The sequence below is a fragment of the Penicillium digitatum genome, chromosome 2 (genome assembly GCF_016767815.1).
Source record: "Penicillium digitatum chromosome 2, complete sequence".
Classification (NCBI taxonomy): domain Eukaryota; kingdom Fungi; phylum Ascomycota; class Eurotiomycetes; order Eurotiales; family Aspergillaceae; genus Penicillium; species Penicillium digitatum.
In genome coordinates this window covers 3,977,487-4,246,792 of record NC_089385.1, presented here as the reverse complement: position 1 = coordinate 4,246,792, position 269,306 = coordinate 3,977,487, and the positions used below count along the sequence as shown (strand labels likewise).

Genomic DNA, 269,306 nt, shown 5'->3' with positions numbered 1-269,306 from the left:
GAAACCCAAATCGTTGAAGGCAGACGCGGCGGTAAAGATTCCCCACCACGGCCGCCCTACTCCATCCGCCCGGACAATATCCCCCCATTTGTCCTCTGTCATGATCCAACCGACCATGCTAATCATGCCGATGAGATGAAACCCGACGTAGTAGGTGATGAGAACGACGGCTAACGTCTTGAGTGCACGGTATTCAATACCGCCCAACTCATCACGCTGCTCCTCAGTCAAATCGACGAAGTTGGAGTTCCGAGCCACTGTAGCATTCCAACTGAGATACGGCTGAGTGTTGAGGTCACGCTCTTGAGTCAGAGATCGGAACACCCCCCTGAAGGTGTTCCTCGTGTTCGTAGCGGCAAGAGTGGTAGTTTCATTCCCATCTTTAGTCTCCCGGAAAGTGGGACGAGTTTCCAGACGAGGGAACGTATTCCCGCGTGCACGGTTTCGTGAAATATCTGGTTCGTTAATGGTGATGTGTGGTCCTTCAAGTGGGCCAAGCTGATCGAGCTCCTCGGGGTGTGCACCGGGGCTTTGTTGGTCGTCCTGGTCGTAATGGTCACTGGAGTGCTGAGCCTGCTCACCCTCCTGTTCCACATCTTCCACGTCTTCCACGTCTTCTTCCAAAGCCTCAGGTGCACCACCACGATCATACTCCCGGGGACTCGGAATGCGCAGAGCTCCTTTGTCCTTCCGCTGCTTCTCCAAGAAGGCGATGTGGTGTTCAGGGTTCAAATGGGTTGGCACCTTCAAGCTACCGAGGCCAAAACGAGGTTCGATGCTCGTGTCTGTTCCCTCGGTGCTGGAGTCGACACTGCTCTCTCGGGCTTCCGGTGTGTGGATGCCGGAATTAATGTTCTTGTTACCCGGATCTGTCAACCGACCGTCTCGGGCATCCCCTGAATCATCCCGTAATACCACAATGGGTCGACCGCTGACTCCATGCTCCGCACGGTTGATATTGATATTATCGCTGTCCCCATCATCGGTCACCGTTTCCATGCGGGATCGGGTCCGTCGCATCGCACGAGCGTCTCGGACCACATGTTGGAAGCGCTTCTCGAACCAATATAATCGAATGAATACCAGGGCGCTGTGGATGAAGATCGGCGTGCACAGAGACGTCATCAGATATAGAACAATTTGCTGATATAGCCAGAGGCGATTGATGTCGACGGAGTTCAACCCACTCTGGGTGGCGGCGCCGGCGGATTGGAAAAGGGCATCGATGTAGCTGATGTTGCCACCGGGATAAAGAATGATGGAGCCAATGATAGCCCAGGCCATGATATAGGCATAGTGGAGGAAAATGAAATTAAGGTGCAGTTCGTTTAAAAACGGGACCTTTTCTTTATAGGTTGTCACCCGGCGAAGCAATGCCGAGAACATGTTGAACGGAGTGCGGCCAGATAACCGTCGTTGCCGAGCGGAGACCACGGGCACAGGCCGCGGAGGGGAGGATGTCGAGATAGGTTGCTCTCGAAAAGAAGGGAATTTTTCCAACCTATTGTCTTATTAGCTTTTTCCATCTCGACTTTCTTTTCGCGCGGCATACATGTGGTCCCGTCGATCGCTACCGAGCGGAGTGCTTGGACTCGTGCAGGAAGAGACCACGGGGGCGCCACTCTTAGCCGCGTGGCATTGAGCCACAATTGTGCGTAGAGATGATCGAGAGCATAACGGAGGGAAGAAAAGAAGAGAGGAATGGGGACAAAGGTAGAAAATCTGAGACTCGAACAAAGAAAAAACCTGGTAATAGCTGCGATTGGAAAATCACGCATGCGGGAATATTACATTACGGTATTGTATTGTCAACTGCCACATTAAACGTGGTCTGCCGATCCTTTGTGTTCTGTTTCATCGGGGTTTGTGGCGAAGCAAAAGTGTAATTCTTTTAGGGCTTTGGTATTGTAAATTACACTGGGGTGAGTTTTGTTGAGGTGAAAAATAGAAAACGAAACAAGATGTCAAAACATAGATGCACTAGAAGAAAACGACGAAACCGAGAGATTTTATAAAAGTAAATAAAACAAAGAGCTGCAGTGGATTCGTCCCTTGGAACTCCATTTCCGATAAGGTTTTACTTGGAAAAAAAAGGATTCACTACTCGGCCTTGCCGCATGTACGATCAAGGTAACATCCCTGAATTGCATTTGCATCTTCGTAGGGCACATTGGCATGTGTATATCACTTTATGTTGGCAACTTCTACATCCCAAACCCTGCAACTAGCCCATCTCAAGATTATGCAGTTGCCTAATGCCTACTTAGGGATGTTCCACTCCGTACTCCGTAGATTGGCCCACTTTTCATTCCAGCCATGTCGTGGCCCGTTCCTAGCAGAATTACCCCTGTGGTGTTAGGGCTGCCGAAATATCACCATCTACTGCTTATTATTGGCCCGTTGCGACCTGCATTCTCCATCTTCGATAGGACAGACGCCCAATCCTTGGCAGTGGAAGGATATTGCATTTTCTTCAACTATCTTTTCGACATGTCTCACGCCTTCTTACATTCTTGCTGAAAGCTGTCGACGGGAGTTTGAACATATCCGAGAGATGCGAGGGGCACATCTGCACCCTTAGAAGAGGAGAAACTAGGCGGCACGGGCGGCCCGACATTCTTGACTTTAAAGGGATGATCTTTTCTAGATGCTAATAGTATGCCCGGAGTATCTATGCCATTCCTTACTCCCAAGTGAAAGATGTTACGATTCGCTGCCAATGTAGCAGCATAAGATTCTTTTTCACAATGATTGGAACTTCTCAATTTCCTAGAGCCACCTTTTTTTGGCCGGCTATTTTGGAATGGTGCGAAGATCTGGTGAATAGATAGTGTGCAAGATCTAGTCGAACTTCAGATTCACCTTCGGATGGTTTACCTTGGAGCTATCGTTGTTTGGCCCGTTTGGTCCATCTCAGCATTACTCGATGCAACCTCAGTTGGTTCTGTAAGTTGTCCATAATTACAGGTGTCTGGTTCCAAGATATCTGGCAATTACAGTGTCTAACAGTCACTACCAAGGTCGCATGTGCTACGACTATCTAGGTCTATGTACAAATTTTCTCTATTCACCGATCTTGCCTCGTTCCACACACTTTGTTATTTCTAGATAGCCTGATGTTTTTTTTTTACGAGAAATCTTCAACCTATCGATAGTGCTGATTTCCAAGCCTTCTGGGAACTGATCCCTTCGATACATGTATACTCTTTGATTGGTAGCAATGTCGTAGGAGCGGCTGCACAGTGCAGGCGGGGCAAGGGAGCCTGGCCTCCAATAGTTTCCAACGCTCGGCAGAGATAAGCTCTGAAAACAAGCTTTGAGGTAAAAATGGGCTTTGACATGGGCTACCCAATATTATTCCCATGTAGCTAGCCATCTGGCCGAGGTGCTCCATCTTTGTTAAACGGAGGACCGATGTCAGTGTCTAGGACCATTACCCAATGCCCTAATGTCTCGAATTGTAACTGAAAATGCAGCTTTAAGTCTAAGCCAAGCCCACTCAGCCACAGACTGCACCATCCAATAACCTTCCTTGCGGCCTTCAGGCGCACAACCCTAATCTAACCATATCTAGTTAGGCTTACAGTAAAGTCTAAAGCCTAATTCACCTGGATGAAGCTGTTTTTGAGCCCCTTTCCCAAGTAGTCCTCCATTCATACCGGTTGACGCTTCAGGCTTAAACTTACCGATAGTGACCTTGAGACAAACTATCCCAACACTAACCGGATTGTCAACGCAAGAAAATGTCCCAACAAATTCAGAAGAATGTTCTTCCGACCGTAATGTACATGGTTTTTTTTTCGTAGTCCTCTTCGGTCTCCATAACGTATTTACAACTGTCAAAGTTCGTAATGAATAAAGCTTACGCTCCAGAGATTGAAAAACTTTGATCGAGACAGCAAGCCTGCCTTTTGATTCATGATGCAGCACCATGTAACGCCCTACCCTGAGGGTCTCTTCCAAGATTATATCACGACAAAGAGTCATTGAACATCATGCCGTTGATCTGATATCGCTACAACACTTACATGAATGTACAAAAATAAGGGGCACCCAGTTGATGGGGGTTGCTGTAACCAATTTAAAGGTGGCTAACCTGGCCCAGCATTAGCAAGACCCCCATCAATTGGAACCCCACAAGGCACCTAGGTAATGTAGGGAAGCCAGCTGCGCACCCCAAAACACAACCAAACCGAAGTTTTCCTCATTTACATCTCATCAATGAACGTTTCTGTCGATTAGCTGTTGATTAGCCTTTGTAGTAGTTTATCGTACATCATGCTTTTAATTTTCTTGCCTTTTTTTTTTTTGACAATCGACTTGGATTTTAAAATCGAAGGTTAGATTTTTTTTTTAAAAAAAAACGTGGACTTAGAACCGAGGTCTGAAAAAGCCACGGTTACAGGGCTTTGTATGGTGACTGGTAAAAAAACGCTTGTTCAAACCATTGAAGGAACCGTCTTCCTCCCCTTACTGCAACAACATGCATTTCTGTCACCATCACCTTGTCTACTCCGTACTTGAGATGGAGAGAGAAAATGCGGTGAGATGTGGGCCACTTTGATTGGCGTCCTTTGTGTCTCCAGGCAAACAAAACTACGGTTGGAATTAGGATTTGCCACTTAGTCCGGCCGCTGCCGAAGAAATCAACCCCCACGATTAGGAGCTGTCCTCCCCCCAACCATCGTTTGATTGGTGCTGCTATTGCTACCACATTAATGACACAAAACAAACCCTTGTATCTCCCTGCAGATAGATTCAAAGGTTAAAACCGAGAGAAGGCCGACTGACATTATGGAGCCTCGCCGCACAAAGTTGGTAAGCGTAATCCAGCTCTAGCTCAATGTCTCCACTGAGAGTGAAGTGAGTTCACGCAATTTTGCTGACAGACCATCAGGCCTGTACCACTTGCAGGCGGAAGAAGACTAAATGCGATGGAAGAAAGCCAAAGTGCTCGCCCTGCGACACGTTCAACCTGCCCTGTACCTTCCCGGGCACCGTTAGACACCCTCGCCCTCCCAATGAGTACTATCTTCACTGTGTAATTGAATTGTCATTCTCGGATTTTTAACGGAAATTATGGATAGGCATGTCTATCGAGAGCTGGAGGAACGCATAGGATTAATGGAGAGAAACCTACAAGTGCGTGGTGTCTCAGATAAGTTGAACCAAGAGTTCCTAGCCGACCCTATGGATGATCCCAGTTTCAACTCAAGGGCACCTAGTTCTTGCAATCGCCCGGATGACGAAGGATCATGGGATTCGATCTCTCGTGTTCCTCCTACTATGCCAACTACCGAAGAGAGCCCCAGTGATGACCAAACGTCGTATGTTCTTACTGCACAAAATGGACGAATGCAATTCTTCGGTGAGTCTACATGCAGCTAGTTGTTCCCCTTGCTCTAAATGAAATTCTGCATTTTTTAACTTGGAATTGTCAAAGACGATCTTTTTACCTTCATGTCATGCGGGATGGAAACTGACCATAAAAATGACCATCCATCTTAGGTACTTCCTCTGGACTTTCTCTCGTCTCCCCCCTGGGTGCTTGGTGGGTGGAAAATCAGACAGGGTCTGAACGATGTCGAAACGCTGGAATGAATGGCGTGCAGCAATGGCAATTACACAACTGGATCCCTAATATACTTCAAGATGGGTTTGAAAAACGTACCTCGCAGCCTCTTCCCCCAAAGGAGATTGCGAGGCAATTGATGAGTGAATATTTCAATAGCTATAACAAAGCATTGCCTCTCTTCACGGAGTCGCGGCTCGACAAGCTACTCCAAAGACAATATTCATGGAATCCTGAATCAAGTTCCTCTTGGTGGGCAGCTTTCAATGTCATTCTGGGCCTGTCTTACAAGGCGAGAGCACAGAAGGCAATTGATGGAAGCGAAGATTGGAAAAAGTCATTCGGGCACATCAGAAATGCTTTGAATGTTGTGGTGGAGCTCCTTATGAGGGCTGCAGATATTCTCGCTGTCCAGGGACTACTCGGGTTGGCCATGTTCTTTCATGAAACCCCAGACCCTCAACCACTTTTTACATTTGCGGCAGCAGCAATGCGGCTTGCCCAGTCCATCGGGCTGCACAGATCTCATACATATGGCCTAGATCACGCCGAAATCGAGGAAAGAAACAGAACATTTTGGATTGCTTTTATCGTTGATGCCGATATTTGTCACAAGACCGGTCGGCCAGCAGCCCAAGATACCAATGACTTCAACACCGTGCTGCCAACGGAGCTTCCGCATGATGGGCTGGGTCTCGTTCAACTCGACGGTATTGAAGTAAATTACCTGCGAGCTTACGCCCGATTCTCTCTATTACAGCGAGATATTTATTGTCGGCTGTACACTACAACTGCGACTCAAAAATCGGGGCAAGATTTGATCAAGGAGGTGAAGGACTGCGAAGCTGCACTTCTTGATTGGAAGAAATGCATCCCCATTGAGCTTCAACCACAACCCAAATTTTCTGCCGGGCAAAATTTCTTCTATCAGTGCATCTTAAGGTTGCACTTTGCGTACCACTGCTGTTACGCCCAACTGCATCAAATCTGCCTGCATGCCAAGCGACTAATTGAGGTGGAGATGATTGGAAATGCCAGTCCGAACTCGATTCCAGAAATGGAGCACTGTATTTCCGGATCACTTACAGCTGCGAGGTCTGCGGTAGACCTGTTGGAACATGTTGAAAAGTTTGGTTTATCGTTTACATGGTATGCCCAATTCTGTGTTTTATTCTGGAGGCAATTGAAGCAAATGCTAACCAGCGTGCAAGGAGTGTTGTATACTTCCCTGCTGCTGTGGTCGCAACGCTCTTCGCCCATATCCTCACACACCCACACCAAGATACCACTGCGGATATTTATTTGATTCACCAGGTCGTCCAGTTTCTGAAAAATATCACGGCTCAAGAACAGGGCACATATGTTGATTACCTTGTTTCTCTATGCTCGGATTTTGAAGGTGCAGCCAGACAGGTTTCACGTAAGGCACCCACTGGCCATAACCGTCCGCCTTTGGAACAAGAGAAGGCCGGTGTTTCTCTCCTCAACAACGACTTGTCGAGAGATTTAACGAGCCCTCATCAAGCATTCGCCGGAGTATCAGGATCCAGCGACCCTCAAATGGCCTTCGAAACCTCCGAAAACTATTGCATGTCAAACCCCCAAAGTGATGTAACGGAAAGCTTGCAATTTTCTATTCCCCCCATGTGGAATTGGCAAGAAATGATGATATTGATGTCTCCAGGGACTGGTTCAGAGGTGATGCAAAGCCGCGGACAGACTGGGGATTCTCAATAATTTTGAGAAATAACAAAACGCCATTGTGGTCACAGAGATATCATTTTTCCCTTATCATTCTATTTCTTGTACAAAAAAAGTTCGATCATGGGTTTGTTCTTTCAAATGAACCGTAACACAATACTTCTGCGATAAAACCAACACCGAAGAACGGAGAGAAATTGAGGCTCAGAGAACAGAAGCAGCGGTCCGGACCTAAGACATGTCGATAACAACGCGGCCCTTGAGACCACCGCCATGCATCTTGTGGAAGACACCAGTAAGATCTTCCATGTTCGCGACAGTGACATGCGGGTCAATGATCCCGCGAGCTGCAAAGTCCAGGGTTTTGATAGCTTCTTCCCGGGTTCCAACTGCAGAGCCTTTGATCTTCAGCTGTTTAAAGATAATCACGGCGGGATTTGCCGAAGCAATAGCCTGCATTTGGCCTTCAGGGACTCCAACACAAACAAGAGCACCATTCGGGCGGAGCATCAACAGCTCAGTTTCATATGCCTTGTTATCGGCGGGGCAGACGATAGCAGCGTGAGCTCCAAGGCCACCCGACAACTCCAATACATGATTCACAAGCGACTCGTTATCGGAAAATTCGTCCATGTCCACAAAATGCTCCGCACCCGACTTCATAACCAAGTCTTTCTTGGACACACGGTCAATAGCAATGATTCGGAACCCCAATCCTCGACTGCCGAGCTGGACGGCAACATGGCCCAATCCTCCCCCAGCACCAGAAACTATGACGAAATCCCCTGGCTTTGCCTCACTGCGTTTCAAGGCCGAGTAGATGGTGAGACCCGCACAAAGCATTGGCGCAGCATTCGCAGACTCGAGGCCATCTGGAATAGGGGTCACATAGTTGGCAGGTCCTAGAACGAATTCTTGGAAAGTGCCTGGAGTACGGAACCCAGAAATTGTAGACTTGGGACACGTGGTTTCCATGCCCGAGTAACACATCACTTTGGATCGATATTAGTGATGCATGTCAAGTACAGTGGATTTTCATGGTGACTTACCGCAGCTCCCGCAAGTCGAAGCAAGCCATTTGACTCCAACACGGTCCCCTACATTGAGACCGGATTTTTCACATCCTGGTCCCAACTTTGCGACCTTACCAACGCCCTCGTGTCCACCAACTTGTCCTGTCTCGGTATCAGGGAGATAGCTCCACTGAAAATGAACCGGTCAGTTATCTTTTTTTTTTCCAGGCTGACAATGATTCCACATACTGAGTTGGTCATGATACCATAGTCGGAATGGCAGACACCTGAATGCGTGCTTTTAAAAGTGTCAGAGGCTATCCATAAACACTCGGGTCTTAAAAAGTAGAAAAGGAGACAATTACAGCCTGATGAGGACTTCTCCAACTCCCGGCTCTGGAGTATCAACCATTACAACTTTCGTCGAAACCGTTCCGGGCTGGTCATAAATGATAGCTCGGTGTTGCTTGGGAATGATGATGGTATCCGACATTGTCTCAATCATAGCTTGCCGTATTGCAAGTAGAGATCAGCTAGTAACTAACTCAGAATAACATCGTGATCGGCATGCAATGAACAATTTTATACTTCAAGGAGCTTTGCTTGATCCGACCTAGCGTGCTGCACCTAATCTTAATCATCCGGCATCATGTGACTGCGCACTTTGTCAACCCGAAGGCTCTGTCCCACGGCATCGGGTTTCTAGCCGGCCCGCGGCCCGTGGAAGCGGGCACAAGGTACTCCGGGGACGGAGTACCTTACAGTCAGTGGAGACATGTTTCTACGTCCGCTAGAGCCCCACTCAGCTCACCGCCACTTTGAGATCTATACCGCCTACGTAAAGCGGGAGACATGCGTCATGCAATTTGTATTCATGGGGGGTTTTGGTCGGCAGTATATTATGTAATAACTGGGTTGTGGGGTCAGGTGTAGAAACTTGTGTCCAGTCTCTGTACGGAGTTAAGCAAAGTCGGGCTCTAACAAATTGATTGAAACACGGTGAAATCTTTGTCTAATTTGGGTGGTCGATACATGGTGTAGTACTTCTAGTTTACACACAAATTGAAACTTCGAAAGTTCCTAATATCACTACCCTAGGGCCACTTTCTAGGAGGTTACGATTGTTCGGCAAGGCATTTAAATTGGTAAAAAAAGGTGGTTGAAGATTACGTGGCAAACCCTCAGTTTGAATAAAATTAAGAAATTTAAGTTACAACTACGGAGCACAGCGTATTAATTGAAGTACCAGAATTGATTTGTTGAAACGAGGATTCGTTAAAACCGGCACCCGGTAGTTATTCTGGGGGCCAGGACATGACACCATGATGAGGACTCGAATATAGACGGACTTAGGGCAAGCTCCGTGACTATAAATTACGGGACCAATCCTTCTGGCAGAAGAAATTTTCATTTTATACCAATCATTAAATATCTTTACAATATGTCCACAAGGTATACATACCACCGTCATTATTCTTAATCGTACTTGATCCCCGTACTTACCTTTGTATTCTAGCACCCCACAGGATCAGTTTGCTGCCCTAGTTGCAAAAAACAGCAAGTTGAATGAAACCGACATCGAGGCTGTTTATAACAAGCTTTCAGCTCTTCCCGTCGATTTCCTCCGTGGAGAATGGAAGGGTGGAAGCTTCGACACCGGCCACCCAGGCCACACCCAGCTTTTGGCTATGAACTGGGTTGGAAAGACGTTCCACGATACCGAGCGCGTCGACCCTATTGTTGTGTTAAAGGATGGAAAGCGTGTATGCGATGAGAACTGGGGCCATGCTATCGTAAGTAAATCCACTTGATTTCAAGAATGATGCAAATTTTGACATCGTGCAGGTCCGTGAGGTTCGTTTCCGTGGTATTGTGTCAACCGCTATGATCTATGACAAGCACCCTATCATTGATCACTTCCGCTATGTTAATGAGAACCTCGTTGCTGGCGCCATGGACACTAGCTCCTTCGGTGACGTTGGTACCTACTACTTCTACCTATACAAATAGGTCTGAATGAGTCGTAAATCTTGGCACCGGCATCTGGAATCGACTCATGTCAACCCAGGCTTATGGACTGGCCTGAATTACCACCGAGAAAGCCACAATGTCAACATATGCCAAATTGTCCCTCTTTCTATGAGATTCCACTTCATTTCCATGTTGCAAGAGACACCGTCTAGTTTATCAATCTGTCATGCTCCATTCTTTTCCTCCCTGACTCAAAGTAGCCAATTCCCCCTTTGGGCTGCCTATATCAAATCAACACTTCTCATTGTTTTCCAAGTGCACCCGCCCCACACTCGCCTATTATTTAAAAGAGGTACCCCGTAGATCAAACGCGTTGCCATTCCGGCTTTTGGTTCATCCATGAATATAATGGACCCTTTTTCTGTATTATTCGATGGGCGTTGCGATGAGATTGACGGCCAGGTTCAGACTCTGCTGGGCACATACACCTCAAATCGACTAGCTTTAACATGTTACAGTTTTCAACACGACAATGTTAGTTCCTCGGCATATCTCTGCACATCATATTTCCGGAAGTATAGCGTGCTTTTCCCACTTTGGACCATCCATCGACCGGATGATGCTCCACACTATTCGTGCTGGAATGGGGAAGCGCCCAGGGTCTTTTATGCCGCACAATTTTGGCACCACAGCGCAAGTTGAACTTTTTATCGAACAAGAGATGGGGCCAGTCCGGAGAAGATTTGGATTAGAGAAGATTGCACATGTCATTTTAAGCTTTCGACCCCTTTTTACCATACGGCCCTCACAGATGTGCTTAGAAGTGGGCATAAATCTGCTACACAAAAATGAAATCAAAGATTCTTACATTTTCGAGTACTGGATTCGAGATCGAGATCCAAGCAAGGAAACTGGGGTCTTGATACACAACTCGGGGGTTCCCGTGTTACGGAGGGCTGCTCTCCGGGCACTTTGTATGTCGCCACACTCAGCGACGGATCCAGCTTGACTTTAAGGCATCAAACTCGGACTATGAGCTTACTAAATATATATGTATAGATAGTGAAAGTGGACTTGGTGTTCTTCGGGGAGAGTTTATAGGGCAGACACTAATAAGGTGTGATGGAAGGGGGAAACTCGATCTTTTTTTTTAAAAAAAAAATTAAGAGGTATGAACTTGAGCTTGCACGTAATCTTGAGTTTTCTCAGATTGATTCTCTATAGACCACTTAACTCCGGATACAATTTCGGTCACCTGTGGTTCCCAAAGCCCACTGTGTTGCTAACGTTGACAATTTAATTGGAGTGGGGTCGGGGTTGCGTTGTTGAAGTCATCGACCCCAATTTCTCCAACTTCAAATTGGGGTTATAGGTGGATATCTCTCAATCGCAATTAATTCCCCGTCGTTCTTTCTTTCTTCTTTATATTCAACTTCTCGCACATGTGCAATTGACATATCATGGCCCCTACATATCGTCTTTCCGTAATTCAGTGGCATATTAAAGTGGGTGTGCATCGAATTTGCCCATGCTCAACCTTTGAACCACGGAAGATGTGCAATCCCGTTGGAATCAGATTTGCTTATATTATCCTAGGAGCTTGACATTGAGTACAATCATACGAAAGCATGCGAATACATCACGGAGGCCGCTATCCAAGGCGCTGAGTTGGCCGTTCTCCCAGAGTAAGAACCATGTTATTAGACGTTCTGTCCAACGACACTCATCGCTCCCCCAAAACAAAGGAACACTTCCTGATTCAAGATAATCAGATACCATCTCAGCGGCATGGTCCCCACAGACCCCCTTTGGGCAGTCCAAGCCGGCCAATCTGCCCAGTACCTAGCAAAGTATCAAAGCCTGGCCAAAGATCTGCAAATCTGCATCGTACCGGGTACAATCATCGAAACACACACAGGGTCCGACCAATCAACCCTGTTCTACAATACAGCCTATTTTATCTCAAACGATGGTACTGTGCTCGGCTCCTACCGCAAGAAGAACATATGGCATCCGGAACGACCCCACCTCACCTCCTCAGGCCTAGAGCCCCATGTGGCCATCGATACCCCGATTGGCCGCGTGGGGATACTGATCTGCTGGGATCTGGCTTTCCCCGAGGCATTCCGGGAACTGATCGTCGACGGGGCACAGATTGTGATTGCGCCTACATACTGTGAGATGGATTCCTCCTAACTTGTACGGGTATGTGGTGTCTGATCTTAGTGAAATTTCTTCCAGGGACCCCTCACGACGCCTCCCTCGAGGCCCGCGCGTATAACCCAGATTCTGAAGCCCTGTTCCTCGAGTCGACCATAACATCACGTTGCTTTGAGAATACCTGTGGTGTTGTCTTCGCCAACGCTGCTGGGCCATCGGAGGATTTCTTAGGCTTGTCGCAGATTACCCTTCCACTGGTGGGGCCGATCGCTAAGATGGGGACTGAAGATGGATTCATCGTTGCCGATGTGGACGTGGGGGCCATTGAGGCTGCTGAGAGGAATTACAAGGTGCGAGAGGACTTGAAGAAGGTGGATTGGCATTATGTTTATCGGCATACCAGGCGGAATTAGACAGTAGTCAACTGAACTAATTGTCTCTTTCTTTTTGTGATACTGCCCTAGTTCCCTGTATGGAGGCTTCGTTTCGGAATTTCACCTTGTACTTTGGGCCTGGTATCATCGCTCTATCGAATAGAACATTAAAGGGAATAGCAAATAAACTCATAACTAATAAAGTGGTGCGCCAAGATATTTACGAAGAAAGGTGATTCGACAATGTCAACACCCAGGATGTTGTTGGTGAAACCTCGGGAGGCTAGCCGCATGACTGGCGGATACGCTACTCCGAACACAGTCTAGCGTCAGGAGCTTATCTGCAGCCCCGGGGCACTTCTATAGATCTCAAGAGTACACTTATTTTGAACAAGACTGACGTGTATTTCGAAGTGCAGGTGGGCTCAATTCTGAAAAAAAAAGGACCGCTTGGTTTTTGTTGAATACTGGTTTGCAAGATACGGTTATTCATTCTTGCGCCTACAAGACGACGGCTTCAGATGTAACAGACCTTGAGCGTCACATGCGGGGATAGCTGTGGAGGGGGTATCATCTCATGTGATATTGAACAACTGGGTGAGTCCTATTGTTTCCCATCGTGCCTTCCCAAACGGTAGATCTGCCACCTATATAAACAACCCCCCCCCCCCCCCCCCCCCCCCATCTCCTGCTCTTTGTTTTCTTCCTTCTTTTGACTTTCCATCCTTGCCTTTCTTCAACCCCCCCCTCATCCATCTGGGGCTCCGCCACTCCAAGTTCATTCCACTATCACCTTGGGTCTTTCATCAATACCTCATCCATTACATCGCACCTTCCATCATATCTTGCATCATATCTTGCATCATATCTTGCATCATATCTTGCATCAAGGTTCATTGGATATGAAGTCTGCCACCAGATCTGACTGCCAGCGACACGATGTCACGTCTGTCAACTTAACACTCATCATGTCTACTGTGGTAAGTCTGCCTACTACCTGTCCCCACCCTTCAGTCACTAATTTGGAATTGTCTCACAGATCCAACACCATCATGTCTTTTCGTTTTGCATCTCTGTCGCACATGGTGAGTATCCTCCTTCGTTGCCATTGCACCCCACAACCCACCTCCCTCCAACATATGCTGTCACCCCTTTGACCTTTAATCACTTGTTCCATCATCCACCACCACATCATCTCCATAACCACAGCTGTCCATGGTACAGAGCTGATTGAATTAGAAATGTGAGAAGTTCACTCCTGTCTTCCAGATTTTGGAGAGCCTTTCTGCTCAGAGCTTGTTCAACGCTCAAGAATATTGGATGAGACTGCTTATCCCGCGTTCTGTGAATGTTTACTTTGTCCCTCTTTTCTCCTCGTTTTCTATCTCATCCCCTCTACCCTGACCACCACGGCTCACAAATTCCTTTTGTTGATATTTCTCAGTACTAACTGCGGCAGATGTTGAATCAAAACACCACCCTGCTGCTTGACAAGGCCTCCTTGCCTCAACACTCTTTCATTTACATGATGCTGCCTCCAGCTATTAGCTAAAAAAAGCAACCCCAGATTGCAGTTATATTTGCAGCTATGCAGGTAAGAACTCCAGCATCAGAACCCTCCCCACCTCTCTGTTCCTTTTGCTCTGCGATGACGAGTGGAAAATCTTACCAACCCGGTCCATTGGCTGATACAGGTTCACCTCGGTGTCTTCTATTACAGAAATCCCATTTCTCATCGTTTTCAGCCTGCCTACCGCGCATCCTCTTGCGTGTGCCTGCCACAACCTTAATTTTCCGTGCATGAGCGCCATATTCTATATCCAATGCACATCTTTCTTCACTCCTGAATTGCCACATCGACATCATGAGGTTCTTCTTCCGATGGATGTGACCTATGATAACCGTATGTCTTTCTACCCCACTTCATCATATGTTGCTAAAAGAAGTCTTCCCGTCACAGTCATCCATACCACCTTTCACGGCTTTGCATCATTTGCTGTCATATCCACCATAGCTAATTACGGCTGGCTCCATGTCTCCGCTGGTAAGTTCTTCATGGCTGCCACCGCACTATCTCCAGCTCGAGGCCATCCATTGATCTCGCTACCCGTGACAAAATGTCTCTGCGCAACAAACCCCTCTTGCCTTCCAAGAGAACTCATCTAAGAAGATCCATACACTCAGTTCAAAAAAGAAAAAGAAAAAAAAAGAAAAAAAAAGAAAAAAAAAAAAAAGAAAAACGATCAACCACATCAACCACCCCACATCCACATCCACAACAACAACACATCGATACCCAGACGAACTCCCAAAAAAAGACAAAGAGGATTAAAATTAAAACAACAACAACAAAAGAAGAGCAAACAGACATACGCCTTGACCACACCACTCGTCACCACTGCAGGCTGGCAACATTGTTCTATAAACAGGTTGCAACAGGACAGCCACATTCCACAAAAGCCAGAAAACAAAAGCTATCAAGAAGAATTTAAGAAATCACTTGCAAGGTATGATAGCAACAAGCCCAAGAATCATCCACACCTTTGAAGATACCATTGGCAGAAGGTCATGTAACCATCGAATGCAAGCGCGTCACCTTGGAAGAGAAACTCATCCAGCATGGACTAACTTGGCAATTGTTAAATCCCATAACCCAACATCTGGACTAGGAGGATGGATATAGAGGATATGGAAAAAATGAACTAGAGAAGACATGTATGGGCTTTGTTTTGACATCCTTAGGACTCGGATAATTTGTCTGCATCATCCAACACTTGCACCTTGCGCCGGCTCAGCTGAACCTTCGAATCTCAGCTCGAAGTTTGCTTCCATGGAGTTTAACATCTATTTGGCCGTCGTGATGTGCTTGGGAGGTTGGTTCGATTTGTTTTGTTTATACTGGAAGTTCTTTCCGGGTTTATTGTATATTTGAGAGCACTTCTGCACCCCAAATCTGTAGAAGTACAAAATGAAGAACATCATCTTCATCCTCACTTTTTCACCTCGCATATCATGTAGACAAGTAGTATTGTCTAGAAATCGGCTCACTGGGATTCCTTTTTCGGATGTTCAAATCTTCAACATCGTCATGGAGAGGCCGCATTGGCACTAGCTGACATCTCAAATGGTAACGTTGCCATCTCGTGCCTACATTTTTTGTAGCCAGCGTTTGATCTGCAACGCAAATGAACGGGAGAAAAAAATTGAAAAGTCAAATGTGAATTCTAAGCTAAGTCATAAAGCAGAGACAGAATCATTAATTGATACAATCATCCGGGCGTCCAAGGCAAGAAGTCCGCGAACACAGACAACAGACCCAGCCATAAGAAAGGAAAACGGTATAGAGCTCTCAAATTGGGAAAAACATGAGAAAACACGCAGCAGGACGAAGTGAAGAGCCCCCCCCTCTCTCATCGCAATCAAGGAGGACGATCGCCAAGGACGCACATCCGAAATTTGAACCCCAAACCCCAGATCAACATCTAAATAAGGACCAACAGAACAAGTCGCTAACCAAGGGATGGTACGAATAGCAAAGCAAGTAGGAAGTATAGTCAAGATGTTCGGAGCGTGTTGCAAAAATCACAAAGAGATGTGAGGAGCCCAACTTCACCAACGCAGCGGTCAACGGCATACTTTATTCCTCTGGATGAATCGTCTGGTGATCAAGCCCACAATGTCATCACTGGACTTGGCTGACGATCTCGCTGGCGCGACCCAGACTCTCGACCATCTGTTGGCATTCCTTTCGTCGGCGGGTGGTGTAATCACTCTCCTTGAGAAGTTCGTCGAATTCGTTGGTGCGGTACATGTTCTCCAGAAGTTCGCGTTGCATCTCATCCTTGGTAAATCTAGGGGGATCACTTGTTAGCATGTTTGAGTATTGGGGTCAGGGGGTTGAATAGATGGGACATACTGGACAAGGGTGTACATAACCGCCTTGGGGACCATGTCGATCATTGTGCGCTTGACAATGTTGAAGTAGGAGGTAATCAGAAGTTCTGCTTGAGTGTTAGTGAAATACTACGAGGAGTTTGCAGAGGCTGGTTCACTTACTGATAACCTCGACCTCGGTGGCTTCACGCTCAGACAAGCTAGCGGAAGCCTTGAGAGTTGTGGGGGGAGCCTCCATGAGGGCCATCTTCTTCTTGTTCTTGGAAGCCCAGAAGCTGCCGAAGAACCCACTGTTGTTGGTAGCCTCTCCGGTGGTGTCGAGCGAGGGACTCTGGGCACGGGCTGGGAGGAGAGGCTTGCCGGTCTTGGGGTCGACCTGTGTAGGCTTGGCGGCTGCCTGACGCTCGTTGACGATGGTCATGGCGCGGTGTCCGTTCAGGAAATCGGGGTGGCCAGTGTTGACGTAGGTGGATTCCATGTTGATCAAGTCCTTAACCAGCTTGTTGGTGGGCTCAAGGCACTTCTTGAAGAAGGAAATGACGACCGTGTGGAACTTCTCCTTCAGCATGGGATAGCGGCGGAACAGCTGCTTAGTCAAGAGCTGGCTCAGGATGCGCACCAACTCGTCGTAAACGAGTGAGATACATTTCAAGCTGGGCTCTTCCAGTCGCCTAATCTGTTGCTTGACGATCAATTCAAAGGCGGTGGTGCCGACAAAAAGGGCGGGTGAGGAACCAGACGAGTTGTAAAGGATGGTCCGAATGTCAATGTCCTTCACGAGGTCAAAGGGATCGACAGCCTTGACACCATTCGAGTAGAGTTCGTGGAAGACAAAGGAGATACGTGCACCACCTGACAGCTCAACGCTGGACAACTCCTGGTTATTTCCCTCCAAGACTGTACGGTACTCGTTGCTGAATTCAGTAATGATGTTCAGGATAATATTGGCGCTGTTGCCAAGCATAGAGTCACCTAGTTGCGCTAGCTCAGCAGTGTATTTCTGGAGGGAGGTGGAAATGCGGGCCTTGATATCGGGTAGGGTTTGCTTGATGTGCATCATGAGGATCTGGAAAGAGGAGGTCTGTTAGTTCCAAGGTCTCTGAGACAATTTGGGGCTAGCCGATACCAAGTTCAGTTTCCGTGCCAGATATGGCGTACCGCAGTAGGAAGCCTTATTGCGGTATGCCTTGTGGTTTTCGAAGAAGTTCTTTTCGTTCTCTAGGGCTTGAGCAATGAGTTTCTTGTTCTCAATGTCACGCTGACCACGGTTGACCACTGGCACATAACCCAGGCGCAAGGGGATAATTCGTCCAGCGAGAATATCCACCACATCGGTTCCATCGTCCATAAGATCAACTTTACTCAATACACCGATAGTGCGCTGACCCTCTGGGTCCACCTCACGTGCTAGCTTCAAACCATCGGAGTTGGCAAGATCCTGGTTGGCCGAAGTGACTGCTAGGATGATTGCGTTGGGCTTGCTGATATACTTGAGAACCATGTCACGGATCTGCTTCTCGATATCCTTCGGTTGGTCTCCGACGGGTACCTTGGTCAAACCAGGCAGATCGACGAGGGTCAAGGTCAAGACATTGGGGGAGTAGATGCGAAGGTTGATCGGGGAGGGCGAGATTCCGGCATTCTTTCCAACCTTGGTTTCCGTTTCACGCACGATCTCATCCCGAATCTTGTTGAAGTCGAAGAACTTCTCCCCGGGGAGGTGCAGGAATTCACCATACTCGTTAACGTTGGACTCGCTGTCCGTTGTCTCCAACTTGGCCTCACCATTCGTGGTGGGAGATTTATTAATCAGTTGTAGGATAAGAGGTCTCCGAGTCACGATTCCAGAGCCACGAGGTAAGCTACAAGGCAAAAACTTGGTTAGCAATTATTGTTGACGAGGTGTCGCATGCCCCGCCACCGAAGGTGTGTGTGGATAGGGCCGCGCAAGCCCCCCAAAATAACCAACATACAAATCCCGGCCGACGATATTCTCTAGCACTGAACTCTTTCCACTAGACTGTGATCCGACAACGGCGATTTGAGGCAGATCGATCGGGTTTTGTACCTAGAAGCGAGCGACAGTATCAGCACACATGGTGTCCTTGGAATCACAATTGAGCAGTAACGTCTGAGTAGATATACATACACCGACTGTGGAAAAGACATCTTGAAGCTTGTTGACCAGCGAAATCAAGCCGGGGTCATTGACGTTTATGCTGCACGGAGATTAGCCAGACCGCATCGGAAAGGGACAGGGGGTTTGCGCACGAGTAGCCGGACGTGGGGCTTGCCATGGCTGGCGATTTGGGATATGAAGAATGCTTTCTAAGCAAGAAATTGAAAAAAAATTGAAAACAAGAAAAACGAGGCAACGGAGAAGTTGAATAAAGTAGAACCGGGGAGGTGCACGATGCAAATGGAGGGATTGTTTGGTGGACTCGAAGGCGGTGATGTAGTGGCGTCCGGAGCGGCAGGCTCTCTGCTTAGGCTGCAATCAAAGCACCGATGGTTCACAACTGTACAGTGTTCCAGGTCGAATTTTCTAAAGAAATACAATCGTTCTACTTGTCCAATTACGCTATTAGCTCCTCATCCCCCGGTCAGGTGCACCAGTCTTGTGCTGCCTGACGCGTACAGGCCACACGTTGTGTTGTACACCTGGAAATTATACAACACAAAGGCCACCAAAATGAAAAAAAGCAAGTTGAGTTGGACACAATAACTACAGGGGAATGTGCTCGAACAGTCGTCTAAAGGAAAATACATGCTAAGTCAAGATGCCACTTTCACTCGTCCGAGACGGAGGCGAATCGCTCAGTCATGGACTGGAGGATCTTCTCGTACTTGGCCGAGATCTCCGCCTCGTCCTCCGGAACCTCGAACTTCATGCCGCGCAGAGCACTCTGGATATCAGCAGTAGCCTCACGGACCTTGTTCCAGTTCTGACCCTGAGCAATAGCCTTTTGAGCCTCATTGTGGTAGCCTACGAAGGCCTTCATCATGTACTCGGTCTTCCACAGGGGGCAGAATTGATCGTAGTCACTGTATCCGTTCTGCTGGAGGAAGTCTTCCTTGAGCAAGCTGGCCACGTCCAGTGTGATCTTATCCGAATCACCCAGCGCGGCCTTACCAACCAGTTGGACGACCTGGTCCAGTTCCTCGGACTTGGCCAAAAGCTCACGAATCTGGTCGCGCAGACGAGGGAATTCTGGGTGATCCTTTTCGTAGTACTTGTCCAAAATTGAGGTGTACTTGCTGTAGGAGATGGAGGTATTGACCGAAGGGAAGTGCTTGCGCTGTGCGAGCTTCTTGTCAAGACCCCAGAACACCTGGACAATACCCAGGGTACTGCTGGTGACGGGATCAGAGAAATCACCACCGGGCGGGCTGACAGCACCAACGATGCTGACACTGCCCACACGCTCGGGGCTGCCAAGAGCACTGCTCTTTCCAGCACGCTCGTAGAAAGAGGCCAGCTTAGCTCCCAGGTACGCAGGGAAACCTTGGTCAGCAGGCATCTCACCCAGACGACCTGAGATCTCACGCAGAGCCTCAGCCCAACGGGAACTGGAGTCTGCCATCATAGCCACATCCTTGCCCTGATCACGGAAGTATTCGGCAATAGTGATACCGGTGTAAATTGAGGCCTCACGGGCGGCTACGGGCATGTTGGAGGTGTTGGCGATCAGGCAGGTACGCTTCATGATAGGCTCCTTGCGGCCATCGACGTCAATAGAGAGCTGCGAACGAAGTGACGGTTAGTTAAAAAAAAAACTATCGCGCCAAGTTTGGGGAGGGTAAGTACTTCAGGGAAATCCATCAACACCTCAGCCATCTCGTTACCACGCTCACCGCAACCAACATAGACGATGATATCACTGTTCGAGAACTTGGACACACTCTGAGAAATGACAGTCTTTCCACACCCGAAGGCGCCAGGAATGCAGACAGTACCACCCTGGACGCTAGGGAAGAGAGCATCCAACACTCTCTGGCCGACGATGAAGGGCGCGTCGGCGGACAGCCTGTCGCTAACCGGGCGGGGAACACGGACGGGCCAAGTCTGCATCATACCAAACTCAGACTTCTTCCCATCGAATTCCACCTCGAGCAGCTTCTCATCGACAGTGTAGCTGCCAGCAGGAGCAATCCGAGTAATGGTACCACGTGCACGAGGAGGCAGCAGGATCTTGTGGTCGTTGACCAGACTATTCTCGAACACGGTACCCCAAACGTCACCACCAGTGATATGGTCGCCGACCTTGAAGCTAGTAGGCTTGTAATCCCACTTGCGCTCACGGTCCAAGGCATTGACCGAAATACCACGGGGAATGTAGATACCCTTCGATTGGTCCGCGATGGCTTTGAGGGGTCGCTGAATACCGTCGTAGATTGTCTCCATCAGACCGGGGCCAAGTTCGACTGACAGGGGCTTTCCTGTCCTCGTAACAGGGTCGCCGACAGTCAATCCGTCTGTTGTTTAAAGGTCATAATGGTCAGCATAGCTCTTTGGGTGCATGATGAAATCATGCGGGGTTGAGGGGTTGCGAAGCTCTACCTGTTTCCTCGTAGACCTGAATGGTGGCCTTGTCTTGGTCGATACGAATAACCTCACCGACAAGTAGGTCATGACCGACACGACACTATACGGTCAACATCTGGGGTTCTCCACGATCTCGGAGCTGGGGCTGCCTACCAACTCGTACATGGCACAACCGATCATGTTCTCGGCCACGACGACAGGGCCGGAGACCGAAAAGACGGAGCCATGTTTCTCAGATTCGTCAGAAGTCATAATGGAAAAAGCCTGTGTGGAATGGGGGGGCACAGAGTGGGTGAAGGTAGTTGAGGAAGGCGAGTCTGGAAGCGGTGGCAGCTCGGCGGGCGGTGATGGCTGTGTCAACGTATGCTTCGCGGTTATCAGATCCAACAACGATGGCCGCGCTTTTAATCGAGGACGTCCCAGACCTAGCATTCGCTTTGGACTACAGGTCACAGGTGTTGGAAATTGTTGACTCTCAGGCCCCGGCCGTGGACTCCCCCTGATCTATTCGTCCAATCCTCGGTCTCTTCCCCGCGGACCGAATTGTGGCCATGCAAGCAGACCTTTCAGCTTGGCTTGTACCTACCACTGGAAGCCTTTTTTTTTATCACACGGTCTAACGGTAGTGGAAGGCCTTCGAATTGGTTTTGGTCCCCCTCCGGCTTTTGAGAACTACTCGAATCACTGAACCTACTTGAATTACTGAACATCCAGTTCTCCTTGCAAGTTTGATAAGCCCCAAGGGCCTACTGTATCTACTCGACAATGACCTTTGGACCCATGGATAATCTATCCAATAATGCTTGAATTCTAGAAACCCAATTGAGAAACAAAACTGACGGTCTGGAATACCCCCATGATTTCTGGCCCCGAGGGCCGACGATGATGATGTCTATCTCGGTCGCAAAAATGATCAATAGCTGTCTTCAAGTTCCTCGATGGCCCCATAGACCATTTGAATAAGATTTCGAAACTCGACCGCAAGATGTTCAGCATGCTGACTGACCAATGACCATGGCGAAGCAGATGGGAAAAAGGCCCGCAGTTTGATCTTGCAACCGCCCTCTGTATCCATGAACTCGTTCATGATATAGAAGAATATGTTCCCACTGTCCAGTTTCGCGACTAAGTACTCTACCATTTCATACTCGTCCTCTCGCTGCCCCGCCATCCATTTCGGGATCTCTCCGTCCATGAGACTGACAAATCGAACCTTGGCCATGTGCTCCCCAATGACCTCTACCCCACAGTCTGGCCCACTTCTGGCGGGGACTCCTGATGAATGCATAACCACATAGTTTTCAGGGTGCGTCGGGAATATAAACATTCGTGCCATCTCGTCGATGGGTTGGGAGAGCTGCCAGCGGCTGCAGATTGTCCTCAGCTCTGTCGCCAAAACCCCGGCAACTTTCATGTACATTCTGCATTCTCTGTATTCCCCTTGAGAGGCGTGAATCAGCGATTCAAAATAGTGGTTTCCTTCCTCGATTTGATCTCTCAGAAGCTCCAGCATTGGTGCTTGAAACAACAAGCTCCGCAGGTTGTCAAGAGCGCGATAGCAAGCTTGGAGTTCAAAGTTATCAATGTCAGCCCCGGAATGAGATACCCCATTTAGCTTGAACTTGATGGTTGGTTTTGGCTCCATGGGTAGTGGTGTTCTCTGGTGAAGGGATTAGAAGATTGCGTAGAAAGTGTTGTCTACAGGCGAAAGCCGCGGTTTTAATAGCCTAGCCGAAACAGTAACTCCGTCCCTCATCATCCCATTGTTCAATCTATCCTCTTGTGAAGTCCCGATGAAAATTGGAAGGATCAAAGGGTGCTGAGTGTAGAATGAGAAGGACAAAGGGGGATCACAGGCAGCAGGCAACACCATTGGCACAATCTCAACAAAGGCTGGCAAACTGGGATTCAAGCTGCGAAAGACAGTATCACCTATATCTAAGGGCAGATGTGACAGGTTGAAGAGATACTCCCATTATGCCATACTCAGGGATGACGAGTTTGTTAAGTACCCAGGCCGTTCAAGTGGCTGATGTGTTGTCTATCCAACTACCTCCCTGCAACTCCATCTAACCTCCCATGTAAGACAGAACAACTGATCGATCGCTTTACGGAAAACGTCCACTCTCCGAAATTCCTTTGTTTGGTTTTATCCTCTTGTCCCTCCCTTTTTCATGCTATTACCATCTTATTAATTCTAGAGATGGAAGACCCAAGACGTCAAACCGTGGCCAGTTCCACCCTGAAGATAACACGGTTTAATGATCAGACCATAGCCAAAGCCACTATATTTATTTGCGGCCTAGCAAGGTAATTTTCTGGCATGTTTCTTGTCGTAGTCAAAGCTGTTGGAAACCAATTTCACCCACTGTTCAACCTGTCAACCTTGTTGATACATTTGGATCCGAGGTAACCGCGTCTGTCCTAGCGACGAACACCGCGTTGCGCCGTCAATTTGGTGCTTTGTGACCACTCACAGGACCACCCACGAGTCTAAGTGTCCTTGGTTGGGGAAATAGCGCCATAGTTTCCATCAGCTTGACGTTCGCTCCTGTTCTGCTCCCGTTTTGCAGATACGGTGAGATCCTCAGAACCAGATTTCACATCACTATACTCATAGGAATTATCTGTAACTAGGACTCAAAGATTACTAGTCTAGAGGGAATGGTACAAAGAAGATAAGTTTCCAAATTAGTAGTTACTTAGCTGTATCACCTGCCCCAACTAGCCGAGGGAAATGTGTTCCCGCTAATACACCGATAGACTAGGACAGAATAGCAGAGTTCATGTCCTGGAGTAAGTGCTCCACTTGGTTCTTGGTAGTACTTGCCAGTTAGGGATGGCATTGACTCACCTACTCCGTACGTGGCAGACAGAACTGTCTTCTGAACACAGTTTCACCGCTGGGTCTGGTTCAGGCGGCTATACTGACTTACGCTAGGACATGTCCATGGCCGTGACAAAGATCCAAGCATTGAGAGAGGAGTCAAGCATTGAGAAATTAGCCGAGCCACTCCTTGCGATCTCGGGTGCCGGCAAGGATCGGCTCAACTTGTGTCCAAAGTGGAGTGAACCCTCAAAGCCCTTTCGAGTACGGAGCACTCCGTACTCCGTACTCCGCAGTGGCATTCCAGGCGGTCTCACGCTAGACCATCAATATCCGCCCGATTGGGTTAGATCGATCAAAGAGATCGCTGATTGGCGCTGGAATCGGTTAAGTTCACCGTTTCGAGAATCATTATCATATCACTGTCTCGTATTCATGGATAAAACCCTCAGGTTCAGCCCCCGGAGAGGTGCTAGTCATGTACAGTAAGCCGCCACGCCGACTCTGTGTCGTGCTTATGTATTGGTTCTCGCCCGTTAGGCATTTTGAATCTTCGGGTGTTTTCTGCGCAAAAGCTTCATAGCAAGATCAGACCATGGCTGTCTTAAGATCTTTCGTCCTAGCACAATCTTTGCTCTGGTCCCTAGCCTCCGCTGATGCGTCAAACCTGAACCCCAAAGGTGAGGGCTGTGTCGACCCAAGTGGCTATCTCAAGTGTTACGAAAACAATGTGAATACACTTACGACATGTATGAATGATGCGAAGGATCATTGCCAGGGGAATGAGTACGACACATGTGTGTTGGCCTGTGGAGATGCTCAGTTGGCTGCGAACATTGGCTGTTGGTTGACTAGTTGCTGGAATGAGGTTCGAAGTTCCCTCTCTCCCTGACAAATCTTCTCTAATATGGATTGACTGTAGGTGTATTCATGCGCATACCAAGAAACAGCCCTGCAATACCTCAATGGTGCAGATCAGAACCAAGGCACCCAAATTCCTTACTATCCGGCACCGGATAATGCGCCTGGTGGATGTGGTAAGAAAGAAGCACGCCAGCTGCAGCTGAAGAGACTGTCCAGGCAGATACTAACAAGGGGGTTGAATTTAGTGTGCAATTTAGGTTATATTTGGGGGAACTTCACCGAGACCTATGCCCTACATGCGCCTTGCCAGAATTTTGCCTCGGATGGTTCTCCATCCGAGACGGCTAGCTGCCAGTGCTGCTGGGATTCATCCTTTTTGTCCGAGTGAGTGAGAAAGATTGGACCCTCCGTCTAGACAGGCCGACTGATTTAGTGATTTCTTGGTAGGATTATCGAATGGTGCCCCCATAATGACCTCTCAGCTGTTGATATTGACACAATGGTGGACACCTTCCAGCTTGGGTATAATGAGTCCACTGACCAGTGCTCTATTCTTTCTAATCCTAGCCAATGTGTTACCGCTTTCAGCTTGGACACTGGCGCATCTACGTGGTACAATCCCGGCCAACTTCCCTCGGGCTTTCCTGGAACAGAACCTCTCTCAGATACCACTGATGCCGGAAGCCTTACTATTGCTCCGGATCCGTACACGTTCTCGATCTTCCCAAGCTATATCAGCGTCATCACGCCGGTTCCATATAACAGGAAGAAGGTCGAGGCAACAACCGCGGGAACCACTGAGGGAACCACCGAGGGAACCGCTACAGGAACCGCCAAGGAAACCTCTACGGGGAAGAGCGATGCTTCGCCTAGCAAGGGAGCTGCGAACAGACCTGTGTCACCTGTCAACACCGAATTTAGTGTCTGGGGTATAGCCATGTACACAATTGTCTGCGCTCTCTTTGGTGCAATGTTGATCGCATAGAAAGCTTCATTTTCTGTCCACTTCATCTGCTTGTCGTTGAGAGCTGGTCTTTGACTAGTCTGGTTCCTGGTCGATTTCGAAAATTTATTTGCCGGTTGACTCTTTTTTTTGGTCGTGAGTGATAGTAATGTCTATTTGAGTCAAGCGATGAGAAAGTCTCTATCTGCCCAGAATAAGTATTGCGGCTCTTTGACAACGTCGCAGTCGAAGTGATTCTCCTTTGCACACCTCTACTGTTTCTCATACCATGGTGATCTCGCTCAACGGGATTCATCTCAATTATCATTCGCACCTAGAAATATCTTGTCCAGTTCAGGCAAGTCAAATTCCGACTATCTGATGGAGCATTGATTGCTGATAACCATTGAGATCGAGAGCTACAGCTCATGTTCGATCAACAAAGTCAAGGTAACATAATCTAAATCCCAAAATGTATGCTGAGGAGCGCTACGTACTGATGATCTGGCAAGATTCAACTGATCTGCCAGCCAGTTACGTGTAGTTCCCAGATAGTCAGGAAGGAAGGAAAGGAGATTGTTCCTAGTTCACAGGCGTCTAATCCGTCCAAAGCAGATAAGTTGGAGGAGCTACAACACATAGGTATGTTCAATGTAGTAATTGGATATTGCTGTCACCAGACTAGAATCTGACATTCTGAAGTACACGGGTGCTTTAGAGAACCAACCCCAGTTAACCCTGATGTGACCGTTACCCATTTTGCACGCATGGCATTGTGACAGACAAGAGACAGCAGATGCACATGGTATCTTTCACAGGGTAAATGGAAATGTAAAGATTGGCGACATACGATTCTTCAGACAAAAAGAAAGACGAAGTGTACTGGTGGGAGTCCTTGCCGGAAATAGATGTCCTCGTGACTGCCTGGAGAAGGCTATGCAGATCCGACCTTTTACTTCTTCCACCCGGTTTTTGCGCATCAACATAGCCTCCATCTCTTTCAACAAGAAGAGGATTGACGATGATAATAGCCACCCAAGAACAAATTATTTGGGTGTGAACAGATCGTGACTACCTGAATCGGAGGACCACATGGACACTCTTGATATTGGTTCTTTCGCCTTTTCCATACCAACCAACATCGAAACAAAGCCCTAAGGTCGCCAGTGTATCAAAACTCTTCACGGTTCTTGCCGGACTTGTAGAACTGAAGCCCCGAGACTGGGACCTTCCACTCACTGACATCTTCCCATTTTTAGCCGACCATGTTCGTAAGCAACACGACAAATTCCAACTTGTGTTTGATGTCCAATGGGACCAAGTCACCCTCAGATCCCTTGCGGGCCAGATGAGCGGCATATCACACGGTGCTACAGAAGAATTTCTACAAACCTTTCTTCTATACAAGTACCTAGAGAGATCTGACGATCCCGCGTTGACGGATCCAAGCTTCTACGGCCTTCCACCTTTGAATGAGAGTGACTTGGCGCTATGGCCATCATGCTTGGTTGAACAGACCCAGGGCTGTAATGCAGTCTCCTGGGATGTGGCGAATGCACCAAGGCCTCCAGTTTACCTTCCCTGGACAAGTCCCGAGTACGCAAATGGCGGTTATATTTTCCTTGGCCTTGCGATTTCAAATCTCACAGGAAAGACCATGACTGACTGGTATAATGATTCCATCTTCGAACCTCTGGGGTTGACGTTCACTTACTCGTCGCCACCTGATAACTCCACGCGCCCCCATTCCGTTACATCGGAGGCTCTTGATGAGCAGTTCGTTCCCAATGGAGGCGTTACCACCCCATCTGGTGGGTTATTCTCTACAACCAACGATCTGTCTAAGCTTGGTGTCGTCCTCCTGAATTCCACTCTCCTCCCATCTGAAACAACGCGGGAATGGATGAAACCCGTCACTCACACCTCAAGTCTACGCTACTCCGTTGGCTCACCATGGGAGATTCATCGATTCGTCCACGCAGAATCAGGTGTGGTCACCGACTTATACACCAAACTTGGAGACTCGGGATTTTATGGTGGCATCGTGGTCCTAATACCAGACTTCAACGCCGGCTTTACTCTCCTCTCGGCCAGCACGCAAGCCAGCCGTAACAGTGAGGCGCTGCTAGCAATCGACCTTATTGTCAATGCCATTCTTCCAGCCTTGATGGAGCAAGCTGCAGCAGAGGCGATGCAAAAGTTCGCCGGCACGTACAAAGCCGAAGACCTGAATTCGTCTTTGACACTCACCGTCGTCCCACCTACCTATCCCGCGCCTGGCTTAAACATCACTTCATGGATTAGCAATGGCACTGATATCACGGATTTAGTCTCTGCACTACTTGGTGGGGTCGGGTCACGACTTGTGCCGTCTATCACCAATGAGAAGGCCAGTGGGGAAGTCGCTTTCCGAGCATACACTGCAACGCAGGGCCTGGGTCCTGGAGTGGGATCTTCGTCAAGTCTTTTCTCTTCTTTCGATGATCTCAACGACTGGACTATGCTAGACCAGTTGACTTGGGGCGGTATTGCTATCTCGCTCTTCGTTTTCGATGTCGAGGAAAGCGGCACTGTCAAGTCAGTAACACCAGGTGCCTATAGAGTCCAAATGGTCAAGAATTGACCATGCCAACATTTTGTGGCAATTCTGAATGAGATTGAACAGAGGAGAGAACAAAGATAACATCTTTGCATTTACTCCATAGCTTCTATATAAACATTATCAACCTAGCTCCGGGATCTTTCAATAACCATCCCGTTTCCCTTGTACCTTCGAACTGCCCTTAGCCTTCTCTAATTCGTTGAGCATACCGTCACCGAAGACAGTGACATCAGTAGTGATGGAAACCATATCGAAGCCCTGCTGTGTGCGGCGAAGAGCATCTTCGCCATCAGAACCTAGAAGATATCGAGTTAGGCACCAGTGCAGGGAGGACCAACAAAGACAGTACATACAGAAGATAGCAGCCTTCTTTCCCGCAGATCTAGCAGCGTTCAGAACACGTTGGATAGCAGCCTCATGTTCCTCGCCACCGCGGGTGACACGCATCTGCTTCGCAAGATCAAAGGGCCCTAGAAAGGAAAGCTTTAGCCAGTTCCACAAGCAATAAAAGAAACACAAAATAAAACAAAATAAAAAACAAAATCGACCAATCTCACCAATGAACAAAACATCCAGTCCCTCGACCTTGGCAATCTCCTCTACATTTTCAACTCCAGGCCGCGACTCAATCTGCACAACGACGAGGACTTCGCCGTGCGTCTTTTCATCGTAATCGGCAGGCTTGACACCAGGGAATGCATGGGGTGCAAACAGGGGCCCGTATCCACGGACTCCGATTGGCGGGTACTTGCAGTAGCTGACGACCTTGGCTGCATCCTCCTGTGGTAAGTAGAAGAGCCGAAGTTAGGAACTAGATCGATTTCCAGGTAGCGATTGGGGTTATGCATACAGCGGAGTGACACATAGGAGTCATGACACCGTGGGCACCAGCATCAAGAGCACGCTTGATCATCCACTCTTCGGGCCAGGGCACACGGATAATCGGACTAGCGCCCTCGTGGCCGACGGCATTTGTGAGCTAAGAGTATTTAGTTCATAGGTGACCCTTCAAATCAATTCACTCCGAAAAGGACAGACCTCAAAATAATGGCTGTCGTTTATCAATCCATGTTCAGCGTCAACTAGGACCCAGCTGAATCCACCTTCTGTGAACTCGGGGCTGCGGCGGAGGATGGTCTTTGCGACTGGGGCACTGGGAAGGCTGAAGTAGGAGGTCGGTTAGTTCTGCTTGATTCCGGAGTTTCCTAATGACATGGACCGCTTCGAGGTTGAATTAAAGAGCAGCGGGGAGCTGATGCTGTGAAATGCGGAGGATAGACATACGTCAACCAGAAGCCGTATGCCACTGGGGTGGTTTGCAGGGCAGAGCGGAGTGTGATAGAAGCCATTGTTTAAGACGTAGATGATATGTAGCAGATTGAGATTCTTCTCTTTTCAACGATATTCTCCATGTTACGAGGGGACCACTCGGTCTTCATCCGACCGATTACCCGAAGGCCCCCACAATATTTTGAACAGCCACTGTATTTTGGAGGGGGAATATAAGTGTTTGAGGAGTATTTCACTATGGTATATCACATGTAGATTGTCAAGCATTGCGGAGTCCACCTTCCCCTTGAAGTAAAATATTGAAGCCATTGGAAAAACTCCCCAATTAGGGCTATTATTTCCCTGACACCCCACGGGGAATTCCCCGTTCTCGGTGGTGGACTCCCCCGAAGACCCGGATTTTTCTGAGTGACCATTATATACATTAGAGCAGTCAGAAAGATGAGGTTGAACCGGTTTGGTGTCGCGAGGATTAGAGAACCCGTAGTTTTTAACTTGGTCACCATGACGCCACGGAAATGAGACTTAGAACACTTTTTTTTTTTTTTTTTTTGGACAACGTAGATGGCTAAAAGCATCAGAGATTGGAAACAAAAATGCCCAACGACGGCTTAGTGACACCCTTCCTGGGCGCACTGCAAGCCTGTGTATCCGTCCTGTTGACTATGTGCTACGGCTTTGCTGCTCGTCGACTCAATCTAATCCACGAGACTACAATAAATGACCTGTTGGGATTAGGCGTGAAACTTCTCTTACCGGCACTACTCGTCGTGCATCTGGGTGAGCAGCTTCATCTTGGGACAGCGATGAACTATGTTCCAGTCATAAGTAAATCATGGCGACCCTTGATGAACCCGGCATTACTGACTCATCGCATCTCTCTACCATTTGAAGTCTGGTCAGTTCTCTACACATCGGTATCGATCGGCCTTGGGCACTTCTTATCGCGTCTGCTGGGCCTACCTCAATGGGTAACACCAGCTTGCTCCTTTAACAACACGACATCTCTACCATTGCTACTTCTCCACTCGCTCAAGAGTGTAGGAAGCCTGAAGCTAATCCTACGCAATGGTGAAACCACTGCATCTGCAATCGACCGTGCTCAGAGTTACTTCCTTGTCTGCGGTGTGATCAGCAAGACCATCGCATACATCGTCGGACCGAAGATGTTACAAGATCGCGGAGATAATCTCAGGAGCGCCGAGGAGCGACAGCGTACCGCAAGCATCCTGGCAGAGGACGAGCAACTCACTGAGGAAACCTCCCTCCTGCCGCCGCGCGCCCAACAAGCCCGAACATCAGCCGGGAACCTGATACGGCGATCGACACACTGGCTGGGCTCCTTATTCCCGCACCGTGTGAAGCAGGAACTCCTCGCACCCTTCGAGTCCCCATTTACCGATGTGACGATAATATGCACAATTCTCGGCACGGTGCTGGGACTGATCCCGTCGTTGCACCGAGCATTCTTCTTTGACGAGGAAGAGGGTGGGATCTTCAATGCGTGGCTGACTGCAAGTGTCAGTAACATCGGTGGGCTGTTTACAACCTTGCAAATCTTTATGGTTGGCTGTAAGCTTGGAATCACATTTGAGCGGATGGTTGCAGAAGGGCATTCTGGCCAAATTCCTGTCAAGGCTATTACGACAATCTTTATGGTTCGCCTGGTGGTCTGGCCGGCGCTGAGTGTTTCCCTGATCTATGGACTGGCTCAACAGACTCATTTTCTGGATGATGATCCGATGCTCTGGTTTAGCATGATGCTGATGCCTGCTGGTCCACCTGCGCTGTTGATTTCCGGGTTGGCAGAATTAGCGCAGGCGTCTGAGATGGAAAAGATGGTGATTGCGAAGACTTTGACGGTGTGCAGTGATCGTTTTTACTGGGAAAAGGACATTTTACTGATAACATCTATCTCTAGATCCTGTATGCGTTATCGCCATTTGTATGTTTCAGTATCACGGGAGCGCTGAAAGCCTCCGAGGCAGTGTTGAAAGGGAAACGATGAGGTCTACGTGGCAGGGACAAAGCTGGGCATCAACAAATTTCCAATTAAAAAAAATACAATGTTCTCTCCCTAAAATGTCCCTTTCGTTGAGGCTCGAAAACTTCATTTGATTCATCAAATCGCCCCCAGATTCATCATCCACTTGGGAAGAACAGAGTCGGGGAAATAGTTTACTTCTGACACCAGCCAATGAAATTAGCGCATCTGAAACATGACGAGGAAATATCACATACTCCGCATCCCTTGCAGTTACACTTGTCACCACAAGAACAGCTCTGGGCACCCCCCGTACAGGTGCAAGTGGATCCGCAATCACAGCCCATGATGAAGTATGGCGTGTGTGGGGCAAGCTTGAAAATAGGTGTCGAAATTGACCTGTGAGATAACTGCAAGTGAGATTGAAGAGGACCTTGGGGACTAGATGCGGGTTTTTTATATTTCCGTATGACGAGTGACATCATCATGTCGTCAACCATCAAGTCACGTGGTATGGTAAAAACACAACTCCATTCTATGCACATTGTGTACGAAGGGTTGGAAGTGGTGATCGATGAAGAGTATGCGTCATAGAGATAACGCAGAGTTTACCGAGTACGTGATCTTTGACAAGCTGCATTCTGACCGACGCGTGACCGACCAAAAGGTCTATCGGTTCGGCAGGATCTCGGAGATTGAGGATCGGGCGATTTGCTACTTCCAAGTCATATGAAGCCAACTGCGAAGGACGATGTTGCTTGACGAAGGATTTGCGCATCTATGTGTAATGCTTGAATCTGCTCGAACGCAATGGTTCGGCGAGGAGCATGGTGATGATGCTGAGATAGTGACCTGTATCGTATCATTTTCCCACCCTGTAATGGCCAGGTCACGGACAGTGCCTGATGCGCCCTCGCATCCTCACCATTTTGTCATTGCTGACGTTTGTAATAGCTCGCAGAATCTTTTTAAGAAAAAAGGACGACTAGGGCTTTTTCTGCCATCAGAAGATTCCTTCTTATGTTTACAAGATGTACGGTTTGTTTCTATGCTCGATCCGACTCACCTGGGACATCTGCGGTTGTTCTGTGGCTGATCGACCCCCCTCGGACTTGCTCGACCATATAGAGACGTGGGCTAACTACTCCGGACAACTCCACTAACTGCGCGGAATGGTGGGTCCGTCGAGCTAATTAAATGCTACAGACTGACTTCCAAAGGGATTTTAAACTAAACACAGTGGGCTCGGGGACGAAGGCTGAAGTGCCTCAAGACACGACCTCCTCTTTCTCTTTTGAGTCACACTTCCCATCCCCCACTTCCTCATCTCATCATCTCATCATTTCATCATCTCACCTCCCTCGATTTTCTTTCAGTGAACAGAAGTGATTCTTTTCCCTCCTCAGACGGATGATTTTATCCTTCTCATACTGACAATGGCGATAGGCCCGCCCGCGTGCCCAGGTGTGGTACCATTCTGCATGATGAGCTCTCCTCCGATACGCGCTTTGCCCACGGCATCGAAGAGTGCCGCCAGGCGCTGTCACGGTACATGAGCTGGCCATGACTACCGCAATGAATCGTTGGACTGATCTCCCGAACTGGCATGTCGACGTCTTCACTGGTGTGGTCGTGGCGCGCTGGCGGCGAGACAGCGCCACCTGCATCGGGATGAAACCCCTGCTGAGTGACCGGGCTTGGGCCTGGTGCGGGCGGGAACTGCGCGACAAGGCCAACGAATGGTGTCAGAAAAGATCTATCCAGGTGGTAAATACTGGGTCTTGTGTATGCCAGTCTGATCCTGTGACCGCGCTTCGAACGGGGGAGCTGGCTGGTGAGTTCCAACGTGCGGTGTTACCGGTCCTCCGGACCCTCATGCAATCTGGGTTGTTAGATTGGCGGTCAAAGTGTAGTTCGAAGTACTGTCGACCCGAGCGTGTTTCCGCTGGTCAATGAGCGGAGCTTGGTTTTGACCTATGGGGTTCGAGTGGACGTAGAGAATGTGCTGGGCGCGTATTAAGCAGTCACACCCCTTGCGCCGGCTCAGATCGATAAGATTATCAGATTCGGCAGATGTCCAGAGGCAGATCGAGAAGTCACGGCAGCTGTTCCTGGTGCATGCGCAATCTAAAATAGCGCCTCAATCTCTCGATGGAGCGCGAATTATCAGGCTCTGCCGTATGAAGTGGAGCGTGTTCGGGATACAGGGTCGACGAAGGTGCGCCTCACCTTCCATCTCAACAATCTGTACCCGATGCACCAGGGCCTCTACCGTTTAATCGTGATGCTGGGCTGGGCTATCCTGTTGTGGAACGGCTATCTGGTGCAGGGGCAGTGCGGCTGGAGTGGTACCCTAACTCAAAGGCTAGCTGGGGCCGGTGTCGCTACGGATCATTAGGTATGGGGTAGAATGGGAGAATGAGCTTCCCGAAGGGCTGCTCGCCTTCCAGGTCCCAGCGAAGGTGGGTGATGTGCCGCAGAGCCCACGCTCTTGAACAATACGGGACACAACACTGACTTGTCACCGTACCTGTCCTAGCTTGATTTCACAGTTCTAATCTATCTTCATTCAAATACGGAGGAGACACGAAGTAGAAATTGTTTAAAGAGTACACACTTCGATATCTCTCCAAATTCAATTTTCGGCTAGAACTCCCAGGGTTTTTTTTTAACATATCAAGTTAGATCTAAATCTAATTACAAGTAGGAAATCGACCTAAGTAGCTTAGACTAGATGACCTTGAGCATTCCCCCTTTCAATATGTAGTCAAGGTGTTGACGCTGTTGATCGCGGGGTTCCTTTTCCAGGCTACCTGGGCTACTTAATAACCCAATCCTTTCTTTGATATTTTTTCCCCCCTCCACCTTAGATGTCCATTTGAATTTTGGCATTTGACAATTGAAATTTGATATTGAACATTGCATCTTCACAAATCGATCGTTCCTTGCCTTCCGAGGTGATCTCTTTTATCTCTCGTTCTCTCCCCGATAAGCCACGACCAGTTCCCAACTCAAAGCGGAGAACATTACAACCGCGTGATCTAAGACGATCTAAAGATCTACAACTCTTTGATCATTTGTTACAACTGTGACTATTAGCCCAAGCTAGTGACCATCAATTTGACAACTGTGACAATTGCATCGCCTGTTTTCAAAGGAACTCCCGGCGATTACTATCCGCCACCGCTTGAGATCTGCTCACCTGGTTCTTCCAAAGAACCAGGAGATTGGGCAGATCTAGAAAGATAGTCGAACTGGCTCATAATAATACAGCACCGCATCGGCCCTTGATCACCTCCGACCACCCTGATCCCCCTTTACCCATCAATACAGCTCCCGCCTCGGTAGGCAATCCCGGGTCCCAAACGTCAGAGTTCCTGTCCACCGCATCTCAACCACCCAGTTCATCTACCTCTCGGCCCAACCGTCGCCGCCGCCTGTCGAGTAGTCCGGATAACCTTGGTCCCTCCTCGGCGAGGACGGGATACCTTCCACGAATAGCACGTGAGACTGCATCTCAGAATTACCCCAGCCATCTTCTTGGCCGACCGGAGGGCCGACCTCCTTCCCCCAAGCGCAGGCGCCTGGTAATCATGCGTCCCGACGGAACTTCAACAGAAAATGGCTTTGTAGACGCCTCGAACGACTCCCTTGCATCGCCGTCGAGGAAAACTAGTCTGAATGGGCAAGCGGCGACCAACGGGAGCTCTCACACCAATGGCTCTAAAAGGCCATCCCAGTCTTCTACCTACTATGGCCACAACCGGGAGGAGGTGACGCGGATTTTGATCCAGAGTCTGCATGAGCTGGGTTATAATGAGTCGGCATCCCTGTTAAGCTCGGAGAGCGGCTATGAACTCGAAACGTCTGGGGTTGCAACGTTCCGGAGCGCGGTGTTGGGGGGAAGATGGCCAGAAGCCGAGAGAATCTTGATTCACTCGTTTCAAAGTTCCGGCTCACAACAGATCGACAGGAAATCTCCACAAGGCGATACCTTGGTATTAGCGGAGGAGGCCGATAGGAACGAGATGCTATTCTATCTCCGACAACAGAAATTCCTCGAGTTGCTCGAAGCGCGTGATCTAACTGCAGCTCTTACCGTCCTTCGCCAAGAACTGACCCCGTTGAATTTCGATGTGGAGCGTCTACATGCGCTATCAAGGTATTGCCGATGAAAAAAAAAACACTTCTAGAACACTATTTGCTTACCGGCTGTTATTGTTAGTCTTCTTATGTGCCCAGCCGATGTCTTACATGCCCAGCCGGGATGGGATGGCTCCGCTAGCTCGTCTCGTGAACGACTCCTTGGCGAGTTGTCAAGTGAGCCCGATCGAATGTCCCATGTCTGTGGTGTAACCGGCTTGCTAATTCAGCCGCAGAATCCATCTCTCCTTCCGTGATGATCCCGCAACATCGCCTGGCCATCTTACTAGATCACGTCAAGCGGACTCAAATCAACAACTGCTTTTACCATAATACCGCCGAACCTCCGTCACTCTACTCTGACCATATGTGCGATCGAAATGACTTCCCATTGGACGTCATTGTTGACTTGACTCACCACTCTGATGAAGTATGGTATTGCGAGTTTTCTCACGATGGTTCCAAGCTGGTTACTGCTGGCAAGGACCAAAATGTGCTCATCTACAATACAACAGATTTCAGTGTTCTCCACAGACTTTCGGAACATGAGGACGGAGTAGCGTTCGCCAGTTGGAGCCCAGATGATTCGAAACTAATTACTTGCTCGCAAGATAAGAAGGCGCGCGTATGGAGCGTTGAGGTAATAATTTCGACAATCTCATGTAAACCCTTCATCATACGCTAACTCTGGCTGTGCATGGATTAGAGCGGCCGTTGTCTACTCACCATCAACCACCACCGCCAACCAGTGACTGCGGCTGCCTGGACAGCAGATGGGGAGTCTTTTGTGACAGCTTCTCTCGATGCTGAATCACAGCTCCGTCACTGGAGCATGCGCGGCCAGCCTCTATACACGTGGAAAGGTGGATTCCGTGTACAAGACTGTGCCATTAGCCCCGACGGACGACGTCTTGTTGCTGCCGACACAGTATCAAAGGTTCATGTGTACAACATGCTTACATACGAAGAAGACTATTGTCTCCCATTGCCGAGCAATGTAACCTCAGTTTCCATCAGCAAAGACTCGCGGCACGTGCTTATAAGCCTGGCTGAGGGTGAAATTCAGCTAGTTGACATGGAAACTGCTGCGGTTGTTCGTCAGTTCAAGGGACAGAAGCAAGGCGAGTTCGTGATTCGGAGCACGTTCGGAGGAGCAGCTGAGAACTTTGTCGTCAGCGGAAGTGAAGGTGAATATCCCCCCATACCAGTTCTGATATCGTTACTAACTATCCCCAGACTCGAAAGTCTACATCTGGCACAAAGAGAACGGCAACATCGTAGAGACTCTGGAGGGACATATTTCTGGATGCGTGAACTCAATATCATGGAACCCAGCAGACCCAGGAATGTTCGCATCGGCAGGCGACGATAGTGCAGTAAGGATGTAAGACTCCGTCTCATCTCCGTCTCATCTCCGTCTCACATGGAATATTACCGCTAACCTAGACTTCTAGCTGGTCCCGAGAAAGCAACCGATCCCGTCAAGTAGGACCCGTTCAACGCAGCGGGATATCCTCGAATGGATTCACGCGGACTAGCGCATTGAGGACAACGTTTACTTTCTGATATCAGTGTACTACGCATCGACGATGATTACCCCAACACTAGTTTAGTTCGCGCTCACTGCCTGTCTCTATTTAGTTTTCCCGTATCCAATTGGGGGAACATCCCCGAAGCTTTGGATTGAAAGACGATAAACTTGCTGTCTTGCAATGTTTGCTTGTTCGTCTTGAATTCTCGTCTGTGTTCTTCTCTCCCCTCACCAACGGCCTATCATATCCTCATCATGCTGTCTTGCGCATATGCATCTTTTGAGCCCCCCTTTCACTCCTTATGCTGTTTATTCTCCGCAACTAGCGTCTATTTCTTTCAATACAGGAAGCTGGCGTTGGTCCATATCTTTTTTTCTGGTTCTGAGGAGTATATATGTCCTTTCCGTTTTTTTTTTTGGTGCAGTTCCAAGTTTGGTTCTGCTTTGGGGGGGGGGGGGGGGGGGGGGGGGGGGGGGGGGCTTTCTTTTCATCTCTCACGTTTTGTTGCAAGTCTCTTTGATTAAACCAGATCTACTCTTCAGATTCCTCGTTCCTCTGTAGAGCTTTGATCTAGTAGGAGCTACTAGCGCAGCCATAGAACAACCGACCCGTTGAGGCGTTATTGAAAAGATGTCCCTCTCTCCAACTTCAGTGTAGGCATCTCTCTCTCAATTTCCACCTTTTTTTTCTCACTGTCGATTTGATTTACGTTTCCAGAATAGAGGAGACGTGAGACCAAGAAGTTGGGCCACACTGGACGAAAGTAAAACTGATTCCATCATTCATGATTCCTAGTGTCAAAAAGTAAAGTAAAAGAAGAAACTCCAAGCATAAAGAAAAAGTCCCTGCTACTTGGGCCGGAGGCCCGAAATTTTGGAAATAAGCAAAATCGTAAACACCTCCTGGGGCGTGCAAATCGGTTGGCATTCTTGAAAACTACCTCGGATTATCAGCGACGAATGTTAGGTGAATGGAGGTAGTTGGACTTACTGAAATCTGTTTTTATCCCTTTCCTCCACGCTAGAGCTGGCCTTGCAGTTCCCTCAACCCCATCGTGCCGGATTCCGAGTCATACTCAATCAACAATGCGGGCGCATTTAACTTGCAGAAGACCCCAGAAGGAATGAAGCCAAGTCGCTTTTGGCGCGAGAAAAGATGTCACACTCACAATACCGGGTAGTAGAGATTATGAAAGCAAATCCGCAACTGGAATAACCTCGTTAGTGTGTCTGTAGAAAAAAACCAAATCCAAGTAGCTTACCGTTCATGGGCATCTCATCAATTTGGGTCGAATAGTACAACTCGATGTCGCGAAGGATGCGGACATCATCGCTGGTGACAAAGTTGATGGCCACACCCTTGCGGCCGAACCGTCCAGATCGACCAATACGGTGAATGTAGTTTTCACGGTTGGTAGGCAAGTCGTAGTTGATGACCAGGGAGACTTGCTGGACATCGATACCACGGGCCCAGACATCGGTAGAAATGAGGACACGAGAATTTCCCTGACGGAAGTCTTGCATAATACTATCACGCTCCTTCTGAGGCATCTCGCCGTGCATACTAGAGACGGTGAAGTTGGCCTCACGCATCTTGTCGGTAAGCCAGTCGACCTTTCGGCGGGTGTTGCAGAAGATAACGGCCTGGGTGATGGTCAAGGTGTCATACAGATCGCAAAGTGTGTCGAATTTCCATTCCTCCTTCTCAACGGCAATGAAGTATTGCTTGATACCTTCCAATGTCAACTCGTCACGCTTGACCAGAACACGGACGGGGTCAGTCATGAACTTTGTGGTCATGTCCAGGACGTCGTATGGGAGAGTGGCAGAGACCACGACGACCTGCGTCGCGGGGGGCAGGTAACGGTAAACATCGTAAATCTGCTCGCGGAAACCGCGGTTAAGGAGCTCATCGGCCTCATCGAGAACGAGCATCTTGATGTGACGTGTGCGCAGGTTTCGGCGACGGATCATATCCGCCACACGACCAGGAGTTCCCGAGACAACGTGTTGGCCGTAGTCAAGTTTGCGGATATCTTCGCCAACGTTGGTTCCTCCAATACAAGCGTGGCACTGGACGTTCATATAATCGCCAAGGGCCATAACGACGGATTGAATTTGGGTTGCGAGTTCGCGAGTCGGGGACAGAACGAGAGCTGTTGCAACCCGGATGGTGATTAGACCTTGATCTGGTCAGATTGAACCGGGAACTTCATACCTTGGGTCTCGCGCACAACAGTATCAATGATCTGCAAGGTACTGATCGCGAATGTAGCAGTTTTACCAGTACCGGACTGAGCCTGGGCAATAGTGTCGCGACCTTTGCAGATTTGAACAATCGCACGGGATTGCACAGCTGAAGGAGACTCGTATCCGTAGGCGTAAATTCCGCGAAGCAGGCTCTCCTTTAAGTGCATATCCTCGAAAGTCGGCGCGACCGTCACCTCCTTGGAGGTGCTGAACTCCATGCGCTCTAGTTGGTGTTAGCAAGCTTCATGTTGACCCAAGGTCGAAACCACATACCCTCGGCGCGTCTGTCGATTCCGTCCGCCATGATATAAGTCTTGGTATTTCAACCGCAGAAACTAAATGATATCTGGATTCAAGAGTGAAACCTTCAGGATGTCAGTGAGGTCAACCGGCCCAACTTTTCGCGGTGGAAAGGTTCAGGTCACATGACCTTCCCGCAAGTTGGAGCTTCCGATTGCAAACGTCCTTCGCGATCGCCACAAGACTTTATCAACACTCTTTGCGCGCCGATCAAAAGAAGCTCTTGCGTAGCAGACATATTGAAAATATGTTGCTCGAAGATCAAAGGTTCATCCACGAGGATTTAGAGCGGCTGGAACAGGCTATCGCTGATCGCGTGGCGGAAGAGCCTCGAAATGTGAGCATACCACTGAACAATGTCAGTCACGTTTTTTAATATGCTAAATTTTTAGGCCCGAGGCCGTCTGGCTCGCGACCATGAAGTCGCTCAATTCTTAGACAGAATCGAGAGTCAGTCCAAGCGACTCTTGGAGATCTACCAAGATGCCGATGGATTGCGGGAGAAGGAAGTGCAGTCTATCTCAACGGGCGACCAATTTGATGAGTTCTATAAGCAGTTGGGGCAAATCAAAGAGCACCACAAGCGTTACCCGAACGAACCAATCGAGAATCTCGAACAAGCATACAACCGCCGTCAGACTGCCGAAGGAGAGGCTCCCCGCACCGCAATCGATAATATGTTCACTGGCGAAGAAGGGTTTGGACAGTACCTGGATCTCACAAGTCTTCATGAAGATTATCTCAATCTCCCTGGAGTTAAGCGCCTATCTTACGTTCAATATCTCGACATCTTCGACTCCTTCACACCGCCAGCCATGCCAATTAAACGGAAGGACAAAATCTCGGATCGTTACTTCAGCTACGTTGGCGAGCTTGCTAGCTATCTCGAAAGTTTCATCAAGAGAGTTCAGCCACTGCAACCCTTGAACGAGCTTTTTGCCAGCTTTGACCAGGAATTCGAGAAGCAATGGGCTGCGAAGGAGGTTCCGGGCTGGACAGAAGAAAAGCTCGAGAATGGTACGTCTGGCCCAGCCACCCAAGGGACCGGCGAGGGTATTTGGTGCGCAGATTGCGAAAAGGAATTCAAGAATGAGAACGTACATCGGAGCCATTTGACCGGCAAGAAACATATTCGAGCGGCAGAAGCCCGCAAAGCAGCAGGCACACCCGACGAGAAGTCATCTGCATCCCAAGGCAAGTCTTCGGCTCACAGCCTGAAGGAGCGTGCAGTTGCACGACGTGAACACCAAATTCGATCCCTGACGAATGTCCTGCGCGAGGAGCGACAAGCCACAAGAATCAACGTTGAGCGCCGACAGGGTATGACCGAACGGGAACGTCAAATGGAGTGGGAAGCCGTGCAGGCTGGTCTCGATCACACAGGCCCCGAGCCTCGCGTCGGCGAAGAATCGGAGGAAGAGGACGAGGAGATCATTTACAACCCATTGAAGTTGCCACTGGCATGGGATGGAAAACCTATTCCATTCTGGCTCTACAAGCTCCATGGACTTGGCGTCGAGTACCAGTGCGAGATTTGCGGAAACTACACATACATGGGTCGACGAGCATTTGACAAACATTTCTCTGAAAACCTCCACATCCACGGACTGAAGTGCCTTGGCATTACCTCCAACACCAATCTCTTCCGTGAGATCACTAGTATTAATGAGGCCATGGCGCTTTGGGAGCAACTTGAGAGGGATCGGAAGAAGGAAAGAGATTCACGCGATAACGTCGTTCAAATGGAGGATGCAGAGGGCAACGTTATGCCCGAAAGGATCTACTTGGATCTACAAAAGCAGGGTATTCTTTAAAGGGAGATGGCTTCGGCTTCATGATTCTCCATTTTCCCCCCCATCTGGCGTACTTGATTTTATGCAAATGGCTCGGTGTTCGGCGAATTCATAGTCTTTAAACTCACTTTCAGTTTTGATCTAGCCCATGGGCTCAATCCTGTTATTTCTGCCACAAAAATTACAGTTACGAATAAAAACTCATTGTCCGATTTACCATGGGCTCTCGTAGTCCGGCTGTCTCCAGCCGCATGTATCATAGAAATTCTGACCGCCTGGGTCACCACTGGTTTTTCGTTAGCTACTTCATATAATTCCTCTGAATTTAGGCTTTCGAAGGTATCGGTTTTTTCTCAGAATGACGAGGATTAACGTGTCTTTCCATTGTAGTCCCAATTTACACTAAATAGTTCGCTATACACATGGGGCTAAAGTGGTCACGTGTTACCGTGTCATCTCTTTTCGCGTTCAGACGGGAAAGTCTCGACCTTGAGAGTCTCGAGTTTTGACCAATTTGACTATACCTGAGATTATTCCACGATTCTATGTCGAGTTACTGAGTTACTCGTGTAGATATGGGCTTCAAATTCACTTTCTTGTGTGATTTGCTGTCCAACGTGGAGGACAGCAAAACGGCTAAGGCATCCACGGCGGCCAGGAACCAAAACCCGGACATTAGAACAGTCGCCCAGTGGTTCTCTCAACATGAACGGACTATTTATCATGCCGATACAGATCTTGTGGCGTTGCTATCGTGCATGTTCCCCGAAAAACGAACAGATCGAGTATACTGGTTGCAAGCCATGCAACTGTCAAGAGTCATCGGGCGCTGCTTAGGATTGGGATCGTCTCGACTTTCCGAATTAAATCGATGGCAAAGTCCCGGTGGCCTTGATCTCGGAGGTTGTGTCGAAATCGTCATGCGGCAAGCCGAGAATTACATTCCGGCGGGACAGGAGCTGTCGGTAGAAGAAATCGATCGCGCCATGGCTATGATTGCATCACGCTGCCGCTTCTCTGGTCCACTGGTCCGTCGGAATCGTACAGCTGTGGACCTTGAAGAAATTCTATCAAAACTGTACCGTCGATCAAGCAGCCGCGACGCCAAATGGCTCACTCGCATGATTCTCAAAAGCTATTCTCCGATCGTTTTTCCAGAACAGTATATCCTGAAGAAATTTCACTTTCTTCTGCCACAACTGCTTCAGCTTCAGAATTCTTTCGAAGGGGCGTTAGAGATGCTTACTTCCGATCCAATAAGCCACTTTCCCGCAAACCCGGATCCTCAATCAGCCAGAAGACTTACCACTATTGCTCTACGGCACATGTGCCCTCGTCCTGGTATTAAGGTGGGACGACCTGATTATTACAAAGCCCGGAGTATCAAACATTGTCACCAAATGGCCAACGGTCGTCGAATGAGTATCGAACGTAAATACGATGGTGAATATTGTCAGATCCACGTGGATCTCTCTAACAGACTCACCCCCATTCAGATCTTCTCCAAAAGTGGCAAGGACTCAACCGCAGATAAAGACAAGGTCATTCCTGTAATAGAAGAATCGCTCCGTACCGGATTGCCTGACTGCAAATTTGCTCACCGCTGTATCGTTGAAGGAGAACTGCTTGTATGGAATGACCAGGATCGTAAACTGATGGACTTTAACAAAATTCGGAGGTTCCTTCCGCGATCTGGCATCATGATTGGCGTTGATAATGATTCTCCGTAAATGACTATCCCTTTGACATTGCGGATCTTCAAGCTGATTGATATAGGCCGCAACCGTACGAGCACCTGATGATCATGTTCTTTGACATTCTTCTTCTTGATGACGACGTATGCCTTGCCAAGCCTCATCGGGAAAGACGACTCCTTTTACAGAAGGTGGTGAAGACCATCCCGGGCCGAGCGGAGCTCGCCTATCAGGAAGTTTTGGACTTCAACCGAGTTGATAGCTATCATCGGCTCGAAAAGAGTTTCGAAAAAGCAATTGCTAAACGTTGGGAGGGATATGTCTTGAAGGCTTCTGACGAGCCTTATTTTCCATTGTACTGCACTGGTGTGGATCATATGTTTGGCCGATGGATTAAACTCAAGAAAGATTATATACCCGGCCTTGGAGACACTTTAGACCTTGCGTTGGTCGGAGCTAGCTATAACGCGCGGGACGCTCCTGATCTGGGTCAAATAAAAGGACTGAAATGGACTCACTTTCTTGTTGGTTGTCTTCTCAACCCAGAGCATGTTAAAGGCGGCAACGCATTGCCGCGTTTCCGAGTCGTCGATGTGATTAGCCGACATTGCATGAGCATTCGCACCATGCAAACCCTCAATCAAACCGGCGAGTTCTATGCATGTGAACCTGAGACGTTCGAAGGCTTTCACATCGAGTATGGGCACGAAGCCCTTCCCACTGCAACCACCCTGTTTAAGCGCCCATTTGTCGTCGAGATGTTGGGCAGTGGATTTGAAAAACCATCTGGTGCAAGATACTTCACACTTCGATTTCCTCGAATTTTGAAGATACACTTGGACCGAACGCTGGAAGAGTGTACCTCTTTCCATGAACTGTTGACTGCAGCAGAACATGCCCGTGCTGTGCCAGCAGATGAACTAGAAGAACGCGAGAGATGGTCAAAACGCCTGAAGGTTGGGAGTGGACTTGATCAATCTGTTGTGCGATCTCCAAGCCCAGAAGCGACTTGTTCAGACACCGATGAGGAGACGAATTCCGCGTCATCCCAGGTTCCGCAAGCCACCACTACTTCTGGAGAAAGCTTTATGGACATATGTTTATCAATGGATAGGATGCGTGAAGATTCGATAAAGAAAGACAGTCATGACCAGTCATACAATGACCGTCCATTATCCCCTCTAGTCTACATCGATGAGATATTAATACACACTGAGGATAAAAATCCTGTTCTCGGGACGAGTATGCTCGTGGAAAGCAAAAGCCCATCGTCTCATCAGCACTCCAGCCAGAAGGATGGACAGATTGCATCGCAGGAATCTTCAGTGCTAATATATCCCATGCGGACAACCAGCTTGATTTCTGCACACGAAGAGCACTCTCGAGAATTACACGACGCACAGGAACAGCTTTCGGACAAGCAATTGGTGCCCAAATCACCCAGGCAGAAATGCAAGGTGTCACCTAGATCTCCTTTGACAACTATCCCCATTTGGACACCTAAAACCTCACTGGGAAGCTTTACACTTCCCGAAACTGACAAAACGCCTAGCAATGATTGCGAATCCCGTGATTTGAACGAATTTATTCGGTGTCTCTGCTCGGATAAATCTGCTTCTTCCCTACAACAATCAAACCCCTATGCTACGTCACAAGGGACAGTGTTTGGAATTGTCCTGTTTGATCCCAAAGCAAGTCAACTAGGTGAAGAAATGCACCGCCTCGCTACCACCCTTTCCAGCTTCGTCCATTCTGGAACAAGTCCACTCCCCTCCATGGGAAGCATCTTCTTTTTAGGCTCGAGCATGGTGGAATGTGATCTTAATCCCGATGATATTCGCTTTTGCTTGCGTGAGACGTGGAAAGACATTGGACGTGATCATTTCTATGGCTGTCTTTCATGGAATCTTATCAAGCGATCTGATGAAACATCAATCGGAAGAGAGCATCTCCGCTCTGAATCGAATCGCAATCTTCATGACACGACTAAGGAGACGGCACAGCCCCCGAACTCTGGACCAAGGACCCCATGGATTGAGATGACCTTTGACGAAACAGCCATTGCTGTGCTGGGCGAGTATATCTCAATCGAACCTCTAGCTCATGTTATGCATAATTGATACCGTTTTGATTTTACACGAATGGCAATTGTGCTGGACGTGAACACCATTTATATAGAAACAGCCACCCAAAATGCTGGCCTAGCTTCTGCGAGGTGACCAGTGCTCCAATCGTAGCTGTTATTCATACAGATCGGTAAAATCTATGCCTTTTTCGCTGTCATGATGATACATACAAATCCCATTAAACCGGTGTAATCATGTCGCACCCTCCCTTCTAGCCCGAACGTCCCTCATCAACGCCTTGGCCTCCTCTACCTCAATTCCATCCTGGCACAACTCGCTCGCTAGCTGGTCCGCACGGTCAAGATCACCGTTCCGTGACGCATACTGTGCCAACCATAATCGTGCCTTGGATGTAGTTGCTGTGACACCGGTACCGTTCCACGTCTCGCTGACGATGGAGTCATCGTTTTGCATAGCAAGTGATTCAGCCTTAGCGCGAGTCTTGCGACTATGACGATTTCGTTGAGACAGATCGGTGTCTTCGTCTCCGGAATGTTCAATCTCGGCATCGCTTTCAAGGCCATTGTCCGAGGCAGAAGACTCGCCATCGTCCGGGCTTTCATTGACAGGAGCGCCAGACTCCTGTTGGAGAGTAAGTTCCATGTATGCAGCGGCCTCCTCTTCGTCTCCAAGACGCTCATACAGTGTCGCGATTTGGTGCAGTGTTTCTGGGTCAAGGATCTTGCGACTCCCAGAGCCAGGGCTTGCGCCAGTACCCGACTGCCCGCTGTCATCTGACTGTAATGATCCAGCCACCAATGCACGCTTCAGAGCTTGAATACTCTGTTCCACTCGGCCCATCTTTGCGTAGCACGATCCGACTGCTTGCCACATCTTTGGATCATACGGACGGAGTGCTGCGGCACGTTGGTAGTAAAACAGGGCGTAGAAAGACATATCTAAGACTTCGTAGGCCTGTCCGAGACCGTACCAGGCACGGTAGTCCTTGCGATTCACATCGACTGCCCGGCGGTATGACTCGATGGCGGTGTGTGTATTCTTCATCTCGATGTATTCATGGCCCATGAGGGTCCATGCAGACAAGAAGTTCCGGTCGAGCGTGAGTGCACGTCGAAAGTACATTACTGCCTTCTCATGCTCGGATTTCAATGAATAGTAGTTACCGACAACACAGCAGGTTTCTGGGCGGAACTTGTCTGTGGCGGTTGCGACCTGAGCGACAAACGCAAGTTGAGGGCGCTGGTCCATCACGTAAAGGATGTTCGAATAATGATCTAGGCTGTCTAAGCGGTGGGGGGATGTGGCCAGAATGCCTTCAAAAATTTGGGCCGCTTCCTCGAAGTCTGTATGATGTTAGATCACGCATATAAACCACGCCTTGCGCCGGAAGCGGGGTAGTTTTACCTTTGGAGTGATATAACAACAATGCGTGCTGTGTTTTGAGGAATGCGCTTTCTGGGAACATTGACTGTAGCTCGGAGAGTGACCTGTATGTGTCTTCTGTGGCCTGGTACAGCTCCTGGCTGCAGTAGACGTAGAATATTAAGCTCATGACGTTTTGCGGCAGAAGTTCGAGGATTTGTTTTAACTGGTAAGATTAGCACCGATGAGAGGAAATCTTGATGAAAAAAAACTTACGTCTTCTGTGCTGCCTAAGAGGTCATTCAGTTCCTGCCAGGCACCCCAATGGTACGGGTTTTGATGCACACAGCGGATCAGCCATTTCTTCGCCAGCTCCTCATTCCGTCCTTTTAACAAGACCACAGCATAGAGATACTCCAACCACCCCTGTCCTCGACCATCTAGTCCCTGTGCAGTTCGTTCGGATAGCCATCCATCTAAACCTCTAGCGAGACCGGACAACTCTCGGTTGACCGCCATCCCACCATCTGCTGGACCTAGCACCATCTCGGTTTCCTCTTCCTTGCGCTTCTCTCCGGCTAAAAATTTCGCGTATAGGGCAAGGAATAGCGATTTCTGACTTAGTTTTGGATATGGATTTTGCTGTATTTGAGCCTTTTGGTTCTTTGGGCTTTGAAACGGTGAGGTTTTGTCCTTGCCGTTGCATGAAGTTCGTGATGGCCTCGGTTTGGAGTTGGGCGAGGTTATTGACATAGGAACGGGTGGTGTTGTCGGAGGGAGGAATACGGCCGCACATCGGTCATATTCACGGGTGTCGAAGTAGGATTTGGCAAGCAGGTATTTGTAGGACTCTTGGATTTCAAGGGTTGCTTCTACTGGATCGCGCTGTCCGAGGTAGGGATTTATTGCCGAAGGAGGAGTATCTAAAATCTCCATCGGAGACTCGAGGTCAGTGTTTTCATGATCTAAAGGCCGGAGGGAATCGAGCATTTCAGCGGCCCTGTTTTCATCAACATCATTAGCATGCCAGGCCTGTTTGAATCAGGTTTATTAGTTGTACCATTTTGAAGATTGATAAAGGCATCGCTCAGAGCATTTAGTTGCAGCATTTTCCAGTTGGTACATGAGCTCCCGTATTCCATCATCTGTAGGTTCTACCATCGTGTGTGCCTTGGTCACAAGTAGGCGGGGAATTTCCGAAACAGAAAGTGCAAATACAGCTTTGTGGTGTTGATGGAGCTTTTAGTATATCGAGACGATTTGCGACAATTCGATCTCATGCTTGTTTTAGTTGACGGAAGCTCACCACCGCAGCGGTCCGGTCGTGTAAATAAATGATCTTTGCCCTCGCCGCGTTGTTGATACGGATGGAACAGCAACCCACGTAACTGGGAAGACCTTCAAGAAAGGCCAGGAAAATTCCTAGCAGGCTCTTGTGCTCGCAGATTGTGAAACAAAGTGAAGATCGTTCAATGGCATTCAAAAATCCACGACGTCCTCGCGTTGGGCCTGGCAACTCGAGACCAAACACAGCAAACAGAACAAACACAGCAAACTGTCCCTCCGCGGGGAAGTGGCCCATTTCTAAACAGTTGGGAATGTTTTCGTTCTTGTTAGATCGTTGACAATTTTACCTCACACTTCGTCATTATGGCTTCTACTACCAAGCGCGCCGACTTCGAGGCTATTTTCCCTGGATTAGTCCAGGACATCCTTGCCCATGCAAAGCGCTACAATCTCCCTGACAATGCACTTGAGTGGTTCGAGAAGGTGAGCAACACTTCTTGATTGGTTGTTGAACGATCATGACTGACACTATCAATTGTGCCACATAGTCTCTCAACGTCAATGTTCCCGGCGGTAAGCTTAACCGTGGTCTCTCGGTCCCTGACACCGGCCTTGCTCTCCTGAAGCAGCCCCTGACCGAGGAGCAATTCGAGCACCTCAGCATCCTGGGCTGGATGACTGAGTTGCTCCAAGCTTTCTTCCTGGTCAGTGATGATATGATGGACTCCTCTATCACCCGTCGTGGCAAACCCTGCTGGTACCGTCATGAAGGTGTCGGCCAGATCGCCATCAACGACTCCTTCATGCTGGAGGCGGCTATCTACCTCATCCTCAAGCAGCGTTTCCGCTCGCACCCCGCCTACATTGACATCGTCGAGCTCTTCCACGAGACCTCCTGGCAGACTGAGCTGGGTCAGCTTTGTGACCTCATCACCGCCCCCGAGGACAACGTCAACCTCGACAATTTCTCCATGGAGAAGTACATGTTCATCGTCACCTACAAGACAGCTTACTACAGCTTCTACCTGCCTGTCGCTCTGGCCCTTATGTACCTTCAGCTGGCTACCGAGGAAAACCTCAAGCAGGCCCACGACATCCTCATTCCTCTGGGCCAATACTTCCAGATCCAGGATGACTACCTCGACAACTTCGGTGACCCATCTGTCATTGGCAAGATCGGTACCGATATTCAGGACAACAAGTGCTCTTGGCTCGTTAACCAGGCCATCCAGCGCTGCACTCCCGAGCAGCGCCAGCTCCTGGATGCTTCTTATGGCCGCAAGGACGCTGCCGAGGAGGCCAAGGTCAAAGCCCTCTTCAACGAGCTTCAGCTGGAGAAGGTATACAAGGAGTACGAGGAGAAGGTTGTTACCGAGCTCCGTGAGAAGATTGCTGCCGTTGATGAGTCTAAGGGTCTGAAGAAGGAAGTCTTTGAGGCTTTCCTTGGCAAGATCTACAAGCGCACCAAATAGAGGATCATACTCTGTTTTATGTTTATAAGGATACCCGTCGTTCGACTGGATCATGACGATTTAAGATTTCATAACGCCTATGCACAGAGCAGAATTTGACCGGCGATAAGTGGTCTTTCTTTCCTCGGATATACTTGGTTTCTTACATTTTCGGGTTTAGTTTCTCGGCATTGAGAATTTCTTAGAATGACACAAATGTTAATTACAGCAAGCTCTCTTCTAGGCCAAAACAAAGGCTAACAATGCCAGGATCCCATGTGTTTGTCTACAAATAAGCAGCTTTCAATGCCGTTTTACAAACCGGTCCCGAAATCAAACCCGCGCAAGGCAATGCCAAGATCCACCTACCAAAGATGAAGCCAAGCTGCTTCCAACTGACGGCGCCAAGCTCATGGTTCATGAGAACGATGCCCATAGTAGTTCCAGTCAAGCACTGCGTCGTCGGGCACACCATGTCTTGAAGTCAGTACGACGGTGATAGCTGCTCCAAGCTCAATACTGAAGCCACGATTTTGCGAAATCTGCGTGATCTTGTTTCCAATAGCACGAATGATGTGGTAACCATAAAACCAGAATCCAAGACCGAGTAACAAACCAGCAACAATCAAAAACCAGACCGGGGGAAGTGCCTTAGTCCCGACAAAGCCAGCGTGGAACGTGCACAGCATCCCAGGGCTCAACGGCAGTAGTAACATTATTTGAACCGTGTGTAATCGACATCATCATAGCCGATACGACCCGGTAGTATGTCCAGAGATGCTCGACGCGCTCGTCAAATTGGTGGGCAATTGCATGGATTACTCGCAGCTTAGGGAAGTCGTATGGAACCGCATCGCGTGTCACGTCCTGAGGGGAACATACCCCATTTTGACCTACCGTAGGCCTTCTGAAGATTGGTTCAGGGTAGCTCTCTGACAGGGGTCGATGAAGTGCTCAATTGGTTCAAGATGCTTCTTCCGTGGCTTAGGCTCCGGTGTGATCTTCTCTTCGTCACCCCCCACGTGTACAGGACTGGGCTTAGGTGTTGTCTCTCGTGAGGGCATGGAAGATTCTGCACTGGAAGAGACGGTTTGCTTGTCTGCGTCGTTTTTACTGGCTCGCACTTGGCCGCCAGATCCCTGTACAGCCTTATTTACATTTTCATCTCTAGCTGACCCAAATTCCCTTTCAAAATGGCTCTGTGCGCTAGTACCTACTTTGGGGCGAGGCGCTGTTAATTAGCTGGCTTTGATGGCGGGCTCGCTTCTGAGGAGGACTGGACGGGCCCAACGAGCTTGGGGATTTGGAACTCGGCAATCAGGAGGAATCACATCTCTTGAAAGAAGACAACAAGGCTACGAAGGAAACGCCGATTCGCGCTAGGGCTCAAAGTGTTGACTGATTCGTCAACGGAATGATTTGACATTCAAAAACGGCCAACACCTGTAGCGCAATGCAAATAAAAGCAGACAAAATGGAGAAGTCGCTAGAAAACAAACAATCAAATACGCCACATGTTCACCATACTGCTATATGGGAGTCGGACCCTCAATACGGCTCATCAAGGTCTGCGCAAATCCCTCAAATCGAGGATAAGACCAGGTATCCCGGTATCGTTCAACGAGCGGTCGATCATCAGGCTCAGCAGGAGTACCTTGTGGTTGACTCTCTGGACTCTCCTCGTCCTCATCACTATCCCCAGCCTCCATCTTTCCTTCCACCAATTCTCCAAATTTCACATCAATAGGCACGCTGCCCATAAATGGAAGGCTTAATTCCTGGGCCATTACCTGTCCTCCTCCACTAGAGAACAGATTACTAACCTCCCCACAACAAGGGCAAGCATACCCGGACATATTCTCGATGACTCCAAGCACGGGAATCTTGGTCTTAACACAGAAGTTCGCCTCTTTGCGCACGTCAGAGGTTGCCACAGCCTGCGGCGTTGTAACAAGGACTGCACCAGCAAGTCGAGGTAAGTCTGTTTGCGCAGCAGCCGCCGCATCTGTGGTGGAGAGGGTGAGCAGCTGCTCAGCTAGCGCAATGTGCTCGTCACTCGTTCCGGGAGGCGTGTCGATTAGCAGGTAATCAGTCGGGCCCCAGAAAACATCTGAGAGGAATTGGCGGATCATAGCCGTTTTCTTTGGTCCGCGCCAGATTACAGCGTCGCCCCGATCGCGGAGAAGGAAGCCCAGGGACATGCAACGAAGGGAGCCGCGGTGTAGTTGTGTTGAGGGCGCTGAAGTGTCGGCTTCGGCGGCGAATTCGGCCCCATGAACTGATACCGGCATCCATCCGCCTGGCGCTTGTGTGATCTTTGCATCTTCAAGTCCGACGAGGCGTGGCATTGAAGGCCCGGTCAGGTCGATGTCAAGGATTCCGACAGATTTGCCTTGGAGCGAGAGCGCAAGCGCGAGCTGGAGTGTGACGGAAGATTTCCCCACGCCTCCTTTTCCGGAAAGGACCTAATACTCAAAAACATCTTGTAAGTCTTGTGCAGCAATTTGCGCTTGAACATTGTAACTCATGGCTTCGAGCAGTGCCCTCGTTATCGATAAGCTATGAGGGGCATGGCTTTCGGGGTTTTTTTTCGCGCCGAGGACTCGCAAAGGAAACGAATGCGCACGTACCAGCACAACATTCTTCACTCCAATGAGAGGCATTTTGGTATGGTGTATGCTTGAATTGGAGAAAAGAAAGGTTGTAGCAACTGAGAGCGCAATGATGGATTTCAAAAGTGGGGATGCCGATATTCGGGCGCTTATCAATCGCCTTCTGACTAACCTTCAGTCTACTTGGAATATGCTGGCATGACAATCTTGGAATATGAAGGATCTGATTAGTCACTTATTTTGAATTTGGCAAATGCCATTGCCCTACATAGCAATATAAAGGTCTTCCTTCGGTATCAGATATGTCATGTAACATTCACTCATGCAAACCTACTGCGTTGCTGAAATCCGCATTTGGAACCACTCCGAAGAGGAAACCCTCAAGACGGGTAACAATTTAAGAAGTGCATTTTAATGCCACTTCTGGACAACAACACCTCCACGTTTGAAATCGGGAATGTCGCCGAGAACGACACTCCAGTCATTGAGCTCCGTGCTAGGGAAAGTTGTCATCAAGACCCATGCACGGTTTGCACCATCCGGCGTAGCAGCAGCAACGAACGCATATACATCGCCAATGGTGGCAGTGGTGTTAAACCGGGAGGTTAAACGTGCACCGTCTCCTAGGCGGATTTGGAGAGTAACTGTGGGTTGCGACTCGTCCACCTTGGGCTTTGCTGGCTCCTGGGCAGATGACATAGCTGTAGAGGACGAAGGTGTGGGGGCCTGACTCCGTACGCCGGGTGTCGGGCTACCGAGGCGCTGTCCAGAGCCCGCGAAAGGCTTGTACTTGGGCTTGGGCTTGGTGTACTTCTCTTCATGTTGCTTGAGTTCCACATCGACCTCCTGCCCAGGTTGAACATTCATGATGGAAAGAGGAGCGCGGCCTTGGCGGATACCGTCTAGGATCTCTGCATTGCGCGGGTCGTCTGACCGAAACAGTTCACCGTCATCAACAGAAAATCCATCAGCCCAGAAATGAAGAGTCCGTTGAACACGCAAGGAACGCTGTTGACTGGGCGCCGAGGGACTTTCAATCACCTGACTTGGTGTATCGTCACCGCCGAGTGTGCGGGCAGTGCCGGTGAAATATGATTCCCTTGGCTGAGGGGCGTCGGGTGGAGGAGGCTGTGCCCTGTTTACGTTCAAATGTTAGATATCTTCAATATCATCTGAAATCGCTGAAAAACATACCTGCGGGCCTTTTCAAGGATCTTCTTTTTCAAATCATCCGGGTTCTGCACAGCTAGTCCGGACTTTTCACCACCTGCAAAGAAATCATGATCATCCGTGTCATCACCATCGGATGAATCGCCACCGCCGCCACCTCCCCCAGAAGCAAAGTCTCCCAGCGTTGCAAACTTCTTCTTGGGCGCAGCTCGTCGGGCGGATGATGAGGATGAAACTGCGGTGGATGATGAAGCCGGTACGGTACCTCCCCCGAGAGTCCTACCCCCAGAAGCTCGAGAACTACCCTCTGTGCCTATTTGCTGCTCACCACCAGTGGTGGTGTCCTGTAAGGCTTCATCCTGCTCTGCAAAGAACTCTGTTACGGCAGCTTCGATGTCCCACCCATTGGCAGCAAGATATTCCTGGGCCTAAACAATCACAGACTGAAATTTAGCGACAGTAATAATTTTAATTTTAGCAAGTAATTTACCTCTGAAGCCTGGGTTCCAGTCATAGTACAGAATTGAGATACAGCCTCATCATGCTCAGCGGGATTTCCCTCCATGGTTGAGCTTGGTTGGCGGGCTTCGGTGTTGAAAATTGGAGGGGAGACTGGGAGAGAAAGCAAAGGAAGGCCTGGTAGCAAAATCAAGCGTTAATCTTTGCTACGGGGAAGCAAAATAATGTTAGCGTCAACGAAGCTGAGTTGGATGACAGACGTAAACACTGGCAGCTACCCGGGCGGTACCTAGGTACGTCACTCTCCATTGGTCAGCCGGGGCTGGGAATATTCCGTCCCGCCTCAGGCCCCCACTTCATTTGTCCTTGGACCACAAGAAATTCTACATCTATTGTGTCCATTTGAAAACTTGTTGCAAGGACATCAACTGTCGAGTTCGACTTAACCGTGTATTTTCTAGCCACTCGACAGTATAAAAAATTGCCTATTGACGTACTACAATTAGTCCGTTAGTCTGGGGAGACGATGGCCCGGATGACATCTTCGCTATTTCTAAAATGTTGAACCATTGTTTTGTCAGATTATTGCCAAAAGTTGTCCACAATCTGTGTACATCAAGCTCTCCGTGTTCACCATGGAGTCCACCATTACAGTGACTACCACCAAAAAAAACGCCACGTTGCTACAGACACGCCCACCAGAATCATGCCTGCGAGGAAGGCAAAAATCGAAATCAAGGTTACCGACGGAACTGATGTCATAAGTGTCAGCACCGCAGAGAAGGAAACACCGAAAGACATCGGACGGCTTAGCAAAGGCAAACAAACACCGAACCGTAAAAGGACAGGCTAGCGAAGTAGCGGCCGAGGTCAAGTATGTGCCGTCTGCGAATGATTTGACCAGCGATATTCCAAGAGAGGAAAAGTTTGCAATTGACGTGCTGCTTCCGGATCTGACTACATCATACGTCGATTGATTCAAATCCCCAGCGGAACCAGCACAGGCGAAAAGGAGGCCATGGCCGCGACAATCCAATCCCCTGATATATCCTGAAAGACTGCCTCCCAGCTGGAGCATGACTGAATCATCCGGGATATTGACCGAGAGTAAGTTGACAATGCTAGTGCATCTATTTGTGTCCATCTACCACTCATTTGGCCACCTACTAACACATCTGGCGTAGTAACATCGATGCACAAATTGATAGATGCCATGTGAGAATCAAAGAGAATATTATGCCTCACATATTTGCACATCGGCTAAAGGGACAGCAAATTTCAGAGGCCAAACAAAAGTAAGATAAACTAGTGCTCTTAATAGAGGAGTTGCTGATTGAATGTCCCGCGGTGAACTGGCTGAATCGGAACCTGGGAACCATAGTTTGAATATCCTAACACGCTTGGAAAATTTGAGAGACCTGAAAATTAAGCTACAAGGCTCGGACAACTTCAATCAGCTCCCTAATATCCTGGCATTGCTGCAGGCCTACCGCTGAGAAATGCTTGATTGGAACGCAGGTTTGATCACCCATTGGTTTGAAGACGTGCAATTGTGTGAGCCGAGGCCGTTCAGTTGGGATGAATTCGAAGTCTTCAATGCGCACCATTCTGGCAAAACCGGATTTTGGATGCAAGGAGTGAGTTGCCCTTAAAATCTGTTAAACAGACATTCACAAAGATGCAAAAGTTCCACATATAGCTGGTTGTGTCCGGACCTACACACTCACTAGCTGCCGTTGAGTTACGTGGAGCCTACCCGCCCAATGGAGACTTTATTCGCAGTGTATGTTCTTCAAAGACCCCCGTTTGATCCATTCTAATTTGTTCATAGTACGAAGTTGCCATTCGTTTCCTGGTTCAGGGTGGTACGCAGAGCTCGACTTCCTTCACGGTACCGGGGCAAGCGTGATGTCGGTATTTGAGGGTGATGCTCAAAATATAATGGGAATTTCAACCGTGGAACCCACAGTCGTGGGGCTAAATTCATCAACCTTGGCCGATGGTCGCAGAATGATTAGCCCAGTGGTTGAACTTGAAGTTACTAAACTGGAGAATGAGAGAAGGTGGATGAAGAGATGGGCTAGGGTCTAAGCTCAGGTATCTCGAGGTTGGTGTGGTAGAACTGATCACAGATTGGACCGCTCATAGCTACGGCAACTGCTATACACAGTGTCAGCTGCGCACGACGATGACATATTGTGGATTGCTAAAACACAACCTGACCTCGTTGAACACATACCCGACACAGGCAATTCTCAAAGGCGTCCGTCTCTGCTTCTCGGAGCAGTACCCCTGGATCCAGGCGGGCAGATCTCTCTGATGCCTCGTGGACGCCCTGGGGCTTGTTCAGACCCCATCCGTCTTACGTGGAAAATTGCCCCGGGCAGCAGAATCGAGCAAAAAGATCATCGTTATCTCAGAACTTTGCGATATAATTGATCACACTGCCTTTAATCAAGGCATTTCTGTTTTTTTAGCCTCATTCGACAGACAAGGAAATTCGGAGGCCTGTGGATGCTCAGACCTTCCACAATCTCCTACATTGACAACAAGTGAACTGTGATAGGATTGAATTCTGCATGGCTAGTTGCGTGACTAGAATGAGAGGAAGAATGATTACCGACTCTTAAAGGGCAAGCAATGAGTCAGTTGAACTATGTAAATAGGTGTTAGGCCTAACCGCATGATCTGTTAGGCAGGTGGTTCAAACAAAAACCTCATATACGTTAAAGCAAACCATATTTATAAGAGATTGCATCCTTCCTTTTACCATCTTCTGTTGAGTATTGAAATGTCCAATGCAGACCAGACGTATGTTGCAAAGGCTTGATTGCGCATTTGGACGCCCCCACATCACGTGCCGCTGTAGTTGCCCCGGCGCTTAATCCCAGATTCCTTTAACAAATCGCGTGCAATTTCGAATCGAGCTTTCATTGCCTAACATGCTGCTCTTCTCTAAATAATGAACTCATGGAGCCTTACCTGTCGCTACTGTGTTGAAATCACCGTCTGACTGTCAACTTGCTTCCGATCCTCCACCTCCATTCTACCAATGACCAAATGAAGCACCGCTGTCTAGGCTGACTCACGACAACTTCAAGACCGACCAAGGATATATCATATCAAATAAACTTTTCCAAGCCAGAATGACGTCGCCTTACCCACCGTCAACTTCATTCTCGCCCTCCGTTGCCTCCGACATGGCTGCAGCGCCCAACAGGGCAGTCTCCGATTTGCCGCAGGCTCAGGTTGACGCGATCATCCGCACAAAGCGCAAGGCTCGTGAGCCCAAGGCCTGCTATCCATGTCATGCGCGCAAAGTAAAATGCGATCGCAATCTGCCGTGTGACGGGTGCGTAAAGCGCGATCACGCAGATCTTTGCTCTTACGAACGGCCTTCCAAAAAACGATCGCAAGCCTTTCAGGATAGCGCTGTCCCTAGTGCATCAACGGTACCCTTGCCTGAATATTCAACAACATATCTCTTTGCAGAAACCCCAGCAGAAGTGAAACGTGAGCCGACCTTGAGCCGACCGAGCGTCCCGGCTACAGGTGGTGGTCGTGTTTCAATCGCCCGCGAGGAATGGGATAATGTGCGGAATAGGTTGCAAGAAATGGAGTCTACGATTTCCTCCCTTCGAGTTGGGCTGGAGAGGGCGGAAGACGGCCTCCCAACGTCCACCGAGACCGGAAGCGTGCAGAGTGTCGATGCGAGTTCCCGTTCCAAGTGTGCCTCGCCGGAACGCGAGGGCATCCACGCTGCGAATACTCTGGGCAAAGGCACTGTTCACTTGGGATCGCGCTCCGTTCTGGCTTACATTCTCAACAATCAGTCTGGGTCTGATCAACTCCAAGCTCTTTTGGAAGGAGGAATCCTTCCCAAGCTCGGTTTGGATAATGAATCTGCGACCTATCCATTTGTTGATCTATGGTCGTCCGATATGTCAACATTTGATATCACTGCTGTCTGTAGCGCCCTTCCCACTGATCAGCATTGCAGGGAGTGAGTAGTCTTCTCTTGTGTCCAGCTCATGATCAAGGGGTGTTTGCGTTAACTTTGCTTCCTTGCCATAGGTTATTCTACTACTATAAAGATATCTCAGGTGCTATATATCCTGTCCTAGAGGATATCTTTGAGTTTGAGAACACTCTCGAGCTTCTTCTGGCGACAAGAACCTCGATCGGTGGCGAGTACCTGGCCGATGCAGACCATGCACAAAAGCCTTTCGGGGTGACTATTGCGTATCTGGGACTACTGTTCGCTATCCTTGCCTCTGGATGTCAGTCATCCGATTATGGGAGCAAGGAAAGGGAGTTGACCTCGCAAGTTTATGGCATGTGATTCACACCAAGGATTCCAGTGGAGTCGTTTAGCTAACACTCCAAGTAGTGTGCTGCTCATACCAGTGCCTCCGCATGACAAATTTTCTCTCCCAGCCTACCATTGAAGCAATTCAAACTCTCCTGGTGATAGGAAACGTTTTGTCATACAACATGAACCCTGGAATCTCTTATGTCTTGCTTGGCATGACTCTTCGCATGGGCTTGGCGCTCGGTCTCCATGTAGAGTCAAGTCGATTTTCGTCAGCTGAACGATACCGCCGACGACACGTTTGGTGAGAAAGTTTCCCTTCATTTGACCTGAAGTTTTGTGGCCCTGACATAAATAGGTGGTCCATGGCGTGGCAAGACAGCCATTTTTCGCTCTCCTACGACCGACCTTCCACCACCGCAGTGAGCCAGCCAGACATCGCTTATAGGGATGGCTCCAAACCTGGTGATGTATCTTATTTTGAAACTCTCTCTCGAGTCATTTCTCTTGCACTGGAGGTTGTACGCATTCGTATGCTGAGCCCACACGCGCAGATAAGTTTGGAAAGCATACAAACCTATAAGGACCGTATCCAGAAGATCATGGTAGAGGCAAAGCCATACCTGCGAGACGAAATTGACTGTTCCACACCTACGCAACATCTGGAACGAGTCGTGTTGAAATTGCATTCTTCTTACTTCGCCTCTGAGCTCTGCCGGCCAGCGCTCAAACCCATGGCTGATTTGAGTGACGCGAGCGCAGCCAGCATGCGCGGCAATTGCATAATAAATCTGATGACGACTGTTGAAGCTTATATTGAAATGCACAACATCAGCTCGCATGCCGCTCGTTCCTGGATCCTATTGCAGCGGGCGATCAGTTCCGCTTTCCTACTTGCTGTCATCGACGAGGCGAAAGCGGACCCGAATGTGTGGAATCTTCTCCATTCCCTTGAAAGCATCATCGCCCAAAGAGCAAGCACGGAGCGTGCCTATGAGTCCAACGAGGCCACTACTGTGGCCAGTATCACCTCCCCGCCTCAACCCCTTGGCAATTACGACCCAATCACGGGCACTCCAAACGTCCCAGGCCCCATCGCTTCGGCGGTGGATCCAAGTACTCCGGTCGGGATACCCCCTGACACACAAACGCAATGGGCCAAGTCGCTAGCGAAAACACATCGTGCTTTACAAAAGCTCCTGGCGGCAGTTGGGAATCCATCTACGCGTCCCTCCATGGGACGCAATGGTACGCCCATCTACTCTAGTACCAATTCTAATCTTAACCCGGCTCCAGCTTCCATGGGGGGGACACTTGTTCCTGGGCCGGCAAACATGACCCCCAGCGTTGGTTCTCTCCCACCCCCTACACCCGAAAGCTCTGCCAGCGGTGAATGGACAATGCCCAACATCCTGGATCGGGCAGCAGAGTACATCCATCCACCCCTGTGGGGCTAGTGATTGGAGGCGACCTGTCCCTCGCGAAGCGTTAAGTTTTCCATTATTCCTCTTCAGCGCGGCGCCGGTCTCTCTTTTCTGTCCATCCCGTCTTTCTGGTTATTTTTGCAAATTTAAATATTCAAATTTGTTGGATGAGAGCCTGTGACTACGAGTTGAATGATTCCTACCGTGCGATTTGTGCTGTTGACCGTCTGGTATTTGTATAATGTCTTCAACAGAATCTTACATAACGATATATCGAATCAGTCCACAAAACGAGCCATGCTTACTCCCCACGCTAATATCCTGGCGCTTCTCGACGGGGACGTCTTGGGCAAAGAAGTCTCGACTAGTCTTTCTTTGGCCGAAAGTGAGTCAGAAATGCTCCATCGATATTCCCGATTTGGCTTGTCCAACGAGGCAATTTAATTTCTGTTCAACTCCACATTTGCCTTTAGCGCAATCGTTCCCCACTGTCTGAATGGCGGGGAGTTGTTCGCGCGAGCCCACATCCCCGGAGACCCGACGGGGCCCGGTCCGAGGGGAATCACATCATGACTATGGTTCACCCTCTAAGTCAACAACATCGGGGCTGCGGATTGTATAATTTAACTACCAAGTAGACCATATCTCGCTCTCACTCGCTCGCATGGCTTCATGATTGTTCTAGCTAGACTATGGCAGTTGCAAGACACTAGGATTTGTAAAAGACAAATATAGCAGGCCCGGGTTTGCCTGAGTGCTACTCTCCGCAGTAGCTAACGTAAGAAAAAAAAAAGGCAAGGATGATCAAGTATATCTCAAGTTGTTGCCACTCACAGGGGTTTGCTGGCATGCCGGCATCTCATTGTGTACCAAGACCGGTTGAAGATCTGACCAAAAGACCAGGATCTATTAAAGATCACTTCAAACAAAGAACCCTTGTCATCAAAAAGAGTATTTGGAGCCTGGAAGGTGTAAAAGTACTGTCAATGGCCTCAGGCACTTAAAAGCTTTTACGGATATCGATCTCCACAACTCCTCCTACGTGGTTCATGGCTCTGTCTTTATGGGGTCTTATAACCTCCTTTCATTTAAACCTAATCTGATGCCCCTGGGCAACTTATGAGATCACTCACTGTGAGACATTTACATCCCCGGGCTTCCTACACCAACATCCGAGACCGCTTAATTTCCAAGCGCACTACGAATGACCGATTTTATTGGTCACCTTGCAAAACTTCAACCGTCGAATCGGTGAATGTGGAGACAAAGGTAGGACAGATTCGAGCAGTGAGTTTTGCTGGAGTCAGCAGAGTCAGAAACGCTCCGAGGTAAAACGCACCTCAGCCTTCCTAATCTCTTTCAATCAAACCCCAGAGAATCAGCTCCAGCAATCTCACTACTGCTTTTATTGATCCATACCAAACTTCCACCAAAAGACAACTACCTCCGTACGTCTTGTAAGACCAGGTCGCAATTTCGCTTCGCAATCATGTCTTCTGAGTCCCCCAACAAGTACTACAAAGTCGGGGTCCTCCTGTTTCCTGGAGCAGACATCCTCGACTTTGCAGGCCCAATGGAAGTCTTATCCCATGTCTCGCACAACAGAAACCCAGAAAACCCCGACAGAATGTTCGAAATCAGAACTATCGCTTGCAGCCCCGCAATTCGTGCTGCGAGTTCGCTTACAGTTCACGCAGACCTGCTTTTGCCTGATGCAATCGATCAGATTGCAGACTTTGATATCCTGGTCATCCCGGGTGGCCCCCCGTCAGTCGTGCAGCCATTAATCGAAAATCATGCACCGGAACTTGATTTGATTCGAAAATTTGCAGCGCTACCTAGGGATACCTCACCAGGCACCAGGGTTTTGCTGTCAGTCTGTACCGGCGCCTTTCTACTTGGGGCTGCGGGTGTACTCAGTGGAATGACCGTGACAACCCATCACCATGCTCTTAACAAACTTCGAGAGATCTGTGCTCATTGCAATGCTCCAAGTGAGCCCGCTACGACCGTATTGCACAAGCGATTTCTTGATGGGGGTCTATTGAAGGGCGGAGGGATTCGACTCCTCACGGCTGGAGGGATAAGCTCGGGCTTAGATGCCACATTCTACCTTGTTAGTCAATTGGCAACACCTGATATGGCGGTCTTTGTTACTCGGGTTATGGAGTACGATTGGCGTGAGCTCAAAGAGTGAGCTACAGGCTCGGCAGTGAACACTATAATGACGATCTACTGGATAATCGTCCAAGTACTAGTGTGGACTCGAATTTGGACGCAACATCGAAGGTAACAGCACGTGTGCTTAGATCCGTCCAATTAGACAATTCATACTTCCCCGGTTATCCTATTCTCTAATCTCGCCTTGTAAACCCAGCGTGGATGTCGCAGGGCGGTAGAAGTTTGACCACAGTGGAATTTCTGATTTCTGCAAAGAAAAAAGCATGCCTGGATAGTCCAGTCAAAGGAAAAAATGCCAGCTCGCTGTTGGTTGTCTTGCCTAATCTCGCGATGAATCAACGGCCCAAATCCAACGTCGAAGTCCTTCGTTGTCACTACCTTGTAGATCAGAACAACGTTCCCGCTCTCCCAATGGCCAAAGCCACAATGGGTAACATGTGTCTTGAGTCTGCATAGGATTACCCGGATAAGTTTGTCGTCACTTCCCAGAATTGGCAGTGGGTTGCTGGGAATCGCGAGACCATCCTTGGAATTCTCATTGACCCTTATAGGCACAATCATTTCGATTGTCCAGTGGATCTAAAACTTTGATGCATCCCTAGTCATCCGACACAGTGGATAATTGAGGCTTTTCTCATTTCCTCTGGGAACATCCCTCGAGCCGCCTCAATCTTCGGTTCTACACGATCTTTGCTGACACTACTGGAAGGATGACTGAAGCGTTCTAAGGTGAGTCTTCTCAACCTTAGCCATCAATCTAGTCAGAATTCAACTGCAAGCCTTTTGTTGAGTCGGTCAAGGCTGTTTATCGAGTTTCCGCCACCATGATCACATTCATGGGGTCAAGTATAGTAGATTAACCTGACCCCATGTAGTACAGGGTGAATGCCATTCGAGCCTGGGATGCCCTAGGTTGAACCTAAGACTTGACCTCTTAGTCCACATCAGGAGTTACAGTCATCGGAACGGAGGGTTGAACTTTTCCATGTTTCCTGTCCCGTGGTCAGTGTTCGGGTTGATACTGGTTATATAGCACACCATCTGGGTTTGGATCAAAACAACACCTCTCTATTTCCGCAGGACTCGAGTGAGACCAAGACAGTTACTTATCTATCAGGCCCTTCTCTCATCCTATTTCTGGGTAGACCAGTGCCTGGCTCCGAGTTGCTCCCTTGGCAACATACATTCCAGATCGAGTCACGATGGTCGCCTTGGCACCGGATGCGGAAATTGTTCCCACTGCATACCACCCCAATCTTGCCGAGAAGGGAATTTCCCTCCTTGAAAATGGAACGTCGAATCAGAAAGTTGCTCTGAGAACTGTGGAGACTATGCCTCCTAGATATGACAGCGCCGATCCGGCAGTTATGGCCTCAAACGGCAATGACACCAACCAACACGAACAAAATGTGCTCAACAGCCCCATCGCCTTTGATACCTCGAATGCTCTATTTGAAAACGAAGTGATGACTATGGAGGTATTGAAGATCATCGAAAGTTATGGCGTTGACTTTGAGAAGTCGGGTATCTCCTGGAAGGGCTTTGAGTCGTTTGTTCCAATTGTTCTGGAGCAAATCAGCAGACAAGAGCCAATCCGCATGATCTTGCCCGCCTTTCCTTTCAAGTCCCCCAATGCGCGGAGTAAAGTGCTGGGTATGATGCCTGACTTTGGTGAGGAATTGGCGTTGGCTCATTTGAATGGACTTTGCCAAAACATCGGGGAAGTATATGGCCCTGGTGCCGACATCTACATCAGTTCGGATGGCCTTGTATACAATGGTAAGGAAATGACCATGGATTGATGGTCATCACGAGTCAACGCTGACCTCAACCAGATATTCTGGGCGTTCCCGATGAAACGGTTTGGGACTATGGAGAGACCCTGCGAAAAATGGCCATCGAGAAAGAACTCCACCATGTCAAATTCATTCGGCTGTTCGAGCTTCTCGAGCATCCATGGTTCCCATCCTCAAATCCAGAGTCTGCAAAGGCATTCTATCTGGCTCATGCCCGTTGTCTCCGCCGAGAACTCATGTATTCTTTTGCAGATCCGAGCTTCGACGCGACGCAGGCTATCAAAACTGACAATGACACATGCCTGACATACCGTGGCTACATCAAGTTCTTGACCAAGGATCTAGCCCATCTGGAAGAGAAGGAGAAATCGATGTCGAAACGCGCTCGGCAGGCACAAATTGCCGACACGGCACGGCAGATGATCATTCGGGGCAAAATGTTCGCGGCGGCCATCAAAGCCAACCGCAAAGACTATGTCCGACTGTCCATCCACGAATCTGCGGGCGAGAAAAAACTTTCTGTTTCGCTTATTCCACAGCGTCGAGGTATACTGGGACATACCCCTTGGCACTCTTCTGTGGCCGTCGGACTGGACGGGTCATATCGCACGGTCCACGCTGAAGACGTACGCGACACGCACGATCTCATCTATAAGAACGGACAACCATATTTCTTCCGTGAAAGATCTGGTCTCTTTGACTGGACCGAGGACGGCCTATCTGTCAAGTTCGAGCATCTCTATCCCTGCGGACTTCTTATCCGCCCTGCCGACATCGACAATGTCAATCCGCCGCCGTCCATCCGGTCCATCCCCATGCAAAAGGTCCGCCAACTGTCGAATGGCATGTCGCCAATTGTCATTCGCGGATTTTCCGAAACGCTCGAGGAGGATCTCTACGTCAAGAAGGGAGAAGAGCTTGGAATCATTCTGCCGTGGAGTTTCGGTATCATCCAAAAGGTGCGAGACAACGGCCGCTCTGACAAGATGGGCAACAACGTGACATCCAACGAGGCCATGCCGATGCATTTCGACGGGATCTTCAAGTTCGCGGAGATCACCGACCCTGAAACAGGCGAGACGAAGAAAGTCCAAGATCCCCCGGGCTATCAGTTCTTCACTTGTCCTGCCACTGCGCCCAAGGGCAATGGGTACACCTTATTTGCGAGCTCCCGACTTTTTTTCCGGTTCCTGCCTCTCCCTTGGTCTACTGAGCGTCTTGAAAAGGTTACCTGGGCTATGGATAATGACGGATTTTGGGATGCGAAACTCAAGAACCTCCCCTTGATCGTGAAGCATCCTGTCTCTGGATTACCATGTCTACGTTGGCACCAGCCTTGGGACGCGACCAAGACCAAATTCTCGACGTGTGATGTTACAATCGAGAATGATGACCCGGATCTGGTAAAAGTTGTGGATCGCCTCACCTATGACTACAGAGTTTGCCTTCGCTTTGGTTGGGAGAAGGGTGATCTGCTGGTTAGTGACAACGCTGCCATGCTGCACACTCGAACTGGATATCTCAGTGACTGTGACCGAGAGCTATGGCGAATTCACTGCGACTGAGATGATGACGATGGTTTTTGATTTCTTTTATTTCTTTTTTTCTTTTGAACTCGTATCCTGTGTTCTCAGTTATTCTTTTTTTCTCTTGGTTGGGTCTCTCGCGGTTTTCTCTCGCACATTTGGCCTACGTTTGGTGCGACTGCGAGGTTACTGGGTCTTCCGAAGCAATTACACACGTCTTTCAGGCAATATCCAATAGACATCGAGTCTGGTATTTCGAATGATCATCCGTACTTGGTCAGTTATTCTTCAATGAAACCATGATTCTTCCTCTTTTCCCCTTTGGATCAATCTATACGGTCTGCCCAGTACATGGATGCGTGAAGCATGAAAATAGGATTTTTGGACACTTCCATAGTCTAAACTAACACGTTGGTTAGAAAAGATCACGAATTTACATGTAAGGTGATCATGAATATGCCTGAAAATGTCCTCGTTTACGTGGTCAGGCCAACCGTTGATCGTTTCCCTGCTATGGTCTGAAGTTCACTCTACCAATCTTCAGTGACGGCAAAGAGCACTCTCTAGATAGTAGAAATCAAGATAATGGCACAAATAAAGCACACTCGCTCTTGGTGTACATCCCATATTTGGCTCTTGCTCGACCACTTCTATCTTTGTACACAACCACAACAGACTCATATCATCCTTACCGGAAACGCCGCCCTTGGTGGGACTGTATTTGCCGTCTTGTGTAAAGGGCAAACTTGCGCATATAAATCCCCGTCTATCCATGGTCTTGCGGCGGAGTGTGCAGGAGATTCCAAATGGACGTTGTAAGAATAACACAGACACGCCAGATTCTGCGAGCTAGGCTGATGTGCTGCAAGACCATGGTCTGAACCGTTATGACCAGCACTATAGAGAGAAGTTGGTGAAGGACAGGAAGCCATCGAAGCCGATTTCGGAGACTCCAGAGGAACCAGAACGATCACTTTGTACTGGGGAGACATGGTGTTGATGACCTGAATAATTTGCGGCAAGGCCTCTTCTGTTCTTTTGGGTCAGTTGCTTAGTTCACCTGTTTCATGCAGATGGAGTACTGACCAGTCGCAACGTAGTACAGCGGCTGATTAGGCGTTGATGTAGACAGGGAGTCCGGTCCCAAGGTAGCTGGGATGCCCATCATATTCCGGGGTACATCGCCACCAAGGTGTGAGCTGGCTAGTGACATGCTGTGAATTGGCTGGGCTGCAGTGCTTGTGATAGGAGATATTGGAAGTGCTTCGCTGGCTCCAGTGAATTGGGATAGATCGCCGGGATACACGTGCTGTGGGAGTGTATGGAAGTCATTTGGCCATGATTGCGAAAACGAAGGATGTGACGGCATGAATGAAGTACATTGGTATGGTAATAAAGGGGAAACTTCTCGTGAGGTCAATTCAAGCTCATTCTCCGAAGAAGATGAGTGAGATCCTGGGAAGAGGAAAGGGTTGTACACCTGATCCCATCCGTTGAGAGCAGCTGCAGCTCTGAGTTCGTTGGCAATCACCCGCTCTTGAAGCTTCGCGATGCGTTCTCGGATTTTGCGACCTGTACTTTGTCAGTTTCCACGCACATGTCTCTTTTGAGGGGTCATATCTCACGGTGATTCCTCTGAGATAGGCGGTTTTGTAGTCTCCTTCTTTCCAACGGATCTTGTGTTTGGCTGAGGATGTCCTCATCTTTGGGACTTTTTGACTGTTCTTTAATCTTCATCTTACAGGGTGTTGTTGTGCAATAGGTTTGATAGATATGTGTTCGAAGATGAGAGATCTCGAGTCTCCAAATGTTCAGTGCAAAAGCTCACCCAAAAGACCCATCACGGTCAGGCCTCTCTTGGATTTTATACAGGCCGTGCGCCCACGAGGCAGAATCACGCCTGATTTCACAGTGTGACGCAGCCTGTACAACGGATCTTCGGTGATGAATGATTCGGTCGGAAAGCCACTGGTTCAACCCTTTTTTCAGCCGCGTGATGTTGTTGTCTGGTCAGATCAACCCACCTACCTTTCTCAGCTTTCCGACTTTTTTGAGACAAAGTTCTTGAGCAGAGTTGGGCATTCCAGGAGAAGGTTTCAGGATAGTCGCACGAGGTGGTGTATTCAGAGACCACCCCCGGCCTAGGGTGTATGCATCGATATGGCGTCCGAGATTCTCTGATGCTATCATTCCAACAGCCTGCGATTTGGCAAACCCCATGAGACCCTCAGCTAGGATCTACCTCGTGGGCTCGAAGTCTTGCGTATCGGAGCCCAACAACCATGTTTTAGACCCCTCGAAGTGGCAACCCCGTGCTACCTTGCCTTGGTAACCTACCCTACCCCCGGTACTTGGAATGAGCATCCCCGCCTACTTATACTTCACATCACATGTGTTCAAATATCTTCTTGTCGACACGGACATCTCCGAACTCAGCCTTTATCCTACCGGATTACACGGACCCACGTGGCAAGGGCAATTGCCATGATCTTGTGTTCAAGCTGAGAAGAAATCGGACGGATGATCTCCTAGTGGGTTATATCGATCTCTAGGCCATCCTCATCAACGATTCTCAGGGGAGGCCAAGACAATGGTCACAGACTCCTAGTTAGAAGGCCATGACAGCCAGTACAACCTTCAATCAGAGGTCTTAAAATAAGACCTGTCGTGCCATGGCCCCTCCCGCTACATAAACAACAAGCTCACGCTGAATGTACTCCGGGTTGGAAACCTCTAGTGCTCTTATTTCTTTTATCTCGGTTGAAAGAGGTCACATAACCTTCTCACGTTTACTTTCCTTTCTCAATTGTTCTCAAATTCCCTTCGGTGGTCCAATGAGATGGTATAGAGTAGTAGGGATGCCCCAAAGGAGTCATTTTTTACAATGGCGTCATGGATGGGCGGATTTCCCACATGCAGCCCAACAGCTCAGAGTGCCCAGCAATGCTTTCAAGAACCTAGAGTACTGGTATGTGGTGCCACTGTGGTTGCTCTTCCACCCCCGGGGATACAAATGCATGTGAGATCCAGCCATAGGAACTAACGGAACATCCGGTTTGGTTTGTCGTTGGATCAGATTCTGGAAAGTCTTTTGTGTAACTGCAGGATGCTTGATCCAGGTGATGTGTACTCTTTGTCTGCAATAACGGTCTTGAAATAAAAATGAGTCTGTGCAGCCCAAAATGGGGATGTAGGTTGAACATGTTCGGCATCTTTCATTGGTAGAATAGCAGAATCTCTGGACAATTGGCCAAGATCCGCACATTTCGACGACCACTTAATATGCGTGTTTGAGGGATCCAGATCTAAGCAAAGACCAGCAAAACGAAAGTCCATCAGCCTTGACTCTGCTGGTAGACATCTCAGCCAGTAAGCCGCCAAGGATTCCGTAGGCAGCCAGGTCACCCCAAAGAGAGTACTCTCTCCAACTCTGCCATTCTCCCCTCTCCCAGTCTCATCAAGTCTTGTTCGATCCTCAGAGTAGCTTGACAAGATGGAGTTATTACTCGAAGCAGTGGGCACTCTTCTCCCTTATCATCTTCTCTCCTATGGCGCTCTCCTCGGAACAGAGCTCTATCAGGTACGTCTCCAGTCTCCTCCAAAGACACAAGTAGTCTCGTGACTAACCACAGACAGAGCTTTGTCAACACCAAAATATGCTACCAAGTATTGCCAATGAAGGAGTTCATTCTCCTACAAAAGCGCCTTTTCCCCATCTACTTTGGAACCCAGGTCGGACTCACAGCGTTGACCGCAGCAACACACCCACCATTCAGTGTTCTGTCACTAGTTCAAGATCCATGGAGTGTCGCTCCTCTTACTGTCGTTGGGTTGACTGGATGTCTGAATTGGTTCGTCTACGGGCCTCGGACGACCACTGCAACGTTGGTCCGGAGGGCCCTACAAGGTGGGATTACCTGAAGGTGCTTTAAGTCTATAACTAACACAGATTCTACCCACAGAAAGCGAGAACACCGAGGCTGATTCCGATGGGTCCAATTTGCGTCAGGCTAACCGCAACTTTGCGCGAAATCACGCAATGGCCATCCATTTGAATGCTATTGCCATCATAGCTACTGTGTTTTATGGATTTTCCCTGTCTGCGATGCTTCAGGCAGGAATTTAAACAACGTGACCAATTACAGAACTTTGGTGGATGTGTGAATGGAGTCACAGGACTGCGAGTGATATGTTCACATATTCCTTTCCAGCTCTTAAGATCATTTTGCAGTTTAATTCTCGAAAGCATAATGATTTACCTATCTGAAGAGCAAGTCTTTCCCCTCAAACACTATCCGACTAAATTAAAACTGAGGGTCTTCTTCCAGGTGGTAGATGACCTGACTCCAATTGATGCACTAGACAAGTAAGCTGTCTCATCTATGCTAATCTTCTACAACAAGTTAACTGGTTTTTTAGTCTACTTTGAAGCACAGAAAGCCTAGCTCCAAGACAAAGAGAAGATTGTTGAATGTCATGAGCAGCTATGGCGACTGGAGTCGTTGTAAAAGATTGCCATCTCCCGAAGGCGAACCTGCAGAGATCAAGCCTGACTCTGGGGGAGATTCACGAGCATTTCGATTTGGAATGAAGACCTAATATGTACTGGGGAATCTCCGAGTTAAAGGGACCACTGGGTGTGTGCCCAAATCCCCCAGTGTGACTTCCAAACTCCACATTCGATCACTCTTCATTCTGAGGGGATGTCACCACTATGTATGGGACTTTGACTCGTTTTAATTTTTGCTTTAAGGTATACTAGGCTCTTCTGAACATAAGTGGTACAGAAATCTAAGGATGAAGACCTGTCGCATCTTTTGGGCTTTCGTCATGTCGCTATATATTTCTTTCACCACACAGCCACATCCTACACCACATCTCCTACCCAACATGCCAAACCCTGCTTCCAAACCCTGCTTCCAAACCCTCCTAACAGAAGACCAGAGTAGAAAGTGAACTAAAGAAACTCACGGTGGACAGCGTGACACCAGTGTTGGCGTGTTGACTTCTGCTGACACCATGTGCATCAGGGCACAGAGCGCCGAGTAGACACCCAACTCGCTATATAGTACCAGGACGAGAGAGTATCAGACCCCATTTCCAGTATTCCTTTCTTCTCGTTTCTAAGAAATTCACCGTCGCTATCCCCAACATGGCATTCTCTTCACTACTTTTCTTGACACTCATAACCTTCCTGTTCCCCCCTCTCCTGTTCCTATCCTGGTACCTCCACGTCCCACGAAACCTCCCAAACCTCCCCAGAATCCCAATCTACGTCTCAATCCTCGGCCTTTGGTCCTCAATGGGCCAAGACGAGATCTACGAACGATGGTTCAGAGCTCCACTAGAGAAACATGGCGCCGTGTTAGTGTGGGTCGCTGGACGGTGGAGTGTTCTCGTTTCACGACCGGATTGGTTAACCGATATGTTCCGCAACGAACAAATCTATGCAAAAGCCGGGAGCCAGGTGAAGATTCCGCATGCCGTTATAGCGGCGCTGGTTGGGGATAACATCATCAATGCCCATGGCGAGAATTGGAAGCTCTACACTGGCATCATGAAGGCCGGGTTGCAGAAGAAGGTTTTTGAGACAACTTCGTTACTCAAACAGTCCAGGAAGTTGGTCCATATTCTGATGGATTTGCAGAAGGAGACTGGGGCGGAGAAAGGTATTCTGGTGATGGCAGATGTGCAGAAATGGGCTGTGGATGTGATGGGCGAGAACTTCCTGGATTTGGATCTGAAGGTATCGAGTATCAAGCTCGTCATCGCCTCTCTACACCGAAGGATCATTCTTCAATACTTACCCTGAGAACTAAGCAAACCTCGGGCAGAGCCTAGGTCAACCCAACGGCGCCGTCCGAATCGAAGCCCTCCAATCCGTGATCAAAACAACCCTCTTCAACCCACTGTACTTCAGCTTCCCCGATCTCGACCACTTTCCCTGGCTGCTGCCGTCCCGCAAACGCGCCTACTCCATAATGCACGAGTTCGACAACCGCCTCTATGCCATGATTATGACCATGCTTCACAAGCGCACATCAAGCAAATCCACCCAATCCGAAGAGATGGTCTCCCACATGCTCGGCGAAGCATACACAGCAGGCCGCATCACCGAGAAGCAGTTCCGCGATAATCTCAAAATAACATTCCTGACTGCACACGAGAACGCGCAGCAACTCGTCACGTCGATGTTCTGGCAGCTGGGTACTCGAGTCGATATCCAGGATCGGTTACGAGAGGAGATTCTGGCGACAGCCAAGATCCACCTGAATCCATCCCAGGAAGTTGTCAACGATCTCCCATATCTCACAGCGGTGGTTTTGGAGTTACTTCGTCTCTTCCCGCCTGTGTGTCAGCTCGTGAACCGGGTTGCCTTGCAGCCGGCGCTGCTGGGGGGAGAACTTCCCATCCCGAAGGGTACGTTTGTGGGCTGGAATGCGTGGGCGGTGCATAGTAATCCTGATGTATGGGGTGAGGATGCGCGCGAGTTCCGGGCGGAGAGGTGGGGGGATACGGTTTCGGAGATGCAGGGACGGTTTCGGAGAGAGACGGTTCGGGGAACGTATGTTCCATTTAATGCGCATAAGCGGAGGTGTCTTGGGCAGGGGTTTGCGTTGTTGCAGGTGAAGATTCTGTTGTTTGTTTTGCTGGGGAGGGTGAGTTGGGTTGTTGATCCTGAATATCGGTTGAAGATGACGCCGGTATGTGGCTTCCAGTGCTTTTTTTTACTTGACGTATGCTGATTCGAGCAGGGTGGGATTCTGGCGCCGCTGGGATGTCGGGTTATTCTAACCGAGTTGCAATCTTCGGCATAAAGAGACTGAGTCGTGATAGTTGGGCAATTGTTCTGAGATGATTGAGGTCCGATAAAAGCGCTAGAATGACTAGCAGTCGACTAGAATGAGGCAAAAGGCACTCTACAACCCAAGAATCATGAAATGAACATCTTGTCACGATCGAATGACTGCTAAACTGTCCAATCGACCACGGCAATCGCTCTCGTGGGATCCTAGGTAGCAAGGGAGAAAAAGGATTCATCCAGGCTTGTAGGTTGTGTGTCTGCTGGATCCTGGCTGCGTATCCTTACAGGAGAGCCTGGCATTGTGCCGTGCTAGCAGCATCGAATCCGTACATCCTCAGGCTCTCCAGAAGTACAAAGCCCTCGTTCGCGATCTTTCGTTTCGGACCACTGTTCAACGGTCCCCCATCAAGGGCAGTGATACACCACCACTATGGATAATCGACCTCCAATACCCGCATTGGCGGGCTGCGGCTCGCCAGTGGGGGCAGCGGCGTGATTGTCGTTTTGTCGTTTTTGTACTTTGAACTTCCCTGGGGATGGGTTTGATTGGTTCGATTTTAGATTGATTGGACAGGAACACCCCTTCGTGGATAAAAGAGAGACCAAGAGGGTCGGAAGAAGAGCCAAGGGAGTGAAGTGAGGGGAATCGCCCAGACTCAACGTCAACATGGACTCCGGGGTCTTTTTCGCTGGGGACATTCTCGGGGAAGTTCGTTGATCATCAGCCATGTGGTTCGACGGAACATAAGGATGAAAAACTCCGTAACTAGTTAATCCTAATGACATTGTCACTCCCACTACCCTATCTTAGCCTAGTAACTAGTGGGCGAGCTACTAGGAAAGTGGACGGGGCTCTGTTTGAACTACCATGATCAGTCCCTCCAGACTAGATGCAAGAAGAAGGTCTCTAACAATGTCTGCTTGATCGTCTAGCATAAGTTGCATTAAAAAACCAATTGCCCAGCCTCCAGCCGTTTTCCCCTGACAACAGAAACGCCCGCTGCAATGCATGGAAAAGAACGCAAAATGTCACCTAGACAGGGAGGGTTCAAAAGCTTCGTCATTGTCCAGAGTGACTCCGACCATGTCGTATCCCCCGACTGCGACTGGATGGAGCAGGCGTTTCGCGGGCATCCATGTCTGGGGTGGTAGGTACTGCTGGCCGACGTTGTCGTGTATTTCGAACACGGCCGAGAGCTCGGCGCAAAAGCCCGTCAGCTTCGTTGTCGAGATCCATTTCAACCTTCTCGTCTTCAGCCGGGGGCGTGACGATCTGAGCCGCCTCCTCCGTCCACCCTTCCACAAAGGGCCCCTGACGTGCACGCCGTCGAGACATCTCTTCCGGAGCGACTCGCTCTTTGCCCTTGTGTTCACGAGACCGAGTTGACCCCCGGCGTTTGGAAGGGGCTGCACTGGCTTCTCGCATACTATCCTCCAAAGCCATACGGTCCTGTTGTCGCCCCTCCAGGGCCCAGAGCTCGAGTGCCCGGGAAAGTAATGTACCGGCCACGCCCGCACCCCCGGCTGCATCGCCGCCACCACTCGCTCCAAGTACACGTACGGCCTCATGCAAGGCAGTCACCGCGTCCGTGGTTCGTCCCAATTCTAGTAACACAAGGCCACGAGACGTGTGTAGAGAACCCATCAGCCCCCGATCTTCGTAGCCCCCAACCCCGGATGCGGTCGCGATCGCCGCGGAGCCACCCGTACCACCGCCCAAAAATGGCGAGTAGCCCATACTGCTCCCTCCTGCGCCCACGCGGAGGCATTCATCGAATTCACGAAGGGAATCAGAGAGACGGCCCATGCGACGGAAGGCATGACCCAGGTTCGCACGTGTAGCCACCCAGGCGCTGGGTTCGCAGTGGAGAGAAGTAGCTAGGGCCAGTGCTTGCCCAAACAATTCGATGGCACCGCTAAGATGATTCTGGTGATAAAGGACAACTCCCAGCTCGTTGAGAACCAGTGGATCCCCACCGACGGCTGAGACGACCCCCGAGGGATTCGGTGTGAGGGAAGGCACAGAGCCGGGAGCAGCTCCAGTGGACATCGCGTGAGCCGCACATAGATACTCGTGTGCCAGAGCCATGTTATTGAGGGCGAGATGTTGCATCCCTAAGAAGAGTTGGGGGAGATGGCTGCCCTGGAAAAGTCGAGCAGCAGTGCTGTAGGCTGCGATAGCTTGATCGTGTTCACCCTCTGCCGCAAAGGTGTGCGCGAATCCAATCCAAGCCGGGGCCGAATGAGGATCTAGCAGTGAAGCCTTCGAGAAGAAGCGCCGCGCCTCGGCCACCTTGGATACCGACAAATAGTAGACACCAATTGCCAGATATGTATATGGCTCCTCGGGGGAGTGATCCGCGAGCATGTGAGAGAGTAGGAATAGGGCATTTGTGGCACCGGTCTCGTAAAGGCAAGCCAAGTGGAGCGGATAAATGGCTGGAGCATGACCAAGGTTATTCTGTGCTGGAATGCTGGGATTTGTGGTGGACAGGTCGGTTGATTGGGATGTGGAGAGGATAGAGGACGTCAACCCCAGAGCTTCTGCAAACCGACATTGCGTATACAAAGCTTCGGCGCGGGATAGGAGAATGTCGGGGTTGTCGGCAAGATTGTAATGTGTCGATAGGGTTTCGGTGGCGTCGGAAAGGATGGTAGGGGAGGAGTATTTCGATAGACGGGTCGTGTACAGCATCTTCGTGAAGTGGGCGGCTTCTTGTGCCATTATGGGATCGGGAGATGAGACGGAATCAAAGTCAAGGGATTCAAGGAATTCCAATTCCTCGGTGGGAGACATTAGGGAGTTCTTCATGAGCTGGTCGAATGCTTCGAAACACTGCACATCAATCCGCACGGCATCTTTATAACAGTCCCGGGCACGGTCAAACGCATTCTGCTTAGCAAAGCAAAGGCCCCGTAAATAACACATAGCAGCTTCAAATCGCACATTATTGGCATCCTCGCGTTCTCGCTCCTCGGCTCGATCACTCCGCGGCATCGCGCTCTTCCCATTGCGCAGTGTAACATGGCTTTGGTGTTGGATCTTGCGCCGGGTGTGGTTATTGCGGATGAGGTCCGTAGGGTTGTGTTCACCAAGAATGGAGAGGGCTTGTTCGAATTGATTCTGTTTGATGTAGCAGTGCGCAGCAAGGTAGCGGCAGGCGGTGCTTCGAGAAACGAGATCCTTGCGGGAGAGAAGGGCCAGGGCGCGTGTGAAGTTGTTATTTGAGAAATGTACCTGAGCCAGCCAAAACGCGTCAGAGTCACTGTCTTTGCCAGTATGTCAGTATCCCTTGTATCACTGTCTGTTCACGGTGTGTGTAGTCCTCACTGGTCAGCGCCAGGACTTTGTCCCCTATGTAGATTGCGGAATCATGCTGGCCACGATTCAACGCGTCCTGTCGCCACGAGCGCAGGAACCTTTCCATATCGACAGATGGGGCTCGGCAAGTAATGGAGTCAAAACGGACATCGAGATTCCTTTGAGAACCCGGATAAATCTGGCAAAGCAATGCGCGTCGCAGGCCACTTTCGCACGAGCGGGTCCTTGCCCTATTGTGAACCAAACAGTGGCCCGTGCGTGCTTGTCACAACATACCCAGTACGTAACTATGTAGTACAACATATTGATCTAAAGGACATCTATCGAGTGAACAACACGCTTCTTTCAATGTGAAATGTCTCCAAATGATAGCTAGTACTACGAATCAATCGTAAAAAAGACACTGACAACAGTGTTAATCCTATATTGTGCTGAGTGCAGGATAGATGAACCCACGTGACTTTCCACTTTTGCCCCATGCCAAAACAATCAACTGGTTAACCATGCTAAGCACCTACCCCTAGTCACATATATGCTTCTTACACTCCTGTACCAATCCATGCTATTAAAAATGGCTCGTAGGGCTGAACGATTCAATCGTACATCTGGTATCTATGAGGTCTTCTACTTAAGCTTGCGAGTTGTGTTTCTTAGGTAGTTTTTGTGGGATGAATGTAGACTTATTCCTATGAAATTCAATTTTAACTAGAAAGGTCCGCCAGGTTCAGTCAAATGATCGTGAACACACGTAGAGTAGAGTGCCTTCCCTCGGGGGCCCATGACCTTGTCTTGCACCGCTTCGTAGAACGTTCCCTTATCGCTACCCCACCACGTGGCTTTCGGTCTTTATCGAATATCCGTATCATCTTATCGACATCCGTTATCGTTGCCGGCGATACGCTAATCGCCACGTGATAATCGCAATGAAGCGTACAAAGGACCGCGGTTCCCAGGTTTGTTTTCCTTTCCATCTTCCCCTCCACAACCCCCAGTTTCATCCACCACCCAGGAGCACGATGGCTGAGCGTAAGGTCCTCTCAAAGTATTACCCACCGGACTTTGATCCGTCTGCGATCGAGGGCAAATCCAAGCGTTCTCGCAAGGATGGAAAACCCGAGCCGAAACTGACTGCCAGCCGTCTGATGACCCCATTCTCGATGAAATGCACTCATTGTGGCGAGTTCATTCCCAAGGGTCGTAAGTTCAACGCGCGCAAGGAGACCGTTGAAGAGAAGTACCTGTCAATCCCGATCTTCCGGTTCTACATCCGTTGCAGCCGTTGCAGCGGCGAGATCACTTTCCGCACCGATCCCAAGAGTTAGTACAAACCCATGCTGCTAACATCTCGACATAAAAAAAAATCTAACACACAGTACTAGACAACGACTACCAGTGCGAACGCGGCGCCAAGCGCAACTTCGAAGTCTGGCGTGACGCCAAAGACGAAAAGTACAACGACGAGACCGAGGAGCAGACTCTTGACCGACTTGAGAAGGAGCATGGCGCAAAGGAAGAGCAGCTCGAGCGTGACAAGATGGCCGAACTCGAAGACAAGATGCTCGACTCCAAGCGCGAGATGCAGGTCGCTGACGCCCTCGACGAAATCCGAACCCGCAATGCGCGCATCGAGCGCACCGAGGCCCTCGGCGACAAAGCTGATATCGCTACTGCCCAGGAAAAGGTCGATGAGGAGGCCCTCCGCATTGCTAAGGAAGAGGATGAGGAGATGGAGGTTCTTCTCCAGGAGTTCAGGGCCAAGCAGCGTGCCGTACGCCAGGCAGCGATGGACGCTGAAATTGAAGAATTCAACGCAAGGATTGGGGCTCCGCCGAAAAATCCTTACCCATGGGGCAAGAGAATCAACAAGCGCCGCCGTGGCCCCGAGGGTAACGCTTTGACGCCCAAGCCAAGCAAGGAATAAGTTCCAACGTCTTAACGCCTTTTTTTTTTCTGTCATGGGCATGGAGTTCAAGCGAGCGTTTACGGCATCATGATTTGATAACTGGAAATTAACCACTGGGCAGGCGTTATCAGGCTACAAATGAAATTCACAGATAGCAATGAAATCGAAGTATCAATAACTATCGGAGCTAATATTTCGAAGTATCAATGAAGTTGTAGACGGTATTAAAACAAGAAAGAAATCGGTATCACAATCATAGTAACGTGAAGAAACGCTGCGCACCTCGCCGAAGCACCCACGCTCAGAAAAACAGACCCAGAGATGAAACCACCGCTTCAGAAAGCATCATAGCCATGCAGAAAGTCCCCATCGCCAATTGGTATGACAGAAACGCGCAGATCGACAAAAAACGATACTCACAGGTACGGCATCCACAACGCATCGCACGACGCCAAATGCTGAGGGTTGACTGCCTTGGAGATCAGATCGATGGTGGTCTGATTGGCAGGCAAGTTGCCCTCCGGTGGGCTGGCAAGACTGACAGCACGGTTGACGATGATCTCGCTGTTGTTATAGACCAGGTCGCGGAGTTGTCCAGGGGGCAGGACACCGCGGTGGTGGGCCGTAGCCCAGAACATCATTTCGTCGCGCACGAAAACGCTGAGCTGTTGCTCAAGCTCGTGTCGCGGCTCCGTCAGGCAGCGTGCGATTGCCATCATTGCACAAGCGAAAACACCCTCCGTTGCAATAGGACCCAGAAGTGTCTGGATATTCGGCGTGAACCGGAAGGGGACTTGCTCGGGGTTATAGAAGAACGCCTTCGCCGGGTTGATTGTGGGGATCAATTCGGCACCCCAAATATCGCCCGTCGAACGAGATATCATGATCTTGTTTGGGTACCGGTTGCCAATGTGCATGACGTAGGTCATGAAAGCAATCGCTGCGTACTGGTAGGCAAATTGACGACGGAAGAGCCAAAAGTCCGAGAAGTTGGGGTATGTCTGCTGGCAGTATTCCAACACGATGGTGCTCGGGACCCATTTGTCTTGAATCGCGGTCAAGATTTCTGTGCGAAGAACCTGTTGCTGATCGGGAGTGCGCTGGGAATTGTTAGCTCTAGTTAAGAGAGATGTGTACGACACACTTACGTTCTGCTTGGTTTCTGCTAATGATCGCATCTTGTCCATCGTGAAGAGCACCGGGTCATCTTTGTTGATTCCCTTACGGCGGCAATAGTCCTCATAAATGCCCTGCATGGAGATGTACGATGAATCATCGCGCACCAAACGAATGTGTGGTGCTAGTGGAACCATTAACGGCAAGTGGAAGTACAAATTGCGGCGGCGACTCTCCTTGCGTTTTGCAAGGAGGCCATTGAAGATCCGGAATAGTTGAAGAATGCGTTCTTCGCGCCTGCAGTGGCGGGCAGCGGGATGCTGAACAGCAAATGCATGCATACTGCCGTCGTGTCCGCGGATCTTCAAGCGACGGTGGCAGACACCAATGCCTCGGATGAGGTCCACATCGGGAAGGAAGCGGTCGATGCGGACAAAGTCTTGGTTCTTGTCCTTGTGTAGTAGGTATTGGCCAGGAACCTCGACCTCATCAAACTTTAAGAAGCGGAACTCACTCAGGTGAGGTGAAGAGTTCTCGAGGAATGTGTGCTGTGATCTGCGATCGAGCTTTTCCTCAAATTTGTCACGCCAACGCCGCAACTTGTGGATGTACTCGTTCATGGTTGGCTTCTTGGTCACAAAGTCCGCCTCGAACGACTTGCGAATGTGAGCCGGGAGAATTGTCTCTGCGAATCGGGTGATGTTCGCTTCTGTTGCGGCAGGCAGCTTGAAGTCTTGGGCATAAGATCCAGGCATGCGACCCACATAGGCCAGCCCATCATTCAAAAGAGCAACGATGAGTCGATAGGCATCCTCGTCGGGGGGACACTTGAAGTTCTTGTGGATCTGGTCAACCATTGTCTCCATGGACAGAGCAAGTAGAGGGAATGCCGTCTTGAGTCCAGACATAATTTCGTCCGAGTACTCCCAAGGCTTCTTCAGTGGTTCTTTCTCGCCCTCCACAGGTGCGACCTGGTTCTGTTGGGGTGTTCCACTTTGACCTGGCACTTGTAGATGAGTTTGCTGCGCTTGGCCCGAGGTTTGGACAGTTTGCAGTGATGCCTGCATGGGGTTTTGTGGCTGCGCGGGAGACTGGTTTTGTGTTTGGGCCGAACTTTGTGTAGCAGGTGAGTTTGCAGGCGGGACTGACGGGGAAGCATTGGTCGATGCGGCTGAAGCTTGGGCTTTCTGAGCAGGAGAGCTATCGGCACCTGCGGGATTTAGCTTCGTACTTGGCGAAGAACCTTGCTGCTGCAGTCTGGCTCGATTCAGCTTCTCCTGTTTCTGGTCATGCTGCTTCTTGATACTCAGCATGTCCTCTCTGTTTGTGCGAAGCAAGAAGAACAGAGCCTGTGGGTACAACTTGGCGATTTTGACCAGAACAGCCTTGCAGAGACGCGCCTCCCGGTGGGACAAGCTGGTAAGAAGTTGAGGGATGAAAGTAATCCAGTACCACACAGGAGTGTCTCCCTTGAAGTTTTCAAACGCACTTGCGATCTTCCCTTCGTCGTTGTCCAGGCTGAGAAGCCAGAGGATTCTGCTGAGCAGTTTCCGGGATTTCGCACTCTTGTAGAGACCAGCCGCTTCTAGGTAGCAACTAACAGCATTGCTAGCCAGCTCGTAGTCAGTCGGGTCAGCCTTGAAGCGCTGGTCACTGTATTGTCCCCATTCAGACCAGGCTTTAGCAAGGCGGAGATCATAGTAAAGGGCAACTCCAAACGCCTCATTGGCCTCATTGACATGATCAAGCTTAGCAAGGAACATACCCTTAAGCGTGTAGAATTCGGCCTTCTGCTGCGGCCCGAAGTAATTGAGGTTAGTGTTGTTTATCACATCCAAGCCGCTGTTCAGCTCCTTCGGATTCTGATAGTGGCACTTCGCTTGCTCCCGAAGCTTGAGGAAGGCCTCTTGGATTTCGATGTTCGGAAGGGTATAGATACGGCTGAGTTGGTTGATGCAGACCTCTGGCATCTGGTGCTTTCGAGCTACATGGGCAAATCGATTGATGATCCATGCTGTCTCATGGTAACCCCGGTAGGCGTAAGAGTTGCTGGCTACGTTATTCGTCTGTGGAGGCAAAAGACTGAGATAGGTGCCGTTGATGAGCTGGAAGATGTGCTGGCGCCAGGTTACGAGATCCTGCCATGTGTTGATATCATCCCAGAGATTGGGCAAACGGTCTCTCCAGGTCCCGAGAAGTAGCTTGAGCTCGGCGGACTTGGTATCCAAGTTCCTTTCATTTGTCTGAGCTAAGCTGCTACAGATGTGGCTGGCATCGTGTAGCTCCACCAAGAGTTGGAAATGCTGCAGAATGGGAATGTGGGCGTTGGTGATGCGCTTCGGCAGTTGAAGCCACTTGCGAATCGAGAGCTGGATAGACTCATCGCAAACGCTGTTAAAGTCCTGGATGTTGTCCTTCTTCGTGTGGTATTGGAGAAGAGCCATGAAGGCCTGGAAAAAGGTGCGCCTGGGAGTTGGAGCATCGGACACTGACTTGATCAATGACTCAAGCTGCTCACGATTTCCTTCACTCTGCCAATTCTCAATGTTTCTCCAAGCGGCCTCCAGTAGAAGATCGTTAAGGTTCTCGTGCTTGGCGAAGTCGCTCAAAATCTCCCATTGCTGGAGCTTCTGGGCGCAAATCAGCCAATGATCCTCCCAAATGAAGTATTCTCCCTGCGAGAATGGCATGGCACCGGAGCGGGCCTTGATTTGGGCGTTCTCGTACAGTTGTTGAGACTTATCCCACATTCCTTGTTGCTCGTACGAAAGGGCGGCATTAGTTTCAACAAACTTGCAACGGCGGCGCCAGGTTCCGTAGAAGAAGTCATCCTCTTGGAGGCCTGCGTAAACCTCAACGAGGGCATCAAGGTTGCTTTCGCGGACAGTAGGAGTGTCAATGATGGGATTAATGGCTGATTGTTCAAGGTATGTCGCAGCGGTGTACCATGCATCGTAAGTTCGGCTGAGGTATTTCATAACGTGAGGAGGAATTTTGAACCGGGGACTAGCACGCACAGTACCCTCCAGGATGGCTTGCACGACGTTGGGCCGCTTGTCCAACTGTCTGTGGTGGTACTCACGAGTGAGCAGCGTGACCATGTCTTTCTCTAGGTCACTGCAGTCTTTATTGGAGATTGTGGACCAGAAGAGAGGGAATATGGTAGTCCACAGCTGGTAGGCAACATTCGAATCGGTGTGTTGAAGCTGACATAAAGGCTCGATCAGATCGCGAACTCTGACATCGCCGACATCTGACAAGAATCGCCTCCGCTCTGCAACGAAAGTCTCCAGCTGGTTGTCAACCATGACATCGGCTTTCCTGGCATCTCTATCGCCGCTGCCGAAAAGGAATGACACGGGAAACAGGGTGAAGTCCTCAGGGTGCAATCGGGCAGTGGTTGTCATGTCCACACATCCAAGCACTAAATGCGATGCTTGGGCCAACCAGAAGGAGTCAGCAAGGGTATCCCAGTTTTGGCATGTGAGAACATAACTGAGACGCGAGCTTGCAAGGCGAGTCAAACTCCGATCGAAGATTTGCATGAAGCGGTTTCGCATTTCAACATCTTGGGCTCTTGCACCAATCAGGAAAGCGTGTTCCAGACGGACTGTCAATTCAGTTCGAGTGATTTTCGAGTCTTCGTAAATTCGAATAACAAGATCAAGGAATTTCTTCAACATTGTCTGATCAGGTCGGGATTCAAAAAGAAGCATCTTGTGCAAAACAGCGGTCTTCTCCTTCAGGGTAGGCCATGACTCGGTGGAATGGAAGATCCATGATTCAGCCATGCCCAAAATCTTGCTGCAAAGCTCGATATTTTGTGAGCGCTCCACAATCTGTGCGAGAACACTCAAGAATGGACGACGCTGATCACCAAGGTGAGACATTCTAACGGAGATAAGCTCAATAGTTTTGAGGATGAGATCAACGCCAATCTCAAATTCTTGCTGATCGGTAGCTGGGGCTCCTTCGGCGGGCTTAGTGCCATTCGTCAGCTGACTGCCATTTTGGGTTGAAGCAGCAACATGTTCTTTGGCGAGCTTTGTAGAGAAAGCCTTCATTACCGCCGGGATGTGGGCATCGATCTCAGCGGGCTTGATCTTGGAGAGCGTCCACAGAATGTTCAGGCTTGAAACGTAGTTACTAGCCGAAAGCGTTTCAGTGGCAATGGCAGACAAATATGAACCGAACTCCGAAGGCGTCCCTTCAGTGTCCATCGCATCCTCCTCGTCAGGCTGTTCATCCGGAATCGCGTCAAGAACACGACGAACGGGAGGCGGCAGCTTGTGCAAAACATCCATGTCATCTTCTAGTCCATGTAGACAATCCTGAACCTCTGGGTTATCCGACTTCAAGGGCTTTTCGAGAAGCTTCTGGATCGTGGGCAGACGAGCAGCGATCCACTCGTTGGGTTTGGCCGCGATAAGCACCCTGATGACTTGTAGCGTGTTGACCATATAAGTAATTTTGTCCTCGACCTTCTCACCCTTGTCGCCCACTAGGATTGGCTCGGTCACCTTTTGGTAGAGATCAATATCCAGATCCCCCCAATATTCGCGAGAGAGGAGGCTACGAAGTAGGTTAATAGCCTTGTTGATCATGTCCCCAGTAGGCACATGGTTCTGCTGTTTTGTGGTCGGCTTGTCGCGGATCTGGGCCGCTGGAACGAGGAAGCGCTCAGGGATCGTGGTGATGAAGGTAATGAGGTACTTGATCAATGACGCACGCAAATCATTGGGCACAGTATAGTCCGATCTTTCGCGGCTAATAGGAGGACCAAGGGCGGGGGATGGCGATGGCTCTTGGGCTTCGTCCAGCTTCCGTTTCCTGGCAACTGGAGATTCAGATGTCCCATTGGCCAAGTTGCTGGCCTCGGCATTCTGGGCCCGTTTTTCTTCCCAGTGCCAAATCAAGCTAATCAAGTTCAATGCCAGCTTCTTGCTGTCGTTGGAGGTGTTTGGTGGGCCCGTGATCTTGACTAGGGATGGAACAATGAGTGGCACAAAGTGCTCCCTGGACTCATAGAAGAGATCAGGCTGCCGAACCAAAAATTGGAAGATGCTCATAACCTGCTGAAGGTTGGCAGTTTCCTCGGCTAGAATACGACGGGGCCATTTAGCCCACAAGGGGTACCGCGCCTCTGCTCCTGAGCTGTTGGCTGTTCGTGTGGGGAGAACAGGGGCCAAGACATCAAGAGCTTGGGTAACAAGGGCTCTTCCTTCATTCTGGTGAGCCCTAAGCAAGGCAACATAGACCTGGATTACAATCTTGAATGGAGTCTCGTAGTGTGCAATGAAGTAGCTGATCAAAACATAGGCACCGTATTTGTTGATGATATCCTCGAGTCGGATGTAGTTCCAGGCAAACTTGATGATATCTTTCCTGGAATCTTGCACTGTCTGTGAGTGATACTTGATCAGCAAAGCAGACAACTGTAGCAACTCCATGCGAGAGTGGTCGACGCCAGCTTGGTTAGACTCCTCACTCAGATCAGCTAGCTGTGGCTTCCATAGACGACTCTGAATAGACTCGGTCATGCTCTTATCCATCAACTTTGGTGTATTTGGAGGGCTATTCCAAGTAATCTGGACGTCCATGGCAAAGATCGGGTTAACAAGGTGGCGGAAGGCATAAGTTTTAGTTTTCTGTGGGCAGCTCTTCTGACCATAGAGGTCTAGACAGCGCATGATAACAGAGCGCCGGTAGTCAATAGACTCATTTGAGATGATGCTCTTGTAGATGAACTTGGGAAGTGCAAGCGTGCGTTTCAACTCATCGGCAGAGAGTCCGTCAATCACTTCGAACAGGAAGTCCAAATCGTGGGTGGCCTCCGCCAAGTACAGGGTGAAAATGTCCATCAATTGTTCTTCGGCCTGCTCAACTCGAAGTCGCTCATCAGCCGGCAGTCTGTCACCACGAAGCTTCCTCTCCAGGTCTCTGCCGGAAGTCAGGAGCTTGTTTCTCATCTCTGCGTGCGAAACCAACCAGCACTTGGTTGTACTATAGGAACAGAGGGAGTGTGCGACATAGACTCCGTTAATAGCAGCAGTGTTCTTGCCGTCACCAGCGTCCTGCCCGAAGGCAGCAGCGGAGAAGCCATCCGAGTCCGCGACGATGGCGTTGCGCAGGGCTTCACTCTCAGGATCCGCCAGTATTTGTCCGAAGAATCGCCCAAACCGCTCATCTTTGAAGCGCGCAAAGAAGAAAGCAAGACTTTCTTTGGGGTAGCGATTGAGATACTTTACAAGCGGTTTTCTGAATGGACTGTGTGACGTTCTTCGAAGCTTCAGTTCGAGATCCAAGACTTTGTTGACAAGGTGCTCCATAAACGAAGTGGCAGCAGGTGGAAGAAGATGGAAAATGTTGAAGATAGCAGCGACTATCTTCATGGCCGGATTTTGCTCAACGAGGCTGAAAGACACTTTCTGCAGCACCGCATCATCCGCGATGACTTTCATGTGATCAAGGAGACGAGCGCCAATCTCGACTTTGAAGTAGTTGGTCAGGAGTGTCAAAAGACGAGCAAGACCATCCAAGCCAGCAACACTAAGGCGCTTTGGATCTTGAAGGTTCATGAGGATAGGGCGCAGTCCATTCTGCAACAAATCCTTCGGAAGCTTGTTGGTCTGAGTGAGAACATCACGGAGACCCGCATTCGCGGCTTCGATTACCTCTTGTGACTTAGAGTAGAGTGACTTGAAGAAGACAGAAATTATGCGAGCCCTGCTCGTATTCTGTGGCGTGTTGGCGAACTCAGAAAAGCTCATCGCCATGGATAGGAGGCGAAGACAAGCAACACGGAGGTTTACAATCAAATCTGCAGTCTTGAACTCATTTGGCTTAGACGCTAGAGATTCATCGTCAGCGTCAGCGAGAGCAAGAGATTCCAGCATCAGACGGTTCAGCGGTTCATTGAAAGTGACGATTTCGTTGTGAAGGCCGAGGCAGTATGTGATGGCATCGATGAAGCCAATCTGTGTGGGGAAAGGCAAGGCACGCAAAGGCTTGTTGAAGATCGACTGCAAGAGACGATCTCTAACGGGAAGAATAAGCTCATGCACCTCACAGCCAAGAACTTCCTTCAATGTGCTGAAGCAACGGCGAGCAGTCTCCCGAACATGTTTATTCATGTGCGCAAGCTCAAAGACGAAGAAGCCGCATAACGCAAGCAAGCGGCTCTTCTCATTCTTTAAATCCTCTTTGGGGATAAGCTTGCCGCATCGCCGCAACATCAAGGTCATCGTCTTTTGTGACTGAAGCCTCGTAGCAGCAGGGAGATCCGCAGGTGTGTCCTTGATTACATACATCAAAGCCCGACAAAATTCGACGTGTCGCTCATAGAGCCAGGTATCTCCCAAGTCCAGCTTGGTTGAGAGAATGCTGATTCCTAGGCTGCCACCAGCTTTGGTGAACCACTCTTCGCTGTAGCAGCTGTGACAGAAGACACGGCCCAGGTGCACGAAGAATGGGAGCTTAGCTGCTTTCTCTGGTGATCCAAAGATGACGCCAGCGGCATCCTTCACAACCACCATTGCCTGCTCGGCTGCTTCTCGGACGTGGACCTCATCGGATGATAAACAGTCGACCAAAGCCTCGGCGAGAATCCTGGAGTCCAGATACACAGGGCCTTCTCCATTTGCAACGTCAAAGGCTTTGCGACCGTGTCGGACTTGTGCCAGGGCGCGGCCGACCTCCACAAGAGCAAAGTGCTTGCAAACATCCGCTACAAACGCTGTGGCGGTTTGCTCGAGCTCAGGGATAGTTGTGGCAAAGATACAAGCTTTAATCAGCTTTTTCAAAGTTGCTTCCTGCACGATCTTCTTTGGAATAGAGGTGGATCTTTCAGACTTATCAAGAATGTCTGCCATAGCACCCGGCTTATTTTCGAAGAGATCATTGGCATGGAGTCTGATTAAGATTGCCAAATCCTCGGGGATGTTGTCGTGGCCAATTTGGAGCTTGAGGTGGGAGCTGAGCATGCGGTAGGCTTGCTGTTTGTAGTAGATGTCCGAAGCTTTCCCGGAGTCCGTCTTTGGGACCTCCATAAGTTTACCCGCGGCCAGATCGATACCGATGTCTGTAGGGAAAGGCCGCTTCTCGTTCGGGCCGATCAGCCTGATATCGAAGCTTGGATTATCATCAGAAAACTGCTGGAACGACAGTTCCGGGGGGTGGTTAAGGAACTTCCGATTCCGTCCGCCAAGTTTTCCCAGGATGCGCATAGTTGTGTGTGCATGGAAATGGTTGTAAGGAGACGGACGCAAGTGATCCCAAAGTGCAGTCATCAGCTCATCCATTATTGGACCCATGATTGGATCGAGATAGTCCGCTGTGAGGTTGTCCACGCATAGTTCGAGAGTGCGCAAACCCTGACCTACGAGATCAGAATCGGCACGCAAGGCGACCACGATTGGGCGCATCAAATAGCTGAGGTGAGGGAGGAGATGGCTGAGCCGGGCAGGAACGGTGAGAGTGAGTTCGACGTAGAGATCCCGTTCTTGCGGCTTGCGAGCTGCAAGTAATAGGTTATTGAATGTTTCGAGGAGCATTTCTAGAAGCGGGAGGATCTCTTTATACAGGAGCTCGAATCGCCCCCCACCGATGCTTCGGAAGAGAGACCTCAGAAGAAGGAAGTAGTTCATAGGCTCCTCAGCTGTGACTGAAAGCTCAATGCACTTGGTTACGATCTTTGTCACATGCGGATGGAGTACCTGCTCATTTTGCACTGAGAACAAGGTCACGGCCATGAAGGAAAGCTTAAACATCCTCAGAAGTATCTTTGCCTTCGTCATGTCCGAAGTCCCAACCTCATCAATGCGTTCCATTAGGTACTGCAAGACCATACCGGAGAACGCAGGAGAAGTGGCCTCGCTAGCCAAGAAGAACTGGGGCAGGTGAAGGAGAGCCCCATGTTCAAACATGAGCTCATGTAGGTACGGGATTTCAGAATGGAAGACTTCGTGGAAGGTTGCGGTATCAATGCAGTGGAAAACAGTGCCGAAACTTTCCAGAAGCTCCTTCTCTTCGCGCAACATTGGGGCAGTGTACTGGCTTGCGAGGAAGTCGAATGGAGATGCGTAGTTCATCTCAGGCGGAGACTGATCCACTCCGTAGTAGCGGAACACACGAGCTCCCTCGTGGAAGAGCTTCTTAATCACACTAACTTCCTCTGCATTGTAACCGTACGAAACTTCCGACCAGTTGATGGGAACGCTGTTCGGATCAATTTGAACATCATCTGGGTTGCAATTCTTGAGTTGCCGGAAGATATTCTTTAGCCCATTAATCAAGTTTCGGAAGAGGAAAATGTTGTCGGAAACAGGGTCACCTCCACGATCACGCGGACTAGATGTCTTGATGGGAGAAGCCGAGAAAATGTCAATTTCATCCCAGTCTGGCGGCTGATCCTTCTCAGCAAGGTAGTTCTCGGCGCACGGCTCGGTGTCCTGTCGGAAAATTTTGTAGGCTCTGGAAACCTTAACAGCGTTCTTAAACTGGTGGTTCATCGATGCGAACTTGTCACCAATGGCATCTAGAATCATGATTAAGAAATACCGTGCCTCACGCTTGTCTTCTAGTTTGGATATATTTTCAGCCATGTTCAGGAGAAGCTTTGCACTCATTGTCTGGAAGCTGGTGCCAGGGAAATCGTCGTGAAGATTTTTAGTGTAGACTTCGACTGTTCGTCGTATCTGGTCACGACTCAGATGATCGCGAACATGGTGTATTAAATCAGCCAACATGCTGTAGGCCAATGGTCTCATGGTCTCATAGACAGTGAGGCCATCTCCGATGAGAGTCCGCTCATCTAGAAGTTCATCAATCTTCTCAAGGAAGATCTTGCGATAGTTGAAGTTAATAATGTGACGAATGGCTACAAGCAACTCCTTCCTTGCACCTGACTTCTCTCGTGGACAATCTTGAAGGAGACGCACGACGACAGAAGGAAGGGTAGGGAGGAAGTCCTGCAGCTGGTGGGCATAAAGACGTAACAAGTATGCCAAGAAGCTCATCGTTTTCACCTGGGCCGTGATGAACTCTCCAAATGCAGCGCGATTTTTGATTTCCTTACACACACCCGTGAAGATTGTGCCTTGGGCTGCTGCTTCTGCATGTGCCTTTTCCTGTGGCTTCGCCTGAAGCAGTAAAATCGTTTTGATGAGCGGCACGAAGAGCTTGACATTAGCCGGCACCGATGCGCGGTGTGTCTGGAAGATTGAAACGACGATAATCGGGCATTCTGCGAGGACTTTGAACGATTGCATACCCTTGAGGAGAACATTGCTCGACTGCTGATCAGGTCCTAGGTCTGACACTGAGGTGGCAGGGGAGCTCGGTCGTGGAGATTGGAAGTTCTGTGCTGTTGCGTTGGGCGTTGATGGCATTCCCGAGGGTGTGGCCTGGTTGGGAGTGTCGAAAGTATCCCGAACCACTTGCTCCATGGTCTGAAACATTTCCTGAATCAGCTCCAAGAAAGCCTGCACTCGGTGTGCGGTGGCCTTGGCTTGGTTCCTCTCCAAATCCATTATGGTCTTCATGCATAGCACCGCATTATCTTCGTTCTCGATCCGCGCAAGTTCCATCAACAAATCGACCATATCGACGGCGTAAGGCTCCACGTCGGGAGAGCCCATCGGCAATCGGTGTAATGTCTCCAGAATGCAGTTTCGTAATTTCTAATGGATGACCAAAGCGGTTAGCCCTTTACGCGCAACATTCACCAACGGCAAGCTTGTTCCAACCAATCTTACCTGGTCGTAAGACATGCTGAAAAAGACAGGGTCTCCCTTCAGAATAGTTTTGAATACCGGCCATAGCTTCGCTAGGAATATAGGATAGCTTGCACCCGAGCATAAAGGCTCAATGCTGTCTCGTAACTCGGTAGCGACATTGGCTCGGACTTTGACGTCTATCGACGTAATTAGCACCGAACGGCAGAACGGATTCACTTGGTGCAGATTCCAGCAACATACCCAATTTCTCATCGCCGAGCTTGCTGGCGTAGATATCTATGTTTCGCTCCATCGCTGTGGTCCCTTCTCGAGGGTTGCGACTCAATGGAAAGAAACAGCAATTACGGCCGGGCCAAGAGGCCGGCTGTTGAGAGCGGAGTGTGCGCAGCCTTTCCGCGGGGATTGGGCTCTCATATGTTGTGTTGTGGTGTCACAAAAGCTCTATGAACTCGGTCGATATGCGGAAAGATCGGAGACTGGAGAACTTAAAACGAAGGAAATCATCAAGTCATTGGCTTTTCCAGGTAAACAAACTGCTTAGTCCATTTGAAGAAATCAATTCCGGACAGCAAATGAGTGAATCGAATTACCCCGCGGGGGGAGGAGAGGCTGAGGGAGATGGGGAGAAAGTTGGATATTGTATGCGGCGCGATATTCTTGAGAGCAGAGCAGAGGACGCGGGCTATCGCAGAGACCCCGAAAGAAACACTAGTCCGCATTTGGTGCTAGTTTCGGAGATGATTATTCCGTTCCGAGGATCTCCCATTCGAGGTGCAGCCTTGCAGAACTATACGGCTTCAACTTTTCAATATGAGTGTCTTTCTGTTCATCTTTGTTCGTGATCTGCTCACGGATCTTTTTGTCTTGTTTTCTCCCTTCTGCATAGCCGCTCTCTTCGAAATGGAATGTAATGTAGGTATCGCTCTATCAGTCCTAGGTACTTTGGGGCTGGTAAGCACAAGCTCCAAAAGCAACATTGCGCTTATTAGCTGTAGAGTCTGTCTTTGTATCTCCCAAGGGCCCAGAGTTAACCTCCTTTGCTAGTATATTAGAAATTTAGTATGATGGGTCGTTATGAACTCATGGAGCGATGTTTATTAAGGATATTATCCACCTCTATACATGTGCATACATCCTATCACGCACCTCGGGCTTATTTAACACACTGATACATAGTTAGCAGCTTGGTCATCTCTGCAAGAGCCGTATTCATGGAGAACATAGGGTCTATCTTTAAATTTCGAGAATCGAGAGGTGTGGCCCACACAACGCCCCGAAAATAAAAGGCTGGTGCGAGCGGTTGTTATCATGGAAAGACAATCTGTAGAATCGAGCAATTTTTATCGCCCTGGCTCTAAGGATTCTTTGAACATCAGAATATCAGATACTTACGATTATCTGATCAGAGAATTATGCAAAATGATGCCATCAAAAAACCCGCGTTAACACCCCTGAAGAACGGCAATAAGATTGTCCTCTGCCTAGTAACACTAGAGTTTCTAGTCATTCTACATGGTAGGTTTTTCTCAGTACACCTCACACACATTGTAAAACACAGGATTCTAATCTGAGCTTTTTTTCTGGGCAACGACTCTGGTATCTTGATGGTGAAAGCCCCAATGTGGCTCGTAACCATCGAATCCTCCTTCCACGTGGTGTCAGCCCCCGCAATCGGGCAGCCGTGACTATCGTCCCCCCAGACGAAATTCCTACAAGGTTTCAAAGACTTTCTATTCAGCATGGAATACCGCATTTCGATTGTATTGGCGGTAGACCTCTGCTTCAGGTGGGTTATAGATCACAACCGGACTGTTCAAACCAACCCAATGTCGGATATGGCGCGAAACTGGTTCACTTATGCTCCGCGGTTGCGCACGCCAAAGGCGATGCTGAAGAGAGATACCTCTGTGAGAAAGCTTTCTGGAACAGTACAGAGCTCCAGCTGAATGTGGTGCGGGGTATCTATTGCCCCCAAGCTCCACATCAGTAAGACGCACCGGATGATTCAATGTGCGACATTTGCGATTCTCACCACCAAGTTGGAAGTTGCTATCAACAATTTTAAAGTGTCGTCCTGTTGGGAATCAATAATTACAAATACATCTATGGAAATTTACATTCACAAAGGCAAATATTGACCGGGCCGTTGAGGATCTATCTCGTAGAGTGGCGGTCACTATTTGCCCCTTCGTTGTACCTGATTATGAGGCCCGCCGACCAAAGTCGATTTTTGTCTGAGGATAAATCGATAGATCTTCAAGCCTCTTGCATAGTCTCTCCGGACACGGCTGAATACGTGAGGGCTCCGCCGACTCACTCCCAACGGAGTCTCTCATTTCCAATGACGCACAAGAAATACCGGGATGCCTAGCGCAGCTGAGCTAGAGAACGGAGAATTACCTTTCACTTATCATGGAACGCATTGGCCCTTTTCTAGGGGCTGATATAAGCGACGGTCGACTGGGTTTGATGGGATGTAATTCAGTCTTCTTGGCTGCAGATATACCCATCGGGACCGATGCTTCTAACACGACAGTACATGCAACGATAAAACTAAATGGGATGTGTGCCTGGGTCAAAAGCCCTAATTCGATCGAACATATAGGTGGAAAAGGGGACACATTATAGATATCAGCAAAAACCAGAACAAGTGCAAGCCGGAGAAAAACATGGTGATTTTGAGAAGCCGTTGTATCTCCACGATAAACACTTGACATCCCTTTGCCTGTATCAGCTCTCCAGGCTCTATCTTGTCGATCGGTGATGGAGGAGCATGCCAACAAATTTCCATCAGGGAAAATATCAAGTGTCGATGATCGTCATAGCATCCATCCCTGCCCGATTGCCCTGCCAAAACGGTCTATAAATCTTATGACTCTGATCTGAGCTTAAGGTGCCAAATTTTGTTTTACCAGTGCAGAGTATTGGCAGCGACAATAGAAATTCAGTGGTGCGTATGGAAACATAAGGCTTGAAACATGCACATAGAATGCACGAGAGGATAGAAAAATTCGAGCTGAGAAACAAAATAATCTCCATGGGCAATTCAGCTCTCGTGATTACAATCGCGTGTTTGCGACTTAGGTGGCACTTAATGCTTGCGGAATAATCCCCTGATCATCGCTCTGTTCAAGCTTGCTGGTTTTCTACTGCTTGTCTTTGTGGCCTTTCTGAATTGCTAAGATAAGAAGATCACCCATGCCTATGTACATCGTGCAAATTCGAACCATCTGGTCTCCAGCTGGGTTTGCACTTAACGGCGCTTGCTGTGTTTTCATTTGCTATATTAGTCGAGTCTAAATTAAATCCGCGTTCACTAAAGTGAACCTTTTACCCTCCGGTCTGGTTTTAGGAAATTGAGGGCACTTTAGATACCAGTTAAGGAGTGATGAACACGCAGAATGCCATCGCTCCCGCTGTTATCTTAACTTCTAGATATATCACTTGTTATAGCTAGAATATAGCTCGAGCTCGGTGTCGTCTCTTGTGCTAATTTCACGGTTCAATTAAAAGAACTTGGTCTGAAATATTTCTACATATGCCAACGGAAGCTACTAACGGAGCTCAAAGACCTTGGGATATCCGTTGCCTATATTGACCTCAGCATAAGTATTCATCGGCAGCCAGAGCTTGGGTCCTAACTTTGAACCATCAACCAATTCGTCCCACGTAACTATTTCGGGCAGTCGTAAAACTGGTCATCACAGCCAGGCCCCCATTGGCAGCCTTGGCTTTTTCTTTGCTTTTCTTAGAGCCACGCTATGAGCGCTATTCGTTGCACGGTGTCATGGGTCGCGGTGGGCTGAAGTACTAGTGAGGTAGCTTAGTGTGTTTCCCTCACCATAAACGAACCATTAACGGCCTTGAGGACGTATGAATATACCTCAGCCTACCTTGAACCTAGACCTAACAGTTCCTTAAAGAGATTATTGGCATTTACACAAGCGAGCTGAGTCATGTAGCAACAGATGGAACCGTGCACGGTACGTAGACATCCCTTGCATAATGTGATCTGTCGATTCGGTGCCGAACGTAGCACTCTGTGCGTAACACGAGGTCACGGAAATTATTTGCCCTCAGCAAATACGATGCGGAACTTCTTTTGATACTGCAGGTGACTTTTCTTGTGGGCTTGCCGGGACGTGGAACGATGGCATTGGCGTGGAATATAGGTTCTAATGCCTTACATTTAGAATGCCTTTTTAGATGACAATCAACACCTCCGACACACTTCTTTTCTGGAAAACCCCTCATACCACCCTACCAAAATGACGGTCTCTTCGACTGTGCAAGCTCTCGGAGTCACTGTGCCAGCGGTCGCGCAAGAGGCAGATATGCCCCATCGTACGCTCAGCAAGTCAATGACCTTTGCCAATCTAGACCAACGCCAATATTGGCATGCTGTTAGTCCAATGCTGGGGAGAATGCTCTCTGACGGTAACTACAGCATTCATAAGTAATATGAAGATCTGTGTCTCTTCGCGCATGTCATCATCCCAAAGCTGGGACCATTTCCGGGTGGAAGAGATATTTATAAATGTCTGCTTCGAGGCACCGGCTCTGTGGAGCTCAGTCAGAATGTTCAGAAATCAGGTCTGACTGCACGAGTTGCGTTTGAGCCCACAAGCTACATTGCCAGCACTGGAGTCGACCCGCTCAACCGGCACACGGTACATGCTAGCCTGGCTAATTTGTGCTTTTCTGCTATTCAGAAAATGGATAAGCAAGGAGTTTTCGACGCTTCAAGCAAGGTCATTGAGACCTGTATGCAAACCCAGAGCCAGACAGACCTATGTTTTTTGTCTTGTGATCTGATCGATCTAGCGAAAACTCGGATCAAGCTTTATCTTCTGGAGCTCGACATGAGGTTGGAAAAAGTCCAGGAGCACTTGACAATGTTTTCCATGCAACCAAACGCTTGGGCCCGAAATGGATCCAAAGCGCTACGGGTGATCTGTACGGCTATTGCGGATCGAACATGATGCAGGTTGATCCACCTTGAAGGTTCTATATGCAAAAATCCCTAGTGATCATCAGATGAATACTCGGATTTCATGTTGGTCTAAGAAGCTGCATTTCCATCAGCCTCAAGGGGATGGAGAGAAGATCCGTGCAGATCCACGAAAAGCACATTGGCTCAGACTAGCTTTAGATCGACATCGATCGCCACTGATAGTGGCAGGGATCTTGGAATTGGAGGGACACTGGGCATTAAAAGCATAGGAACTGTCGATTGCCTACCTCGGGATTCGATAATTTCGAACTGTCCTTTGCATTCACATGGCACGATGCTTTATAGAATTGACGGGGTAGGAACTAGACCTGGGTTCCGTCGGATATAGGCTGCGTCGATGTCTCAAAGCTCATGGATCACCTAGCTTGTCTTGGGCAGTCGGTAGTAGCTTATTGGACATGGAGAAAGACAAGCCTGACATAAGACCAGTCTTGTATTCTACCTATTCAACTTGTATCGTGAAATTTGAATCCCATTGCCTCGAAGCGCACATGATCAGGGAAAAAGGTTGACAACTTTCCTACTGGGAATGCAGACACCTGGGCAAAATGAGTTCATGGAATCAATCTATGCATTGCAGGTAGTCCGAGTAGCTAAATCTAATCCAAGATTATTAGAATCAAAAGAAGAACGAACAGCGCTTCGTCCAATGTGTGGATCAGCTCGGTCAGTGTAATTTGACCTTGTTCGACGGCCTGATACAAGGTAATAATAGCACAGGCAGAGGCATCGTCATGGTTTATTGCATGTATATATGATTTCCGATTGAAATTGGACCATTTGTGTGTGGAAGATGTGCAGCTTGCTCCTTAAAGCCGGGTGAAAATATTTGCTGAAGGAGAAGAGTGACAATCCCCCCTTAAAGGCATATTGAAACACATCAGTGTGAAGATCGGTGATGAGCAAGAGTTCCTCTGTCACTTCCGGGGACAAATTTCCATATTAAAGGTCGCTTATAACCCAAAAGGGCAAAAGCTTGAGATCCTCGGCCGGCTTGATTCGCAGCGCTTTCCCGCCCTCATGTTCCTTGTATAACTCGGAAAAATGGTAAGAGATGTGAGACTGTACAAAGGGAACATATGTCGTAGGCTTCTGGGTGAATGGTGGTGAAACTACAGCATGGACCTTTCTCCAATGTCCTTAACTAATCAGCCCGACACCATCGCCAACTCGATCGCCCATTACCCATCCACCATTCTGGTTGGAGGCCTTGTAGTGGTTGCCAGAGTTTTTGAAGACCGTCTTAATCTCATCCGCCCGGGTCACAATGATGTACGTTCTTTTAGCCTGAACAGTTCATCTCAGGAGAGGGAACTTGCATTTCTGGCGTGAGGCCAACCCATATGCGGTACACTGGGCCATATCTCTCAGATCACTGACGAGAGATCTTCTCTCCCTCCAGAAACTTGAGACTCTCCCCGCCATCTGAAAATCGGTAGGGGCAAGTTGGGATGGACGTTGCACCATCTGTGGAATAGATTGAGTACCACCAGATCAAAAGCCTCTCCATTGACACGAGAATGAACGTTAGCAGTGTGCTTTTGATGTATGACAGAGTACTGCGGACATTGAGAACGTAGGAAATCACTCTATTCGACCAAGAATTTGGGGTAAAGGCGCGCCAGAAGGTGACTAGAAGTGATACAACTGCCAGTTGCAGTGCAAGAAGAATGTAACTTGACATCACGTGGAACTGATGCTAGAAAGAAACCGAAGTAAACAAACGGACGATTCAACTTTGGAGACGAATTTGAACAATTCGCAAAGAACGGCATGACCGAAACTGCCCACATAGGTCCGTCAAGTGAGTTTGGCTCGTACATCCCATCCTCAGAACAAGTATCATTGAAATACAAGATGGCCAAATGCTCCAAGTTGTTACCAAGCACAACTACTCATGCAAGGAGATTTCAGCTATGGAAAGTGGCCAGTCGATGAACTTGGGGACTCCCCTTGCGCGTGTGAAATTTCATCCTGGACAAACCTCCAGTGGATTGGATTCTGGCATTTCTCTGATGACCATACACCACGCTCTTTTTGATGGATGGTCATATCTGCAGCTGCTTGAGGATCTCCAGCAAATCTACAGCGGAGACAGACTGCCACCACGCCCTGCCTTCAATCTTGTCATTGATTACATCTCTAAGTTGAGCATTGAGGAGGATCGCTTTTTTTGGAGTCAAGAGTTCATTAATGTCCAAGCAAAAAGGTTCCCTGTCTTTCCCCGGCGGCCGCTCGTTGAGCCAAACTGGCAGATCAGAAGCCAGCAAGTTGCCCTAGCCAAGTCAGATATGAACTGGGCCCTTGCCAATAAAATCAAATTGGCATGGGCTCTTGTGATCTCTTCTCAGACTTCCTCGAATGATGTGATTTACGGCTTGACAGTCTCCGGCCGAAATGTTCCAGTTCCAGAGATAAATCGTATTGCTGGGCCAACTTTTGCAACATTCCCTTTCCGCACGCAGCTTGATGACGACATATCGGTGGAAGATATGCTGATTCAAGTTGCTTGGCGCGGGAGGCTGCGTCTGTGTGCCTTCTGGAGCTCAACGCATGAACAGCTTGGCTAAAACAATGACAACCATGCAAGTCAACGTCGCTATGCTGACTCCTTCAGTGGCACGAACCCTATCGCCAGTCGTAGTCCCTTGCCTCCAAACCCTGATCCTCGGAGGGGAGCCACCTTCAGTCTCTGATCTGGCGATGTGGGCCTCGCGAGTCCAGCTACATCAATCCTACGGACCGGCTGAGTGCGCTATGTACACGACCACTACAACGCCCTTGACTCCTAACTCCGATGTGAGCAATGCCGGATCTTCTCCAAATGCATCTAACTGGATTGTTGATCCCGAAAACCATGATGAGCTTCAGCTTATCGGCTCGGTAGGAGAACTACTCATCGGTGGGCCAATTATTGGAAGAGGGTATGTCAATCGAGCCCAGGAGTCAGCTGTAGCCTTCATTCGTGATCCAATCTGGAGCGAGAACTTTCCTTTCTTGTGAGGAGACCGACTTTACAAGACTGGAGATCTCGCTGTCTTGAACGCCGTAGGGTCTTTGACTTTGGTCGGCCGAAAGGATACACAGGTCAAGCTCATTGGGCAGCGGATTGAGTTGCACGAGATTGAGCATTGTGCCGAGAGATACCAACATGATACTGCAGTTATTGCAGAATTGATCAAATCAGCCGGCATCCGGAGACCAAGACTTTTCATGTTCGTCCATGATCCTGCGACGGTAGAAATGACGGCGGGCATCAACTCCGCTTGTCATGGCCATCGGGAGTTGTTTTTCTCGCCGCATAGACCAAATCAAGAATCCCTTGAGGGTTTAAAACGCCATCTGAATCGTCAACTTCCACCCTATATGATACCTTCATTTTTTATTTCGCTATCCCGTCTGCCACTAAGCCCCAGTGGAAAGGCTGACCGCAAGGCACTACGCCAGATTGCATCAGAAATGGATAGAGAGACATTGCAGATATATCTAGTTAATCTAATGGCAGAGAAAAGGGAACCAACTACAGAACAAGAGCGATTTGTCCGCGCAAATTTTGCCACAGCCCTATCATTAGATGAGGAGGCCATTGGAACAGACGATCACTTCTTCGCTCTGGGAGGCGATTCCATCACTGCCATGCGAGTTCTCACTTTGTGTCGGAGAAGAAATTTGGCAATCTCGGTGCAGGACTTCCTCTCAAAGAATACTCTATCCTTGTTTTGCACACATATGATGGTGGTCCAAGGTCAGACCGTTGATTCCAAACGTCAGAAACTCCTGAGTTCACAAGACCCGACTCGACGGGGAGATCATCTTTGACTAATTCACACAATGTTTGTTTTGGAACCATCACTTCTGGGCGTGATACCCCTCACCTTGAAGTATGGAATGTTGTTGATTCATTTTTCAACGTTATTCCGTGTCGAATTCTGATTGATCCCACGTGCACGGTGCTGGACACGCTACGACAGAAGCAGAAGGATGTCCAGCGTCGAGATGACCATCAGCAAGTACTGTTCCATGCTCGACATATTTCGCAAATCTGGAATCAAGGACTTAGACAATGACCAGCAGCTGTTTAATACAGTTCTGACAGTGCAGAACCCGTTCTCAACACAACCATCTCCTGCGAATGACAGGAGAGATAAGATCGACATCAAACTCATTGATATGGAGGATGCAACTGAGGTAAGTATCTGGGGAACTAAAAACTGATCAGACTGACCAAAGATAATTCTTTAATAATGACCTTTGCGTGGCTATTTTTCCCGCCCCCTCCCACGTCGAGGTCGAACTACGCTACTGGTCGACAACTACATCTGAGGAATATGCTTCGGATGTTCTGGATCGCCTTTTTAATCAGCTGGAACAGATTGTGCACCATGCGACCAAGCCATTGGGTGCCATCACCAGCATTGGGTGACAATCCTGTTTCCCACAAGCCGTTGACGATGGCTCCTTTGGTGAAAATGCGAAGGTCAGGGTCAACGGAGTCCCGGTCTTTTGGCATCTAGTTTTCAACACTGTTCGTTTGATAATTTTACGATTTGCACCTTCGGACAATCCCGGGTCCTTGTTTAAATTGTCCTTTGCATGTACAACGATGTTTACAATCATCAAATACTACTTCGTCGTCTAAGCTGCTCTACAAGTACCCCAAGCATTAGACTCCAAGGCAAAATCATATCTTAGAACTGGTCTAAAATAGTAGAAGAGAAACAACAAGAAAACAACACATGGACAGCCACCGACATAGTGGTCAATGGATGAAACGCCATTCGCACCCGTTTTCCATACCCGAACACGGTTCTAAGACTGGTTCCAACTCAAATTTTTGAGGGAAGCCCGTCGCGAAAGGGAAAGTTTCGAGAAAAAAAGAAAGAGAAAATCCATGTACACAAAAGAAAAGGGAAGAAAATGGGAAGACAAATCAAAGGCAGGGGGGCACAGGTTGAGGGCATCAGTCCGGGCGAGTACCGCCGAAAATCAAAAGACAAAAATATCGTTGCCCCATCGTCGCTATGCCATCGCAAGAGAAAATAAAAAAAAACGAGAAATCACAGGTCCATCAGCGGTCCACCTCCTCCGATACGTTATTTGGTAGAATTGCTTCGATGCAAGATTTGTACATTAGTTGCACTGGTACCACTGCCGACCGATCGTCGTCGCGAGCGAATCTCGCCACCATTTCCGCTCTGTCGCCGCCGGCCAGTGTTGCGAATCGAACCTCGGCGTCGTGTCTGAAGCAAACGGACGTTTTCACGTTAGAATCACGCTGGCTGTACATGGGCGGACGTGGTCTCTTAGCAAAAGACAAGTACGAGAACGATAGGGCCAAACAAGAAAAAGAGGTAGTTCGCATAGGAATGCACGTATCTGGGCAGCAAAGCAGCACAGATCAGAGATGCACTGGACTTACCGAATTAGGGGTGCCTTCCCGGCTAGGCCGTTCCTTGGAAAGATCGGGATCCTCTTGCAACTTCAACGAATTCAACCGCTTTTGGTTTTCTTGGGTCATGGCCTCTACCTCATCGATCGGCTCCGGCACGTCAAAAACGGGAGGTGGTGGTGGAGGAATGCCATTCTTCCGGTCTTTGGCCTGTTGTTCAATCACGTCCCACCGGTCTGTACGAGACTTTTCGCGTTGGTCTGCGTTGTTCTGTTGCTCCGTGTAATCGTGAGAACATTCATCGAAGAGTTGCGGGTTGATCTCCATGAACATCTTCATGGCATTGTAAACCATGCTGTGGATTGTTCTGGATGAAGAGTCAGCTCATGTCAAAGAAACAAATTCAAATCAAACTCACCGGTTCCAGTGTCCCTTTGAGTTCTCATAAAGCGGCGCAAACATTAGCGGGAGAATTGTCTCCACATTGTCGCTCACAAGATTACAGAAGTACTCGTTGTTCCAGAAGTACAAAGCACGTTCGGCGACCTGGAAATGGGGGCTGGCAACAGACTTGGCCAACTGATTGAACAGAGGCTCCTGGACTTTGGCGAATTCGCCCGGGTCCATTACCTCGAAAATGTCTTCCACTTCATTCAGGAACATAACTTCCTTGATGCTGTTGGTTTTGGGCCAGAAGCGCAGTAAGCCAAGGACAACCTATACAGTGCGGTTAGTACTCAAGGTAGATGGAGGAAAGATCAGGGAGAGGTTACATCTTCAGTCAATGAGGAGTCTTTCTCCAAAAATTGCACAATGCAGTAAGCCAGTTGCGGATGGTACATGCTGAGACTCTTCACCTTGTGCATGGGCAGGAGCACTCTGGTCAAGAAAAGCTTGTGTTCCTCCTTCAGCGGCAAAGCAAACCCATTGATAATGGAGCCCAGAATCTCGAGCAATTCAGCGATTCCATTATGGCGTTCTGTCTCGTACATGAACTGGAAGAATACGTTGTTGATGGATCGGCGAATGTATGAGCGTAAATTCAAGAACTTTCCATAGATGCGATGCAAAGTCGTTTTGAGGAAGTCACGCTCCCGGGGATCTTCCGAGTCAAAGAGGTCCAACAACTAGATGTAGTGTTAGCTTGCACTGAAGATGGAAATCAAGCATCAGGAGACTTACCGATAGCACAAACTGATGGTCGATATAACCCTTCGCGATGTTCGTATTGAAATCCTGGCTTTCAATGAATCTCAAGAAGAATTCATACACGACCTGAATATGAGGCCAAGCGACTTCCAAGACGGGTTCGTCCTCTTCCGGGTCAAATGCTTCGCCCTGGAGCGTCATAGGCGGAGGAATAGGACGGAACAGGTTCTTGGCGAACATCTCCACCACGCGGGGGTACATGGGCTCTGTGATGACGGACCGGTTGTTGGCAACATAATCTAAGAGTTCGTGCAGCGCCAGCCTCTTGATCTCCTTGGGCTTCATATCGGCCGTCGGGTCATTGAAATCGAAGATGATATTACATTGGTCGATCTTTTGCATGAACAAATCCTGGCGGCGATTGGGAGGCACTTCGTGGAATCCAGGCAACTTCTCCAATTCTCTCTGACGCTGATCGGAGATATCGAATCGCGATGAATGTTGGCGTTTGGGAGTTCGGATACCCTCCGACATATCCTTTGGGGTTGTCTGTAGCCGGTCGAAGACATTAGACTTCCTCGGCGGTGCAAGATCTCCGGGCATCGTTTCGGCAGCGCCAGGAGGGGGCACATGCTATGAAATCAAATCGTTAGCAAATACAATCAGTCACCAAAGTGTACAACAACAACTGGGCTTACCGGTGCACTTGGGCTAATGATGACACTGGGAGCCGCCTGCTGGCCCTGCCTATTCGGAGTTGATGGTCCATTGCTTAAAGGCTGTCCCCCGGCGCCCGGTTTGGGTATATAGTGTTGAACCGAGGTGCCAGGGTGAGGTGCGCCCGCGGAAGGGGTTCCGGCGGGTGAAGCATTGTCCGGCGATTTGTTTCGCGGGTCACTGAGAGAGGTTGTGGAGGAGGTGGGTGTCCCTTGGTTGGGGGAAGTAGACTGCTGTGTGTTGGATATGCCGAGGGACTGATTCTGTGAGGAGTTGGAGTCTTTCTTTTTCGAGGACTTGTTGTCTTTCGCCCGCGACAACTGGTCGTGCTAAAGGCCAGGCATAAAAAGTTAGATGATTTGCGAAATTATAAAGATAGCACCACCTTCAAAGCGAAGAAGGGGATGGATGGGCAGAAGTGATAGTGCGGTGAGGTGCACTTGGACAGGATACGCGGGTAACTTACCACTCTCTGTCTGAAACCCTTCATTTTGATGACTTTGTAGATGGCCACATGTACTCGGCTAGGTTTCTTGGTACCAGTGCAGCCAGGCGCCACACTCTAGCCGGAGTGAATCGAGAGGGCCGACGGAGATAGCCGCTCAGCAAAGCCACGAGGGGGGGGGGGATGTGTTTGGATCGACCTAATAGGAGAATCTTATAAGCGGTCCGAGTCACACATCAGGCAAGACGGTTATTGCGAAGAGAAACAGTTCTGAGAAGCGGGTATCAAGTGCTATCAATGCATAGAGGAGAAGCTGAGTTTCAATGGCAATAGTATCAGGTGCCTCAAACAATGTGCAGTCACAGCACGCGCACGGAGCAAGACGATGATGCTAGGAAGAAAGGGCCACCCACTACAGGCAATGGGAGACGGGTGTCCGATTAAACGTACCTCAGTAAAATTTGGGTTAAGCAATTGACAGATCGAGTGGGAAACTGCTTGAGAGCAGGGGTTATTGGGCAAGCTTGGTCGGCGCTGGAGGATCTCCGTGTCGCTAAGTGGCAGGCTGGGAGTGGGGGGTTTGGAAGCACCAGAGGGATAGGCACTCAGGTCGCAGCCCACTGCGAAAGCACGTAAATCACGATTTGACTAGCAAGAGACAAATTTGCCGATGTATAAGAGACCAGATAAAGATGATGGCGTCGAGTTGTGGAGAGGAGGGAGGGAAGTGGATGATTGTTGTTGAGGTGTAGGGAAAGGCGGGCTGGTTCTCCTGGCTGAAATGGTGATGAGAGGGGGACCACGACCAAGTTCTATATGGACTGTACGTTTCTTAAGTGACTTAGATCTCTTTATACTTCAGTTTGAGCGAATGCGTTAACTCGATAACATAATGATCTCCTCTCGTCTTGTCCCAACACAACTTTCGTATGCTTTTTCCCGCTTGTTTCAAATTCTGCTTATGTCATGTCGCACGTGCCTCCCAGGGGACTCGAATTTCAGGCACAGACATAACAACGTCACTGCACTTGGGACACTTTGGGATCGAAGGTGTTGGGCTCAGTCTGAATAGGTGGTGATGCAGTCCACTACATTTATCTTCGAGTCAAGCAAAGCAGGTTTTGGAAGTGGAGATCTTTTTAAAGAGGTCCTTGTTCTTTAGCCCACATCAGATTACAACATGCCAGGCTAAACTGTGCGAGGCATCAAAGTTGAACTCAACAGGAAATCTCTACTTGAAAACGTTTCAATACTTGGGCTGGCCAATTTTGTGACATCTGATATGCGAGCTATGACTGCTGAGACCATATCGATATTTCAGTGGAAAGTCGTTTGAAGACGTTGAAAAATATATATTTCATTTAAATGACTTGAATCTCTACTGTGATTAATTCAATTACAGTGGACTTTACCTCGAGATTTCCTTTTGCTTTTTGGGGGTTTTTTCTATAGCTTCTATTAAGGTATATTTGACGTCTTTACATCAAAATCAAAGGGGAAATGTCTTCTCAAGACAAGAGCACACATTCCAATTTGTACCATCATTAGAAAATTCACAAAGACCTCACGAGGGTGTGAACAGCTACACAGTAAGTATAAGATACAACCTTTGCACAGGGGCTATAATTCTTTTCATCACACTACCACGACCGAAACAGATAAACAGGGCTCTAAAGAAGACAATCTGCTCTAAATCAAGCCTAGTCAGTCATCCTCTCTCGCAATCCTCGCCACGTTTTTCAATACCTCAAGTTTCTTTACCAACTGACCATTGCGTATGCACTAGCTCTAACTTCCCTTCTTCGTGCTCACAATCTTTGAAACATACCTCAAAGCAGTCCTAACTTCCACCACGGCGGATGTCATCATACCCTGGATCGCTTGTCAAAATCTAGGCACGCTACCTTCAGATGAATGGAATTCCACATGCGAGTTGTGTTGCGGAACTAGGTACCTGACCAGCTATTGGCATTTGCAGTGTCTTCGCTACAAAGTCGGCCATTGGAATCATGGCGAGCCCTTTGGCGTGATGTTCACAATCGACGTTATTTCGCCGCACAGGTGCATTGATTGCAAAAATATCGAGGACCTTTGTGATTGGGCAAGTTTTGACGATTTTTGAATTCCTTCTTTCCTACGCTCACAACGATTGGGACCTTTCGCAGATCCTGCAGGGTTTGAAGGGACACGCTTTCGAGCTGATGGTCTTGATCCAATTCGCGGAAAAATTGTTGGAATGTCAAGGAGAATGTATACGAGGAACTCCGTGACGCAGTCTGTAACCTCCGTACTCCCTTTGATCACCTGGTCGAGACATACCGCAAGGCTCACATTCTCACAGGCATTGTCTCCGAGGTGGTATTTTTTTTCCAATACGCCCTACATCTGTGAGTACTTGCTAATTTTTGAACAGAATGCCAAGGGTGGCTATTTTATGTAGTGCAGAGCTAGAGAATATACAGCCCGTGCCAGTTCCCAGTCGACCAGGCAGATGTATCATAAGTATGCTGTCCGAGCTACAGAGCATGTCTGCCTTCGTACAGGTAAGGAGGCATCTATCAGTTAAGCCGCCGCGATTTGTGCCTTCTATCAAGCTGTCAAGGCCAACTTTGAAGAGATTGCCCGTGGGCCGGACTCCGTGCTCACTTCTGCCGACATCAAATATGCCAAAGACAAATTTCCTCTGGAGATTCCAGTGCTTTGAATCGATTGGGTTGCTTTGCCTCACCCTTTGCGGTGGGCTTTAGTGATCATTTCACATGGCTATGCTCACGGTTCGCTCTTGATTTTTGTTTTGATTTTTCAGGTTTCCTGGCGAGGCGGCTGTTGAGCAGGACCTCTTTGATGTTTCCCGCCTGGTTCTGCGGTTGTTTCAGAGCCGTTGCATAGCATCTTAAATGAATTGTTTTCTAGCAGGTAAGTCTGTTCATGGTATCATTTAGAACCCTCGACTCCATAAAGCACGAAGTTTCTTCATCTTTGCCGTTTCGTAACTTGGACAATAGAAGAGGTGGCAATACCCAGAAGCCAAAACGCAAGTTTTATGAGTAAATTGTAGGACCTCATGATCGCGTTAGGGTGGTATCATTTAAAGGAGACAATGATGAAGACAGGGGTCAGGAGAGCAATGTAGAAGCCTCAGAGAAGAGACAAAAGACATGAAGGCAAATTGCGGACCTGTAGTAGGATATTGGGGTATGGAAATTGCATACATAGGGGGAGATGGAGCTGATATTTAAGATATATACCGGTCTTAAGAAATCTACCAGTCCATAAAGTTTTTTTGGTAATTTTGACTTGGACTGTAATTCAACTCATATATTTTCCGATGCAGATCATAGCATGCTGGGACAAATGACAAACACATGTGGCAAAAGGACAGAGATCGATGGAGAAAGCAGCGATTAGTGTCACAATTCATGTGTTCTTCATTTCATTTCAAAGCCCTCCAAGGAGCGTCGCAGGACATCATGCGAGGATTTGTGTCTACACTAGCTGTAAGCTTCTTGAGCCGCCTATGATTACAGATGTACATAGTACCTCGTCGAGTTTCATCCAAATTCTCACAATCTTATTGTGATAACATTAGGACCAGTGGCAGTGCAGCTACTAAAATTCTCTTCAAGCCCAGGGGAGTGTTTGCTGCAGCACTGTTTTTCTCGCTTTTGTCACTAGCACCGATAGCTGAATTTTCTACAGCGTAGGTGTAATAAAGATTAGCAGCTTTCTGCGTACCTGAGCTTTCAACAGCAGTGGTAGCAGGCAGCCCGACGGCCGAGATCGTTGACCATCAATTTGCCAAAGGATAGAATCCTGTTGTTTAGAGATTGGCGCTATAGTAGGCGATCGAGACCCCCATCACGTAACTTTATGGGGGAACCAGTGGTAGCCTCCATGGAAGTTAGTCTTTGGTCGAATCAAGAACAGAGCGCAATGGCAGGATACACTGTGGCAAAAATGCACCCTCAATGTCCCCATGCTTCCTGAAACAAACTCTTCATCTTATCCATCCTTCAGTTGCTGGACAATGTCCGATTTTTATAGACCAAGATCTGGCCGGTCAAGTTCTGGGCAACATACCGTCGGATGGCCCTTGCTCAGCAGAGTAAGCTAATTCACGGCTATGGGCTTATCATCTATATAGACTGTCCAAGGCTGGGTGAGTATGGCCAAGTCTTGTACTAATACCTAGATGTTGTGTCTCACGTATGGCGAATGGGAATCTTCAACAGTAGAATCGAAAGCTCGAAGGGGAAGAGGAACAGGTGAAAGAATCCAACATGGCAAAAGTCGAAGGAAGGGGCTGAGTGTACATGGCAGCGCGAGAGGGAGGAGGTCTCCATGGCCCAGGGCTCCAGGGGGGCAGCGTGTCTGCTTCAGTGGACATATAACTTCTGATCGAACCATATCAGGTCTCTCAAATGCCAGTTCAATACCCCCTCTTGAAGTGTTTCTTCAAAACGTGCTTGGTCTTGTGGGTAGTGTAATCCCGAAGACAAATCAGGCCGCTACTCCTGATGGATTGCATAAGACCATTTGACCGCTAGGCCAAAAGATCATAAGGACAAACAGAACGTCTATTTGTCATTGCAGCGGTATATATAAAAGGCCCTAATATCCGTTAGGGACAACTCTAGTTACTTGCAGGCACCGCAGCGGCCTTTGTCGCGATGAGTCAGCGAAACTTGCCGGCGCACTAACCGCTTGTGGAATGTAGACTTGATTCTTTTCCTTAAACCTGAGAGATATCGCTAGGAGCCTTGAATTGTGCCGGAGTTGAAGGAATACACAGAAACAAATCCAGATAAGTGAATAGCGCTGAGAGTACCGGAGGAAAGTGGTAGCGTTGCCTTTGGTCGCATTTGCGCGATCCCACCCAAGAGCAAGCCAAAAGCAACCGCAACCAATATCAATTGAGACTCACAGCTGGCGCGAATAATATTTACAACTACATGACCCACGAGTCTGATCCAAAATCAATCATTATGGATGATAAACGGGGGCCCAGAACTGCTCCCTTCTACATGGTGCCATCCCGTCGCCTTGTCAGTGTTGAGCACCCGGCCGTGGTCCGCAATGTCGACAAAGCGATTGACACGTTACAAGGCAATGCCGGAATTAAAACAGTGAGAATGGTAGCCCCTCTGAAATATTGTTAAATTGATGCTAATGCAATCCAGATCCTGAACCCAGCCCAAGAAGGCACACTAGCTAATCTGGTATTGCGGCCAGAAGATGCCATGGCTCGATCGGTCCAGTCAACGAGTATGCAATCGAACAATGTCCTGCTCAAAGTAACTGTGCCCAAGAGGACAGGAAGAAGGCGCAAGAGAGGCTCCAATGAGCCTTTCGCAAACGTACCAGAGTCGAATACATCCGGGCCGCCCCCACGACGGACCGCGAAGGATCTCTTGCGCAGTCTGAGTGACAACCCTTCCAAGTATCAGATTGAGCCAGTTGGAAGGGTTGAACGCACACATGTGTTCCGAGGTAAGCCCACCACTTTGGTACCTATTTGCTATCTTTAACATCTGAAATCAGGAATTCCTGATTTCGTTTACTCAACCACGGCGAGTACCTTTACGAATCGATTCCGAGACCAGATTCTTCCCTTTGACTGTGAGTCCGCTTGACGTGAATGCCCCCGAAACGTCGCTAACAACCCACAGTCGACAAGATGAAGCAATTCGACATCGACATGACCAAAGGCGCTTCCGGGAATGCAGATCTCATCCCACCGCCATCATTCAGCCACGGGGATGTCCCATTCCACTACATGTAAGAGCCATCACGTCCAAACACTAGGCCAACACCAGGAGACCACTAACCTCTGTCTCCCAGCTACCGACAAAACCCAACGGTGAAACAGGCAATCGGCCGCTCCGGCAAACTAGAAACCGTGAACACACAAACCGCCAACAAAGTTCTAACCCACCTAGTCCCCTACGATATACCCAAAGTTCCATCCGAGCCACGTCCAGACATGCTCCCAATAAGCGCACTGGACGCAGGCATGCTCCGCACAATCGCGACACTAAATGCTCTGTACGAAAAACAGCCCGCCTGGACACGTCGAGGACTCCGCAACAACCTCACAACGGACGAAGAACGTCTGAACCTGCGGCACGCAATTCCATACGTGGGCTACATCTTCCGATCTGGACCATGGCGTGACGCAATCATCAAACTGGGCGTCGACCCACGCACCTCACCAGAGTACCGACACTATCAAACCTTCATGTTCCGCCTCCTGGCACGGGAAGCGGAACTCGCACGCGACGGCGGCGGCGGCCGACGCCACAACGTTCCCCGACCAAGCGACCAGCGCGTAGGCGAAGACGAAAACGCCAGCGGGCCGTCAACGGGCCACATCTTTACCGGAAAGCAACCCTTTGCACAAGACGGACGGATCTGGATGGTCGGTGAGATTCAGGACGCGCAGCTGCGGGCAGAGTTATATCCTCCCGAGGCAGGACCTGGATTCCTGCGCAGCGAGTGCGACATTGTTACTGATGGGTGGTTTGGGAATGGCACGCTTGCGAAGGCGAAGACGGTTATGCGCCATAAGATCCAGGCGTTGATGGAAGGGCGGGAACCTATTGATGCGGATTATACGAAGATCTTGCGGCTTCCTGCGCACGCGCGGTCTGAGGCTGATTTCCCGCTTTTCACGCTTGATCCTGACGTTGCCACCCAAAAGGAGATTAGTCTTGCTACAGAGGTTCGGGCGGTTATTCGTGGCTCGCCGGTCTGGAGGAATTTGTCTGCTAACGCTGGGTTGGTGAGGAAGGAGGCTGGGGAGGGGAGGGGCAAGGTGAAGGGAAAGCAAGCTTTGAAGGGGAAGGGGGTTGAGCCAGAACCGGAGCCTGAGCCTGAGCCCGAGAAGGGGGATGAGGAGAGTGAGGGTGAGGAGGAGGAAATTCAGCGGAGAGAGATGTTAGCTGCTCAGGTTGCGGATGCTGCTGCGGCGAGGGATGCGGATGAAGCTGATGAAGCTGATGACGACGACGAGGATGACGGGGATGGGGATGATAGTGATGATATGGACGAAGACGAGGACGAGTAACGGGGACTACTAGATTACTTGTGGATCGGCCACGTCTGAGAAAATGGCACTTGGAGCCCAAAATGGTCATCAAAAGGATCATTTTGATCGTTGCTAAAGCCATCGGTAGACTTGGAATATATCGTGAAGCGTCAGACATAAAAAGATACAATAACTCATCAATTAGGCGCAATAATGGATTTCAACCCAAGTGGTCTCAACAGTGAAGCAAAGAAAGATACAGAATTCGTAGCGAACGTTATACCAAAACGCCTAATAGGCTGAACAACCAGTGTCCACAAATAAACAAACGCCGAGGACCGAACAGAAACCGCCAAAACAAAATAAGCAATTCGGTAGGGGTATTTGGGCCGAACCCAGGCCAACGAACAGCGCCACTAAACCGGGTGCAGATGCAGATGAAAGGGATGACGGGAAGGCAGATCAAAGAGCAGATTTAGTGTTGTCAACTGAGTCCTTGTGATTTTGGTGCTGGGTTTCAGCAGCCCCAAGGGCAACAACATCCGAAATTGAGTCGATGGGAGTAGCTACATGGGCTTCCTGGCTTTGTGACAAGGGCGAAGAAGGCTTCTTAAACTCGGGCGCGTGCTCTTCTTTATCATATACGACGGTATACGAGAACGCATTGCAGTCCTCGGCATAGTATTCAGCAGCGTTGAGCTCACCCAACGGAGCACGGGGCTCATCAATCTTCGGCAACTTGCGAGCGGCAGGAATAGTTGCAGCGGACTGGCGAGTCCGGGGGACTTCAACGCCCAGCTCATGAGGGGGAATGTTCTCCTTTCCACGGGTGCGTGGGTCAGACTTTCCCTCATCATCACTGATGTCTAGGACAGTAGTAGAGTGTTGCATCAGGTTGGTCATTTCCTCCTGCTCGGTGTCTTCGTGAATCTCAAAGCACCATGACGCTGGGGCCTTGGGCGCAGGCGCAGGCTTGGGAGTTGTAGAATGGGCGAGGACAGAGGCAAGAGAGAAGGGACGAGCAACGCCGCGCTTACTGTGGTGCTCTGAACGGGGCTTGGCGATAAGCGAACGACGAGTGGCTGACTTGCTCGACTTGGGTGATGGGGAGCGACCAGCGGGCTTGAGGATGGGCGCTGATTTGGGAGTTGTAATCGAGGAGATCTTCGAGGGGGTCAAGAGACGAGGGGAGATGTTGATGCGGGTGGAAAGAGCCATGCGGGATGTTTTGATGGGCTTGGACACACTTTGATCTTCGTCATCCTCAACGGTTCGCTTACGTTTTGAGGAGAAGCGAGCGGGGTTGATATTCTCAGAATCGGCATCAACAAAGATGGAGCTCTTCATGGAGGTAGACTTCATGGACAAGGCACCTGGTTGGGATTGTAAGCTAAGTCATGTTGGGAAGATCAAAACATCGGTCATCCCGTACCATTTAGCTGGTTCTGACGATTAAGTTTTGAGCGCATCAATGGCATCGTGTCCAAACAGCCTAAAGGCCGACGAGTAGGAGTCATCGTGAGAGTGGCCATGGTGAAGGAAGAAGGGAAGTGGGAATGTTTTGATTTGGTCAGCGCTAAGTGGGGGGGAGGAGCTGGAGGATTGGCGGTCTACAATAGGCACCCGACAGGCCGATCGCACGATTCAACGAGAAAGAGGGGGAATTGTGCACAGGTGAATCAAAAAGATAGCAAATGATGGAATGATAGGAGTTGGTCGGATGAAATTCGGATAATTAAAGAAATGGATAGGATATGGCCGACGACACCGTAGAGAGAAGGGATAATTCGGGGGTAAAGAGGTATGTAGTGATGAGGTAGTCCGTAGATATAAATAAGTTTGGACGTGATGTTTTAAAAAGGTTAGGATTAGAGGATTCAGAGGCAAGGAGCAGAGGATATAAGGAGTTGCAAATGGAGGATGGAGGGCGAAGGAAAACTATTTCAAGGACTGCATTGCTCCATAAAGCGCGTCGCGTTCACGGCCGATTCGAAAAGTGGCGTATGTGTCCCAGCACAATCCAATTGACTTTCATTCTTCGATGTCTCGTGTGGAAACGATGGTATTATGCAGATCACTACGCGCTTTTCCGTACACTGTATACAGTGTATACAGTATGGAGTATGGAGTACTCCGTGGTATATTACTCTAGTGCCATTGTCGAGGTTATAGACAATTAATTCTTCCGAATTTTGTCTAGAATAGCCCACAGTATATCATTACCAGCACCCGAAAGGTCAGAAAGCTCAGAAAGGTCAAAAGGACTATTCCCCTCTCTGAGCACTGCCTATCGCGTATCCCTTGGACGCGTCGGTCATTAGCCTAAGTACCCGGTACTTGGCATCCACTTAACTAGCGCATACATCACGGAGGTACCAAATACATGCTCCACGTCTTGCACGTTCCTTCACGCGCGACTTCGCGTTCACGTTTCTTCCTTGTGCAATGTGCGCTCATTCGCGGCGAACAACCTCTGCAATTGCACCAAAACCCCGTTGCATGAAATCTTTAATAAAACTCTGCCGATGCATCTCTCTCCATTGGCTTTGCCCCATCCGGACTTTGGTTACCGGATGACACCATGGACATAGAGGCCGATCAGGGGCTGCTGGGGTTTGAGGTGAATATGGAGCAGGGTACAGAGTACGAAATTTCAATTCAGGGGAAGGGATGGAGGTGTCTGAAGGGTGTCGCACACTCAAGGCTGGGGAATGTACTCCGAGCTAGCTATCCAGGTGGTGCAAGCAGGAATTTGCCCCTGAAGACTGTTTCAAGGCGTAGAATGATGGTGGGTTATTAATTTTAGGGATATTGGGATATTACGGAGTCCTCCGTAAATCGCCAGGGATTCCTAGGTTTGATGGCACCTGTGCCCCCTTTTCCTCGTGGGGTCGGAAAAATTTCCTCCGCAGATGGATCTTTGTTGCAATCCTCGCGAGTCCCGAGAGCCTATCCTTTGTGCCATCGACATGAAATCGCATCGGCGTTTTACGACGGGCGGGAAATTCCGACCGGGGTAGATCATATATTCCGTAGCCTCGCAGGAAGCAGTATTGTGCATGGCCGCAGACGCACCGTGCCAAATACCTCAGATCTCATCATCAAAAGGAATGATGTCCATGGCACCCTGACGTTCCACAGCCTGAGCCGAGGCACACGCAGCCAAATGCATCTCCTCGTCCATGATAGTTTTATGCCAGTATGCCTTCTCATTGTCCGCAACATCCTGCTCAGCCTTGCCTTGCGCGCGACGCTGCTCGCGCCACCGTGCCACTCTGACAGTGTAGGCACCTACAAATGTATCACCTGCGGCAGTAGTATCCAAGACTCGGGAGACAGGGGCGGCCGCAATGTCATAGGTGAAGTGCAGTACTCTGTCACTGGGTCCAGACGAGCCGCCATCCGCAGCGCTGTACCAAACACTCTTCGCCCTGAACACAATAAGGATCTAAGTCACACCCGATTTGTGGAAGTATTGAGCGACCTCCTTCTCCTTGCCATTCAAACCTTCTGCATCCGGCACTGTGCGAAGCAGTTGCTCAGCAGGTGTTCAGCAGGTGTTCAGCAGGCGGAGTCATCGGCTCAGCCTCCGTCTCGTTCAAGATCAAATAGTCGACAGCAGCGTATACATCCTCGGGTAAACCATCAGGGGACGCAGGTGCCGGGCTTAGCATGACATCTGGACCACACTAAATGCCACGTTTCCCAGCAACGCAAGCCTTGGATTTGTAAGACGCGATCTCACGTAGGATGCCGATAACCGTGTTGACCGGGATCTCGCCTTGCATGACAATGATGTCCGGTCCGGGCGTCGCTAGCGCCATGCCCAGCACCTCCGGAGTAGGCTGCATGCCAGCTAATTTGCACCGGGAGAGTAGAGGGTGCGGCTCTCACCGCCAGCCGACGAGTCTACGATAATCGCAGCCACACCCGTGTATGCGTTCTCGATGACTTTGACTCTGGACGGGTCGACTTGATCAGGGCGGAGAAGTGCCCGTCCAAAACTCCCACTGCGCCTATCATCTCAAAAACAACGTCGCTTTTCGAGATCTTAGTGCCTGTTTGCTTGGCTCGGGACATGCGTCCGCATACCACGGCTTGGTTGGCGCCCTTGCCGCCGGCGCTGGTGAAGTATGATGAGGAGGTGATTGTCTCGCCTGGGTCTGGAAATCGTGGTGTGGCTAAGACCCTGTCCGCATTAAGGCATCCAATTACTTGGATGATAGGTGCCATGGCTGGTTGTGTGATCCAGTTTGCTTCGTAGCTCGGGGGTTGGTTGTGGCTTTGGGTCGGGCTGGGAAGATCTGCATGCCTTGGAGTGGTTTAGGTGGGAGGCGAGATAGGTCCCAAAGATCTCAGATTTTTCAATTCAACCAAGTAATGACCGTTCATAACTTTTGGTCAGGCGATTGAGAGAGACAGGGGTTGAAAGTGGAAAGAGAATTGGAATGACGTTTTGGCCGGGCAGATCGGATATGGGACTTGCGGGGCCGACAGCCACGGTTCCGTAGATCCGATCTACAACGTTTAGCCACTGCTAATTTGACAACACATACCTCGAGGAAATTTAAACAGGCTTCCCACTTTCTAAGACACTTGTTATTACATCAGTCTCAACTTTGAATCCTTCTATCAGTTACACCCATTCAAGTGAGATTGAAAATGAATAAAGACAGCTGTAAAACAACATGCAATGCAGGAGGCGGAAAAAGTATAACGAAATCCCTTTTAGGTTCTGTCACTCCTAGGGTCAAACCAGTTAGCTCACAACCCAATTCGACCTCCCTATCACTGCTCGGTCAAACTCAACAACAACACTTACTCCTTTTAACATGAATCAAACCAATGGGATATTAGGGCGTAGGCGGGCTAAGTTAGTAGAGCTCTGACAGCTAAGCTCTGATGCAACCGCAGAACCATCAACTCCCTCAGCCTCCCGTCAATTAATCATTCCTCAATCTGGATTTCATAGTTTAATGCCTCGAGTTTATTGATCTACCGGGTCTGTCTCCTCCTGTAATCCATGCGTAATTGATTTCCATGCGTAATTGATTGATAGCGTTCTACAAAAATCTAGCTCCAGCCAAATTTGACATTGTCTTTGACCCATGCACTTCAATGTATCTTTTACATCCAGGTAAAAATCAACTAAGGGTGAATTCAAAAATATGAAATATGAAAGTAGCACATGCGAACAATCTTGATCCTCGCACGTTTATAGAACTCGAAATTCTATAAAAACCACGATGGATCCAAGGGAGAGATCGGGAAAAAAGACCCTATCAATGACAACACCTACAGGGCTGGATCCTCAAGCTCTCCAGCAATATAAGTAAAGAATTGTAGGTCATATGTGAAATTGAATACGGAGCAAACACTTAATAGCATAGCATAGTCTGAGGATTTAAACTTCCCTGGCTTGCGTGCTCTTTGAATCAAACCAGGTAATGAGAATTCCTGTTCATCTTCTTATCAGAATCTGGAGGGCAAATACAGAGGTCAATCTCGCTCCGGTTCCCTTCAGTCGTGTTGCGAAGTTTGAGGCGGGGAGTTTTAATCACTTGCTCTAGCTGCCCCAGACTGCGCTTTAGTGATGGTTTTGAGCATTCGAAGCATGAACAGTGGCGTTTTGGAGCTTTCGGACGCCGGGAGGTTGGCATCAGGGGTTTACATTGGTTCTCAGGTGATTTGATAGGATCTTATTGTTGCTTTACGTTAAGTTATGTCAGTTAATTTCATATTTCCATCAAATTCTTATTTCACGGAACTCTTATCTACTAAAATCATCTTATGCTTTGAATATTGCTTAAATTTTGTGATTGGAGGGAGTGGTGTTAGTGAGTGACATTGTCGAGATGTAGCTCCACCCCATCATATTCTATACTTGTTTAGACTTTGGATCGTAGATCCACCCGTGGACAGGTGGTAGGTCGATGGACCACGTGCGGACACACTAGCACGGATAGGGGCTAGCTCACGACTTCATCCCAACTATGTGACACCAACAATTCTTAAAACAAATGATGATATTGATCAGAAAACCCTACTTCACCATAATAGTAGTGTACTGCAGTCTATCATTAGATGCATTATGCGGGAACAGTTGCCGTCATTATTACCAGATTAGTAGGCTACTAATGCGGCCATGTGACGTCCTTTAAGTTGCTCATTTTGTATCGATCTTTAAATTTCCTTTTTTATACAAAACGTTTGCTTATCTTGGGTTTACAAACAGATAATAGAAAAGACAGAAAAAACACCGAATTTGAGAAATGAGCTTCACCATAAATGACCTGTGACAATTGTTGTTTCAGTCTCAGGAACTTCTATCATGTCTTGCCGATGTATTTGTATCTGTCAAATTACATCCCCTCGGTGTAAATAGAAAATCTGTTGGATTTTCCTAAGAAACTTGTCGTTTTTCCAGTCTTCCATTCTGAGAAACTGAATGCGGACCGAGCGTATTTGGCCTATTTGCAACGTCGTTTCCACAATGAATACCTCATGCATCAACTTACCCCAAGTAAAACTCGTACTCATCAGTTCAAGGTGGCTGAGATAATTTGTTTTACAAATTTCAAAATCAAGGATCCCAGGAAATACAGCTGTGGACTCAATGGCAAAGAGGACACAACCCTTGGTGGAAACAAAGAAGTCCTGGCTAGAAAACGAGTCCTATAAAACTTCTCGGCTTTGAGTAATTCCGGGTTTCAGCTCGAAAGCGCTCGAAGAAATGGTGGTGCTGCTTTATCATCGAGGCTCAGAGAGGGCAGTGCGGTAGATTGTGAACAAGCCCAGCTCTTTGGCTTGGATGGCAGAATGGGGGTTTGACAGCGTTCAATGAGAAATGAGAATGATGACGACTGAAGAACATTTTAGCGAGAAGATTACTCATTAGAGATAATCCTAGAGGCTTTCAGTAACAGTCAAATACTTGGAAAAAGATCCAAATGCAGTGTAGGAGCGGAGCCATAAGGTTCCGATCAGGTCAAGGGGAAAAATCACTTAGTGGGGGAGGGTCGACGAATCAGAGGAACAGAGCTCAAATGGACCTTGGAAGAAGCGATGTTCATAAAGGGGCAGAATGGTTCGATCCACAGAATGATACAAATAGATTATGTGAAGAAGCTAGAAACAGTCAAGGCAAAAAGGAACCATTCAGGGTAGCACCATGTGACAAAGAACTCAGATCTCAGATATTTGTAGTACGAAAAAATAAAGAAATGAACCCCCTAGGCTTAGTGCACTTGTGGGCTCTAACCTGTAGATTATACACGAGCCCAACTGACCTCCCTATCATGACCTGGTCATCCATAATTAGCAGGAGCCTTTTGATAACTGAGCTATAAGGGGCTTCATTAGAAAATCCTACTCAATGGTTAAACTTGATCGACACATGACTAAGTTCAAACACATTGGTTAGATGTATATCAATTGATTCTTCAATTTCAATCTAACGTACTTTGCCTAACAAACCATAGTCAGAAAAAAACAAATTGAGATAATTGTAAAATCAACCAAGAAATAAGAAGAACAGGAGGCGCAGAACGGAATTCTCTTGAGATTTTAGTACTCCTGGGGTTAAGCCAGTTAGCCCGTAACCAAACAGCTTCCTATCACGACTCGATCACCCGCAAGAACAGGACTGATGTCATTCAAATAGAGGTTAAATGAAAGCATCCATGCAATATTTGATGTTTGCATCAAACAAAAAATTTATATCCTTCCTTTTTAAGAAGGTGCCACCCACTCTTTATGCTGTCTGCATTTTATCTGCTAGCTGTCGCTCCGTTTCTACACAAGCCAAAATGTTGAATTCTATCTCTCCTGAGGAGGACATTCCTTCAATCCTGGATACATGGTGGCTTGGCCTTACAATTCACCACCATTACTTCCTAGTTCACTCGAATTTTGCCTCACTGCTCACTGCCAACACGGATTCATCAAGCCTATTACCTAGCGAGACATTCAAGAAGTTCCAAAAAAAAAGCTCTGCCATGGATCGCTGTTGAGCTTCGTTTGAGACCCACTATACCCTATGTCAGATCCATGGAACAGGGCTACTGGCCCCACATCAGCGTGTGCCTTAGTTCGACGACACTTGCACAAGTCTGCCTTCTGCAAAAAATAACTCGCACACAAGGTACAAACCTTCCGATTCGCTGAATACCCTTGTGTACGAGTGTACAGCCCTTTGGATTCAGATTTGCTGCGCCTGAGCCAACGATAATTTAAGCGGAGCCGAAATCCGAGGCAGCTAACGAGATGGCTAGCAAGAAGCATTGGGATCTTGCCATCACACAGAAAAGATCTTGCGCATCGATCGAATCAGGTATGGTACAACCCGTGGAGTCTGTTTAATTCCTGAGCTCTGCTGGTAATTGACCTTCTCGCATTCTGGTTGATTTGGAGGGTAGAAATACATGATACTGGCTTCAAAATCATAGATGATTTAACCTGGCGATGGAGAGAGAGACTTAACGCCGATCGCTAAATTTACACTTCCGCCAAGGGTTAGCTGAACATTTCATCCGTAGACACATGGATATTTCCATGTCAAGTGCCTTGGACTTCAAACGAATATCGTTGCAAGACTGCTGCGCGAGCGCCTAGAAATTCTTGATATCCCAGCTTCCTCCAGGCAGCTGATCCCACACTAGATAACTAACATATTGCTCTGGCACAATACCAATACCACTTTTTATCCTTTTGGGATGCGAAGAGCGTGGGCGCTGCGGTAGGGGGTTTTAATCACCTATCTTTGGAACAAGTCGGGGTTGCCGGTGCTCGGCAAGGCCACCACAGTTCCTGGTACGCCATCAAAATCTACGCTTCTTGGCATGCCATCGAAAGACACAGGCCATCCCATAATTCAGTACCTAGGTTGGCAAATGGTTGCTCTAAAGTGATGGAGGAAAGAGGGGAAGGGGAAGAAGTGATGTAAAAAAGGCGGGCCTCTAAGCCGACCCATGGTCTGCCCCAATTCAGTTTGCCATCTGTGGCAGAAGCTCATAGTAATATCAAGTAACCCCAGTTTGTTTATTTGGAATGAGCTAGAGAATTTTTGACCTGTTCTTGAATCTCCGTAGTCGACTGCTACTCAGATTTGGAAAAAAACGGTAACGATGTCTTTTGAGCCCAAAGTCTCTAGCGTCGCCCGCAAGCGCGTATACCATCTTTAATGGTAAGGTTGATTTGATGTATGTGGAGAAATTCCTCTCGTGGCTTGGCTTCCTAGTACATCACTAGAATGATTCCTTTGGGGGCTTACTCACATATTTGCTGGCCTGTGAAATGCCTGTTGGGTCCTAGCCCGGTAATTTGGCTTCCAAGAAAACTAAAACGCCGAGGGAGAGATCAACTTATTCCGGACTTCCCGTCATCATCCTATGTCCTTGCCCTTCCGGTTCACAGGGCTGTACCACGATGTCCGCTCGGCGTGTATATCTCCGGGCAGGACGGGTGAAGGAGTATAAGATGAGATTGCTATGCCACGGACAGGCAGCAGGACCTTGTTGAGGGTCCAGCTCATGTACTTTTCTCGGCTGAATATAGCAGAGAGGGTTATAAAGAAGGGTGAAAGGTCTGACTGTTTGCAGGCGATGAAATTTGAAGAGAACGATATCGAAAGTTAGAGATAGACTTTTCAGAGGGTTTAAGTTATGATGAAGAAAGGCCGGAAAATAAGACTCGAGCGCCAAGTAGGGGACCACCCAAGGGAGCTGGAAATTTGAGAAGCTAAAGATGCGCTCTTGTGATGAAGTGAGTAGAGGATGAGCATGAGCAGGTAGTAGTAGGAGGCGATAGAGAAATTTGGGCAAGAGGGAAGAAACGTAGGAAGCAACGAGGGATTTGATTGCAGTATAACCTTAAATAACTTGACTGGAAGTTAAACACTTCCGCGACTGTCTACAAAAAGGATTAATTAAGCCCTTAGAAAATCCCAAACGACACTTGAAAAGACAATAGATTACGTCGCTAACATGCGTTGGAAGGATCGAGGCCATATATAGTAAGGAGTTGATCCGCAGAAACCAAATCATCCACAATAAATCATGATACCAGCAATCAACAGTGGAACCTTGTTGGAGATTTGCCATGCATATCCAATTGTACCAGACAAGAGCAACAATGACAAGGCTAGTCACCAAGGCTTAGAGCCGTGAAAGGCATCTAGTTGAAGACCAAGTTTCCATTGTCATTCCCAATGCGCTCGGCCAGGTTGACATCGGCGTTGTGTTCTTCATTATCGACATCGCGCAAGACAGCCCGCAGAACAGGGACGCTTTCTTCTCCTTCGATATCGAATCTGATATCGCACGCACTGGCGGAGAAGTCACTGCTGCCCCAGAGGAATCGCCCTAAAGAAGTGAGTTAGCATGACTGGTTTTACTAGGTTCCTGCAGGCGTGTACTGCCAGGCCCAAAACTAGAGACGTACCATTGTCGTTCCCGATGCAATGATTCAGATCGATGATAGACTCCTTCTCACCACCGTCCTCGGTCCGAAGGATAGCCCTGAGGATGTGGCCCTCCTCAAGCTCGATGTGGGTAGAAGTTTCGTGGAAGCTCATAGTGTCAATTTTCGAGAGAAGAATTTAAAAGAGGGTGTTGAGACTATGTATCATAAGCTTCTTGGATGGCGGAAGCAGATGGAGGGGGAAGGGACTCTCCTTATATATCCCGCCCGGCGAGGCCAGTACGCCCCGAGTCGTGGTCTGGACTAATACAAGGAATCTGCAGCAGCTCCCCGGTTCTTGCTCACTCCTGTCCCGGACTGATTTGTCGCACTGCATTTCGATTGCGCCATGGCAGCTGGCTGAGGTGGGGCTTTCATTGGGGATGGGCGATATTGGCAAAGCGGGGAGGCTGAACGGAGTACGGAGTACAATATACTCAGTAGAAACGGGAACGTCTTCAAGGACAAAGAAACCTAGCGAGTTAGTCTGTAGACCACAGTGGAGAGGATAGAACAGAAGCATCCACTGCGCCCGTACACGTCAGTAGGTGGATCAGACCCAAATCAACGTCCGAGGCTGTCAGCTTGGCGGGATATTCAGTGCGAAGGCCTACAGAATACCCCAACTTGATATCTGGTTATCGTGGCGCATACACCTCCCACCGTCCTCAGCCACAGGATTCGCTGCAACAACTCTTGATGTTGCATTGTGCATGCGCGCCAAGGATGCACGATTCCGTGACGGCTTTAGGAAACAGCCATAAGATGTGGGCCACACATGGCCAATGGCTATGGAACTGACCAAAGAGAAACGCTGGTGCCTAATGAGAACTGCAATTGACCGGGGCCCATAAAGTGCCAAGTGAAATTGGAGATGTAGCCATAAGTTGTCAGGTCTTGGCAGAATCGATAGTGAGGAGGGGTTATTCCCAACCAGTGGCGTTGAGAGGACCTGTGGCTGAATAAGGCTAGCCCTGTGACTTAGAAGAGGTTTTGGAGGGGATCAAGTGGATCTTTGTGAAGGACAGACAACACATCAATGTCGAAATTATTTTTAAAATTTTCTCTATTGGTTAGGGAATCTTAGAATGTGAATTTGGGAAGACTGGAACTACTCCGTGCAGAGAGTCATAATTTACAGGTTCGATTCTAAGTGTTTTACAATTTCAATTATCAAGATCTCTTATAACATAGTTGAAAGGCTGTGTTTTGTTCATTGGCAATATACAAGGTGGAGACAATAAGGTGGAGACAAGCAAAGGCGGGATGCAACATTGCAAAGCTCAGGAGGTTGGCACAGAACACCAGAAAGAGAGAGAGAGAGAAAGAGAAGCACTAAAGAGGACTTCAAAAGTGTGTCCTCAGAGAATTCCTCAGACAACTGAGAGCTATCTCTGTGAGAAGGTTCCAAGAATTGGCTCAAAGAGCACGGAGAAGGAGATGAGAACAGAGCCCCTTAGTTCAGCTGTGATAGACAGTGGAGAACGAAAGTACGGTCTGTGTCCACAGAGGTGAGGTTAAGATAGACGATCGGTTCCCAAGGGACTGGGAACTCCCCGGGAGTTCCTTTCAGACCACCCACTAGACATGCTTCATGTGCCAAAGGACTAGGACCAAGGCCCTAACCCCATTTCCGACATAGCTGAACCGCGATAAAGACCTAATCGGTTCAGGGGATCCCCTTTTTGTCTTTGGACAACAGGAGACATACAATATAGATTGTCCGATGAATCTAGAACCGAGGAAGTTCCAAAAAAAAAAGAGTGGGTGCCCAGGAAACCACAGAGTACGATGTGGGCCCGGAGGATTGAGGAAGACAGAAGAAAGTGAAAGAAAGAGAAATGGGATATCCACCTTCCCAGTGGCTCAAGGCGATAGGGGAACTGGGGTTAGTTACGACTTTTGGTCCATTAAGGAAAGCTGCGACACGCGGGGAAGTTTTCACTTCTTATAGTAAAGGTCATGGAAAAGGCATGAAACGAAACAGTATGCAATTGACCTTGAGAATACTACCCTCAAACCCCAATATCAACCACGCCCAACACCACTTGCAAACTCCCATGCCTTGCAAGATCAACAGATGCATAGAAACAACAACCCATCCCAGAGCACACATACAAGGTGTATCAACAGAATCACATTAGAATCATAAGAAATCACAGATTAAACTCCATTACGGTAGATTTGAGATCCACCAGAGCGGATCTGGATGGTGTCACGTCGCTGCAAAACCACCAGTGCACGGTTAAGGGCTTGCTCGGTGTAGTTCTTGCCATCGACAAAGTCACGGCGCAAGGTGGCTAAGCTTGTGCTCCAACCGATGGGAAGACGACGCTTCAGTTCGTCTTCAATTTTGCTGCTCTGCTCCATGAGCTCCTTGCTACCTTGGCCTTCACCCTGGGTGATAGCATCCATGGTGGATGCCAGGAACAGACGGATGGCCTCGTCCACGTGAGCTTCTGTGGCGATGGGGGAGAGAGAAAGTTTGGCAAGCGATTCAGAGATACGGACAATAGCCTCGAGTTGACGGACGGTGATGGGGATCGATGATCGGGTGTTGGACTCCATCTCGGCACGGTGGACTTGCTTTCGGATGGAGACGAAGTGGGAGGAGAGTTTTTCCGCGGCTTCAGGTGAGAGACGCGGCGCGCAACGACTAGACAGAATGTTAGTATGAATGAAAAAGTTCAGAAAAGCAACGAGTGTCAACGTACCTGCGGCAGTAGCTGATGTAGCGCTTCATTTGATCAACGGGAATCTCGGCTTCCACCTGCTCCTCCACACCCCGGCCACCCATGTGAACACCCATGACATGACGGGCAATCTTCTCATCACGGCCACGCTCGTGTTCATCCCGGACGATGAAGATCATATCAAAACGGGACAGGATGGTGGTTTGGAAATCGATGTTCTCACCAGGGGTCTTCAGATCATCGTATCGTCCGAAGATAGGGTTGGCTGCGGCCAGTACGGACGTTCTCGAGTTGAGAATTGTGGTGATGCCGGCCTTGGCGATGGAAATTGTCTGCTGTTCCATGGCCTCGTGAATGGCCACTCGGTCCTCGTCACGCATCTTATCAAACTCATCGATACACACAACGCCACCATCAGCGAGGACCATGGCACCACCTTCGAGATAGAACTCGCGGGTGGTATGGTCTCGCTGAACGGAGGCTGTCAAACCAGCGGCAGACGAACCCTTTCCAGAAGTGTAAATGGCAATGGGTGCAGCCTTTTCGACGAACTTCAAAAGTTGAGACTTGGCAGTACCGGGATCACCCAGCATAAGCACGTTAATATCACCACGGAGTTTCATTCCATCAGGAAGAATTTTTTTTGAGCCACCCATAAGCAGACATACAATGGCTTTCTTCATATCCGCGTTGCCATAGATAGACGGGGCAATGCTTCGAGCAAGTGCATCGTACAAGTCAGGCCTCCTGCTGAGCTCCAAGAATTCTTGTTCCTCCTCCTCAGAGAAGACTGAGGCACCCTTTGCTGTCTGGTCCAAGTCAGAGGTTATTCCCACCGCGCGGAGATAGGGGTTGCGAATGGCTACTGCAGCCTCCTTTTTGACACCCTTCGCTTGGTAGATGGAGAAAATTCCCATGACTGTGCAACGAGAGCCAGGGACAACTCGGTTTGCAAGGTATCGATCGGCAGAAATAAGCACGTGTCGTGGCATCTCACCGACTGGCACCTGATCAGGGGCTTCCTGAAGCTTGAGAACTTGCTGGTCCACAAATTGACATCTCTCGTGGTGAACAACGTAAGGATCCAGGGGGCATTGCTCGTTGGGTTGATCATTATCGTTCCTCGGTCGACCACAGCGGCGTGGCAGCGATAGACCAGAGAAGCCACCGTCGACCTGGATGTTCTCGCTGTGATCACAACCCTTGCAACGAACGTGAATGATTGTTGATTTGGAAGATATTGTTGAAGCTCCAATAACTATTCCGGGGATACGAACAAGGTGGGAAACATTGGTGGCATTGAGATCACGAATCGATATGTGTGATGCTGAAGAGTGTAGAAGCAGTTGGTGGGAGGGCAGTGTGATATCTCGCTGCCCGGGGTAAACAATCCGTGCAGTACATTGCTTCAAAGCCAGCTCAAACTACTTTCGAGTTAGCGAGGGCCAAGATCAGCGTGACTAAAGAACTTACAAGAGGAATGATATCACCGGGCTCGGTGGTGAGTTTGTGGGCTAATTCCTCGTTGTAAGAAATGAGATGAGCAATGTCAATATCGCAGTAGTATTGTTTCACAAGTGCATTTTGCCGTAATTGGTCACTATTCCATCATAAATTAGCCTCCATTGGAACTAAACGACTGTGGGATGCTTACCGGTAGACAAATGCATTATCCAGCTGAAATTCTAGCACGAAATCCCGAAGGCGGTTTTGAATGGTAGTGCGATCTTCTTCCGCGCCATTTGTGCTGGGCGCAAGTACGCTCAAAGTATAGGGGGTGCGTCTATCCATGGTGTGAAGGACCGCAAATGTGGCAGGTTGGGAGGTTGATAATTTGGCGGAAGGGAGGCCTCAAGAACTTTTGGTTAGTGTGGCACCAGCGCGACGCGTCGGAGAGCTTTGCGCGTTAAGTGGTTTATTAGTCATTTGTGCCTGAGGCAGTCATATTTATGGCCTAAGGCCGAGACTTTCTGAGTCAGCACGGGGAAGCGCCCGTCGTTGGCGCATTGGCCGATTGGGGAGCCAGACCAGCTTGAAGGAAACATAGCCACATCACAGGCATTCTGCACGTAGGACCCAAGGCGATCTCGGATCAAAATCGCGAATCGCGGAAGCCGACTGGATCTGAATTGGAGTCCATGCCTGAGCCTGCCAGAGCTCTACAATCAGGAGTCTATCCACTGTCATGATCAGATAACACGGAACACCACAACGATCGACCCTCCCCCGGTGGCTGTCCGATCCGGCTCGTGGCTACCATGTCGACAACCAGTCCACGAAAGTCAATCGACAGCTTAGCGTCTGGGGTTTCGTCGCCTTCAGTCTCTTTTTCAACAAGTCAGCTGGAATCCCCACGTCTGGCCCCTCAGCGGTTCCCCCTGAGAAAGGGATCAGTCGCGAGCTCGATTGTGAGCATTGGAGGTGTTTTGGAGTCTTCTTACTACCATGGCTCTATCTCCGAGTCTGTCGCAGAGTCTGGGCAGAATGGTTTGTAACCTCGTTATTTCTGATCGATCGATGATTGACCTGTTAACGCCCATGTAGCCATCTCTACTCTCCTCCAGCCCCCAATCATCCGCACCGGTATGACGACCGGAAGTGCCACATCGTCCGCCAGCTTCAAGCCCCCGTCCTCTCGTGATATCCCGCCAGTCACTCTGACAAATATCAAGCATGTGGATGCAAAGGCCTTCCAGCCCTATCTCTCACAAGTGGGCAGTTTGTACGATGTGTTTCAACAATCAAAAGAAGACACGGGGGAGGATGCCCTACCAGCGCAGGCTGCAAAGTCTCCGAAGCCAGATTTCGATCCCGATTCGTTAATGCCATGGTCCTCCGAGCGGAGGCCTTCGGTCATGTCGATCGCTTCAAGACCGTCCTCGCCATATGATACTCGCGGCCGACGCCCCTCCAGTGCCCGTGGTCGTGCCCCAGCCGTTACTCCTCTGTCCACCATCCCTCCGGTTTATTTCGAAGAGGGCTTCCATCTGGAAAATCCGCGCACGTTTGATGTGATATCAGAAAAATCAGATGTGGTTCGGCCGCCTCGCCCGCCAACCATAAACGGATTAGTTGCGGAGCCGGTGCAAACTGGAAGAAAGGCACTAGCGACGAATGCCATTCTGCAAGAAAAGCTATCATGGTACATGGATACTGTGGAAATCCATCTTATTTCGTCCATCTCAACAGCATCGAAATCCTTCTTCACTGCTCTAGGATCTCTCCGAGAATTACACGCGGAAGCCGCAGATTCGGTCAACCGGATACAAATCCTAAGAAAGGACCTGCAGAAAATTGATAAGGAAATGGCTCTGGGGGGCCTCAAAATTGTTAATTTGAGGCGGCGAAGAGAAAACGTACGAATGTTGGCAGCTGCCGTGGCTCAGCTTCGAGAAGTGGTCGAATCTGTCTCTCGGTGCGAAGGATTGGTGGAGCGTGGCGATATTGAGGAAGCTGCCGACGGACTCGAGGAAGTCGAAAAACTTATGGCCGGTGAAAGGTTCCCCGACCGTGCTGGGTCGGAGAACGAGGAGGGCGGCCCCAGACGCCTTATCGACCTGCGAGGCATCAAGGCCCTCGAGGGGGCACCCGATGACTTGGCACAGCTCCGCCAACGCATTGGCATGGGCTATGAGACCCGGTTCTTGAATGATCTTTTGGGAGATTTACGACAACATGTTCAAACCGTACCGTCCAATGTGACCCTACTGCGCTGGGGAAACTCCTTCAAACGACAGCGCGGTAGTCAGCGGTCTGGAGTATCGGTATCGCCTGCCTACTTGAATTTTGATAACGAGTTGCGATCCCAATTGAACGCCCAACTCAACGGACTCGCGCGTGCTCACTATACGATGCCAGCAGCGACTTCTTTCAAAACCGCTGTTTTACGAGAAATGAAGGGTCTTATTCGCAAACACCTGCCCAGTTCTAGTGATGACGATAATGAATCCATGGTGTCGCTATCAACACATGTCGGTCCTCAGCTAAGCCAACAAGAGAAATCATCAATTCTTGCTCGCAATTTGCGTGCTCTTGACGCAGACGATGCATATTCGATGTTGGTGAATATATATACCGGCATTAGTGAATCACTCAGACGACTCAGTGTCCAAGTCAAAGTTCTTCTGGATATTGCTAGCGGCTTGGGGAATTCACCCACTTCCGGTTTCAAATCCCCACCTCGAAGTCCCAACCTGCAGAGCATGGATCAAGCTATAAAATCTTCACAGATTGGACCAACAGCCTCTGACATGGCCCAGGATGAGATTTTACAGGTTTTGGATATGTCGAGTCTGCTCGGTCAGGCTGTTGACATCGCACAATCCCAGATAACAAAGGTGTTGAAGGTACGATCTGAACAAACTGCCCAGCTGTCTAAAGAGGAATTTCTCAGGTACTTCACGCTCAATCGTCTGTTTGCCGACGAGTGTGAGGCCATCTCGGGACGTAGTGGGACTGCTCTGAAGACCATTGTCGGAAATCAAATCCGCGATTTTATTGCTCGTTTCGGTGATAGTCAACGTCATAAAATTGTCAATGTCATGGATGCCGATCGGTGGGATGCACGCGATTTCGGAGATGCCGAGAACACTATTCTTACTAGGATTCTCGATGCCAGCACCAAGGACATCGACGCCTGGATCGAAGTTCCTAAGATATGGATACCATTTCCTAGAAGTGAGCAAGAGAAACCTGCAGATAACGCCGCTGAAAATGGCACAGACAAGTCCAAGGTTCGCAGTGCAGTCATCGACGAACAGAAATACATTCTGCCTGACTCGGCTGTTGCTATTATGCGCAGCATTGAGGAGTTCGATTTCCTCATGTCGAACATCCCCACCATGATCCAGGATATTGCGCCGCACCTACTAGATATCCTGAAACTGTTCAACTCGCGGTCATCGCAGTTGATCCTTGGGGCCGGCGCCACACGTAGTGCAGGCCTGAAAAATATCACAACTAAGCATCTCGCGCTGTCATCACAAGCGTTGAGCTTTGTTATTGCTTTAGTCCCGTATGTACGGGAATTTGTCCGTCGCCACGGACCGACCAACCCCTTGATGGCGGAGTTCGACAAAGTCAAGCGACTATGCCAGGAGCACCAGAGTGGCATTCACGAGAAGCTGGTGGATATCATGGGCTCGCGCTCTTCGGTTCACGTGAACGCAATGAAGAAAATCGACTGGAATTTCAAGGGAGCCACTCCGGCTGTGAATCCTTATATGGAAACCCTGGCCAAGGAGACGGGCACTCTGCATCGCGTCCTGAGCAAACATCTCCCAGACATGACAGTTAGCATGATCATGATGCCCGTATTCAACAGCTATCGTGATCAATGGACGAAGGCCTTCCAGGAGGCCGATGTGCAGACAGAGGCTGGAACGAAGAGGTTGGTTTGAGCACTTGAATTTCGCTCATGGCTGATACTAACCGTGTACACAGAATGCAAGCCGACGTCGAGCATTTCCGAGCTAAACTGAGCAAAATCGAAGGCGCCAGTGAGGTTGGCGACAAGCTCCTCGAAGTGGTGCGAGCCAAGATCAATACCATTACCAATGAATCAGTGAAGTCCCAGACGAGTGAGAGGCAAAAAGATCAGGACGATGGCTCTGATTCCACCAAGTCCTGAACTGCATTCCCACCGGTGGTTTAATCTTATACGTATAATTTTCTTTCTAGAAGTTCCTCTTGTGCCTACGCGCTCCATCCCGAGCTGCACATTTCTTGTCATTGCCGCTACCACATCTATGTCTGCCAGTTGCATTTAATTAGCCAGCCCGGCGTTTGTGGATAATTATAAGAACAGGTGTGATTTCATTCCATACGTCTTTGATAACCATCTCCAATACCGCCTTGAAAATGTATTGAAGCTGAGGTTACCTCGCAGTTGAACCTCACTGCGCTCTTCGTTCCGATCCCAAGTACGAAACTTCATGACTTGAAAACATCGTGTATCAATCGTAGAGTATGCACATCGTCACGCCCACCAGAGACCATCACTATCATACAGAGTCATCATGGACCAATCTATTGTTTGCCAGCAGTGTTGTTTTCGTCAAGTGAGATCGGCTTAGCAGCACCGCCGTGGGGATGATCTGATCCAGCGGTAGGTAAGCCAGGGTGAACGTCACGGCCGGAACCAGTCTGCTCTGGCATGGGGGCAGCCTTGTGGGAGCGGCTCAGGTCTGCAGGCTATAGGCTTTGTTAATAAATTCCCGTTTAGAAGATTTTCGTTTTAACTGGAAGACTAGTGCGACATACCTCATTGCCAACTCCATGGGCCTTGTTGGGACCGTTCTCGATAGGGTTGTCGCTTTGGGGAACACCGTTGTCGAATTCTGCACCGCGGACCATTTTGATTGAATTTAGGAGAGAGACGTTGAGAGGGTGGGAAAAAAAGAAACCTGGTTTTTGTGTAGAGTTGGAGGTTTTATTCGCTGGGTTCGAAAGTGATTGATGTTCTACTTATAGTTGGTTTCTGATTGACATCGTGAGCCCGTGACAACATTCTGAAATCATAGTGGGGAGTATGACTTCATCCCCACCGTAGCATCCAGGTCTTTTTTCGAATGCCTTGACACTGGGTCTGAGCAGATCGTGGAATGGTAGATATGGAGAGATCAATAACATAATGATTTTGTTTTGTTGTACTGGGATTGGGGAATTCTTTCAAGTGATACGCTTATAGCGTGGGATCTATAGAACAGAGCGGAACCGATCTTCAACAACTGTGGTTCTAAACTCACCAATTTCTACTGTCAACACTACGGACTTCTATTAAATATGGTGGAATTCACCATTCTGCAAAATCGTTTTTTTCATGCACTGGTCTGTTATGCTATGGTGTTAAATTAGCCGGCCAAGTGAGGATAAAGCTTGTTCTGGTAATGGCGAGAAGAGATGATGAACTCACCATGTTAGGCCGCTGTCTGACAGGAACATCCAAGGGTGACAAGTGAATGGGTGCACTTTGTGTGAAAAGGCCATTTATTAAAGATTTTTGATACTCCGTCTGCCCGAAAGTTTCAACCCTAACTCCAGGATGAGTCTAACGGAAGAGTGGCACATAGTCATGAGAGATAAATGAAAACCAACCCGGGGGAAACATAACAAATGAAACCTGGTGTCCTTGACCAACTCTCACTGAATGTCAACACTATCTTGTCCGTCAACGGTATCTCCGGCTTTGGGCAGTGGATCCCGCAACAAGACACATTTCTAAGCCAGATGGACCAATACTCTCATCGACACGATCCGTTCCAGCCAATATGGGCAAGTCATCTTCAGATACAACATAGAAGCCCCTAGGGCCTACAGGGCCAGCCCAAGGCGAGTCAGTTGCGGTGGCTGAGAAGGAGGCGGAGACACGATTCAGCGCCCGAGGCCGAGGACCAACCACCACTAGGGGAGAGACGATCCCATATCGACGGGTCGAACAGTGCCGGCACTGTGGACCAGCCCAGAGAGAATTTGGCAAACCATCAATGCCAGTCGGAAGACCGGTTCGTACTCGGGGGCAAGGGTATGGGAGTGGAGGGTTTCCAAATTGTAGGCTGTTGTCACCACGGCGATGGTAGGGATGGCTGTGGAGGGAACGTTGTCGTCCTGCTAAACAACTGTTGCACATTGATGGTGGTCGATCAGGGTGTTGTGTGATGTCCCCAGGTGTTGCTGATGCAGAGGCAGGAGTGGCGGATGAGATGCGGGGTGATTGAGAGCTGCGGTTTGCTGGTCCAGGAGAAGAAGAGGTATTTGATGAGTGACTTGTGAGAGGTAAAGGAGGTAATAGACCGTGTTCTATTTTACGGCGCAGACTGTATGGTGGGTGTTGTACTGGCGCTGTCCCATCATGGGGTGTCCTTGCAGGAATGGGGGACATGGCATCGGTCCGCGTGTTGGTGGGGGTGACATCACAGCTTTTTCGAACTCTGAGTGGTCGAGGCTGCAAGGGAACAAACGGGGCGATGTAATGATTGTTCACGATGGCGTTTCGCTTTCTCTGTGTTTGACGGATGAGGAATTCCATGGTATTCATCCGGGGGTTGGCCCTCTTGATGGATGAACGTGGAATGTCCGAGGGGGGCATCTCTTGAATCAATGGTTGAGTACCAACTGAGGAGTGTGCACACGAACAGATGCCGTTCTCGAATATGAATGGTGAGCTGGAGTCCCAAAGAGCTGAGGTGATGAGACAACATAATGGTGGGTCAGGTTGATAGATGAAATACAAATCTGGAAGTTGAGGGGCCAGCTCTTCAATCACCAGAGGGTTGGCCATCCCAACATCAGTTTGGGCTAAAACAGAGCGTGACTGCCCAGGTAGCTTTTCTTCACCACTTAACTCAGCAGGTAAGTCAGGGCTCGATACCCCAAGTGCGGAAAGTTCGTACATATTCCCATCGTCCTCGATTACAGAGACGAGGCCTGACCCCCCAGGCTTCTCATCCTCACTACTCGCTCCCGACACATCTGGATTCATGATTCTCAACACAGAACGCTCCTCCCCTTGCCAGCGTTCACGGGGATCATGAGGAGACGTGGGCTGGGCGGTAGGCACAGTACGATCTTTTCCATCAACCAGAGGGGCATTAGCCACAGCCAAATCAAGTCTAAAAGACTGGTGTGGCGGACTTTCCGACTGTTCGGACATAGGGCCATCCAGATCTACCACAGATAGGTCAAACTCATTCTCGAGCAGGGACCTCCTCACTGGGGTCGATCGCTGATCATTACAGTCCCGGAAAAAGCAAGACGGATATCGATCAGTGAGAGCTTCAGAAACGATCCATTTGAGCTTACAGTTTGAGATACTTCGACGCTTCCGCTTGGCCCTATTGATCAACTTGATCCGCACGTTGCCCAGAGGCGTGAAGACCCAACTTCTCAGCCAACGCTTGATCTCGGACCGCTTGCGCACCTTCTTCTGTTCAGACATGCTTAGCGATTGGCGATCGACGCCCAGAACTCGGATTCGTTGGAAGCGAGAGATGCTGGTGGATTAGGGAGTGCAGAAGGTCTCTTTCTTCAGGTCTCATCGCGTTCTGGGGATTTATATCTCTCTGCGCTGGCCTGTTGGCATCTACGAGATCTATCTCAATGAGCCTTTCAGTTGATGCAGATGCCTTTCGAACAAGTGACACAACGTGATCTATCCATAATAGACCTGGACTCCATCTCAGTTACAATGAGGATGGGAACAAACACTGATTTGAGATTTTTGACGTTCTTTGATGAATTTATCAACGACGATGGCCCTTTGTTCCCAAGTGTGTCTCTCCCTTAATGACTCAACTGCGGTGGTACTTCCTACCGATGTAGGTAGCTAGCGTCGTAGGGTAAAAGGAAAGTGGTTTCACCATCCTGGCGTGCCTGGCGCAACCTATCCATAGCCAACTTGGATGTCGGTGTCTTATACTGCCCAGGTGGAGGCATCCTTGACTTCGGCCAGACATTGCCACATTTTGGAGATCTGAAGAAGAAGACCTAGAGATCCGGAACACAGTGTTGGACAAAAAGAAAATTTGGCATATGCAAAGTTGCACGGTATAGGGGTATTTCCACACCAAGGCGGAGATTAAACTGCCAAGACAATCATCCCCTCAAATATGGTGCATACTGTCTACCAATGAGTGGAGGTGATTGAAGCCATTCCAAACCATTCCAAGCCACCTTCGTGGCCCTATCTGTCATTTGTAGGCTGATCCAAGCTCTGGCGGGTCTCAGTGGAGTAAATTGTCAGATGACATCATGGCCCCAGCATGGCTCCAGCTTTCCCCAGATCCAACCACTGCCATTGGATTGGCCCTGAGCCTTCTGCCAGTGAAGGCAAATTTAGATCAGGTGCTCAATAGTCGGAGAAACCGGAAAAGCAACGCAAAAGGGAAAAGATGAGAAGAGAGAATAGAGAATAGAGAACAGGCCACCGTGTGGATCCCACTTAGGAGCATGCTACGACCATCACACATCAGGCACAGAGGTGTATAGTCCAAGATAAATAGTCCAATGAAAGGTGAGAACTGTTCTTAAAAAAAAAGATCGACTTGCCCTCCAACTTCACTTTTCTCAACAGTCTCGGGTGGAATTTCCCTTAAACTTTTTTTTAGCCCGGCCTGGGTCACGTTAACCAGTCCGGAGAAGAAAAAACCCCCCCCCCTCTTGACCGGAACGAGGAAACGGTCACTCTTTTATATTCTTTTTCTTTCTTCTCCGGTTGACTTCTTCATCTTCAATTCGATCCACATCCCCCCTCCCCCCCAACTTCTCCCCCAGCCACCCCAGAAAGCTCAAGTCGCAAGGCCCACTTCTCCGCACAGACCGAGGCGGACAGCTCTTCCAAGTTTATCGCGCTCATCCCCCTCCTCGCGTTTCATTTCTCTTTTGCTTTTCGGTGAATGACAGACCGTTGAAGATCATGGAGGAAAACGGCGAACCCATTAAGCGTGATGTGCGCAACCACATGCTCTTCGAGGTGGCCACTGAAGTGGCCAATCGAGTAGGCGGCATCTACTCGGTCCTCAAGTCCAAAGCTCCTGTAACCACCGCCGAATATGGCGAGCGATATACTCTGATCGGTCCACTTAATAGGGCTTCCGCTGCGGTAGAGGTTGAGGAGCTATCGCCATCCAACCCGGCCATGCGGGAGACAATCCAGTCGATGAAGGAGCGCGGCATTGACATGGTCTACGGTCGCTGGCTCATTGAGGGGGCCCCTCGGGTTCTGCTGATTGACACGGGAACTGGCTATCGGTGGTTGGATGAATGGAAGGGCGATCTTTGGACGATTTCGGCTATCCCCTCCCCCGCTGGTGATAATGAGACCAATGAGGCCATCGTTTTTGGATATTTGGTCGCTTGGTTCTTGGGTGAGGTATGTTCCAACAATTGTTCTACACATATTGAAGATGGCAAAAGAGTTGAACTGACCATACTACTCGCGGCAGTACATTGCGCACGACCGTCGCCGGGCGGTCATCGCCCATTTCCATGAATGGTTGGCTGGTGTCGCCCTGCCACTGACCAAGAAGCGGCACATGGACCTCACAACTGTCTTCACAACCCACGCGACATTACTGGGTCGGTACCTCTGTGCTGGCTCGGTTGACTTCTATAATAACCTCCAGTACTTTGACGTGGATGCGGAGGCCGGGAAGCGAGGAATCTACCACCGCTACTGCATCGAGCGAGCTGCTACCCATTCCTGTGATGTCTTTACTACTGTATCCCATATCACTGCATTTGAGAGTGAACACCTGCTGAAGCGGAAGCCCGATGGCGTGCTGCCTAATGGTCTGAACGTCAAGAAGTTCTCTGCTATGCACGAATTCCAGAACTTGCACTCCCAGGCCAAGGAGAAGATCAACGATTTCGTTCGTGGCCATTTCTATGGGCACAATGACTTTGATCTGGATAATACCCTATATCTTTTTACCGCGGGTCGTTATGAGTATCGCAACAAGGGTGTCGATATGTTCATTGAGGGGCTGGCCCGCCTCAATCATCGATTGAAGGCCGCCGGATCGAACATGACCGTGGTCGCTTTCATTATTATGCCAGCACAGACCTCTTCGTTGACCGTAGAATCGCTTAAGGGACAGGCCGTCGTCAAGTCTCTCCGCGACACCATCGAGAACATCGAGAAGGGGATCGGGAAGCGCATGTATGAGCGATGTCTTTCCTGGAAGGAAGGTGACAACATGCCCGACGAGAAAGATCTTATCACCAGTCAAGATCGTGTGATGCTCCGCCGTCGCCTGTTCGGCATGAAGCGCCATGGTCTTCCCCCCATTGTCACCCACAACATGCACAATGACCACGAGGACCCCATCCTGAATCAGTTGCGTCGTGTCCAGCTGTTCAACCACTCCTCCGACCGGGTGAAGGTTGTCTTCCACCCCGAATTCCTCAACTCCGCCAACCCTGTATTACCGCTTGACTACGACGACTTTGTTCGTGGAACCCATCTGGGCGTCTTCCCCTCCTACTATGAGCCATGGGGATATACACCGGCCGAATGTACAGTGATGGGTGTGCCTAGCATCACCACCAATCTGTCTGGATTCGGTTGCTATATGGAGGAATTGATAGAAAACTCCTCTGATTACGGAATTTACATCGTTGACCGTCGCGCCAAGGGTGTTGACGACTCGGTCAACCAACTGACCGAGTTTATGTTCAACTTCACGGAGAAGAGTCGTCGCCAGCGCATTAACCAGCGTAACCGTACGGAGCGTTTGAGTGATTTGCTCGACTGGAAGAGAATGGGCTTGGAATATGTCAAGGCTCGTCAACTGGCATTGAGAAGAGGTACGTCTCAATTCCATTCTTTTCGAGGTGATCCATGATTAATCCGTTGTGCAGCTTACCCATCGTCCTTCGAGGGTCAAGAGGAATACTTCGATATCATTGGAGGGACGGAACAGAAGCTCTCCCGCCCACTTTCCGTTCCGGGATCCCCACGGGATCGTTCCGGAATGATGACCCCGGGCGACTTTGCTTCTCTACAGGAAGGTCACGAGGGATTGAGCACCGAGGATTATATTGCCTGGAAATTGCCGTGAGTGCTATTTACCACAGTCATCACTGGTCTTTCTCAAATACTCATCTATTTTCCAGTGAAGAGGAGGAGCCCGAAGAGCACTTCCCCCTCACATTGCGAACGCGCAAGATGCCGGAACGTGCTGCATCCCCACTGGACAGTTCATCGATCAATGGCTGCGAAGAGGCCGAAAAGGGAGCCCGGACAGAATAGCTGACGTCATTGCAACCCTTGTTTACGCTGTCTTCACCATTGGCTCTTACTCCCAGTTGGATTGGGCACTTTCCCATTGACGTCATATATACTTGTTCACTCTTTCATTTTATGATCCTCTTCCCTAGCAGTGCATTTGGGGCCCTATGCTTGCTGTTGAAATTAAACCGAATGAAATCAAGAGTTCGCAATCGAGAGTGATGCATGGTAAGAACTCCTGGTGTAATGTTGTCCCCCCTCCGCGGAGGGATGAGCTCCGATAATATCCACTTGAACGCTTGCCCAGGTAACACCGGAGCTGCATCGTAACTTTCAGAGTAATGAGTTGTCAGGTCAGGCAATCGTAGCCGGGTGTTATCGCCCCGGTGAACATCTCGCGAAATGTGATCCATCGTACTTCTGTAGGCTATTTCTACCCCTCCTGCCCCTCCATCTTCATCTTTCCACCATCACTCTTCCAACCATCCAACTTCCGACACAAGTCTTTCATCGGTACGACTCTCCAATGGAGCCGCGCACGTCCAGGACCCTGCGGGGTTGCAGGACAAAGTCCTCGCTACGATGAAGAGATGGATCAAGGTATTTGTTCGTATAACAGTCGTTGCCACTGCATGACAGGTGTTCGGTCAAGCCCGTTGATTGGGAAGAACTACAACCCTATCCAGGTCTCCAGGGTGTGTCCTGGAGTCTGTAGAGGGTTTCTTCCTATATCGACCGGCTGGCTGTTCTGAGATTATACTGTCAAAACTTGATCTAGACAATACTAGCGAAAGGACATGCGTGACTTTTGATTGTTCCCCTGTTTTGTGTTTTGTGTCTGACTCTGCTCATACTGTTGTGCTGGGTTTTGTTCAATTGAATACATAGATTGAATGGAGAACAGTATAGACAGAGCAGAGCTGGGCACTTTCTCTCTTGGCATGCTAACCCGATTAAAGTGTTGAAATAGCTTGATCTTTCTGCCATCATGTCTACCGACAAGATTACTTTTTTGACCAACTGGTATGCTGACATTGTCCCAGAATTCGAGGTTTCGAGCTCGTGTGCTCGATCTTGTAGTTTGACATGGCTAAGTCTTTTCTTTTTTCAAGGCACGCAACCCCGTACCACGCCCCTCTCTACCTCGCCCAGGCCAGAGGCTACTTCAAGGATGAAGGTCTCAAAGTGGCTCTCCTTGAGCCCAATGACCCCTCCGACGTCACCGAGATCGTCGGAAGCGGCAAGGTCGACATGGGCTTCAAGGCCATGATCCACACTCTGGCGGTGCGTATTGTCTTCCCGGCAAAACAAGCATATCAACGATACTGATGCCACATCCAGGCCAAGGCCCGTAACTTCCCCGTGACCTCCATCGGCTCCCTACTCGATGAGCCCTTCACCGGAGTCGTGTACCTGAAGTCCAGCGGAATCACCGAGGACTTTCGCTCATTGAAAGGCAAGCGCATCGGCTACGTCGGCGAGTTTGGCAAGGTACGGATTTCCTTCTCGCCGGCCCTCTTTCCAGCTAAGCATGCCCTAACTTATCCCAGATCCAAATCGACGAACTCACCAAGTACTATGGCATGACTGCAGACGACTACACTGCCGTCCGCTGCGGAATGAATGTAACCAAAGCAATCATCAACGGCACCATCGACGCAGGCATTGGTCTCGAGAACGTGCAAATGGTCGAGCTGGAAGAATGGCTCGCGGGCCAAAAACGCCCCCGCAGCGACGTGCAGATGCTGCGCATTGACCAGCTCGCCGAACTAGGCTGCTGCTGCTTCTGTTCGATCCTGTACATCGCGAACGACGCCTTCATCGCGGCAAACCCGGAGAAAGTAGCTGCATTCATGCGCGCTGTGAAACGCGCTACTGACGATGTCCTGGCCGACCCTGCTGCCGCGTATGCGGAGTACATTGATGTCAAGCCTATCATGGGCACTGATGTTAACCGCAAGATCTTTGAACGGTCGTTTGCTTACTTCTCACACGATTTGAAGAATGTGCAGCGGGATTGGACCAAGGTTACCAATTATGGAAAGAGATTGGGGATTTTGGATGAGGGTTTCGTTGCCAATTATACCAACAAGTTCCTTTCTTGGGGTCTTGATGCGGACTCCACTGATCCTATTGGTGATCAGAAGCGGATGGCTGCCTTGCAGCAGGAGGTTGCTGCTGATGGTGGTTACAAGCGTCTTGAGATTTATGCTGCGGCTTAGTTTGGGCTGATGCTTGGCATGTTTAAGAGATGATGTTTGTCATAGGCTTCACTCTCTAGCTACTATAGCTTCAACTAGATTGGAAACCCTGCCAGTTTGGCATATAAATCAATTATAAATCAATTGTGGTGTAACTGATGTAGTGGAATCTACTTGTCCTAGACCTTTTCCGGTACACTGCCGTTGTATTCGATGTTCAAAAAATATCCAAAGAACGAAGTTTTCCAAAACACCTATTGCAAAGAAAATCAGGTTGATAGAAAGGCAATTCGTTGATTGCTTGACGGATGTACCAGTGGTCGCTAAAATCAGTCATTATCATCTCTCATGGCAAGGCACCGCGTTAGAGTTCCTAGTCATCAGCAAGGCACAGTTAAGGGCACCGCCTCATTCCCTGGACGATCAAGCATCGCTCGTAGCCGACCCTCTGCGGACTGCAAAGCAGGACTGGATTTTAGTCCAGCGATAGTGTCATTCCATTTCAGCCAGCCAAGGAGGGATTGGATGATTTCCGGACCCGACCTTTCCGTGTCAGGCGAACCATGACCGCCCAGAGCAGGTTCTGGGAGAAGATTGGATTCAGCTGAGGATCCATCAATTGCAATCGCCTCCAGATGAACCTCTAACACTACAGCGGGAGTGGCAATCTGAGACGACTGCTGTTCACCACAACCAGCAGCAGAATTCTTCGCGAGTAAATCGCATCCGATACGCTTGGGTTTTGATGCGAATTCGCGCGTGAAAGGAGTTGAGGATATGGTTTCCGGACTAAAAGCTGGAGCAGTATCCGCCTCGGAGGCAATATCAGGAGACGGTGGAGAATGGGGTTGTCTCTGAGTTGTTTGGTCAGAAGCACCAGTGTGTTCGAGCATGGAAGCAGTCTGCCGCAGATTTTCTAGGTACCGATGAAACGAGAATGGATTCACATCACAAACTGGATCAATCGGACTAGCCTCCTCGTCAATGATGACCGCGTTGCTATCATCGGCATGCCGTTCTTCACTGGGCCTGGACTCCTCAACAGGTCCTAACGCACTCGACGGAGCACAAATCTCACCCAATGACGCGATGTGACTCCCATACTCATTGGAAAGACTCAGCTTGCTCCGGCCACAGATCTTCGCAATAGAGTCCAGCGTGCCACGGATATCAGGCTCGATGGCCTGCAGTATACTCTCAATACTGAAGTCCTTATCCGTGGGCAACGAGACATCAGACTGAAACGGGCGAGATGGAGCCAAGCTCCTCGACCTGGAGAACGAGAGGAACCGGCGCACAGACATTGCAGACGGTTGCGTAGATCTGTTCTGCGCATCTCCCGAATACGCTCTAACAAGCACAGGCCGTGTAGCGAGTGTCGATGAGCGCCGGCGAGAGGGAATATCAACTGGAACAGGACGAGATGCAGGCCTCGGGGAACCATTCAGCTGGCGCAGAGCCGTGGCGCGATGTGGGGCGGATGGATCTTCGGCGACGGAATCGTAGCGCTGGGTGGTCTGGCATGAGGGGCCGGAAGAGGACACGACTGGAGACGCATGGGATGGGGATCGGAGTCGGGACCATCCTTGCCGAGGTAAGGAAGACGACGACGACCGTATCTCAGGCAATGGATCTGACCACATCTTCTGCACCGGTTTCGGTTGCGCGCAGCTACGTGTAATGCAGGAGACAGCGCAGACAATGACCCCGCTCTATGAGGGCACAGGACGCTCGAGAAGGTCAGATTTGGCTCAAGAGTGATTCATCCACGTTGCGCAAGATGTATTCCCCGGCATGGGATGGGTGTTTGGTTTGGGAGTCAGTCATCCAATCGGATAGTGGGGGCGACGTGGGGGAACCCGGGGTTCTATGATGCGGAGCATCGAAGCCGTCGGTGTGGTTCAGGTACGTTAAAAGCACAACATTAAATTAACCTTCCATTGCAAGATATCGGATCATGCGAGCTCAGCAACTTGGCTCAAGAAAAAAAACGAATGGCTCTGCCGCGATTTGAACGCGGGACCCCCCCGTTGGCACTGAACAGTACGAGCGGGATGCCTTAACCACTGGGCCACAAAGCCATTTCAATAGTATGATCTCTCCTTTGTGAAACCCTTGCTGGATCTCTGCGTAGGCCTAACCGAGGCATGTGCCACCATCACCAAGTTTCCCTAGCACTAACTTATCCATTGCCCACGCCTTGCCCGCACCATGAATCGGTTCCAAGTATGAATCCACGTCACTCGCATTGATACGTCATCTAATCTTCAATAGTTTGGCGACTCCGACGGGTCTCTCTCTTCTGACCTCGATGAAGACCCATCCGGCCTGCCCTTCCCGGAACCTCTATCCCGCAGCTCATTTCTTGCCCCTGATTTCGATCCAGCGATTTTCCTGTCGTCACTGACGAACAGACATCAGAGCCTTGAGGATCTCCGACAGGAATTGCGGGGACTGGAGCAGTTATTGAACAAGGAGCTGTTGGATCTTGTCAATGAGAATTATCAGGACTTTCTCTCGTTAGGCAGCGCGCTTCGCGGGGGAGAGGAGAAAGTAGAAGGCGTGAAAGTAGGCGTGCTTTCGATCCAGCGCGATGCCAAAGCCATCCGGGCCCAGGTTGAGGCGCGACGCCAAGAAGTGGAAGAGCTGTTGAATGACAAGCGGCGACTACGGACGAAAGCCGATGTTGGCAAAGATCTGCTAGACTATGCGGATCGGGTGGAGGAATTGGAACATCGTTTGATGATCCAGGACAAGTCATCACAAGAACATTCACTGGATGAATCGGATACGGAGTCCGATTTGTACAGCGGGGAGAGTGAAGACAGCAATGACGATGACCTAGCCGATGGCACACCTACAATTTCACTGAAGAGGATGGAACGCCATGCGCAGAAGTTTGTCTATTTGACATTAATAGCTGCCCGAGTCGGTGAAAAGCATCCCTTTCTGCTTGCGCAGCAACCACGAGTCGCAAAGATCAAGTCTACCGTACTCCTGGATCTCAAAACTGCCTTGGAGCAGGCCACCGCGGCGGGTGAGAAACATGGAGAGCGCGATGCTAGGACAATGGCAGTTTTGCGTCTCTACGAGTTAATGGGTGAGGACGTCAGTGCAGTCACCGCGTTGAAGAACCTCAAGCTGTAAAAACTACGTGCTTCGTCCTGAGAATTGGCAATTTGCACTGATTTGAATACATAGCGTCGGCGTTCGGTCTTGTCAAGTTCTAATGTAACAATGATACCATGATACACCATGTCCTTTCCTAATAAAACAATAAATTTGTACACGCCAAAGGATATAAGAAAATTGAGTATGTTACATGCCCTTCAGGGCGGAAGTTGGGGGGGAGGCGTCGGTGCGGAATTCGCCGTTGAGTGAGAAACCGGGTCCGTTCGTCGAGCTCAGTACCTGATGGTATTGTTAGAAGCTGGCTTTCACTTTTTTTTAAAAAAAAGCGTGATTCAAGTACTCACCACCTCATAGACCTCCTTGTTGACACGGTCGGTCAACGCAGAAGCATCCTTCTTAATCTGGTCAAGGGTCACGCGCAAATTGTCGCGCAACTGCTCCGGAGAGAAGCCCAACTGCCCGACAGGTAGACGGATTACGGCATCACGCTCACGGTACACGGTACCACCACGGAGCATTTCCACTCGCGCAGCCACGTCTTCCACAACAGTACCAGTCTTGGCACTGGGCATCAAACCGCGAGGACCAAGGATACGACCCAGGGCGGCCTTGTTCAGCGCCGGCAAACTGTCCGGGTGGGCGAGACAGCGATCGAACTCAATAGAGCCTGCCTTAACCGCATCGAAAACTTCTTGTTCACCGACAAGAACGGCACCGGCGGCAAGCGCTTCCTTAGCTGCTTTTGAACCGGGGGGGCAGATGACGCAGATGCGGGATTCGGTCTGCACGGCGTGGGGGAATCGGAGCATGTTACGGATAACAGGACCGTCGCGCTTTGTCCGCAATCGGATATGCAGTTCGTATTTTTGGACGGAGGGTTCGCGACCGACTTCGATGGCCCGGATATACCTGCAGAAAGGAATATGTCAATTGATGACCCGGCTGTTGACTGACGTTTCCATGTCAGATGCTCAGTACATACCGCATAGCATCACACAGAGAATACTGCGGCATATCCTTCAAATTGATTTGCCGGAACTCCTGGGGTCCTTTTCGGCTCTTGGTAGGCTGCTCTTTCCCCTTCTTTGGTTTGTGCTTAAGACCTCGGACCTGCTGGAAAGTCGAGAGAACGGGAGCGATTGAGGTATTCCGCAACGGATTCCGGCATGACGAGAGGATTCCGCGTGCCGCAGTGGGCAGTACCGAGCCGGAGGACGACATGTTGTCAGGCGTTGATTCGAGCTGATCGACTGGATGAAGCAATTGTTTTCTGCCGGAAAGCTGTCGGACTCGGAAAAATATGGCTCCGGACGGGGATTGTAGATGATGACTCTGCCCCTCCAGAAATTCACATTGCTCCCTACACTACACTTCTGCACAATGTCTCAGTACGAGTTGAAAGTGGCCACTCGTGGCAATCACGCGGCTCTTCTGCCCGTGGTTCTCATCGTCACCTCCATTAATGAGGCTCGCCCTACCCCCGTCGTCACCGTCACCTACGAGGATACTGCTCTTCTCCAGGATGGCGACAAGGCCATTGTGCAGCTTACCAGCGGCTCTAACTCCGTCTATGGTACTGCCAATGTCATCCAGGAGCTTGCTACTCAATTCCCGTTCCTGGCTGGCAAGGATTCCAAGGCCGTAAGTTGCCACAGAAACCCCGCGATCGAGTCGAGTCTTTTTTTTTTGGAAACAAAAATGTCCCTAACGCCACGCAATAGGAAGCCGAGTGGATCTCCCAGTTGGATTTCTTAACTACTCTCGACTTTAAGGCTCTCGACCCCGTGCTCCAGCGCCTTGACGCCCATCTCCTTATGCGCTCGTTCGTCGTCGGATACTCTCTGTCTACCCCCGACATTGCTCTTTGGGGTGCTCTCCGTGGTAACCGTGTCGCCGCTGCAGCCCTGAAGAAGGGATCCCTAGTTAACCTTACCCGCTGGTACCGATTCTTGGAGGAGCTTTGCCCCTGGACTACCGCCGCTGTGGAGTCAATGAATGCAGTTGCCAAGGAGAAGAAGGTAGCAAAGTCCAAGGAGGGTGCTAGCTACGACATTGCACTCAAAAACACCGAGAATGGTGTCGTCACCCGATTCCCTCCCGAGCCTTCGTGAGTTATGCCTGGTCCTTAGTCGCTTGGCTAGTTCTGTCCTCCAGACTAACTCTGTTCTCTATCGTAGTGGATATCTCCACATTGGTCACGCTAAGGCCGCTCTTCTGAACGACTATTTTGCGCACGAGAAGTACAACGGTACCATGCTCCTCAGATTCGACGATACCAACCCTTCGAACGAGAAGCAGGAGTTCGAGGACGCCATCGTGGAGGACCTTGCGCTCATGGGCATTAAGCCAAACAAGATGACCTACACTAGCGACTACTTTGACGAGTTGTACGATTACTGCATCAAGATCATCAAGCAGGGTGACGCCTACGCGGATGATACCGATAAGGAAACCATGGCCGCCCAGAGATGGGACGGCTTGCCTAGCCAGCGTCGCGATCTTTCCCCCGAGGAGAGCTTGTTGCGTCTGGAAGAAATGAAGAACGGCACCCCCGAGGGTCTTCGTTGGTGCATCCGTGCTAAAATCTCTTTCGATTGCCCTAATAAGGCTATGCGTGACCCCGTTATCTACCGCTGTAACCCAGCGGTCCACCACCGCACCGGTAGCAAGTGGAAAATCTACCCGACTTATGACTTTGCCTGCCCTATCGTTGACTCGATGGAAGGTGTCACCCACGCTCTGCGTACTATCGAATACCGTGACCGCAACCCCCAGTACCAGTGGATGCTGGACACTATGAAGCTGCGCAACGTTCAGGTGTGGGATTTCGCCCGCATGAACTTCGTTCGCACCCTCCTCTCTAAGCGTAAGCTGACTAAGCTGGTCGAGACTGGTCTTGTTTGGGGCTGGGACGATCCTCGTTTCCCTACTATTCGTGGTATTCGTCGCCGCGGTATGACCATTCCTGCTCTCCGAGAGTTTATCCTCAAGCAGGGCCCCTCTAAGGCAGTGACCAACTTCGACTGGGGTCTTATCTGGGCGACCAACAAGAAGTACATTGACCCTATTGCCCCGCGCCACACTACCATTTTCAACAAAAACGTTGTTAAGACCACTGTCACCGGTGGCCCTGCTGCACCTTACTCCGAGGAAAAGCCTCGACACATTAAGAACGCCGCCGTTGGCATGAAGAAGGTTGTCTACAGCAGCTCCATCATCCTCGAGCAGGAGGATGTCAAGCTGTTCAAGCCTGACGAGGAGATTACTCTCATGAATTGGGGTAATGCCATCGTCCGCAAGGTCACCACCAACGCTGAAACCGGCATCATCACCGACCTTGAGCTTGAGCTGCACATGGCTGGTGATGTCAAGAAGACCGAGAAGAAGGTTACCTGGCTTGCTACCGAGGGACAGGACCTCGTTCCGGTCGAGCTGGTCGACTTCGACCACCTTCTGACCAAGGATTCTCTTGGTGAAGATGACGCTCTGGAGGACTTCCTTAACTTGCACACCGAGTTCCGCGAGGAGGGTCTGGCCGACTGCAACGTTGCTAATCTCAAGGAGAGCGACATCATCCAGTTCGACCGTAAGGGATACTACCGCGTTGACCGTGCTTACTCTCCTGGTAAGCCTGCGGTCTTCTTCAACATTCCTTCCGGCAAGTCCAAATAGATCCTCTGTTATGATATGAAGCAAGTTTTGTGAGTGATCTCCTTCGGGCGGGGCTTCGGGGGCAAGTCTCCCGGGGTGTCTACGAATCCGCGAAAGAAGAATGAAAAATTTTTAAATGATCCCACCTAGTGCCCTGTAAAAATGAACATAAATAGAGACGGAGATTCGCCTGCTGAGCCTTTCAGAGCCACGTTGGGGTTGGGAATATTCTTATTTTGATGGAACTATCATACAATGGAATCCATGAAATTAATGCAAGCAGGCTAAGGGTATGGAGAGACGAAGAGGAAGTTGGACCTGCAAAAAAAAATCCTGGTACATACAACCTCTTTCCTTTGTCCCAACTCGGTGGTTTGCTCCTGCAATTTTAGGAATGTTTTTGCCTGAAACCTCGTTTGTTCTTAGCATTTTATCTTCAGTTCTATGTTACCAAATTTGTCACTGGCACTACACCCTCGACAGATCTACCATTATTTATAGGGCTGCCAGAGAGCATTCTTTTATTGGGCCTTTGTGCAGATTTTGACTACAGGTTGGCGTATCGGACAATACCTCGGTCACTTTGGGAAATGTTGCTCTAGGATGGTTGGATATAATGGCGCATGTAGGGCTGAACATGGTCACGTGTGACCGAATCCAACTGCAATGATCACCCTGGGTAAGTCGATCATTACCATGCTTTTTATACTTTCCATATTCCGGGCCACCTGGTTCAAAATTCGACCGTTTTGTTTCTCCAGACGAATCATGAAACTGGCGTGGAATGGATGTAAATTCCGCCGGCCGGCTTTCAGCGGAAAGGGTGCGCATGACGTCGAAGAATACTTTGCGTGCATTCTGTTGACATCCGGACAGCCGCTCGTCCCCTAGAGCAGAATTGACTAGCGTATTCACTCACAAATGCTTGCAGGGCTTTCCCAGTTGCTTCAAGTTCATGGCTTTCGAATCATATTCTAGCTTCGTTGTTGAATGTTCAATGACTGTCCCCGAACAGCTGGATGCATCGATTGATACTTTTTATCCTCATGATAACTGTTATGTCAATCGAAGTTCAATGGTACGAAAACATCCTGCAGTCAAAGCCACAGGTCACAGTTTTCAGTCGATTTTGTCCTGGCGTTGCCGAGGACATGTTCCACGATCCATAGGTGAATTGAATGCCTTCTTGGCTCGAGGTCAATCCGGGTACCTGCCTGCACCACTAAGTAATCTAGGCTTCGTCTCGATTGGTTGAACCAATGTCTGACCAATCTATGCCCGGTGGGAGGTCTTTGGGTCATCCGCGGCTCGTCCCTTTCGATACCTGGTTCCCCGACTTCATCATCCTTCAAATACCGAATATGGAGACAAAACTAATGAGGCCACCTGTCTGGGAATAGATATCTCTCCCGAAGTCATCCTAGCCCGACGTCAGCATGATTTACTTTCGAAGTGACCATTTCGTTCAGCAGCTTTTTTTTTTTCTTTTCTACTCCAGATACCATCGGAATTGTCTTTTGATTATCGTCAACTGCCAGTGCTGAAGCGCTAGTAGAAAATAAAAAAAGCTCGTTTTTTGAACAACATTTTGGCTTCGTTTCGATCTCCTTGCTTGGTGCATTCGTTCATTTTTTCATCTAGAATTTTTTTTCGTTTACCAGGTATGTGCCTATCTGGTTTCTTCGCACCGGATGAATGTTGATCTGACTAAGAAAGCCAAACATGACTGGTGAGGGCAAAGCTGAGCGTGCCGATGCCCGACGCCGCAGCTCACGTATTTCTCGGGCATCTCTAAGTGGGGACTGGAACAGTTTGGACGAGTATGGCAAGCTCGTAAAGTATGTTTCGACGTTCCGCGATGCCAATGCCGCGGATGAAGAGCAAGGTGAAGTGGTCGAGAAACGAGTCTGGTACGCCCCGTGGAAGAAACGAAAGGGTCACGTCAGAAAAGTTGAGGGGGAAGCCGGCAAGTTTCCAGATGAGTGGACCATGACGGATATCCGAGAGGGACTTTCTAGCCATGAGGTTCCACTGCGTCGTCGTCGGGCTGGGTGGAATGAGTTGACATCCGAGAAGGAGAATCCTATTGCTAAGATCCTGTCTTACTTCCAGGGTCCAATTCTCTATGGTGAGTCCTTCCTCTTCTTTTAATTAATCAACACACTAACTTGCGGATAGTTATGGAATTGGCTGTTTTGCTTGCTGCTGGTTTGGAGGACTGGGTGGACTTCGGTGTCATCATTGGTATCCTGTGCCTGAACGCGTCAGTGGGCTGGTATCAGGAGAAGCAGGCTGCCGATGTGGTTGCGAGTCTGAAGGGTGATATTGCCCTACGTGCGCAGGTTATTCGTGACAGCACTCGACAAGAATGTCTTGCTCGAGAGTTGGTTCCAGGAGACGTAGTAAGTCTATTTTGGATGAGTCCCAATTTCAGCAGAAGGCAACATGACTCTGATCAACCATCTAGGTCATTATTGGCGAAGGACAAGTCGTGCCTGCGGACTCCAGGGTTATCTGTGATGTCAAGGATGAACATGGCTGGGAAGAGTTCAACCAGCTTCAAGAGCAGGGTATGCTCGGTGGAGGGTCCGAGTCTGATGAAGAGGATGACCCAACCAAGGTCGATAAGGACAAGGGCGAGGGCGATGGCAAAGCCAAGGAGGAGGAAGAACACCAGGCGAAGAAGGCCCGCAGACGGGGTTATCCTATTTTGGCTTGTGATCACTCGGCCATCACGGGTGAGTCTCTAGCTGTGGATCGTTATATGGGAGATATGGTCTTCTACACAACTGGCTGTAAGCGTGGCAAGGCCTATGCAGTCGTTCAAACGGGTGCGAGAACTTCGTTCGTTGGCCGCACTGCAAGTATGGTGCAATCTGCTAAAGGGGCTGGCCACTTTGAACTTGTCATGGACAATATCGGAACATCTCTGTTGATTCTCGTTATGGCATGGATTCTTGCTGCGTGGATTGGTGGATTCTTTCGTCATATTCCTATCGCTTCGCCTGGTCAACAGACTTTGCTTCACTACACTCTATCGTTGTTGATTATTGGTGTACCGGTCGGTCTACCTGTGGTGACCACTACCACCATGGCTGTTGGGGCTGCTTATTTGGCAAAGAAAAAGGCCATTGTGCAAAAGCTGACTGCAATAGAATCCCTGGCCGTAAGTCTGCATCGCCTTAGATGCCGTTACAATCCTAACTGCGCAATAGGGTGTTGATATTCTGTGTTCCGATAAGACCGGTACTCTCACGGCAAACAAATTGAGTATTCGTGATCCTTACGTAGCTGAAGGTGTCGATGTTGATTGGATGTTCGCCGTTGCAGCTCTCGCATCGTCGCACAATATTGAATCTCTCGATCCGATTGATAAAGTTACAATCTTGACGCTTCGGCAATACCCAAGAGCACGAGATATCTTGCGACGGGGATGGTCAACTGAAACTTTCACGCCATTTGATCCTGTTTCAAAACGTATCGTCACCATTGCCACCTGTGACGGCGTGCGGTATACCTGCACCAAAGGCGCTCCGAAAGCCGTGCTTCAATTGACAAGCTGTTCAAAGGAGACTGCCGACTTGTACAAGGCCAAAGCACAGGAATTTGCGCATCGAGGCTTCCGCTCTCTCGGTGTTGCAGTTCAAAAGGAAGGAGAGGACTGGGCTTTACTTGGAATGCTGCCAATGTTTGATCCGCCCCGAGAAGACACCGCTCAAACAATAAGCGAAGCTCAAAATCTCGGTATCAGCGTCAAGATGCTCACTGGTGATGCCATTGCTATTGCAAAAGAAACCTGCAAGATGTTAGCTTTAGGTACTAAGGTATACAATTCCGACAAGCTAATCCACGGCGGTTTGAGCGGTGCTATGGCCAGTGATCTGGTTGAAAAGGCAGACGGCTTTGCCGAGGTGTTCCCAGAGCATAAATATCAAGTCGTGCAAATGCTACAGGAACGAGGCCATTTGACCGCCATGACCGGTGATGGTGTGAATGACGCACCATCTCTCAAAAAAGCCGATTGTGGCATTGCTGTGGAAGGCGCCTCGGAAGCCGCCCAGTCGGCATCCGACATCGTATTTCTTGAGCCTGGGCTTTCGACCATTATTGACTCCATAAAGGTAGCTCGTCAAATCTTCCATCGCATGAAGTCGTATATCCAATACCGCATTGCCTTATGTTTGCACCTTGAGATTTACCTTGTCACTTCGATGATCATCCTCAATGAAAGTATCCGTGTTGAGCTTATTGTCTTCCTGGCATTGTTTGCCGATCTTGCGACTGTTGCGGTGGCGTATGATCATGCGTCCTTTGAGTTGCGACCTGTTGAATGGCAACTTCCCAAAATCTGGTTTATTTCTTGCCTTCTTGGAGTTCTCCTCGCCTTGGGTACATGGGTAATTCGAGGAAGTATGTTCCTGAAATCCGGAGGCATTATTCAAAATTGGGGATCCATTCAAGAGGTTCTCTTTTTGGAAGTAGCTCTTACTGAGAACTGGCTCATCTTTGTCACTCGTGGTATCGACACATGGCCATCTATCCACCTGGTGACCGCGATCCTTGGCGTCGATATTTTGGCCACCATCTTCTGTTTGTTTGGTTGGTTTACAAACGAGAATGTGAGGACCAAGCCCGCAGATCATTTTGTGGAGACCAGGAATGGCTGGACCGATATTGTCACTGTTGTACGAATCTGGGGTTATTCGCTGGGGGTGTCAATCGTGATCGCGCTGGTGTACTTCGTTTTGAACAAAATCGAGTGGCTCGACAATCTGGGTCGTGTCCAGCGGGACAAGGGCGAGGTCAAAATTGAGAATTTGCTTGCTCATTTGTCTCGTCTTACGGTTGAGTACGAGGAAAGGGGTGCGCCGAAGGGTCGGTTCTGCTTGACTGCAAGCAAGGAGGAGGAGGAAGCTGAGTAAATGGATGGCGTATCAAGTGGGAGGTATCACGTCCGGGGTTTGATTCTCATTGGACGTTGAGAGTTGTCTTTTGTTCGGTCCCTGGCCTGGCTGGGTATTGTCGATGGTGGGTAACGTTATTATTCCGGGGGTGTTCTCGGAGACATCGTACAAGACTACGAGGGTTTCTATATTAATCTCTAATCTGTTGAATCTGCTGCCCAGTATCCTAGTGGCGCTCAAATACTTTTGGTTTTGTGTTTTTGGAATTTCAATCATTTAATATACATGGAACGAATGTGATACTATGTCAATTTTAGATGTAGAGAACGAGCTGCACCCTTGATTACAACATGGTACTTATTTTTTAATTCTTGGAATAGCAGGTTAGAAAGTGACCCAGATGGAGAAACCAAAAAAAAAAAAACTGCAAATGGTGTGATGGTCCAAGGTTTCAAAAGGGAAATATGAAATGATGGGTATCATATCAACGAGTGTAAACCCAAAGGTGGGTGAGTTAAAAGGGAATAGGGTCGAAGGGTATTAAAGAGAAGGAAAGATTAGTAAGACAAATTGAAAATGCACCGTGTTTGATATAACGCCAAGTCCATCATAGTGGCTCTTCAAATGTACTCAACAGGCCAACCATGTACATCCATGGTGACACATCCAAACCCTCAAAGGAGATGAGACGATTGCCAGTCTTAGCCAAAGCCGCAGACACTCAGGTACGATTACGCTGAGCACGTCGGAGATTATTGCTTGGACCATGGGTGACGCCGCTAGCGATGTTGTTGGCTTGACGGAGACCACTCAGCAAAGTAAGAAGGTCGTTGCCGAGGATAGAGCTGAGAGCATTGCTATCGGAGCCGTCATCTGATCCATCATCTGAGCTAGGTTGCGAGTCATCCGTGCTCGAGTCACTCTCATCATGTGAGCTAGCAGTCGAGGTGGGAGTCGCAGTTGTCTCGGCAGATGTGGTTCCAGTCGGAGTCGGCTCTGCTTCTGTACTTTGAGGCTTATGATCTGTGATTGTAGCGGTAATAGTAATCGTGGCCGTGATGGTGGTTTTTTGTTCATTGGTGGTAGCGGTGGTGGTTTCTTCAACTCCCTTGTGCGAAGCAGAAGCAGATGAGGAGGAGGAAGACGAGTGTGAGGAGTCGGGTACATTGGAAGACGATGAAGTCGTCGTTGTCGTCTTTGGCTTCGTCTGTTCCGTTGTCTTCGTTGGTTCCGTTGTCTTCGTTGGTTCCGTTGTCTTCGTTGGTTCCGTTGTCTTCGTTGGTTCCGTTGTCTTCGTTGAGTCAGTGGACGCAGAGGTAGGTGTCGTGGTTGACACCGGATCGGGCGACGACGAACCGGAATCATTCGCAGGGCCCAGGCTTTTCCGAACGTCCTTGATAAATCCCTCATTACCATATGCCTGTGTAGCATCCCACATCATTACTCCACCAAAACTCTCGAACTTCTTGGTGTATTCAATCACCTTGTCCAACTGGGACGCAGGGATATATCCTGTGCTAGCCGCGGTAGTAAATGCTGGAACGCCGATGATGACCTTGACATCCTTGTTATTAGACACCGTTTTAGCCCAGTTGTCCCACTCTTCGAAGTTGTATTCGCCACGTGAGCTATCGGAGTTGAAGGTGTTGACGCCACAGTAGTTGTTGTAAAACTGAACCCAGATAGCGTCGATATAGACAGGGCCGTTGAGGATCTCTTTGTCTGCCTGATCGGGGTAGGGACATTGTGGTGCTGCTGTCAAGTAGAACTGCTGCTTGCTTTCATCTGCCTTCATCAGTGAGCGCAGCTCGTTGGCGAAGGGGGCCATGTGTTGGACGTTAGCCTCAAAGTCGAAGTCGAACCCATCCAAGGCGACGTCACCGAAGGGACGAAAAGCTTTAGAGCCCTCTTTTTTGGGGCCAAATGTCTCCCACATCAGCCTCGCGCCGTCCTTGGCATCTTCCTCAGACTTGAAGCCGCCCTCACTATACGTCGCTCCACCGATTGAAAGAAGAATCGTCTTGTTCTTCTCTTGGCACGTCGCAATGTCCTCGCTGATAAATATTAGCCTTCTGGCAAATTCCTAACACACGTGATATAGCAACACATACCCAATTAAAGGACAATTCTTCAGTTGAGTGCCCTCAAAGAGATCGCAGTCCTTGCTGGTAACTGAGAAATCGATCTCTGGAGCACCTCCTGGTCCATTGACCATCATATCGAAGGCCATTGGTATCACCTATCTCATTCTGTTAGTCGATCATTTTCGTCTCTCCTGGTGATCCGGTTCATACATCAATATCGTCATCTAGACTCTCACATTAGCCAACAACCACATCGAAAATAGATGGTTCACTCACCATCGCAGTAGTGTGCCAGGGGCTGCTGTGCCTTATCGCCCTTTCCGTTAAAAGAATTTTGACCTTCAGGACCTGGTGTAAGTATTTTCAACCCGAATATTCAATGATCACATACCCCAGTAAACAACGATGTTGCTGGCCGAGTTCAAATCCAACTTCGCCTGTGCCCCTCCAAGTGAAGCCAGGAATATAGACCAAGAAAGAAGACCCTGATGGTGACGCATTGTGCCGAGGTTAGCACGGTAGGTTCATGGGTTATCTAATTAGTTATCGAAGATTAAATTAAGATATGGGACTAGAGGATGTATAGGGACAGAATTGACACGAACACTGAGCCTCGTCACGAACGAGCACAGCGCATCGTTAAATAGCTTAACGTGCATTTTTGTCCTCTTCATTTTGTAAAAAGAAATAGCTGCGTTCCCCATTCAGGTGCCTAGCCTGGTGCCCTCGGCGCATGGTATGATCCACATGTCCACCCAGCGATCTGAAAGAGGGATCGGGGTCATTCCTCGGTCTCAAATGGACACAATGTGTAATTGATGGTAGTAAATGATAATTTTCATCGGATTGTGAGATGTGCTCATTACCCTGGTCTCCATTCCAGTGTTGTTGTCAGGGGACTGAGGCCAGGTCCAAGAATGCGTCGAGGGATGAGCATGTTTGGGTGTTTAATCAAGTTCCAGGCCATCAGCAATTGACTAATATGTTGTAGATACCGTACCATATGCTCGATCATCACTTTCAGGGGTCATATCCCTTGCCATCTTGGGGGTCATCTCGAAGGGGGGGGGGGGGTCATGGTGGCACATACTATACCACCCTTGCAAGTCAAGACAAACTATTCACCATGAGCTCTGCCCATAATTCGAATTTTACGCGGTTAGACGTTCAAGAACCATTCTTTTGGTTAATTTCATGTTTGCAGGCTAGTCTTCTTGACAAGAAAAACAAAATTCCGATGACAAGAAGCAAGGTGTAGACCAAACGACTGTTCGGAGCTCGGAATATATATCTTCTACACACTCATCGCTGCGAGTACTTGACCATCAGCACATAGATTAATCATGTCCTAGGGTTGCACCTATCCAAAAATTGATGAGACACACTAAGAATTATAGATCCGATAGTATTGCCCGGCAGAGTGTGAGCCACCTGCATTATCACATCCTTGACATAGCTTTTTAGTCCTCCCCGCCGCTTTTTGCCAAGTTAAACTGAGCACATCTGGCCGAATCACGTGATACTACATCATCCAAGTTGAGATTATGTAAAGATCACATGGTTTCCATTAACGTAATTCCCAAGCGAGCTGGCCACCCCAACCAAAACACGTCCATGAATTAGATCTTAGTTAGTTCAACCACCCACCATGCCACCAATTCGTACTCAATCCTCTCGAAATTCAATAGAGCAGGAGGGTAGGATCTTACTAGCTATCCAGGTTTTTAAGAATCAAGAAATCTCTTCAATTCGTGAAGTGGCACGCCGTTTTAACGTCCCAAGATCCACCCTTTCTACCCGCCTGAATGGTATACAACACCGCGCGATTTCTCGCGCCAACTCCCATAAATTGACCGATACTGAAGAGGAATCTCTTCAGAAATGGGTATTCTCTATGGACGCTCGTGGTTCAGATCCACGACCTTCAACGGTGCAAGAAATGGCGAATGTTCTACTTTCGCATCGCGGAATCAACCCATCATCTACAGTCGGCAAAAATTGGGTCACTAATTACATTAAACGACATCCAAATCTATCCTCGAGATTCTCCAGACGTTACAATTACGAACGTGCTAAATGTGACGATCCAAAAATCATTGGTGAGTGGTTTACACTTGTTCAAAAAACGATTCTTCAATACGGCATTGACAACGATGACATTTATAACTTCGATGAGACTGGTTTTGCAATGGGATTAACCGCAACTGCTAAAGTCATTACGAGATCTGAATACTACGGTCGGCGATCACTTTTACAACCTGGAAATCGCGAATGGGTGACTGCAATTGAATGTACAAATGCTTCAGGTTGGGCACTACCTCCATGCATTATTTTCAAAGGCAAAGAATTCATTGAATCTTGGTTCGACAATCTTGCAAATGATTGGCGCTTTGAAGTCAGTCCTAATGGATGGACCTCTGATGAAATTGGCCTTCGATGGCTTGAAAAACTATTCATTCCATCGACTTATTCACGGACAAAAGGTCAATATCGACTTTTGATACTTGACGGACATGGAAGTCATTTGACCCCGAAATTCGATGAACTTTGCGAAAAAAACAACATCATCTCAATCTGTATGCCTGCACATTCATCTCATCTTTTACAGCCACTTGATATTGGTTGTTTTGCGGTATTAAAACGCTCTTACGGTCAACTTGTTGAAAAGAAAATGCGTCTTGGCGTCAACCATATCGACAAACTTGATTTTCTTGAAGCATATCCAGTTGCACGACTTGAAGCTTTCAAATCAGAAACTATTCAAAACAGCTTTACAGTTGCTGGTTTAGTTCCTCTTTATCCAGATCGAGTGTTATCTAAGCTCAATATTCAACTTCGAACTCCGACTCCCCCATCTAGTCGAGGTAGTGAATGGGAGCCAAAAACACCACCAAATCACATTCAATTATTGAAACAAGCATCCTCAATCAAAGCTTTACTTCGTCAAAGATCCCGAAGCCCGCCAAGTCCACTCAATTCAGCGATAAACCAGGTTTTGAAAGCTTGCCAAATGACGATGCAATCAGCAGCGATTCTTGAGAAAGAAGTTCACGATCTACGATCGGAAAACGAGAAAACGAAGCAGAAAAAAACTCGATCTCGAAAGCAGATACCTGCTACAGAGGGCTTATCAGTTCAGGAAGCTACTGCTTTAATTGTGCAACCAGAGGAAGTGATTGAACCTCCCCGCCCCCAGGTCCGCGCGCACAGGGAAGCACCTTTATTACCAAGAACAAGGGCATTACCGAAATGCGGTGCATGTGGAAATCAGGGCCATAGAAGAGATGCATGTCCAGATAGACCTAGAATTTAGCTGATTGAATTTGATTGAGTTTTGGTTGAAATAAATGCGTTTGAAATTAATAGGCTGGTTGGGGTGGCCAGCTCGCTTGGGTATCCAGCTCGCTTGGGAATTACGTTACTTCACTTTTTTCAATTGAGAGATTTAGTCGGTCGCAATAGCTTTTAACGCCTAGAAATAGGCACACCCGTATTGTGGGATTAGCTTCAATCTTTTAACCGTCTAAAGATACTTTGCTAATCAAGCCCCTCATCACCGTAATTCAGGTATTTTGATTTTATCAATCTAAAAATAGGGCAAGATTCAGACAGATTCAGGCAAAAACATTGAAAAATCAGGCGTTTGACCTTTGGCCGCTCTGCTCCTTCGTATCCAGCCAACATCGGCGCATGTCTCAAAACATCGAAACGTCAATTTTGCAAAGAAACCTAAGGGCCATCCAGATAGCACTGTCTACATGGTTGCTCAAAAGTAGGGGGCGGTAGCGGCCTTCAGTCCTGTGCAACTCACACACCAAGGGCGAATGGCAAAAGTCGATCGATCATAGTGTTGAGTCTTGATAAGTTTTAGCTCTATTGAGACGCCCTCTACTGTAAAAAGGAATCCTAGGAATACTACAATCTTTTTGCGGACTGCTTATTCAATATCTTGGCAAAAAACCTACTTGCTCATAGTCGATTCAATCTAGTGCTTTACATATGTCGAAGCATCTATTTCTTCCCCATCTTAGAGCAGATCTAAAGATGTCATCGAGATGTCCCGACGTAATTTGGATTCAATAGATCGCTGTCAGTCTGTTACTGTAGGACTAGAACATCGGGTGTGCGGCTACTAGACTAAAATATATAGCAATGAACTTGAAGTGACCATATTTGGTGCGAAAAGTGGCCTGAACCGAACGAAATTGGCCAGGGTTGGTGAAAATGGTGCACGAGGGCATCTTTAGTTCATCACGATCGCAAAAAACACGCAGCAAAAATGGCCAAAATAATGTAAACAACCCCTGCCAATTTTTAGCCCATGTTAACCCACAGCGGGCCCAGGAATGGAACGGATCACTTACCGAAAACCCAATTCATGGAAGTGTAGCCAACCTTCTCCCGGAGGAATCCAGCGATGGCTGGACCGATCGTCATCCCGCTGGTCGCAGCTACGTCAGTCATAGCATAAACGCGAGAGAGGCCTCCGCGAGGTCCAAAGATGCCTGGAGTCGCCTTCTCATACGCTCGAACAGAAGCTGACGGTGTGTCAATCAAGGTCTTACTGCCAATCAGAAAATTGATCGGGACTTACCAGTCAGTTCCACAGGACCAACGCCAGTCACAAAAGGTCGCAGAATACCAAGGCAAATGATCGAAGATGTGTACAGCGCGGGACCCCGATGCTGCAAAGTTGCCCAGGGGAAATGGCCATCCCCAGCCACTCCAACAAGGACATGAAAGACTGCATGGAGAGCAAGACTGATGGTGATAGGTAATCGGACCCCGATGCGGTCACGTAGCCATCCAGCCGGGGTGCTGAGGAAGAGAGCCGGGACAGAGAGGAGGAAGAACATAATTCCAACCTCTCTTGGTGTCCATCCAAATGCCTTCCCTGTGTGCAGAGGAAGTGTGGCATGAAAACTGGTGAGAATGGCCGTGGTCAAGATAGTAATAGCCAAAGCCGTCAGCACGCGACTGTCACGAAGCAGGAAGACCCAGAATCCGACTGTGGTAGACGCATCATGGGGTTCAATTTGCGTCTTCGTGGGAAGAAGGGTTGATGTTTCTTCCAGGTTATCAGAGGAAGCAGGGCTCGAATTCTGGGGACTCTCTATCATCAACAAACGTGAGATGATATCAACAATCAAAATGCCAATGGGCACACTCCATGTCAACCAGTACCCTACAGTTTCTAGTAGGATGCCGGAGACCATGGGCCCGCTGATTATGCCAGCGCTAGCAAAAGTCATAATCACGCCCATCACTTTGCCCATGCCACTGTCCTGCACGGTGTCTGCTGCAGTGGCTAGGCCGACAATCCAAACGGCAGAGCCAGCAATACCCTGAAGCACTCGACCGAGGAGAAGTACAACCAGTGACGGTGACCACGCAACTAATAATGTTCCCATGACACACCCCGCAAGTGATAGAAGCAATGGTGTTCTGCGATTAGGCATCTTGTCCGCATAATGTCCTATTAAAGGACCGGAAACGGCAGAGACGAGGCCATGGAGGGTGAGGATTCCAGCGGTCAAACGCTGGGTCTGAGAGGGATCTTTATGGAGGCGATCTTCGAATAGGTAAGGTAACATAGGTACCTGGAAACCGTACAGAAACAATTCTAAACAAGTTAGAGAAAATCACAAACATGGAGTGCGAAAGGATACCAATGAACAATGCAATTGAAACGGTGCTGATGATGAACCATCTAGAGGAGCGCCATGTGTAGCCAGCCGGCCTTGAGCTAGGGACGTCCATCTTTTGCTGGACTGGATGTGGAGGAACCGTAGAAGAAATTTCCAATGATTGTAGGCATTGGTTCGCAAGAAGAGTGTGAGATCAAAAAGCTCAGACGCACCATGTACGGGGTGACCTTGCTTGGATGAAAGGCATTAGTTTATTTACACCAAAATTTGAACAAGGATGTCCTAGTGACCGAGATTTGCACCGAGCTCGATCAACTCCGTTACGCCGATGATTAAATTGACGTAACAAAAATGCATTTTGAGCTACCTATACTTAAGAGGTGATCTGTCGACAGCTTACCACTGCAACGTGAGTCTTCACTATGCCAAGACAATGAGATATACTGGTCTACGATGTTCAATGGAACACATCTAGCGAATGTAAGCGGAGCGATGCGCTGATCGGAATCATGTTGGAGATAGATCACAAATGACATGTGAAAAGACCTTCAACTGACTGACTTCGCAGGATATGCGTAGGGGGGCCGAGATGAAAATTTATGATAGACAAGGATGCATACTGGAGCCAGGGTATTCATGCAGGCTATATAACAAATTGCTGGAGATCACCCATGATGCATAGGGATGCTATTCCCCGTTTGCTCCACAGGCCAGCTCTGTGTGTCAGAATGAGAGATGGTCTACAACTACTCTTGACCCTAAACATTAACCGAGGGTTTTGTTCTGGTCTAGTGGTAAAATTGGTCGTATTTGTTTTTTTCTCACGCTGTACAATATATTGCTACCTGCAGGATTTTCCTCCTAAGTGGAAACCTGGGGCCGATCTACAGCTAGCCACCTGCGGCTGGAAAACCGACAGTCACCCTTTGCAACTGTACCCGTGCTCATTCCATTCGCTTCATTGATGGCAATGTTTACTCTTCGTGGCCTGTCATAATTCATTCAGGGTGCTGGTATTTAAGAAAATCAGAATGTGAGCGTGGTTGGGAAAAGATGTAAAAGAATTGCAGGAAAAAAAAAGCAATTACAGTCACCCTTGACAAGATTCTGCAAGCCTTCCGATTAGCGAAATCTTAGAGTCCCATAAAGCTCAATCATCCAATAGGAAGGCAAGGGAGTTTATTCAGCTCACTTGAGTTCCTCATCGTGCATACAGAAAATCTTGGACGGAGTATCCGAGTAGTGCGAATCATCAGTGCCGACAGTGAGATCTGTTGCATATGATTAACCCTTTTTCAGGTTAGCCTGCAGCAGCTCGTGCACCTCAATGTAACACTATATCCCTTTTATGTCTACTAAGTACGAAACAAACATTCAGTACCAAAAATTTCCGATGAAATTGTGTGAAGCTTGGTTAATGCGTGTGTATTCGTGCGCGAGTTAGGCCCGTGTGGCGTTCATCATGAGATACATGTGATATTTGAGCTTTGGTTATAAGAATACAAGTGACTCCCCTTGTTCTTGAATGTCAACAATCAGCTACATTCTTCTCGGTTTCTCAGCCTGGGACGGTCAAAGATACCACCCATCATGACCCCACCAACTGCCCAGCTGAGTAATACTCCCTCAGACCAGGCAATATCGTTGGTGCAAAAGGTCACAAACGCAGCTTCGGGTGATTTGATCGCCCCGTTCACCTTGCTCGGCAAATCTGGATTATGCCCGAGCGAAGCCATAACTCAGGCAGCAGCACAGTGCAATGTATCCGAGAACGTGATCGAGGATGTATTCCCTTGCACACCTCTGCAAGAAGGTATGATGGCAACAACAGTCAAGCGACCAGGACAATATGTGAGGCGATGGGTGTTTCGCCTAGCAGAGAAAGTCGCGATGGGTCGTTTCATCCAAACGTGGGATGAGCTTGTGGAACAACATCCTATCTTGCGGACTCGAATCTTTCAAACTTCGGCCCAAACAATGTTGCAAGCAGTAATTGCACATAGCCCCCGGTGCTCATCGGCCACTCATCTGGATGTTGATCAATATATCGCGGAGGACGACACCCGGACTTTCGGATTGGGTAGTCCATTGGTCCGATTTGCCTTGGTTACGCAGACACGCAGTGATCATCGATTCTTTGTACTGACCATGCATCATGCCATTATCGACGGCATTTCTATTGTGATGCTCCTCGACGAGATTGAAGTCAAGTGCCAAGAGAATTTCTGCAAATCCGCGTCGGCAAAACGTCTCATCCCTGCCCCTTTCCAATCCCTCGTGAAGCATCAAATCGACATGGAGAGCGAAGGGTTGAAATATTGGGAGCAAAAGCTGCAATGCTCAAATCCAGCGGTTTTTCCAAAGCTCCCATCTCAAAACTACGACCCCAAGGCGAATGAAATCCTAGAATACCGGATGACTGACGTCCCCTGTCTTCAAAAGAATGGAATTCGACTCTCAACTGCGGTTTGGGCTGCCTGGGCAATTCTTCAAGCATCATACACGCATTCATCAGACGTTGTCTTCGGTGTTCCAGTAACTGGGCGACAACAGATCCCAGTCCCAGGTATTCAACACCTGATGGCCCCAACTGTTGCCACGGTACCTCTCCAGGTTCAAATTGACTGGGATGTCTGTTTAGATACTTTCCTTCGAAAATTACAGTCCCAGGTAACCGACATGTATCCCTTTGCCCATGTGGGTCTACAGAAAATCCGACAGATGGGCTCAGTGGGGGACCAAGCGAGCCGATTTCAAACCATAATGGGGGTACAACGTCGCGCAGTGGTGAAACCTCGCGACAATAACACTTTTCATTACGACAGCGAGCGCAGCGCTAGAGATCTTGGAGTTTTCAACGGCAATGCTCTGATGATCGAGTGCCAGATCGATGCCGATGGTTTACGTCTCCTGATCAGCTCGGACTCTGTGGTGATCAAAAGAAATCAGGTTCTGAGATTGGCCCAGCAGTTGGAGCATGTCCTACGCCAAATTTGCGCCAAAGAATCGCAGTCCATTCATTTAAGGCATATTGAGACTCTTAGTCCCCAAGATGTACGCGATATTCAACAGTGGAACGAAAATCGCCCTGCCAGAGTGAATCGATATGTGCATGATCTCATTGCAGAGCACGTAGACGAGCGCCCTGAAGCTCCCGCAATTTGTGCGTGGGATGGTAGCTTGACTTATCGGGAATTTGATGACCTGTCAAATCGGCTGGCTCTTCATCTTTTGCAACTTGAAGTTCGTCGGGGGAAAATTGTACCTCTATGCTGTGAGAGATCTATGTGGACTTTCGTTTCTATGCTCGCAGTGATGAAGACCGGTGCTGCGTTTGTTTTCCTCGATGAAGCACTTCCGCTCGAGCGTATGAGAGAAATCGTCACGCAAACCAGAGCTGAAGTGCTTCTCACGTCATATGACTGTCTGGAAAAGGCTTCTGGGACTGAGGTGCCAAATATTGTTATGGCTGGTGCGGGTGCAGACTGGTTGGAATATTCCTATGATTCAGTAAGAACCTGCCCGGAAGATCTTCGCTCTCAGCATGCTAGGGGAAGCCCTGCAGATTCATTGTACATCGCGTTTACATCGGGCTCTACAGGGAAGCCAAAGGGGGCAGTCATAACGCACAGCGGGTACGCCTCGGTAGCCAGCGCGCATAAAGGTCCTATGGGATTGAACCAAAATTCTCGGATGCTACATTTTGCTTCCTACTCCTTCGATGCTAGCAATTTTGAGGCCCTCACAACATTCATTGCTGGTGGATGCCTCTGTGTTCCATCAGAGGATATGCGCAAAAATGACTTGGCATCGGCCATCACAAAACTTCAGGTCAACGCCATGTTTTTGACACCGACTGTCAGCCGACTGCTGACCCCGGATGACATTCCCACAGTTAAGATCATGTTGCTTGGCGGTGAACCAATAATGGACAGTGATATTGCATTCTGGAATTCGCACTTGCATTTGAAGATTGTTTATGGCCCAACAGAATGTTCAGCCATCTGCTGTTGCCTACCGGATACTTCAAATGATGATGCAGGTACTATTGGCCTTGGGACTGGGGCCAGCCTGTGGGTTGTTGACCCCTTTGATCATCATAAATTAGCTCCAGTTGGAGCAATCGGCGAGCTCATTCTTGAAGGACCTGTAATTGGAAACGGCTATCTGAACAATGCCGAGAAAACAGCAATGGCATTTGTTGATCGGCCCAACTGGCACTCCAGTGTTCTCGAACATCATTACGACGAAAGCTTCTCTTGGTACCGGACCGGCGACTTGGTCCAATACCGAGAGGATGGCTTGCTTAAATATGTCGGACGAAAGGACCAACAAGTTAAGCTTCACGGGCAGCGGTTTGAGCTCGCTGAGGTTGAGATCCATCTTCGCAAGGTGTGGAAAGAAGCCAAGGATGTAGTTGCAGCCATTATTACGCCAGTTGGTGGAAAAGCGACCCTGGCCGCCTTTATATGGCTCGAGCAATCCTCAAAAGACAAACAGAACTTGTGCAGGGAGATCTTTCCGAGCTCTGCCCCAGCCCAGTTTTCTAGTCAGGCCCACGAAATTCAGGCCGAGCTTCATGCTCTACTTCCGAGCTACATGGTTCCCAGTCTTTTCATTCCACTGTATTTCATGCCACAGCGAGTGTCCGGCAAGATTGATAAAGCATTTCTTTGTTCGCATGCCGCAACTTTCACTCGACCGGAACTAGAGACCTTTATGGGCACAAAACCAGAGAGCCGAGAAGCATCTACGTGGGCTGAGGAGATGATTGGGGCAATTATTCACGATCTGCTTCAAACCGAAAACATACCGAGTCCAAACGACAACTTTTTCCGACTTGGAGGCGATTCAATCGTCGCAATGAAGCTCGTTCAGCGCGTGCGTCGTGCCAAAATGACCTTGAATATCGCAGACATTTTCCAATCACCAAAACTCTGTGATCTTGCCTTGCTCATTCAACAAAGACATGAAGATGCCTATCATGCTTCTTCGTCGTCACCTTCCACCTCATCCAACACTTCGTCGCCTTTATTGACCTCGTCTTTGGAATCATCATGTCTCAGCCTTCCACAGCTTATGCCGTTTTCCATGGTAAGCCCACAGACTCGGGATGAGGTATTTGAGGAGATTCTCTCCCACTGCGGTGTAACCCCACAAGAAGTCGAGGACATCTACCCTTGCACGCCCCTACAGGAAGGGTTGGTTTCATTGAGCATTGGTAACCCTGGCACCTATATCCGACGGGATAGGTATCTGCTGCCGCCGACCATTGACCCAGGTCGTGTGAAAGATGCATGGATGCAAGTGATTGATGCCAATCCAATTCTGCGAACCCGCATCTATCACCCCAGAACAGGGGATAAAGCTTTGCAGATTGTTCTCAGCACCACTGTGGAGTGGAAAACGTGCGAGGTGGAAAGCCTGCACGATGCTATAGCCCTCAATGCTGGGAGAAAAGGAGCAATGGGGTTTCTTGACCCGCTGCTGCGGCTCACACTGATCAGCGAGCGAAACAGCGATAAACTTCTGCTGGAAGTGACTTTGCACCATGCCCTTTACGATTCCTTGTCCATCGAGCAGATCTTTGGTCAGGTCGAGGCTTCTTACCGGGGTAACCAAGCGCATTGCCGGCCCTTTGCCCCATTTATCGAACAAATCGAGCGCTCGCTGCTTTCAGGGAAATTATTTTGGTCAATGCAGCTTGATGGAGCCACGCAAAATTCGGCCATATTTCCCACAGTTCCTGACGAAAATTACATACCGCGCCCTACCGAGAAGATGGAAAGTTCGATATCTATCTTACCAGGACATCAACACCTTGGGTATACGTTAAATATCCAGTTACGCATGGCGTGGGCTATGACAATGTTCCAATATGCATCATCCAGTGACGTTGTCTTCGGGGTCACCGTCACAGGTCGTAACGGTGACCTACCGGGACTCGACCTGGTTACAGGGCCAACCTTTGCGACAATACCAATCAGGGCTATTCGCAACGATTCGAACACAGTTGAGGAAACTCTATCTTCATTCCAAAGCCAGATGATCGAAGCTATCCCCTTTGAGCATTGTGGATTGCAGAACATATCCTCTGTCAGCAAAGATGCAGCACTGGCATGTGGCTTCCAGACGTTGCTCATCATTCAATCGGCAGCAGGCAAGCAAGAAGACAGCTGTGAAAAGAAATTGATATTTGCATCGCCTGTGATTGAAAGCCCACGAGCAAATACTCAAGCTGACACATATGCTTTAACAATTGAGTGTGCGCCACAAGGTGATATTATCACCGTGAGGGCTATTTTTGACTCAGCTCTGCTTCCAGTTCAGACAATTAAGCGAGTGCTGCAGTTGTTCTCACATGTATTCCATGAGATACCCCATGATCCATCCCGCCGAATCGGTGAAATCAGCATGATCACCAAAGAGGATCAAAGCCAGCTAGCTGCTTGGAACTCAACTCTGTTGGAAAAACCTATTCTTGACGACGAAAAATGGAAGCCTTGCTCGGTGTATGACCTGATTCAGCGCCAATGTCACGCCCATCCTAGTGATTTCGCCATCTCTGCGTGGGACGGTAATTTGACATACGAACAGCTCAACCTACAGGCATCTATCTTCGCAGCTCATCTTGCTCAAAATACAACAGTTGGACCGGAAATGATTGTTCCACTATGCTTTGAAAAGTCCTTGTGGACAACCGTGGCCATGTTGGGTGTCATGAAGACCGGGGCTGCATTTGTCCTTCTGGATCCGTCGTCACAGCCTGCTCATCGAATGCAAGGAATATGCAAGCAGGTCAATGCCAAGTTTGTTGTATGCTCGAAGAGTTGTGTTCCAAATTTCGAACAGCTCCCGGGTACAAGTACCTTCATCTTGGATGACCAAATTTTGGACGAGGTGCAAAGTTCACAACATCTAATCTCGGGACATGGCCTGCTTCCTCCCACCCACAAAAACTCACTCTACGTCGTCTTCACCTCTGGATCAACTGGTCAGCCAAAAGGGATAGTTATCGAACACGGTGGGTATGCTATCACTGCACTAGCTCGCCAGAGCACCCTGGGTCTACACAGGGGATCTCGCGTGTTACAATTTGCCTCGTACGCTTTCGATGTCAGCATTGAAAACACTCTTGATACGCTGATCGCCGGCGGCTGTGTGTGTGTCCCGTCAGAATTACAGCGGAAGACAGACTTTGCCCGGATCGCCGACGAGTTCCAGGTCACGTATGCAGACCTGACTCCTTCTGTAGCTCGACTTCTGAGCCCCAGTGACATTCCAACCGTCAAGACCATGGTACTGGGTGGAGAAGCTATGGCCAACGAGGATGTCAAAAGATGGGCCAGTGAAGTTCGTCTCGTCAACGCCTATGGTCCGGCAGAGTGTGCTGTTACTGCTACTGTGCAACACGTTCGAGCGGTCGGTACATGCAGCAATGCAGATGCTAGCAAAATTGGACGTACATTCCCAACTGCGGGAACATGGGTAGTGGACCAATCTGACCACCAGAGGCTTCTTCCTATTGGACTGACAGGTGAGTTAGTGATTGAAGGGCCTCTTGTCGGTCGTGGGTATCTAAACTGTGGAAATGAGTCATCTCGATCAACTACCTTCTTACAAGACCAACCATCATGGAGAAGTCAATTTTCCTCTTTCCTAGGGCCCATGATCTCGCGGATGTACTGCACAGGTGACTTGGTCCAATACAACACGGATGGATCTTTGAAATATCTCGGTCGGAAAGACCAACAGGTGAAAATCCATGGACAGCGCATCGAGCTGGGAGAAATTGAATCTCAGCTTCGTATGGTTTTCCCATCAGCAACTGACGTACTGGTGGATGTTTCTGCAACCAGCAAAAACCCACGGCCGTCTCTCATATCCTTCGTCAGTTGTTTAGGTACGAAAGAAGAGACTAAAAACGGTGCAGACACAACCATACTACCATCAACGCCGTGCTTTCGAAGACAGATCGCAGAAGCAGAAGCAAAGCTGCATGAAGTCCTTCCCCGCTACATGGTACCCATGGTCTTCATTCCCGTGCGAAGTATTCCTCAAACTGCAGCCGGCAAGGCCGATCGTCGCACGCTATGCCAAGCGGCCTCCGCTCTGTCTCTGGAACAAACGGAGAGTTACATGATATCCCGGGACGAAGTGCGAGCTCCATCTACCGCAATGGAAAAAGCATTGCAGGTCTTGTGGGCTAAGGTTCTGGGTATTTTACCAGAAACGATCAATGCCAGTGATGGGTTCTTCCGTGTTGGTGGAAACTCAATCCTGGCCATGAAACTTGCCGGACTAGCCAAACTGGAGGGAATCAAGTTGTCAGTTCCAGACTTGTTTGCGAACAAGTCTTTGGAGCTACTAGCGTTCGAACTCAATGCTTCTGCTCATGTGAAGGCTGAGGCTACTGTGCCGTGTTTCGACTGGGATCTGGAGGCTGCGATTCCCCAGAGTCTGGATGACGAGTTGCAGCTTTGTCTTCGGGATGAATTCCGCCGGCAGAATGAGCTCACTTTCAATAAGAGAGGAGTTGAAATTGTCCTTACTGGCTCCACAGGCCACCTAGGAGGTGAAATTCTTCGCCAATTAGTCGGCCGCGCTGACATTCGCTGTATCCATTGTGTTGCTGTCCGCCGACCAGATCCACACGCTGTTCCAAATTGGTCGGCTCATGACAATTTTGATTGGAAGACGCTGTTTGACCAGAAGGTGAAAGTCTACCAAGGAGATCTTTCATTGCCGCGCATCGGTCTATCAGAAGACGACGAAGCCAACATCTTGTCAAATTGCCGAGCCATAATTCATTGTGGTGCTCTTGTCTCGTTTGTCAGAAGCTATGATCTCATGCGAGATGTCAACGTTGGCTCGACCAGATACCTCGCCGGCTTGGCAGTAAAAGCGTCGATGGCGTTCCACTTTATCTCAACTGTGGGAGTCAACTGTGCTCCCAACCAAGAACACACAATTATTGAGGAAACTTCTGCGGCACATGCCCACCCATCTTCTGACGGTGCAGGTGGGTACATTGCCAGCAAATGGGTCAGTGAGATTTTCCTCGAGCGAGTGAATGCCCGATATGGTTTACCAGTGTCCATACACCGGCCATCCAATGTTGTTGGGCCCAATGCCTCCAAGGACGATATTATCAACAACTTGCTCGACACTTGTCGCCGGATAGGAATGGTACCCAAACTGCCGGGCTGGATTGGCTATTTCGACTTGATCGGTGCTGAGGTGGCAGCGTCAAACATCGTTGGTTCATTAGATGAGAGTCTCCAAATCGATCACAACGTCAATAGTACTCATGACGTTCAATACCGACATGAGTCTGGCGGCGCGGTCATACCGATCGATGCTTTGAAGTCAGTCATGGAGAAGACTGAAGGGAGAACTATTCGGCTTGTGGATTTGGATGAATGGATGCAAGATGCTCGGCTCAATGCGGGCACGTCAGATCTGGTTCTAGAGTTCCTAAGGATGAGGAAGGGGAAAGGAGTCTGTATGCCATTGATCCGCAACAATCGTACGGCTTGGTTCGCTGGTGGAGCAACCCCAGGGGGTATTTTGGGGAAAGGGAAATTGTCGGAGATGAAAGGAAGAAAGATTCGTGAGGTGACTTCCCTAGTATAGGTTTTTAGATCTGTATATGGTGTTCTCAGCACGATTCTTGTCCTTGTTTTGTTCATTCCACACACAATAACCCCTAACTAGGCAGGTTAACTTTGGTCATCGTAACAGCATAAATCGCTTCTGCACTTTTATCGCTTCAATGTTCTAGTTGGATGCTTGTGATCTAACTTTTCAGATTTCACGATCCTAGGAATTGATTTACTCTATTGGTGGTACTAAATAGATAATTGAATGCAGAGATGTAGATATGATACGGTGCGTCAACTGTCGTAGGACTTTTCATAATAGAGTATACAATCTCTGAACCAGAAAAGTTGTTATTACGAGTAATTAAAAGGATCTCATCTCAAAGAAAGACGAACCATCCAGAATAGATTTTCACACATAACCTAATAAATGTTTTACCCGTCTTCTTCAGTTTCATACTGAGACGGCAGAGTAAGGTAAAAGGAGGCTTAATTTGTGAAATGGACTCTTCTATATCTAACCTTGGATATATTTCTTGGCCCGGAGGGGGAGGGATACTGATATATGCATCGGTTATCTAGTTTCTGAACACTCATCAACGTATGCATTGTGAATCTCAGGGTGTCATGTACGGAATCCAAGTTATGAGGAGCAAACACTCAACAGCTTATTGATTTCGCCTAGTTCTATTCTTAAGATGGAAGATACGTACACAGTTGATATCAATGACTACTGAGACAGTATAGCTGATCTTGCTCATGAACATGTCAGTCATACTTGCCATGTATACCAGACAGATGTCTACATCAGTTCATGAAGCGGCACCTGCTGTAGTCACACGGCCCACCTCCTCTTAGCTTGGTAGAGGTTGAATGAGACCTCTCTCATTGGATCTATCTAGTATGTCGGGTTTCCCAGAAAATGCAATCTCATCCCTATAAACGTTCACATCAGTAGCCAAAAAATGTAGAGATTCCGTAAAAAGGAATCCTTCACACGGAGTGATCAATTCAAATTCAGCCAGTGGTAGATGGTGGTTAGAAAAGCTTTATGTATTGTTTCTAATGTAGACCTCTCCATATTCAAGCAATTATGAATCTACCTCTTGATGCCGATGACTCGCTGGATAGCTTCGTCATTGCTCATAGCCGAGTCAATAACACCAGCCACCTTAAGCACATGGACAACACCTCCAATAATCTTATCATCAACGCCACGAGTCGCATTAGTGAACTTGACATCCTTGAGCCATTCCGTCGCATCTTCTTCAATATAATTGCAACCAAGCTCGCCAGTACCCAAAAGATTCACAACCTGCGCAGGATCAGCCCGAAATTCCTTGATTCCCTGATCCAGAGCCTGGAAGAGACTCTGCAATCTCTGATCTTGCTCAGGGCTAGGGAACAGTAACGTAGAAGCGACAATCATCCACGAAGGCCAGGGCGTGAAAATCTCGCCAATCTTCTTAAGCGGTGGGTTCGGTCTCTCAGATGTAGGATGGAAGTACGGCTTTGTGGTAAATTCCTCCCACATGAAGAACTCAGCCGATGGGTTCGCAGCCTGGTCGGGCTTTGAGCTGTCAAGGCCAGACACACCATCCCGTAAGGGTCCGAAGGGTCCTAGAGGGACGGTAGTCAGGGAGTCGGCTTTCCAGCCTTGCTGCTGGGCAAGGACGAAGGACATGATATGAGAGCCACTGTGCGATGATGTGTTAGTCTCACGCTGCTGTGCTCGCCACTAACCGAGCGTTGATGACTTACCTTCCTAGTCGGCTCACTCCAACCCTCTGGTCCTTCAAGTCCGATACTGCATTTATGTCATCCCGATTACTACCAGTCACTATAGCCCAGCGCAAAGGGTTATCCACCCAGTGGCCGACGACCTTGTATCCTCCGTCTGCATCTGCTCGGGTCTGACTTGCTTGCTGCTTCCCGGCCAAGCCTGCAACCCAGCCTTCTGTCAAACCGATGGCGAGGTCAATTTCATTGCCGCGCAGGGAGGTGATCATATGGCCCGTCCCGGATGGGAAGGGGGTTGCGGCGATTTTGAATGGGAGGGAGGCCACGGCCGGTGAGCGGAGGGCCAGATGGAGTGGGGTTAGGTAGTGCTCTAGTAGAAGGCAAACGTGTGTCGTTAGCTTTTTCTGTATAAACACAAAGTGGGAATAACTAGCAGGCTTTGTTGAGACGAAGCAGTCAGCTTGGAGACGGCAGGACTGTTCTGATGCTGATGCCGAAGCTCTGAGAGGGAAGGGATGACGTACCGGGCACATATCCAATGCGGATTGTAGGTAGGTCAGACATTACGCAAGTCCTAGCTGCGTTTCCAATTCGGAAAATTAATAGATAAAGCAGAGCTGGGGTTGCGTCGGAAAGATGTAGAGCAGATGTTGCAGCAGCGGAGTGACGCGGGGCAAACCCCTCACCAGACGCGCGCAATCGCAATCGGAGAAGAACTGCGGATACGGTTATTTTTTTTTTGTAATAATACACCATAGTAATGACATTATCTCATTCAAATTACAAATCTATTATGCTGTTTGCCTATGCTAGCTATCTACATATAAATCGAGTCTAATCCAAGTTCATCACCCCGGGCTTTTTAGTCCATGCGAATATCCTTCTCGTGATGACCCCAGCGGCCATTGTGCTCCATAGACTCACCTGCGGTCTGGGAGTGTGGGTTGGAGACTGGATGGGATAGAGTTTGAGAGGGGATGTTTCGAGTGAAGTAATAAAACTGGAAGGCCAGGTAGAAGTCGCACACGCACTGGAAGATACCACAGAGCTTGAACGACCATGGGATAGTCTCTGTGCTGTTGAAAAAGTAACTCATTTTCATGACGTCACCAAGAATCCATGCCGCAATAACGGAGAGTCGGAAGCCCTTGCACGAGCCAGATCGGTGGTTGGCAATGATTTGAGGGACAGGGAGAGTAGCTTCGACGGCAAGCCCGAGGTAGCCAATGAGACTGACATAGAATGGCAATTCAGCGACCGGGGTCAGATGAATGACAAACAAAATTCCGACGAAGTAAGCCAAAAACATCCAGTATCTTTGAAGATCAGTTAGCGGCCTTATTGGCTGTGGCTCAAGGTGCCGGAACTTACGGCTTGGTGGTCTTCCACTGCCAAAACTCGTAGGGTCTAGAGGATGAACCATCAGAGTTACCACCACTGAAGGGTGCGTGCTCAATTCCATTTCGCAACCCGGCGGAGGGGCGATTGTCGAGTGCAACCTTGAGCATCGTGATCTGCACCGCGACCATGACAATGGCTTGCGTCAACAAAGTGCTTGAGTAGTGCTCGCCAAACCAGTAGAAAATTCTAGTAGTGTCAGCATTGGACTGCAATTTCTAGTTTTCATGCGCCGTTGATCGAAATCGTACTTCAAGATGGAAGAAATCAGCATGATCAAAGGTATGTCCAAGGAGAAGCCAGCCGAGCTTCTTGTGCGATGAATGTTGAGGATCTGGTCGGCATAGGACGTGACAGGAGAGCTTATGAGGCTGTATAAAGATCTGTTAGCACTGGGGACCTGCGAATAACATTAGAGCTTGTTCACGCCCACGTACAAGAAAGGCGCGGCGTAGTCAAAGGCGATCTGAAAAAGAGACATGGTGGGCGAGGGGGGGCGTATGCGCGGACGCTATTATTGAATGAAAAGTGATACTATGGTCCACGCGCTTGCGTGAGGAGTCGCGTCTTGTAAATATTCAAGACACAGGGAAAGCGACGCTCAAGAGCAGGAGAGGGGGGTGGGGGGGGGAAAGGCACACACAAGCTCCGGGCCACACGACTCGATGCGGCTTGGCTTTTTTGCCGGGCCCCCGGGTGCCCTGAATTATGTCAGCATGTCGATCTCCACCTGCGGCAGGGCCCTGGGGCTGATGGAGTCGTGGCGTTATTGGAGCCAATGAGATTAATGTGCTTGTATAAAATTCATCATTTGCAAACTTGGAGGTTTATGACCATGGGAACGTCGATCGAGAGATATTCAAAAGTTGAAGGGTTTTGCCCGATTTAAAATGGAACTGGACATAATTTGTTACCTGACATCACGATGAACCCCACAATATAACAAGCCAAGCCAGGATATTTGATTTTGAATGTTGAGTTCTTCTCAATCAACTTCGTAATCACCCATCTGCAGACAATTATTGGCTGCGAGATACGCCAACCGTTTGGAATCATCTAGATTACTATTGGGCACTTCTTGTCACACTGAATTAGCAAGGCGGCTATTCAAAGCACCCCACTAGGAGGAGAACAAGAACGATGGTCAGCGATTGGGATATTAAGGCTTCCCAGAATTTGGGTCCACCAACCGTGATTAATTTTCTCGTGGATTGTGAAGCCAATGATAGTACTGTACAGAGCAGATTTTGTTTTCTTCCCTCTATGGTACCCTGAAATGCCGTCCAATAAAGACCGCCTATATGTTGCCCTCTACACGCGCGGAGGAGCCCCTACCATGCCAGGGATAGAAAATACGTGAGTTCAGGACGCCCAACCTCCACCTGTGTGAATTTGATTGACGATTTTGATCCAGTTACCACTGGGCGTGATTATTGGCCCGAAGATCAAGACAAAAGGCAAAAAATGGGTGTTCAGTACCACATGAAGGAGAAACCTGAAGTGGAAGGGGGTAGTGAATAGATTTTCGAGGAGCGTGAATGCCTACTCACTGCTACAAACATGTTGCTTGTTCGACTTATGATTGGCAAGGTGGAGGATGGAAATCGTCTTGCACAAATCCTGCGTACAACACCCATAAGGCAAAACCAAGTGGGATGGAACTGCGTTGCTTGGATACGGGAAGCTTTGGAGACGCTTAAAGCAGATAATGTAGCTTTAGGGAGAAGTGTTGTTGGCTGGGAAAGGGTCCGCAATGAGTCGATGAGTTACTGTCAAAGGGAGAAAGACCAGCATCGCTTTGATGGGCAAAGAAATTTTGACATGACCAAAGTCTCGACATATGACTTGTTCGAGCATAAGGAGATCATAATATAAAGCGTAAACACGGTACTGATTTTTTTAAATGTCTCCAAAGTATTTTTGACGAATTTGTTCCATCTTTACTTCCTCTGGCATAGGCGTGAGGAATCTGTCAATTTCAACGATCCAGAAAGAATTCTGGGGGTTGACATGGCAAGCCGTACTGTATTCCCAATATGACGGGTACCAACCGGCAGTTTCCCAGTCAATTATGCCAACAACATCATCCCCACGAACAAGGATATTCAAGCTGTTGAGATCGCCATGAGTGAACACGATAGGCCAACCACGATCGTGTTGTCTAATCAAATCCCGAATTTCGTAGTCAAGTCCCGGGTCAAAATCCATGCCACTTCGTAAATATCGATGGAGGCTTTGGATACTGGAAAAGGGCCCAAAACGCAAGGTAGTGCCCGGCAAGCGGCAATCGAACAAAGGTCCTCCACTAACAGAAGAGACCCCTATTCCTTCTGGAGGACGAAGTTCGCGCATCTCCTGAACCATATTCTTCAGCTGTGTAAGAAACTTTGTCTTTGATTATTCACTTCGATTGACCCAGCCGATGCCAATCATGTCTCCTTTAATCCTTTCCTTCAAAGTGTAAGAACAATCTCTATGTGTGAAAGTGCAGAGGATTTTCGGGACTGGGAGGGACGTATTCTGTGAGATGAAACGCATGGTCGCTGCCTCTGATAGGTCTAGGTGTTGCCCGTATTTGACACAAAGTCGATCTGTCAACATAAGAACAGTCCCTTTGAGAGGTCGAATCCTTCTGAGGACCGCAATCACCGAAAGCGTCAAATGCCGGTTGAAGGTGCTGCCATTGATCGGACTCGAGGACTGAACATTGCAGTTCTGCACGTGAGACATTGTTAAAATCTGAATTTACAAACAGAATGTGACATTGACCAAGGGCACCGTATATGGACGGCCTTGACCGAGGCCGGTGTTGATGAAAATGTCTCGCTGAGAACATCGTCCGAAGCACTTGAAAAACGCGTTACACGTGACGCCTAGTTTAGCCTCACATGAGCCACGCGCCTCTGCTGAGCTACCGGGTGGCGATGGAAGCGCATCTTGGTACAATTCAAGGTATGTACGTACACAGTAGAGTGTGAAATTTGCAATCGCATGCCGAAATACTACTAAATAGGGCCTCTTTTAGCAAGTTACTAAAGATCTTACCATTCGTTTTATGATCCATCGTTAATCTCTATAGATTGCTCTAAATTGAGTAGTCGGCAAGTATCTCTAAGATGCTACTACTAGTAGGACTGATTAAAATTAATAAAAATGGCTAGTAAACGCTATAGATCTCTTTTTTTTACTAGCATTTTAATTATAGATTAAAGTTTTTTTATGCAAGGCAAATAGTTAATATATCGAAGTGCATCAGTGGAGGGAATAGATGGTGTCAGAACACCAGGTGCAATACATAGTGGAAATCATATATAACCTCGGTGGACTCGGCTATCCTATAATAAAAGTACGAAGATTAGTAATCTAGATCCCACTTGGATTATATAAATAGTTGGGGATTTTAAACCGATCAATTTTTGTTAGTTAGAGAATTTGATACCTATCATTTCAACCAATACATTTCATACAGTAAGATTTCTGTCAGATAGTAATAACGTTTAGACACTCAATAAAGTGAGAGGGAATTTGATGATTTAGAAAGATTTTAAATTAAATTCTTCTCCTTAGCTACCTTAGCCAGCTTATTTTACGGTTCTTGTATATCCGTGAATAGAAAAGTTGCATTTTAAAGGTAGGATCTGTTCTCGTAAGCCTCCAGTAGACATGAGGAGATAATGGACGATGCCAAGGTCGGCACACAGTCACGAAGGTTAGCGATTTAGATTGAATCATATCACTTCAAAATAGATTGTGTGGAGTTGAGAAATTCACTTTGCATGGTGGAAGGTAACCGAGTGACGCGATTTGGATCCATATTCGCGACAATGCAACAACCCGCACTTTCATTTCTTCTGTGTTGGTCTCTTCAAGCTTAAACAGCAACTCCAGAGACACCCATGGCGACCAAGAACGGCATTCTACCGCTGGAAGCGCCTCGTAAATTCGCAAATTTCTCCATATCTCGTTCTCTTCGACATGGAAGACTCGTACTGGGAACCCTCCTGCTGGCAGCAGGTCTCGTGATGCTAATTCATACCAAACATCTCGCCGATATCACCGCGTCCAACGGCACTGGTCGAGACATCTTTTATGAAGGGCTGAAAAAATGCCATGAAGCCAGGTATCAGTATCCGGGCCCTCAACCAACAGAGGGTCGACAAAACCCACGTTGGAACTCAATTTCTGGTCAGCAGAGACCGATCCTGATCCAGAATGCAACACTTTTCGACGGCGAATCCATTATTACAGGGAAAGTTGACATCGCATTCCAGGCAGGTGTGATCCGTTCTGTATCGGCTGCAAAATCAAGCCACCAAACCCCTAAGGATGCTCAAATCATCAACGCTCATGGAAGATTTGTCACTCCTGGCTTGGTGGATATGCATTCACATCATTTGTTACTCCCATTCCCCCAGCTTCCATCTACCAACGACGTCAATGAGCGCCCAGTTCTAGGACCCATAACTCCGTTTGTTCGCTCAGTGGATGGATTCAAGCCATATGACCCAGCGATCCAGATCATCGCATCGGGTGGTGTGACTTCTTCTTTAGTGCTACCCGGATCGGCAAACATTATCGGCGGCGAGGCATATCTGGTAAAGAATTTGGCAACGCCAGGCCCAAATGCCGAGCCGATAGTCGATGAACTACTGCTTGATCATGGCATTGTAGAAAAGAACCGAAAGAGATATTTGAAAATGGCTTGTGGGGAGAACCCCAAAGGCAACTATAAGAATACCCGGCTTGGTCTAGTGTGGCTTTTGCGCAAGCATCTCGAGGAAGCACGACAGCTGCAAGAGCGTCAATCTGCCTGGTGCCGATCAGCTGCTAGTATTGAGAATGCCAACTTTTTCCAGTCGAGACAGATTTTACAGTTCCTCAAAAACAGAGGGAGCCGACCGGAGTCCTTTGAACTTGAAACTTCTCTGGCACTTCTCAGAGGAGAGCTCAATGTTAATGTGCACTGCTATGAGCCGGAAGATCTTGAACGAATGTTGTCAGTGCTTCATGAATTTGACATCCATCCCAGAGCTTTTCACCATGCACTGGAAGCATGGGAAGTGCCTGAATTTTTGAAAACACTAGAGGAGTACATTGTCTTCTTCTTGTTGTCAGCTTCCTTTGCTAACTGGCGCCAGAAACATCACTATTGCCACTTTTGCAGAGAATGCGCTTTTCAAAGCCGAGGCATACGGGGCCAATTTACGAGGGCCTAAAATCTTGGCTGATCATGGTGTCCAAGTTGCATTGAAATCAGTATGAAATTGCTCCTTTCAGAAAGCCATGTTTGACCCTTCTAACATTAAAAGGACCATACTGGCGAGGGAAACTATGCAAAATATCTTGTGTAAGTGGGCTGAAAGTACTAAATTTAAGCACCTGACCGTCATCTAACCTGTGACCCTATAGTTACCAGGCGGCAGTTTCTCACTCGTTTGGTTTGTCTGAAGAAAAGTCTCTTCAAGCCGTGACATCTGTCCCTGCTAGATCCATCCAACAGGATCACAGAATTGGATATGTTCGCCCAGGATATGATGCAGACCTCGTCATCTGGGACGATCACCCGCTCCAAGTCGGTGCAACTCCAACTCAGGTATTCATCGATGGTCGTCCTGTTCTAAAGAGTGGTGAAGCTTATCACAAATGGACTACTGGAACATCTCGCTTTGGAAAGCCACAGGCTCCCAAAATCCGACCCTCTCTTGGAACAATTCAGAAAGAAGATGTTTGTACCAAGTTTCAGCACAACAATTCAAGAATTCTCTTCACTGGCATTCAAAAGGTCTTAATTGATAGACACAGTCCATCTACTACTGCTACCAAAGACCTCGTTATGCTGGTTGAGGATGGTCGCGTCAGATGCCTTGATACGAGGTCCTCGTGTCTATCCGACGAAACTCAGAAAAACACCGCACAGATCGCTTTAAATAATGGTTACGTTCTGCCTGGCCTGGTGGCTTTTGGAAACAAACTCGGAATCCAGTCCATTCCGTCTGAATCGTCGACTGGAGATGGCTCGGGTTCAAAAAGTGGGGATGCACTGAACGAAGACAAGACACTTCACTTCGCCAAGTATGGCGTGCATCTAGATGGCAAAGGACTCGCGAGGGCTAGGATTGGAGGCGTCACACGAGCTGTCACTGCGCCTCTTCATGGTGGTGGCGTCGCTCAAGGTGTCAGTGTTGGGTTACGAATGAGCAAGGATGCCACAATTCTTGATAACGGCATCTGGAAGGACGATGTGGCACTTCACCTCGTGATAGGTCAGGCAGCTATAAGTACGAGATTTGCTTCTCAGTTTTGTGATTAAGCTAATCTACTTTCATTTAGGCGATGACACACCGACTGTCTCTTCTGGGATTGAGAGACTGCGTCAGTTGCTTCAGGTGGGCGAAGATTCAGCACCAGGGAGTATTAGCATTTATGCTCGGGCTGCAAATGGCTCGCTTCCTGTGGTTGTACAAGCGTTCAATGAGGTAAGCCACGGTCATGCTTTTGCACCCTTTAAAACGCCCTTCGAAAGAACTGACTCAATAATGTCAGGATGACATTGCGCAATTGATCCTAATCAAGCGTGAGTTCCCATTAGTCAACCTGATTATATACGGCGGCCATGGTGCTCCTTTGGTAACATACCCTTATTTCACTTGACCTAGGTAGTGATGCTTTTACTTACTCAGATGTCAACAGGTCGCCAAGCCCCTCGCCGAAGCAGGAATTCCTGTCATCCTTACTGGAAACCGTGGTGCCCCTGATAGCTGGGAGAAAAAGAACTCTCTCGTAGGACCCCCATTGACGGAGAGCCCTGCAAAAATCCTATCTGACGCAGGTGTCCTGCTTGCCCTGGCTGTGAAAAGTGATTCAACGATCCACGGTCTGGCACAGGAAGCTTGGTGGGCTGGAAAGTATGCCAGTTTAACTGACCAGCAGGCCATTGCCCTTGTTTCAACCAACTTTGATCTTATACTTGGAGATCAATCGAGGAAGGCTCAGGAGGGAGCTTTCGTTGGTGACTTTGTTGTCTGGGAAGGCGATCCCCTGAGAGGGGAGGGTTCTGTTGTTGCTTCATTCCAAGACGATGGGAAGATTTCCGATTGCTGGCCTGATACCAGTGATGCTATTTTGTGACCGCAATACCACTGGCATTGGATCTAGCACCTTTTTTGGTTTTTTCACCATCTCTTTTCTTTTGTTCTTTGGACTGTATCTTACAATAACTTCGAACTCACATAAACCTCCATATAGATAATAGAAAGAGAATTTTGATGCATTTTCATTCCTCACGGGTTGCTAAAGAGTTCAGAAGCGCCGATTAAAAGGTGAGGTTTCGTCACTTTACCCGGGGTAACAGAGATCCCAAGGAATTCATTCGGTTTCTTATTCTAATGGATATTAGCATACCGCAAGTCCCTCATGGATAATAGTCTCACCGGATAGCCACGTTTAATGCAAGCACGGGGCTTCACCACCTGAGGGTGGGTGGTCTTGAGGTTATCGAATTGAAGGCAGTAGGGTTACCTATTAGGCGCAGGGAGGAATCTTCCAAGTTCAACAAGTTTCAGTAAATAGTTGGAATAGAAGTTTTCAGGGGTTTCACTAACACTGGCTGCATATTCCACCGGCCATTGGGTTGCTTGATGATCATCACAAGCGCAGAGCTTCTTATTCTCCTCAATGATAGAATCAGGTAGAAAGATAACCGACCAGAGAATTGTGCAAACACAATGACAGATATCGCGCCGGCAATATGCGGAGGAGTGGAGATGAGCCACCACTTTTGGAATTCCCTTCCCCGAGGGTGCATACCTCAATTTCAAGCCCATCTGGCAGGTTTTTTGGTAAGCATTTTGCTCGGTGGCAGTGTTCTTTCAATAGACCGGAAAACCTCCGGCCAGAAAATGGATAAAGCGCAGCACTAGTTCCAGAACGAATTGAGAAAAAGGCCATGAGCGTATCGATAAAGTTATATCCAGGGCTTCGTTTATGGCATAGGCAGTGTTGACCCGCTTACAGGGAGAGGCTCGAGGCCACAAGGGCGCCGCGTTCTGCGTTCTCGGAACGTCAAATTGTCACTGGCAGGTAGGGGAATAACTATAACGAAGATATTAACAAGGTATATAGGTACCTGCTTGTGGAAGCTTGGAGCCGACTTGTCGAAATGTTGTCTTATGATCAAACAGGTACTTCATTACCTGTATCAACATTAGATTCTGTGAAGGGGTATCCCCTTTACTATAACCACACACTGTTCTAAGCCTATCAACTTCCAATAATGTGAATCTTGCATACATGTGTTGTGTAAGGAATGAGATCTATCTCTCAGAACTCAATCCGCCATGCCTTACCGATGCCAACATTCGGCTTCTTCACCACAACGTAGGACGCCTTCCCGCTCTCCTGCTCGTGGAATTCCAACGAGGCCGTAGAGCCCGACTTGGCTCCATCTTCAATAACAGTCACAGTGTCCTTAATTTTCCATTCGGCGGGAGGGTCAACAACCACCACCCGCTCGACCGTCACACCAGCCATGGTCTTGAGGTAGTCAGCAGTCTTGGGTCCTTTAGTTCCAATGTCTTCTGATGACAACACCGACTCGCGGTAATTGAAGCGGCGGTGAATGTAGGCGCCATGCTCATAGTCGAATGTCTCGCCATCATCGACGTATAGAGTGCCTTCAGCTTCGCTATTCTTGTTCAAGGTAATGACCAGTGTGTACGGATCCCATCGCATCAGGCCGGTACTACGACGAGGACGGTCTTTGCGAGGAATGATGTGACCGCCCTGGATCAACACAGGAACCTTCTCCTCTGGTGCAGGAACAGTGTGCTTCTTGCCTGTGCCCTGGTAGACGGTGAAGTCAAAGTAGTCATAGTATTTCTCGTCATCGGAGATGTACAAATCCGCACTGTACGTGTTCTCCTGCACAACGGGCTTCACAAGCAGACCTGTGGAGCCAAGGTATAGCTGATCATCAATGGCAAAGCCTTGCTCGTCCTCTGGGAACATGTAGTATTGAGGCCGCACGATTGGCGTGCCGTTGACTGAAGCTTCATGGAAGGCAGTGTACCAAGCAGGCAGAAGTTGGTACCGCAGGCGGATTGCCTGGGCGACATAAGAGCGGTGCGGTTCGCTGATCAGATACGGCTCACGACGACGAGTGTCAATGTGCGCATGCGCGCGGAAGAAGGGATACCAGATACCCGTTTGATACCACCGGGTCAAAAGGTCCTTGTCAGGGTTCTGGAAGAATCCTCCGACATCTGCGCCGGCAAAGGGGAATCCTGCGATGCCGTTGGTAAGGACCATGGGAAGAGAAGCCCCCAGGTGGTCCCATGTAGCCTGGTTGTCACCAGTCCACATAGCAGACAAACGCTGAGCACCAGAGTAGTACGAGCGCGTCAAGATGAATGGCCGACGCACCTCACCCTTCTTGCGTTCAAGCATTGCTTTGTAGGTGGCGTTCAAAAGGGTGAGACCATTAAGATTGTGAATATCCCGATGTTCCCAGTTTCCATAATGCAAGTTGTCCTTGGGCATGGTCATGTCTGGCCCATTGAAAACAGAGGGTTCATTCATATCATTCCAGATAAAAAGATTCTGAAGCGATCCCTTGAATTTGTCAAACTTGTGCAGGGTGGCCCACCAGGCTTGTGCAGCGGGGTTAAAGCAGTCGACCCAGTTCGATGAACCTGGCCAGCACCATCCATCGTAAATCTCGCCATCCTTGTTCAGTACAGCAAGTTTCTTGCTTTTAAGCTCTTCGGAAACGAAGTACTTGTCCGCATTCTTAATGTGAGGATCGATCAAAACCACAAGCTTTCGCTCGGTTTCATCGAGCTTTTGCTGCATACCCTTAGGGTCAGGGAAGGTGAGAGGGTCCCAGGTGAAGTATTTCCGGTCATCGGTATATTCAAGATCAAGCCAAATCACATCGTACGGAATCTGGTACTTGTCGAACTTGGCGTTGACTTCTTTGACATCCTCGTCCGTAACATAGTTCCAACGGCATTGGTGATATCCAATGGCAAACTGTTGGGGCAGTTGTGTATATCCAGTGAGTTCACCATATGTTTTACTGATATCATTCGGCGAGGGCCCGAGGAAGACGAACAGATCAATCTGACCAGATTCGGAGATCCAATGAGTCTGTGTATCTGTCTTGGAGCGGGCACCCAATGTGAGGGGATTTGAGGAGGCAGTCGATTTAACAATATCGATCCACGTTTCCGCTGCATTAAGCCAGAAAACCCCGACAGTGGAGTTCTTGCGGTGGGCCTGCATCAACGGAATGGCTCCGTACAAGGTCATCGGGCTTTCCAGTTCATACTCAAAGACATCCGAGTTATACAGACGGTAAGGATCCTCATGGTTGCCAGATCCACCTCTGGTCTCCTTGAGCGAGAGTGAATCTGCGTGCTCTGGGATACCAAAAACATGACTATAACCGGGGAAGGTAACATCAAGAGCAACACTTTCAGGACCACGCGGCTTTGAGTCAGTATTTCCCCCAAACGTCTCCTCCCACCAGGTCCCCTCCGCATCGCCAGATTCGCCGTCTTTCTCGTCTACTTTCGGTCGCCAGTGCTCCATGTTCAATAAGCCTTGGTGGTTTAACTGAACGTGGGTCTGTCCATCTCGCTGAAATTCGACCCCAAATGGCGCGTGGCGAACAATTGCTTGGAATTTGTCGCCCGGTCCGTATAAAACATTGGTGAATCCAGTTTCGCTCTGAGCATTCAACGTGGCCGACTTGCTGACTTCCAAACCACCCACAATAGCCCATTTTTCAGTTTCATCATAGCGCTTCTTGTTCGCTTGGCTGCCATGCCGCATTTCAATGTCACCCTTCATCCGCTTCTCTTCATCCACCACAACGCGGGCGACTCCCGATTCCAAAAAAGACACCGTAAGAGGTAGCCGGACCTTCTCATTGGCAGTTATTGTTTTGAAAATGACACCAGTAAGTATCCCATCTTTGAAATGTACGGTGGCGGGGTCGAGCTCGTAGGGTGAGCTCCACGAAGTGCCTTGTGAGGAAACATTATCGGCATAGGCACGGTTTCGTTTGCAGAATCCAGACTGGTCGCAAGTTTTGAAATCCTTTTGTTTCACAGCCACTATATGTACCATGGGAGTTAGCTTACTGTAATCTTGCAATTTGGCGAAAGGCAGCCTTACAACCGGGTACAACAATGCATCCGAGGAAGATAACCAAGGAGAGCAACATCGCCCAACGGGGCGTAGGTAGACTCCTGGCCATGGTGAAATGAATAGTACGATCAATCAGAGACCCTCAATCTCCGACAGAATGGCGTTGGTTATCAACGATTGACCTGCATTTAGAGGTGAAGATGCCATCAACAGAAGCTACAAGCTGGCCTGAGCTGGGGTAAGACACCTAAGGCAACAAGGCAGAAATAACCGCCTCTGAACAGCCAATCAACTTGCTCGACCTTGGAACCAATCAGTGTCCGCAATTTGAACCCCTACTGCTTCCACGGGGGCCATACTGTCCAGGTATTTGTTGTACGGAGTACTCCGTACATCGTACATCTACAACATCCAAATCAGAGGGTTAAGGATCTTAGCAATGCCAGCTAAGTTTCCAGATCTCCCTTCAGCTTAGATCCTCACTACCGGCTGTTTGCGCAAAATCTGTAGTCGAAAACAGCACTCTCCTCTAGCAGGGGATGTTCATTCAAAAGCTTGCAAGAGGTTGGTCTACCCTCGGGATGCATTTCAATGGATTCCGTAAGAAGCTATAGAAGCTAGACAGGCTTCCTTGCTAAATTGCAGTTCCCAGATCTACCTATCTGAACAGGGTAGTGTCTCTTCGCAGGATGGAAATATTTTCAATTGGCTTGTGCTCAAGTCTCCAATAGCTTGAAACTAGAATCTGGGGAGCCAGTGCAGGAGGACATGACTAGCATGAGGTGAGGGCGCATGGTCCTGCAGCTGAAATTCAGGGGAAACGGCTGAGGACCCGGCTAGATGCGAAATGTTATCCCACGAGTTAGAGACCTTCAAAGTGTCATTAAACTGAGTGCTCTTACTTGTACTGAGCAGTTATTTTTGAATTGACCGAAATTTCTATATATGCAGTTGAGTTTCAGAGGCAAAAGAGTGAAGCTAGACAGTCTATACAGCTTTGGCGGCCCACTACTTCTGGCCTTAACATTCTGGCATCAACACCCCCACCAATCATTGGTCCAACTGAGAAGGCCCGAATTTTTAAACGGCCTCTATTTAATCTTCCCCTCTTCCTGCTCTCTTTCCCTACTTCATACCTGAATTATTATTCTCATATACATTCAAGATGTCCGCCAACGAGGAACAGACGTACGTGCCCCAAAATCAGTCTTCTGCTATCTCCCCTTCCTTTTCGATTGCCATTACCCCTCAATGCCGGTCAAGCTAACCAATTGCTCTAGTTTCATTGCCATCAAGCCTGATGGTGTCCAGGTACGGATATAGCATCCTTTAATCCGAGTCCATCATGGTTCCGGATGAACTTGCCCAATTGAACAACATTCACTGACAATGTCAACCAGCGTGGACTCATTGGCCCCATCATCTCTCGCTTCGAGAACCGTGGCTTCAAGCTCGTTGCCATGAAGCTCACCTCCCCCAGCCAGGAGCACCTCGAGAAGCACTACGCTGATCTCGCCACCAAGCCCTTCTTCAAGGGTCTCGTCGCCTGTAAGTTGCATCTCCCGAACTGTTCCGCAAATCACAACACACTGACCGAGCTCTAGACATGCTGAGCGGCCCCATCTGCGCCATGGTTTGGGAGGGCAAGGACGCCGTCAAGACCGGCCGTGTCCTCCTCGGTGCCACCAACCCCTTGGCTTCCGCCCCCGGTACCATCCGTGGTGACTTTGCTATCGTAAGAACACCCCCTCATAGTTTTTGTGTCGCGTTATTTCATGCTAACATCTTCACTAGGATGTCGGCCGCAACGTCTGCCACGGTTCTGACTCCGTCGAGAACGCCAAGAAGGAGATTGCTCTCTGGTTCGGCGCCTCCGAGGTCCTCAAGTACACCTCCGCCCAGTCCGCTTGGGTTTACGAGTAAATTCCTCGTCTTTAAGTAGACTGGTCGGGCGGATCTCTTGTTCAGATACTTCTAGCATAGAACAAAGCAGCGTTTCTGAGGAAGAAGTCCAAAGGCTTTGGAAAATATACAATTAACAAATTCATCTTCTTGTATGAGTGTGGTTCTCTCTGGTATCACAGTAGTGCTCGACTAGCTCATCCTCGTCTGAAGAGTCGCCTGGCTAGATTTGCTGTCGGTGTGAAGACCGAACTTGCAAACCACGGTGTGGCCCAAACACTCGCTGCCAACCGGGCTGGCAACAGAGCTTTTGTGATCGCATAGGCCGTAGCAAATTCCAGCACCAATTGAACACCTGCTCGGTCCACTGCCTTACTTCCGGTGGTTTCATGCTCCGCAACGGTTTTCACATCGGCCTCATTTACCCAACCTTTCTTTCTCAGCCAGCGGCCGAAACGCGCCGCTCCTTCGTCGAAGGCATTGGTCTCGCCTGTCTGCGATGCAAGATCCGGCATCCAGGCACCATAATGAAATGCGCCAGCTAGCCCGAATAGTGGAACAATAGCAGTGAGTTCGTGAAGCATTAGGAATGATGTGATATGGGTGACCGGCGCCCCAAGTAAGGGTGTGGTATATGCGCGAAGAAACCGAGGGAGGCGGTCGTTGAGCCGGCGCAGGCGAGATCGAGCATCACTAGGGCTCGACTGTGACAGCTTTGGTGGCTGTGGGGGAGCGGGGGTGGAAATATTTCGTTGCGACGCACGCGGTTTAGTGTTTCGAGCTGCTTGGAGACGGAGATTGCGGAGAAAATTGGGTGGTCGAGAAGCCATATTGTTGCGAAGGAATTGGCTAACTTGTGGAGTTTTGAAGGAGAGATTTGATATGCTCAAAAGAGAATTGTTCTCCGATGGCCCTTATACAGAAATGCAAAACAGTTTAGTGCTCGCGTTAAGCTTGTCGATCCCGATCTGAGAAATGACGATTATCTCGCTGAGTCATCTATAGCGCTGCCACTTTTTTTTCTGTGTGTCTTCGGGGCCAGGATAGAGTCCCTCCTTGCACATAAACTATATTCAAGCCTCAATTTTCATGTAGTGTATTTGCAGTAGGCCCTTAATGTGCGATGGCCACTGAGATCGGCAGCTGTAGACATTACCGTTCCCGGTACGACTACAGATGGTGACATGGTCCACTTTTGCCCGAATCCTCTCTTCTTCATCCAACCCCTCTTGTCGCCGACCCATACGCTAAAAGGCCGCAATGGAGAAGAAGATCACTGAGAAGATCGCGGCTCTGCCGCAGGATGCCAACTACTTTTCCTTGGAGTTCTTCCCTCCAAAGACCCGGATGGTGGGTTTACCCCGCGTGCTGAACGTATCGTGAACATTTGCTAATATGGTCTACTATAGGGTTTTGCTAACTTGTCCGCGCGTCTGGAGCGAATGGCCCAAGCACTGCGTCCTCTGTTTGTTACAGTCACCTGGGGTGCTGGTGGTAGCACTGCGGCACGATCGCTCGAGCTGGCGGAAGTATGCCAGCGCCAACTGCAGTTGACGACCGTCCTGCATCTGACCTGTACAAACATGAGCCGCAAGCTGGTGGATATGGCTCTAGATGAGGCCAAGGCTCTCGGAATTCGCAACATCCTAGCCCTACGAGGAGATCCGCCTCGCAGTGAGGAATACAATATGCATGGAGAGGATGATAGCAACAAGGATTTCACTTTTGCCGTTGATCTTGTTCGATACATTCGCCAGACACATGGTGACTACTTCTGTGTTGGTATTGCCGCATACCCGGAGGGCCATCCTGCGGACACCTTCCAAGACCTCCAGGATCCCGTCAGAGATATTCCTTACCTGGTCGAGAAGACATTGGCTGGAGCAGATTTTATCATGACTCAACTTACCTACGATATCGAAGCTTACCAAAAGTTCGAGAACACGCTTCGCAACCATGAGTCCGGTGCTTTCAAGACTATTCCCATCATTCCGGGCTTAATGCCCATCCACAGCTACAAGATTTTGACCAGGGTGACTAAGCTCAGCCATGTGACGATCCCACCTCCCATTGCCAGACGTATGGAAGAGTTAAAGCACGACGACGAAGCGGTCAAGCGCGCGGGTGTGGATATTGTTAGCGAAATTGTGGGTGGTATTAGGGACATCCCCTCCCCGGGCCCCCGAGGATTTCATTTCTACACCTTGAATTTGGAGAAGACAGTATCATTCATCCTGGAACAATGCGACTTGATTCCGTCTTACTCTGATGCTGGAGACCTTGCCATTGAGGACGATCCCGCATCGATTCCACTCGATTTCCCTGGACGTGCGTTGCGAAGACGCCGTGCGTCCTCTATCAACTCACAACCCCACAACCGCGTCGTTGTCGACAAGCTATCTGTCCACGGGTCATCGCAAGATTCCGTCCATGAGGCTCGCGCAGACAGCGCAGGCGTGCCCGCACCCCCGCCAAGCCGCAGCACAACTCTTCTTATCTCCGAGGGTCTCGGTGCCCTTGGCAGGGAAGCAACATGGGATGACTTCCCCAATGGACGATGGGGTGATGCTCGCTCGCCTGCATTCGGTGAGATTGATGGATATGGACCCTCGCTTCATGTCACTGCCAACTCCGCACGTAGGCTATGGGGCCACCCGGTGGACTCCAAGGATATGAGTACAATCTTCCGGCGCCACGTCTCGGGAGAACTACACATGGTTCCGTGGTCAGAGGGCGGTGCCGAAGAGGACGGTGAAGGTTTGAATGCAGAGACGGAGCTAATTCGACCGGAGCTGTTGAAGCTAATTGACGGCCGCGGCTGGTGGACACTGGCCTCGCAGCCCGCAGTGAACGGTGTACACAACGACCACCCCATCTTCGGCTGGGGCCCTCAACGAGAAGGCTTCGTCTTCCAAAAGCCATTTGTGGAGTTCTTCTGCTCGAGCAACGACTACACCAATATCCTGAAGCCAATGTTTGCTAAGCACGGCCACGACAAGCTCACCTGGTTCGCGACAAACATCAAGGGCGATTTTGAATCCTCACTCCCAATCCAGCCTGCTGACGTGGAGCTCGACGACCTTGGCTCTAATCCTGAGAGTGTCAACGCTGTTACCTGGGGTGTATTCCGCGGAAAGGAGATCGTCACCCCCACCATCATCGAGGAAGTGAGTTTCCGCGCTTGGGGCGAGGAGGCATTCCGAATCTGGGATGAATGGCGTCGCATCTACCCCCGCGGATCGCCTACTGAAGCCTACCTCGACACAACCAAGAACGACTCTTGGCTTGTGTGTGTTGTCGGTCAGCAGTTCGGTGCCGGTACTAAGCAGGGCTCCAAGGAGGAGGAAGACGAGGTTAAGTGGATGTGGCGGGTCTTGGCGGGCGAGGAGGTTTAAGATTGCGTCTTGGTATAAATTGGGATAAATAAACACCCCGTATCAATGAGGGTTCTCACGGTTGACGGTTAATTAGAGCAAGCCTGGATATGTGAACTAGAACTATGAATGGCACAAAATCCGGATTAATGTAAACTAGTCTTGACCCCATCCCAAGAAGATGAAGGTTACGATTATGCGTGCACTCCTGTTTTATGTTAAAAAAAAAGTTTTTCTTGGATTTCGTACGCAAGATGCTAAGTAAATGATTTTGGAAACAAGTGCCATTTCTCATGCAAGCCCTTGCCAGAGGCGATCTTTACCGCTGCAGGGTTTATCACAACTTCTCGGCAAACCCGTGTTCCTCGAGTCCACTCGCGTCGGTGTCCGGTGTAGCAATTTCAGACTGGGCCTCGGCGAATTTTTGTATAGCATCTTCAAGTTGGCCGTATACCTTAGGCATGCGGCGGGGCTGGTTAGGCCCGTTGGCCGGGAGTTGATATCCACGTAATCTAGATAATTAGTGATTTGAAACAAGCAATGCACCTGGAATTGATAGTTGATATACCTAGGACCTTCTCCACTAGTCTCCGGCATCGAAGAGGCATAAAAACGAGCAAACGTCTCAACATCCTGCTCGAAGGACCCACGTTGGATACTTTTCCGCACTCCTGCGAAGAATTTATCCATGATGTGGAAATTATGGACCTGAAGGAGGGCCCAAGCAGTCATCTCCTTGGCAAGTAGGAGATGGTGGATATAAGCACGATGGTAATTTTTGCAGGCATAGCATTCACATCCATCGCACAACGGTGACACATCTGTAGCGTGACTTCCAGTCCACAGATCCACTCCTAAAGGCAAAGGCTCAGATTTGCCCTCTTGCAGGGTAGCAGGAGCCGGGAAGACGAATTCCATCGCAATACCACCATCTGATGCTGCGCCCAGAAGTGGCGTGGTCAGAAGGTCTGCTCCGAGGGATATATCACTCAGGATAGTGTGGGGAGTCTCGGGTTCACTGAAGAGCAAACGAGGTAGGTTCGCCAACGACTCTGGAACAAATCCCAATGACGCAGATTGATATAGCGCGAGGCCGGAGACATCCCACCGGAACTCGCTCTCCAAATCATCCAAATAGAGGGACTGCTGCGCATTATCAAGAGGTAAGATTGGTGCAAAGAATGCGCTTTTTGACTTTTCCCGTTCTGCCACAGCGTTCCCATAGAGCTGCTCCAGTGCATCTCGGGTCCAGGCATGCGTCCGGTCAACCATCTTCCCCCTCCTCTTGGATCCGGGCTGTTTGTTAGCCAGATCTACCATTCCAACCGCAATATCAGGTCTCAGCTTTTGAACCGCCTCAACATATTCATGCGCAGATAACTGGGTGAACCCGACTGAAGTCAGCAGCGCGACGGAAGTCGATGTGTTCGCAGGGGGGCATGGGATCGGAGGGAAACGCCGCGGACCTAGGATCAAAGGCATATCGGCGGCTACACAAATGAATTTTTTCAATGGCGACTCATGATCTGCAGTGGGTGTCTTGTAAACAGGGGCCTGCTTTTTCGCGATGACTTGTCATGTGCCCGAGAGGCATGCGCTGTCAGTTTTGGGAACCGATTGTGGTCTTGTTGCAAGATTCCGCTTACAATCTTCCAATCCAACATACAAGCTATTGATCTCCGTGTGATCGCGCATCAGATCGTGCGCAACATGTGGAACTGTGCCTCTCGAAGTGAGCGGGACATGGTGCGGCGTCGCAAGGGTCTTGCGGCCTGGAATGGCCAATTTGCCTACTCGTGGCGCAAGGACTGGAGCAGTGGACGCCAGGACACTGAAGGTCATCTCTGGGGATGCGGACGTCGCTTGGTCCATGGCGTTCGTGGGTTTTGAAAGATCATTTTGCGGGCGGCCTGGATCTTGTTCTTATCAGCCAGAAGAGATCGGATTTCCCGACAAACATCGCCTTTACTTCCCTCCTTCGGAAACTTTCATTTGGCCTACTTTTCATGCATTCAGCTTGAACTAAGGAACTTGATCTACCGTTCTCAGAAATTTTCACCCAAGCACAGCCTTCCATCTCAATCAATCATGACAGATTCACCAGCGCCACCGACGCGACGCGGAGCTCTCATTGTTGTCGAAGGACTTGATCGAGCTGGCAAATCAAGTCAATGTGAGATGCTACGGGATTCCCTCTCACGACAAGGTCGTGTGGTCAAATACATCCGATTCCCAGGTACTCTTTAGTAACTCGTTTGTCATGGGTGCCATTGGTCTAATAACGTCCTTTAGACAGAACAACGCCCATCGGACAATTGATTGATAGCTATCTACGCGGCACATCGCACCAAGACGACCATTCCATTCACCTTCTTTTCTCTGCAAACCGATGGGAGATTGCGAAGAGTATCGAAGAAGACATCACGAACGGAAAAACAGTCATTGTAGACCGCTACTCCTATTCCGGGGTTGTCTACTCGGCCGCAAAAGCGAATCCCACATTATCACTAGAATGGGCGTGGCAGCCAGAAATTGGCCTACCGCGTCCAGACATCTGTCTTTTCCTTAGCATTTCACCCGAGGAAGCGGCAAAGCGCGGTGGGTTCGGTGCCGAGCGGTATGAAAACGAGGCAATGCAAACCCGCGTGCGGGAGCTCTTCCGAGTGATCTTTGAGAAGCAGCATGATGTGTCCATTATCGATGCGGGGAAAGCAATCGATGAGGTTTCACGGGAGATACAGGGCGCTGTAGCTGGTTGCATTGCACGTCTGGACGCAACGGGCGCGTTGGGGAAATTGGAGCCTTTTGGCGAATTAACGAATCAGAAATTAGACTGAGCTTGGTTCCGATTGAGTTTCATTCAACGAGTTCTGCGTCATCCCAGTCGCTGTCTTCAATCACGATCTCGAGCTTTGGTGGAGGTCGAGTCGAGCGGTGCTTCTGTCGGCCCTCGAAATCAGAGTCGGATTCTATTTCTACTTCCTCGAACCAATTTGGCCCTAGGTCGTCTTCGGTCGGCTCTTCCGACAGTGACCTTGGTTCAATAGAAGTTGACTGAGGTCCTGAATATGCCTCCATGGCAACAGACTCTTTGCGAGCACGTTTCTCTTTCTTTCTTAAAATTGCACGCGCCTCCTTGTCTGCTCTGTTGCGGAAGCTTAGCTCTCGCATCATTGTCACCCATTGTACGGTGTTTCTGCACGACAGGCAGGTCCCTTCGATGGGCACCAGGAGACCTGGTTCGTTGGTCGCATCGAGGAATGTGGTAGATAAACATAATAAATGACTCGTGCCGCGGCAATTCGGGTGTGGACAAACTACTATCTGTTCTTCGCCTGGGAAGATCGACTCTCTACAGACCGTGCACTGCAGATCATCCGGATCTTCCAGCATGAACATTGACTTTTCGATATGGTCCTCAAGCTTGGTGTAGTTAATTGATAGGTTTTTGACGCTTCCAACGGGTGCGAGCTCGTCGCCTTCCTTGGAATTGGGCACCGTTGCAAGGTTGTCTCCATCTGTGATAACCTTGATGTTGCTGGGCAAGCGACCATCTACACGGTCATTCCAGGCACGCCACACACGATAGACATCAACACAAAAGAAACGGGCTCGTAACGGCCAAGAGGAGAAATAATTCGAGCGAAGCAAAGAATGCAAATCCTCCAAATGTGCCATTAGGGATCTCCTAGTCCGCGCTCTGGGTTTCGATTTTGGCTTGCCTGTCTTCGCATTGGTATTGGCCTTAGCTCGAGGCTTAGGGTCTAAGCCATCTTCGGAATAAAGGTGCCGCGACCTTTCTGGATGTTGCCAAGCCCATCTACGCGAAGTGAGAAATTGAGACGCGATGTATTAAATCAATTCACATGCGACTTACTCGAATTGCAAAGCGCCGACTCTGCTCGTGAAACCCTCTACGACAAGGGTCATTTCCCAAGGGCGTAAGCGATCTCTGGCTGTTCGCTTGGCCCCACCTTTAGCGACACCGTTGTGCTGAGGGAGTCGTCTGATCGGGTTTGGCGTCGAGCCGATGTACAGCGAGGCGTGTCGAACCGTCGAGCGGAGGAGATAACAACAGTAATATGCCGGGATTGGTTTGGGATTTTCGGACCCCTCCATGGTGTTTGTTTTGGAGCAATTCTTAATAATTTTTCACATTGAGATGTTTAATTCAACTTTGTAGGCTTGTCAAGTCTTTGAATTTAGCTCTGCCTGTCTAATACGGGCGGGTCCTAAACGGTAGCTTATATACATCAGATCACATGATGATGTATTTTTTCCCTCTCAAGGGAAGGGGAAACGAAGTTGCAGTCTAGGGATACGTTAGTAGAATTTCAATACCAGTAGCAGTTATTAAATTTGTAGTTAAGGGATTTCAAAGAATGACAAGAGAAAGTCTTTCTAAATGTGCTGACACTCCATCTCATCATCAGCTAAACATATCAGAAAGGCAAAAACGATTATAAAATACATGTTTAGGCTTCGAATTCTAGCAAGCTATAGAATTAAGGTCTATACATAGGTGATATCACGCTAGAAAGACTCATACTCTCTCAATTATGTCACAAGACACTATAAAACTAGTTAACCACCCCAAATACAGCTTCGTAAGGTTGGGCTCCCAAATACACAACGTATGATCTTCTCCCGTTTGCAGCATTGCAGTATAATTACTAAACTTTCGCGTGAATCTCAGGGCCTAAGCGGTACCTGAGCTCAGCTTAGCTCATTCTTACAGTAACTCATATACCGTACTGATCGGTACCATCGCTGCTGGGTTGGAGGTTCCCCCATAGTCACTCATTGGTTCCTTTCCTACTGGCTGGCCACACAAAAGGGACCTGGCAGTACTTCTGGAGTACCACCCCAGTCGATCTTTACTGCACATAATCTCATTCCTCCACTCTTAAGGTTTCTATCCCATCTATCCTTCTTTCCTCTCTGCGACTTGGGCCTCTCTTCTCTTGTTCTATTGCCTTTTGCCCGAGTCAATATTTTCTTTCACTTCCCCTAAAATACCATTCTCTTATATTCTTTGGTTCGTCTCCAATCCTTCAACCTTCGGTCACATGAACAGGAAGCCGGCAGCCGCCTTTCCTGATATCTATCATCACGCCCTGCCTTTGCCGCATTATAGTCATTGTTAATCGAATTTCCTCAATAGACGCGCCCAATTCAACATCTCCCCGATCGCCTGTCCCCATTTGAACAATGGGAGCTCCGGCCTCTGCCGGGGCGACCTCGACGGCCGCGGCAGCCCAGCCGACTCGGTCCTCGAGCACCCATCCGTCGCACTCCCACAACGTGCCCCTGAGCGCTCGCAGGTCCACGCCTCTCGATTTGTCCACCGTTGAACGACGTGGACAACCCAACAACCCTAGAGAACCATCCAAGCGCATTCGTCCTCATGGTATCCCAGAAGCCCCGACTTTCCGTCCAACGGAGGAAGAATTCAAAGACCCGGTGGCCTACATTCAGAAGATAGCCCCAGAGGGGAAAAAGTACGGAATTTGCCGAGTGATTCCACCAGAGGGTTGGCAACCGACTTTCGCAATCGATACAGAGGTATAATCACTCCTTCTACCAATGCATTCACCGTCGCTTCCCGCACATAAACATGCCTGACAATGGATACAGCGATTTCACTTCAAGACCCGTCGACAAGAGCTCAATTCGGTCGAAGGAGGTAAGTGCCCACATTTTAGCATATCAGGCTGCCCCGGCTGGGAGGATCACACCGCAGCGCGGTTCTGACCCTCGTTCTCGAAAATAGGAAACCGTGCAAACATGAATTACGTCGATGGGCTTGCCATGTTTCACAAACAGCATGGTACTAACTACAGCCGGTTACCCAGCGTCGACAAGCGACCATTAGATCTTTACAAGCTCAAAAAGGCAGTAGAAAGTCGTGGCGGGTTTGAATCCGTGTGCAAGACGAAAAAATGGGCAGAAATCGGTCGTGATCTTGGATACAGCGGCAAGATAATGTCTTCATTGTCCACTTCGCTCAAAAACTCCTACCAGCGCTATTTGCAGCCTTACGAGGAATACTTGGCCAGGGCCAAGCCCGGTGTGCAACAACAGCTTGAGCTTGAGCATGGTGGCCCATACACACCCTCGCCTCTACAATCCCCCATGACTCACAAGCCTATGTTTGATGAAAATGGCACACCTTCCAAAGTCCGCGATGAAACTCCTAGCCTGCCTCGAATGGCCACGTCACATACCCCAATGGCGTATACTCCAATGGCACATACCCCAATGGAGAAGTCCCCAGAGAAGCCAACACCCCCCATCGAACCTACTCCTCCCCCTTCTTCGCGCCCAGCGGCTGCAGGATTTACTCCCGTCAATTCCAGCCTCGGTGGCTTTACCGCCGTCAACCACTCCCCTTTCACCCCTGTGAACAATGGCCCGCCAATCAAGCGGGAGGGAGAGAATGGCACGTCAACGCCCAAAGTCGTTCCTGAGCATGCTTCCATCTCGACGCCAACAAATGCTCATGATGAGGAGTCTCTTAAGCGTGCTATCAGCCGCGAGGAAAGTTCTCAGTGTGAAAACGGCGATGATGATGATGGAAGCGGTCGACGCAGCAAGCGTCTGAAGAAAGGTACACTTTTCGTTGCTCTTCCAATACTCTAAGCTAGCCTAATCTAATGCCACTTCCAGATTCCTTCCCAACGGTTGCGGGCTCTCACATGTCACTTCTTCGCCCAGCGCCGGTTAGATCGCGCAAGGATGGCTCCCAGCCAGCCGGAGAGGTAGGCGGCTGTTCGTGGAAGCGTTTCAATGAAATACTGATTTATGAACAGAAATGCGAGACCTGTGGCAAATCGGATGATCAAGGGTCGATTCTTGTCTGCGACGGTTGCGAGCTTGGATATCACAAAGCGTGTCTTGATCCGTCTACTACCACGCCCACAGAACACGACTGGCACTGCCCGAAATGCTTAGTTGGCACAGGTGAATTTGGATTTGAAGACGGCGGTGTTTACTCACTAAAACAGTTCCAAGAGAAGGCCAATGAGTTCAAGAAGAAATACTTCGCTTCCAAAATGCCATTCGACCCTGTTCTGAACACCCACCGACGCGAAACTGAGGACGACGTGGAGGCCGAATTCTGGAAGCTTGTCGTTGATCTACATGAGACGGTTGAAGTCGAATACGGCGCAGACATCCATTCTACTACGCATGGAAGTGGATTCCCTACTATCGAGCGGAATCCCCTTGACCCATTTTCGTCAGATCCCTGGAATCTAAACGTCCTTCCATTCTATGGAGACTCGCTCTTCCGTTACATCAAGTCTGATATCTCTGGCATGACCGTTCCCTGGGTCTATGTGGGGATGTGTTTCTCCACTTTCTGCTGGCATAATGAGGATCACTACGCTTATTCAGCCAATTACCAACATTTTGGTGCTACCAAGACCTGGTATGGAATTCCAGGTGCCGATGCAGAGGCCTTTGAGGCGGCCATGCGGGATGCAGTTCCGGAGCTTTTTGAAGGCCAACCCGATCTTCTTTTCCAGCTCGTCACCTTGATGCCACCGGACAAGCTTCGCAAGGCCGGTGTCAACGTTTATGCGGTGGATCAGCGAGCTGGTCAATTTGTGCTCACGTTCCCTCAAGCATACCATGCCGGCTTCAATCACGGCTTTAATTTCAATGAAGCAGTAAACTTCGCGCCTGCAGACTGGGAGCCATACGGTGCAGCAGGTGTTGAGCGTCTTCAAAATTTCCGCAGGCACCCATGTTTCTCCCACGATGAACTACTTCTTACCGCTGCTGCACGTGATACTACTATTGCCACGGCAAAGTGGCTTGCGCCTGCACTAGCCAGAACTTGCACTCGTGAACTGGGTGAACGGGCTGCCTTCCTATACCGGCAAAAGGAAGTGTCTGCTCGCACCCCAGGCTTTGGTCCTGACGCCATGAAAGACGACGCGCAGCCGAGATTCGTAGTTGAAAACGAAGACCTTCCTGAGGATGATTACCAGTGCCAACACTGCAAAGCCTACGCTTACCTCACTCAGTTCCGTTGCCACAAATCAGGCAAGACTGTTTGTTTGTCGCACGTTGACACCTATGACTGCTGTGGTGAAACCTTTGCTCAGAAGCTGTGCGGCTCAAGACACACCCTCCGTTATCGCCTGAGTGATGATGATTTGCAGTTGCTCGTTCAAAAAGTCCAAGAACGGGCCAGAATCCCTGAAGCATGGTCTGAAAAGCTCGACAAAACCCTGGAGAATGAACCGAAGCCTCAGCTTAAGGCCCTTCATAATTTGCTCAATGAAGGTGAGAAAATCCCATACCACTTGCCAGGCCTTCAAGATCTTGCGGCCTTCGTCCAGCGTTGCGATAAATGGGTTGAAGAAGCCAACAACTACATTACCCGGAAGCAGCAGAACCGGAGAAAAAACGAGAAGGCTTGGCGCAGAGCCAGTACCAAGGCAGCGCAGCTGGACGATCGCGATCGCGAAGTCCGCAGAATCGAACATATCTACGCCCTTCAGGCAGAGGCTGATAAACTTTCGTTCGACTGTCCACAGATGGCGGCGCTGGAAGAGAAAACCCGCGAAATAGAGAAATTTCAACAAGATATTAATAGTGCTCTCATGCATCCACACACCCGCCCTCTCCAAGAAATTGAAGAACTGATTGAACGCGGCAAAAATTTCAATGTGGAAGTCCCGGAACTGGAACACCTAGAGCAAGTCTCCCGCCAAATCAAATGGATTGAACAAGCTACGCGCAAACGAGACCAGCACATGACCCTTACCGATTGTCAGGAACTTGTCGCTGGTGCGGAGCAGCTCGGCCTTTCTGCTACCAATGAACACTTGGTTCATTTCAAGGAGCTTGCTCGTCATGGGGATGCGTGGGAAATGAAGGCCAAGGAATTAATGTCTGTTGAAGCTGTTCACTACCAGCAATTAGAAGCTCTCTCTGCGCAAGCGTCTCGTTTTCCTGTTTCACCTGATACTCTCGCGGCCGTCGATGCTATATTGACCAAGCAGCGTGAAGCGCAGAAACGGATCCAGACTCTGTATGAAAAGAGCAAGGACGTGGAGATGAAAAATCGGCCCAGGTACAAGGACATACGCGACCTTATGGAATCTCTCGAGCATTTGACGAGTCGACCTATCGGGGCAATTGACTTGGAACGTGAACAAAAGCGTCATGAAGACTGGATGAGAAAAGGGAAAAAGCTCTTCGGCAAGGCGAACGCTCCACTTCATATTCTGAGATCCCATATGGAATATGTCGAGAAGCGGAACTCGTACTGTTTCGACCTAGAGGACAGCTACCGACCGCCTGTGGAGCCTTCATCTCGAGACAATTCGCCAGAAGGTTTGCTTGAGAATCCTGGCAATCCTACCAACATGTGGGGCCCAAAGTCACTCAAGCGAGATGTGTTCTGTATTTGCAGGCATCCTGAAGCAGGGATGATGATTGAATGTGAAGTCTGCCACGAATGGTAAGTCAACAACCATTGAGCTTCTAGTTTAGTTTACTGACCTATGTAGGTATCATGGCAAATGTTTGAAGATTGCTCGTGGTAAAGTAAAAGAATTCGACAAATACACCTGCCCAATCTGCGATTGGCGTCAAAAGATTCCGCGCGATGCTGCACGTCCCAAGCTTGAGGATCTGCAAGATTGGCACGCGGAGATCGCAACTTTGCCTTTCCAGCCGGAGGAAGAAGAAGTTCTTGAGAGCATCATTAATCAAGCGACAGCCTTCCGCGATTTCCTGCATGGCTTCACTAATGCTGCCTGCACAACGACCGAGGAAGTCCCTACTTTGATATTCTACCTCCGCAAAATCGAGGGTGCTGAGGTTCTTCTCACGTTTGAGACGAATTTCTTCCGGCAGGAGATACACAAGTGGGCACCCGTCGCACCAGAACCCCCTCCAATTCTGGAGCAATCTCTGTCGACACGAAAGCCGCGACCGACCAAGCAGCAGAAAATCATGGCCCAGCTTGGTGTAAATCGTCCTGAGGATCTCCCGGAGCATCTTCGCCCTAAGCACATTGGCTTAACCAAACGGAAATCTGTTGACGCTCAATCGCAGCCGGGTCCTAGTCAACCTGCATCCATGCAACCAGTACCGCCCCCTTCTAGTAGTGGACAACCTCCTAGCACAGGTCCAACGTTGGCTCAGATGACAGATCCAAATGCTGCACCATATCCATTCTCTGCAAACTATTCATTGCCTGCAAGCGATTCCACACCCGCGTTTACACCTACGTCGTCCTCGGCATTCCTGCCCCACGCAGCCGCTTCTCAGTCCCCCTCATTCCTACCACGCTCTCCTCCCCAGCCAGACCTGGAAACTTCCCTTTTCAGCCCTCCACGCTTTGGTCATGATCCTCAGTTCGCGAGCAGCAGCCCTCGTCAGAACCTGGACGACGTATTTGCTGACTTGACCAACCAAGAAATTGATCCTGAAGCTGACAATCAGGCTATGGAGAATACCCATGCCAATGAGGCCCTCGAGGCCCTCGTGGTCAGCAATGGCAGTAGTCGTGCTGCCTCTGTTCAAGAGGAATCGGCTCAAAATGGTGAAACTGGGGAACCGCATGGTGAGCCCAAACTCGATGGCACCAATAGAGACCTTGAAGACGAGGAACTTTGACCGGGTCTTGCTTTCTATCCTCAATGAACTGATTTTTCTGAAAACTTGGCCTTTGCCAGTTTTTGTTTACCATGTTCTGATTGTTTTATTGCGTTGCTTTCAGTCTTTTGTTTACTCGCCTCTCCTAAGCTTTTATCGTTCTGTTCGGATGAATTGTCAAAAAATGGTGTACAAGAAACGGGATTGGCGAGTATGGGGGTGTTTTCCAGCGATTCCACGCTTTTCTGATTTTCCATACCACAAGACTATGTCTGTCACGACTGCTTTTCTTTGCTGCTGCCGACATCATGTAATACTAGTTGAATTCAGCCATTCTTACTCACGCTTCCGACTAGAAATCTCTTGTCAATATGATCTATATGATATCCGCATAAGCTCCTAGAGCAGCCTGTCCACCTGTATGAATGAACAATAAATTGACCTGATCCAAGGGCTTGGCAGAGTTCGCAACTTCTCCCTCGTTCACCCAGTGCATCATGCCTCTCGCAACCTTGGCTGTATAAACTGGATCCAGCACCATACCCTCTGCCCAGGCCATAGTTCTTAGAGCCTCTTTACTCTCGCCATCTAGCACGCCGTATGCAGTCCCAACGAATCGATCATCAAGCCGCACATCCTCAACCCCAATTTCCCGCTCCCCATCGAGTCCAATCAACTCGCCCGCCCTCTGCGCAAAAGCAAGCACCCGCTTTTCATGATATTCCCGCTGCCTAGTCGGCGAATTAAGAATCCCAACAACCTTCCTCGGCTCCCCAATCGTGTTTGGCACACCTGATTCCCTAATCTTCTCTAACAGCGTAAACCCAGCCACCAACCCACCAACCGTACTCCCACTTCCACACGCAACGAAGACATAATCAAACCTCCCCGAACCCCCAAGCCCCATCTCCTCCTCCTGCGCAGCAATCTCAAACGCCGCCCGCGCATAACCCAGCCCACCAAGTGGATGCAAGCTCGCGCCACCAGGGATCCAATACGGATTCTGCCCCGATGCCCTCAATTCGTCAAGAAGAGGCGTCGCATCCATTCCCAGTGGATCATCTTTTTCGCAGACACGAACCTCCGCACCGAGAAGGTGATTTATTTGCACATTTCCGCTGCGTTGGAAGGCTTCCTTGTCGTCGGCTGCTGTAAGACCGCCACCTGTGCCGCGGTGTAAAAGAATGAAGGCTTTCAGGCCCAGTTTCCGGGCTAGAGCGACAACTTGCACGGTGTGGTTGCTTTGGATTGCGCCCTCTGTTACGAGAGTTGTTACTACGCCTTGCAGTGAGCCTGAAGGTGTTGGATTGTTCTCATGACTGTGATAGAGGGGTGTTTGAGACAGGATATCCGGGACTATATATTCTAGTTTGCGATATTTGTTGCCTGCACATGCTAGTGGGGAGGAGTGGTCCTCTCGTTTGGCGTGAATAGTGATGAGGGGGTGGTGCGGGGATGCTCGTAGGGGTGCAATTGAGGATAAGGGGTGGATGGGAGAGGGATTTGAGTATAGGATATTATAGCGGGATATTTGGGCGAATTTTTCTGGCAACTGTATCTGAACAGACATTATTCTATGCATGGCTTCTGATGTGGTCAAGTTGGGATCTCGTGATGGGTTTTGTATTCAGTGGCCAAATGTCTAAGGCATCAATGCACTTGATCATGTGTCAGCAATTGAATGACGTCGTCCATCTGCCCACATGAAGCTCTGTGATCCGTTGATGCAACAAACATGACACTCCTCCAATTTTTACGACAAGCCCGCCAAGTTCACCTCCAGTTCCTCTCGGGTGCCCTCCCCGAGCCTCCAATCTATGTAATCGGCAATCCCTCTGCCGATCTTGACTCCATCGTCTCGGCGATCATCTACTCCTACTGTGCGAACAACCGGCTCCCAATCAAAAGCCCGCGACCCCACATCCCACTCTTAAACTTGCCCAATTTTCCCGCAGGGACAGAGTTGTATCGGCTAAGACCGGAATTCTCGGCTGCGCTATGGTCATCAACAAACTTCCCCGCCCTGAAAAGTGAAGAGCAATTCGAGAACACCCTACAGTCTGCAGGTAGTTTCCTACGCCAGCATGTTATGACCGTCGCAGACTTCGCGCAGTCTCTCCAAGACCAGCATGTGTGGAAACAGATACTCGCCGATGCAACGCTGGTAGACTGGAACGCATTCTCGCGCTGCTCGGCCGATAAGGGTTCGGGATCCCTGACCGGGTTGCCGGGTGTCTCCTTCCGGACTGTTGGGTGTATCGACCACCACGTCGACGAGAATTTCATGCCCAGCGTGGACGAAATACCAGAAGGTCAGCCGATGATTATTCAGCCGGGACCCGGGTCATGTGCATCACTCATCACGCGAGAGTTGCAACAGCGAAAACTATGGGACACAACCCCGGAGATGCTGCAGGTTGCGAAGCTTGCTCTTTCCGCAGTGCTGATTGATACCTCAAACCTCACTGCGGAAGGCAAAGTGACTGATGTAGATCGTATGGCTGTTGAACTCCTGCAATATCAAATTGAGGGAGAATCACAAGCTGCGGCGAATGCCAAAGGCGATTGGGAGATAGAGGCGTTCTACAAGAGCATCCTACATGCTAAGCAAAACAGCCTTGATCTTCTTTCTTTGGATGAAATTTTGGACCGAGATTACAAAGACTGGACTGAGACGTCACAGTCCTCGGGCAAGACCGTGAAAACGGGCTTCTGCTCTGTCGTCAAGCCCATGCGATGGATTGTACAGAAGGCGGGTGGCCCGGAGAAGTTCCTTGATGATGTTCGCTTGTTTGCGGCTTCTGCCGAGAAAGAGTTAGATGTTCTTGTTATCATGACAGCGTTCACTGGCACTAACGACAAGTTTTGTCGCGAACTATTCGTCAGAGTGACGGGTGACAATGAATCAGCCGCCAAGGGCGTCAAGAGGTTTGTTGCGCAATCTTCTCACCATCTTGGGCTTATAGAATGGTCTCCGCTCGATTGGGAGGAGATTCCTGAGCTGACTGGAGATTGCCTTTCTACATTAAACGAGGAATTCCCCCTCTGGAGGAGACTTTGGGTACAAACCAACGCGGCCGGGAGTAGGAAGCAGGTTGCGCCGTTGTTGCGGGGAGCGATAGCTAAATTATAAATGAGATATATAGAAGAACACTGGGAGATGTCAGATGTCGAATAGCCTGTTGGTCTATCCTCAATCTTGTAGCTTTTTCGACGTACCACTACTCGCAGTCTTTTGGTTACTGTATATTATATGACCACTTATGTGGACTCAAATTCCTATTAATTCTGCTCTCAACACCGAAATCCAGATCTCTGGAACAAATCCCCAACAAATAGAATACATTGAATGCAATGCCCCCGGCTAACCTCATGCAAGTGCTAGTACGCCAGGAGGACAAAATGACAAAAAGATATGCAACCCGCAATAAGAAGTTGCAAAATAAGAAGAAGAAAAGTAGATAGGCATCTCATCCTGAATAAGGTGTATCAGAAGGCTTTAGTTTAAAAGCCCAAAATGTGTAAAAGAAAAATATCAAACACACTCCCACTCACAAAATACACACCAGCGCGCAGCTCGATCAGCTAGCACAAGACCGCGCCACATACCACGCTCACCGATCTTAATGACAGTCTCCCAAACACTGCCCTCAGCGACTGCATCGGTAACAGAGTCAGTGCCAGTATCACTGCTGATCATATGTTCAGCTTTACGGGTGAGACGAAGAATCTTGCCGGACGGGGACTGGATCGCTAGTTTCGCAGCCTTGTCCCGCCCAGAAGCTGATCTAGTCGACGAGATGACCGAGGTCGATGCCGAAAACTCATTAGACGCACCCGAGACAGTCGAGCCGCCTGCCGCGCTAGACACCATGCTCAGCGCACTGGACGGACGAGTGAAGACAGACGAGGGCGAGCTGCGGCCATTGGAGGACTCCTCCTTGGCGAACCCGGGAGCAGCAACGTGTTGTCGGACAGCGAAAACAAAGGTATTGTTGACTGCAAGACGAGAGCATTGCGGCTGCATGATGTACAAGTCGTGTCGCTGGGCGTGAGGTGTAGGATGGCGCTGCACAAAGTCGTAAGATGGATTCTCGCCTGTGTGGAGTATTGGTAGGGCTAGAGCTAGGGGATGGGGGATGTCTCGACTTGAGTGCATCAGACCTTTCCTGCCTGCATAAATCTTCAGGACACCCTGGCCTTCGTCGCCTGGCAGCACAGCCTTTACTGTGATGCGTTTTTGGCCGCGGATCCAATCCGGCTGGACCAAGGCGCGCTTCCGCACAATTTCTCCGCTTTCGAAGACGTCGCCATCTACGTCGCGGGCGAATCCTGGGGCTTCAACTTCTGCGGCACATTCAACGTCTGCGGGGACTATCATGCGTATTTGCATGACCTCCAATCCGTTGATGCGCAGGAAACTCGTGTCATAATCAGGCATCTGAATATTAAGCTTGAAAAATGGCGGGCACACGGTGGGCAGGGCGAGCAGAACTTCAGGTGAAATTGGCGGACAGATGTGTTGTTCTTCCAGATGGAGCGGGACATGAGTGTAGCAGAGATCAAGCGGGCGCGTAAGGAAGTACCAGCTCTCCGCTATGGAAGAGTTGTTGGAAACGAATTTACTGCGTTGAGGGTTCGTGGGGTTTGCAAGCGCGCAATCTATAAAGCGCCATTCGCCGTCTACCAGAACTGAGTTCCACCAATGCTTGGGACGGGAGTGGCTTTCCAGATCAAGGGCATCGCCGGGGCTCTTAAGGAATCCTCGGATGATTTCTGTATGCAGGCCAACGGCTGCGCACATCTCGTGCACCAACATTGCGATTTCCTTTGGAGTACCTCGTTTAGCATGTAGAAGTCTCTTCATATCAACTTCGAGGCCTTCAACAGGCTCCTCCCACGAGATTTTCTCGCTGACCCAGGTAAAGATGGCCCGAAGACGCTGAACGTCACTCTTGTAGGGTCGACAAACGTAAGCTTGGGCGAGGGTCGTGGGATTTGTCATTGGAGGTAGACTGCTGATGAAGCGTGCGCTCTTGTCAACAAGGTTAAGATTGGCCGCGTGGAAATTCGTTGGCTCGGTTATCGGTTGTCCATCGATGCTTTCATCGCCCTCCGCGGTATCGTACAGCTCTTCCACGGAGTAGATAACAGGGTGGTCCATCATCTGACTTTTTTCTGCCCTATCGATCCTCTCGTTTCGACTAGGAGACGACGCTCGGTTGACATCTCGGCGCACCTGAACCCAGTCAATGGTGCCATTTCCGAGTCCCACATCACGACTGTTATCACGATTCAAGTGAGGCGCGGGAGCCGGTGAGACAACTTCTATCCCTCTGTTGCTCTTGGCTGGGGAACTTGTTCTATCGCCATGACCGACCGAAATGCTACTTCTTGCGCTGGCTGCACCAGTCTTAGCTGTTTCAAATATCTTTTTGAAAAACCCTTGCTTTTTGCTCTTTGGCGTGGAGAGACCACCGAAAACTCCGCTGTGATCTGTCGCATCAAGGCCAGTAGAAGACCACGGAATGGCCGATGATGCGCCCTGGCGCGACGAGTTATGACTAGAGTGATATGAAACACCGGTGAAAGGCGTCTCCGGGCGTACGTCACTGAATCCTCGAGAGCGGACAGTATCCATAGAGGTGTTCGGTCTATCATGCCCGCCTCGCCTGGCAAAGCTTCCCGCACTTGTCGCACTGAATCCTCCCGCAGAGAAACCGCTCATAACACTTCGATTGGTTTTGTCTGTGCTCGTGGTCATGGATGTGCCATTGCTTTGTACCCCACTGGATGAATTGGTGGCACTGGACTTGTTGGTGAATGAACGGTTGAGAATGTCACCCCGGAGATCATTGCCGGAACGCCGAGCCTTGAGTGGAACATATTGTCCTGGTATAGAATTATTTCGCGGGTGGTAAGTGGCATGCTTTGGGGGAGGGGGAGGAGTTCCATTGTCGTCGTCCTGACCGGCTCTGCGATCCTCTGTAGGTCGATTCTGATCTTCCAACTGGCGTAGGCGGCTCTCCATTCTTTGAACATAATTGTTCAGTTGAGGCGGGCCATCCATATGGTCATGGCTATAAACGCTGTTGCGGTGAACTTGTCCGCCCTCTGGTTGGTCATTGTCTCCATCAAAGCCTGGTGACGTCAAATGTCGGCGTCTGTTACCTTGAGAGGTTCTTTTGTGCGAGTTTTCAAATTCTTCAGGGGGCCAGTGGTCGTTGAACATCGGGGACGGGGAAGGTGACTGAGCTTCACGAGGGAGACCCATGTCTTCCAGTGAAGTCATAACATCTTCCATGGCATCTCGCAGCGGAGATGGTGTATTTCCATGGATGTCTGACCGCGCTGAAGTTTCAGAAACAGCGGAGTGTAGTGAAGATGCAGATGGGGACGGGGTACGATCAATCAGCGCGTAGCGGTCATTCATAAATAGGGGCGTGGGGGATCGTGATGGCTGCGGAGAGTGTGATGGCGGCTGCGGAGAGTGTGCACGATGGCGGGATGAATGTATGGGTGGTAGTGGCGAATGACTTCGTGTCTGAGAATGCATTGGCGGCTGAGGAGAGTGTGCGCGATGGCGGGATGAGTGTATGGGTGGTAGTGGAGAATGACTTCGTGTCTGAGAATGCATTGGCGGCTGAGGAGAGTGTGCGCGATGGCGGGATGAGTGTATGGGTGGTAGCGGCGAACGACTTCGTGTCTGAGATTGCATTGGCGGCTGAGGAGAGTGTGCGCGATGGCGGGATGAGTGTATGGGTGGTAGTGGCGAATGACTTCGTGTCTGAGAATGCATTGGCGGCTGGGGAGAGCGGGTTTCCGCACGAGCAACGACGACTCGGTGTGGGGGTGGCGGAGGGGGAGGGGGAGAGTCTTCCCGCTCCTCGTACATTTGCACTGGAGACGGCTCACGAGACGGCCCACGAGACGGAGCTCGATAGGATGGCATGATGCCGCGAGAGACTAGCGCATATTGATGTTTCTGGATTGGTAATGGTGATGGAGCCCGGTAGGAGGATACACCTCCATTTGGTATAGATTCAGGTGGGTGGTCCTGCATATGCAATGGAGATGGCTCACGCGAGAGAGCCTGGTAAGATGGCATACGGCCGTATGGGACCATCGCATATGAATGATCTTGCGTTGGTAATGGTGAGGAGGCCCGGTAAGATGGTATACTACCATGTGGCATCGTTGCGTGTGGATGATCATCCATATACATTGGAGATGGCTCACGCGATCGTGCCTGATAGGATGAGATACTCCCATGGGGAATGGTGGGTGGTGGATATTCTTGCATTTTTAATGGAGAGGGCTCCTGTGACGAGCCCCGGTAAGATGTAATACTTCCATGTTGCATGTTCGGTGGTGGATATTCCTGCATTTGCAACGGAGATGGCTCACGAGATGAAGGGCGATATGATGAGACTATGCCTTGTGAAATCATACTAGATGAACGCTCATGTACCGGCACGGGGGACGGATTGCGTGACACAGGACGGGTAGATGAGATGCTGCCCTTCGACGATGTTACATATGAATGTTCTTGCATTTGCAATGGAGATTGCTCGCGGGATGAAGGCCTAGATGATGTGACAGCTCCCCTTGGCAGCATCGATGGTGACCGCTCGGGCTCCGCAGACGAACGAGGAGAGACACCTCGTGAAGAAGACCGCGATCCGGATGACGTGGGTCGAGATAGTGAGCCTTGGTTCTTGACTGCTGTCGCATGCGTGCGCAATGGCTTCGTACTTCGTGGAATCCCGCCATCCCGAGGTGGTGTTTGGGGAATCGCGGGTGCCGCTGGGCTAGACTCAGTTGCGCGCCGAGCGACGGAAGCTGGTGATGAGGCTTCCTTGTGCGCCTGGAACGGTTTCCGCCAGACGGTCTTCTGTTTCTTGGGAGCTGATGTGGGATTGTTAATCGGAGACGTTCCCGCCAGCACCATTGGACTAGTAGTGTCCCGGCTGACGGGCACAAAGTCTTCGCTCAGAAGCTCGACAAAGTTTGACGGGAACAGTCCAACCGCGCGTCTGTCACGGCGCAACCGACCCATCCACCATTGTCCGTCGCCTGCATTCAAGCATTCGATCAAGTCACCCTCCACAAATCCGAGATCTCGTGTAGTCTCTCCTCCCCATGAATATATTGCTCGGCACCAGCAAGGAAACCGCACTGGCAGCTGAGCCATAGTGGTCACTTGGACACAGTTTCGCCGAGCGCAACACAACGGGATCGACCTAATAAGCGCTTTCGACACCTGGCGCACTTTTGTTAATTACACGTCCGGTTAAGGTAGGAAAATGATGTATCGATCGACGAGGTTTTGTTGTTGATTCGGCCCCAATACAACAGCTTCGTCAGATGTGTGGTGAGGTCCACACGGCCGAAGGGATAGCAACGATCGCTTAATCAATCAGCATTGTCGAAAGAACAAGGAGGTTTCAATTGGTTGTTCGAAATACAAAGGATTGACGAATGGAGATTTAATTGCACCAAATGGGGCCAACAAACTGGTTGCAAAGACGTGGGGGGAAGGCAGAGCGGTTCAGATCGGTGAGGCCTAAGACGACACTTGGGGCGTAAACTGGGACTGGGGTTGTTTGTTTGTGGCTGAATCGGGACTAGTGGTGGAGGGATGCTTTATCGATAAGCTTAATGCATATTATGTAATATCTATTGTTCCCCGAGTCTTGTACGCAAGCATGAGCGTCCCAAGGTTATTCTTCTGAACGGTCAACAGCCTGTGTATATGCATATCAGTGTGTTCAAACAAAAACTTGGAGGACTGTAGTATACAAACACCTGGGAAATGTCCCCTTTTTTTTGTAACATCTATCAAATAGCTGGAGTCGTAGCCGATCCATGGTTCAGTGTCGAATAACCCTGGAACTCTGGATAACAGAGGGTCTCTGGAATATCTTATTTTCACTTGCTTAATGTACATCAGGGTAATAATTAATCTTGAAGCCTTGCAAGGATGAGAACCTCAGGTTTGTTGGACTTATACTTTTGGGAGAAATGCTTGAAAAGGAACTACAGATGAATCACCCCTACCTTTATGAATACTTGCAACTCATTCAAGTCTAAAAGTAAGGAGTCTAATTCTCTCAACTTACTATGTGCATTTTGCCTACTGTCCAAGTACAGCAGAAATGTTGATGACTTGTAGGATGCGCAGAATCTCGTACCAGATAATATATATATTAAGGTGGACTCGGTAGTGTCTATGTTTTCCCCACTTTCTTTTCATTTATTCTTCCAAATTTCGGCCGTGGGGTTACTCAGATCTCATTTACACCGTATTATGTCTCACAAGTGCCCCTAAGCTTTGCTTGGAACCTTAATGCTCGAGCTATAAATATATCCCGTGTCGCATGTTTCATGAATCGTTATTTACCTGAGTAGACATTCTAGATGAGCGATTGTTGATCAACTAAAGTTCTACATTACCGTTTCACTGAGGCTATCCCCATCTACACTACATGTTAGAAATTTTAATCCTCAGTTGAGACCGTAAACCTGCATACTCAACCATAAAATCGCTTCAGATAACCAAATCGAAGGCAGAACTAGTTTGAATGTAATAAGAGCTTCTAAATTATTTACATTACATTGTTTCGTGATCGCCCAACCACATCCCTTGAAAACCATTGGACATTGAATAGAAACCACACTAACCAGGCTTTCGGGAGATGAAATTGCTGCATTCCTCAGGTAAATATCTGAGCGGTCTTTCAGCCTGGGTCAACTCATCTCAACATGGAAAGTTGTTTGAAGCCAAGACTTTCCCAGCCACTCAACATTCCCGAGTGAGCTTGCAAAGCCTTTTTGCCTGACCGTGCAAACAGTGCAAACCTCACAAACAAAAGCCTCTCTCCCTAAATTGTCAAAAAAGACAAACATGTTTGCGGGTAAGCGAGTGTTGCTGGTTCGCTGCATTGAAATATAAGGGTTCTTGAAACGCCGACACATAGGCCTACATGGATTTCAGCGGAAGAAACACCTCGGCTTCCGTAGTCTGATCTGGAAAACAGGGCTACCAAGAACTACCCTGCTGTCACTATCTCTCTAACCGCTGATTAGCTTGTCAACCTCACCATTGGCCGTTTGGGCTTGTCTTACACTTGCACTAATTCACGCAGTGACTTTTACTAATGACAGCTAACTGAAATAACCAAGTTATTTACGGTATTTACGCAAAGAACAACTTAGAATGGGACCTGGGTCGATTTGTTGCTCCAGTTAGGTGAAATAACCAATGGCCCTGCCACACAAGTCCCCCACATGTGTTGCACAAGCACTCCAACGAGGTTTTTGTTCTTGGTATTTGTTCTGGCATTTTCAATTGGTCCAGTGCCATAGAATTTTTCGCTGAGCGCCCTGGATTTTTACAACTGGCAGACCCCCAAATGAGAGATAAATTTATTCCCGAAGGCTCCAAGGGACTAACATGGATGGATCACGGTGCGGTACCAAGTTATCCACCCTGGACCCTTACTCTTCCACTGTCAAATTCGTATTAACATGGCCAAAATCGAATGGCTGTTGCTCTATCGGATGGTGTTGATGCATAGCCTCAGATCCCCGAGGGTGAGCACCAGAGCCCCCAACCTCAGACTCCTAGCTAGGGTCAATGTCAGACTACTGTCAGTCAACGTGTTGCTCGGGCCACAAGATCTCTGATTTTTGTGATCACCTTAACATGCTAATCCATGAGAGCGAGGATATCTACTACCAAACCGCAGAGGACATGTCTAATTTCGTCTCATGCTCGTGGATATGAGCTCCTCGACCGTGGCGATGCGCCTATTAATAGTGACTCTTGGTGATCTCCTTCCACACATACTGGAGATACTAAGCGCTGCTTTCTGCCTTTCGATGAGGTCTGATAGATGGCTTGTATTCTAGTGTCGTTTTTACAACTGATTCTAGATTTTTCTCAGACTGGCTATAGAAACAGCGGCCACAATAGCTACATACAATACCACTCAACTTTGTTTGATAAATCTATGCTATATTTTCTCTCCTTTCTCGTTGAAATAGCCTGCTTGCGGTCATTTATTGTGGGAGCTCGGACCGTCACCAATGCATGATCTGGGTCCACTTGGTCGATTGTTTTGGAACATTTGGGTCGCCATGGGGTGATCGTCCGATGTGGAGCCACGTGTGTGATTGACAGTTCATTCCAGATTACCGATCGGGTGGCTGATATCGAAGGGATGTATTAAACACTTTGCAGTTAAATTTCTTAGTGATCGCCACGATGTCACCGGGAAAATGAGAGTGAAATCTCTTAGGCTGCGACCATCTGAAACAAGAATTGAAGCCTCAGAAAAAGACTATTCTACAAAGCTGGAGTCATGACGTATTATAAGCACTAGGATGATGCCTTCAGATGATCTACATTTTTTTACTGAATTTGCAAGACATCTGCAAATACTGTTCTTGACAAGTTCCTTGCATTCGATCATGTATTCTACGTCCTGATAATTTGTGCTGTGGAATAGAGGTCCTCTGTAATCGGGACACATCCTCACCCAGTGTTTCACAAATAAGGGGCAAGCCTCCTTAAGCTCTTCCATTGAAAGTTGATTCTTTTTTGTGAAAATGCACGGTCGGTCTGCGTAGGGCAAGACATGTCACGTGACAAATGGACGCAGCTGCTGTAACCTTCCGAATGCAGCGACATTATTTCATGAAGTGCAACTTCATTCTAACTTTTGTTCACAACGAGTTCATTGAGTAAGATTTTACTGCGTTATGACAGATTTGCCACGGGTAACCCGGCTCACATGCCATTTGAAATCTTCATTTCTCCAGATATTGCCTGTTTCGTCCGCAAACAGCACTCGGGCATCCGGGAACTATCATCGGTTTGCCGGTATCTTTAGTGATTCAAACTCATGATTCAGGATCCAATCGGATTATCCAAGGAACGAAGCTTTCAGTTCAGTCCAGCCCATCTCCACCTAAGCTCTGGTCAGGCAGACAGACCGAACTCCTGAAGGCATTATGGAATCTGCTGCAGTAACGGTGCCATTGGTCCATTTAAACCGTAAACACATCAAATACCAGAATTACGAAAACTAGAGACTCTCGCCGAATACTGGAGAACAAGCTGCAAGATTACAATTTTCCTTGTGGTTTCAGCTGGGTTACCATACCACGGAATCCTGATTTACGAGAAAAAATCCAAGACCCAAACACTTCCGCTTCCTATTTAGATACCACTAGGAAAATTGAAAGCCAGTATATTGCAGTATTCAAGTGACCCACTCTATGGATAATACCCTCGTCACATCCTCTATAAAGTAGGACATCCGTCAGCTTGCGCCGGACGATAACTTTCCATTTTCCTCCAAATAGTTCCCAACCCATTTCTTTCTCATCGGGGAGATAATGGAAGGCCCCAGTCAGGTGTATCTGTTCGGAGACCAGACTGCGGATTTTGACTCGGGTCTTCGTCGCCTGTTGCATGCTAAGAATGACTCGCTGGTGGCAGCATTCTTCCAAAAGTCTTACTATGCGCTGCGCAAGGAGATTTCATCACTTCCTCCATCAGAGCGTCAGGGATTCCCCCGTTTTACCAGCATCCTTGATCTTCTGGCGAGGTCCAAAGAGTCAGGGCCGAACCCAGCTCTAGAGAGTGCATTGACGACGATTTACCAATTGGGATGTTTCATCCAGTAAGCACATGCCGATCACTGAGAGACGATCTTTAGAATCAATTTTGCTGACAATACACTAGTTACTACGGCGATTTGGGCCATGCCTATCCGTCGAGTGAGGAGAGCCGCATTATTGGTCTTTGCACAGGTCAGCTCGCATCTGCGGCTGTGAGCTCTTCAAGAACCATTGGGGAGCTCATTCCAGCTGGCGTTGAGACTGCTATTGTTGCCTTGCGACTCGGACTGTGTGTTTGGAAAGTGCAAGAGCTCATAGAACCAAGCAAATCAGCAACATCTAGCTGGTCTGTACTAGTTTCTGGCCTGCGCGAGCCCGAGGCTCAGGATTTGATTCAACATTATGCGAAGAAGAATGTAAGTCGTTTCCTTATATTATCGTCTCAGAATCAAAAAAGGATCATCGTTAATTTCCTCTAGGCTTTGCCCCGCGTTTCTCAGCCTTATGTCAGCGCGGTCAGCCCTAACGGACTCACGATAAGTGGTCCGCCGACTTTCCTGAGCCGTTTCATTGAGGAAAGTCTCTTGAAAGGGCACAAGCCTACAAGAGCTCCGATCCACGGCCCCTATCACGCCTCGCATCTATATGATGACAGAGATATCAACCGTATCTTGGAATCCTGGCCAGCCGAACAGTTCATGACCTACGTTCCTCAGATTCCTGTGCTATCCAGCAAAACAGGGAAGGAATTCCAAGCGGAGAGTCTTGAGCAGCTCTTGAGATTATCTCTCCAGGAGATTCTGCAAAGACAGCTCTGCTGGGACAAGGTCATCGAATCTTGCCATTCCACGTTGGAATTTGCCACAACCTGCACGTTGTTTCCAATTTCCAGCACTGCAACCCAGAGTCTGTTTAACTCATTGAAAAAGCTTGGAGTCTCCAAACTCGAGGTTGACAGCACAATTGGCGATGTTCAAACGGATTTCGAGGGAGATAACCGTACCGGCCGTGCCGAGCAGTCCAAGATTGCAATCATAGGTCTTTCAGGTAGATTCCCAGAGTCTCCTGACACCGAAGCATTCTGGGATCTTTTGAAAAAAGGACTGGATGTTCACCGCGAAGTGCCTCCAGAGCGATGGGATGTCAAGGCTCACGTTGACCTGGATGGAAAGAAAAGGAACACCAGCCAAGTTCAATATGGATGCTGGTACAACGACGCAGGAATGTTTGACCCTCGATTCTTCAATATGTCTCCCCGTGAAGCGCTTCAAGCAGATCCTGCTCAGCGTCTGGCACTTCTCACCGCCTACGAGGCCTTGGAAATGGCAGGCTTCATCCCTGATAGCACTCCCTCTACTCAGAAGAACCGCGTGGGTGTTTTCTATGGAATGACCAGTGATGACTACCGTGAGGTCAACAGTGGTCAGGACATTGACACTTACTTCATCCCTGGTGGTAACCGCGCTTTCACTCCCGGTCGCATCAACTACTACTTCAAGTTCAGCGGGCCTAGTGTTAGCGTAGACACAGCATGCTCCTCAAGTCTTGCGGCAATTCATGTTGCGTGCAACTCCTTGTGGAGGAATGAATGTGATTCTGCCGTGGCTGGTGGCGTCAATATCCTGACAAATCCTGACAACCATGCGGGCCTCGATCGTGGGCACTTCCTCTCAAGGACTGGAAACTGTACCACCTTTGACGATGGGGCGGATGGTTATTGCAGAGCAGATGGAATTGGCTCCATTGTCATCAAGAGACTCGAAGATGCCCAGGCAGACAACGATCCTATCTACGGTATAATTGGAGGAGCTTACACCAACCACTCAGCGGAGGCTGTGTCAATTACTCGGCCTCATGTAGGGGCACAATCCTTCATCTTTGACAAGCTTCTCAACGAGTCCAACAGCGACCCAAAAGAGATCAGCTACATCGAAATGCACGGAACTGGCACCCAGGCAGGCGATGCAGTGGAGATGCAGTCGGTTCTCGATGTCTTCGCCCCTGACTACCGTCGTGGACCAACTCAATCCCTTCACCTCGGTTCAGCAAAGTCAAACATTGGTCACGGAGAGTCTGCATCTGGTGTTACAGCTCTGATTAAGGTCTTGATGATGATGCGAAAGAACATGATACCGCCTCACTGTGGCATTAAGACCAAGATCAACCACAACTTTCCAACAGACTTCGCCCAACGCAACGTCCACATTGCGTCTGAGCCCACGCCCTGGAACAGACCAAATGGAGGCAAGCGAAAGACTTTCGTCAACAACTTCTCGGCTGCCGGTGGCAACACTGCTCTGATGGTTGAGGACGGTCCCCTCATTGAGGAAAATGGGGAAGACCTCCGGTCTGCCCACCCTGTGCTTGTCTCTGCTCGGTCTCAGTCTGCGCTGAAGAACAATATCTCTGCTCTCGTGCAGTACATCGACAAAAACAAGAACTCGTTCAATTCCAACGAGGCTAGCCTCCTTGCCAATCTGTCCTACACAACCACGGCGAGGCGCATCCATCATCCCTTCAGAGTTGCTATCACTGGATCGACTCTGGATGAAGTGAGGAATGGTTTGGCACCTATAGTCAACCGAGACGGCATTAGCCCAGCTCCTGTCACTGCACCTGGCATCGGCTTTGTCTTTACCGGACAGGGTGCTCAGTACGCAGGCATGGGACGCCAACTGTTTGAGAGTTGCTTCCAATTCCGCGCACACATTGAGCATTTGAATTGCATTGGTCAGAGCCAGGGTTTCCCATCTATCTTGTCCCTGGTCGATGGAAGTGTGCCAATTGATGAGCATAGCCCTGTGGTTACACAGCTCGGCACCACCTGTGTGCAGATCGCATTGACCAAGTATTGGATGTCGTTGGGTGTTTCCCCTAATTTTGTCATTGGACATAGTCTCGGCGAGTTTGCAGCGCTGAATGCTTCCGGCGTCTTGACAACCAGTGACACTATCTACCTTGCCGGAAGACGAGCCCAGCTCCTCACCGAGCAAATTAAGGTTGGAACTCATGCTATGCTTGCTGTCAAGTCCTCAGTAGCACAGGTTAAGCAGTTCCTTGATGAAGCTACCGAAGTGGCTTGCATTAATGCGCCCAGCGAGACTGTCATCAGTGGCGCAAGTGAGAAGATTGATGAGCTTGCCCAAACTCTTGCCAACGAAGGTTTCAAGGCTACCAAACTGAATGTACCATTTGCTTTCCATTCAGCTCAAGTTGAACCCATTCTCGAGAGCCTTGCTGAGATTGGAAAGGGTGTCAGTTTCAATGTACCCTCTATTCCATTCGTATCTGCTCTTCTTGGGGATGTCATCAATGAGACCAACAGCGAGTTGCTTGGTCCCAACTACCTCACCCGCCACTGCCGGGAGACTGTCAATTTCTTGGGTGCTCTGGAAGCTACCCGTCACTCCAACTTGATGAACGACAAGACTATTTGGGTTGAGATTGGCTCTCACCCAGTCTGTTCGGGAATGGTCAAATCAACTTTCGGTCCTCAGGCAACTACTGTGGCATCTCTCCGTCGTCAGGAAGACACGTGGAAGGTTCTTTCAACCAGCGCTTCTGTTATTTACATGGCTGGCATTGAGGTTCGATGGAAGGAGTACCACCAGGACTTCACTTCTGGACGCATAGTTCTCCCACTTCCTTCCTATAAGTGGGATCTCAAGAACTACTGGATCCCCTACACTCACAACTTCTGTCTGCTCAAGGGCGCACCAGCGGGACCAGTGGCTGAGGCTGCGCCAGTCGCCGTGTTTTTGTCCTCAGCAGCCCAGAAAGTTTTGGAGACAACTGGTGACAACTTGTCGGCATCTATCGTCGTCGAGAATGATATTGCCCAACCCGAGCTCAATCGTGTGATTGCAGGTCACAAGGTTAATGGTGCATGTCTCACTCCATCGGTATGTATATTCCCAACATTGTTATTTGAAAATTCTGTTTGCTAATTGAGACTTAGTCTTTATACGCCGATATTGCACAAACACTCGGCGAATATCTTGTTCAGAACTACAGGCCCGAGTGGAAAGATCGTGGCTTTGATATTTGCAACATGGTGGTCCCCAAGCCACTTATTGCAAAGGGAGGCACGCAGCTCTTCCGTGTTTCAGCCACTGCAAACTGGACCGAAGAAAGTGCAAAGGTTCAGGTGTGGTCTGTGACCTCGGAGGGAAAGAAGATTCTTGACCACGCCAGCTGCAACATCAAGTTCTTTGATCCCAGTCCTTACGAGCTAGAGTGGAAGCGCAGCTCTTACCTCATCAAGCGAAGCATTGAACATCTCCAAGAGAGCACGATATCCGGTCAGGCTCACTGCATGAAGCGAGGAATGGTCTACAAGCTCTTTGCTTCTCTGGTCGATTATGACGAGAACTACAAATCCATACGCGAAGTCATCCTCGACAGTGAACAACACGAGGCTACTGCTCTAGTCAAGTTCGGGGCACCACCCGGCAACTTCCATCGCAATCCATTCTGGATTGACAGTATCGGTCACTTGTCTGGCTTTATTATGAACGCTAGTGATAACACCGATTCGAAGAATCAAGTGTTCGTCAATCATGGATGGGACTCCATGCGGTGCTTGAAGAAGTTCGATCCTAGCGTCACTTACCGCACCTATGTAAGGATGCAACCCTGGAAAGACAATATTTGGGCTGGTGATGTCTACACGTTTGACGGAGATGAGATCGTTGCTGTGTATGGTGGTATTAAGGTAAGTTGAACAATCGTCCGACTATTGTCGAATGAAACACTAACAGAACACAATATAGTTCCAAGGTCTGGCAAGGAAGATCCTCGACATGGCTCTTCCCCCTGGTGGAGCATCAGCACCAAAGCCGGCCGCCAAGCGTGTCCCTGCTCCCATCAATGTCCAGAAGGCAAACCCTACCGTTGTCAAAAAGGCTTCCCCTTCACCAAAGTGTGGATTGCCAAGTCTAGCTACGCGCGCCCTTGCGATCCTGGCTGAAGAGGTTGGACTTGCGGCTTCTGAGCTGGCCGACGATCTCAACTTCGCCGATTACGGAGTTGACTCTCTGCTCTCGCTAACTGTCACTGGACGATACCGTGAGGACATGGGACTCGACCTTGACTCCACAGTTTTCGTCGATAATCCCACTGTTAAAGACTTCAAACATCTTCTAGCTCAAATGGGCCCTTGTGAAAGCAGTGATGGATCAAGCAGCGAAGGCGACATGTCCTCAGCCGCGTCTTCGACCGACTTGTCGTCTCAAAATACTAGTGGCCTGCCAACCCCCGCAAATGAGAAGTCGATGACACACGGATTACAGGAGAAAAATGACAGCATGAAGCTGATTGCCTCAATCTTGGCCGAGGAGATCGGTATTGATCTCGAGGAGCTCGTCGGCGATGCGAACCTTGGCGAGATGGGACTCGACTCATTGATGTCTCTCACAGTTCTCGGTAAGATTCGCGAAGATCTCGATCTTGATCTCCCAGGAGAGTTCTTCATTGAGAACCAAACACTCAACGATATTGAGACTGCTCTGGATCTGAAACCCAAGCTCGCTCCGGCGGAGCCAGTCAGACTCCCCGAACAAATCTCTGTTCAAGCCCCTGTGGTCGCTCCCAGCACTGCCCCCCAGCACCCGCCGGCCACTTCAATTCTCTTGCAAGGAAACCCCAAGACAGCATCAAAGAGCTTGTTCTTGTTCCCTGATGGCTCTGGTTCCGCTACCTCCTATGCTACCATCCCTGGAATTTCCCCAGATGTGTGTGTCTATGGACTGAACTGCCCATACATGCGCACCCCTGAGAATCTCAAGTTCAGCCTAGACGAGCTCACAGCTCCTTACGTTGCTGAGATTCGACGCCGCCAGCCCACTGGCCCTTACAACTTTGGTGGATGGTCCGCTGGTGGTATCTGTGCCTACGACGCCGCGCGCCAATTGATTTTCGAGGAAGGCGAGCGAGTCGAGCGCCTGCTCCTCCTGGACTCACCCTTCCCCATCGGACTAGAGAAGCTGCCTCCCCGTCTATACAGCTTCTTCGACACGATCGGACTGTTTGGAGAGGGCAAGGCGCCTCCCCCTAAATGGCTCCTCCCTCACTTCCTAGCGTTTATCGACTCCTTGGATGCTTACAAGGCGGTTCCTTTCCCCTATACAGACCCCAAGCAGGCAGAAAAGCTTCCCAGGACCTTCATGGTCTGGGCCAAGGATGGTGTTTGCTCGAAGCCAGGTGATGCCCGCCCTGCACCAGCTGCGGATGGCAGTGCCGACCCTCGCGAGATGCTATGGTTGTTGAACAACCGCACTGACCTCGGTCCGAATGGTTGGGATACCCTTGTCGGACCGAAGCATGTTGGCGGCATTACTGTTATGGAGGATGCCAATCATTTCACCATGACTCGTGGTGAGAAGGCCAAGGAGCTAGCTACCTTCATTGCTAACTCTATGGCTTCGGCTTAAACGCAATGCATTTCGGCACATCTATTTCCGGGAGATTTGGACACGGTCCTTTTGTTTTTCTATTTATCTGTTCATTTTGTATGCTACTTACTGTCAATGCAATGTTCTTTCTTTCTTTCCTGTCTTAATATTTCAATGTATACATGATCCATCATTTTTGACCATTCGCTACTTTTTTGGATTAAAATTTAATTTCCGTATACAAAATCCAGATTGAACTTCTACATTTGAAACTGCTTTTTTGGTTTTTAACGACATCAATTCAAAGGCTAGAGAAAATCCAAATACTGAGCAACCTCCACTTCGAGAGGCCAGTAAGAGGTGTACCCTAAAAATAGAACAAAATTACTAAAAAAAACTTGGAACTGGGAGTTGTGGCGAGAAGAACTACAACAGAAATCAAATGAAACAGCAGCTCTTGCTTGGAGATGACACAAGACTCAGATACGCTTGCATCCAAGACCCGCTTTATTCTCGTGAGAGGAAAATCGCTCATGGGTAAATGGCACAGTCGCAATGGATGGAACGCCAGGGAGATGCAATGTCGTAATGAACGGATGAAAGGAATCAAGATCTAGCTAATTTGAATGTGAAATGCTTCGCAAAGACGAAATGCCACGTACAAGCCTTGTGTCTAGACGTCATTGATTGGCCGGGTTGAGGAAAACGCGCGCCAAGAAAATGAATGACAGGGAGGCGTAGGGAAGCATGCGGGAGGTTGAGTAATTTTCTCAGAAAGGCACTTCGGAGCTGTATCGTAGGGCACTCCCCCTACCACCAAGACCGCCATTACCGTTGCCATTATGACCAACCCCTGGGCTGGTCGGACGGCTGCCGGCCCACTTAGGGCTTCGTGGTTGAGTGCTAGTCGAACGAGTTGATGGCCGATTCTTCCGGATTTCACGAAGCTCATCTTCCTTCCGGCGTAGGAACTCGTCGCGCGCAGCAAGAGTTAATTCTAGCTCTTCAATTCGAGCTAGATGACGAGCCGACTCATCCTTCATGTGCAATTCATGGAGTTGAACAGCGTGGCTTTCGGCTCTGCGCTTTAGTTTCTCATTCTCAGCGGCCAAGTGACGGTTATTTGTGCCGGACTGAGCGGCTGCTTTAGACGCAGTTTGATATTGCTCTCGGGTATACTCAGATTGGTTTTTCTCGAACTCAGCCTTGCGTTCGAGGTTCGAATTTTCTTTGGCCAGGCGGCGGATTTCCTCGCGTGCATTCTCCAGTTCAGCAGAACTGCCACCACCATTTTTCAGTGCTTGCCTGGCTTCATCAAGCTCGTGCTTCAACTCTGCCCGTTCTTCTTTCAAACTAGAGATAGTCTCGTTTTGTTTCTCAACGCGCTGTTCCAGAGATGGCTTAGTTTCAGTCACGCGATCACGCTCTTGGCGAATCGCATGGAGTTCCTTCGTCCGGCTCTCGTAACGGTGTTGTAGAATACCTAGCGCCTTCTCCATTTCTTGGAAACGAGAGTTTGCCCGAGCAAGCTCAGCCTGCAACTGGGCCTTTTCACTTGCATGAATGTGTTTCATGTGGATAAGACTCTTCTCTAGTGACTGCAAATCGCGGTCTAGTGTTTGACTGGGGGGCTTAGTTGACTCAGTCAACTGGCTGTTCTCTTGGGTACCGACCCGTGCGCGCTTCGAAGAGTGTTCCTCGGGTTCCTCGTCCTGCTCCGAAGCGTTAGTTGAATCCAGATAAATCAGCATGTACGACACTTACTAGTGTGCGTTTCTGGGTTGGCGGCACCGCTTCATCGGAGGAAGGGCTGTAGCACTCTAATTCTTCCAGTGATACAAGATTCAATGGCTCGATGGTAGGCAAGGGCCAGCCAGTAGAACTATCCAAGAGGTATGCAAGAATCTCTTCAGCGTCTTCATGTACGCCAAGGGCATCATCCTGGAGATCACCGACCTCGTCATGGAGGCGGGCAATGTAGTGCACAAGCAACCGCAATCGATCGGGCTCCGGCAACTCTGGCAAGCAGCGTTCTATGTGTTCACTTGTGTTGGAGACAAGAAACCAGATGACGGGAAGCAAGTTCCCGTTTCGAGCATAGGTAGTTCGGAGGTGCTGTACAGACGGGCTTCTGGGTCTGAAATACGAATCCAACGCGAAAATAGCAGACGGCGGCTTGTAGAGTTCACGGGCGATCTCACTGGAATGAATTCCAAAGCTGAGCGACCCCTTGGCAAGGGAAACTTCTAAGATGCTGCCCATCTCTCCACGGGGTCGGGTATATGCAAAACCCTTTCCTTGGAGGTAACGCTCAAGAACTGCCTGTTTCTTCTCGTCTTGAACAGCAAGAATCAGATGGAGCTCGTTCGTGCCTACAATCTCCATGAGATGACCAAGTAGGAGGAACTTTGCACTGGAGTATTCAGCCCAGGATGCCTCTTTTGCAAGATCGGGATCGGCGTCTTTCAAATGGTCAGAGATGTTCAGGTCTGGATGGGTTGAAACATTGCTCAGTCGCGTGATGACCTCTCGCATATTTAAATGCAAAGCCTCTCGCTGTGCATATGATGTAAGCAATAGAAATCATGTTCAAGAAAGATTTTCCACTTACCTCAGGCTCGGAAATTTGAGAATTCGACTGAAAGCTGTCGAAGAATCGGCGTATGCTTGTAGCTGAGTCTGATAGTACTCGCTCGTAGTCATCTTTCACTCTAGAGTCCATCGGAAGGGTGACGGCAAACTCGGATGGCCCAAGGTGAACTGATCCGGGCGCAACCTCATCATCTATGCCTGTAACGGTCAACGCGCTGGGGTGAATAGTTTGAAGTGAAGGTTGGCTCATATGGCCCCCGTGAGCTAGTTCTGATGGGGGTAGTAAAGGTTCAGAATGGCCGTGGTGGACTGCAGTATGTGAATGGGAAAATGAATCTGTGTCGGGTCTAACACTAAGCGGTGCAGTTGTTTCGGGGACAGACAAAGGAATCGAAGCTTCAATATCTCCAACGGAAGATGGTGTCTCGACAGCGTTAGCGGCTTGCGATTGATTCTCTTGGCAGAGTTGGGCCCAAGCATTCCGCATCTTTTCTGCAGGAGTGGACCCTGACAATTGACTGTATCGGTCCAGAGGAGCATCGGAGAGAGAAGGATCCGATTGCTTGGGTTCTTTGTCTTCCATGATTTCGGTAGATAGTTCTTCTTCCACAAGATTAGAGAAAGAAAGCACTTGTCGAGTGGAACCCTCAGCACCGAAGTTTTCTGGGTGCTGTGACAGGTAGTGACAAACGCTCTCTGGGATGGAGCTCAAATAGGTTGACTGGACAAACTCGGCGTCTGTGAAAATGTGAGCACAATGAAAAACTTGGCGTGGCATGTGACACTACCTATGACGATGGGGCCACACAAGCGAAGATTTTGAGAAGTCAAGTTGTTGTGAGATGCAGTGTTGTCAAGAGGGAAAGTGCCGAGGTACGATAGGTCAGCTCCTGAACCTGGCAGCTGAGCAGGCGTCTCAGCTATTTCGGATACCTTAGATCTAAGACCAAGACCCGGCGTGTTAGGATATGAGAATTCAGGCACGTTGTCGATGGCCGCAGTGTGCTGTCGATGCGATGAGCAGCTATCAATCGAATCGGCCTTTGAATCAAAAGTTGGACCAGGCTGCCGCGTAATGACGTCGTCCCACTCACCTGGTTGCAGGTATTCAGGTGGAAGAGATGACTCGGGGATATATTCAAAAAACGCGAGGTCGGCCGGAGAGCGGGAGTTTGTTGATGCAGCCGCCAGGGGCGAAGACCAATCTTTGAGAGATTGGAATGGAGAGGTCGTCCCGTTAAAGCAGCCCGAGGCTTCAATGAACTGAGACTGAAGAGATTCTACTATCTCTGAAAGGCCCTCTTGTTGCACAAATAGCGATGACGAAGCTCTGGAATTTTTGTCAATGTGAGCGTCCTTCTGCTCGCTCTCATCGAAGGGTGTGCGGTAGCGGTCCTCTGGTCCTATATTTGCATCTGGGGATGAGGAAGACACCTCGATTATGCAGGGCGATTGAGTAATTCTCTCACGCGTCGATTTTCGCTCACTTGATCGCCGAGCTTTCCGCTTGTTCCAGACCCGTACAGCAAGCTCACTCGCGTTCTCTTTGGGTTCCTAAACAGGCAAAGCAAGCGCATTTGTTAGCTCAAGCTCAGCAAGCATTCATTTGATCCCTTTTATGTCCAGATATGCCACAGAAACTCACCCAGGTTGGATCGTAAGGACCTTCCCAATCAATAAGATACTTGGTGTCTGTTTCACGCAGGATACACTTTATAGGCCACTCCTGGTCGTCCGAGTCACTACCGTCGTTGCTTTCACTGCTATCGCTAATAGCCACAGTGGTAGCTGGAGGCCGGTCAGTATTCTTTCTGTGGTGACTATCGAGTTTCGTCGGGTGAGGCTGCTGCCGAAACATCATGTGCAGGCGATTGGTGTCGGGGAGATGTTGGATAACATGGCGGGGGTGAAGTGAGAGTGTAGGTTCAATACTCAAGTAAAGCTCATACGAGCTGCATTGATCCGAGACACATACAATTTCCAATTCTGAGAAACATCTAACACTTCCCCAAACAATGCGAAGGTAACATGAAAGAGGGTAAACGCACGGCGCGACGGACGGACGGATAGTGAGACCGCTTCACGTGATAACGCTTATCGGCTATAGATCTACATTATTTGAGAAAAGTGACATGTTGGTCAAATAGTCATTGGGTTATTTGACAGTAGGAATTCAAAGTTGCAAAGCTGTTGTATTTCTAATAAATTTAGATCACCGTCGATGTTATAGATGCAGGTTGAGATGTGATCATGACTATCACCATCAGTTTTCATCTTGGTGCCTCTTCCACTCTTTAAAGCTGAAACCAAGCTCTGCTAGATTCTTGATCTCGCTCCGCTTGTCGCCTCGCTGTACGAAAGCACGCCTAATTTCTGGGAAATTTTTCCGCATCCATCTTTCCTGCTCACCCCACCGAGTACCAAGTTTGCCTTGTCCATTGTTAGACAACCCAGCTCGGTGCTTGGCCTTTTCCGCCCAGTCATAGAGAAAATTGAGGTAATCAGCATCCATTGGAAATGGAAGCCGGTGAAAATCTTTTCCATCTCCTTTGGCATCAATTTCAGAGTTTTCCCATGCCTTCATCTCATCTTTGGGTGGAAGTGTCAGCCGTGCGGACCACACACGAGAGAAGACAGCAGCGTGGTTCTCAGCTAGTGAGAATGGAATAACCTGCTGCGAAAGAACCGGGAAGACAAGAGTGGGGTGGTCTATATAGAACAACTGCTGGTAGACATTCATTGTTCGCCAGCCGTGGGTCACAGCCGGCGGGTTGAGTGAAGACAGGAAAGGATATGAATAGAAATATCCGGTGCAAAAAACAACGGCGTCAATCCGTTCCTCAATGCGACCATCCGCAAATTTAATACCTCTGTCATAGGCTGTCGGAGGAAGAAACTCGACTATCTCCGGGCAGATGATTGTATCGCCATTTGGGGGTGCAGCCATGTAGGATTCAGATCGTTGGGAGACCAACAGTTTGCCTTGGCTTACTTCATTGATCTGGGCACCGATGTCAAGCCCCGAAGCAGAACTTCCTACTACGACCACTTTCTTTCCTCGGAAAGGTTCTGGAGAGTTGAAAAACTTGGAATGAGAGATCACACCCGGATATGATGCATCCCATGTTTGTATTCCTGAGATTTCTGGTACATTTGGGACAGTGAAATGGCCACTTGCAACTACCACAGCATCATAAGTGTGGGTTCTGTCGATGCCAGTTGGAAGACTCTTTGTTGTTATACTCCAGGTGCTTAGATTTTCGTCCTTAAGTTTCACTTCTAGGACTTGTGTCTCCAATTGAATGAGGCCTTTGACATCTGTGGCATACTCCTCAAGGTATTGTTTAACCGTCCAGTGTTTGGGAAAGAGCTGGGTTTCCAACGGGAAGGCCTGATCCGAATAACGCATCAATTCCTTAGGTATGTTGGTTTCCAATCGATCGTATATCGGAGACACAAATGTTGCCTCACGCCCCTCCGTGTGATCGATCCACACCGGCTTCTCGACAGGCTCATGAGGGGTTAAATGTGGGACAGTTGTTGACATCCCTTTTTTAGAGGAACTTGGTGTGTAATTCCAGACTCCACCCACGGAGCTTCTTTGCTCGAAGACATCAATTTGATCGAAAAATTTCTCGGCGAGCAGGTATCTGAGTCGGTCAGCATCGTGGGATGTTGGGGGCGAGTAGTAACAACCCCGCTTACTTGACTGCAGCAAGGCCAGAGGGCCCTGCGCCGATGACAGCTACTCGACGAATAAGATTTGTGATTGTCATATTTCCAGCGATCTTCAGAGACTTTCAGCAAGTGTCAGAGTTAAGGATATTCTATGTCTGTTCTAGGAATGCGAGTTGAGTAGCGTGATAGAACTGGCCTCGAAGGATGCTTAGCGCTTTCGCCATAGTGGAGCTTTGCTCTATAGCTGGTATCTTGTACAGCATTTACCAGGGTGCAATGAAGATACAAAGAACGTCAATATGTGCAAGATAAAGAAAGGTATATCAATCTACTCAAATTCGAAAGTAGTATCTCTACGAGCAACTTTCTTTGGACATGGACAATCCAATGAGGGCGGTAATTTTGAATTTCACAATACGTGAATTACGTGTTTCTCCTGTTTTTACTGTACCATTACCAGACAGAGCTCCAGCGCATCGCCTCTTTGTTGAACGAATTATTCCTCTGCATTTCCTTTCGGCTCTTGGTCTTCTTTAGTCGCATTTTCTTTTCCTCGCCTCTGTATTTTATCTCAACTATTACTGTTTGACATGTAAACAGCTTGACAAAACTACAGTCGGGCGTGGGAAAACCGGCGCAATGAATGCAGTTGAGCAGTCTCCCGAGCAGTCACTTGCGCCGAATACGCTGGCGCATTTGACCAGAGTTCCGATAGCTCAGCTTTCTCCCGACCTTGAGCAATTGGACGAAAAGTCTTTTCTTGCAGCTATCGCACTTGTGTGGCCCTACTCCTCTTCGACCAAGTCTGTGAGTCTTCTGTTAGCGGAGCCGGATTTCCGCCTGAGGGGCGCCAAAGGACAAATCAAGGTCACGTTTCATGGACACGTTGCGGAGAAAGTTGCGGAATCGCACGTCGGAATCGGTGATACCGTTTGTCTCGCTCTGAAAGGTACCAAGTTTGTTAGCAACGAAGCTGTCCAGAAAACCCCGGGAAGGTCTGTCGCGTGGGATGCGCACTTTGAGAATGGGGTGTCTCTCGAGGTATGTTGCTCCCAGTCTTAATCTTTGTCTTACGGAGATGTGTCATACCAAGATTTAACTCTGTCCATCCAGATCTGCCGATCTTCCCAACCCCCGTTGACAATATTGGTTGATCATCAAGTGGCAGCTCCACATGAAACCGAACTAGCACCACCTGCAACTCCTAATGGGAAATCAAACAATCCCGAACTCGGCCTGGCTTTCAGTGCACGTCCCTGGGGATCACCTGTATTCCTCAAGTCTACTCGAACCTCATTCGGAGGAACCATCCGTTCCGATTTCGATCCTTTTGCGGAAGAAGATGGATTTGTGCCAGGGAAAGGAAGAAAAAAGCCAAGATACAGTTTGCACAGGGAAGATTGGCGCATTATCAATGAATCAGAACCCTCCCATGAGGAAGAAGCCCCTATGGATTGGGAACAGGCTTTGAATCAATCGATCGATCAAGAGCTCGACGAGGCAGATTTGGCGAGTGAGCCCTCGGACGACCCAACGACAGATGCTGCCCAAGCTCCAACCAACACAGAGGATACATCACAAGAGCCACCTCCGTTGTTCTTGAAGCCACCCCTGGAATTGACTGAGAGCATCCTTGAAAGACATGCTGACGAGTCGAATGTTTTGTCGCATGAACAAGTTGAGAATCATGGGACACCTTTTCATCTGCCAACGGATACACCGCAGATTCGACCCATTCTATCTCCGGGGCTTCCCATTCCTTCGCCCCTTGTTTCTAGTCATGGTGGCTCGGCTAGCTACTTCCTGCCCTGGACCACGCTCACACAGTCCAAAGAGATTCGATCTGTTCCTGTAGAAATGAGCGCCATAGCAACGCCCGCAGCATCCTTGATCGAAACCCAGGACACCGATGCCATCGAACCCATTCACAAAGAGATAGCGGAACCAGCTGTTCCGAATATTGAAGCCATCCGGCATGAACATGCATTCGATTCCGGTTTTGTCTTTCTCGATGATTCAGCATCACCTCCAGGCTCGGCAAGTTTACCGAAAAAACAGGAATTTGAGACGATCGACTCCTGCAGAGCTATCTTGGAAACAGATGTAGTTGAAGCTGACGTGACCATCAATTTCACCAGCGGCGAAGCTCAAATGTCAAATGAAGCAGCGCGTGGGCATGCTTCCGATGATAACCCACCCCGCGACCTTTCAGTCCCACTTTCAATTCCGGAAGGTAAATCAGATGATTCCTTTGATTTCAACGAAGAATCCGCCGCCGCTGAAGCTAGCACTGGTACCGAAAATGCCGTTGACGAAGCTTCAAAATCATTTAAAACAGATGACGAAAGAATTATAGACCTGTGGGGCGATGATTCAGCCCCATCTTCGTGCTCGGATGAGAGCTCAGATGATGAATCACTTGGATCCTCACAGGAGATGGATGGCTCAGATATTGGCCAAGCTGATCTTGGCATAGAAACTGCCAGCAACAATGTGGGGTCTCCTCAATATCCGGGTGGATCTCATGAGGAACATTCTGAGCCAGAGTCCCAGTCGGTAAACTATCCAAACCCAACCTCTGCCTTAAATCAGGATGCGATCGATGCCCTCGAAAGCTTGATAACCGCCCGAGATGAAGAATTCGAAAGGAAGAGAGAGGAAACAGAATTGGGAGATGAAGTCGGTAGTTCACCCAGTCAAGGATACAGTGAAGAAAAGGAGGAAACGCTCAAGGATCAAGAAATGCACTATGCTGAGTCAGTGGAAAGTTACGATTCACAAGATGAATATGAAGAGCACGGGCAATTTCCTTGTGATCCGCGATTGGACCAAGATGACTTTAGTGTCGCTGGGTCCAGTGGTGAAAAGTCTGAGCAAGGACAGAACCTGCCTCCGCAGACGGAAAACCACGAAGTAATCGTGCTTGACAGTGACAGCGATGATGAGCATGCTTCCAATTATCCGGTGGCCTCAGCTTTCCAGCCAAAAGAACAAGAGGATCACTCACACTGCCTTGAATCCGGACATCCAGCTGTCCCTCCAGCTGCAGCCGATTTTTCAACCGGTATATTGGAATATCCAGAGCCATGGTATGTCGGTGGAGAGGATGGCTATCACCGAGCTGTGGAAGATGATTCAGATGTTGTTCAGCGCCAAGAAAGTGAGGAAAGTGAAGAGCGTGAATACAACCAACAAGATGGTCGAGTTGACGAGAGTGGCATGGATGATGACGAGTCCACCCGAGACCACCACGAAACGGTGCATCCATCTGATGTGGCATCACCCAGCCCTGAGCAGGACGAAGATGAAGACATGGAAGATGTGGAGCTCAACGAAGAAGCTGACAACAACGAATATTATGCTACGGCCGAACTTAGCGCAGATGTAGAAGTGTCTGTTAATCGGGACTCTGATGAGGGGCAATCAGGCAATATTGATCAAAATTTGCTTGATGTGGGTGAATCTCATCATCAAGGCCCACCCCCGGAAGTCGAAAGTCATGCTGGGCGGTATCTCACTGGGGACGCACAATCTGATTTGCACATTCCTTCATCTGCTAGAAACATCATGGCCAAGTTCATACTGAGAGATACGCCGACTATCGAAGGACCCGAGCCCCTTGGCGGTCGAATCGCACCGTCTGTTAGGCCTCCACTTGGGCGACAGCTCTTGGCCCCAGACCCCACCCAGGAAAATGCATCCATGCGTGAACCAATTCATGATTTTGAATCGGACAGTTCCTTCGCGATTGAAGAACATGAAGCTCCTACTGGTCTAGATGAAAGTTTGCAACCTGCTGGCTCCCAAGAGTCCGACCAAGATGAGATTATCAGAGCCGACCTCACAAAAAACGCCCGGCAAGAGCTCCACGTTGATGAACATGATGATTCCATGGCTTCTTCGGAACTCGCTGAAGCCGTGGAACCCCCAACAACGCCCGAACCTAGTCGCTCTTTGGAGGTTGTGATCAGCACTAAATCCCCCAAAGCACCGGCAGTTCCTGTTTCACACCACCCTGTCCCTGACCGTAATGCCTCTAGACTACGTACCAAGCTTTGTTACTTCGCCCCACTTGCTACACTCATCGATCGCTATGATTCTTCAGTCGATACCATCTCAATCGTGCACGAGGCTTCGCCGATAACCCGAGCCAAATCCGGTTTGAAATTATGGTTCGTGACTATCCAACTTACCGATCCCTCCATGGCCGGCACGACTCTTCGTGCTCAGATCTTCCGGCACTCCAAGGCCTCGATGCCGGTATTGGCGGAAGGCAACGCTATCCTCTTACGCGACTTCAAGGTCCGCAATCTTGATCACACCGTGATGCTTACCAGCGTCGATTCAAGCGCATGGGCAGTTTTCAGCAGTTCGGGTCCTGATGCCGAGACAAACGGACCCCCTGTTGAATATGACTCGCAGGAACGTGCCTATGCGTCTGGCTTACGTCGATGGTACGTTGAAGTTGGCTCGGATAGAGTTGCAGACCATATGCTCCAGGCAGCTATCGAGAGAGACAGCGAAGAGAGTGGTATGACACCAAGCGGTCAAGTGCCAAGCGAGTCAGGAAGTCCAGACTCCAAGCGTGGTTCCCAGCGCAAGCGCAAAAGCAATCGAAGAGTCACTATCCATGAGCTTCGGGATGGCACTCGTTACACCGAGGTCGGGCCCCCAACCAGTCGAAACAGCAGTGTTCACGAGTTGCGGGATGGCACGTTGTATGCTAATATTTGAACTGGTCGTCTTGATATCTTGATACTTGACCTGGTATTTGCCACAGTTCCCATGTACCTACTAAGTAAACAAATGAATTCACATGAACAGAGCAAAATTCCTTGGCAGTACTGATAAATATCGGCATCTCTATTCTCCAGGAACAAATGTCAACAACCATCACATCTACCATAACCGCTCTCTCTATCCTATACAACTACACAGACAGCACTTTTTCACCTCTCACTTCCCATAACATTACCCTCTCAGTCAACCTCATCAAATTCACCGTCGCATATTTATATCAGGTACTGTCAGGGATAAAGCCAAAACCGAAAAGGCTGAGCCGCGCTTGGCCGGTTAAGAATGTACAGGGGATACAGGTGACCCTCCTGGTTCTTGCTCCTGGGCCATCTTGAAGAGGTAACGAGGAGAAGGCGGGACATATGGTTCTGGGGCTTGGAATGCGGCTCAACAACAGCATTTCCATGCACGGAGTCGATTTTCTTGCGTGCTCATAGGTCAATAAAGAGGCTGGCATTTCGAAAATTCTTGAACTAACGAAGGGCTATGTGACTTGATACCAGGTGCTTACTATGCAGAGCAAGTAGTAAAATGAGTGTGCGTTTTTAAATGAGTAAGTGCCTACCTCTGATTATCCTACTTCGTAGGCTTGATTACATTCCCTATCCTCTGGATCTGCGCGTTTGGTTCCTCCTACCTTCTTCACTAGGCACCTAAGTTAGGGATGTTGTAAACTGCGTTTGTGACGCGGAATCTATTCACCAGTGCTCTTTCAACTAGCCCGCATGTTCTAGTGTCTGTTTGATTTTTTTTTTTTGGTTTCAAAATTACCCCTTGACTTCGATACCCCATTACTAATTGCTACAATTTGACAGTGATTTAGCTTGCTTTCTACTGTTCAACTGTGCACTGCATGCCTTGAATGTGATTGAGAATTTTAAAAAAGCGTAAGATTGCGATTTGAACAAACGAAGGCGTAAGATGTAATAGAGAAGGCAAAAAACGACTCTGAGTGTGCATACAATTTATCACCAAATAAATTGCTAGACTACCTATCTTCAAAACTCAACTCAAACTGCGAATCAAATAGAAGAATACGCGCTTGGCATAGAGTTTAACCTGAAGCATCTACATGTTCCAACGAGCATCGCCTTGATCCTGCGCCGCGAGCATTCCAAGGTACCACAATGCCAACGGGACCGGTTGTGGTTGTGAAGGGCTTCCGCCAAGCGCAAAAGGAATAGATGTTGCCAGTTCCACCCAGCCGATGTTATTGGAACGTCGGAACACAACCAGCTCTCGATCGGTAAGAATAAACCCGTAGCGCGATCCAGGCTGCTTTAAGTACCAATTGACTTGACTAAGTGCTTGGCGGTACTCGGCACGTTTGTTAGGTGAAGGATGCCCCATCAGGCTAGTGTTCCATTTCCAAGACGGCTTGATGTCCCCAGGAGCACGGTTCGGACTAGTGTCTTGCGGAAGCCCAAGCGCAAAAATAAGCCGTGTCAGGTAAGAAGTTGTCAATGACTTTGGCTGACTCTCCAACATAAAAAAAGATACAGCCGTTAAAACCATCCACCTGGTTTAACATGGTCAAATTGTTGAATCCAGTGCGGAGGGCACGACGAACTCTGGTGAAAACAATTTTCGGTAACATTGATCTGCAGGGCATTCTCTGTTGAATAAATGGGAGATGGAGAATGTGGCATAGGACTTGGTGGCCGTTGCGCTTGCGTAAGGACATGTCCATATCTCCCAAGAATATGGCTTTTAGGTTGAATCCGGGACCAAAACGTAGTTCTACTAATGTCTTCTGAGGTGTATGCACTGTTCGATGTGTTACGCGAGACCACCCGGGGTGGGTTGATTGGGATTGTTGGTAAGGCATGTTGCAAGAAGGACAATAAGTTTCATTCGCCATACCAGCGATATACCACAAAGCAGATAGAATCGTAGTAGAAATTGTAGTAATGTCACAAATCTGGTGAGAAAACACTGCCATTTATCTGAAGGGAAAGGGTTGGCCACCAAAAATATCTAACAGGCTTCTAAAATTTGGTCTTTGTACGTACGCTGTTCTATTGGCTTAGATTGCAAGTGATTAATCTGTTGTCGGCTATGCAAGCGCTTTGAAAGGACGGGCGTAGAGAATTCAGTATCCCCACTACTAGCCAATCAAAAAAGATCGTACCAACAAGACTTCTGAATGGCGATCTTTTACGAAATGGGGTTTCGTATAGTTACTACCTGGACTGAGAAGAGGTGGAGGTCTAAATCCATCAATGATATATGTAGTGGTGTCCTTGACACGTGTAGAAGAACAAACAGGATTTTACATCTTAGACTGCTTCTCTACGGCAAAATAATCTGCGCTCACAGCAGCCTGGATCAACTGATTGGCAATGGCCGTAGGAGGGGGCAACCTCAATCCACCCTTGAATTCCGGACCAGCCTGAGAACCCAAGTCACTTACACCAATACGCAGCGCCTCTTCCACCTCATCAATCTCAAACCACCGCGCATCCTCCAACTCAGGGTCATGTTGTAAAGAGATCGTCTCATGGGCGGGGTCACTGACCTGGGCAATAGCACCAATCATCAAATTGGCCGGATACGGCCAGGGCTGCGAGGAATGGATAACAACGCGGGACAAAGTGACGCCCGATTCTTCCCACACCTCTCTTCGCACAGCATCCTCAATCGACTCAGCTGGCTCAATAAATCCAGCCAGGGTAGAGTAAAATCCTAGCGGGAATCTCTTGGACCGCCCGAGCAAGATCCGCTTGCCGTCGGCGGAAACCACCGCTACGATGATAGTCGGATCGGTACGGGGGAAGCAAAGGTTGGACAGTGTGGTACGGGTATTACACTCCGGCCGTTGTTCCTCCTTGCCCTCTGTTGCTCGTGCAACATCAGTCGGCGGGCAGGCACGCTTGGTCCCTGCATTTACGGCCAGGGTGCGGTGGCCGCATGTGCCGCAGAAGGTGTTGCGAGTGTTCCAATCCATCAGCGCGCGCGCCTGCGCGTAGATAGCAGCTATTCCGAATTGATGAGTTCCTTTTGATCAAACAGGACATTACAAATGCATCGGCGTACCTTCATCTGCGGAGAAGGACATGACAACTCGTGCTTGGAAGAAAGACAGTCCTTTCGCCTCCATGGCACCGATCACGTCCTTCGCTGCAGTCTGCTGCTCTTCGGGGCCCTTAGGGGTCACATCGACTGCAAAATACGGCGTGCCAGAGTATATCTTCCACGCCATCCCCCCTTCCTTGAGACTTTCGTCCAGTCCGAGGAATATAAGCGTCGGGTGTGTCTTCCGCGAATCATAGCTCTTGATCATGTCTTCCTCGGAGGTATCGAATGTATCCTGGGGCACAAGCTTGCGGATATCGTCATACTTGGCAAAGTATAGCTGCACCGGCGACGGGGTTAAGGGCGCTAGGTTGTTCAACAGTACAAATCGGGCCGAGGGGTGTTTCAGAGCCGTAGACAGGAACGGGTGGTCGGAGCGCAAGAATGATAGACGGTTAATTGGAGAGCCTGCACATGTTTTAGGTTTACTGCGCGCCCCATATATGAGAGTATAAGATTTCAAGACGTTCTTACTGGAGAAGTAATTGACCGTCTCTTTGCCAAAGTGTCGGGACAACATGGAATCCGCAAGCATATGAGCCGGGGTGGGGATCTGAGGGGTCGTGCTCATTCTGCAAGAACGAAGTTACTAGTAATGAATTTCTAATATGGTTAGCATATAGCAAGAAAAACCCAACGAATCATGAATCTATGTGCAAGATATCCAAATATGTCGAAAAATGTCAAAACCAGCACAGACAGCCATGGAGGGCAGAGGAATCACATTAATCAGCGGCCGGGGCATCGGGACGTGTATACGAACGGATTACAATTGTTCGGTCGGAGATAAGCCGATTCTACCGATGGAAGAATATATTACAGTAACTTACAGTATTACTATTACTAGTGAAGCGGGGGAACCTGCGCTCCCCACACACGTGACCGGATGCTTTTGACTCTTATCGCCGACGAGCTTCTCTGCGAAGCGCAAGATACAGACGTCTCAGTCATATTAGGCACCATGGGACACCTGGTTACTCTAGCAACATGGTAATGCTGACCCATTTACTACCTGGGTACTAGAATACCCCGTACTCACTCTTTCTAGCTCTTTGAACCAGTGGGCTCTCGACTTTGAGGGCAACGCGGAGCGTATCATTGAAAGCATTCGGCAAGCTAAGGCTGCTGGTGCTACTTTGCGCGTTGGACCGGAGCTCGAGATTACCGGCTATGGAGTTCTGGATGGTTTCCTTGAGGGCGACACCTTCTTGCACTCATGGGAAATGCTCGCCCGCATCATCGACCATCCCGACTGCCAGGATATTGTGGTTGATGTGGGATTGCCTGTTCGCCATCGCAATGTGCGCTACAACTGTCGGTGAGTGTTTCCGATGCTTTGGGTGTCGCACTAGCTGATATAAACTCTAAGTGTGATTTTCTACAACCGGAGGATCGTCCTGATTAGGCCAAAGATGTGGCTTGCCAATGGCTCGTTCAATTGCTCTCTATGTATCTGGGAATAGTTGCTAACATCATTATTTATCCTAGATGGCAACTATCGTGAGCACAGACACTTCACCCCATGGCAGCGTCCGCAGGAGGTGGAAGACTACTACTTGGAATCAATTGTTGGAAAGGTGACTGGCCAGTACAAGGTTCCATTTGGTGATGCCGTTATCAGCACGAGAGACACATGTCTGGGTCTTGAGACGTGTGAGGAGCTGTTTACTCCGAATGGGTGGGTGTTGGAATCTCTATGCGACTGTGGATGCTAACAATCGAATTCAGGCCTCATATTCCATATGGCCTAGCTGGTAAGTCTCGATGTCCAGATGCCCGCGCTCCTTGTCTAATTTGGAGTAGGTGTTGAGATCATCTCCAACTCTTCGGGTAGCCACCACGAACTGAAGAAGCTTGACACTCGGGTTAATCTGATCACTCAGGCTACCAAACTGGTGAGTGAGACGCAACGCTAGCTACAATAGGATAGCACTCTTTCTTACGCCTTACAGAGCGGCGGGATCTATCTTTATGCCAATCAGCAAGGCTGCGACGGCGATCGCCTGTACTATGACGGATGTGCTATGATTGTCGTCAACGGTGACATCGTGGCCCAAGGTTCACAGTTCTCCCTCAACGACGTGGAAGTCATCACCGCAACAGTCGACATCGAAGAAGTCCGCACCTATCGGTGCAGCGCAAGCCGTGGAATGCAGGCCAGCAAGCAGTCGCCCTATGTCCGCCTTGATCTTGATATCAGACTTTCTCGCCGGGATGAAGATGCCGAGCCTAGCCTCGCGACTGCTCAGCCTATCAAGGCCCGGTACCATTCTCCAGAGGAGGAAATTGCTCTGGGACCCGCCTGCTGGCTATGGGATTATCTTCGGAGATGTGGAGCCGCGGGTTTCTTCCTTCCTCTGAGCGGTGGCATTGACAGCTGTGCCACGGCAATCATTGTGCACTCCATGTGTCGCGAAGTGCTCAAGGCAGTGCGGGAAGGAAACAAGCAAGTCATCAAGGATGTCCGCCGGTTATGTGCGAAGCCAGAAAATTCAGATTGGCTTCCTACCACAACCCAGGAAATTTGCAAGTAAGTCTTCCAAGTGTTGAGTCTGCGCCAGGTCGTCAAATTTCTCTATTGTCATGCTCTTGGTAAGAATTGACCGGTTCTTCTAGATCTATCTTCCATACCAGCTACATGGGCACACAAAACTCAGGCCAGGAGACACGAGACAGAGCGACTCGACTGGCCAGTGATATTGGTTCTTACCACATTGACTTCAACTTCGATACTGTGGTCACTTCTATCATGAATCTCTTTACTGTCATCACGAACTTCCAGCCTCGTTTTAAAATGTACGGCGGATCTCCCGCGGAAAATGCCGCGCTTCAGAACGTGCAGGCTCGACTCAGAATGGTTCTCTCATATCTGTTTGCCTCGTTGTTGCCCACTGTGCGTCAACGCCCCGGCGGTGGCGGCTTGCTCGTCCTTGCATCATCTAACGTTGATGGTAAGTTTCTCAAACATGAACACCATGACTTGTTGGACATCTCCACTAACCGTTATTACAGAATGGTACACCACAACAAATGCACTTATATTTTTCCTGATGACTGACTCAATCCATCTAGTTTGCGAGGCTATCTCACCAAGTACGATGCCAGCTCCGCCGATGTAAGCACCAATTTCCGCACGTCCAGCACCACTCCTACTCCAGACTAACCAAACAACCAGCTCAACCCCATCGGCTCTATCAGCAAAGTCGACCTTAAGAAATTCATTTCCTGGTCCGGCCAAAACTTTGGCCTCCCAATCCTCGAAGAATTCATCCACGCAACACCCACTGCCGAGCTGGAACCCATCACACACGACTACGTTCAATCCGACGAAGCTGACATGGGCGTTACATACGCACAGCTGGGCGTTTTCGGGTACTTGAGGAAGGTCTCGAAGCTAGGCCCGTACTCTATGTACGAGAAGCTGCTCCACCTTTGGGGTAACGAGTACAGCCCGCGCGAGATCTACGACAAGACCCGTCATTTCTTCTACTACTACTCTATCAACAGACATAAGATGACTGTTCTTACGCCTAGCTACCATGCTGAGCAGTACTCTCCTGACGACAATCGTCATGATCTTAGGCAGTTCCTTTGTATGTTTTTTTTTTAAAAAAAAATTCTTTGGTTTGTGAGTTGGTGCTAACTTTGCTTGATTAGACCCGCCGTTTACTTGGGCGTACAAGAAGATGGAAGAGAATGTCAAGTACTGGGAGTCCAAGGGGTGGACTACTGGCAAGGGGGCGAAGAAGAGTGTCAAGGCTGATTAGATGTAGATCATATGTGTTTAAGGATTCTCATGATGTTTAGTGTACCTAGCTTGGCCTAATTCTTGCTTGATATTCAAGTCTCCGTGGCATTAAGACTGAATCATACGCGGATGCTTGGACAATTTCCTATCAGATATCAAACTACCTCGTGTGTACTTTCCCATATAGCATGTGGGGGTAAGGGGAAATGGATGAATTTGGATAGAGCTGGGTGGCTCGAAAGCACAGAAGGAAGCAAACTGCAAAGAGATAAAAAGGGAACGCCATCCGGAAAGCCCGTGGAACATGCAACTAACAAATTGATGGAACGCGCTGAAGAGTCAGACATTAAAGGAGGTCATGTTAAAGGTCATCGCCAGGGAAGATCGGCGTTCATTGTAAATGTTATCCAAATAGAGATCTAGTCTCTCCACAACCAACCGTTCTTTGAAGTGTCGGACTCAGGTTTGGAACTTCTCTGGGGATGAGATACCTCAACAGACTCATCACTTTCCTCTCGACCATCTGCGAAACGCCTCGTGTTGACGATCTTGCTCTCAACCGAGCCATCCGGAAGCCGCACACGTTCCGTTCGAGTCATAGTGGAGACGACACGAGACTGCGCTGGTTCCGAGACAGCGTCGGTTGGCTTGGTATCGATTTCGGCCGGCAAATCCATGGGTGTTTCCGGGACAGATTTCTTGTTTCCGCATGATACAAGATCAATCCAATTCTCATTACCGTCATGGCTGTGCTGATTCTCAGCCTTTGAAGAGCTGCCTCTGTATTTCACAAGTTCTTCCGGTTGCTGTCGTCGCTCCTCAAGGAGGAGACGCAGAAGAGGGCTCTCGGAGACACCACGGAAGAACTCGCGTTCGCGATTTTCAATGTCATACAAAAAGCGCTCATACAGATCCAGCTCGCTGTCAGCCTCCTTCGTATCTGTAACGACTTTCTCTTTCTCGGATGAAGACTGAGGCTGAGACCGGTCTTGCTCCGGGCCTGCACGACCAGAGAACGTAATGCCTGACCAAGGCTGGCCATTTGTTCCAGGCACATAATTCCACTTATCTCCCAAGCTGCCTCTTTTCACAAGCCCTTGTAGCCAATCCTTTCCGGACTCAGATCCCGCGATGGAGGCATTGCGATCAAGCATCGGCTTATCGTTCTCTAGTCGAAGCAGATCCTCAAAAGCTTCTTGCCACTGCGGTTCGGAGTGGCCACGGTCGGAGTTGAGATGCAACGATGACATGAGAGACGAGAAACCGCCCTTTCCATGGTGTGCTTGGTATTGCGCTTGGCGTTCTAGATGGAGAGGCGAGTATGGGCTGAACAAGATATATCCGATCGGCCAGGTTGGAGAGTCAGTGCCCTCAAACGTATCCCGGAGGAGACGGTTGTGGCCGGAGTTTAGAAGTTGCGATGCGAAAGGGAAAAAGCGGTCCTCGAAGAACCCGTCGAAGAAGGAATCGAGGCCAAAGAAGTCGGATGGTCCATGATACCACCTTCTCCACAAACTATCGCTCTCAGGCCAGTGTGGTCGTACTTTCTTTTCATAGTTGAGTGGATCGTTTCCATCTCTGTTTCCCGGATGACCACTTCCACTATCTCGATCCGCTGGACAGCTGCTGTTGTCCGTATAATCACCAGTTCCTTGGCGAGCCATCCGGTTCTGGTAGCCGTGAGTGTCTGCAAATACATCCCAGTGGCTGTTATGAGGCTGTGTCACCATCGAAGGGAGGCCTGTGATAGATTGAAGCATCATGGAGACCTGCTCATCGGCGTAACGCCGGAAGGCGACGAACGGGTTATGGTTATCATCATCAGGCCAATCCTTCTGAGTCGAAACGTCCTTGCGTTTGATATCTTCATTTCCCATAATTGCAAAGATTGGAAAAACAACAATCGATATTACCTTGGTAGGCTGATGGAGGGAAAACTGCAGAGATGCTGAGTTGAATACATGTTGGGGAGCCCCACTCTGCCTCACGTGATCCCCAATGAAATTTTGGTTCGTTTTGTTTTTTTTTTCGATTGATTTTTTTCATGTGCCCTATTACTGACTTTACAAGTAGTGCTCTATGAATTTCAATCTAATTTAATTCTACTTGAAAACTGCTCAACCAACGTACTATTAGCATGTACTCTGCATAAACTCTGCATAAACCCAATTTCGTTGAGCCGCTGGCGTCATCCCAAGGTTAAAGACCCACTGCAGCTAAAGCGGGAACCATAGTTAACTCTCCGAAGTATGGGGACATGAGTCAAATTTTTAACATTTTTGGAAAAGGATGGAGAACGTTAGTCCAGACTTCTTAACGAGTAATCTGGAATTAAACGAGCAGCTATTTTTTTAAGGCTTTTGGCTAGAAGCATCGGTGCTGTCTTAAGTATCCTCGATCCTCCGTATTGGCTTCATGTCCGTTCCGTTGAAAATGCCTTTTACGACCAGGGTGTTGAAGGTCATAAATTTCCTTATCCAAGGATAATCTAGGTGTTGCGGATCTTGGCTCGGCCGGGGTGATCCAATCAGTTTCCAGAAAGTTAATAATATGACCTGCGAATGGTTGTCCCTTTACACCTTGCCCTAAGAAAGAGGGATACCCATGAAATGTTGTATATATCGTAGTGACTATTCTTATCACAGAACTAAAAATTTTTTTTTCAAAAAAAACCCCTCCTACCGTACACAGCCGGTGTTCTCTAGTGTAACCGATCTCTAGTCTGTCCATGGATCCCTTGCCATGGTTATAGCGAGTCCAACTTCTCAATGTCAATGAACAATCCAGGTAGGAGCTCAGCCTTTCCTTCTTTTAACCCATAAAAAACCAGCCGAATGGACGCATCTCCTCCAGACAGGGAAACCCCATGCTTGCCAGCCGTCGAGCCAGAAGGAACTTCATAGTTCCAGGGTCCACCAAATACCGCATCATATGCACTCTTGAAGTTTGAAATCTCTCCATCAGGCACGGGCACTGACACAGAAGAAATGCCCAGCACGCCATTCGGATGTTGAGCGAGATTTGGCTCAACCTCATAAGGGACACGGTTTGCGCGAGGTGTTCTGTCCAGACACCAGAAGGGCAGAGATCCGGGAACTACCTTTCCTTGACCATCTTTAGGGACACAAACCGCCCATTTCAACACGGTGCCATCTGGTTTGGTACGACCGCCAGCGATAGGGTCCGTATAGAAAGCACTGGTAACAGCGCCCTGGAATCGTTGTTGGACAGCGCTAAAGTCGTTTTCCGATCGCAAAGTAAATGCCCAGTCGATGATGGTGTCTTCTTTCTCGTTTCCCCAGCGATGATTCCGGCGTTTTTCCGGGTCGATGTCATCGAAGAATGCAATCAGTTCAAGGTAAACACCATCCGGGAGGAGAATCAGTTTGTTCGTGGTGAGTCCATCGGCGTGGGTTCCACCTGGTGCCAGTGTGAATTGGCCCTCAATATAATCGGAGATTCCGAGGAGTGTTTTGTGGGAAACGAGGAGGACGATATGGTCCAGGATAGGAGTTTGTTCAGACATCATGCGATATAGCTGTGAGAGGTCGGATTTGACATCAGATGATATTGTCGAGGCAGAATGAAGGATCCAACATTCCCCGCGTCGCGCAATTGGGGAACAAGCCCCTGACTTTTACGCCAAGAGAAATTCGATATCCTATCTGTTCAACTGGTGGTTATTTATTGTACAGCTTGATGGAGTTTTAATACTTGTCTAGTACTCATAACATCGCGGCCTGATTGATCCGAGATGGTGTAAGTAAGGAGCACCGGAGAATTAACTCCACAGAGATGGAAAGGATCATCCTGAGTTAGGTCAATTGAGGGTGCTGTCTATTCTACCACAGTCTCGAATTGCTGGCACACCTACATGTGTCGCTGTGTGGGCATTTGCCTTCCTATTACTTCCATACCCCTTCTCCTCCCGAATACGATGAGGGGCATCAAGAGCTGCTAGAACAAGGTAGGCAACTCATCGATGAACTGAGTAAATCCGGGGCTAGTAAAATTCAGTCCGGGACTAGGAAAACCGATTTTCAGATCTTCAACGTTAGTTTTAGGAAGTAAGAACGTGTATTTTGAGAGTCAACTGCACCAAAACTACACCCAACGCCAGAGAGCCCTAAGTTGATAGTTTTTCCATCTCCATTTTTCCCGAGTCCTTGGTGGCTGCATCAATAGAAGATGTGCTTGGGCCCTATAAACAATCTCTCTTGAAGACCAAGAGAGGAACTATAGATTCCGTCAATCGTGATCTTCTGGTTGCTAAATACAATTCTTGGCCCTCCTTGTTCGTATCTTTTACCCAAAGGACGGCACAGTTGTCGAGACGTAAAAGAAATGACGTCCCTTTCGCGATTTATCCCAGGACAGATTGTCTTCTTTGTCACTAGGGCTACCTCGGCTTCATTCTCAAACTCAGGGTCCGTGGTCTTGGGCGTTGTCGATACCGTTTCGGATCTTTCAAGGTTGCTCAAAACAAACAGGGGGTGATGTGATTTTTATTTCGGACGACTCATATCGGATTTAGTGTGAACCATGTCACGATCGTTGGCTATGTAAGCCTATAGCGCCTTTGCAGCCGCCAGATTCTTGCAGTGTAGGATGCAGCAATGTGAGAACAGGATTTTCCGCAGGGCGAATGCGTCCTGTGTCCAATCCTGTTATTGCGCAACTCGAAGTCAGGCACGCATTGTAACTCAGCTGTTGCCATCGTTGGAATGAAATATTAGAAGTGAAATTTCCATCGGTTGTTCTGTTTCTCACATATTTTAAAGAGTGTAGTCCTCTAATTATGGATTCAAAGTGGTTACACAATGAATCATCCGTGGGGTCGTCTATTGAGAATCCCACCCGGCAGAGAAACACACTACATAGAGAGGGACCTGGGTAATTGGTCGGGGCTAATTTGTGCGGAAATTGGGGTTGTGGGTCTAGAGCTATATAGTGTAGATGGATTTGTTTAACTTGCTGTTTCTTCATTTAACATCTATAGTGATTATTTAGGGGGTATCTGTCATTCTGGAGTGCAAGAGAAAGGTCCAAGACCGCGCGCCCAAAAAAGGAAAACAAAAACAGCAACGCATTTCAGCTTTTAGCCCTCGGCCTCCCTCTCCTTCTTGCGGCGTTGTCGGTCTCTTTCCATCTTCTTGAACAGCGGGTGGTGTCCCGCTTTATCCTTCAGCTGCTTGTTCCTGCTCTTGTTGTACTCGATGTAGGCCATATCATCACCACCAGCCAGACCACTAAGAGTGGCAGCACTGCGTTTAGCGCCTCCTTTCTTAGTCGTCACGCGCTTGCCGGAGCGCATCGAGAACAGATCATCGTTGACCTGTTCGACGTCGGCGGATGACTCATTCTGCAGCATGACTTCTTGCAGAAGCTCGCGGCGTTCTGCGGGCGTTGCGTACGAGAGTCCTTCGTAGTTGTCTATGCCTTGGAGATGGGTAATGACCTTGAAAGCATAACCCTGATCGATCAGGAATGCCTGGCGTTTGGCCGAGTAAACCATCTCATTGGTGTCCTTGGACACGAGGGAGTAGAAGAAAGCGTTGAAGCCCTCGTCGTTTCGGCGCTTGGCTCGCAGAATTCGTCCCAAGCGCTGAGCCTCTTGACGACGGGAACCGTAGTGAGACGAGATTTGGATCAGACAAGTAGCCTCGGGTAGATCAAGTGAGGTATCACCAATCTTGGACAGGAAGATAGTGTTGACCTGCTCGTTATGTTGGAAATTCTCCAGGATACGCATGCGCTCATTTTGAGGAGTTCCACCGTAAATATAAGCCTTGTTCAGCTTGAGTGCATATCGCTCGAGAGCGTAGACATTGTCTGAGAAAACGATGATCTTGTCACCACGCTTCTCGTGAAAATCGATCAAGAACTGACACGCTTGGAACTTGCGAGGGTTCATGATGTACAGCAAAGCTTGTTTCCTGGAGCTTTCCCGCAGATACTCAGAATAGAACTCGGTTGTCATCGGACACCACACCTCCGCACATTGGACCTTGGCGATGTGGCCCTGTGCAGCAAGTTCCATCCAATTTGCTTCGTAGAGTTTCGGTCCGATCAAGAAGTTCAAATCTTTGATCTTGTCGTCCTCACGTAGCAATGTCGCAGTGAGACCAAGCTTGCTTTGTGCGGCAATTGCAGATGTGACCTTTCGGAACATCGATGCTGGCACGACGTGGACCTCGTCAAGAATCATCATACCCCATTCTCTCGATTGGAGCCAGTCCATCATCTTCTGAGCATCATAAGACCGGGCACGGGTCTGTGACACCATTGAATATGTTGACACAATAATACCAGTTGACCGCTTGAATTTTTCTTTGTGGTCCGATGTGAAAATAGCGATATCACCCGGGTCGATGGTTGTCCACCGCAAGAACTCGTTTCTCCACTGAACGACGGACATGGAACTGGTGCAGAGGACGATAGTGCCTTTCTTGATGGTCGCCGCGGCAGTGATACCCACAAGGGTTTTACCGGCACCACAAGGAAGCACAATGATACCACTCTTGGCTCGTCCATTACCAAACATTTTACTTAAGCTCTTCTCCTGGTAGGATCGAATCCGCGCCGCGGGTTTCAAATCCATATCCAGATTTGGATTGACTGTGTCTCCTTGGAAATCGTACTCTTCCAGAGCAGGACATCCGATCGATTGGCAGCGGGCCTTCACCACTTCGACACCAGCAGCGGGGATTTCGAAACTGTAAGTGATTGCTTCTTCAGTCTCATCCTCGCCAATGTCGTCAATTCCATAGTTCACGGCTCCTCCTTCTTCTGTCTCATCTCTAGCTATAGCAGCGGCAACCTCCTGTTGAGTGGTCTCTCGTACACCAGCTGCATCTTTCGTTCCAGGAATGACAAGACCACCCATTTTCGGAGCAGCGCGTTCGATGATTCCTTCTGTATTATCCATTCTCTGGGGGCCAATCACTTCGTCTTTCAGCAAACGCTGAAGCATTTCAGGATCTGTCGTTTCCACGTAGTATCGATTATGCCTCAACACCATCTTGATTTTTCCATAGGACTTTGTGAACTCGATGATAAACGTCCGAATGCTTTCCGGTAGCGGTGTTTTCGAAAGGCGGTCCAAGAACTCAACAATATCCTGCGGTTTGAGGCCGACTGAGACTGCCGCATATAAACTGTGTCCGGTCAAGCGATATTCGTGGAGATGGGTTGGACGGGAAAGCGGTTCCGCGATAGTGGTCAAGAAGTCTTGGGCCTGGGGTGCCAGCGGAGAGAAACTCTCGAGAGTGATTGTGCCTTTCAAAGGCTCGATCCATAACGGCCGGTTGTAGTGGTCGCGCTTCAGCGGAAGCGAAGAAAGATCTTTGTATCCAAATCTGGGGTCCGTCTTCTCCACTTGGTTCTTCTTGCTGAAGGACTCGAGAGAGAATTTGTTGACGACCGCTTGATGGTCCAATTTTAGTTTCTGGTTCACTTTAGGTGAGCAGACTGCCGCACTGTACCTTTCAAGTTGGACTCCTCCGGCAACTCTTCCTGGTCCGAATATTCATCGCCGCTGGAAATATCGATATCGGGGACTGGTGTAGCCCGCTTGAAAGCACCACTAGACCGACCAGCTGGATATAATTAGTCACCTGTCGGTTGAAGATATGGACCAGAGACTTACTGTCGACCGCTTTGCGTTTGGGAGGCATGTGTGGACTGTGTTCAGCAGGACAAATAAAACAGCGTGGATAGTTTGATCAAATAGAATCTCAGTGAGTGAGTCACCGGTGAGGCAGAGCAACGCCCCCCGTCAAAAGTATCTCACGCCAGCATGGACCTAAGATGCTGTGCCGGATGGATAGACGGCAAAAAAGGATCTGCAGTTTATTGCGAAATCGCGAGATAAAGGTTGGTGAAAGAGAGTGATGAGAAAGTCTTCAGTAGGGGTGGAGTTTCGACGAGATCGACAGTATCTTTTTGGATATAAGAGGATCAAGGTAAAGGTCGTCCATAAATCCCAGGTTCCAAATACGATGCTGAGGTCAATAGTTTTGCCTGAGGCATGAAGTAATCCTGAGGCACAAATTAATCCTGAGGCACCCCTTTCAATGGCTGGTCCGTGCTTTGCCGCCGGCCGACGTCGGGATTCTCTCGGGACTGAGGGACTGACGTAAAGCATGCAGCCTTTCCTGTTTAACTTCACACACCTCACAACTGCTAAATTTTTCGCTATGAATACGGTACTTTTCTCTGTCCTGTGCCTCTTCAATTTTGCTAATAATGTTCTCTTCTAGATTCGATCTACCTGGTGAGCGAAGATTTCTCTATCCGAGAAATGAAATATGAACAGAACATGAATGCTGATGTGGCTCTCACTTGAACAGGATGGGCTGGGGCACCCTTTGCCTTGGTATGTGACCTATTAATTGAGTGCTGGCAAATTACCAGTGGCATATCCCACGATTTCCCATGCGAAGAAGGGACTAACCACTTCTCCTATAGCCGGCGGCGGAGCCTACTATTTCGCGAAGCAATCAATCAACGCCGACCGACAATCCCGATTCGAAGCCGAAGTCAAGCGCAAGGCGCAAATGAAAAAAATGGAGAACGAGCACAAGCGCCAAGCGCAATTGGCGTCCCCACCAACCGCGGGCAATGACACTAGCTCGAAACGAGCAAGCATGGCACGGTTCCAGAACGCCTCCGATGATGCTGCCTCGCCTAGTGCCGAAGCCTCGCACGACCCGGCGCCTACCCGGCATGAACCCTTGACCGAGACCGACCGTGTGTTGGAAAAGGGGAAGTACGAAACGGCACAGCCGTACCGGCCTCCGAGTGGGAACCGGTTTAGTTGATCTACTTGCCGCATTGTATACTATTTAGGCACGGAAGGCTCCGTATGCAAACAGAAAATTAGAGGGTAGTGGATTTAGTTGAAATTATGGAGGTGGGGAGGTCCTCGGACTCGAGTTACTTTGTACTACATTTGGTTCGTTGCATCTCACTCACGCTGCGAGTCTATTCAATCATGGATCAACTCGCATAAAGCTGGCTGTTTTTCGATCCCTGCCATTCATAGCGATGATAGATAGAGGTCTAACATGTCTCCACTCCCTCCTTGTCTCCACGCTCAATAGTAATAGTTATAGTAGTGTATGCAACAGCACAATCCCATAGTGCTAGACAGAAAGAAAAAAACGCCACATTCCGAACTCCTTGGGCATAATTCATCACATCGCAATCTTGGAAACTGGCTTCTGGATCAGCGCCTGCACCAATAGTCCACGTCAAGGTTGCGAGTCATCAAAAGTGTGACGACTAACGTGCATGGAAGCAAAGTGGGGGATTCCTGTATATCATGTCAGTTTCTCTACACCAGCTCGCATAGACTGCAAATGGAAAACGTGGTGATTTTTCAAAACCTACTTGGCTCTAGTAGACAGACCGGAGCTCCGTTGTCGCGAACTCTCCAGAGCAGGTGGAACAAATGGAAGTACCACACCGGACACGATGCAAGCCATGGCGACCGCGCGGGCAGCACGAGAGGAGGGACGAGGACGGTGGGCTGAGAAGTGACGGATAGAGGGACGGATGATTTGGGAGACGAGGATAGAGTTCATAGTGGTAGAATGAGGGGATGGATTTAGGGTTGATTTAGATTTGAGGGTAGACTTGTAAGGCAGGATAGAGCAGGATATAAGATATTAGAGAGATTTTAAATAAAAGAGATAAAAAACAGAGAGGAGCAGTCAGGCCATTCAATCGCGCAAGTGCTCCGGATTTTACGGGGCACTAATGGCCTGATCCTCAATGGGAATCCTCATCCGTGATCAGATGGTGTAGGTAACTATGGCTGAAAAGCCCCTTTCCTTTCGAATAGAATTTTCGTCAAGCCCTTACGCCATCGCGGGGTTTCAAGTCGTAAAAACATGTGGGGGATCTTTTTTTATACACAGGCTGAGACTTCACGACATGTATATTAGAGACCGGGAACTCAGTTCCGAAGATTTCACATCTAATTTGAATCTAAAGTGAATTGGTACATATGATGAAAATGAACAGATACCTCTACGGCAGATACATAAACCTCCGCGTACCTGCTAAAGACCTTTGCTTTAAAATTATCATGCTTGGAGGCGGAATGGGAGCAACTATTGCGATCAGCACCTTTCCTCCACCGCCTTTACTGAAAGGACACCGCCTTTACTGAAAGGACACCGCCTTTAATAATAGGTACGTGATTGATTGGATTTGACCAGCAGAAACACTCAAAGGATCACGTGCGATAAAAGCTTCGATAACGAGGAGACTGGAGAACATGAGACTCTCGAGGGCTGTTCTTTCCCTCAAAAGATCGTGGGATCACTAAGTTTACGATGACGACGCACGATGCTGTTATTCTCAAGGCTGCGTTTGCTGCTTGCTTGTTACGTCCGGATCCTACTTCGGTCCCTCGAGATGAGATACGCGCGTTCCACATCTCCCTCGAGCGCGCGCTGTCGCATTGCTCCCCAGCAAACATTCAGGTCTGATCCGTTGTCACCTTTCTTTACTCTCACGTCTCACCTTACTAAAAAAGATCTTCCCCCACACAGACCTGTAAAGCCTGGTTGCTTCGCTTTGTTGCGTTTTCATCTAATCGGGTAGGGGGTCTGGTCAATTACCTGGAAGCTCTCGGGGCGTCCTTGCCATCACAGCCCACCGGATCCAAACTTTCACCCAAGCGCCAACGCCTCCACATACTGTACTTGCTGAATGATCTGTTACATCATTGCAAATACCACCTAGACACCCCTGCAACATACTCCACAGTGAGCGGGTCCCTACAGCTGCATCTCGTGAACTTGGTCGGCTACGCAGCGACTTGTGATCGCCAAAAGAACCCACGGCACCATCGACGATTAGACGACCTCATTGATATCTGGTCTGAGCATGAATACTTCCATCCTGACTTGGTCGACAAGCTTCGGGAAGTTGTGACCATGGGGGTCCCTATGGATCTCAACGATGCGGCCAATGGGCTAAACTCAGCGAAGAAGTCCAGCAAGAATGTGCCCTATGTCATGCCATCCACACATGGAGATCCTTCGACGCGTTGGCACGAAGTTCGCGCGGGCAATATTTATCCTCACATTATTCCCGACTCGACTATTCCCATCCGACCCGAAGACGTAAAACCAATTCAATTACTCGCAGGTCCTGCCGACGCACAGTCGGTGGAAGCCCTCCAAGCCTTTCTCAGTGATGTGAACAAACTTTTCGACTCAGAAATCCCTGGAGATAATAGACACACAGACTTTGATCCGCTGGGTCAGACAGTCATCCGAGGTGAGAATACAGGCGATATTCTCGATGGCGAACACTACCACGGATGGTCTCTTGAATTCTGTCAACCCGCCGATACAGATACCGAGGATTCGCGGGGCCGAAGTCGCAGTCGTAGTGAATCACGAACTAATTACAAGCGCCGACGCTACAACAGCTCCACCAGCCAGTCCGAGTCTCGATCTCGAAGTGGATCACGATCATACCAACGCGATTTCCATCGTCGCGACGCACGATCGAAAAGCCGTTCTCCACAGCGCCCACGAAGCCGCGAAAGCTCATACACACCTCGAGAACCATCCACTTCACACTTCCCGCCCCCTCACCAGGCTCAATATCCCCCCGCACCCTTCAACTCCTTCCCCACGGCCCATCCCCCCAGTGGACAATATGACTATCCTCCGATGGGTCCCAACACTGGCTATCCTCAAGCACCTGTACCCAACTACGGCTCTTGGCCTCCGCCTCCTCCGCACGTGCCAACAGTGTCCTTCCCCCCGCCCGCGCCCGGATCCTCTTCGGCCTTCCCCCCTCCGTACCATCAGCCTCCTTCCATACCGCACGGACAGAACCAGGGACAGCGACCGGGGTACGGGATGCCCCCCGGTCAGCACCACTTCCCTCCCCCTTATTCCGGCGGTCAGCAGGGTGCGCCATGGGGACCTCCTCCTCCCCAGGGCGGGCGTGGGTGGTAATAAACATGTTCACATGAAACGAGGTACGAGTTATGCTTGAAATGCAATCGACTCGACTTGAGTCAGTGGGAAGGCGAAGGCCTTCCGATGCTGCGGTTTGTGTGATTACGGTCCCGCCGCAGCGGGATATCTACGTTCCTATAAAGTACAATCTGAAAGAGTACATGCCACTTTTTTGCCCATACGAGCACGTTCTTTTACTATCGATAGTATCCTTGGTGTACATCGGCGCGTGGATCCAAAGTAATTTCACACACCCAAGCTACACGTTGTCAGATGAATAAGTATCTCGCATTATACGTGATGTGTATGGATCTCCATCAAGCCGAAGAAAAGGTCGAAGGGACCCCATTATCAACAGCTGGTACGGAGCACAACATGGTAGAGTTGAATAGGCCTCTCGCTGAGGGACCACAGGAAGTAATCGACAAACACATACCAGAGCCCACGAGGGCAAAAAAAACACCAGTTGTAGCAAGCATCATATGCAATTACACCCCTTACTCTCCATAAATTAAACCATCACAGGCAATGTGATCATACAACATCAAGTCGAAAGGGGGGAAAGAAGAAGACGCCACCACACCATCTATCTCCTCAGTTGCCAGTTCACATCCCCGAGGTCCAGTTCGCAATTCTTCACAGCAAGGAGTTCCATACTAGCCCATAGTCCGCATTTAAGTGAGAATGTCCATGATCATATCAGCCTGTGTCTCGGGTTTATCCTTCATCTGGTTCGCGTAGTAAGCCCTCTTAACCTCCTCGAAAGGCTTGCAGGCGTTGAATCCGGTGCCCTAGAAGAAAAAGATCATTAGCAACATTCTCTGCGTCATCAAAGAATGACGTCGAAACCTAGGACGAAAAACATACATCATTCTCGGTGTTGCAACACATGGGGGCATAACCTTGATCGTTGCAGGAATCAGGAGCCTCCTGGTCGGTCATGTTCTTGCCTGCGAAGATAGATTGAATCAATATCCAATGAAGTTTTCCAATACCGTCTAAGCACAAGTCCGGAGAGAAACATACACTGGAATGATATAGCCGAGCTAAGCTGCAGCCCGCCGAGGACTGGCACCAACTCGCCGAGATCCTTGATTATGTCCGAGCTCGTCTGCTGCACAGACATACAGCAGGACTTGAACTTATCCTTGGGGCATGTATAGGCCTCGTATGGGTTAGACGAGGGGGTGGGGGAAGCTGAGGCAGAGACAGAGCTTGAATGCGAGATGAGAGACTTGGACACGGATGTAGAAGTTGGATTCTCACCCCCCGTTGGGATGGCGGCGGTGACGGACAGGAGCGGGACAAGGCCCGTGAGGAGAGTTGTGAAGTGCATCATTACAGATTTTGCGATCATCGCGTGTTGTATAGGGTATGAAAGGCGTAGAGCGAGTTGATGTATGGTGTAATAGGACGACTTGCCACGGCGCGGCTGTTGGACTTGGATATCCGAATTGAACGACAGTGTTAGAGATGGTGAATTAAAAGAGTGTGAGATGATTCCTGGAATCAAGTCCAAAATGAATGGCTGGATCTAGGCCGTGTGGTTGTCGTGAGAGGTTGCCGGATGGGCGTGTCGGGGAGGGGGGGGGGAAGAAACAGGAACACAACGTTGACCCTCGATGTATGCAGTGCTCTATTTTTCAGACTGTCCGACCAGCCTCAACAGGTCTATCGCATTTTCATCTGCCTTGCTCCCTTGGGCGCTTCTGGTTGGCTCATGGACGAATCCCGGGATACCAAGGGGTTCATCCCTCTGTTCAGAAAGGCACGGCATGCCCTTGATTCGCTACTGAGTTGAACCAGGTGGAATGTGCAGGCTCGGCATTTCTTCTAACTGGTTTGCCTGGGTACTTTTGATCTGGTATGTGGGCGTTAGTGTGTGTTGTTTACATAGGAGATGTGAATCTTTGGCTACGATATACCTATCCACAGCAACAACTGATAGCCTTTTTGGTCCACTCAATTCTCAGTAACATAGTACAACTCGCTAGGACAATTTTGCTGCGACTGCATTGGCTTCTCGGGTGTATGCAAGGGGTGCCTCAAAAGCACACAGCTCTTCTAACATACAGGAGAAGACCCTACGGAGTACTCCGTACTTTGAGACTGAAACGTTCTTAGTGATAGCCAGCGATCTGAGAGGTAGTTCTATGAACATTTTGATTGAACCATGTCAAAAATAGTATGTGTTGAAGACGCTGGTCAACATCAAATATGAATTTGCCTCTAATTGATAAGATCAGAGATTTCTTTCTTGGTTAATTTCAAAAATTCAAACCCAGCAGAAACGAGGCTACAAGTAAAAAAAAAACATGTCTACGATCAAGTTACGCCTACCAAATCTACTCTATACACCCTAAAGACTCATTTCAGTCGCTTTCCTATCAAGGTTATTGAGATTTATAACTTGACACGCCCTGTTTTGTCCGATCTAAACAAGTGTCTGAAACTTCACCATCGTCGATCAAAGCGGCCTGGGCCCGTGGACCCCTTGGCCCAGCTCTATTCACTTGTACTTTCAACAGGCCTAGGCAGAGCTAGCCAAGCCAAGCTTTATAGTTCCATACCGTCGATACTTGAGGATGGCCTCCGAAGATGCGTTATACTCAAAACACTGCTTCCGAGGCAATCCGGGCTCATGATGAAAACCTCCGCCAGATTTGGGTCTACATCGTACACTTCGATCTGAGCTCTTTTTGTCTCTTTTGCATCGTAATTTGCGTTGTTTCATATGGCTTCTGTATACAAAAGAAACTGGTTCTAATCTTTCTTTATTAAGTATTTGCTACTGAACGAAAATAAAATCTACAACTTGAAAATCTACCGACCCAACCCCGAAGAGCAAAGAAGGACTCGAGATTTTCAATCAGATACTAAATAGAAAGTGGCTCGGCGTAGTATTCACCACAATAGTAAGTGCTGATGTCAATTTGTCTCAGAAGTAGTATCAGCCTTGTCTCAGCCAACTCAGGCCAATTCGACGGTTGTACGGAGCATCCATCAAAGCCATACTGCGTGGGACTGGGTTGTGCGATCTAACAGTCTCTAGCCTAAGAAAGGAAAGCGTAGACAAATAGAAAGAAAAAGATTGCTCCGGTTTGATTGCGCATAGTGGTACAGATCGTTAGTGGTCAACACGAGTGGTATCATAACAGGGTATATAGTTCTCCGAGGAACAGTTCAGTGTCCTCGACTCGGAGAGAGTTGGTTTATTAAACCACAAAAGACAGAAAAGGTCAAGAATAAGATCGCTCGCAAGTAAAAAAAAATACAAGGATTGTACAAGCCGATGTCCCAACAGGGAACTTTAAGCTGATTTAAGCAGAAGAGATCCATGGATGACTTGATCACTTACCCAGATCCCGGTAAAATGGACAGTGTTCGAGAAATGTTGGAAAAGAGACTGAAAATCGTTTTTATACTGCTCTCCAGTACAACGAGCAACTCCAAAAACGGTCATAAATGACAAGAATGAGAGAAGAAGAAAAAAGCCACGCAGTTCTGAGATAAGAGGCTGTGGAAGAATGGAAGCGATGATTCACGACCAAGGGGTCTGAAGTGGAGGAATACACAGTAGCAAGATGTGTAATCCAGCACTGGAACCCCGGAGAAAGGACGCTGAGGATCAATCGGTATCCTGAAAATGCTATGCAAAAGTAAAAAAAATGGGTAGAGAGGGGTTGGGAAAAGCGAAGGACCATTTCATAGGTGACCCCGACGAGACGAGGTCATGTAGAAATCAAACCCCCAAAGAAAAAACACATGCGACACATCGCTTGAAAGCAGGCACGCTCTCCCGCGCGAATAAAACTCCGCAGAAAGTTCTGCATCTCGGTAGCTATTGACAGGAAGTCCACACGAGTATGGGTGTCTCTATCGAGCCATCCTCGCCAATGCTAGGTAATGGTACTAGACCACAGTGTTGGTGGAGAAGGACCACTGAAAAGACTTTTGTTAGCTATCTTGTACGTGGAAGCCATCACCATGAAATAGAACATGCATACATTGATACAGGGCAAATCCCTAATATCCAGCTGCCTTGGCGTCGGCGGTCTCGCGGCTACTGAGGTTGTGCTCAGCAGAGTGACCAGCACTGCTGGCAGACGTGAAAGACGCAGTAGCCTGTCGAGACAGATTGCTGCCGCTTGAGGCGCTGCTCCGACCACTCTTGCCGCTGCTCTGGCTCTGACGGCGAGGGTCGTCCGCGTCAACAAAGGAAGACATTTGGCGCTGGGTGTACTGCAGCATGGAGCGGTTGTAGTCCTCCAGCGAGGCGCGAGAGGGATCCAGCGACCGGTAAGAATCGACCAACGTCTCATTAGCCATGTTTTCCACACCACCTGCGTCTGGGAACATGGAGTTGAGGTTTTCCGTTGGCTGTATTTGAGCGGAGTGAGCCATGGTAGAATGGGGGGAAAATATAAAGATCTTCAGTTGAATCGGTCAGTTGAATTTTCAGGACTATGGATCAGGAAACGCTAAGAGTGCTGGGCAATAGTGTCGTTGTGGGTGTGGCATAGGGATGAGGCTGATGGGTGGGACGATCAACGTGGAGTGGTGGTTGGGCTGTGGGTGCTGTGGGTGCCGTGGGGGGTCCAGATGGTATCGTTAGCCCAGTCAATTCAACAGTTTCTTACCTGTGATATTGAATTGTTTCACAATCTAACTACTTTGACTGGTTATGTAGGATAGTAATGATACCGAGGGTCGTGGGTAGGCAAGATGATGTGTCGTTGCGCTAAGTCGGTGGAAGTCCAACAGTATGTTGTCCGGGCCAAGAATACAAAATGGTAAGGGAAATTGCTATGGGGCAGACTCAGGAGTTAAGACATATAATTTAGAGGAACGAAGGACAATTAGATTCAATTTGCGAGGAAGAATATATATAAAGACATGGCTCCACAAGGAACATGAAATCACATCGGTGGTGAACGAGCAAAGGCACCCAACTTCGCAACCTATGATAGGCCAATAAGCTGCATAACTGCTCCTTCCAAGGGAAACACACGAGATCTCTACCGATTACACCGGGCGGAATACAGTGACATAATTGGTCGAAAGGGGGTGGGATAGTGGGGGGGGGTGTCTTTTCTCCTAGGCGACATCATAAGAAGCATCATAAACCCCAGCCCTCAGTACTTTGTCTTTGCAAGTGACCATCGTCAACCTATTGGGTACATCGTAGAGCACAGTGTGGGGTCAAATCATCATTAGCGGACGTTATGAACAAAGTAATACCCACATGTGCAAGGAGACTGGTGAACTCCGGGAGCGATATCATCAGTTACTTCTCCCGTGGATTGGTCAGGGTACTCCGATGAGGTCACTGGGAGAATGTCAATGACCATTGAGAGCCGAAGGCGTTTTTGTGATCGGCATAACTACAGTCCGATCCCCTGCAGATCTTTGCCTGACGTCTACAAGACAAATCATAATTGAATTGTCATGGGCTTTGAGGGGCGAGGTTCTTGTCGCACTTGCTGTCGTTGCGGGAATAGAATGTTCTCGGGAAGGAGAATGTGGACATCGCGGGTGGAGACCCAGTGGAGGAGAATGATAAACGCGCTGTGACAAAGTCAATTGAGGTCTGGTTCGAATATATGTAGTGAGAGAGGCCTGGATAATGGATAGATTGAATGATTCAATCTAAACCGAAAGTCAGCTTAATACGCATATTGAACAATGTTATTAATAGCACAGATGGCCGAAAGCAGTAAATGCGCCTGCAGCACAAGACAAAAAAAAAGGCTGTGCAGTATCTGAGGCTCAGGTCGAATGGAGCTATGCCGTCATAACCCGAGGCATCGGGTCGAGCAATCGATTTGGTGTGATTCGACCATCGACCGTCAAATAGTTACCGACAATCACCGGGCATGGAAATGGTCAACGAAGTCAAAAAGTCACTTGAGATTGAATATCAAAAGTGGAACATCTGCGAAAGATGAGCTTGAAGCCGAAACAGCCTGGTACATCGTATCAGAGACATGGAGGCTTGCAGCCACAGTGGAGACACAGTTGCGGATGAAGGTTTAATTGGATTTTAGACTGTTTTCATTCGCTGTAGAATCATCTGAAATTGACAAAATAGGAAGAAATGGAGATGTGTGGAGATGAGCTATGTAACTGATGATTTCCTTTGCACAATCTTGGCGTTCATGCCTGAGGCATAGAACACCTGACGTCAGTCAGCCCTCATAGCCCTCATCTTCAAATGATGCTGTGCAGTACAAACTGACTTTGAAAAGTATCTTGACTGCAGCGCTATTCGATTTTTTCGATAGTTACAAATTCGCCTCGTCCCCAACAGATGAGTCCCAGGCATAGGCATGGTACTAGAACCTGGAGATCCCATTATCCATAGAGTCTAACCATATAATCTATCGCAAGCTGCCCAAGCCGTGTTCCGATTTATGTAAAGTGAGATCGTTCCATTACAATGGACCACAATCCTGTTTCTAGAGGGAAAAGAGATTGGTCTGGGTGATCTGTACGACGTATGGGAGCCAGTGACAAGGCTGTTTGTATCGAAGAAACGGGGGCACTTTGTAGGACGGTTGCCATCCATGAACCCTGGACGGAGGTTGATGCCAGCGGGGGGGAGGGGGGCAAATCATTGCGGGATCGGCAAGCACCGAAGATATCAGAGCGATTCCTCTACAATTTCCCTCCACATGTTCATTTTGCTCTACTTGAAGAGGCCACATTACATTGTACCACAACCTTAGAGTGAGATACAAATGCCAGCGGGAGCTCATATCCATCGTTTAGGATATGTCATTTAGGTTAAGCACAGCAACTTCAGACGAGCGTTTGAAATACAATCTAGAATGTCGATTGCAGTCATGATCGGCCACATAATTTTGAACCAGATCGAGTTATCGAGGAAGAATCAGTCTTATCAGTTGGCACCAGTCTAGAACAAAGTTAGTCAAACAGTGAGCTTATCATATCTATCACATCACAAATATGCAGAATAGAGAACATCTTCTCAAACATGTTCTCACCAGGTTGGTGGAGAGTACTCATTGGCCATCAAAGTTGACTCAAATTGGATGTGATGTCGTCAGCAGGAACTTGTGGAGAACAACAATGCAGTCTGATGAAGTTTGTATCATAGCTTTGCTCCGCCTGACGAGTTTGATCCCAGATATGACAGCATGCGAATGTGTACATATGTTGTATCAACAGCTGAATGTGTCAATAACATACTCCGTAGATATTGTCGCAAGGTACACTTGCAGATCTTTCTCTCCCTATCAAGTGTCATTGAATGAGTCTTCACGGTCCACTTTCTTTATTAATCCATTCCATCTCGTGCCTAGTCTGAAGTCCTGAACCACACATGACCCACTGGTCATATTAAGCCGTAGACTGCCCTAGATCAAAAACAACACACACGTTGCACGTCTCGGTACTGCGTGTCGATCAATTGAAACAGTAGATACCTGAGATTGACAATTCCCAACGCTTATTAAATGGTCTCACACAGCAGCCTCTGGCGGCGACCCCTACGATGTTTTGCAGGCCAAAGGAACACAAAGGAATTCGATGTGCCTGTGTTGGACATCGTAGCGAGCAGACGATATCACTGGAAGCAATTCAATTGCATGGAGCCGATTCTCACCGGCATTTCCTCACGTCATAGGCACTTGCCCTATGCTCCTGGGCATACAGTGACAATCCCGTCTCCACACACTTGACATTGTCTGTGGATTTGGCTGTGCGTTCTGGACCCCAGCGAGAAGTGAAAGCCCTGTTTTGGACCAGAGATCGGTCTCGATAGTACTAGTTACAACGTTGCACCTTAGCTGGGCAGTATTCGACATGCTAGCGTCCATCGGTGCATCTGAGCTTGTCGTGTTGACCATTTTTACCGTCATCATATACGGAGAAGACAACGTCGGACTGACGTGCGAAACCGGTTCAAAACCGATCAATATGTGAGCTTTCGCCTCTGCTCTGCGCTCTGGTCGCAACGATGTGGTACGCCATTCCACATATTAATATCCAAATACTGTTGGGATGCTATCCTACGCAAAGAAACAGGTTCCGTATCTGCGAGCATTGAGTGCCCGATTCCCCCGGCTGTGAGCTCATCTGGAGTGATAGGTGTCGGTAGAGGCGAGAGGCGTGAAAACGGGTCCAGTACAACATCGACTCGCTTTTTCATCATCTCGACTCAAGAAAAGACCATCCAGGTTCCCTGATTGTAACTTTCGTTTGAACGTAAACTGGTTCTACCCCTGCGAATATTCATGCAGCATGCAGCAACGATCGCCGTCGCCTCCCCGGCTGCGCTGGGGTCTAGTGCTTATTGATGTTGTTCAGCGATAGACCACCTGAACTCCTTTTTTTAGAATGTCCTTCAACGGAAACCGGTTTTGTCTCTGCTAGCATAGATGATAGAGATTCGGCCGTACAACGTATACTGTCGGGCAACTCGAGGACATGCTTTGCCAATGTATTTTGATCCTGTCGATATGTCAATCCATCTTTCCTTGGTGGGTTCAGATCCCCCTACCTAGTAAAACATGGTAGACCTCCGGCTTGGAAGCCGACTTGAAGCTAAGTTGGTCTGTAAACCATACGTGCATCGCTATTACTTTCCTTTGGCGTGCCATGCTATCAACGGGCCACCACGGTGTGTCAATTACCAATACCGAATACATTTCCCATTTTTAGTACAGACAGACAAGAGGCTCAAAGATTGTGAAACAGTAGTGACTAGGCTAACACGCAAAATATAGAATGGAGTAAAATGCATCATGTTATTGTTTATGCTCATGCTCACATCACACGTAACCTGTTTGAAATAAATGTTATTATGAATCCACCAAATAGGACAGACAGCAGCGGCAAAAAAGTCCGGATAAATATAGGGAACAAGTGAACATACCTTTCCGTGCACCCTGGAAGAAGAAGCGCACAACAAAGACTTGCAACGCAGCCATGGAAACCATCATCAAAGACTCAATAACACTGAAGTTGAAGATACGACGCTCGGTACTACGCACAGTACTAAAGTTGCGGTTTTCGCGTGTGCGGAAGTACTTCTGGTTGCGGGAAATGGTAGAGAGTTGCGCAGAGAGCTTGTAGATAGACTCCTCCAGGTTCGAGGTTTGCTCGGGGCTAGCGCCCTGGCGGGAAGGCAGTTGGGCACGCTGTTCATTCTCAACCTAATGTTTCAATGGCTCGATTAGCATTTGTTGACCGCTTCCTTGAGTCAAAGGAAATGGGAGCATACGGCAATCTCAAAGTCGACCATCTTCTCGGCGAACGTGGACATCTCGTTGTTGAAGCAAAAAGTGTATTCGCCCACGCTCTGCGCCGTGAAGACAAAGTCACCCTGGCGCTCCTTTGTGCCGTCTAGAACGATCTTGCCGCCCGGTGCGGTGACGGTGTAGTCGACATCGAACGAACCACCGGATTGGACCTGTATTGTATAAGATCAGCGTTAGGAACCACCACGTTATTTTTTTTAGCTCAACAAGTAGAAAAAAAAAACATCACGGAGTGAAGATATAATAGCTGGAAAATCAATTGGACGTACCGCGAAGTAGAAGGCTACTTTGGCGTTGGCCTCCTCAACCTTTGTGAAGAAGCATGCTTTCTCATTCGCCTGGAGTCTGTAGGTGAGGGCGGTTGCGGTGACGGATGAGACCAGGGAGGCCAGGCCGGCGAAAAGAGCGAACCGCATGGTGAGAAAGATATACCGGGAGGGGACCGTTGAACTAGGGGATGATATCCGCGTCAGGAGATGGCGTTCTGGCCAACTTTGTCTTCCGCTGTTTGATTTGTTTGCATTCATCTAAACATACTGCATTGCCCCACGAGTCTAACATAAGGTATTGAACAATCCGCACTCATGACATAGACGGAGTTGTCTTCTACTTCGGCTGGTTACATAAAATAGTACGGAAAAAAAGAGAAAGGCATGATCATCGCATCAGGGTGTCGCTGCTCATGTACCGGATTGCAGCATACAGCCCTCCATCAACTCATAACCCCCCAGCGCCATGACTTTAACAGTTGTTTAACGAATCGAGAATCCATCACTCTTGCCCCAGAAACTGCGGCTCTTGTTGGGATGATCAAGACCCAGGAAGTCGTCCGCACCAGCCGCTATATCTGACAAGATATCACCTGAGTGGGGTTAGTCAGTCCGAGAGAAAGTCTTACTATGGGATCGAAGGAACGGCACTCACCATCTTCGAGATACTTGGGGTTAGAGAAAGATGCCCGGGGGACCACAGCGAACTTGATCTTCTCGAAGTTTTTGCCCTTGATCTGTGTGCGGGCGGAAAGGCGTTTCTTTGTCTCCGCAAAGAGTTCACCGGGCTTTACAACAAACTTGAAGGGGATTCCGTGAGTCCGGTTTGGTTCGCGGTCGAAGCTGAACACGCTAATGATGCGGTCCTCGGCGTTCAACTTGGATTCCTCCGATGGAATCTTTTCGGCGTAGAGTGTGGCGTACTCGTTAATAGCAGCAACGTTTTGCTCTTCCCGAAGCTCTTTGTAGACCTTTCCACTGTGTGTTTCGGCAACCCGAATCGACTCATCGCCAAGTTCCAACTTCTGCTGCAACGCAGCTAGAATATCTGCCACGGTGCCGCTACGGGAAACCAGAACCTCAACAATCTCCTACTTGAATGTTAGCCAAACCCCAGTGTCATTAATACGGAATGTTGAACACCAACCTCCTTGGTAATGCCATCAGGGAGCCATGTCACTTTGAAGCACTTCTTACTCTCATAGTCACTCAAGCTCATATCCAGAATCTCATAGTACAAAGCGTCTGCCCGGTGCATGGTGTATCCGTATGCGCCATATTGACCGTTTAGAATTTGTGAGAGATTTTGATTGATGCTTCGCTTCAGGAAAGGCTTGGCCTTGCCAGTACTGGCCATCACAGGTGCGAATCGAAGGTGAGTCTCGTCCACCTTGAGGTGCTCACCAACCTTCTTGGCGAACTGGTCATAAGTCATCTTGCGGCTGAGTGTCAAGTAGAAAGTCTCCCCTTCATTGGTCTTGATAGGGGCAAATTGAACTTCCATGCGGTTCAAAAGGTAATCGTAGAATTGCCGAGCGTCTGTGTAAAGCGCTGAAGGTGGCAGTTCGGACTCCTTGATTGCGCGCTGGAAGGTAATGATGTCGCCATTTTGAATTTCAGATTGCTGGAAAGTCTGCTTAGGTTTCATAAGGTCGATCATGGTATGTTTGATCTCCTCGAACAGCATGAACTCTGTACCGGCAGGCCAATCCATCTTGGAAAGAACTGTCGGGGCCAGCTCGCTCACCTTCTGGCTCTTGTGAACGTAGACAGAGCAAACACCAGTCAAGGTCTGGGCTGTGATGTCAAAGTTCTTGAGGAAAATGAGAATTGAGTCACTATCGGGCCACAAAGTAGATTTTCCGTCTGCGCCGGTCGGTGCCACCTCCATCCATAATCGCAAGAGCTGGCCCTTAGTGCCGTATTTGTTGTATGCCTCTTCAACAGTCATCTCTGGGTCGCTGATCACCTGATCGGGTCGGGTTGTCTTGTTCTGACGATTGACCATGACCCAGAATCGAATGGCTTCTGGTTTGAGATCTCGTTCTTCGGCGATTTCCTGTGCAAATTCCCTGACCTTCTTTGCCCGAAGGATCTTGTATGACGTAAGAAGCGCCGGGTCGTCCGCTGGAAGGTCATTGCTGGTCAGGTCAAAGCCGTGGTGGTTTCGGAATGCATCCTCATTGAGGACGCCGACATTCATGTAAAGGTGGGCTTCTTCTCTCTCTTTTTTCCGACGCAACATCTCCACCCGGTCCTCAGACATACGCTTCTCTATACCATAATTAGCCAACCGTTCAAGTCTCCAAAGAACAAGAATCTCTTGACATACCAATGTGAGAGGGCACATCATCCTTTGTGACCGGTAATAGTACATTATCCTGTCTCGTCTTCCGGACGTAAACCAACATGTAGGCATTGTTTGTGCGGATAGCGGACCGGCCTCCAGTCGCTCCGTTTGTGCGCTGCTGGGAGTCTCCGTAGTTCTCGTCTAGGACTTCTTTGTCGGTAGCTCGGTTGACTCGGTCATCGTCAAAGCGATACCAGTGACCATCCTTGGTGGGCTTGAGGAATGCATAATAATGTCCTGCATCGAGGTTACCGCTGTGGACGAGAACACCATGCAATTGGTAAACCCAGGACTCCGACTTATCGGCGCTCTCGGAAAGGTAAGGAGCCGCATCGAACTCCATTGGGAACGTATGATAATCGTTGACTTTGGCCATCATGTCGAGGTTGAGGTCGTACTCGAAACGTTTGAGGTGAAGATGAAGAACGGGAGGGAAGCTCTCGAAGATGACACCCTTTTTGGCGTCCTGCAGACCGTATGGCTGCCCAGCTTCATACTTGTTCTCCCCCTCCAGCGTCTCAACTTGAATGTAATCCCTGAAGCTGTCGTCTAAGGTCTTGTTGCCTCGAACATTGAGTTGAATATCCCAGAAGTCTTCCACACGGGAAGACTCGTAATCGACATTGATGCAAGAAATATATGTTTTGGTTTTTCCGACGAACAGATCAGGTAGAACTTTTTCTGCAACCGTGCCTTTCATTTTGTGCTCCAGTCTTTCCATGAGCTTTCGTGAGAGCTCCTGTACATCTTGCTGTTCAAAGATCTGGCTGGATTGCCAGCCAAAAGATGCGGTGAGTTCGGTTGTGGAAACGGCAACGTCGTTGGTCTGCAGGTTGTAAAACAGTCTCTGGAGGGCCCACGCGCTGTTCTCCCGGGAAGCTTCCTGGTCAGTCGGTATTTGATAGACGGCCTAAAAATTTTCGTCAGTTTCAATAGTTCGGAGAGTAATGGAAGACTCTGTCCCCCGTACCTTGCGGAAAGCATTTGTGAAATAGAGCGACTGCAAAAGTGAGTTCAAGTAGCATGTAGCTCCTTGATTCCTCAATCCTACCATTCCAGTCTCCTTCTTCGAGTCGTAACTACAAAAGAGGAAGTTAGCTTCGCTCGGTCAAGCCTCCGAAAGAGAACACACTTTTGGAAACTGTGCCACAAGACACCTGTAGGATCTTTCACTACGCGAACATAGGCCGTCACAAATGCCTCATCGTCCTGTACCAATGGGACAGATTTCCCCTCCCACGCGTGGCTGAACAGACCTTTGAGGTCAGAGAACCGAGTAAAGCCCCAATCCCCTTCCTCCGCAGTGAAACGGTGGGTTGCAACTAAAATCTAACTTAGCAATTTTTTTTTCTAGCAATTCGTCGAGACACTTTTATCTTACCGTGATGTGTGTAAATAGAAGGATCGTTCACATTCGATAACACCAGGGCGAACTGCACACAAGCGTACCAGTTCTCTGGGGGTCCACCCTCCCATGCATGTTCGAGGTAAAACGAAGCGAATTCGGTCTGGTTACCGTACGGAAAGAAGAGAATGCGCCTATTCTCGAGTTAGATCCAATGACCGCACATAGCCATAAGGCCAAATCCAGGCAAAGAGTTTTCAGGCACCCACCATGGGGAGCCACCGCATCGGAAGATGGGTCCGTGTGACTTGCGCTCCATCTTCCGCCAGTCTGACAAGCGCCATGTATTGTAGACCTCGTCTAGGGTTTCGAGATCCGGGTTTTGGGGGAGGACCTTTGCCATCATCGCCGCGTCTATGTCCATCGAAACTCTTGATTAGCAACCACTCAGTACCACCAAGCAAACAGGGAGTGCGTTTCTCGAGGACAATCTCATTTAGGTGCCATGCTTTGTCTAGGTAACCTAACAAATTGGCCTGCTGCTTGTGGTTCGGCGAGGAAGAAGCAACAAAGAACATACGGTCATCTGCGGTCGGTGCAGACTCAGGCTCGTCGGATCCCGACCGGGAAACGACGACGACATCAGTCTTTTCGGCAGGGTAGTGATCATAATCATCGACAAGCATGTCGTTCTCCGCGAGCTGGTAGAACAGAGTTAGGTCCAATGACGACACTAGCGAGGGGCACGGTCGGGGGATCTCTCACGTTTTCCATCGCGGAAAGCGCCTTCCCGTCCCGGAAGGCGTCAGAGTTTGTAGTTTAGAAAAGTTGGGTGAATGAAAAGACAGATTGTTGAAAAGAATTACACTGTAGGGCTGGTGGTGGAGGAAATTAGTCTGAACCCGCAAAATAATAAGGGCCGGAGCTAGCGGTGGCGGAGCCTCGAGGGCTCGGCAGTCATAGTGTTGGATGTTGGATGTTGGTGAGATTTATCTTTGATTGGACGTTTATTTTTGGAGTTCATGTAGCTTTTCATTGAGCATTGACGTCTCTCTCACTCTCTCTCTCTTTGAATTGAAATTAGGAGTTTTCTCAATTGACAGTGCGTTTTAATGTCTGCAGGAGTGCCTAGGTGTGGAGTTTGTGAAGAAAGCCCTGTTTTATACCAGTCTGATTTACAACGATGTAGACAGATATATAGACTTGTATGCATGCTTCAGTTCTGCAAGCCAAATCGATGTATCCCTTTGCGTGCTCTCAAACTTGAAACTTCTTCAAATAGCCCTCATATGATCCAAAGGGCCAGCCGATACATTAGCCTTAAGTCCATGCGATTGGCCTCAGATCCGAGGCAATTTCAGACCAAAGTCCAAATCGTATGACATGAAAAGATGTAGCCTTTGGACAATGTATAAATAGAGACCGCTTGGAGATGTACAAAGGTCCATTTCACAAATCAAATCTTTTCCCGCCTTTTACTGCCGTTTAAATATATGAACCTGAAGCAGGCGGCCAGAATGTCCATATAATAAGAACCCAAAGACCCCAAAGGCCCCCCCCCCAAAATGTCTCAAGGCCACACAAGAGAGAGCAAAACAAAACCTGCAGGTACAAGCTGTGTGTTGATGTCACATGCTTGGCTCACCGCCCGGAAACCCCAAACTCTCGGAGTCACAACTACGCGCACAGGATAGTGAGCACTCATATGGTCTTGGTACGTCTTGAATGAGTGTGCATGGAGCACAATGAGGATGTCTTATATAGCTAGAAACTGGCAGCTCCTTCGGTTTCCCTCGAAACGCTTCTATTCTGGAGCACACAGCCCGCCGCCATGGCGGCCAGTTTCTGCAGTGGATGAGTATGGATGACCCACGTTCCCAAAGCTTTAAATAGAGATATTGACTACGATGTTCTGGTAGGTGGGTGGAACACGCTATTCGACCGATCAGTCTTCGCCAACTGACCTTCTTTGGTCGTACCTTGACCGAACCACGACTCATCAGTTCTGCAAACTACGTGCGAACTGAGCTACCTACTCGGTAAGTTGAGAGACAATCTGCAGAACCAGGGGATTAAAAGGCAAACTAATCTGATCCTGGTCATTGGACAGCCTTGCGCATCGTTTGCGAGACATTCAACAGCTGCCATATGTAGTGGTTGCCAACCCCCATCTCAGCCTTGTATACGAACTGTACTACAAAGCATTTGAGCGGGCTCGGGTGGTTCCTGAGATCCGGACCCTGGAAGATAATGACCGTTTTTGTGACATCCTGAAGGAAATGCTACAAGAGCATCTGGTTGCGATTCCAAACCTGGCAATGGGAGTGCTGGAATGTCGCAATCTCGCTCCAGCGGACGAGATGGACCGGTTGATGAACACACTTTTGCGAGCGGTATGTAAGGTCGACCTCCGGTCTGCCTCCTAGCTGATAAGTATCTCCTCGTTAGCGAATCTCTCGCCGAGTCATCGCAGAGCAACACCTAGCTCTGACCGAAACCTTCAACTCGCCATGGCATTTCCCCGATTCCCACGACCGAACCGACATGAACGCAGATTTTGTGGGTGAAGTGTTCCTAAAATGCAAGGCGAAAGAGGTAGTTGAGGGATGCGGGAAGGTCGCACAAGATTTGATGCGGAAGATATCAGGGTCGACCCAAATCCCCGCGATTACCGTCAAGGGCCATGCCGACGCGACCTTCCCATATATCTTGAGCCACTTGGAATATATCATCGGAGAACTACTCCGAAACTCAGTCCAGGCAGTGATGGAAAAATACCAGCATTCAACCCAACCCCCACCCCCCATTGAAGTGCTCGTGTGCGAGACCCCGCAGCATGTGATCATGCGCATATCTGATCAAGGAGGTGGAATCCCTCGCGAGATCCTGCCTTATTTGTGGTCCTTCAGCAAGGGTCCTCGCACGCAATCCCGACTGGAAAATCTTGGTCAGGTCCCTGCAATGGCGGCGACGATGCAAGAACTGCAAGTGTCACAAGACCGTAAACACACCGATTGGGATTCATACCATGAAGGATCCCTGGACACATTGACATCACGACCGCCCAATCTCCGTCTAGGAATGGGCCTCCCCATGAGCCGAGTCTATGCTGAATATTGGGCAGGCAGTTTAGAATTGCACAGTCTGGAAGGATATGGAGTGGATGCATTTCTGCAGATCTCGAAGCTTGGTAACAAGAACGAGCAGGTCACAACTCGGGCGGCGATTGATGCGGTGTAAGATATTGATACTGGGAATATTACAGGGAAATCTATTCCCCGTACATCTATATCTCATTCACGTCCGTCCAACGTCCCTGCCCGTCAATTGTACTTGCTGTCTATGTACACAGACACCAGCCACATTCCGATGGTGGCATGTGGCGGTACCAACTCGGAATGACGTCATGATCTGTTCCAGCAAATCAGCTTCACAGCTGCCTCAGCCCTACCAGTTCCATTTTGAGTCCCAATCGTGACGTCGTGGCCAAGATCAAGATGAAACACCTGAACTCTCCAGTGAATGACAACATTCCTATCAAAATCTCCATCCTTCTCTCTTTTTTTGGTCACCGATTTCAAACTTCGATCTGCCAATCCTGAATAACACCGCATACATCAAACACTGCAATCATGGCTGGCACTTGCTCGACGCTTTGTCTGATCATAATCACCATTTTCAGTAAGTAAACACTCTGCTGCCTGAACATAAGCGCCAAAAAAAATACACCCCATACAGTGATCTCCAGGTCGCCCCTCATCTATCAAGCTATTCCACCAGAATGATCCACTAACCACCCAAATAGTCCCTCCTCTTGGCGTCTTCATGATTGCAGGCTGCGGAGTTGACTTCTGGATCAACGTCCTGCTCACAGTTCTCGGGTGAGTGTAATACTAGCCATCCATGCTTCCATCACATTCGAAAACTAACCCGCAATATCTCTCAGCTACTTCCCCGGACATATTCATGCATTCTATTTGGAATACGTCTATTATGATCGTCGCGATCGCGACCCATTGACTCGTGCCTCTCAACGGCCTGCACCCGGCGTCTACTCCGATCGCATCCAAAATGGAGGCCATCGTCATGCACCCGCAGACGTTAATTACGGTACCATGTGATTTTTTTTTTCGATGAATCCGAACACCTTTGTTCGACAAGCTTGACCCCGTCTACCCACGGTCGGCATTCTCTTGTGACTTTGAACCTAAGCGAGTCTCTACCTCTGCTGTATCCATAGCGTCGATCCTTGTTCTACTTGGGGTACAACTGGACCCTTATGAGTCGATAACTAAATGAGAAGGATGGTTTCCTTTCTCCAATGTCGATGCCTTTCATAATTATAATTTCCCAAATGCAACTATAGGAGGTGAGCATCCTAGAAGATCCCAGAAGTAAACAATAGAAAAGGTAGATCCCATTTCCTATCTGAACAGACCCAACTAAAGCCTATACACTCGCCTTCTTCTCCAGCTTCTCCGCCTCCTTAGCTCTCTTCTCCGCAGCAGCCTTCTTATTATCCTTCACCTCCGGGAAATCAAAAGGCTCACTGCTAACAATTGTTCCGCCAGTCCGGGGCGCAGCACCGGTACCAGGCGCCCAGAACAAAGCCCCAACCCAAGGCTGAACATTCCATCCGACATGAAGGGTGACATTCTGACGCTGGGCCAGACGACCAGTAATATCACTGATCTGATACTTACCCTTCTGGCCACGCAGTCTCAGAACACCGGGCGCAAGAGCCTCCTTCTTACTCTTCGCCGCCTTAGCCGACTTAGCATGACGCTTAGCATTCCTCTTCGCAGCAGACACAGCCTCAGAGGTAACTGTCGCGGGAAGAAGCGCAAGGACCTGGTCTTTGAGGACATCCCACGAATACGGCGACGGGGTCGCGGGGATTATAGTGTCCCAGATGATGGACTCCGAGGCTCGGACTTGTGAGCCGGGCTTATCGGAGGAGGAATAGGTAGCGTATACGTAGACAAAGAGCTGTTTTGTGTTCCAGTTGAAGAGAGGGCTCAGGTCAGCGTCTAGGTCGAAGCGGAGCTGGGCGTATTCTTCGCGTTTGGTGGAGTAGTAGTGCGGTCGGCCTTTGACGCTGTTATACAAGACATGAGGTTTTAGTAAATTGGGCCATTCGGTTGTTTTTTTTGCTCTCTCGAGAGTATAGGGTTGGAGGGGGAATGTAAATCGCGATTTCGACTTACACCTGCACGTTCTTCAGCTGCACTGAGGCATTGGTCTCGTCTGCTGGGAATAAGAGGACCGAAACGGCTGCCAGTGCGCTGATGACCAGCACGACTGTAGTGAAGAAACCGAATACGGACTGGATGCGGGTCAAGGATGAATGCATGGTGTGTTCGGGGTCGAATTGAGAAGATGAAGCCAGCTGGGCCTGTTTGGATGTTTGGGTCTTATCGATAAGCGGCATCTATAAACCGGCCGGGGCTGTCATCTCCGCATAGACAACTCTGATCGGTTCATTCTGATCTCTTTCTTTTTGGATTTTCTTAACACCCTATGCTTCTGCTGTATTCATATCTATATATCAACGTCAAGTCCATATCCATAGAATTCATTATCTCGGACTCCCATCCAACCCTCACGCAACAAGCTTGGAACCAACCCACCCAGCCAAATTCCCACACCAACCACAATGGGCGACCACGTACTCTTCTTCTACGGTAGGTCCCTCTTGGATCAACGCAAACCCCAAACTAAAACTCGACCAGGAACCCTCATGGCGCCTCAAATCCTGCACAAAGTAATCCACGGCCAGGAGAACCCAGAACCCTGGCAAAAAGCCATGCTCCGCTTCCAACCCGCCATTCTACATGGCTATCGCCGACATCGCGTGCAGAATGCCGATTACCCAGGTATTGTGGCAGTTCCAGATCTAGCCCCCGAAACGGAAAAGCCAGCTGCGCCGAACATCAGCGCTGGGACATCAGTCGTGGGAACTCTCGTGTCGGGACTGACTGACGGCGATGTTCACCGGCTGGATAGGTTTGAGGGCTCTGAGTATGAGAAGAGACCGGTTATTGTGCGCACCCTGCGGGAAGTTCGTGGTGGTGATAGCAGTCATGTTGGCGAGGGAGCTACTGCTAAAAACCAGCTGCGCGAAATGCCGAATGCGACGGGTGCTGAGAGTGCTGATGAGGGGGAGGGGGTTTCGGCTGTGGCTTATGTATATACAGCTGGGAAGGATATGCTTGAGGATACGGAGTGGGATTTTGAGTCGTTCAAGAGGGATAAGATGGCGTGGTGGGTTGGGATTGGGGCGGATGAGAGTAAGTGGTAGCTTGATCATGCGTGTCTAGATATGTGTAGTTATTTTTGGATTGGAGACTTTGCCGGGAAAAACAATTAAATTCGTGTAGCGATGCGGACGATGGTATCTGATGCTAAGACAGTAAAGACACGAAGTTAAACACCATTTTTCTCTCATCGAACGCCGAGGCAGGGCTATGCGCTGGACATGCCGTAACGCACACGAGTTAAAACGCTAAAACAGTGAACATATTTGATTCATGAAGTGGATGATCAGTTCCGGTCCAGCCGGTGCTGTGGTCGGATATCAAGATTGTGATTATCTTAGACAAATGGAGTTGTATCACGTGGATGAACAGAGTCATCTCTTTCGCGAAGGGCCTTGGGGGCTTTGTTTCCTTCGTTCTTTTCTTGTAGGGGGCGGCGTGCCTGGCACTTTGGGCTCTTCCTGGCTACCGGGTACCTGGATGATGGGTTCTTCCTTCGGTGGAGCAACATGGTGAGTCTGCGGCTTCGTATCGGTAGGTGGGTTGGAGGTTGCTTTGTGTGATTTCGGGAGGGTTTCGGTAGGTAAGAGATGCATCTGGTCCACGGTTGAATCTCCACTTGAGTCTTCAATCTTTGAAAAGGCAGTCTTTGCAGGGTCTTTTGGACGATCAGTTTCGTGCTGGGACTCAGGTACCACATCGACATCCGCATGTTCCGCCTGACAAGGAAGGGGTGGACCAAGCAGGAATGAAACGAGTTGTCTGGCTGCCATAACAGGCTCATCGGCTTGCCGCTGTTCCTCATACAGCTCGTCCAGAAACTTGCCAAGACGGTATCGCAAGAGACCAGAGCCTAGTGGAGGCCAGTCATTATTAGAATTCATACTGCGCTGTAGTACCTTCGTGATGAACCAATCAGGGCTTTGAATAAACTTCTCCAAGTAGGCCAGTAGATAAAGCCCACAGTCCCAGAAATTGGGCTGAAGAGGGATGTCACGAGCTCGCATGCCCTTGACGTCGGTCGGGTCGGGTTCCACGCCACGTTTAGACACCGCTTCGCGGCAGATGTACTCGCGTAGGATTTTGATGGTGGGGGAGCGAGGCATGTCGAGGGAGTCAAACGTGATGATCGTTGTTTGGTTGGGATCCAACTTCAATCCGGTTCTCTTCTTCTTGGATTTGTTTGTCGGTAGGGACGCTGCGGCCTGGTCTTGGGCGAGCTTTTGGGCTGCGAATTTGGAGAGATTTGGGGATGGAAGCGAATTCTCGCCGGGTGTGGACTGCTCTGAGTTCTTCCTATCCGGGATCCCATGCTCATCCGCCTCAAGCTGGAGGGAAGCAAGGTCTTTCCTGGTTTCAGACCCCTTTCGAATATCACGAGGTTGTCTGGCTTTGTTGGAAGCGTTGGGCTCTGAATTTGACTTTGTTTCCGGCTCGGGCGTTTCTTCAATTTCCTGGATCTCACTCTCAGACGCATTGGATGATTCTTTCTGTAGAGTCGGTGTTTGAACCCGTTCTACGCCGTCGACGGAACCAAGAGGCAAACTTGGCAAGTTGCAAATGATTGCAACGTACCAATGCGCATTCTCATTGATAGGGACGACGATATAATCATAACTGAAGAGATCGACGCTCCGAGTCCACTTCTCTACACCACCGTAGTTGATCCCACGATCACCCCGTGGGGTGTTGGTGAGAGTCGCAAAGAAGTAGGTATTGAAAAAGTAGATTCGATTGGCAGCCTCTTTGTTGGTGCGTTCGAGGTGGTCCTGAAGGAAACGCATGTAGAGGGCGATCAGGTTATCGTTCAGAAAGTCGTCTCGAAGTAGTCGTTCACGATCGCCGAGGGTAACCTCAGCCTTCTTTTTTCCATTTCGCGGATATACCAATGGTTTCTTCCATTTGTGCAGGAAAGAATCATCTCTGAGAAGTGAGTTCGAGTGGGCTTCCGATGCATTGTCTCCATTGGACGAGTCGGGCTTACTAGCGACACAGCGGGCAGAGGACCGGGTCTCGCGTTCCAGTGGGTTGGCGGTAGATCGAATATCAACTTCAGTATCTGGATTAAGAAGTCGTGAATTTTGTTGCTCTTTGGCAGACGTTCCAGAGTCGGTGATGCCGTTTCCATATTTTCCCTTTTCCTGAGCAACACGTTTGATCTCACGTAAGTTCACATTGTTGACTTCACCATGATCGTCTCTCAAGGATTTTGAAAGTTTGGGTCGTCGTGAGGGAGTTGGAGAGTGCGCAGGACCAGGATCTTCCACCAGGTCATCAAGAACCCGCTTCTTGGGCAATTTGTTTTCCTGTGGGAACTGCTTTTCGTATTTTAAAAACGCCTTGTCCATCCATTTCCTATTTCGACGTTAGTGAACTGCGAACGCATCTTAAAGATAGCCAACAGCACCTACATCTCTTTAGAAGGACGATGGGCGTTGTCATTGCCTTGCTTCAACACTTCCACAAATTGGAGCTTTTCATCAGTAGTCCAAAACTCCACGTCGAGCTGGTCATCTGCTTGGACGGAACTTTGCAACATTTTGATTCTCACTTTCCTACTGGGAGGCTCTCCGATGAAGATCTGACGAATTTGTTGAAATGGGATAGATATCGTGTTGCCCTGGCCGAGTACATCCTCACGAAGTTCAAGACCTTCCATGTTAGAATAGATTGGAACATATTCCATCTTGTTACAAGATTTGCCGAAGGAGCCGGTTCGGAAGTATCGCGATAGGTGTTTCTTATCGGAATTCTTTTGAGAGACTTTGGGCTTCTTTGTAGCTGGTGATGGCGGCGCAAATTCCGGGGTTCGGGCATCGGACGGGGAGCGTTTTCGAGTCGGTGGTTCCGTGTAAATTCCTGGTTTGGATGGGCGAGTGGTCTGGAGTTGTGTTCCTGAGAAAGATCTCGGTACTTGATGTGTGGTGATGCCGCCCTGAAGCTCATCTGGACTTTCCCTGCCGTTGACAGGACGATGAATGCTCGCAGAAGGAACTGCAGTGCGGTTCCGACCAGCTCTCTTTGGTCCGGCCTCAATGTTCCCAATCACAATAGCCTCAGAAGTCTGGCTTGCTCTGCCATTGGGCTGATACAGCCGGGGAGCTTTAGATCTCGCCTGATCACGCCGTTGCTGCGCTGCTGTCTCGGTGAATCTTTCATCGCGAGAGCCAGCTGAAGAGATTTGACCATGTTGAGGGTGAATAGAGCTATGCGCTAATCTGACGCCAGTCTCTGCATCCATAAAACCTTCATGTCGGTTGCGATGTGTTGAATTTCGTTGGGACACAAAGGGCGTGGGGTCCTGTTCAAGCCGATCCGTGGCCGAATTTGCTGGGGCCGTAAGGTCGACGGTTTCGCTGGTTTCACTTTGGCGCTGCATCTTGGTAGGCCGACTCGACTCTTCAAAATCATCCTCAAAGTGGTGCGACTTCCTCCGTGAAATTTGTTGATTTGATCCGTAGGAACGGACCGGCCCGCTGCTTCGGGCATTCTGTGAAAGTTTGTCCTTGGGGGAGAACGCGAAGTTGGACTGTGACCGAGGATCAGATGAGATGTCATTGTCATGGACGTTAAGACTAGTATTTACCCCTGGTTTCTTGTTCCTAGAATGAAATGCTCCGGGCTTTATCCTGACAGCGTTCGAGTCACTGTCGAGCCAAAAACAAAAGAAGCAGGTTAGCAGCAACATCTCGAGTAACTAAACAACGGTTGTTGAACATACGGATATCTGGCACCAAGCAAACGAGCCTCATCTTGCCGATTCTGGGAATCCTTCTGTTGGTCTTTGTTCAACATCTGCAACGAATAACCCTGCCTGAGAATGGGTGGGGTTGTCAGCTTTTGCCTGCCAGCAGGGAAGCGCTGTAGGTTCCGATGGGACATCTCTCACCGAGTAATGGAACTGAGAAAATGGTGGGAGAAACGTGGGCACAAAGGTTCGTCTGCGGTTGTGGATCCAGTTGGGGACGAAAAAGTATCGACATAACTATGAACAGCCTGATAGCAGCAATTAGTCCAAATTCGAATCTTTGTGCATAGCTTGCAACCAGAAAAAAGGCATAGCGGAGAGATAAGTATCCAAGGCGAGACGATTGTGCAGGGTTGATTCGAAAAGCAATGTGGACGGCCAAAGAGCAAATATCGGCGGACCGCGTATGGAGACACGATATACACACCGTTGGAAAAGGAACGATCCCCGTGTTTGGGGGAGAGGCGGTTTCGGTCAGGTTGATTTCGTCAGATAGCAGAGCAAAAGGATTGCGACCAGATCCAGCTGACCGAGAACGAGGAGGGGTTGAGGGCGGTGGTTGAGCCCGTTCAATAGCAGATCGTTGGTCTTCGGTCTCGCGTTGGCGTCGCGGTGACAAATTAGAGAAGAGATCAACTAGGTTTTTAAACACAGGCATGAAGGCAGCAACAGGGTCATGACAGTATGCATAGCATAGATCCCATTCCGGTTGATTGCTTGGCTATTGTCTTTTTTTTTTCTCATTCATGGGACGCAAGTACGCCGCATCGTCATTTGGACCCCAGGGCGGTCAGCATTGTTTGGTGCCTGACGATTTAGGCATCGAAATCTTGACGTCAATGTTGGAATATTGAAATCAACGAACAGACAAAAAATGACTGAATTGTCTAAATGATTTAGTTTGTTCATACCGTTACCTATTTGCGTTATCGACGTAATTCACGGCCATCGCTTAATACCCCAACAGTTCAATAACGTGAATAAAACAACAACCCAATACGTTAGAGGTTGTGGCTTGCATCTAGGCTTTTTTGTACCTATGTCACCGGGGCCATGCACTTGTGCATTGGATTTTGGATGCCTTGTGTGTACGTAGTCCTAGTCGGAATGTCTAGCAGAGCCCC

General features: G+C 49.1%; 89 protein-coding genes and 1 non-coding gene across 90 annotated transcripts in view; 42 read left to right on the top strand and 48 right to left on the bottom strand.

Moving 5' to 3' along the window:
• The window catches only part of Pdw03_7509 (Potassium ion transporter (Trk1), putative), a gene marked incomplete at both ends in the record, with an annotated part of 2,986 nt that extends 1,165 nt beyond the window's left edge, over positions 1–1,821 (bottom strand). The window contains 3 exons of the mRNA XM_014678327.2: positions 1–1,501; positions 1,553–1,722; positions 1,792–1,821. The exon at positions 1–1,501 is cut by the window's left edge and continues 294 nt beyond it. Of these exons, the coding sequence (XP_014533813.2) occupies positions 1–1,501; positions 1,553–1,722; positions 1,792–1,821 (1,701 nt within the window). The remainder of the gene's footprint in view (positions 1,502–1,552; positions 1,723–1,791) is intronic.
• A 2,973-nt stretch (positions 1,822–4,794) lies between these two features.
• On the top strand, positions 4,795–7,309 carry Pdw03_7508 (fungal-specific transcription factor domain-containing protein; the record flags this gene model as incomplete). The annotated part of the gene is made up of 5 exons (XM_066101676.1): positions 4,795–4,818; positions 4,898–5,025; positions 5,088–5,368; positions 5,509–6,721; positions 6,784–7,309. The coding sequence occupies 5 exons, from the start codon at positions 4,795–4,797 to the stop codon at positions 7,307–7,309; spliced, it is 2,172 nt and encodes a 723-aa protein (XP_065956759.1).
• Positions 7,310–7,504: 195 nt separating this feature from the next.
• On the bottom strand, positions 7,505–8,779 carry Pdw03_7507 (Alcohol dehydrogenase II; the record flags this gene model as incomplete). Its single annotated transcript, XM_014678329.2, has 4 exons — positions 7,505–8,265; positions 8,323–8,476; positions 8,536–8,584; positions 8,652–8,779. 4 exons carry the CDS (start codon positions 8,777–8,779, stop codon positions 7,505–7,507), a joined length of 1,092 nt encoding a protein of 363 aa, XP_014533815.2.
• Positions 8,780–9,727: 948 nt separating this feature from the next.
• On the top strand, positions 9,728–10,296 carry Pdw03_7506 (putative transcription factor cmr1 protein; the record flags this gene model as incomplete). Its single annotated transcript, XM_014678330.1, has 3 exons — positions 9,728–9,738; positions 9,803–10,079; positions 10,132–10,296. 3 exons carry the CDS (start codon positions 9,728–9,730, stop codon positions 10,294–10,296), a joined length of 453 nt encoding a protein of 150 aa, XP_014533816.1.
• Positions 10,297–11,717: 1,421 nt separating this feature from the next.
• Pdw03_7505 (Nitrilase/cyanide hydratase and apolipoprotein N-acyltransferase) lies at positions 11,718–12,830 on the top strand (the record flags this gene model as incomplete). The annotated part of the gene is made up of 4 exons (XM_014678331.2): positions 11,718–11,762; positions 11,854–11,942; positions 12,030–12,433; positions 12,499–12,830. The coding sequence occupies 4 exons, from the start codon at positions 11,718–11,720 to the stop codon at positions 12,828–12,830; spliced, it is 870 nt and encodes a 289-aa protein (XP_014533817.2).
• A 1,842-nt stretch (positions 12,831–14,672) lies between these two features.
• Positions 14,673–14,957, top strand: Pdw03_7504 (uncharacterized protein; the record flags this gene model as incomplete). The annotated part of the gene is made up of 2 exons (XM_066101675.1): positions 14,673–14,694; positions 14,752–14,957. The coding sequence occupies 2 exons, from the start codon at positions 14,673–14,675 to the stop codon at positions 14,955–14,957; spliced, it is 228 nt and encodes a 75-aa protein (XP_065956758.1).
• A 1,516-nt stretch (positions 14,958–16,473) lies between these two features.
• Pdw03_7503 (Vacuolar dynamin-like GTPase VpsA, putative) lies at positions 16,474–18,982 on the bottom strand (the record flags this gene model as incomplete). The annotated part of the gene is made up of 7 exons (XM_014678332.1): positions 16,474–16,642; positions 16,708–16,792; positions 16,848–17,751; positions 17,812–18,547; positions 18,659–18,753; positions 18,835–18,904; positions 18,957–18,982. 7 exons carry the CDS (start codon positions 18,980–18,982, stop codon positions 16,474–16,476), a joined length of 2,085 nt encoding a protein of 694 aa, XP_014533818.1.
• Positions 18,983–19,474: 492 nt separating this feature from the next.
• On the bottom strand, positions 19,475–21,483 carry Pdw03_7502 (Vacuolar ATP synthase catalytic subunit A, putative; the record flags this gene model as incomplete). The annotated part of the gene is made up of 4 exons (XM_014678333.2): positions 19,475–20,428; positions 20,494–21,161; positions 21,247–21,331; positions 21,385–21,483. 4 exons carry the CDS (start codon positions 21,481–21,483, stop codon positions 19,475–19,477), a joined length of 1,806 nt encoding a protein of 601 aa, XP_014533819.2.
• A 661-nt stretch (positions 21,484–22,144) lies between these two features.
• Positions 22,145–22,876, bottom strand: Pdw03_7501 (Uncharacterized protein; the record flags this gene model as incomplete). The annotated part of the gene is made up of 1 exon (XM_014678334.1): positions 22,145–22,876. One exon carries the CDS (start codon positions 22,874–22,876, stop codon positions 22,145–22,147), a length of 732 nt encoding a protein of 243 aa, XP_014533820.1.
• Positions 22,877–24,653: 1,777 nt separating this feature from the next.
• Pdw03_7500 (putative oxidoreductase) lies at positions 24,654–25,907 on the top strand (the record flags this gene model as incomplete). The annotated part of the gene is made up of 4 exons (XM_014678335.2): positions 24,654–24,926; positions 24,981–25,095; positions 25,168–25,306; positions 25,370–25,907. 4 exons carry the CDS (start codon positions 24,654–24,656, stop codon positions 25,905–25,907), a joined length of 1,065 nt encoding a protein of 354 aa, XP_014533821.2.
• A 1,615-nt stretch (positions 25,908–27,522) lies between these two features.
• On the top strand, positions 27,523–28,488 carry Pdw03_7499 (Beta-lactamase family protein; the record flags this gene model as incomplete). The annotated part of the gene is made up of 1 exon (XM_014678336.2): positions 27,523–28,488. One exon carries the CDS (start codon positions 27,523–27,525, stop codon positions 28,486–28,488), a length of 966 nt encoding a protein of 321 aa, XP_014533822.2.
• Positions 28,489–28,608: 120 nt separating this feature from the next.
• Positions 28,609–29,816, bottom strand: Pdw03_7498 (2,4-dihydroxyhept-2-ene-1,7-dioic acid aldolase; the record flags this gene model as incomplete). The annotated part of the gene is made up of 6 exons (XM_014678337.1): positions 28,609–28,763; positions 28,821–28,937; positions 29,025–29,247; positions 29,318–29,446; positions 29,506–29,629; positions 29,752–29,816. The coding sequence occupies 6 exons, from the start codon at positions 29,814–29,816 to the stop codon at positions 28,609–28,611; spliced, it is 813 nt and encodes a 270-aa protein (XP_014533823.1).
• A 537-nt stretch (positions 29,817–30,353) lies between these two features.
• On the top strand, positions 30,354–31,765 carry Pdw03_7497 (Auxin efflux carrier; the record flags this gene model as incomplete). Its single annotated transcript, XM_014678338.1, has 2 exons — positions 30,354–31,619; positions 31,679–31,765. The coding sequence occupies 2 exons, from the start codon at positions 30,354–30,356 to the stop codon at positions 31,763–31,765; spliced, it is 1,353 nt and encodes a 450-aa protein (XP_014533824.1).
• Positions 31,766–32,528: 763 nt separating this feature from the next.
• Pdw03_7496 (Catabolite degradation protein, putative) lies at positions 32,529–37,450 on the top strand (the record flags this gene model as incomplete). Its single annotated transcript, XM_066101674.1, has 16 exons — positions 32,529–32,774; positions 32,870–32,916; positions 32,962–33,126; positions 33,188–33,210; positions 33,279–33,575; positions 33,806–33,855; positions 33,912–34,075; positions 34,140–34,203; positions 34,281–34,292; positions 34,841–34,946; positions 35,015–35,903; positions 35,967–36,061; positions 36,121–36,524; positions 36,591–37,071; positions 37,121–37,268; positions 37,339–37,450. The coding sequence occupies 16 exons, from the start codon at positions 32,529–32,531 to the stop codon at positions 37,448–37,450; spliced, it is 3,303 nt and encodes a 1,100-aa protein (XP_065956757.1).
• Positions 37,451–38,602: 1,152 nt separating this feature from the next.
• On the bottom strand, positions 38,603–39,969 carry Pdw03_7495 (Eukaryotic translation initiation factor eIF-4A subunit, putative; the record flags this gene model as incomplete). The annotated part of the gene is made up of 4 exons (XM_014678342.1): positions 38,603–38,622; positions 38,678–39,571; positions 39,634–39,888; positions 39,939–39,969. The coding sequence occupies 4 exons, from the start codon at positions 39,967–39,969 to the stop codon at positions 38,603–38,605; spliced, it is 1,200 nt and encodes a 399-aa protein (XP_014533828.1).
• A 243-nt stretch (positions 39,970–40,212) lies between these two features.
• Pdw03_7494 (Splicing factor 3a subunit 3, putative) lies at positions 40,213–41,779 on the top strand (the record flags this gene model as incomplete). The annotated part of the gene is made up of 2 exons (XM_014678343.1): positions 40,213–40,302; positions 40,358–41,779. The coding sequence occupies 2 exons, from the start codon at positions 40,213–40,215 to the stop codon at positions 41,777–41,779; spliced, it is 1,512 nt and encodes a 503-aa protein (XP_014533829.1).
• An 899-nt stretch (positions 41,780–42,678) lies between these two features.
• Positions 42,679–45,572, top strand: Pdw03_7493 (ATP dependent DNA ligase, central; the record flags this gene model as incomplete). Its single annotated transcript, XM_014678345.2, has 2 exons — positions 42,679–43,484; positions 43,535–45,572. The coding sequence occupies 2 exons, from the start codon at positions 42,679–42,681 to the stop codon at positions 45,570–45,572; spliced, it is 2,844 nt and encodes a 947-aa protein (XP_014533831.2).
• Positions 45,573–45,770: 198 nt separating this feature from the next.
• Pdw03_7492 (20S cyclosome subunit (APC8), putative) lies at positions 45,771–48,062 on the bottom strand (the record flags this gene model as incomplete). Its single annotated transcript, XM_066101673.1, has 4 exons — positions 45,771–46,882; positions 46,944–47,127; positions 47,178–47,901; positions 47,962–48,062. 4 exons carry the CDS (start codon positions 48,060–48,062, stop codon positions 45,771–45,773), a joined length of 2,121 nt encoding a protein of 706 aa, XP_065956756.1.
• A 489-nt stretch (positions 48,063–48,551) lies between these two features.
• On the top strand, positions 48,552–49,660 carry Pdw03_7491 (Farnesyl-pyrophosphate synthetase; the record flags this gene model as incomplete). The annotated part of the gene is made up of 2 exons (XM_014678347.1): positions 48,552–48,671; positions 48,737–49,660. The coding sequence occupies 2 exons, from the start codon at positions 48,552–48,554 to the stop codon at positions 49,658–49,660; spliced, it is 1,044 nt and encodes a 347-aa protein (XP_014533833.1).
• A 186-nt stretch (positions 49,661–49,846) lies between these two features.
• Pdw03_7490 (uncharacterized protein) lies at positions 49,847–50,138 on the top strand (the record flags this gene model as incomplete). Its single annotated transcript, XM_066101672.1, has 2 exons — positions 49,847–49,857; positions 49,910–50,138. The coding sequence occupies 2 exons, from the start codon at positions 49,847–49,849 to the stop codon at positions 50,136–50,138; spliced, it is 240 nt and encodes a 79-aa protein (XP_065956755.1).
• Positions 50,139–51,168: 1,030 nt separating this feature from the next.
• Positions 51,169–52,302, bottom strand: Pdw03_7489 (Cytosolic Fe-S cluster assembly factor cfd1; the record flags this gene model as incomplete). Its single annotated transcript, XM_066101671.1, has 2 exons — positions 51,169–52,104; positions 52,270–52,302. The coding sequence occupies 2 exons, from the start codon at positions 52,300–52,302 to the stop codon at positions 51,169–51,171; spliced, it is 969 nt and encodes a 322-aa protein (XP_065956754.1).
• Positions 52,303–52,662: 360 nt separating this feature from the next.
• Positions 52,663–53,986, bottom strand: Pdw03_7488 (Cdc48-dependent protein degradation adaptor protein (Shp1), putative; the record flags this gene model as incomplete). The annotated part of the gene is made up of 3 exons (XM_014678349.1): positions 52,663–53,386; positions 53,446–53,849; positions 53,912–53,986. The coding sequence occupies 3 exons, from the start codon at positions 53,984–53,986 to the stop codon at positions 52,663–52,665; spliced, it is 1,203 nt and encodes a 400-aa protein (XP_014533835.1).
• Positions 53,987–57,026: 3,040 nt separating this feature from the next.
• On the top strand, positions 57,027–59,649 carry Pdw03_7487 (C6 transcription factor, putative; the record flags this gene model as incomplete). The annotated part of the gene is made up of 5 exons (XM_066101670.1): positions 57,027–57,883; positions 57,955–58,214; positions 58,271–58,496; positions 58,551–59,440; positions 59,489–59,649. 5 exons carry the CDS (start codon positions 57,027–57,029, stop codon positions 59,647–59,649), a joined length of 2,394 nt encoding a protein of 797 aa, XP_065956753.1.
• Positions 59,650–61,105: 1,456 nt separating this feature from the next.
• Pdw03_7486 (ThiJ/PfpI family protein) lies at positions 61,106–61,813 on the top strand (the record flags this gene model as incomplete). The annotated part of the gene is made up of 1 exon (XM_014678352.1): positions 61,106–61,813. One exon carries the CDS (start codon positions 61,106–61,108, stop codon positions 61,811–61,813), a length of 708 nt encoding a protein of 235 aa, XP_014533838.1.
• Positions 61,814–62,999: 1,186 nt separating this feature from the next.
• Pdw03_7485 (Pyoverdine/dityrosine biosynthesis protein, putative) lies at positions 63,000–65,158 on the top strand (the record flags this gene model as incomplete). The annotated part of the gene is made up of 2 exons (XM_014678353.1): positions 63,000–63,576; positions 63,633–65,158. The coding sequence occupies 2 exons, from the start codon at positions 63,000–63,002 to the stop codon at positions 65,156–65,158; spliced, it is 2,103 nt and encodes a 700-aa protein (XP_014533839.1).
• Positions 65,159–65,649: 491 nt separating this feature from the next.
• On the bottom strand, positions 65,650–66,856 carry Pdw03_7484 (Basic-leucine zipper (bZIP) transcription factor; the record flags this gene model as incomplete). The annotated part of the gene is made up of 4 exons (XM_066101669.1): positions 65,650–65,682; positions 65,812–66,149; positions 66,206–66,691; positions 66,745–66,856. 4 exons carry the CDS (start codon positions 66,854–66,856, stop codon positions 65,650–65,652), a joined length of 969 nt encoding a protein of 322 aa, XP_065956752.1.
• A 1,756-nt stretch (positions 66,857–68,612) lies between these two features.
• Positions 68,613–69,245, top strand: Pdw03_7483 (putative mitochondrial outer membrane protein; the record flags this gene model as incomplete). The annotated part of the gene is made up of 3 exons (XM_014678355.1): positions 68,613–68,699; positions 68,756–69,026; positions 69,082–69,245. 3 exons carry the CDS (start codon positions 68,613–68,615, stop codon positions 69,243–69,245), a joined length of 522 nt encoding a protein of 173 aa, XP_014533841.1.
• Positions 69,246–70,271: 1,026 nt separating this feature from the next.
• Positions 70,272–71,937, top strand: Pdw03_7482 (Cytochrome P450; the record flags this gene model as incomplete). The annotated part of the gene is made up of 3 exons (XM_014678356.2): positions 70,272–70,865; positions 70,954–71,823; positions 71,875–71,937. 3 exons carry the CDS (start codon positions 70,272–70,274, stop codon positions 71,935–71,937), a joined length of 1,527 nt encoding a protein of 508 aa, XP_014533842.2.
• Positions 71,938–72,984: 1,047 nt separating this feature from the next.
• Pdw03_7481 (20S cyclosome subunit (Cut9/Cdc16), putative) lies at positions 72,985–75,352 on the bottom strand (the record flags this gene model as incomplete). Its single annotated transcript, XM_014678357.1, has 2 exons — positions 72,985–75,194; positions 75,256–75,352. 2 exons carry the CDS (start codon positions 75,350–75,352, stop codon positions 72,985–72,987), a joined length of 2,307 nt encoding a protein of 768 aa, XP_014533843.1.
• Positions 75,353–76,262: 910 nt separating this feature from the next.
• On the top strand, positions 76,263–77,167 carry Pdw03_7480 (MRNA splicing protein Yju2; the record flags this gene model as incomplete). The annotated part of the gene is made up of 2 exons (XM_014678358.1): positions 76,263–76,563; positions 76,626–77,167. The coding sequence occupies 2 exons, from the start codon at positions 76,263–76,265 to the stop codon at positions 77,165–77,167; spliced, it is 843 nt and encodes a 280-aa protein (XP_014533844.1).
• Positions 77,168–77,565: 398 nt separating this feature from the next.
• On the bottom strand, positions 77,566–89,293 carry Pdw03_7479 (Histone acetylase complex subunit, putative; the record flags this gene model as incomplete). The annotated part of the gene is made up of 4 exons (XM_014678359.1): positions 77,566–78,249; positions 78,298–88,944; positions 89,020–89,177; positions 89,242–89,293. 4 exons carry the CDS (start codon positions 89,291–89,293, stop codon positions 77,566–77,568), a joined length of 11,541 nt encoding a protein of 3,846 aa, XP_014533845.1.
• Positions 89,294–95,880: 6,587 nt separating this feature from the next.
• Positions 95,881–96,585, top strand: Pdw03_7478 (AMP-dependent synthetase/ligase; the record flags this gene model as incomplete). Its single annotated transcript, XM_014678363.2, has 1 exon — positions 95,881–96,585. One exon carries the CDS (start codon positions 95,881–95,883, stop codon positions 96,583–96,585), a length of 705 nt encoding a protein of 234 aa, XP_014533849.2.
• Positions 96,586–96,616: 31 nt separating this feature from the next.
• On the top strand, positions 96,617–97,018 carry Pdw03_7477 (Nonribosomal peptide synthetase; the record flags this gene model as incomplete). Its single annotated transcript, XM_066101668.1, has 1 exon — positions 96,617–97,018. One exon carries the CDS (start codon positions 96,617–96,619, stop codon positions 97,016–97,018), a length of 402 nt encoding a protein of 133 aa, XP_065956751.1.
• Positions 97,019–99,108: 2,090 nt separating this feature from the next.
• Positions 99,109–101,760, bottom strand: Pdw03_7476 (Protein phosphatase regulatory subunit (Ssc1), putative; the record flags this gene model as incomplete). The annotated part of the gene is made up of 7 exons (XM_014678365.2): positions 99,109–99,255; positions 99,435–99,771; positions 99,823–100,121; positions 100,178–100,531; positions 100,587–101,186; positions 101,252–101,599; positions 101,737–101,760. 7 exons carry the CDS (start codon positions 101,758–101,760, stop codon positions 99,109–99,111), a joined length of 2,109 nt encoding a protein of 702 aa, XP_014533851.2.
• Positions 101,761–101,872: 112 nt separating this feature from the next.
• Positions 101,873–102,606, bottom strand: Pdw03_7475 (uncharacterized protein; the record flags this gene model as incomplete). The annotated part of the gene is made up of 5 exons (XM_066101667.1): positions 101,873–101,914; positions 102,166–102,280; positions 102,399–102,491; positions 102,543–102,546; positions 102,597–102,606. 5 exons carry the CDS (start codon positions 102,604–102,606, stop codon positions 101,873–101,875), a joined length of 264 nt encoding a protein of 87 aa, XP_065956750.1.
• A 4,094-nt stretch (positions 102,607–106,700) lies between these two features.
• Positions 106,701–108,781, top strand: Pdw03_7474 (RNA polymerase III transcription factor subunit, putative; the record flags this gene model as incomplete). The annotated part of the gene is made up of 5 exons (XM_014678366.1): positions 106,701–106,841; positions 106,896–107,205; positions 107,257–107,334; positions 107,385–107,493; positions 107,557–108,781. The coding sequence occupies 5 exons, from the start codon at positions 106,701–106,703 to the stop codon at positions 108,779–108,781; spliced, it is 1,863 nt and encodes a 620-aa protein (XP_014533852.1).
• A 423-nt stretch (positions 108,782–109,204) lies between these two features.
• Pdw03_7473 (WD40/YVTN repeat-like-containing domain) lies at positions 109,205–110,274 on the bottom strand (the record flags this gene model as incomplete). Its single annotated transcript, XM_014678367.2, has 2 exons — positions 109,205–110,115; positions 110,175–110,274. 2 exons carry the CDS (start codon positions 110,272–110,274, stop codon positions 109,205–109,207), a joined length of 1,011 nt encoding a protein of 336 aa, XP_014533853.2.
• A 2,007-nt stretch (positions 110,275–112,281) lies between these two features.
• Pdw03_7472 (Ribokinase) lies at positions 112,282–112,975 on the bottom strand (the record flags this gene model as incomplete). The annotated part of the gene is made up of 2 exons (XM_066101666.1): positions 112,282–112,421; positions 112,708–112,975. 2 exons carry the CDS (start codon positions 112,973–112,975, stop codon positions 112,282–112,284), a joined length of 408 nt encoding a protein of 135 aa, XP_065956749.1.
• A 5,940-nt stretch (positions 112,976–118,915) lies between these two features.
• On the bottom strand, positions 118,916–119,315 carry Pdw03_7471 (Cyanovirin-N; the record flags this gene model as incomplete). Its single annotated transcript, XM_014678369.1, has 2 exons — positions 118,916–119,103; positions 119,183–119,315. The coding sequence occupies 2 exons, from the start codon at positions 119,313–119,315 to the stop codon at positions 118,916–118,918; spliced, it is 321 nt and encodes a 106-aa protein (XP_014533855.1).
• Positions 119,316–121,363: 2,048 nt separating this feature from the next.
• Pdw03_7470 (DNA replication licensing factor Mcm5, putative) lies at positions 121,364–123,684 on the bottom strand (the record flags this gene model as incomplete). Its single annotated transcript, XM_014678371.1, has 4 exons — positions 121,364–121,856; positions 121,915–123,317; positions 123,367–123,493; positions 123,548–123,684. The coding sequence occupies 4 exons, from the start codon at positions 123,682–123,684 to the stop codon at positions 121,364–121,366; spliced, it is 2,160 nt and encodes a 719-aa protein (XP_014533857.1).
• A 467-nt stretch (positions 123,685–124,151) lies between these two features.
• Pdw03_7469 (GARP complex component (Vps54), putative) lies at positions 124,152–127,522 on the top strand (the record flags this gene model as incomplete). The annotated part of the gene is made up of 3 exons (XM_014678372.1): positions 124,152–124,380; positions 124,438–127,282; positions 127,336–127,522. 3 exons carry the CDS (start codon positions 124,152–124,154, stop codon positions 127,520–127,522), a joined length of 3,261 nt encoding a protein of 1,086 aa, XP_014533858.1.
• Positions 127,523–127,920: 398 nt separating this feature from the next.
• Pdw03_7468 (uncharacterized protein) lies at positions 127,921–128,247 on the bottom strand (the record flags this gene model as incomplete). The annotated part of the gene is made up of 2 exons (XM_014678373.1): positions 127,921–128,085; positions 128,155–128,247. 2 exons carry the CDS (start codon positions 128,245–128,247, stop codon positions 127,921–127,923), a joined length of 258 nt encoding a protein of 85 aa, XP_014533859.1.
• A 439-nt stretch (positions 128,248–128,686) lies between these two features.
• Positions 128,687–130,828, bottom strand: Pdw03_7467 (uncharacterized protein; the record flags this gene model as incomplete). The annotated part of the gene is made up of 5 exons (XM_066101665.1): positions 128,687–128,731; positions 128,807–128,924; positions 128,989–129,049; positions 129,127–130,229; positions 130,284–130,828. 5 exons carry the CDS (start codon positions 130,826–130,828, stop codon positions 128,687–128,689), a joined length of 1,872 nt encoding a protein of 623 aa, XP_065956748.1.
• A 1,476-nt stretch (positions 130,829–132,304) lies between these two features.
• Positions 132,305–134,641, top strand: Pdw03_7466 (Glycogen synthase Gsy1, putative; the record flags this gene model as incomplete). Its single annotated transcript, XM_014678375.1, has 4 exons — positions 132,305–132,760; positions 132,834–134,196; positions 134,251–134,446; positions 134,506–134,641. 4 exons carry the CDS (start codon positions 132,305–132,307, stop codon positions 134,639–134,641), a joined length of 2,151 nt encoding a protein of 716 aa, XP_014533861.1.
• A 967-nt stretch (positions 134,642–135,608) lies between these two features.
• Positions 135,609–136,842, top strand: Pdw03_7465 (Thiamine biosynthesis protein; the record flags this gene model as incomplete). The annotated part of the gene is made up of 4 exons (XM_066101664.1): positions 135,609–135,643; positions 135,733–135,904; positions 135,962–136,111; positions 136,171–136,842. 4 exons carry the CDS (start codon positions 135,609–135,611, stop codon positions 136,840–136,842), a joined length of 1,029 nt encoding a protein of 342 aa, XP_065956747.1.
• A 359-nt stretch (positions 136,843–137,201) lies between these two features.
• Pdw03_7464 (uncharacterized protein) lies at positions 137,202–138,464 on the bottom strand (the record flags this gene model as incomplete). The annotated part of the gene is made up of 1 exon (XM_014678377.1): positions 137,202–138,464. One exon carries the CDS (start codon positions 138,462–138,464, stop codon positions 137,202–137,204), a length of 1,263 nt encoding a protein of 420 aa, XP_014533863.1.
• A 352-nt stretch (positions 138,465–138,816) lies between these two features.
• Positions 138,817–138,902, bottom strand: Pdw03_tRNA78. The gene has a single exon. It is a non-coding gene; the product is annotated as a tRNA-Thr (tRNA).
• Positions 138,903–139,032: 130 nt separating this feature from the next.
• Positions 139,033–139,968, top strand: Pdw03_7463 (COG complex component COG2; the record flags this gene model as incomplete). Its single annotated transcript, XM_014678378.1, has 2 exons — positions 139,033–139,047; positions 139,096–139,968. The coding sequence occupies 2 exons, from the start codon at positions 139,033–139,035 to the stop codon at positions 139,966–139,968; spliced, it is 888 nt and encodes a 295-aa protein (XP_014533864.1).
• A 171-nt stretch (positions 139,969–140,139) lies between these two features.
• Positions 140,140–141,174, bottom strand: Pdw03_7462 (mitochondrial 54S ribosomal protein uL1m; the record flags this gene model as incomplete). Its single annotated transcript, XM_014678379.1, has 3 exons — positions 140,140–140,232; positions 140,298–140,862; positions 140,936–141,174. The coding sequence occupies 3 exons, from the start codon at positions 141,172–141,174 to the stop codon at positions 140,140–140,142; spliced, it is 897 nt and encodes a 298-aa protein (XP_014533865.1).
• Positions 141,175–141,333: 159 nt separating this feature from the next.
• Pdw03_7461 (Glutamyl-tRNA synthetase) lies at positions 141,334–143,625 on the top strand (the record flags this gene model as incomplete). Its single annotated transcript, XM_014678380.1, has 3 exons — positions 141,334–141,594; positions 141,675–142,060; positions 142,131–143,625. 3 exons carry the CDS (start codon positions 141,334–141,336, stop codon positions 143,623–143,625), a joined length of 2,142 nt encoding a protein of 713 aa, XP_014533866.1.
• Positions 143,626–145,326: 1,701 nt separating this feature from the next.
• Positions 145,327–148,526, top strand: Pdw03_7460 (Plasma membrane H(+)ATPase, putative; the record flags this gene model as incomplete). Its single annotated transcript, XM_014678381.1, has 4 exons — positions 145,327–145,732; positions 145,783–146,006; positions 146,072–146,770; positions 146,820–148,526. 4 exons carry the CDS (start codon positions 145,327–145,329, stop codon positions 148,524–148,526), a joined length of 3,036 nt encoding a protein of 1,011 aa, XP_014533867.1.
• Positions 148,527–149,229: 703 nt separating this feature from the next.
• Pdw03_7459 (Class III chitinase, putative) lies at positions 149,230–151,092 on the bottom strand (the record flags this gene model as incomplete). The annotated part of the gene is made up of 7 exons (XM_066101663.1): positions 149,230–149,531; positions 149,674–149,799; positions 149,865–150,562; positions 150,620–150,747; positions 150,803–150,816; positions 150,869–150,940; positions 150,984–151,092. The coding sequence occupies 7 exons, from the start codon at positions 151,090–151,092 to the stop codon at positions 149,230–149,232; spliced, it is 1,449 nt and encodes a 482-aa protein (XP_065956746.1).
• A 3,856-nt stretch (positions 151,093–154,948) lies between these two features.
• Pdw03_7458 (Major facilitator superfamily domain, general substrate transporter) lies at positions 154,949–156,352 on the bottom strand (the record flags this gene model as incomplete). The annotated part of the gene is made up of 3 exons (XM_014678384.1): positions 154,949–155,130; positions 155,187–156,215; positions 156,262–156,352. 3 exons carry the CDS (start codon positions 156,350–156,352, stop codon positions 154,949–154,951), a joined length of 1,302 nt encoding a protein of 433 aa, XP_014533870.1.
• A 1,478-nt stretch (positions 156,353–157,830) lies between these two features.
• On the top strand, positions 157,831–165,876 carry Pdw03_7457 (HC-toxin synthetase; the record flags this gene model as incomplete). Its single annotated transcript, XM_014678385.2, has 1 exon — positions 157,831–165,876. The coding sequence occupies one exon, from the start codon at positions 157,831–157,833 to the stop codon at positions 165,874–165,876; it is 8,046 nt and encodes a 2,681-aa protein (XP_014533871.1).
• Positions 165,877–166,941: 1,065 nt separating this feature from the next.
• On the bottom strand, positions 166,942–168,146 carry Pdw03_7456 (uracil-DNA glycosylase; the record flags this gene model as incomplete). The annotated part of the gene is made up of 3 exons (XM_014678386.1): positions 166,942–167,539; positions 167,604–167,952; positions 168,107–168,146. 3 exons carry the CDS (start codon positions 168,144–168,146, stop codon positions 166,942–166,944), a joined length of 987 nt encoding a protein of 328 aa, XP_014533872.1.
• A 298-nt stretch (positions 168,147–168,444) lies between these two features.
• On the bottom strand, positions 168,445–169,461 carry Pdw03_7455 (PQ loop repeat protein; the record flags this gene model as incomplete). Its single annotated transcript, XM_014678387.1, has 4 exons — positions 168,445–168,898; positions 168,954–169,169; positions 169,232–169,351; positions 169,418–169,461. The coding sequence occupies 4 exons, from the start codon at positions 169,459–169,461 to the stop codon at positions 168,445–168,447; spliced, it is 834 nt and encodes a 277-aa protein (XP_014533873.1).
• Positions 169,462–172,876: 3,415 nt separating this feature from the next.
• Pdw03_7454 (Allantoinase) lies at positions 172,877–176,108 on the top strand (the record flags this gene model as incomplete). The annotated part of the gene is made up of 7 exons (XM_066101662.1): positions 172,877–174,069; positions 174,119–174,236; positions 174,290–174,327; positions 174,390–175,258; positions 175,311–175,456; positions 175,524–175,607; positions 175,671–176,108. 7 exons carry the CDS (start codon positions 172,877–172,879, stop codon positions 176,106–176,108), a joined length of 2,886 nt encoding a protein of 961 aa, XP_065956745.1.
• Positions 176,109–177,299: 1,191 nt separating this feature from the next.
• Pdw03_7453 (Glycoside hydrolase, family 31) lies at positions 177,300–180,240 on the bottom strand (the record flags this gene model as incomplete). Its single annotated transcript, XM_014678390.2, has 2 exons — positions 177,300–180,097; positions 180,159–180,240. The coding sequence occupies 2 exons, from the start codon at positions 180,238–180,240 to the stop codon at positions 177,300–177,302; spliced, it is 2,880 nt and encodes a 959-aa protein (XP_014533876.2).
• A 1,056-nt stretch (positions 180,241–181,296) lies between these two features.
• Positions 181,297–182,054, top strand: Pdw03_7452 (Nucleoside diphosphate kinase; the record flags this gene model as incomplete). The annotated part of the gene is made up of 5 exons (XM_014678391.1): positions 181,297–181,319; positions 181,412–181,442; positions 181,532–181,679; positions 181,736–181,866; positions 181,926–182,054. 5 exons carry the CDS (start codon positions 181,297–181,299, stop codon positions 182,052–182,054), a joined length of 462 nt encoding a protein of 153 aa, XP_014533877.1.
• Positions 182,055–182,230: 176 nt separating this feature from the next.
• Pdw03_7451 (Uncharacterized protein family FLILHELTA) lies at positions 182,231–182,863 on the bottom strand (the record flags this gene model as incomplete). Its single annotated transcript, XM_014678392.1, has 1 exon — positions 182,231–182,863. One exon carries the CDS (start codon positions 182,861–182,863, stop codon positions 182,231–182,233), a length of 633 nt encoding a protein of 210 aa, XP_014533878.1.
• Positions 182,864–183,293: 430 nt separating this feature from the next.
• Pdw03_7450 (Methylenetetrahydrofolate reductase) lies at positions 183,294–185,428 on the top strand (the record flags this gene model as incomplete). Its single annotated transcript, XM_014678393.1, has 2 exons — positions 183,294–183,383; positions 183,443–185,428. The coding sequence occupies 2 exons, from the start codon at positions 183,294–183,296 to the stop codon at positions 185,426–185,428; spliced, it is 2,076 nt and encodes a 691-aa protein (XP_014533879.1).
• Positions 185,429–185,744: 316 nt separating this feature from the next.
• Pdw03_7449 (Queuine/other tRNA-ribosyltransferase) lies at positions 185,745–187,279 on the bottom strand (the record flags this gene model as incomplete). The annotated part of the gene is made up of 3 exons (XM_066101661.1): positions 185,745–185,919; positions 185,976–186,978; positions 187,054–187,279. 3 exons carry the CDS (start codon positions 187,277–187,279, stop codon positions 185,745–185,747), a joined length of 1,404 nt encoding a protein of 467 aa, XP_065956744.1.
• Positions 187,280–187,495: 216 nt separating this feature from the next.
• On the top strand, positions 187,496–188,244 carry Pdw03_7448 (Thymidylate kinase; the record flags this gene model as incomplete). The annotated part of the gene is made up of 2 exons (XM_014678395.1): positions 187,496–187,643; positions 187,700–188,244. 2 exons carry the CDS (start codon positions 187,496–187,498, stop codon positions 188,242–188,244), a joined length of 693 nt encoding a protein of 230 aa, XP_014533881.1.
• A 19-nt stretch (positions 188,245–188,263) lies between these two features.
• Pdw03_7447 (Zinc finger, RING/FYVE/PHD-type) lies at positions 188,264–189,526 on the bottom strand (the record flags this gene model as incomplete). Its single annotated transcript, XM_014678397.2, has 2 exons — positions 188,264–189,227; positions 189,285–189,526. 2 exons carry the CDS (start codon positions 189,524–189,526, stop codon positions 188,264–188,266), a joined length of 1,206 nt encoding a protein of 401 aa, XP_014533883.2.
• Positions 189,527–190,618: 1,092 nt separating this feature from the next.
• Pdw03_7446 (PHD transcription factor (Rum1), putative) lies at positions 190,619–196,048 on the top strand (the record flags this gene model as incomplete). The annotated part of the gene is made up of 8 exons (XM_066101660.1): positions 190,619–190,972; positions 191,045–191,093; positions 191,181–192,017; positions 192,077–192,168; positions 192,220–192,370; positions 192,422–194,885; positions 194,935–195,517; positions 195,575–196,048. 8 exons carry the CDS (start codon positions 190,619–190,621, stop codon positions 196,046–196,048), a joined length of 5,004 nt encoding a protein of 1,667 aa, XP_065956743.1.
• Positions 196,049–196,403: 355 nt separating this feature from the next.
• On the bottom strand, positions 196,404–197,597 carry Pdw03_7445 (1-aminocyclopropane-1-carboxylate deaminase, putative; the record flags this gene model as incomplete). Its single annotated transcript, XM_014678399.2, has 1 exon — positions 196,404–197,597. One exon carries the CDS (start codon positions 197,595–197,597, stop codon positions 196,404–196,406), a length of 1,194 nt encoding a protein of 397 aa, XP_014533885.2.
• Positions 197,598–197,762: 165 nt separating this feature from the next.
• Pdw03_7444 (Exopolyphosphatase, putative) lies at positions 197,763–199,160 on the top strand (the record flags this gene model as incomplete). The annotated part of the gene is made up of 1 exon (XM_014678400.1): positions 197,763–199,160. The coding sequence occupies one exon, from the start codon at positions 197,763–197,765 to the stop codon at positions 199,158–199,160; it is 1,398 nt and encodes a 465-aa protein (XP_014533886.1).
• Positions 199,161–199,562: 402 nt separating this feature from the next.
• On the bottom strand, positions 199,563–204,221 carry Pdw03_7443 (Variant SH3; the record flags this gene model as incomplete). The annotated part of the gene is made up of 1 exon (XM_014678401.2): positions 199,563–204,221. One exon carries the CDS (start codon positions 204,219–204,221, stop codon positions 199,563–199,565), a length of 4,659 nt encoding a protein of 1,552 aa, XP_014533887.2.
• A 4,211-nt stretch (positions 204,222–208,432) lies between these two features.
• On the top strand, positions 208,433–215,088 carry Pdw03_7442 (Conidial pigment polyketide synthase PksP/Alb1; the record flags this gene model as incomplete). The annotated part of the gene is made up of 5 exons (XM_014678403.1): positions 208,433–208,719; positions 208,782–209,073; positions 209,137–212,559; positions 212,616–213,371; positions 213,430–215,088. 5 exons carry the CDS (start codon positions 208,433–208,435, stop codon positions 215,086–215,088), a joined length of 6,417 nt encoding a protein of 2,138 aa, XP_014533889.1.
• Positions 215,089–215,819: 731 nt separating this feature from the next.
• Positions 215,820–219,638, bottom strand: Pdw03_7441 (Histone deacetylase complex, subunit 2/3; the record flags this gene model as incomplete). The annotated part of the gene is made up of 7 exons (XM_066101659.1): positions 215,820–216,761; positions 216,814–217,605; positions 217,661–218,379; positions 218,430–219,044; positions 219,111–219,195; positions 219,287–219,429; positions 219,617–219,638. 7 exons carry the CDS (start codon positions 219,636–219,638, stop codon positions 215,820–215,822), a joined length of 3,318 nt encoding a protein of 1,105 aa, XP_065956742.1.
• A 266-nt stretch (positions 219,639–219,904) lies between these two features.
• On the bottom strand, positions 219,905–221,417 carry Pdw03_7440 (Flavin dependent monooxygenase, putative; the record flags this gene model as incomplete). The annotated part of the gene is made up of 2 exons (XM_014678405.1): positions 219,905–221,291; positions 221,347–221,417. The coding sequence occupies 2 exons, from the start codon at positions 221,415–221,417 to the stop codon at positions 219,905–219,907; spliced, it is 1,458 nt and encodes a 485-aa protein (XP_014533891.1).
• A 541-nt stretch (positions 221,418–221,958) lies between these two features.
• Pdw03_7439 (Telomere end binding protein) lies at positions 221,959–226,053 on the top strand (the record flags this gene model as incomplete). The annotated part of the gene is made up of 2 exons (XM_014678406.1): positions 221,959–222,360; positions 222,433–226,053. The coding sequence occupies 2 exons, from the start codon at positions 221,959–221,961 to the stop codon at positions 226,051–226,053; spliced, it is 4,023 nt and encodes a 1,340-aa protein (XP_014533892.1).
• Positions 226,054–227,184: 1,131 nt separating this feature from the next.
• Positions 227,185–227,604, bottom strand: Pdw03_7438 (uncharacterized protein; the record flags this gene model as incomplete). Its single annotated transcript, XM_066101658.1, has 1 exon — positions 227,185–227,604. One exon carries the CDS (start codon positions 227,602–227,604, stop codon positions 227,185–227,187), a length of 420 nt encoding a protein of 139 aa, XP_065956741.1.
• A 784-nt stretch (positions 227,605–228,388) lies between these two features.
• Pdw03_7437 (Zinc ribbon, NADH pyrophosphatase) lies at positions 228,389–229,762 on the bottom strand (the record flags this gene model as incomplete). The annotated part of the gene is made up of 3 exons (XM_014678408.2): positions 228,389–229,092; positions 229,153–229,599; positions 229,666–229,762. 3 exons carry the CDS (start codon positions 229,760–229,762, stop codon positions 228,389–228,391), a joined length of 1,248 nt encoding a protein of 415 aa, XP_014533894.2.
• Positions 229,763–230,077: 315 nt separating this feature from the next.
• Pdw03_7436 (Glutamine dependent NAD+ synthetase, putative) lies at positions 230,078–232,958 on the top strand (the record flags this gene model as incomplete). Its single annotated transcript, XM_066101657.1, has 11 exons — positions 230,078–230,181; positions 230,240–230,509; positions 230,561–230,619; positions 230,680–230,869; positions 230,920–230,945; positions 230,995–231,086; positions 231,144–231,721; positions 231,808–232,146; positions 232,264–232,306; positions 232,367–232,784; positions 232,849–232,958. The coding sequence occupies 11 exons, from the start codon at positions 230,078–230,080 to the stop codon at positions 232,956–232,958; spliced, it is 2,229 nt and encodes a 742-aa protein (XP_065956740.1).
• Positions 232,959–233,358: 400 nt separating this feature from the next.
• On the bottom strand, positions 233,359–234,816 carry Pdw03_7435 (hypA-like protein; the record flags this gene model as incomplete). The annotated part of the gene is made up of 2 exons (XM_066101656.1): positions 233,359–234,609; positions 234,667–234,816. 2 exons carry the CDS (start codon positions 234,814–234,816, stop codon positions 233,359–233,361), a joined length of 1,401 nt encoding a protein of 466 aa, XP_065956739.1.
• Positions 234,817–235,685: 869 nt separating this feature from the next.
• Positions 235,686–236,465, bottom strand: Pdw03_7434 (glyoxalase-like protein; the record flags this gene model as incomplete). Its single annotated transcript, XM_014678411.2, has 1 exon — positions 235,686–236,465. The coding sequence occupies one exon, from the start codon at positions 236,463–236,465 to the stop codon at positions 235,686–235,688; it is 780 nt and encodes a 259-aa protein (XP_014533897.2).
• Positions 236,466–238,037: 1,572 nt separating this feature from the next.
• On the bottom strand, positions 238,038–240,615 carry Pdw03_7433 (Helicase, C-terminal; the record flags this gene model as incomplete). Its single annotated transcript, XM_014678413.1, has 3 exons — positions 238,038–240,364; positions 240,424–240,537; positions 240,588–240,615. 3 exons carry the CDS (start codon positions 240,613–240,615, stop codon positions 238,038–238,040), a joined length of 2,469 nt encoding a protein of 822 aa, XP_014533899.1.
• Positions 240,616–241,137: 522 nt separating this feature from the next.
• Pdw03_7432 (uncharacterized protein) lies at positions 241,138–241,761 on the top strand (the record flags this gene model as incomplete). The annotated part of the gene is made up of 4 exons (XM_014678414.1): positions 241,138–241,146; positions 241,201–241,214; positions 241,291–241,316; positions 241,409–241,761. 4 exons carry the CDS (start codon positions 241,138–241,140, stop codon positions 241,759–241,761), a joined length of 402 nt encoding a protein of 133 aa, XP_014533900.1.
• A 375-nt stretch (positions 241,762–242,136) lies between these two features.
• On the bottom strand, positions 242,137–242,526 carry Pdw03_7431 (MFS transporter, putative; the record flags this gene model as incomplete). The annotated part of the gene is made up of 3 exons (XM_014678415.2): positions 242,137–242,156; positions 242,230–242,255; positions 242,333–242,526. The coding sequence occupies 3 exons, from the start codon at positions 242,524–242,526 to the stop codon at positions 242,137–242,139; spliced, it is 240 nt and encodes a 79-aa protein (XP_014533901.2).
• A 756-nt stretch (positions 242,527–243,282) lies between these two features.
• On the top strand, positions 243,283–244,926 carry Pdw03_7430 (RNA polymerase II, large subunit, CTD; the record flags this gene model as incomplete). Its single annotated transcript, XM_014678416.2, has 2 exons — positions 243,283–243,432; positions 243,502–244,926. The coding sequence occupies 2 exons, from the start codon at positions 243,283–243,285 to the stop codon at positions 244,924–244,926; spliced, it is 1,575 nt and encodes a 524-aa protein (XP_014533902.2).
• Positions 244,927–245,603: 677 nt separating this feature from the next.
• Positions 245,604–246,286, bottom strand: Pdw03_7429 (uncharacterized protein; the record flags this gene model as incomplete). Its single annotated transcript, XM_014678417.1, has 3 exons — positions 245,604–245,720; positions 245,797–245,879; positions 245,956–246,286. The coding sequence occupies 3 exons, from the start codon at positions 246,284–246,286 to the stop codon at positions 245,604–245,606; spliced, it is 531 nt and encodes a 176-aa protein (XP_014533903.1).
• A 2,555-nt stretch (positions 246,287–248,841) lies between these two features.
• Positions 248,842–250,280, bottom strand: Pdw03_7428 (uncharacterized protein; the record flags this gene model as incomplete). The annotated part of the gene is made up of 4 exons (XM_014678418.2): positions 248,842–248,871; positions 248,937–249,360; positions 249,570–249,594; positions 250,175–250,280. The coding sequence occupies 4 exons, from the start codon at positions 250,278–250,280 to the stop codon at positions 248,842–248,844; spliced, it is 585 nt and encodes a 194-aa protein (XP_014533904.2).
• A 3,444-nt stretch (positions 250,281–253,724) lies between these two features.
• Pdw03_7427 (Endosomal cargo receptor (Erp3), putative) lies at positions 253,725–254,629 on the bottom strand (the record flags this gene model as incomplete). Its single annotated transcript, XM_014678419.1, has 4 exons — positions 253,725–253,735; positions 253,829–254,108; positions 254,177–254,365; positions 254,483–254,629. 4 exons carry the CDS (start codon positions 254,627–254,629, stop codon positions 253,725–253,727), a joined length of 627 nt encoding a protein of 208 aa, XP_014533905.1.
• Positions 254,630–254,965: 336 nt separating this feature from the next.
• Pdw03_7426 (Ubiquitin carboxyl-terminal hydrolase) lies at positions 254,966–258,951 on the bottom strand (the record flags this gene model as incomplete). Its single annotated transcript, XM_014678420.2, has 11 exons — positions 254,966–255,075; positions 255,138–255,573; positions 255,630–256,756; positions 256,815–257,742; positions 257,803–257,832; positions 257,884–257,911; positions 257,965–258,154; positions 258,214–258,371; positions 258,447–258,591; positions 258,758–258,878; positions 258,943–258,951. The coding sequence occupies 11 exons, from the start codon at positions 258,949–258,951 to the stop codon at positions 254,966–254,968; spliced, it is 3,282 nt and encodes a 1,093-aa protein (XP_014533906.2).
• A 931-nt stretch (positions 258,952–259,882) lies between these two features.
• Pdw03_7425 (Pyruvate dehydrogenase kinase, putative) lies at positions 259,883–261,417 on the top strand (the record flags this gene model as incomplete). The annotated part of the gene is made up of 5 exons (XM_066101655.1): positions 259,883–259,891; positions 259,956–260,035; positions 260,097–260,216; positions 260,288–260,570; positions 260,626–261,417. The coding sequence occupies 5 exons, from the start codon at positions 259,883–259,885 to the stop codon at positions 261,415–261,417; spliced, it is 1,284 nt and encodes a 427-aa protein (XP_065956738.1).
• Positions 261,418–261,809: 392 nt separating this feature from the next.
• On the top strand, positions 261,810–262,298 carry Pdw03_7424 (Stress response RCI peptide, putative; the record flags this gene model as incomplete). The annotated part of the gene is made up of 3 exons (XM_014678422.1): positions 261,810–261,858; positions 261,983–262,058; positions 262,124–262,298. 3 exons carry the CDS (start codon positions 261,810–261,812, stop codon positions 262,296–262,298), a joined length of 300 nt encoding a protein of 99 aa, XP_014533908.1.
• Positions 262,299–262,626: 328 nt separating this feature from the next.
• Positions 262,627–263,530, bottom strand: Pdw03_7423 (Microsomal signal peptidase subunit (Gp23), putative; the record flags this gene model as incomplete). The annotated part of the gene is made up of 2 exons (XM_014678423.1): positions 262,627–263,275; positions 263,385–263,530. The coding sequence occupies 2 exons, from the start codon at positions 263,528–263,530 to the stop codon at positions 262,627–262,629; spliced, it is 795 nt and encodes a 264-aa protein (XP_014533909.1).
• A 303-nt stretch (positions 263,531–263,833) lies between these two features.
• Pdw03_7422 (Disease resistance protein Aig2, putative) lies at positions 263,834–264,478 on the top strand (the record flags this gene model as incomplete). Its single annotated transcript, XM_014678424.1, has 2 exons — positions 263,834–263,861; positions 263,910–264,478. 2 exons carry the CDS (start codon positions 263,834–263,836, stop codon positions 264,476–264,478), a joined length of 597 nt encoding a protein of 198 aa, XP_014533910.1.
• A 330-nt stretch (positions 264,479–264,808) lies between these two features.
• Pdw03_7421 (Peptidase C48, SUMO/Sentrin/Ubl1) lies at positions 264,809–268,840 on the bottom strand (the record flags this gene model as incomplete). Its single annotated transcript, XM_066101654.1, has 6 exons — positions 264,809–266,789; positions 266,846–267,963; positions 268,021–268,081; positions 268,156–268,248; positions 268,324–268,430; positions 268,610–268,840. 6 exons carry the CDS (start codon positions 268,838–268,840, stop codon positions 264,809–264,811), a joined length of 3,591 nt encoding a protein of 1,196 aa, XP_065956737.1.
• Positions 268,841–269,306: the final 466 nt, after the last annotated feature.